The following is a 288,358-nucleotide window of genomic DNA, read 5'->3' as shown; positions in this document are numbered from 1 at the left end:
GAAGAAAAAGAAAAAGAAGAAAAGGAAAAGAAAGAAGAGAAAGAAGAGAAAGGAAAAGAAGAAAAGGAAAATAAAGAGAAAGAAGAGAAAGGAAAAGAAGAAGAAAAGGAAGAAGAAGAAAAAGAAGCAGAAGAAGAAGAAGAAGCAGAAGCAGAAGAAGAAGAAGAAGAAGAAGAAAAAGAAGAAGAAGAAGAAGAAGAAGAAGAAGGAGAAGAATCAGGAAAGGAGAGGTCTGATCAAGAAACTAGTCCTTCAACAAATGAATCAAAGAAAGGAGTGAAAGAATTCAAACAGGAAACAGAAATTACCCAGTCTCTGACATCATCAGAACTTCCAGACTTGCAGAAAAATTACAGCCGCCAGCCAGGTGAGCGGATTTCTGCCTGGCTGCTTCGATGCTGGGATTGTGGGGCTGATGGTCACCTACTGGAAGGTCAGGAAGCCCAACAGCTGGGATCCCTTGCTGGAGATCGGGGAATTGATAGAGGAATTGGAAAAGAGACAGCAGTTTGCAGTCTCTGGAGACGACTCCTCTCAAGCGTGAAGGCGAGACATCCATTTAAGGAAGATCTTGTGATCTCCCCAGGAAAGTGGACCACTGCAGATGAAGGTATCCAGTACCTGAGAGAATTAGCAGTGCTGGAAGTCATCTATAGTGATCTAAAAAATGGTAACATCTCTAAAGATCCAGGGGATGTCCCTTGCACAATGGCCATGTGGAGGAAGGTAATTCAAAGTGCCCCTGCATCATATTCTAACAGTTTGGCAGCAATGTATTACCCAGAAATGGAGACACCCACTGTAGGGAGAGCATCTTTTTGGCTCCAAAACTTAGAAGAAACTCTTTTTACCTCCTCATCCCTACAGGCCAGCACCTCAGCTGTCAAGGGTAGTCCAAGAAATCAGTCTTCTCCTGCCCTGATCAGAGTGAAAGAGAGTCCCAGACACATGACACGTGGTGCTCTGTGGTTCTTTCTGTGTGATCAGGGGGAAGACATGAGGAAGTGGGATGGTGAACCCACCTTTAAGCTGGAAGCTCGTGCCCGTGAACTGAGAGAGAAGAGAGCTGGGAAAGAAGAGAGCTGGGAAAGAAGAGAGAAGAAGGGGCCGTCCAACAAAGCTGTCGGTGTAGTTTCTGCAGATACAAGACAGCAATCAGCAACCTCCCAGACGTAGAAGAACTGACATCACCTCTTGATCCTGGCGAGGAGACTTCTGGTCTGGCGCTGTAAGGGTCAGACAGTGAATGCTCTAACCAGGAAAAAGAGTAGAGGGTCCCTCCCTTCTGCCAGGAGGAGGAAAGGGATGACTGAATGTATTGAATTTGATAGCCTGGCACATCAGACCCACAGAAGCATACAAGGCTTTGGTAGATACTGGTGCATAGTGTACGCTGGTGCCATTGGGGTACAGGGGCTCAGAACCCATCTGGATCTCTGGATTGACAAGGCGATGCCAAGAATCATCTGTTTTGGAGGCTGGAGGGAACTGAGCAGGGGACAAGTGGGAGAAGTGCCCCATTGTGACTGGCCCAGAACCCCCTTGTATCCTTGGAATTGACTGTCTCAGGAGAGGGTACTTCAAGGACCTAAAGGGGTACCAATGGCTTTTTGGTGTAGCTGCTCTGAGTACAGAGAAGATCAAACAATTATCCACCCCTCCTGGCCTTTCAGAACGTTCCTTCCTGGTAGGATTGCTGCAAGGTGAAGAACAGCTGCCAATTGCTACCAAGACAGTGCATCGGCAGCAGTATCGCACCGAGATTCCCTGGCTCCCATCCACGAGCTGATTCATCAGCTGGAGAGCCACGCAGTCATCAGCAAGACTCACTCACCTTGTAACAGTCCCACATGGCCACTGCAAAAGTCTGATGGAGAACAGAGGTTGGCATAGGCTATCGTGGCCTAAATGAAGTCACAGCACCCCTGAGTGCTGCTGAGTCAGACATGTTAGAACTCCAATGTGGAGAGTGAGAGAAATAAACCCTGAATCAACTGCCCCAGGGGTGGAAACACAGCCCTACGATCTTTCATGGGCGTATCATCACATTCCTTTCACCCACAAGCATCTGGAAAGATTGGGAGGTATAATGGCCTGCTGCAGACTCTGTTGAGAGTTGTTGGGCAATGGGGCATGGAAGCATTGGGATGCAAATTTAGCAGAAGCCACTTGGCTGGGTAACACTAGGGGATTTGCTAACCGCCCTGGTCCTGCCCAAACTGTGGGAAGAGATAAAGTCCCTGAACTACACATAGGGAAGTAGCTAGGGAAGTCAGTGTGGATTTCTTCTCCCATGGGAAAAGACAAACCCATTTGCGGGATTGTCTTTGCCCAAGGACCTGGGTGTACTTGGTGGGTAATGCAGAAGGATGGGGAGACTTGGTGTGTGCCTCAAGGAGATTTGACCTTGTGGGGGGGAAATAATCTGTGGTGTGAGTTTTATGTTGCAGGAAATAAAGCAGCAGGAGTGACATGGACTGGTGAAGAGTGAATTTCGTGGGGAGCAAGGCGAGTGCAGCAACAACCTGAGCCAGGCTGGTGTCAGTGCCCAATGATCGAGTGTGCTGCTTCTCCTGTCCTGAGCACTCACCCTCATGGAATGGAATCCAAGACATGGACTGTTTCTGAACATCTGGACGGGTGGAGGAAGTCCATGGAATGGGAAAATTATATCTATCTGGGAAAGGACTGGGGATAACAGTTAATGAAAATGGATGGATCTGTATGTTTGGTATAATGATGGTTTAATGATGTAGTTTGAAGTGTAAGTGCTGGTAAAAAGATTTCAGTAATGAGAAGTAAATACAGTGGAATAGTCAGAAGATTAAATTTTGTGGGATCTGAGTATGACACAAATGGTATGGAATAAGGGGTGGAGAATGTATTTGGTCTGTCTGAGGTGGAGTTTGTTTTCCCCATTACATTGGGAGCTAGACAGAAGCTGGTAACACTCCAGCCTCAGCTCTGTCTCTCCAACATTCTGCCCCCACATCAGCAGGGGGCAGGCTGAGAGGGGACAAGGTCTTGGGAGGGGACACAGCTCAGCCAGCTGACCTGAATTAGCCAAAGAGATATTCCATACCATATGATGTCTACTCAGAAACGAAAGCTAAGAAAAGGAGGAGGACATAAGGAACATTTGTTATTTGCAATGTTTGCCTTCCAGAGCAACTGCCACATGTCCTGAAGCCCTGCTTCCCAGGAAGTGGCTGGACTTCACTTGCAGATGGGAAGTAGAGAATATAATGTTTGGAGGTTTTGCATTTGCTTATGTGCGTGCAGCCTTTTATTTGGTTTTAGTAAACTGCCTTATCTCAACCTACGAGTTGTCTTCCATCTTATTTTCTTTCCTCTGTTCATCTGAGAAGTGGGGGTGTGATAGAGTGGCTTGGTGGGCATCTTGCATCCAGGCAGGGTCAGCCCCTTACACACCCTTGAGAAGGTCTGCTGGTTCTGCTGTCATCTCCAATACATTGGTAGTTCAGGGTAACCATTTTTAAAGACCTTGCATACTGTACATGTGGTTACAGTAGACGACTACTGCAGATACTGCAGTAAAAGAGAGTATAAAATTAATCCCACCCAGATGGACGTACACTTTGCAGAAATCAAAATTATTTTCAGGTGAAAAGAATTGGGGTGAAAATCTAACCTCCATCCAAATTTTAGGAAACTAATGATATAGAGAGCAAACAATGTGTCTGAAATGGCAGAACTCCTGGCAGTACAGTAATTTGAGTTTGTATGTGACTGTGCTGTAAGCACCATGTGCATGTGCACTGAGTCTGTCCCCCTCGAAAAATGCTTCAAGGCAACTCCTCCATGTAGCCCTATGGACAGTAACATTAATTTGTAAGGTGCTTTAAGTTGTTTGCTTTATTTTCCATAGTTTACTTTAATAAGTCAGCCGCCTTCTGTGGCCATCAGCTGAGACTGAGGGCTGGAACACACTCCCTGGGACCTGCAGAGGATGCAGGCAGTAGGGGACTTCATGGTGCTGGTACATCAGCTGTCCAACACTGACACTGCCTGAACTGGACCCGAACTTCTGCTTGTGCTTCTTGCTCTGGGGAAAGGATCCTGATGCAAAGAATATGGAGTTGTCTCTTGCATTTGGTTTGCTGACAGGTGAGGGCCTAAAAGGTTAACATGTCCCAGGCTCATAGCTCAGCATTATGGAAAAAAACCCAAAACCAAAAAACCCCAAAACCTTAAAATAAACTTGGATCCATTAAGTGAATAATGCCAAACTTGGGTAAGACAGAGTGACCTTTATGCTCTCACTTTGTGGAAAAAATAATGCAGTTTAAATACCCTTGGTGGTGTACCTCCTGAATTCCCTCACCATACAATACACTTCATTAGTTTGATTTTTTTTCAAAATAAATTAAACTTGGAAGAAAAAAAAAAGTATTTAGTGATAAGGATTAGAAATACAAGTGAATTGTGCGTAAATTATTCACCTGCATACAGAAAGGAATGTTTTGCAATGTTAATTAAAAGATACATATCAGGGGACTTTACTTTCTACCAGTCTTCTCTCTCCTTGAGATTTGTATGGTTGCATCTTAAATAAAATGCTCTGTTCTCATAATAGCTTCTTCAGTCTTATGACTTTGGGAACAGACAATTTAACAAGAGCCCTATCAGTAAAAGATGAATTGTTAGATTCATGTTCCACACAGTGATTTTATTCAACAGCTAAAAGATTAAGGGCAATTCTTTCAGGAAAGTCCCCTGAGTTTGAATGCTTTCGTTTGTAGGTGTCTCTGGAGGGCGTTGGAAATAGAAGGAAATAAGCGTAACATGTCCTAAACTTTAATCAAGTCAAATCCATGGTCTAAAGAGTTACTTTAAAACTTTGATCATGTTCATATCACTTTGGCATAGTCACTGCAGAAGAGTAATATGATTTTTAGGATGCCCTGGTTTTTCATTTCCATGCTTTTCCAGGATTTTATTTATTTTATATTTTGTCTCAGTTTTTTGTCTGCTGACCCTATTCTGCTTGGATTGGAGACAGCTTCAAGAAGACAAAAGTAGTATTTTTAAATTAAAATCACTGATACTGCTCTCCATCTTTCTTATGTATCACACTAGCATTTTTTTTTTCTGGGAATGTAGAAGGTGTGGTGAGAGCTCCTTTATGCTGAGCCCTTAAAATCAGCACAAAGGAACTTTTACAAAAGGGAGAGACTTGTAAAGAATGGAAGTAAGGCTACAATGTGGGACTTTGATTTCAAAAGTAACCCTCCCTGGGCTATAATAGATTAAAAAGAATTCTATCTAAATGGGCTCAAGGGATATAGAGCATCAAATTTCCAAAAAAAAAAAAAAAAAAAGATAAACACAAATTATGTGACACTCCTACTAGCTTTGATGAAAGGACTGGAGGCTGTTATGTGTCAGGGCAGTAGTGGCATTTTGCAATGCCAGAATTGTGTCATGCTGTACAAGAGAATACAGAAGAACTGTTAGAAGTGGGTTTCCAGGGTGTCCTACCATCCACAGTTGTTATTTTATGGAAGTCACTGCTGGCCAGAAGGCAGCACTTATGTCCATGGAGATTTCAAGGGAAGCCAAAGAACCTACATTGTTCAAGTCAGAGGACAAGGGCTGTCTTAGTGTGTGTCTGACAGAACAGAAACAGGCAAAATTATATTTGACAACTCACTGTCGAGCCACAGCTAAGCAAGGTTCTCAAAAAAGCATAAGTATTTACTTTCATGAATAAACTGTTCATGTTTTCCATAGGTGACTGATGCAAATGTCAGATGCTTGTATTTCTGGAAATATTAAGTGAAGAGATCTGCTTTCTAGTGCTATTAGCAATAAAAGATGAAAACAATGGAACTTTTCAAGGACAAGTTGAAAAGGTTTGTAACAAAGCTCAGAAAAAAACAGATGTATCTTTATTGTAAAACTGATGTAAATGTTATTTTAACAGTTTCATCTAACTTTAGGAGAGTTCATTGCCCCAGGCTTTCCAACACAGGGCTTTTTAGATTAATTTCTTGCTTGGAGTAAGAGCTAGAGTCACAGACTGAGATATGCCATCAGTGCAGCTGGCTCCTTTCCATGCTGGACCTTCACCTGTGTGTTTTTTGAACAGCAGATTTCCCCCAGTGAAAATACAGGTAAAGCATCTCTACTCTGTAGCAAGCAGCTGCTGGAGGCTGTTTCATTAGCACCTTCAAAACCCTGGTCAACAATGTTTTGTTTCTGGGATCTCTATTTTTATGGAAACCACTTAGGACACATCCTCCTGGTAGGCAGACAAGGACACACACACTTTTATTTCACTCTTTGTTTGTGTGTGGGTGTTTCAGAAGGCTGTAGTAGACAAGATGAATGGATGTGTTTCATTTTCTGCAATGTACTGAATGAATTTTTGAAAGCTTATCTTCCTCCTTACCTGTCAGTTGCTTCTGGTGGGCAGTGTGTGGCGGTGGATGCAGACTGTGGATTGGCAGCTCCTGTACATGCCTGCAGCACGAGGGGACAGTGACAGCAGAGCCACTTCTACTCCAGCACTGCTGAACTTGGACAGGCTTTAGGGGACAGGGTTGGGTTTCTGCAGTTGGAACAGAAGGATTGCTATTGGTTTGGAATTCCCAGCTGTCTGAAGGAAAATTTCCCTTCAAAGGGACTTAAGCATTTCTCGTTCCACCCTTCCGCTTCCCCCAAATAATGTTGGGTAAACTGGGATGATCAAAAAGATGGCCACAGGAGAGATGTGAAGGGACTTTACATAAATTATGCCAGGTGTGATGACGTTTTTTATGCAGCAGTATGCGGAAAAAGTTGTTATATATGATTGTCTTCAAAAGAACCAGAAGCGAAATTTGGGGAATGATTGTCAAATCAACCTTGTTTCAGTCTCTAGGAAAATCAGGGAGTCCATTTCTGGCCCATGAAGAAGAATGAGAGCCCTCAGCACAGCTTTACACAGGCAAATCATACCTGCCCAACCTGTGTGCCTTCTGCGATAAAATGACCACAGCTGTGAGTGTAGGGAGAGCACTGGACCTCATTTACTTCAGCTTTAATGATGTGGGTGCAGTCCGTGTAAACCTTAGCAGGGCTTTTAAATGTCGTTTCCCATAATATTCATACACTAAATTTGGAATTGTAGTCTGAATGGGTGGGGATCTAGATGGGTAAGCAGCTCTTTGGATGGCTGGGCTCAGAGGATCGTGGTTAATGGGTCATGCAGCTTCCTCCTGGGAGCTGCTCACGAGAGGAGCGCTGCAGGTCTGTCCTGTGACTGGTCCTGTTGGACACCATGCCCCTGGAGGAGGTGATGAAGAGCCCTGTACCTTGACATGGTAGCCAGTGTCACCGAGCTGGAGCGGTGGTGCCATCCCTAGGCTCGATGCTGCCATCCAGAGGGACCTGGACCAGCCAGAGTGGGCATCAGACAGGAACTTGTACAGCTCAAGGACAGCTGAATTCATGCAGCTCTCCAGAAGCCTGCAGGGGAACACCTGCTGGCTCTTATTTCAGAGAGAGGAATCCATTGGAGCACTGGAGACAAGTTTGTTGTTCCATCCATGGGGATCAGTACCATAAAGACAAAGCAAAGAAGCAGAGTAACCCTATTGGCCCATGTTTAAATGATCCCGACACAAATTTACAGCTCTGCAAAGTGTCTTATTTGGTTTTTTCCCTTGGACAAAGATATTCCATGGTGGTTTCTGTCCAAGAGAAATGGATGAAAATATATCATCAGCTTTTCTAAGTCTTTTCTGTAATTGGGATGAAGGAGAAGGGAATCCCTGGATTATGTAACTTTTATGTAATTATTCGTGTTTTACTTTTGCTGTGCCTCAGGCAAGTTCACAGCTTCCCACATCTTGTTTATGATAAATTTTAGGCAAATTTAAAACTTGACAACTATTTTGGGCTGCTGTATTTTTATTACTACTTCAGCACCTGGAAGTGAACAAGAACTGTTTGAAATGCTCACAGTGGTAGCAAAAAAGTTTCACACTGAAACACTACTTCTGAGATTCTCAAACAAACTTCAACAACAATGGGATTTTCTGAGCTTAGCCATCCATGTGAATGCAGCAATGTGGAACTTGTCTGGTGTTGTAGTGGTGTTTTCATTACTGCAATTTTCTTTCTATATATCCTGTAACTCAGGAAACAGGAGATTTCCAGTGAAGATACCATATTTATTGGGAAGGAAGGTGAAATTTTTCATTAAGAGGTTGAGAGAAAACAGCCTAGAACTGCACACAGGCCGGCATTGTGGGTTGTGAGCTGATGCCTCTGCCACCTCGTCCTCTGTGCAAGGTGTGAACTCCCAGCCTGGAAGGGCTGTGTTCGCTGCCACTGTGAGCTCTGGAGGGGTGTGGGTGGGCACAGCAGCACTACCACACCTACCCAAACTACAGCGGCACTACAGGCTCTGGGAAGAAATTAAATTTTTCCATGGAGCTGAACCTGGTCCAAGAGACATCTATGGGATGCCACTTGCTTAAGTGCACAAGGCTTCATGCCCTGGGACCTGGCATGAAAGACTCAAGCCCTGGTGATGTATGTCCACTTTTGTGTTCCAAAGGAGAGGGTCCCACCCAGCAGGTTTATTTAGACACACAGTCACACTTGGGACTCTTTTGGGAAACAGTCCTTTGCAGCAGCAAGGTGCTGCTGGATGTTTTGTCTCAATTTTTCTTCAGGAAGCCGGAAGAGAGGTGTAAGTGTCTGGCACAGTCATGGAGCAGGAGAGAGGCACTTTAATCCTGTTGCAAAAGTAACAGCTTTGAGCCTTGTGGAGGGTTGGCATGAGACAAGGGTGGAAGGAGCAAGTCCCTGTCCCTTTGTGTGCTCTGGAAGGACATGGGACAGGGTGTCCAGAGGGCCATGGGGTATTGTCCAGCCCTAGAGAGCATGCAGACCTTCAAGAGATGTTTTTCTTGATTGTGTGAAGCCACAGTTTATTGTTTGCTGCAATTTATCTGCTTTATGCTAACAGAGAGCTGTTTCTGCATCTTTTGAATTTATTTAGCCCAAAGCAAGACCAGCCAGCTCTCTTGTGTATAGTGGAAGCCTACTGTAAGAATCAAGAGTGAAAATGAACATAAATGAACCCAAAGAGCAGGTGCTGTTGTAGAAGACTGGGAACTAAACTGTGATTCACATGCACAAGCACAATTCCTACTGATTTCTTATCTCACATCTCTATCGACATGCACAGTGTGTTGTCACCCTGTCCTTGCCATCCTTTCCATCTTCTGTGACCAGACTTGCCATCAAATGAATTCCTACAGCTTTCACCAAAGGCACTTGGAATTTCAAATGTGTTTTACATTATATTTTAAGTAGAAGTCTTGTTTTCACAAGATTCAATACCACTGGGAATTCATTTTGTTATATTAGCAGGTCTTGATTTTTCACAATGCAAATGTTGCCAGGCTTTTCTGAGATTGGACACATTAAATTGCTCCTTATGATTCCCTCATCGTGAAATGTCTTGCTCACAATACCTGGGTAAGTGCAGATTTGCAAATCATACCATGGGGAAAGTAAAAGAAATTTGACAAACAAACCAACAAGAAAAATTAATTGGTGTCTGTAAATATCTCATTAAAACATTAAAAATATTGATGTAGTAGGGTGGTAGCACTTAAAATGCGACTTTTAGAATAGGACAGAAGCAAAGATTGAAGTCAATACAGACAGAAACCTTGAGACTCTCATACCAAAACACATCTCTGCTCCTATGTGCTGTTACCCAGTCAAGCAAAGACCTGCATGCTTTCACCTGCCTTACATCAGATTCATTTCTAGTATAAGCATCACCACCTCTCCAGTTATCACTGGGTTTGGTCCAAGAGCTGAGTTTCCACCATGAAAGGCCAGACTGACCTGACCTGAGCTGTGCTGCACCTTTTCCCACGATGCCATCCAGGGAATGGGAGCTTCCCCCTGCTGCAGTTTGCAGCTCAAAGCCAGACCTCTGCCCAAAGCAGATTTGCCTGCAGTCCATACTGGGCCCATGGAATTCCCCGTTCATGCACAAGGAGAGCCTGGAGACACTGAAAGGAGGAGCTTTTGGCTGCCCCAGTCCCTTGCCATGGGGCCATGGCCACCCATGGCCTTGCAGGAGCCAGATGAGTAAGCACAGGTGAGGCACAGTGAGTGCAAGCCCTATTGCACATTTTCTTGCCACTTCCCCAGCAGACCTGGCTGTGCTCACTTTGTGTTTATTTTGCAGGTGATGAGCTGATCCTTCTAGCAGGAGAGTGAAGGAATGGCACCAGGAGCTGGGGTTTTAGCATTAGTGTTGTCCCTCCTCCCCATTGTGCAGGAATGAGATCACAAAGGTTATGTCACACTCAGCCTTAGGGAAGACATGAAATAAAAGAGACAGCTAGCAGCTAGTGGCAGAGAATGAAAAGGAAAGAAAGAGAGATTAAAAAAAAGTCTCTGTGAGTGGAAAGTTGGGATGGTGGTGTCGTGTGATTTCTGCAACCACTGATCCAAATGAGTACAGGTACTGACTGTATCCTGGTTCAGCTGGGCAGTGCAACTGGTAAACTGTTTAATTGCAGGCCAGCTTCCCATGATGTAGTTGTTGGCTACTGTTGTAGACCCATACATTGCTTGTACATGATTTATGTGTTTGTTTTTTGTCTGTACTAGGTATTAAATAGGTTTTTTCTCTCTTAGAAATAAGCAAATCGGCAAACATGGAGTATTAGAAGGGGTGCTTTAATGGCAGGTGAATAAGCTGAGGTTTGAACAGCCAGGTCCCCCTTTGAATACTGATGTTCTCAGCCCATTGTTGCTCAAGCAGCTTCTCACAAACCGCCAACTCTTCCTCTTGGTTTCTCAGTTGTTGCCCTCCCTGAAGAAAAGTGCTGGGAAAACAAAACTTAAAAAATAGCAGCAGTGTTAGAAAAAATTAAATCCATATTTTTGAAAGAGTTGAAAAATATGGATACTTGCTTTTAAAGACCAACAAGTTGTTACTTGAGAATTTCCATATGGTCATCAAAAAGAAGTTATCACACCATCCCTGTGTGAAAGTGGAGGCTGAAGGAGACAGGAGGTATTGATGTGGTCAAGCAGCAAGCAAGCACTGGGAACTTTTAACATGTTCTGAGAAGGGCAAAGCAGAAGGTGACATTTTGACAGCCATTGTAACTTTAAATGGGACTGTGGTTACTAGTTCCCTTTATCTTCAGATTTGGCTAAATTTGAAATCTACTTTTTTTTATTATTTTAAACACTGTTTAGCAAGCAGGACAGTTCTGGAAAGGGGTGGCTGGCAGCCCTAGGGAGCAATGCCCTGTCCCTCAGCCTGGGAACAGTTTCTCCATGCACCACCTGCCATCTCCAGCCATCACCTGCCCTCTTGTCATGGCTGTGGCCAGGCTCTCCTGCAAGGAATGATGCTGCAGCAGGAGGCTACTGGGAGAAACCACACACTGCTGGGCTCTGGGTCTGAGGTTATTTGTGATCCTGCCTGAAGCCTGAGCTCCCAGTCCCTTCACAGACACCTCTGTACCTCCACTGCTGTTTCTGCTCCTGTGAAGCCTTTTATTTGCCTCATTCATATTCTTGGGAAAGTGGCTAAATCAGAATAGATTCTGTAAATTGCATGGATAATATACAGCTGCAGTGACATGGCCTGAAGCTTTTATTGGTAACTGTTATATCTTACTGCAAAGTCTTTTTTGCACACAATTCCTCCCTGCTAGGTTATGGAGAGGTTATTGCTGAGGCAATAATTTTCTCATATACTTGTTTGTGATTTTGTTCTTTCAGCTCACAGGAGAGAGAAAATCACTGTCCAAAAATGGTTTTCGTAGCCAGTACCCAGCTTGAAAGTGTGATGCAACTTTGATGTGGGGAGAGTGTGAAGCAGGAATTTCTGGATGAAATTTCCCAATTTGTGCTGTGCAGAATTCATAGCTTGAGGCATTTCCCTTGACATTACCTTTAATCAGCAAGAATCTTTCAATTGCTTGCTTTCTTCCTTGGCAGCACATGGACAGGTGTTTGGTGCTTGATAATGACCTCAAAGAGTGACCACTAGGTGTAATCCTGCGGTTTGCTCATGACGAGGAGGATGACAGAGCCTGATTCCTGCTTCCACCCCAGGTTACTTCTTGTCTCTGGCCACACCAGGGGCACTGCCAGCAGCAGGCAAGACAAAATACTGTCGGTTCAAGGTATATGTGCTTCCCAGTTCTTATATGGTGCAGTAATGTAAAAACGACCTTTACCTGGAGATCTACATTTTCAAGAGTCATTACAAGCTTGAGGATGTAGTTTTGCAGGATGGTCAGACCAGAGCTGGAATCACACCTGCTAGCAACCAAAGCAGCACAAGTCTCTGCTCACATTTAAAGTTCTTGCACTGTATCAAAAGACATCCATAATTTTTTCCAGATGTCTCTGAGTTGTGCCAGAGATGCCAGTGCCTTCACTGGACCCAGTCATCTGGTCCACCTTGCACCTCCTCGGGGACTTCATCTCAAGGAGCTTTTCCAACATTAATGATTCTGTAATCCCTGTTTTGCTGCTCAGTTTGCTGAGCCCTGGCATCCTGACAATCCTGGGTATTACATCTGCTTTGGACACTTGGTGAAGAGGGTCTGTGTGTGTGCGTGAGTGTGAGAGTGTGTGTGTGTGTGGGTGTGGGTGTGGGTGTGTGTGTGGGTGTGGGGGTGGGTGTGTGTGTGTGTGTGTGTGTGTGTGTGTGTGTGTGTGTGTGTATGCACTCAGGGCAGGAGGGAAACAAAGCCCTCAAGGATGGTATGTCAGATGCTTCCTTGAATTGCAAATTACAATACCATGTAATGCTTATTAATGTTCTAGGTACAACAAAATAAATTGACCAATCTATTCGTCCATTCTCTGATGAAAAGCTACTCGTTTGGACTGGCCTCATTTTCTTTGTCTGCAGCTCTCTGAACACATCCTATTTAATCTCCTCTTCCATCGAGACACCACACATCCAAATGTGAGTGTTGTTACCATGTTCTGCCTAATTAGCTATAATCATCCTTGTTGAGGGAGGCTGAATTCAGAAAACTCCAGTAAAAACTGATTATTTCCCCCCTCCCCCACCATTAGCCTTTTCTATCAGGCTGGTTTTTGTTCTTACAGTGCTAACCACAGCTGGTAAAATTTCCATAGCTCAGCAGGCACAACCAGCATGGAAAGTGTCAGGCATTTTCTGAAGGAGGATGAAGGCAGGCTTGGGCACCATCCTGCAGCTGAAGGCAGCCTGCAGAGACCTTGGACCAAAGCCTAGTTTATGGTATACTCCTTCCAGAGGGCGTGTCATGGCATTTTACTTACAGTACCTGAAGGGTTGCGCTGCCCACCTGTGGGAAACCCTGTCAGCAGGGATTTTAGGAGCCTCCAGACAAGGAGGTGCCTGGGCTGGATGTTCTTACAGCTGTTACTCGCATGAGGAATTCATTTGCATGGATACATTCCTTACTTTATTTCTCAATAGCTGCCCTCTCTGAAAATACTTCTTGCAGAGGTTTACACCCGGTCTTGATAGAGCCTTTTCTGTACCTGCGCAACCAGTCCGCCCCAAGAGGGAGGAGCCCATACCGGGCTGGCATGGAGCTGCTGACCCTGCAGGTGGACACAGCATGGATTTGTCACCTTGGATCCCACTGTGAAACCAGGTTGATAGCCAGGCAGCCCACTGAAGGATATTTTTTTTGCAGAAAGAGCATGTTGTCTGATGTGTAACTGCATTGTTTGGCCTTATGTGTGCAATGTGTGATTGTGCCCTGGGCTGAGCCAGCGGCTGATCCAGCTCCAGGTGGATCTGGTGCTGTTCCTTGGGAAGGCAAACTGAAGCCTGAACCCCCCACTTAATGCACTCAGGCACATGGTGTGATTCTTCATGCTGTCCTGTGCACGGACAGGATTTAGGCTTCATGATCCTTCCAGCTCAGGATATTCTGATTCTGTCATTCACTTCTGAAGCTTTGGACACTCAGGAAGCATTACAGGGCAAGGGAGCAGCAGCTCTGCTGGCTCTGCAAGGCAATGCAATGTGTGCAAGCTGAGGGTCACATTGTAAGGGCTTTTCCTGGGATTCAATAAAGCTTTGTAAATGAACCATAGAGAAAAATGGCTGTAATTTTTCAGAGCTCACTGTATATAAAGATGACATTTACCCAGAGAAGAACTGTTTCCACAGCATACAGACATCTGGAATACACTGTTAGATTGATCCCGTGTAGCTGAAAATTACCATTACTGTTCAATTGCACACAGACATCTTAAATTATTAATGGAACTCCTGCCTGAGGGTAAACATTGTAGGTTCACATTCTGAGATTTTCTAAGAGCTCTTTGATTGCTCACAACTAGGGCTGTTAAATACAGTTATTTGCTTTATACATCTTAAATGGATCAATATCAACTGAAGAAATATCAGGGGGATGGAGAGTGAGAGTAAAGGAGTAGGAGTAAAGCTACCATCACTATCCCTTGTTTCTTAAGGGATTTTTAAATCTGAGTTGAGGTTTTGTCCCTTAACTTCTGTGGAGCAGTTTGGGAACTGCAGTCTCCGACCTGCACACTGCCCCTATAGTCATGGGTGTCTCACGGGCTGGTTTTTGGGATACCAAAAGTCTGGAGTTTATCAAGGGGGAAGGAGAAGACCACATGGTCCTTACAGCAGGGACGCTGTCTGCACAGTCCCACCAGCTCTTGGTCCACCAGAGAACTCATCTTTGTGGCTTCCTTTCCTTAAGGGAAGTTATAATTTACTCCTGTGTACGAATGGCCTCTTTCTAAAGACACACCACTAGAGATGGCACATGGGGCTTCAATCTGCTCTTACACCTTTATTGGCACCTGTGTCCACTGCTGTTGCTCTTTCTACTCCTGCCCTCTTTCCAGTTTCTTAAAGCCACTGCCACAGGGAAGAAGTCAGGCTGAGATGGAAGAAGCTGCTTTTCCTCCTTTCCAGGTTGCTGTTTGTGCTATTCCTCCTTTTGCAGCTGTCTTTGGATAAGGTTTCCTAAGAAGGTGTGAGCCAACAGAGCAGCTCCCTGCTGCCAGAAGGGGATGGTTCTCATCCCAGGCCCTAGCCAAAGCTCCTGCCACCACCTCTCCAGGGACGGCATTCACCAGGCTCCTCTCTGAGCAAAAGCAGTGCCAGGTTTTGCTATTTTGATAGGTGAATGGGAACAGGAGAGGGTCCAAGAAGGTGCTAGCCATGCAAGGAAGGGGGTGGGGTCAGCAGCAGCAGAAGTGGGACTGACTCCCTTTTCTCTCCCTTTTCTCTCTGCAGGCTCAGCAGGGCATCCAGGTTCAGCTGCAGGCAGCAGCTCAGCTTGCTTTCTGCAAGTGCCTCGCAGGTGCCAGGTCTCTCCAGGCAGGAGGGGAGAGCCCTGAGTTCAGGCACACACACGCTGAGTGCTGTGTGCTCTGCCAGGTGCCCATGCTCACAGGAGAAATGCAGGGGGGAATTTCAAGCCCTCCCTTTTGGCAGGGTGGTGCTGTTTGCTATTACAAACTCAGTCATGCAAAAAGAGGAAAGCTTCTCCAGACAAAACTGGCACATAAGCAGAGTGCTGAAGCTTTGAACAAGACTTATGTCCAGACTCTGAAGTATGTTTCATTTTAATTATTGTAAGCAAAATAACTTTCTCTTCAGGTAAAAGGCTATTAACCCAGCTATTTTCTTATTAATTCAGCCTAAACCTGTGAAGGCATTGGCATATCCTTTCTTATATCAAGATTCATCCTCGCTGGATTAACTCTATCTATTCCATTCAATCTACGTATTTCTTCATACAATCCTGCTGCCCTCTGACATCCCAACAATGTTAGAAAACTTCAGCACCAAAGTGAGGAAAATGCTGATCGGTATGCCCTGTAGGAAAAAGAGAAAAGATTCTTTTAATGCTGTGGAGAGAACTGTTGTTGTATTTGATGCCCCATTTGCCACAAACAATATCTTAATACAAGCATGTTTCACATTGTGTTAATCTTAAATCAAGCATGTAATTATTAGGACTGATGTAACACACCTAGAATCACAACACAGTAATTAGTCCTTACAGTGCCGTTAGTTTAGAGCATTTTAAAATGAATGGTGACATTCAGAGATATCATAGGGTATGTTCACAATTCCCAAACAGTGAATCAGATAATTTCATTCATTCATTCAATTTCATTTTCAATGTCAGCAAACATATGGTCTGCTATTATACACACAAATATATTTGGGATTTGAAAATGAGAATTAATTAACAAGATATTTGGGTCTGGAAAAATTGGATAGAGCTTCAAAGCTAGATTTGAACCATATATTAAGTGAATTCTGTGTCACTTTGCAGTGTGACCCACATATGGTGAACAAGCACAGTGTAAGGCTCAGAGTTAAGCAAACAAAAAAAAAAATTAAATCTCCCCAACAGCAACAACATTGCTTTTCATGGAATTACCTCATTAAAAACTTCTAGGAGGTAAAATATTACACTGGCAAAGCATGATCATTCAAAATTCCCCAGGAAGCAAAAGCATAAGGGATAGAAGACTGAAAACTCAAATCTGACCCCTGAAGACATATTTAGCTAGAGCTGACATTCAGGCTCAGAAGGCTATGCCAAGTCATTTGAAAGTCCAGGACTTCGTTTTTAGCTGGCTGTTCCTTCATTACAAATACACAAATGCCATTCAAAGTTGACCTAGAAAGAATTACGTGACACTAACATTGCAACATGAACCCACCTTCGGAGATGTTGCACAGCTCTGATTTTCTCTAATACATTCTAGTAGTAAGGCTGAGGTTCAGAGGGACAGTGCAGTAATTTGTTAGCACTGGAGTGCAAAAGCCATCTGACATGAGACAGGAAAATCCAAAGCTGTGATATTTCAACCATCTACCAGGGCTTCTGAAAAAACTACCCCAAATCCCCCAAAGTGCTTGAGCACTTTGAATGTATCACAGCCCATAGTGTGGATGTCAAGGTCAGCAAGGTCAGCCTAATAGCCATCATCAACTCAGAGGTATTGCAAACACTTTTCAGACATGTCCAAATCCTTCAGTGGTATAAATCAACCTGATGAGAGTCAAGGAGGTAATAAATGGTCACCTTAAATCACAAAACCCTCCCTTGCAAGTCCGTCAGAGGCATTTGCAAGGGCCATGGGCTGGCTGCCAGGCAATTTGCTAGGCAATGCCTGAACAGAGGAATTTGTGGGTGAAGGCACTGCACACACAGGTTCAGGCATTGCAGTCTCCCATTTCATGCATCCCCCACTTATTTATTACTCACTGAGCATTGAACATATTCTTCACAGCTGTGGAAAAGCTGCAGATTTTTGCCTAAGATGTTAGAGAATATTTCTCCTTTAGCTATCACTTGATATTACTAGCTTTTACACTTGCCAGATGACTTATGACAGAAACATCTCTGTGCCTGGCATCCTCCAAGACACGTGCTGAACTGTATGCACTGTTAGCTTGTCCCAAGGCATCCTGCTCAGCAGTTTACTATTTCTGTAAGGGACATCACCACCTCCTGGCTTACTTTGAGATCACTTTATTGCTAGGCAAGACTCAAAGTGGAAATAAACCAGGTTTATTTGATCAAAGTAAAGTGTTAAACGAGTGTAAAGTGCTAGCCTGCTCACAAAAGACTGTACCTGCTGCCCTGTTCTTTTCTCTTTAACTCTTCTCCCTGCTTGACACGGCTTTACTCCAAACAAAATACTTTTATCAAGGAATCCTTTTCTTCACTATTTTACTCCTGTTTGCATGTGGACATTTTATGTTTGCTCCTGAATTGCCAAAGCATGTGGCTGTACAAAAGTAGAGTACCTCTGTGTTGTGTTGATACTAATGAAGTATCTTTTAAATGTGAGCTGTTTGAGTAGAGAGTCCTTGATCTCCAGTTTTTCCTCAACTATTTATCCCTTCTCTCAAGTGTCAAGCAATTTGCAACCATCAGCTGACTTCCTAACATTTTACAAATCACACATACAGAAGGAGCCCTGGGGACAGCAGGTTTTTTTTGTCTTCTCAGAGATGATGGGAACCCTTTCGTGAGCTGCATGAAAATTTGCCACTTACAGAGTCGAAAATGCCTGACTTTGACACACTTCTATTTGTGTAGTTCATGTGGTGCCCTCAGTATCTGCAGGGGCTGCACATGACTGTGGTATCACAGATGTCTGACCCAACAGGCCAAGTGCCAGGGGATTTTCTGGCAGGGCATTGGTGTTTAAGTTCTGTGAGAGATGCACACTTCAGGAGAAAGCTGAAAAACTAATAAAGTCACCAGCACAATGAGCCTCATTGTTTTGCCAGATCTCGATCTCCCTTGGCAATTTTTTCAGATTTCTCCTTCTGAAATTGGTGCAATACCAGGCTAGTGAAGACCTAACTGGTGAGTTGTATTCCTCTAGCCCTGACCTTTCAAATTCAATGCTAACATGGTTTGAGGCTAGTGAACAAAAAAAAGTAAAACTATTTTTTATTTAAAGGGATTTTTGTCTCTCTTGCACAGTAATAATCCCACTAAAGTAATAAAAATTGAAGGATCTGCAGACCTCTGCAGTCTTATATTGAGCACTGAGTTCAGAATCAAGTTCTGTAGCCCTTAGATTAGGCTGTAGGAGAAACAAAAGGCCAAAAAACCAAGGAGTGGGCGAGCTGCTCTGTCTGTGCTGTGACAAACACAGGGTTAACAGCAATTTCCTTACTCACTTGGTAGTTCATCCAAGTGGAGAGCAGCTCAAGAAATCCCTCATGCTTCCAGTGCTCCCCCAGCACTGGACATGCAAGACCATGTGGTGAGGCTGGCTTGGTACCTCCCAGCAGAGAATGGGGCAGAGCAGGATGAGTGGTGCTCCAAGGAGTGGACTCCTTGTTTCTCCTTGTTTCTCCTTGCACACCCAGTGAGCAGGAGCCTTCCCCTTCCCCCTGTGATAAGGGGATGGCAGCACAGCCTGTGGCTCACTCAAGTACAGCTCTCTTAAAGGAGGCTCTGTCCTGCCTCAAGGGAAGCACCCTCCTACCAGGTTTGCACTTGTCTATCCTGGTAAGAGTGACTTTGTGCTAAATATTTGTTTATTATTTGAGAAAGGCCAGTTCCATGTAGTTTCTAGCAACTGATGCAGGTTTTAGGTTGCAGGCACCTTTTGGTGCAGACTGAGCATTCTCTGAAAAGTCACGTCAGGCCAGTGGACAGTGCTGGCCTTCGGTTTTTCCCCCAGGTCACTTTATCGAAGATCTTTGAAGAAGCAAGGATACAGAAAGCCTTTAACAGTAACTTTAGAAGTAGGGATATAAAAGTATAGATAATAAGCAGCTGAAAAGAGGATATGGGTGAAGTCTGAGAGAAATTTAGGTTGTGACCCACATTATTCAGAATACTTGTAAGTGATGTAGGAAGAAAAGCATCCATCATGAGGTGGGAGGGTTTGTTGGTCAGAGAATCACAAGATTGTTTAGGTTGGAAAAGATCTCTCCAGTCATTGAGCCCACCTGTTACAGCAGCACACCATGTCCACCACTAAACCAAGTCCCTAAGGCCACATCTGCAAAATTATCCCAAAGTATCTGAACTGTGACCAGCTGCACACAGTTGCAGAAGATCTCATGGTACAAATTAACTGGAAATAAAGGCAGAGGTGAAAGCTGGTGTTACAGCATTCACCACAGGTCACATACAGAAAACAATCTTAACTACATACACACAAGTATTGATGGGCTCTCTGTTTCCTCTAAACATATAAGAAATATCTCATAGTGCTTTGAGAACACCACTTCAGTGTTAAGGAGTAAAGAGAGTCTTGGTAATTACTAGGGAAAAAAGGGAGCACAAAACAGCATGCATCATTACACTGTAAATTTATGATGCATCCTCTTTTCATACACTGTCATCTCATCTCAAAAGGTTATCATGGAAATGGAAAAGAGGCACAGGAAATAACAAGAATATGCTGTATAGATCCACTTCAGAAAAGTACTGAACAGAATGTGATTCTTCTGCTTGGGAAGCAGATGATTGAGGAAAAATATAATGTAGCTCTACAAAATTGTGTGCTGCATAAGAAAATTTATTCACTGCTTCTCACAGAACTGTGGGTCACCAAATGAAACCACCAGAGACAGCAAATGAAAAGGAACACTTTTTCATGAAAATTGAATTTTCAGAAAATACTGGGGTTTTTTTTGAGCTCACCGGCAAAGGATGTAATAGTCAAAATTATGAGCAGGTTCAAAAGTAATGAGACAAACTGATGGAGAAGAGGCAGTCAAGGGATATGGGAATCTGGTGTGCAGATACACTCTGACTGGGGCAGTGAGCTGGGCAGGAGCTGTAGCAAGGACAGGCAGCAGCACCAGGCTGCGGAGCAGGAGCACAAGGAGGAGCTCGGGGCAGGACCTGTGCCCAGCACTCGCTGCCAGAGCACCCCTGGGCAGCCCCAGCTTGGTGCCCCAGCGCAGAAAGCGCTGATAACCAGAGTGAGCTCACCCTGCAGGGCTCAGGGCTGGAGCCTGGCCCCGTGAGCAGGGGCTGGGGCTGGGCCAGCCTGGGCAGACGCAGCTTTGGGGACACCCCAGAGACACCCCAGAGCCCAGGGGAGGGGAGGGAGAGGAGGCACCGAGCCCTGGGCAGCAGAACTGCAGTGAGAGAGCCTCAGGCTGGCACTGAAACCTCTTCCATGGACAGGCAGGTCCTGCCAGGGAGGCTCCATCCTTGGGGGATTGTGAAACCTGGCCGGGCAAAGCCCTGAGCAACCTGGTCTGACCTCACAGCTGGCCCTGATGTGGTGCATGAGGCACCTCCTGAAGCCCCCTCCAGCCTGAATTTCCCAGTGATCCTATCCTCTTATCCTCTGATTCTTTAATCCTAATTCCTTTAGGGAGAAATTTTCAGAGGTCAGAAAGATGTATGGGGGAAAATGTTACACTGAACAAGATCGCCCCTGGTTTGAACTCAATGTATCTGTTTATTTTTCATGTGTTCTTACAAAGGAATGAATGTAGACAGTAAGAAAAAAAGTAAATTTAATAAGAAGTGGAGCACAATTCTGGGGATAACAGAGCACATGAGGAGAAACCCTGAAGCCTGAGAGTGACCTGAGCCTTATGACAGAATAAAACTGTAACTGCAGTTGATTCGTGTCTACCCTGCGGAGCTATTTCAAGGAAGAGAAAGTAGTTTAAGGCATCCACTCTGTCTTGTACATCTTCAGCTGGTTCCTTCTGCAAGTTCCTATTACTCAGCCAATCAATCACTCCTGCCCTGTGGCTGCAGAGGTGTCAATGAAAGCCTTCAGTACCCTGCACAGTCCTGAATGCACTCAGCCGTGTGTCAGGCAGAGGAAAAGACAAGCTCAGACCTATGTTCCTAGGCTGAGTTTGTAGGTTTTGTTGGCTGAGAAGACCTAGAACAGGTGTTTTCCAGAGTGACCCGAGCTACTGGATCTGAAGTGCAGAAAACACAGATGTATTTTCCACCTAATTTCACACAAGGCCATTTTCCACCTAATTTCAGCCCATGTTTTGGTACTGAGTGAATTCCTGAAAAGGTTGCAAATGGAAACAACAGTGAAAGAGCTGTTGGTCTCTTGGAAGTCCCAGGGTGATGTTTCATAAATGTCCATGGTGCAGGGAGGCTGCAGCTCACCTACTGGTGCAGAACAGATGCTGTATGGACTGCAGGGAACAGTGTGAGAGACATTTCCAACCATTTCTTGGTTACAGAGAAATCTCTGTGCTGTTCAGCAATATCCATCCTTTTTTCTTTTTATCTATATATCTTTTTAGCTTTTTATGAGAATGACAAACCAGCTCCTCCATCAAGTGCTAGACAGATGCTGGCACACGTTGTTTTCCTCATGCAATAGGAGTCTCTGAGATAGTTGTGTGTTCATGAGTCATTTCATGACGATGCATATTCATTTTACCCTCAGGTAAATTTTAGGCACAAGTGGGAAGAAAACTTTTGTGACACTGCATCTGAAATCTAGACCTAGCACTGCCATCACAGAACCACAGAGTGACAGAATGGGCCAGGTTGGAAGGGATCGCAGTGGTCATCTGGTCCAACCTCCTTGCTCAAGAGGGATCATCCCATAGCACAGGGCACATGATTGTGTCCAGGCAGTTCTTGAATATTTCCAGTGAGGGAGACTCCACAGCCTCTCTGAGCAACCTATTCCAGTACATGGTCACCCACACACTAAGGAAGTTCTTCCTCATGTTCAGGGAGAGCTTCCTGTGCCTCCCTTTCTTCCTGTTGCCTCTTGTCCCGTTGCTTGGCACCACCGAGCAGAGCCTGGCTCCACCCTCCCTTCAGATACTGACAGACATTGACACTGTCCCCTCTAAGCTGTCTCTTCTCAAGACTGAGCAGGTCCAGCTCCCACAGCCTTTCCTCATAGGAGAGATGCTCCACTCCCTGAGCCATCTCTGTAGCCCTCCACTGGACCTGCTCCAGGAGCTCCATGTCTCCTTTGCACTGAGGAGCCCAGACTGGGACACTGTTGTATCTTAGTCGATGCCTGGTTCCACTCTGTGTAAGAGCTTAGGAGCAGGCTTAGAGCATCATGTTTTTCTAAACAGCAACACCTGATTTCCTGGGGCAAGACATCACACTTTCAAATTAATCAATATAGATGTTTCCAAAGTTTGATACTACAAATCAAGCAAGAAATTAATTTCAGAGTGCAGGAGCCCTCTACTTTCTTTCCCTCTCAAATCAGTTCCAAATGCTTCACTCAACAAGTTTCTCTTCTTTTCAATTACAGCTCTCCAGTGGTAGCAAATAAATTTATTTCAAATACACACTTTTCTCTTCTTTTCAATTACAGTATCCTCTCAAGTAATTTAATTTCTTTCAAGTCTTCAATTCACATCCAACTTTCTCTCCAGCAAATGAATACACCTGGTAACAGAAATGCATTCCAGGCTCTATTTTTCTATAGCGTTTTTAGAAGATTTTTTTTTCTTCTATTGCACCTGAATTGGCTAAAGCAGTTTAGCAAGAGATACTTATACATAACACATGAAAGCTGCACAAGTGGGCTTTTTATTTGGGCCATCTCCTTTGGCTCCAGCAGCTGCCCTAGTCCAGCCATAGGAGGGGCTGGAGCTCTGAATGTCAGAGTTCAAAACCTTGTTCCGATAAAAATGTATTCATTGTAATCTGCAGCAATAGCTGATGTGATAGTGAGACCCAAGAAGGCCTCATCATTAGCTGCTGTAGGCTGAGAATTATCTCCATCTCATCTTCACTGAGCAAGAGAAGATGTGGGGAGGACAGGCTAACAATGCACGTGAGGTATGGACAGAGGGGTGTGGGAGCTCAATGACTTCCTTGGAGCTGAGCCTGGAATGGTCAGTAGAGTGTCTGCTCGCTCCAGGAGGGGTGCCATGAAAGCCTGGAGGACAAGGCAATCTGCCAGCAGGTGCATCCTGCTCCTCCTGAGAATAAACACAGGACCGAGGGGACCATTTGGCTACAGCGTTCCACATGTGCAACACTATGTATTCACTAGGGAAAGGTGGTGGAAAAAGCACATGAATTCATTACAACAAGCACTAATTTAAACTGCTCACATGACAATAAGGAGTTCAGGGAGTGAGGTGGTGCATGGCCCTCACTTACATAGCAGAGCTTTGTGGTTGGACTCTGGGCTATTTGTTAATTCAGCCAGTTGAGTCAGCAGCTCACTGAACAGGCATGAGCATTTCTCTGATGCTTTACTACAGCCACCTGTCAGAGGATGGGTAGAGCAGTCAGTAATCCACAGAGATCCCCAAGGAGCTCTCTGCTGCCTTTGTTCGCTTAATCACGGCAGCGACTAACGATGATTCAGGCTTCCCTTCGAGCCCTGTGAGGGTTATGAGAGACAGCTCTCCTGAGTCAGCTCTCCTGAGCTCCAGTGATCTGATCTCGACAGCTTGCACGTGAGACAGAGGTGCTGAGGCGTGTTTGCTGTTCCCACCTGCTCCATCCCCTGGCAGGTTCCAAGCCGGCAGGATCGCTCCTCCCTTGGCACTGGGCAGATCCACCTCAGTGCCTGTGGTGGAAAGCCTCCACCAGCTCCTGATGGCCATGGGAAACAAATTCACACTCTCATTTGGGACATTAAAATAGAAAGAGCGTTTGTGTCTTCAGACTGCTCAGCTGATAGTGGCTATTTCTCTCTGGATTTGGCTTTTATTGTGCACTCCAAGTGACACCTGCTGTTTTTATTCATTGAGTCTGTTTTGATGAGATTCTGTGTTTTTCTTTTTTATTTTCTTTTTTTTGCAGTAGTTGTTTTGGGTTTTGTTTCTTTGTTTGTTTGCTTGGGTTTTTGTTGATAATTTCTCTCTCCCCATTTCACTGTGGCTTCAGTTCATTCAGCAGCTTCCCAGTTCTATAGCTCTGACCGGATCTGGCACAGTGCTCAGTTTGTCTCTTTGCCTATACAATACCATTTCTTTCCTTACAAAGGCTTGTTTCCCTAACATCTAAACTGTGCAGAGAGGCCCATATGTTTCCATAAGCCCATGTGCTCTAAAGCATAGCAAACTTCTATTTAGAAAGAGTGCTCTGCAGTCCCCTGTGCAAGCCAAAACACACTCCTTGGCACAATGCCACCCCCATTTACAGAACCAAGCATCTCAGGGAGAGGGTTCTCAAGAGGGCACCTGAGCTGATGTGCACAGCAGAAATATTGGTGCAACCAGAGACCAACTCAGCCAGTACACTCAACATGTAATAATCTGCTAGATAGAAACTTCCCACATTTTAAATGCTACACCAGGCACATGCTGAGCTCCCCTTCCTGCAATGTGCAACGATTAAACTCCTTCAGAGGTTCCTAAGTACACTGAAACCCACCTCTAGCCATTGGAAGCAGATAAGGGACCTTGTGGGAGTGCACAAAATGTTTGCTGGGGCTTCATTAAACGCCTTTCCCACCTTGCTTTTGTCCTTTCCCATTTTTATTCTGTGTCAAACGTGTTCTCACAACTGTCTTCCAATTTACTCCCCTCACCATTTGAGAGGGGTCTTTGTTTTCACAGCACCAGCACACCTCCTTAAAAGCCTTGGTAGTGGTAATTATGAGAGTGACTGGAGTTTGCTTTTGATCTGACACAAAAAAACACCTACTCTCTTCTGCTGAAAAGGGGAACTGCCCCTTGCTAGCAGCCCCAGGCAGGGTGGGGAAACATCTGCTTGCTGCAGGCAGCAGTGACGAAGGAGCTGTGCACCTTTGGGCTCAACCCTGGGAAGAGACAGAATGACAAAGTAGCTGCTGGCAGGGCTCTTCCAACCTCTTAGCTGGATGTCCTCTATTTCAGTCCTGTTTGTTCCAGTTAATCCTTTCCAGGTGGGAAGTTGGATGTGGAATCTACTTCTCACTCCAGAATCTTCCTGCAGAGTTTAGGCTGCCACAAAGCAAGGAAGCCCTCTCCAGGACTGAGACCTCCTTCCCACCCTCCCTCCTCCTGTAGGCCATGCACCTTCATTGCTGCAGTTTGATATCCTAAGCATTGGTTTTTCGTGTTTTTGTTTTGGTTTCTTTATCCTAGCAGATTTGGAATAATCAGTTTTGATTTGTTTCTCTCTCTGTTTGCTGGTGCCTCTTCACTGTCAGTTTTAGGGTATTGCCCAAGCTCTGGGCACCCTCAGGGAGCAGCAGAGAATCCAGGGTGGGGTTACAGCAGAGCTGCAGACAATAAATAGGGTAATGATGGATACACTTTTGTGCTGACTGAGGAGTCAGAAGAGGGTCTCAAAATGAAATCTGAGGTAAAAAAAGGGTTTTTTGCTGAGTGACATATTACAGGAGCAGGAAATGGAGGAATCTTAAATGTATAATAAACGTATAATAAATGCTCTTAAATGTATAATAAATCAAACTTTTCTTGCATATAATCACAGTGGGATACAATTTGTAACATTCAGAGTATTTGATATTTTCAAATAGGTTCCTATGGGAGATCCTATAGAAGAAGAGGAGGAAAGACAATGTCTCAGTGTTACTGCCACTCCATGTTGGAGCTGCTGTTTTCTGAACTTCTTTCAGGATGAAAAGAGGCAAAAATGCTCATGTTTGCTGTCTTCAGTCTCACACTACCCAGCTGACCTGTCCAAGAGGTCACTTGAGCATAACTCGTTTCTTCCACTCTGCAAATTGAGTCCAAGGGATGATCTTATTCTCTGGATTCAGCAGGATTATTCCCTCAGCTGTTCTGCCTTTTACTATTGGGGTCATGGCAGGCTTAACCTCAGGCAGCCTACCAAAGACCTAATAAACAGGGCTTGTCATTTTGGGCTTGGTGCCACGCTAACCTGGTTACAGAGCATCCAGCTGGCACACATCTGGCTGGGGCTGTGCAGTGCTGGCCAGAGCAGCTCAGAAACAACAGCCTGAGGAATACAGGGCTGCTGCACCAAGTCTGTGCCATTCCCAGCAGGGGAGGCTTGGCACCAGGGACTGGGAGGGCTGCTGGTCCTGGTGTGGGGAGGGATCCGCCAGGGGTGAGGACCATGCTGCCACCACTGCTTTCCTTCCATCTGGAACCTGTCATCCTCCAGCCCTTTGCCCCTGCAGGCCACAGGGCAGGTCCAGCACAGCTCCACCCTGCTGATGGGCAGGGCCTACCCCTGTTAGGAAAAGCTGGCTTTGCAGACACCTTGAAAATGTGAAGGTGGGTGCTGCCAGTGTGGATAATGGTGATTCTTTACTCCAGAAGAGAGGTTGGAATACTCTTGCCTCCTATAAAACTGCCTCTACCAGATGTGACAGGACAGCTGCCCCTATTGATGGAGGCAGCCCAGCTCATGTAGAGAGCTGCTGTGCATTCAGAAAAGGGGTGATCATCAATACTGTACTTGATTACTGCCAGGAATGCCAACCTGCACCTGCAGGATGATGCTCTGAGATGAAGAGTGAAGATCTATCTAGCAAATGTTGACAGTTTTAGTGAAACAGTGTCCAACCCATCAGCTAATGGAAAACATCTCTTTGATTTATCAATACTAGAATTTCAGCTGAAAATGCAGATTTGAAATATTAATTATGAATATAGTCCAATAAATAAATCCCTAGGCATTTTATTAATGTACTATATATAAAAAAATCCTCAGGAATTTACACTTCCTAGAATTTATAGGATTTTCTGGTTGGACATCTTATAGTAGGAAGAATTGCTTGATCTCAGGAACCACCATTTAAGTAAGTGCTTTTCTACATTATGCATGTACTTTTTGCTTGTTTCTTCTTATATTGTGTACCTGCCTGATTTTCATAATTTGGTACTGATTTTTAGAATATATTTGTATTATACTGTGTGTCAAATATGAAGCAGAATAAACTCAGGTTCTAAGCTAGGTGGCTAATGTTACTGACACTTGATCCAACTTGCAACACCTTTTAGAAACAATGAGAATAAAATAAAGGAAAAATAGCTCAAATCCTCCTCCCCCATACAAAACCTGGCAAAAGCTGCAGGCACTATGAAGTTTGTGGTTGCCACAGGAAAGCACAAGTATCTTTGGTGAGATTGAGATGCTAGCTAGCACTTACAAACAGTGCTTGACCTTCCAGTAACATCAAAAGGAGAACTCTACTAATATGTGGTATTTCCTCTGCAGTAAGACTACATCCTGCCTTTGCAGCAAAAGAAATTCAAACTAACTTATTTTTCTCCTTCAACTTACAGTTTTAGCTGGCAAGAAGAAATGTAATTAAGACTACGCAACTTAATTTTGTGTTCAGCTTCAAGTACTTGGTTATTTCCCTTGTGGAACACTGCTCAGATTAGTGATCGAGCCAGGGCACTTGTCTTCAGTGTCAAATGTGTGTCTCCCCTGATTGCACTTCAGCCAGTTGAGCCTAATTCCTACTGATTCAGAAATGGTTATCAAGTCCTGTATGTGCAGCTCCATCTCAAGGAAGCAAAGAGAAGTTACTCATCAACACTTAGGCTTTCTGGTGAGAGAGATGATGCCCAGCCTTCATTTTCATACCACAGGTAACGTTCATTGTGCTTCCTGGGGGGTGGGGTATGATTTTGAGAGTGGTAAAGCTTTTAAATTGGACACTAATAATGCCCATAACAGAGTAAAATAGATGGCTCTTTTATAAATTATTCCACTGTATTAAAAAAAAATTAAAGCCAGATATGCTTTAAAAATATACCATCTGCTTTAAACCAGAGCTCTTTTGATCCTTGCCTGTGAACAGCCAGGCACCAATATGAGACAGGAAACTCTGGGAAAGGAAGGAGAGGTGTGAAATGTCTGGGAGTCATTAAGCAGTGCAGCAGAAAAGTAGTTACCAGTTGCCAGGAATAGTAAATCCTGCTTACACAAGACTCTTTTTCTTTTTTTTTTTTTCCCCCTGATTCAGCTGGGTCTCAAGGATTTCAGTTCTGTGGATCTGCGTTCCCCAGTCCTGCAGCAGCAGCAAAAATGGGATGCTCCCAAGGTACCACCTTCCACTCGTGCTTCTTATGCTTCAGCCTAATTGCTGCACAGCACTGTCCGGTACAGGAAGATGCCACTTCTATTCCTTTCTGTCCCTGTAGGACATCTACAACACTGCTCCGTCCCCAGGTTACCTGGCCCCAAACATGGCATCCAGGACTTTCACCCTGGAACATCAAGAAATTAATTTTAGCCGCAGTTTGACATGAAGCCATACTTAGGATTTAGGGGCAAATAACAAAAAACCCCAAAAACACCCCAAACCCAAAAAATCACTTATTCGAGTGCCAGAGAAGGTTTGGATTCTTTTGTCACAAAGGTGTGTCTAAAAGCACAATTAAAATGAATTTCACCAGGTTAGTAACCAGCCTGGAGAAAATATATCAGGGCTTGAATATGTCAGTGGGAAGCTGCAGCATGTGCCCCCAGCAAGGGAGGAGTGGTCCAGCTACCTCACCCTCTGCTGCTCTGCATTCCCAGATAAGCACGTAAGGGATGTACTGCACTGGCTGTGGCAGCATGCAAACACAAACTGGGCAGCGGTGGTTTTTCACTGACTGGGAGAAAGTGGCAGTACTCAAAATAGGTGGAGATGCTGCAAGGCTGTAGTTCAGAAAGTGTGTGACTGGTAACAGCTGTGCTGTAGGATGTCCCTTGTGGGACAGCAAGGAATCCTTTTTCATCTAGGTGTGTTTAGTGCTCAGGACTTGGATGTGTTGTGAGGCAGCTCTTTTGGATGTATTACATTTGTAATTGGAATGGCAGAAGCTCCTTAGTGATTTGTAACTTGGAAATAAAGAGGAAGGTGCAGTACAGTTCCAGACTGCAGGAGGACAAGTGATTGTTAAAGCAGTGAAATACACTGTATTACACAGTGTCCTTTGCTAGCTTACTACATGAGAGCCCGAACAAGGATCAGGATTTGATCAGTAAGATGCAAGACCAGCAATCAGTAAAGTTCACAGTGTCTTAAAGTTATTTGCATCTGCTCTCGAAGCCAAGCAGCATCTCATCTTAATCTAACACATACCTCAAAGTGAAAGTCTTTCTTCATCACTGTTAGAAGTTTAGACTAGATTTTATTTGGAATCGGGGGATTGTTAAAAATATTAAGGACTGTAACTACGTAAGAAGCAGTGTAACACTTCCCTTTTCCCTCTTCCAATGTTGCTAATTTTAACTACTCAGTCAGAAATATTCTGTATCAAAATACTGCCTGAATCTGTACGGACTTGTATTTCTGCCAAAACTGCAAATGGCTTTGAAAAACAAAACAGGAAAGGAGCTACATTTAGGGGGAATTAGGGCAACAACATCTGCATCACCCAGAAAGAAATAAATTGAAATTTCACATAAAATTGAGAGTCAAATAGATTATGAGGAAGATGGTGAGGATAACCTGTTAGTGAATTCCATATGACATTGGCAGTGGTGCGATGGAGTTACCTCTGGAAGATGGAAAGAAAACTTTGCTTTTGGACTACCATTTCAAGAACCAAGGTAAGACAAAGCAACACCTAAAAAAATGTTTGCTTGATCCAAGTCTTGAAAATTCAATACTACTGCCCTTGCCAGGCAAAAAGCTTGTTAGACTTTAACTCCAGGTGTTTAAAAGCCAGCAGTCTCTTCAGGAACTGCAAAGCACAGCTTCATTCAAACGGCTCAGCACTGCTGTCAGCAGAATCTGACACTTGGTAACTCAGGCCTGAGGAGGGTTTGTGAGCTCTGACAGGCTTCTCAGGCTACCTCAGCTGGTCTAGCACAGCAACTCCAGGAAAGTATTCCGTATTTTAACATCAAGGTGTTTAAAAACAAGGCTTCTGCGTCAGCTGTAATTAATGTACCTGCCCACTGCAGGAGGTTTGGAAGTTGATGATTTTTAAGGTCACTTCTAACCCAGGCCATCCTATGATTCCGATATGGAAAGCCACAGCTGCACCTGGCAGAACTCATTCTGTGCTTGACAATTCTTTACCTACCAGTTCAGCACAGAAGCGTAGCTGGATCTGCTGAGCTCATTACTGTTGTAACTTACTGCTGACATGTATCTCAAATTACAACACAAACTGAAAATCAGAAAATTCTGAGTAAGCACGAGAATTTTTTTTCCTGTGACTGTGGTATGGGCTCACAACAACAGCATACACTTGGGTATGTATTCACCAACTTCACCAACGCTGAGATTCTGTGATTACATATTTCATGTTTTATTGACAATTTATGGGATAATTTAAAAACAAGACTTTAAACGGACTTTGCAGTAAGTAAATATGTCTCATAGACAATACCTGGCAAAAATGCCATCTGCGAATTCTTATCCTTCTTTGATGTTTTAAAATTGATACACCTCAGCTCTCTCCTGAGTCATACTCTGTCACAGAGCTCTACCTCTGCAACATTAACTGTAGACAGACACCTGGGGACACTCAGAGCACACCTACACTGTATGGCCCTCACTGGTCTTTAACAAAGGTTTAACAATGAATTAACAATTGGTTTCAATGGGGCCTGACAACAGATGCAGACCTTCAGATCTGTCTCTATCAGCATGTGGCTGCACACACAGGCACAGAAGTGCTTTTTAAAATAAACCTCTGAGTTCTCCCTTTCTGAGTTTGAAGTACAATGTCTTCCAAGGTATTTTTAGGAAAAAACGTGTGAAGAACAAGTGAATGAAAACCAAATGTACACAGATTTTAAAAATCTTGCCTTATGCACAGAGTATAAATCTTATAATGCTAAAAATATGTACCTAACATCACACCTCCATATGCCAACTTTGTTGTACCCAAAGCAAGCTCTCTAGGGATCAGTTTGCAGCCATGAAGGTAAGATGGCAGTGCTTCATGGATTTATTCAAAGAAGTACAAGAAAGCATGTGGAAGCAAACTTGACAAATACTAAGAAGATTCCCAAATCCAAATGCTACAGCAAATGAGAGTTCACTGTCTCATGTCAGTACAATGGCAATGGCACTGCTCCTCTAGGCACTACACCAGCAAATCAAACCATCTAAAACAGGGCCCAGGTGCAGCTGTCCAAGCACAAGCAACTGGCTGATGTGCATGCCAGAGCAGCTCATCTCAGGTGACACTCAGCTTTCACTAATGGTCCTTTTCTCTTGTCTCCAGAAGGCACTGGAGGGGTTTTGCTGGTCTGCAAAAGAATTGGTCAATTTTCCTGTGAGTCCTCTCTCAGTCTGAACACAGTGTGAGCATCTTGTGCCTAGTGAACCATGTAGAGGGTAAAGGCTATTTTAAACACTGACTCCTCTGCAATGAGTAGTACTTTGCTTAAAAATGTTTGAATGAGACAATAATTTTTTTTAATTTATTTACAGACAGGCAATATTTTAACCCAGTATTTTTAAAACTGAAGGCTGATGAGACTTGTCATGCACCAAATATCCAGTCTATGTTTCTGTAATACAATCAAGTACAACTTGTTGGGCTGTTCCCATTTGCTTTCATATACTGACAGAAAGAAATTCTGAGAAAGATGATGAGAATTGTGACTTATAAACTATTTAATGCTTTCTCAACTTGCCAAATAATAACATCTAAACAAAATATTCAGATACAACGTAATATGTTTCTTTATTTTTTTTAAATCCAATTTGTAAAGGTCCCTTTTTAAACAAAACAACAAAAAAATCAACACAATTCAGAGGGCTTATCTCATTTACCATATTCTTCCCCACTCTTCACTTTAACACAAGCAGCAACTTATAGTATTAGTGCTCATATAGTGCACTTATATGAAGTTTGATTTGTGTATTAAGCATTAAATACAATGTATTTTCTGTGAGCATAGCCCAAAGAGTACACAACGTTACATTTTCAAAGTATATGTTTAAAAAAAAGACAATAAATGTATATCGAAGACAGTCAAACTCAAATATTTTGACTTGGCAAATTCTATAACGAGTAACAGCAATTTTAAAATGTGTACAAAGCAGAACAGTGCCAACATGCCTCCAGTCTGTGAGCTATGGTAAAACATCAAGCACACATACAAAGGAGAGAAGCCAAAGAAATCCACCACAGAGCTAACCTGAGGCACACCCAACTGCAACCAAACAAAGGCAGCCCACTTTCCCACTCTGTAATGCAAAGAGCCCAACAGCAACAAAAAGCACTTCTACGCTACAGAAAGTGAAACAGCAACTTCTTCCAAATTTGCCTCCGCATTTTTAAACACGTTGTTCAAAAAATTTAAAGATGAACATCTAATTATACCAAACAAATGTACAAACTATAAAGTCAGAGAAGCTCCAGAAGTTTGCCACTTTCAACCTTGCATAGTGAGAGCTGGCATTGATATTGCTACCATAGCTTCAGCAGAAGATACGGAAAAGAAAAATCTTTACTTCTAAGTGATGCACATACGTAGCATTTTCTTCACAAAATTCAGTTAAACATCGTTTTAATAAAAGGGAAAACACCTCTAAAAAGGGAAAGATAGTGTTCACAAGCTTAGGAAAAAAATACAAAACCAGAACATTCCATAATAAAAAATTTGAAACAATAAACATTCCATCATGACAGCACCTATTTTATCACTAAATAAGCCCCATACATGCAACAAACTACAACTGTTGTATAAGGCTGTCAAATTAAAGGTTTACTTTTCATATAAACAAAGTGTAAAAATAGCAACAAGTTGCGATCTTCAAATTTAATGCTATGTGAGGATTCTGTCTCCCCAGTTTCATTTGGTAGCAATTTCAATATGCGTTTGATATAAATGTCATTCATCTAGGAACCGTGGTACAAATACATTGTGCCTAGGACAGTATTGTCGTATCTCTGTTCGACCTTGACAGAATTGGAATGCTCAACAACACTACTGAGTTCAGGGATGCTTTCAGCAGTATCCCCAAAACCATGATAGTGTCCATAGTGTAAAGTGTCCCCAGGATCTTCCACCCATGAGGGCCGGTTAGAAACACAGCTACTCGGGCTTCCATTCAGGTGGAGAGATCCGCACATATCGGTGGAATTACTCATGGCTTTTTCCGGTTCCTCGGTGCCGTTACTGGTGTGGATTCGATGCCTACTGGGAGAAGTTACTCCGGGAATTACTCCGTTGGGTGTTAGTGCTAAGCACTCCTCACGCCTGGCATCCATCCCACTGAGCTGTTGTGCGGCGGTGAAATCCAAGTGTCCATTGATGGCACATCCATTTGTCAGTGCATTCAATATGGAGCTACTGCTATTCATATCTGCATTAAGAAATAAGCCTGTCACCAACAATTAAGAATAAATCGAAACACATCAAAATGTCTCCACTATACTTCACTTACTTAAAAATGCTTCCATATACAGCTCTGAAAATATATCTATCCTTCCTTTATAACAATGTAAGTAGTTCCAAGTAATGAGGTCTGACCAGTAAGTTTGTGGCATGGATTCTTAAGTTGAAAATGCAACTATCTATCCACATCTGTTTTGAAAATATGCCCATATTAATCTTTGCAAAGACAATGCGAACTTCTCAGATTTTTTTTTTTACTGAAGTGTATGAAATAAGTGCAGCAGACAACATTCTGGGCAGTGTTTTCAAAGGTGGTATAAAAGTGATCTTTTCATCTTAATTGCAATGGCCTCTTGGGATGGAAGATTATGTGTCCATACAAGAACTGAGTATCTGTGAGAGGGTGAAGGGTGGGTTTTTTCCCCCATTTTTCAGCCGTAATTTAACTGTGGCTTTTTTTTCCCTTTTGAGTTGTAACTCTCACAGTACAGTATGCACTGAAGTAAATCAAATAAGGAACTATCACATTGGGGTACTAACACAAAATGTTTCCAAGTTCCTTTGTTCAAAAAGTACCTCAATGTACCTAGCAGCTTGCTAGAGAACATACTGGGCAGGTCTGTATTTAACACTATGTTCATAATAGCATCTGTACAATCCACACGCAAAATGCCATACAGTAGCAACAGCAGAGTGCACAGAAGACTAAAAAGTAGTAGTAGGAAACAAAATTCTAAAAATGTGCATGCAAAAATCACTGACAACTGTTTTGAAGCAATTTCCCCTTTGAAGTTAGTAATTGGTACAATAGGTTTTGTTTCCAGGAACAGATTTCATCAGTCTGTCTGAAATGCATGTTTTTGCAGTGGTACTCAAAAGTACTAGCACAAAAAATGCATGATACATTCCGCCTTTAAAATATAATTTATGTCTATTTCAGTAAAGATGAGCAAGGCAAACATAGCAACTAGAGAGCTATGTGGTGACATTTAAAGATTTTACATTCTGTGATTATCCTTGGATACATGCACATATGTTTATGTCTCCATGAACGCATAAACCCATGTGCAAAACAGGACTGCATTTACTGCGTGTATGCAAATTAATTCAGTTAATTTAGCCTGTTGGCAACTTCCCACATTTGTAAAACACTGGGTTCCCATTTAAGTGACACATAATGAGTACCACTGTCTGACAAGGAAGAATCCAGAGTTTTGGTTCTCTCGCAGTTTTTTGCATGGCTATTATTTGAAGTACAACACTGACACTTCACAGACACCAATATTTTACACAAGAAATGTGTCCAATTTGTAAGTCCCTGGATGTACTAACTGGAGTTTCCCATTTAGTCCCTACATCAGTTAAAATAACCACATCAGCCAAACTCACTGATCATGAATTCTCATTAAAAGCAGAAAAAACCCCCCACAAACCCATCAAGACATCGAAGTTAATACTTCAGTGATGAAAACGCACAGAAGGAGTTTCATATAGCGTTTATTAACTGAAAAGTGCAAAATTTTAGCTGTTTAAAAATAAACCATTATAGGCTGTTTTTGCCAAACCAAATTTAATAAATCTGGCACTTCTATTAGTTAATATGCAAAAGTAGGTAATGAATAGTTCTAGTGATAATTATAGAATGCTAGTATTGGTTAAAAATGAGCACCTATAGTAATACAGTAATAGACTATATTTGTGAAAGAAAATAATTTTTCCATAAATAAGAACACTTAGTAATTATCACTGGAAAAAATCATAGTCTACTTTTAAAGTATCAATTATATATATGTTATATTTATATATTTATATATATATATATTATAAATATCGATTATTTTATCATTCCCTTTGTTGAATTGGCTCTGTGGTACAAAGCATAAACATATTTCTGGCAGAAAAAATTGATAAATGGAAAATTAATTTCTGAATGTAATAATGCACTATTGTAGTAACTCTGTGTCTTAACCCACAAAGTGCAAAAAAGGCTGACACAAGACAGTTTTAATCCAACTCTATACACATCCTGTTACCAAAAGTGTCTTGATTAAGTAGTCCTTAAAAAAAATCTAGAGCATTAATATTGACCAATCCTAGTAACATTTTGACTGTTTCATCATGACTTTTTCATACAAAATGTGTTTTATCAGGTACACTACTTCCAAATAGTATATTAAAACTGTGATGTCTGTTCTTCCATTTATATAAAAAATCCCACAGCAGGATCCTGCACTTATGTCATTGTGTCTGAGCAAGTTCTGAACACAGGGTGTATGTCTAGACTATTCTCTATAGTATTTATTGTACTATTCTGCATATAGTTTTGTCACAACATGTTATTTTCAAAGCTAGAATATGCTGGCCTATCAAGTCTTCCTACTATCTACTGAATCAAAATTAAACAAATAATTTAACTTATTTCTGAATTTCCTTTAACTCAAAATTATAGCAACTAGAAGCAAGGCACAACGCAATACAAGCCTCAGGTTAAAGATGAAACAGCCATCATGAACTTCTGTTTATCTGAAATATTAAGAAATTACTAATAAACCTTCTCTTTCACCATTACAATACATTGTAAGAAACAGCTAAATTTTGATACCTACTAAACCCCCAATATAATGGGTGTTACAGGAATACAATAGTTTTCAAGACTCCAGACAACAATGTGCAAAAATAAAGGACTAAGTTTTATACTTAAATTAAAAATAGAATGCATATTGATTCTTGCAACGACAAGGAGTTTGCATTGCAGAAACAGTGTATATTTCAATTTCTTTTGGTCCAACAGAAGTACTCTCCTGTTGTTTGGTGTCTTCAACCATTTGAATGTTGTTGTAGTTAACAGGAAACTGTCCACTCCCACCTGATACAACAGCAAACTCTCTATCAACGTGCATATTGTCAGCATCGTCCTCAGCTCCTCCATTCAGCATTGGTATTAAGCCATCAAAGCTGTAAGCTGACAAAAAAAGTCATGTTTAGTCATTAGTGCCTACTTGAAAACTCACCCAACAAAAAGATGAGTACTTTGATTATTAAAGCAAAACAGAAAATTACCAGGGTACCTATTAGACTTTGCACCTACATATAAAGTTACTAGCCTTGATGTGTAAAATGTGAATGAAGAGAAATTTAATTACTTATATTTAGGCTTTACAGGAGATGTGCCCAACTCATATTTGTTGTCCGTTTAGACTGCTCCCTTTTTCACTCCCAAGGGCCAGGTCCCAGTAACCCAGCCTTATCCATATCACACTGCTCCAGGGATCTCTTCAAGAGCTGAATAAGCAGAACTGTGCTCTGAGAGATGCTGCCAAGTGGTTAAACTGCTGGGGAGAATGCTTCAGTAAGCAAGATGGGCTTGATTTCAGTACTACTTCTTGTACCTACCCAGAGCATTGCTCCACTCCTACCCCAGCAGGCCCTGCCCTGCTCTCACACTGACATTAACAGACTTTTCTACACACACTACACACACTAAATATTGTTATAACTGCCTGCTTTGGCAGACTGCAATTCAGCTCCCATTACCTTGGGCACAACCAAAATTTTCATAAAATATTAATTTTTAAAGAACCTTAAGCCCTGAGGTGTTCCGGGGCCAAAGAGATCACTGAGGGCTTAAATGACATCAGGGTCCTTGGATCAGCAGGCTTCAAATTACCGTAAAGCAGGACGGGGAAGACTTTGGGGTTGTTTTGGTGGTTTTTTGTTTTGTTTTGGGTTTTTTGGTTTTTTCCTTTTTTGTTTTTTAGTTACCTAGAGAAATTGTAAGTGCAGTTTCATGTTGGCCAATTCCAGGAATGCCCTCCATCACACCTCACACAGAACACCCAAGCACCTGTGCTGAGGCCCATGACACCAAGACACTGGTTGTGAGCAGCACACACATTGCACAGCACAAGTCAGCCTGCTGAGGGCTGGACTAGAGGGGGCAGGATTACAGCTGACATGAACACAGCTGTGTCAACAGCTGGCCCAGGGTGCATCATCACCACCCTCTCCTGACCTTCCCAGGAAGCAGGAGGAAATTTCTGGGATTGATTTCAGAAAAATGGACATGAAATCCAGTTTATGTTTCTAAGTAAAAGTGAAAAATGATTCAGCATATATTCTGAAAGTGGTTACCAGTTTACTTCTGTTAATTCTACTTGGGTAATTAGTTTCCATCACAGTGTATCATTTATCAGTGTTGCCTAATTTTGAGGTTTAAGGCTTTTTTAATACTATGCACCTGTTGGCAGATACACCTGTGTGCATATAAACAATTAATGCCCATCCACTGCATAGTTTAGTTATTCCAGGGCAAAGCAACCTCAAGCATTTATCTTCTCTCAACTCTAGTGCTTCCAGGTTCTTGTATGTTGTCCTGTTGTTGCACCAAGTAGTTTCAAAGCAGTGGTTGTTCTGATTTGGAGTACAGCCATCAAAATCTGACTTTTTCCTGCTACACTCTCTGAACATCTGTAATCTCCTGTATTAAATAGTCTTTAAAGGACAACAGACTAGTGTGGTTTTAATAAGAGTTTAAAATTAACACAAAATTGGGCTGCTTCTGTAAAAAGGACAGCTAAGCACAAAGATGTACTGATAACTCATTACTCAGCTCTGTTGTTTACCAAAACGCCTCAGGAACAGTGACTCATTCTCAGTGCAAGGGACTTTTTACATCGATGCAATAGTTATTACTGATGCTGATGTCTTTGAGGGCAAACATGTCAGATTAGAAACTGCAGCTCCCACAGCTGGGATACATCTTTTAGCTACTCCAAAAACCTTCAAGCAAAAGCAGTAAAGCTTTTGCATTTGTTTGTGAAGGTCTTAAAAAGTCATACTGTTAATAATTTTAAAAATTACCTACCCTCATTGCTTTTCCAACATTTCTGCAATTGTCCAGGAGTACTTGTTCACTTCAAGCACTGTGATTAGTTGCTCAATCTAACTTAGGTACTGGGCCAACTCTGTACAGTGAAAGGTAATGCAGATACAGCACCAATCCCCCAGACTGTGGGAAAACACTGCCTATTGACCAGCTTGCTGAGACAGCTGCTTAGGAATACTCAGATGGAGCAGCTCTTCAAAATGCAAGTTGACTTCAAGCAGTGGGGTCTGGTAGCAGATCAATGGGCTGAAAACATCCTTCTGCAGTTGTCTTGGGCACTTGGGTACTGGGTAAGTTTTCTTATTCTAAGTAGCTACTTAAGAAATACTTATTCCTGAAGTCTTGTATTTAATTGCACAGGGACTCTTCTCCATAAAAAAAATTATCATTTAGACCAGCTACATGAAGCAACACATCCTCTTCATGACTGGCCATGGAGTACCCAGTTTAGGTCTCTGATCCTGGTATAGGTAAAGTGGTGTTTGGATAGCAAGTACTGAACAAATAGTAGTGTTGATATTGATGTGGTTTATGTCATATTTAGAAACATGGTTTAGGTCTCAGTTCCCCCCTTGCTATCTGGAATTAAGAACCATTTAAGCCCATTCTTTAACTGAATAAAGTGTCTTTGAAGTGTCTATGAAGACCATTTCCTGATGCTAAAGAAAAGCATCCTTTAGCATTATCAGGAGAAGGGAGGTCTAAATGCAGAATAATTCCCCTGTTCTTAGTAAGAATTTATTGGAATGATTAATAGAAAGGAAGAAGATAATTCTCCTCAATCATGTTACTCAAGTTGTTTCTAAAAAAAGATTTCTACAGAGCTACCAAAAAGTGTCTTTAGGTTGTACTATTCCATCGTTGCTGGCAAAGTAGCAGTATCCTCAAAGTACAAGGCTGGATAGGAAACCTTAAGGTCCATTCTGGACTTACATCCTAGTGTAAAATAGCAGTTCCCTTTGGAAAACAATTGTGGAAACTTAGGGTATTTTAATTTACAGACATAACCCCTCTTGATTTGGGAGACTCTTCTGCATTCAATTTCTTCCATCCACCTCACATAGCGGTTTCTGAACTGTGAATTAATCCCTGAATGGAAAATTACTATCAGAACATCCAGGCATCTGTGTGAATCAATGGATTGTTACTTGGCCCTCCTGAAGCTGAAGAAACTGAGGAAGGAGTAGAAGCTAATTTCAGCTCCTACTCCTCTGCATAATTATTCTCAGCATCATGCAGCTTTAGCACTCTCTGGAAATAGAAATTTCTGAACACGCCAAAATGATGATAGGGAGAACTGGGATCTTGCAGCATGGAATAATTGTATTAATCTGCTTGTATTAATATGTAATTTAGATATGTGAGTTTGTCAATAATACTCAACATCCACTCCAAAAGACTTTAAAATGTTTATTTTCCTTTCTCAGCAACAGTATCAACCCATCCCTTTTACCTCTGGGGTCTCACCTTCAGTTCTAGCCTTCTTTACTCCAGCAGACTCTGTGTCTTCAAAGGACCTTTTTCGACTTGTCCCACCACTGAATGGATTGGGACCTGCATTCTGATGAACCCCATTTAAGGTGCCATTGCTATAGAAACGATTCAGGTGACAGTTCTGGAGGTTCAAGAGAAACTGGGCACATTCTTGGAAGCCCTGGGTATGTGCAAGATCTGCTGCTGTCAGGCCACTGGCATTTCTCAAGCTGTACAATACAAAGAAACTGGATTACACTCATTCATCAGGCTAGCTGGCTGCTGCTGCTGCCCTTACTGACTATCTATCTGCTGGTGATGAGAGAAAACATACACTTAGCAAATTTTCCATTAAGAAATTAGTTATCAATCTTAGTTTTATAACTATCTTAACTTTTTGCACATACATCTCACTTCTAAGCAAAATTTGGGAGACAATACACTTCTAAATAAAATCAATATACTATGTGCCTTAAACCATCTTCCTATTTAAACTTTTCAAAATGCTTTATTCCAAAATAGTCTGAAGTAGCTGATCTTTACATAAACTTCAGACTAATTTAAGTGCTGAATTTTACCATCTTCTGCAGCTTATTCTGCAATCTATTGCTTTAACTTGAGCAAAAGATCAAATACTCAAAACAAACTTAACATGACTTGGCAATTGTCCATGGCATTCTGGTTTCTAAGGTAACAACAACATCACTATTTTTCCTAACAACAAAATATATACATATATAGCAAAAGATAGATAGAGAAAGATGCTATACTTAGTTATGCTTTGCTTATACTTTTGTTTTTGGTTTGTTTCTCATTTCAAAGTGTGTGACATCATAAGTACTGGAACTTGCTTTGGTAATTTCAACCAAGACTTTTCTGTGCACAAGAAAATGGCACTGGAATTTGAATATTCTAGTTCATCAAGGAGGTTAGGAACGAAATCAGGGAGAACATGTAGAGATGCAGAGGTTTAATGTGAAGAAGTGCTGTATCACATGCATTTACACAAACACACAGGATGTCCTGTGCTTAGCAATTTAGGTTAACTTCATCAGAAAGAGCATAAAAGTGCAGACAAGAAAGCCAGGAATGACAAAACTAGATGGTGATGCAGAAGATGCCAATTAATCTTTCCTAATATTTTTCCAGACAAATGTAACTAGTCAGAAAAATGAATTTGTTTCTTGGCTTCAGTCATTTAGACAAGTCAATTACTTAAAAATTCAGAAACAGACCAGCTAACAGAGTAAGAATTCACAAGATTAATAGACATGATTCTCTTTAAACTCTAGCTCACGAGAAGAAATCAAAGAACAAAGCCCAGATTTGATTTCTAGATCATTGCAACTTACTTGCAATAAGAAAAGCTTTAGAAATTGACTATTGCAGCAAGACTATTTCCATGAATGGATAAGCCAAAATACTACAGAATCACTAACCCCATAACCTAAACCAGAGTTCATTTCATTCCATACCACACTATTATAAGTCATTTACTTGCAGTACTAGCGAAAATAGAGAGCAGTCAAAAGTCATCTAGAAAGTATGACTTCAGAATACTGAAAAATCAAAAGTTAGTCAAAAGAAATGAAATTTGGAGGTGGTATTAGTTTTGAATACCTAGAGGAGAGCTGCAAAGTGAATAATCTGTTCTGTGCATCCAATGTAGGCAGAATATGAATGAGATTAATATGAACAAAGGATAATTAAAGCTAGCGTCAGGAGAAAGTTTTAGAGCATAAAGGTTGCTGAATCTTGAGAGTGGTCTTTTCTCATTTTAAGAGCTGCCTATGATATCAGAAATTCTACTGTCAATCCTTCCCCCTGCTGAACTAGATGAGCTGTTGAAGCTGCTGCTAAGTAACATTTGACACTCCTTCAGGAACTCTGATTTACTTGTGCAGCGTAAGGATGTAGAACAATGAAACTACAACATAGAAAACAGAAATCTTAACAGATCTATTCTATTCAAGAAGAAAAGCTTGATTCTCTGATACCTTTTTAAAATTTGAGAGCCCCAAAAGAACAGTGAAAGAAATCTAACCAAGAGCAAAATAAACAGTTACGCAAAGATACAAATGACAAAACCAAAATGGTATTGAATAGCCACCTAATTTAACATAAGTTCAAGGACTCAGTAATTCTGTTACTCAGCAAGTACTACAGAACACTAACTCTGGTTTTCAAAATTGACTGTAAGATACTACAGTTAAGTCACCATTTTCCAAAGGATCATCAATGTAAGCTGCCAGAGGCATTTGGGGATTTATAAACTAAGATCAAAGTGTGTAAAGCTACACGACCACACTCTGGGAAAGAAAAATTAAATTTCCCAGAAACAAAATACATAGGACTTAGTTTACAAAAATTTTAAAATGTAATGATGTTTGATATTTAGAGATCTGTCCCATTCCTACCTCTACCTGAACAAATTACTCTTAACAGGTAGACAAAGCTGTGCTTGTTTTACAAAAATATTCTGGAAGCACTGCATAGGCACTCAAGCCTACTGGATTTAGCATTCTTGCTTCTGAAGTTTAGAAATACCTCTCTTAAAGATATGAATCTGAATTGAGCCTATAAAGTTTGTAATGAAAAGAAGTTCAATGATGTAAGAGGAGACTAAGTTCTAGATGACTCTAGAAACTGAACAAATATTATGGAACACAGCTGTTAAGTTCTCTGCTCACTTACAGTGGGAACACTAATTTGAGTAACTTTTCTATATCCAGTTGTCAATGTGCATGATTTTAATCAAAGCCTGATTCCTCTTGGACTTTCATGTACTTTCAAATTTCTGTTATACTAGTTTGCATTCCAATATTAACAGGAAGGAGAAAAGGAAAAGCTGACAAATTTTGCAGAAACCTTCCATCACTTTCTCAGGAACAGGCTAGAAAGATTAAAAAGACCTACTTCTTTAGCTGATTTTTCTAGGAGGAAAAAATCTGCCACTGGGACAGAAAAGGCAGCAAGAACTACCTGTATTAGCCCATCATAAGAAAATGCAAGTAATAAAAAAAAATTGCCAATGGAAATAAGAACAAAATAGGAAAGAAAATGCTCTTAACAGGTATGACAGAGTTTTACCAGACTAGAAAAGTTTATCTATTTCCAAAATAATTCAGAAATATTGTCAATTACTGTAAGAGTTCTGAATCTGTAACAGAAAAATAGTGTAATACAGTCCTTCTAGAAACCCTGGAGTACTTGAATGAATTAAAAAGCTAGGATATCCACTACACCATTCTTCAAAAAGTGTTAATCAGAACTTGGAGTGGAAACACCCTGTTAACGCCACAATTACAAGGAAGTAGGAACATATGTCATACTAAATCTGCTACCCATGTCTGACAGTGAAGTGTCTGCCTCAGCTTATCTCAAGAGTTAAGAATTTAAGTGCCATTACTGTAGACAGAGTAGATTATACAGATGAAATCAGAAATGGATCACTGTCCCAACCACACACAAGAGAACTTCAACCTCTTATGGCAGTTCCTATGTCAGCCCTTGGTTATGAACTGCAATTATATGTAACCTGACTATCAAGTGAAAAGGACGAATAGTATGTGATTTATTTGGACACAAAGTGTAGTAGCCACATGACATGGAATGTGTGCCTAAAAAGATGGAAGAAAAATCAACAAGCAGAAAAAAGCAGCGATAATCACTCTATTCAAGTAAATATATATATATATATATATATATTTAAGCTATTTCAGTTATTAGGTATCCCTTGAAAGCTACTTCATCTATTGCAGCTGCTGACATGAAGGATTGGTAAAGGATATTCAGAAATGAAAGTAACTTCAAGACCTGGTTGTGAAAGAAAAACACTGGAAGTAAACCAGTGGACAACTACCTCAGTATCATGGGTCTTCAAAAAAAATACATCTTCTTTTCCACTCATTCTCCACTTTTTTGAGTAAGTCAAAAATCTCTTTGGTACCAGCTTTGATCTTTTATCCTAAACACCTTGAAATAGTGGAAGCTCTGAGAAGCTTGGAACATAGCAGTATTAAATGTTCAGGGAAACCATCCTTTTGTTATTGCTAATCATACAGCAAACATGACAGGTCTATTTCTGCAACTGCATTACTCAGAATTAAAAATGAGTAAGGAAATTTGGAGCAGGTTTTACATTTTGTTTTGTAAGGGTTTGTATTGTTAGTGGCTTTTTAAAAAAACTTCTTGTTTGTGACAAAGATGCCAAAATTAAGGACAAGTTTATATTTCTTTTCAAGGTTTGTCTCTGGGCTAGGCTTCTAGCTGAAACAAGACAAATAGCTGGTTACAAACACTGCATTTTTCAAGTGAATTCATGATGAAGGAAGATGACAGTAGCAAGGAAGGTGTGGAAGGATGGAAAGAAGACATAAGTAAGAAAATCAGAGTAAGTCTTGGAAAGTGACATGTGTTTTGTTTAGTCAGCCTTTATTAAACAGTATTCGTTGACTTGGTGTAGAATTTTCTAAAGGTTGGCCTAGTTACTGTCAAATCAGAGAGCAGCACTCCAAAAACTAAATTCCTTCTCTCTGCAGTAAAAAAGCCAAAAACTAAAGACAACTCTGAAGGTCAGTCTAGCAACAAGAACAGGTGGAAAAACCGAAGAAAGGACACTGAAAACAAAAGGTCTGAAAATATCATTCCTTTTTCGGCACCTGCTCCAGACAGGAACACACATGAAGGCATGAACTGACAAACAGGAGAAAAATTCCTTACTTAACATTGACCAGGGCTAAAGGCAGTTGTCAGAAAGTCAATTCACTCCATATTTAGAAAGCACATATCTTGCAGCCTTTCCAAGGCAATTCAAGTGTTTGAAAACTGACCAAGCTGCCTTCAGGTTTTTTCACTTAGTAGGAATTTTTTGCTATCTACTTTATTCACTGTTTCCATGTAGAAACAAATTAAAATCACGAATAATGGTATTATTTACCCTCAGCCTTCTTGTAGGCTAAAATCCAGGAGCTGGGAATAAAAACATCTTGTTTTCTTCAAAGTACAGGAGTATAAGATGCTAACTCCGACGCAAAAGAAGAAAGTCAAATGTAAGGAAGGATACATTTTCATATTATAAAGCTATTCTAAATAGAAAAAAATCCATGAGAAAAGATGACAAAAATCTGAATATGGATGAGTAGGTGATTTTGAAGTTTCTTGACATATGACACTTGCATTGTTTTGTAGTGACAGGTGTTTTATAAATAAACTCAAAACGCACACTGATATATTTGAGTTAACGCTCTGACTTTTGCATATACATTTATTCACAGACCTACAGTGCTTAAAACAACACTCTTATAACATGTTTTTCTTCTTCCATCAAGTGATGTCCACAGTCTTCAAAACTGACTGATCTTGGCACGAAGAAGACTTTTTTTTTAGTCTCCCTCTGGGTTGACATCATATGAACTCCCATTCTAAATGCCAATTCATCTGAGAGTCCGGGTATCCAATTAAAGCAGCTATAAAGAGGACACTGATGAAGCGTGAGTTTAGGTATTTCTTCTGAAATGCTTTTTCAAAAATATTGGCTGTGAGTGCAATTCAATTGTTGCTCAACACCAAGAGACAAGTGCATTATTTGGCCAAACAGGATTGGTGTACAGAAACATGAAGTTAACTTTCAGTTTAGCTTTATTTAGGAGAAATTTTTTATTATTTCAATCTGATTTAAGAAGTTTACTAAAGGAAGGAAAAAAAATGAGGCAAGCTTTTAAAAAACACTCAAGATGCTTCCACTATGACTAAGCCACAGAAAGTGAAAAACCAAAAAAACCCTAAAATACTCAAAATTTAGAATTATTTAAATATGACTTTGTTTTCCAAGGAAGATTGACTTCAGTGTAACTTACAGAATTTAGTCTTTGAAAGAGCTGTAGAAAGAAAACAAAGACTTGTGCTTCTCACATTTAATTTACTACAGAAAATTGCTTCTAAGTTGCTTTAATTGTTCATTTTTCATATTCATTGGTAGAAAAAAAACCAAGTAGATTTCTCTGGTTTTTTAACATAGAAATATACTATCTTCAACTTATAATGTCACATACCTTGAAAAACAAAACAAACGTTTACTACACAGAAAGTCAACAATAAATATTTTTGAAAAATCATATATGTAAAAAAATCTCCTAAATGTTTAATTTGAAATAGTGATTACAGCACCTACAGCTTACTGTGTTTTTGTTAATGCCATGCGACAATCTAAGAAAATAAACCACAGTTTTCGTATATCAATGTAATATCTGTTAAAAATTACTGATCTCAACTTATCTATTGTTAGTTTACAAATAAAAATGTAGATAATTGTAAATTAGGGTAAGCAAAGCATGCAAATCTATAGATTCTATATCTGAATTCCTAGATTAGCATTAAAACCAATCACCGCAACAAATACCTCAACAGTATGCCTTGTGTGCAGAAAGGAAGCGATACTGAACATTCAATGCCACAACTGTAAGGTTTTCGGAGAAGCACCTGTGGCAGTTTCAGCAGTTTCTATATGGAATGCTCCCCCTTTCTAGGATTACTTGAAAAAATCAAGTCAATTCGAATTACGTAGCTGTAAAACATTGACATGTGTAGTTTTTACAGTTTCAGAATCTTCTGTTTGATTTAAACGGGCAATGGTGCATAAACAGGAAACTTATATCATAAGGGATCACATATTTGCAGGCAACATTAAGATTAAAAGTACATTAACATACATAAAGTGCTGTAGCACATTATTAAATATGTAAGCCATTATCATGTGACCACCTTAACAACAAGATACTAAGCCTTTTATGCCTTTAAAAGCATTATAACTTTCATCCTGAAACCAATTTTTCAGTTCTTCACTGAAATTTATATAGAATGGATTAAAGTTACCGGTCAACTCATGGCTTCAATTACTTTAAATTTAGTAGGCTGTATCTCAAAAGAATTAGTAGCTATTCCTATACAAAAATTAGCAGATACAAGGATTAAAACAAAACAAAAGAAGAAAGAGAAAAAAGATCAGAACACTAAAACGCCCACAGTGAGAAAAATTGTTTCCTATATAAACAGTAGTATACTAGTCTAAAATTTCTAAAGCAAAATTATTTTCAAATACTAAACTTAAAGTGTTTTAACCCTTTGGTGTCCAAATACAGAAGTTATAAAATTGTTTCAAGCTTTTTTTCCAGATACCAAGAGAAAAATAATCTTAACTAAACAGATGTGTGTCACTGCTGGGGTAGCTATACAAATTCATGCCAGAATTACACACTGGGCATCTACAAAAGCACAAGTTGGTGCCAAGTTTTTATTTCACAACAAAGCATTTGGCAGCTGAGATTATTTTACACTTTTAAAAACAGTGGTAGAGTTCCTGTGAACATATCCAAAATCATCCAACAAGAGTTATATACTGGACAGAAAGATTCTGCTTTGTGAAGCCACTTTCTCCACAGGAAAATCAAAGTTCACAATGAATTATGCAGCTATAATTAGCTCCTAGATACTTCAACTCTTGACTGAGCAAACACTGGCAGAAGAAGGAATCCATTAACAGTGGTAGGCAATGTTGCAATTATCACAAACATCACCATCAGGATTTTTTGTTCTATCTGTATTCCCGTTTACATGCTTTACTAAAGTTCTCCAATGGTGCACTTCATTTTCAGTACCTTTTGTGCAAAATATTCACATTTCCAAGTAAACCTTTCCCTGAACAATATATGCCTGAATTGGCCTGGAATCAGCAACAATATTTTTAAATTAATATTTCATTATTTAAGAAGTGATTCCTAAAAACAATTTACAAAGGGAAGGTACGAAAGACTATGGTAACTCTTGAAACAACAGTCTGATTGCAATACAGTGTAATAGAAAAGACCTTTCCTACTAAAATGAAAGTATTTCCTACTAGTGAAATTCAATTCCTAAGAAGCATCTTTATAGTTCTGCAGCCACTTTAAACACCAAGAGAATGTTAAGAGTTCCTCAGCCGACCTTATGACAATGAGAACTATCATTGCTGTTGCTTTAATGTTTCTAGAAACAGAGCAAGAACTGCAAAAAGTTGCTAACAATGAAGAAAGTGTAATGGAAAACTACTGAGGAAAGGTTCAGAGCACTCTCTGACTTGAAAAGATAAAACAATCTTGCAACACAGATTTCTACCAAGATGACTCTAGTAGCAAATAAAATGACATTACTTCTCCTCAACACAGCAACTGAAAACCAAAGATAGCTTAGAATTAGAGAAATGAAGGAAGAAAGCTTCTCTCCAATGTGCCAAACTTGAAAGAAAGTTCAAGCTGTTCAGTACAAAAAGCATGGACAGTGGAAGTTTCGAAATAAAACTGAAGTAAAGAAGTAAACTAACATTAAGGTATTTCTGTGCCCAAAGCAGGGGAAAAAAATCAGGAATGAAAGAACTATAGGTAGTAGATGGTTTCATTATTTTCCCATAATAGAGACACTATCAAACTACGTTTTTTTTTCTTTTTTGTGTCAAAAATAACTTGATGTGTTTACTCAAGCAGACATAAAAATCTTTAGAATTAAGGAACTGCTGAAGTGCATAAAATCAGTTTAAATGTGTTTTGTGAAAAACTTAAGATTTTTCTCTCTGTAAGAAAATTTATCTGTTACATGTGAGCCCAATCAAGCAAAACAGAATGAAGCTGAAGAGTAGTATTTTCCCTAAGTTATAATTACAAAAGCTCTTCCAGAGAGATACATTTTGCAATCAGTAGTGCACGACACACATTAGAAAACTTTTCTGAATATGCTCTGGGCCACACCACAACTACCCCCTGTATGTTTTTTTTCTGTCCAGGTTACTAGGTACTACTTGGTCCATGAACAACTTAACTGAAAAGACACAAATCAGATCAGCAAACAAAACCACAATCAACACAGCAGGCTAGAGCAGACATTGCAATAAACAATCCTCTCATCATGGATCTAGTAAAAAAATATTGCCAGATCAAGTACAGCACTCCTACAGATCACCAGCACTGACATCTGGACTAATCATTAGAACTAATAAGACTACTATATTTGGGACATAATTGCTTCTTTCACTGCATTTAACTCTGGTCAAACTCTACTTCCTAACACTTTAGTGTCTTCACTTGACTAAACTGTAACCAGGTTTCTGTAGCCAGAACAGCAACAGAATTGCCTATCTTGCAGAAAAAAAAAAAGTCTATCTTAAGGGAAACCGCACACATTAATGTGAACATTAGCACAGTATCTTATGTGAAGGCAGATCAATGCCAACAAAAAACCCCAAACATTCCTGTCAGAAATCTGAGCTATCCACATATAAAAGTTCCAATATTCTTTCCCAACTCTCTTGGACTGAAGAAAATTCAAGAAACCAGTGCTATAAGGCTTCTCACTAATGAATAAGCTAACCTATCAAGCTCACACGTATCTAGTGAATTTCCTCTTTATGTTTCAGAAAGGTCATAAGTATCATTGCTTTAATGATGGATTTTACTCATAAGAAGCACAACCTCTCATATTCTTTGCTATTTTCCAACTGATGTCAGTAATCATTGCTGTTATTCCACCCCCACTATGAATAATCTGCATTCAAACTGAACAGGAATTCAGTGGTACGAGTTTGTCTCAGCTTCCTGCAATTATTAGGAATGTCAGTAACTCTGAAAACTACATTTTTCCAGACTGGTTTACTCTAAGACTAAGTTTCTCTTATTTTTTATCAGTTACCCATACATACGCATTCTACTTTGGTATTTCCAAGTATTTTCTTCAGACTAAATCCAAATTACTGCTGTACTTCATAAGCTCCTACAAACCACTTCAAGTACTACTACAACCATAGCAACCAAACAGGAAACCAAACACGAAAGAAATTACCAAGCTTTCCTTGCAGTTTTTTGAAGGAGAATTAGTGTTTCACCACTGAAACGCACATGCCACTTCGAATTTGCCTTTCCATAAGGATTCATATAAAATGGGAAAGGCAGAATAAATTCCAATACATGTATCCCCTACACTAAAAAAAGTCACTTCAAGAATACTACAGTGATGGCCCTTAAAATGCTTGTTACACACAATTAAACAAGAACTGCCATATATTTTTCCTTAATTATACAGCAATGTCTAATAATGCAAGAACAGCAATTAATCCAGCAATTTAACTAGTATCTAGAGGCAATCAGGCAATCAAGTTTATAAAAAGAATGTGTATGAAGCGGTCTGAGTTTGGGAAGTACCAATTATACAGGCAATCATATACTAAGTAACAGATAAGAACATCTCTGTTGAAAAAGCACCTAAATCCAAATGATCAGTAAGATCCTGAAGCATCACTCTCAAGATGAGGTTAAATTAATGACTGTAGGAAAGTAGGATGTTGGTTCTTCTACACTGAATCTATGCTGTAACACAGCTTCTGAAGTAAAAAGGTGACATAGCCAAGGAACTTCACAAGTATGTCAACACCAGAAATGGACTGCAGTTCAATATTCAAAATTTGTTAAGTTAGCTAGGCAAGAAAAACAATCTTGCATTAAAAACCTGCAAGGAGTTCCTAAGATTTTAAGAAATCAAGAAGATATCCTTTAGCTATGTATTAAAGATTTCTGAAACCTGAGACCCTTCAAGAGAACAGGCCATGTAAGCTTCCCCTCCAGACTGAAAAGGAACTGATGGCTTGCACCACAAAGGAGTGGCCGACTTCTGTGTTGTCATGAAAACAACTCTTCTGTCTCTTCACTAGAGGTGACTGGTTTTCAGAAAGTCAAGAAATCTCAAAAGTAAAAAATGAGAAGAATAAAACAGATATCACAAGAGTGGTCACGTGAAACAGAAATACAAGAATTTCCCAAAGGATTAATCCAGCAGCACTAAAAAATCACTGCAGACAGATTCCTGTTACGAAGGATGGAGAGCAGTTGTGAGGAAGAAAAAAGACATTAATGTTGCCTTTTTAAACAACACAATGCAGCTGGTGACACACGAACTTGAAAAAATAAAGTAAGTCTCTGTCAAGGAATGAGAATAAAGGTCTTGCTGAAAAATTCAGTATCAGCGATAGGACATTTCTGGCATTGAATTTACATACTCAGATGAATGCCAGACAGCTTAACAAGAAAGTGGCTGAAGTGTCTGCCTAAACCAGATCAACATCACAGCATGAATCTGTCATCTGGTGGAAACAGATGTACTGGTTTATTTATCCCAGCACTTCTCCTACTCAAACCTTGAGACCACAGCATATATTAAACCAGAAAGGAAATTATCTCTTTGGGGTCTCACAACATTCCATCACGGTATACAACCCAAATTTACCCACAACCTGAAGATTTCTGCCAGGCAAATAAAACGTTTTTCTACAATAGTATTCAAATTATAATGATCAATAAAGCCTTTGAGCAAGCAAGAACTTGTGTTCAGTTGGATGGGTGCATACCAAGCCACACCCTATTCCACAAGTTACACCTCTCTATCCCAGGATAATATAGTGTTTGAAACTTCCTTCTAAGCTCTAAATCAAGACACTAAGAAATACACAACTTCTTAAATGACAGCTGCAGAAGAATTTTTATTCAGAAATAAGTGGACATAATGCACAAGTGCACCACATGCAAATGGACGTAAGACAAGTCAGAATAATCAACACTTGCATCTGCTGCTTTTTTTTGATTCAACGGAGTCCTGTGTTTACAGTTGAATTTTGTGTTTTTATATATGCTGTGATACAATCTATATAACTACATTAAAACACAGCATTTACATAAAAGAGAAAAACAGCAAAACAAAACATGGCACCAAGAAGGCTTTTCCTCCATAAAGAGCTGTGGACACTTGTCTGTCACAATAAATAATACACAATTAACCATACATAAATTGCATCAATATGCCTTGTAGTGAAAATCCAGCAGTAATTATGGATACTTTAAAAGGTACTATCCACATTAAAAAGTCAGTTACACAGCAAACCTTTTCACTCATATGAGGACATTGTGACCACCTGCTTCCCCCTCTTCAAGGGTCCATGAATACCATAGTTAGTGGAGCAACCATTTTTATGGCTGTAGGACATACTGTGCACAGAATATGCTTCAGCTAAAATGAGAAGGTAAATACCACAAAAAAAATCAAAATATTTTCACTAGGGTACAATTATTATTTTTTAATATTATTAAAAATTTACACAGGAATAGAGACCCAAATTCTCTCTCATCAATTAGGAAAACAATGCAACAGCTTAATGAGATTTACAGACCGCAACATCCTGTCTTTCTCTGTAAAAGCAATACACTAACAAGCCTGAAATACAGTAAACTAGAAAAATTCAAGTGAGGCTATTTTATTAAAACTAAAACTCTTACTCTTATCCTTAACTTGACTATTATCAATATTCTTTGTCTTCCAATGTAACCAAAGGAGGGAATCAAGTAGAAATGTGGTAAACACTGATAACAAGATTTCTCTAGTCCAAGTTATTTAATTTTAACAGTAGTAGCCCAATAATCCCTCATTAACAAAAAATACATTTTTTGCAATATTACATTACTGGTTACTAGTGTTTGTGTAATAATGAAATCTTAGCATCCCTGTTCTGCTTGCTATAGAAAACTAGGGATGATGGCATTCTGGACATATATTGTAAATGTCAGGTAAAAGTAGCATATTTGACTATTTGCTGTCACAAGGGGTATTTCATTCATCATTATGAAACTAGACTTCAATACTGTTCACTATACTAAGAGATTTTAAAAAAATAGCCCCAAAATTGATTAGAAGAGTAAAAATAAAAAGCACTTATTCATCATCAGTACAGATCAGCAGTTTAATTCTAATTACTGCTCAGTTCTGTATTTCATAAAATTCTTGCCTTGGTCTTATACAGTCAATCATCATTTCAGTTAATATATACAAATTAAAACTCAAATATATGACTAAAATCCCTCTCCTTCTACTAAAGCCATAAAATAAAGGAGTCAAAACTTTCAGGGCACCTACATTTTCAAGTTTTTACAAAAACCAGGAAATCTACATAACCATTAATCGGGGCCAGCTTTCAAAACTAGACAACGCAAAATCAATCAGTGTCAAAAGCATGTACATGGATTTAGCCTAATTTAACATACTGAACTTGGAAACTGGAATCTAAGGACAAAAAATTCCTCACCCCTACGAGAAAATAGCTAACTGCCTCCCTTGGGTGACAGGGCTGAGTGCTTATTCTCTAACTGACTAAATCTGGATTGCTTCACAAGCCTTTTGCAGTTGCATCCCTGATTTTACCATTCCCATGATAGGACCTGATGTTTAATCACCTATAAAACCTGTGACAAGTCTACTGAAACATAGATGGAATTCAAAGTTAGAAAACTGAGAATTCACATTATTTCCTGTTCACTAAAACTCCTATAAACCTACACTGCTTCTGCTCCAAATAGCTTTGGTCAAAGACAGATATCACCCATTTCACATTGTTTATGCAGTTCCACAACTTTTCTTTTGGTTGGCTACTTTGTAAAAACCATAAGATTACATACTAATTGATGACGATAATTAAGGTTTGCTCAATTCCACAGTAAATTTAATTCCAAGTTTACCTTAAAAATATCCAAAAGTGAGTGAAAAATGGAAAATTATACATTTACGACTGATTTAATGTGCTTCTCAATAACTGAGACAGCTTATTTCATTTTTCTATTAGGAAATTTCTTCATACAAAGCAATTAGTTCACTACTATTAACTTAAAGGGTAATATATTTCCTGAATATGCTATGACACCACTAAAAGAGTTAAATTTTATGGTAGATTTATCAAGGCAGCATTACAAAAACAGTAAGATGGAAACCAAAGGGTAAAACAAGAAATTAACTACATGATTCTTATTTCACTTACAACTTCAAAATTTCATAGTACAGGTTAAAATACAGTAACTAGTTACCATTTAAGATAATAAAGCTAGTTCTAATTAAAACAAATTGCTAAAGTATTGGTATTATTTATAAGCCATAGAGCTTATACTCAACATTTCTAGGTGAATACTGCATCCATTTTGTCCATGCTGTAAGTTGCAAAAGTTTGTGAGCTTTTCTGAATGTTTTTGCAGTACATAAACCTTTAAAGAAAAAAGTTAACAGGGCAAATACACAATACACTAACAAACAGTAATAAACTAATGGGAAAGTGTGTGAATTGCTGTTTTGCACATAATGTTGCTTTTGCATTGTTTTCTATATTTATTCACCAGTGCAAGGTGTAGACTTCTTGTAAAAAATAACTACCTGCTGAATAAAGTGTACAGCTTGGGGTCATCTGACAGAAGCACAATAAATATTTTACTGTATCAGACGTACGTGCAACACTAATGTAGCACAATGGTATTAAGGAAAATGAACTTTATTGCTAGACATGCAAAATATCTTAGGCTTCATTACAGTTGAACATGTCTAGCTGTCATTATTATTTTGATCATGTGTCTGCCGTTTTGACTTTTCTTTCTGAAATTAGTATCTATGTTTACCAATCTAAGTTAGTCAGCTACACACACAACAAACAACAACAACAAAAAAATACCTCACTTACTCTATTTGCGCACCATGAGCCACAAGGGCACTTATGGAATCCATACTACCAGACCGTGCTGCTTTATGAATAGGAGTTTCACCAACATAATCCTGTAAAGACAAACTACATTTTGTCAAGCATAATCTTTCTAAAAATTAAAATACTATTATTACATTACTCACTTGAATTAAAATAGCAGATACACAAAAGCAGCATTTATTATTAGGTAGCAAATACATCAGGTACTTTATCATTACTTTAAAGTCTGCAGTTGGCTGTCATGTACATTAGACTTCTAGCAAGAAGTAATGCTAAGGATGTTTAACTCACAAGATAAGCCTTCTCCGATAGCTCACCAATCAGCAGGCTCAACAAAAGTGGGTAACCCTCCCAATATATACCACATAACACATTATTCTAACACCTTCACTTCCTGGCACTTTTGCTGCCCAATACACTGGACTGTGCAAGCCCTCTTGAACCCAGGAGCAGCAAGGCTGAGCCTGTGGGACTGTGCTGCTTTCAGATCTTGCTGACACACTGACTCAGTCCTTGGGTGTTGCACCATCAGCACTTGGCAGGAGAGGAGCACACACGCAGAGCTCTACTGTAACAGAGGTATGCCCAGTGTTCACAGGACAGGCCAGATCTCTCCCAACACATACACATTGATTCACATCCAATATACTTTTCTGATTTTCTTCATCAATTTGTATTTCATTGTTATTAACCAGCACATCCAATCATTTAATTCTTTTGCATAACGTGCAGACATACTGGGGATAGAGAACTGCTTTTCCGGCAACTCCTTCCCATTAACTGTCTCACAGGTAATGGAGGATCTACAACAATTTTACAAATCCAAGCAAGCAGCAGGTAAATTCATGATCTACAGGCTGCAGAGGAAATTCAGTACTTGCAATTAATCATCAGTTTTAAGAACTGCAGAGAAGAATCTGCAATGAAACACTGCCTCAGAGTAGCAAGTAAATGTTGTTACTGTTTGTTAATGAGATTAATCCTCAACACTTTCACAGTGTAGCAAGAATTTGTTTTTTTTCCCCCCTTTGCTTTCTTCCCCCTTCTCTTTGTCTCCAAACTTTTGACAGACTTCACTAGTCTGTTCCAGATATTAAAGATATTCTAAATGTATGTGCCCAGTTCAGCTCCCCTGTTCCTTTTATTAAATTATCCATACTAGCTATTAAATTAACACAGCACTTTTACTGGTTCACCAGTGTTGACACACAACAGTGTACATGCCTAACTCCACAGTACTGGTTGCCTGATTGCATTTTAGCTCTACTTGAAACGTAAATATATGCAAAATATGATCATACTACCTAGAAGCTACTGTCTTAAATTGTCTGCCAAGCTTTTGAGAAATTTAATCCTATTTTTTAGACCATTTAAGTATAACTTGAAAATGAATTCTGGATTATGAGGTATGTATTCTCAATTTTCTACTTGACAATTTTATTTCTAACAAGCTAGAAATTACCAGAGCTTAAGACATATATTCAGCCAAATAGTGAACTACCTACCACACCCAGCAGGGAACAACAACGTCACCAAAGTTTACTTTCTTATAAACTACGGAAAATTGTTGAGGTTGACAAAGTTTGGACACAGAAAAGAGCAAAAAATACTTTAGAGATTAGAAAAGGGCTATACAGCCCTTATTCCAAAGTGGATATCTGCAGCTGATGGATAGAAGACTGCTTTCCAATGAAGTTTATGCAATTTTTCCTCTTTATAATGTCCCCTGAAGTAACAGGAAGAAAGGTAAGTTTAAGAGAGGATACAGTTTTTTAAACTGTCATTCACAGAAATTTATTTGACACTAAATTATCCAGAAAAAAATTTCTTTGTGTAATAAATTTTCCAATCATAGAAGCTGTCTTCAATTCATCATTCTGTTATGGTTTCCTCCCCTCCCCTGCTTCATTAAAGTGGTGGAAGTATAGAAAGAAGGTGATTTGGCTCTTTTGGTCAGCATTAGTATCTACAAGCCCAACCCTAAGTTAAAAGATGATCACTCAGTATGAAGTTCAGTTCAGGGTTAGCTTGCCATGCATAGGACAGAGGTAACAAAATCTCCCCCAGCCCCATAAACCTGGCACACTACCCAAGGTAAGACTGAGAGAACTGAATTATGACATTGCTGTGAGGAAATACAAAAAGGATGAGAGAAGACCTTTGCAAAAGGACTCCCCAGCACTGCATTAGAAGAATGAGCTAAGCTTATAGCAACTACCACTTCCATCAACAAACAGAAAATAGTATTTCAGCAGAAAACCATGTATCTAAAGATAAGGAATTAAAAACATACTTTAAAAATTACATAAAACAGAGATTTAGATTTTCATAGCAGTCCTTTTAATTACAGCACCCAAATTTCATTCATCACTACTATTATGCTGCTTCGAAATTCTTGTAAGGGGCCAAATATACTTGCACCGAAAACGCTTTCCTAGTTCTCCTCAGAAGTTCTCTCTAGATTGTAAACTAGACTAAATGGAAAATATATATATATATCCCACTGAAAGATGGCTTTTAAATTTACTTATTTTCCAATGCATCCAAAACCATGTATATAAAAGAAAACAGAAGTACTCTGTATGAGTCTCAGAACTATTATTTTGATTTAACAACTGGAATGGATGTGACCAAAAAGGAAAACAAAGTAACAGTTTTTTCCAAGAAGTTTCTGAGAGCAATTCAGGGTCTAATCTGTCAGCACATTCTTATGTTTCTCTTATTAGTTATGTGAAGCAAAACAAACTATTTGATTTCGAGAAGCTCTATAAATTCCTGACTATCTCTGATTACACCTCATAATCCTTTAAATTGGTCACATTCCCCATCTGTGCTTGAGTCTGATACAATTCCTTTTGTAATAGTATTTCAGGAAGGGAAGCATCAATGACTTGTACTGCCCTTTCACAACTAGAGCAGAACTTGCCCCTCTGTTGCAACACTGCACCAACAGCCCAAACTTGTCTCACATTCTAAAGGATGCATTATCAATAAATTAGTAGGAACTCTAATTAAAGTTTCATTACTTTAGTATTCAAGATAATACATTTGATTGTTTCTGTGGCTACTAAATATTTTGTGTATAGCATTCATGAAGAAATGGCAAAAAGAATTCGTGAAGCATCAGAGACATTTAGTTTTTGCAACTCACTGCTGAACGCCTTCCTCCTTCCCCTTGGAAAGGATGGTTACCCTTTCACACAGCCAAGGGCAGTTTTCTCTAGCTTGGGATGAGGACTAGATTACCTTTGACTTCTATTTCATTTTACTGAATAAACATCTAGCTTCCTTCCTTATTCTCTTTTTACTGATGAAGAGTCTTTTGCCTTTTTTAGCTTTAATCAGTAGATCTATCTCAGTTTAGCTCATCAGTTTCTAGTTCCTCACTCTGCAGTTTAACCTCAAAAGACATTTCCCTACTTATTAAATACTTTTCTCAAACTCTCTTCCCAGGCCTCTTTCATGTATGGGTATTTTTTCAATTCAGTCTAAAGCCATTTTTTACTTCATTTTTCCTCTTTCTGTCTTTTTGGGACTCAAATTCTGTTGGCTTGAGGATGGTCCAGTTGAATTCAGAGCACGTTTCCCATTTTGTTCTCCGAATTCCAAGTCCCTGGATATGATTAAATTGATTTCACTCACTGGTACCTTGACATTTCTTCCATTTATAAAAAGAAAACAAAACGAACTAAATCAAAACAAAAGAACAAAAATGCAAAACAAAAGAACGCTCTAAAACCAAAACAACCCACCCAACCAAAACCAACTTAGCTGCAGGAATTTTTTTTTTTTTAATAAAAAGCTCCCACACACATCTACACTGAAAGCTTTCAACTATGTACACTGATTTGGATGGGATAGAGTTAACTTTCTTCAGAGTACCTGGTAAGATGTTTCAGATTTGTACACCAATGCTAGGAGTGGGCTGGGAGGTGGCACAACTGGGACCACTGACCCAAATGGACCAGAGGATTATCCCACACCTTATCATCCTGCTCAGCTAGTAAAACTGGGGCTGTCATTGCTCCAGCACTGGCTGGGCATCAGTCAGGTGGTAGTGCGCAACAAATCTTTTTGGGTTGTGCAGTGAGATTTTCAAAAACATTTTATCACTTGATTTTCTTGGATTTCTTCTTGTTTCCTTTCGGACCTGTTAACCTGTCTTTATTTCAACCCATGAATTCTCCATCAGAATCCTTTTGATTCTCCCCCTCACCTCAGGGGGTGGGGGGAATAAGGAAGCAGCGGTGGGTGCTTAGGTATCCACTGGGGTGAAACCTCAACACTGTGCAAGTACTTCTAAAATACTTCTAGTAGTGATATCTGACTAAGACACAAAAGCCCTTACTTGATAAGAAATACAAATTAACTCCATTCCTCAACTGACTGAATTTCAATGATCTATCAGATAATCACAATTCCAAACACTACTCATTTCTTACATTTCTTAAAACAAGTAACCTACTCTTTCTGAAGCTAGGAAGTAGAAACTAAAGAACACTGAGTACTTTTCCTCCTTTGCTAAAAAGGTTTTTGAGTGCAAATAAGAACTTTAATAAGAATCTTTTTATCTGTACTTAAACCTAATTGTTCTCTAAAATAAAAACTGTAATACATCAAAAGATTGTTTTCTTCCTCTCCACCAAGGATATCAGCCTATTTACAGTTCTTGCTCCTATGGGTAGCCTAACTCTCCTAAAACTATCTGCCACCACTCCCATGTGGTAACTGACTGTACGAATATTAAGTTGCATCCCCTGTAAGGGTGAAGTATTTCTTTTCCCTTCTCTTTATGACAGGCCACACAACACTTTTTTCAGCCAATCAACAAAGACAACATACAATAGAAATATTTAATAGGCTGAGGCTAGAGGGAAAAATATATTTAAATAAAGTCAACGGTTTTCTAAATCAGAAACAACTCATTATTATCTCATGCTAATATGTACAAGAGCCCAGAATCAATCTGTGTTGTGACAAGGATAAAACAGGAAAAAAACCTCAGGAAAAGTAGCAGGATAATTGCTTTGCACTGTTACAGTGAACTAGAGCAGGCAGGCAGCCAAATGCAGGTCCTGAGTTACATCACTAACAACTATTAGCAGGCACAGCCCGCTGAGGGGAAAAAAAAAGAAAAATCAGAAACAATAGAACATTCTCTTAGATTCACTGCTGGATAGAAACAGACAAACCATTGCTTGGCACTTCAGATTTCCTCCTGTGCATTTTTATATGGTGATCCTGGGAGTAGAGAACTGCCTGCTGATCAGACACAGATGTGATTCTAGCCAGCACATACAGTTATATAAGATGGCTGGGCACCCCAGGATACACTCACAGAATTTATTTGGGGAGCAAAGTACAGTTGGGACAAGCAGTTTTCAGCATTTGTCCTTCATTGCTGCTGCCTGAGAAGCATCCTGGGCAACTCACCAGCAATGAGATAAGACATTTTTAAGTTTTCCTAAATTTAAGGGCAGGCAGCATGAGCTACAATACAATACCTCAGGGCAGATATGAGAAAGCATGCACGCAAATTCTACTGAGTACCAGAGGTTTACGGTAAAACTGAGAGACTCAGGTGGATTCCTTTTCAGAAGCTATCCTTTTCTTTTTCCAGAAGTGAAGGGTTAGTCTGTAGCCAATGACCAGAAGTCAGTTTGGAAGGAAAAGTTTACTAGTTTAAATATCAAGCATTCCCAGATCTTTCTCAGCATGTGTTTTGTATCCAGTGTCCATGGAACACTTGTCCTCACACAGGCATTAGCCAGTGACTATGTCTGTTTGGAGTACAGCATCAGTCAGCGAGCTGGAAGGAATAAACAAAATACACATCAGGAAATAGTGCTCCAAAAGCTCTAAAGTGTGGGTGGAAGCCCTAAATGATCACTTAAAAGTGCTTGCAAGTTAAATAAGGAAATTGAGATCATTTAAGGAGTTCAAATCAAACAAGAATAGTAGAATTTGACTGCAATTCAATAAACAGCTGAGGAAACTGGGGATAGCAAAGCATGCACTGTGCTTTACATAGCCATGTATGAAACATTCCAACTATCTGTGGGATGAGTTTTCTGCTTTACTTTTCACCAAGGCACACTGCCTAGCTTTCAGTGGTCGTGCATGTGTAAACACTGTGACTGACAAGTTGCATCCTATAAACTTTGGAGACTTTTTTGTTTCTACTACCACTTTAATTAACCAGAGGTACCTTATTTTATCACTGAACTGTCTAAAATACCTCTGGTCATATGCTCAATTAGTATTGTGTGGGGACAAAAATAAATTGTTACTACATTCAAGTGTAACTTGAACCTACCATTGACGACATACAAGGCACCCCCAGTGTCAGCACTCAGTACCCATCTCTCTTGTGTCTGTGGCCTGTCATTGCCTAAGTCTGCCCTACAACTCTATAGGATGCTATCATCACTATCTGAAAACTTGACAATGTGGAGAACCATCTACTCTGGCAAGAAGGCATCAACATACAGACTCCTGAGTCACTGGCTTGCCTTAGTAACTTCTTTAAATTGGAATGAGTCTCCCACCCATTTTAAACTATATATTATACTGCCTTCTACTTTCTTTTACAGTCATCTGCATGTTGCCCTCAGCCCATGGAGAGATTACTCCACACTCTTCTCTTCTTCTGGGAGCTAGCTGCTACTTTCTTCTTTGCTACAACCTCACTCACTACATGGGATTTTTTCCCCCTCATCATGTTCCAGGACATCAAGCTTGTTCTTCAATTCCAATTCAACCTCACTGGTCAGTTCTTCTCTTTATCCTCATAGCTGGAAACTTTCATTCTTCTCATTCATTCACTTTCACTCATTCTTCTCTTCTCATTTAGCAGTTATTTGTACATCTTTATTCTGTGCATGCCATGTTTCCTCTCTAATCACCGTCTCTTTACATTCTTACCTGGTCTCCAGATGCATTTATAGTTCTTGTATTTTCTCTTCTGAAGATTCTACCACTATGCAGCAATAACTTATTGCATAAGTTACTTTTGTCAGGTATCAAGGAGAAGATGCGATCTATAGCCTCTGCATCCAGCCACCTTCATTGTTTCTACAATGCTCCTGGTGTCTCACAGCTGTTCTCAATGCACCAGACTTCTTTTCTGAAAACTCAACACAAACTTCCCCATTTCTTATTTTTGCATAGCTTAAAAAAAAAAAAGAACCAAACTCTAGAAATGCAAATGCTTAAGTTCTTCAGCAGACTTAGCTTAATTCTACTGCATATAAAATGCAGTCTGGCCCTTAGATATTTTAAGAAAAGTATGATGCAAGATTTAACAGGCCAGACATTTTATGGATGCTGTACTATATCACAGCTTTAGTATTAATGCTGTAGTATTAATTGCTCTCATAGAATATTATTAAAAATACTTTTGATTACCATTAAAAAGGATGTTATGTATGCCAGTATACATAACAGATTCATTCAGTACTTCAAACATTTTCTTCAAAATCATGATAGTTTTTAACCGTTGATTCTGTTACTGTACCAGAGTACAACAGCAGTTTGCAGGAATTTTGCTATATTAATGCACTCTCTGCTACCAAATAAATTACATACTCACGTAAAACTAATGAAAATTATAGTAAAAAAAAGCAAAAGAAATTTTTAAAATCACCCAGTCATTCTTTGTTAGTAAAGGACATGTTTCTGGTCTATTTTCAGAAAGCTACTAGAAAAGCTTTAAAAATAATCTAGAAGAAAAACAACATAAAACCAGATGCACATTAAAATAAATCAAGGCAGCCCCTACTAGTTAGATGTATGATTAAATCATGAAGCACCACAAAGGTCTCATGGTTCTGTAGGTAATGGTAAATTTTTCAAGTCTCAGCATATTTAATAAGTATTATGTTCCTCGCTAGTTTTTTTCTAGCCCCTACAGCAGCACTACAATATCAAGAGTATTTGCTAATGCTGCCAATACCAAGGCAACATTACCATTTTGTTCAAGAAGCAGCAAGATGTCAACTCCTAAAACAAATAGCCTCCAAATCTCTAGAGGCTTAAAGGACATTTATTAGTCCTATCTCTCCCAAAATGTAAGATGTCTAACTGATCATTAAGTCAGTCATTTCACTTCAGCTGATGTCAAAAATAAACTATCTGTATGTTAATATAAGAATCATACATGTCATAAAAAGGGATCGAGACACTTCTTGCAAAACTATATGCATAGGTGAAATACACATTAATCCATACCTGTTTGTTTATGTTGGCCCCCACTTGAATCAACCAATTCAGGCACTGTGGATGTCCTCCAAAAGCAGCAATGTGGGCTGGTGTTTGAGCAAAACGTGTGGTACTGGCATTTACAGAAGCTCCAGCTCTTACTAACTGCATTAGGCACTCCAGCTTTAAAGACACGAGGGAAAATAAAACCAAAAATGTTATACAGATGTGCTGTGACAATTAGCATGTGCTAAATGAATACATAAAACCTAGAAGAGCTAAACTTACTAGTAAGACTACATGAATGAACAACAAGACAGAATATGAGATTTAGGATTTCCTCCCTCCTCCTTCATTCCTTCCTCATTTAATCAAAGACCACACCTGAGAAGTACTTAATTCTCACCTCCAAAAATGAATTTCACCTTTAATTTCAGAAAAGAGGACAAGAGGACATAAACACTTCAATCCTGACTACAAGAGATATTCAGTTCACTTTTGTTAAGAGGGTGGAAAAGGAGAGAAAAAAAAAAAAAAGAGGGGGGTGGGGAGAGAGAGTGTTCTGATCCAGCAAACACGATACTAACCAGATATTATTACATAATATTTGCCAAAACAAAAAAGTGTTGTTAGGAGATACTGAGATGTTGGACTCGTACTCTCAGGAGAGTTTAGAGGAAGCTGTACCAGAAAAACAAAAGACTTTTCATTTCTTTGATGTATTCCTGGAGTGACCGAAGATTAGTCAAGAAAACTAACACTTATCATATATAATATATTAAATCTATACAAGGAATAAATTAACTATACCATTTTCTTGTTATTTCATATAAGAAACTGTTGAAAACAAAACAGTCTGCATGTTTGTGGCATCACAAAGATAATAAAAGCCTTTTTTGTTTTAAAAATTGTAGTATTTTATCAAACTATATTCTGTCCTTTCTTTCCTAACATACTAACCAGAAGTGTCAGATAACCAGATACTATTTTTAAAGGTTCATAACTTCTCATTTGTAGAAACCAGGCAAACCACAGCTACAATGACCTCACCTTTCAAAAATAGTCAAAACAACACTTCTTTCCTGTCACACAGTAACACTGTCTTGTTGATAGGAAAAGGAACTCACTATGCTGAAATAAACAGTTTAGTCTAGGCATCCACTTACTGTGGGTAGAAAACAAATACCAAATACCACTGCACACAAATGCATCAGCAAAACAAAGACCCTTACACTGGTTCAGGCATTGGTTCATATAAAACAAATCTGTGGGTGTCTCAGTGTATCACAACTAAAGAAAACATCAGCCACACCACAGCTGTGGAATAGTCTGTCCATAAAGGAACAATTAAAAAGCTGAATGTGGGTTGGCAGCTTGACTCAGATAGAAGCATCAACATCAGGACTGTAACATTGTTCTCTGTGCTGTATGTCAGTTTTTCTTTCTCCCTCTCTCAATCTGTAAATCCCTGATCTTGCTGAATTACACACAGGAGATAAAAGTACCAACCATTGTAAAGAAGTATTCTATATTAGTTTTCCAAATACGTTGTGAACTTCATTTGTTTCCTTCCCTCATATAATTCAAACAAACCATATCCTTTGGAATATACAGAAGTAATTGTTTTGGACTGTAATGGAGTTAAGGCTGGACACAGCCTTACCACGAACTCCCTAACTGCATGAGGTAAGGATGAGGATAACTGCATACTAATGAATCTAGCTCCACAAACATCAACATTGCCGAATACAAAGTACCTTCTCAAAAAGAAAACAAGTACTTTTGTTGGAAAAAAAAAAATCACATCAAATAACCAATGTAAGTAAATTCATAACTTCAACACTAGACTATTGAACTATACATTTTGTATTTGCCAATATAAGATTTTCCTTGGTGTTCACATGTTAGCACCCGTAATACTGCAGTCAATCTTCAGCAATTATTAATTAAATTGTTACAGTGCAATTATTAGTAAATCACGTGATGGAAAACACCCCTCCAGCTACACCAAGAGGTTCATCTGTGGTAACTGAAGGCAAAAATAAATTTCAGCCAGTTTTTCAAACAATAGACTTTATTAATAGAGTTAATTTGAAAACACTTCCAGACAAGCATTACAACTTCAGGAAAGAATAATATTTCCTGCACAGGCACCGGGCTGAAAGAACTCCTTAATTAGACAGGCATTACAGTCCATCAACTAAAAAGGGAAAAACACAGAAACTGATTCACCAGTACTATCCTGCACTATTTAAATTTAAGATGGCCACACACCATGATTACCCATGCAACTTTTTAAACATTGGTTTTTACTTTTTTTTTTACTCTGACTTCAGAGTCATAGGGCTTTAACAATGAATACAGTATTTTGTCCCATTAAAAGCTTGAGTATGGATCTTCTGTATCATGGCTGCCAGAAAAATCTGCTTCTTCCAACACTGTGGAAGAACGAGATGAATTACATCCATGAACAGAAAAAGTCAACATGACAAAAGACAATACCTCACCTGATAATTTATGCTTGCAATTAGGATACACAAGTCCACTTTCAGTAAATAATCTAAATTTAATACAGTGGATATTTTCCAACCTAAAGCAGAGGTTAAATTGATTTAGTGAAGAAAGACAGGCCTCCACATAGTCCAAACACTGACAAAATGCCAAGCAAGATACAGGCATTTTTTTATCTCTACCACTTTTGTTCCAAAAGAAACAACATATTTACTACTATTTTGCTTCCTATAATGTAAACAGTCAAATGACAAAAAACAAAAGCAGAAGAGCACAAGCAAATAGATGTGGTCAGAGAAAATTTAATTGCAAGTGATTGAAAGAAAAATTAAAGTTAGTCCAACACAAAGTGAATTAAAATTAAGACCAAAATAATTTTTTTTATGCAAGCTCTGTATTTTCTGCCTGTCTGGTAGCTTTCTTAGACTGTTAATACTTTTACTTTCTGACCTATCTTCTCAGAAATCTATGGAATACCAGTGTAATTTAGGACACCATATAATTAACTCCAATTAAGATACAGGAACTTTAATGGGAATTCATTCACATCTCAGGAGACAATCACTTTTCTGCAGTCAGGGAGTGCCCTGAATACACAAATTCCACCACAGGTACTCAACAAAGCAAGTAAATTTGCACTTGCTACTATCTCTAAAAGGCAGTCCAAGCTGTCATTAAATGCCCAGATAGTACAACTAGAAACACAAGCTGCAATATCCATCACCTCTAATAGACTTTGATGGTATTTTAAATATTACCTGTAAACTGTCAAAGTATGTTTTAGAATAAGTTGTTCAAGAACTCTATGTTTTCGTTTATAATTTTAAGAGACCCCATATTTTTACTGGCCCTGTTACACCAATATTCCCCCCTCCCCATAAGCCACCTTTCTTCTTTCACATATTCATTTATAACCAACTTGACCGTTGCTGCTACTTCCTTCCTGAAGAATATCTACAACTGCATGCAAGAATGTAGCTCTACAGAGCTTTACTGTAAAATTCTTCTGCACTACCCTTTGATGCAGGGAGAACCATCTTCCATGTTCAACCTGTGCCACAGGCAGAGTGCAAGAAAACTCTTTGAAGTTCACCAAACCAGGACTCCTGCTGTGTGCGCAGGCACACATGTGTACATGTATGAACTGGCTTAGATTTCATTGCTTACATGTAGTTCCAGAGAAGAACTAATTCAGTTTTGTCTTTTCAGCCTCTGCAGAGCTGCAGTGAGAACCAACACATGTCTGGTGGACCACGGTACTAACTGGCCCTCTATCAGACAGACAGACATGAAGTTCTGTTATCACATAGTTTCTTCCAGGAAAAGAAAAAAACAAACAAGTGAAAAATCCCACAAAATCTAGAAAAACAAAGAATTTAAGAGAAAGAGACCTGTTCAGTAACTCTTAATGAACACTTGAAAACGGTAGTAACTTTGAGAAACAGAATAATTTTCCATTTTATTTTGATGAATGTGAATTTGGGAAACAAAAGAGCCATAAATATGAATGTACGACAGGCATTGAGCAGCACTTGTGCTGGCAACACTCTGTTACCGGTGAAAGGTATAAATGTAACCATGCCACACAAACATAAACCCAGTCGGGTTTGGGATCTAATTACGCTACTTTAACTTTTTCAAAGTGTCATGCAGTCCTCCACTCTGAGAAAGGAACACAACTAGACTATAAAGTATGTAGATAACTTCCATAAATTGCTGCCTAGGTCTGATTGCTTTAAGGAAAAAAAACCATATACACAAAATTATATAAAATCCATTTATAGCCTATATCACCTCTGCAAGTCTCATTTCATCTGTCAGATTCCCCCCAATATTCAACACCAGCACCCATCAAATTTTGCCCATACCTAAGAATGAATACAGCAAATAGAAACACAACATGTTGCAGGCTGACTTGTTCCCTTTGTCTGCAGTTTCTGCAAGAGTCTCTTCCAACAGAAACTGGAATGCACACAAAAGCTCACTCAGCCTAGGATGGTTAGCAGAAAACTGGAGATGCTTAAAAGAAAAAACAACACATACACTATCCAAAAATCTACATCCAGTAATCCAATAACCGCTATCTTGCAAAAGCAAGACTGCCAGAAGCTCATACTGAAAAGAAATTATGACAAGACAGAGAAAAGAAACAGAAGACTGTAAGGCCAATTAGCATCTTTGTATTTTCTGCAAGCGTACTTCACAAGGAAAATAAAGGCACTCCACTTTTTTCGGAGTGCAGGTTATTAGCTTCTTTCAGAACAGGTAGAAGACTGTTCTACATTTTGGGTTTTGTGGTTTTAGGGCTTTTTGTTTTATTTTGTTTTAGGACTGGAAGACTACTTATCTAACTAAAAGAAGCAACTACAGATAAGATCACATAATGTATAGAAATCATCTCCCTACGGTCCTTTTATAAACCATGACAACTGCCTAAATACATCAATCTTCCTCCTCTGGCACACAACCAATAAGCAAATAGAAGTATATGGGAAATGGGAGGGAGAACAAGAACAAAAGCCCCTCGAATTCTGAACTCAGACAAATCAATGAGGAGAAAGAATCCAGATCGCAACCCTCCAGGCTGGAATTCTGCATAGTCTGAGACACTTACTGCATCAGAAACGCATGTACAAAAATCGAGAAATTAGAATACCACTCCTTATTAGATGCGAAGTTAGCGTAGCTACTTATATTTCGGTCTTTTCTGCAATGCAACGACGCCAGTGCAGAAAATTCCATACATATGAACCAACCGCAATTTATTTTTCCCACTGAAGGCAAAAGAGGAGTGCCTTACAGGCACAACAAGCACCTTCTGCCCAAACTCCTAAGGAGGCGGTTGTCATAACACGGGCACCACAACACAGCGGTCTCCAGGTGCGGAGCCTGAGCACGACACGGATGGCGACCAGAGCGCGCAGACAAAGCGCGGAGCGAGCCGGGAGGGAGGGCAGGAGGATCAGCCGGCAGGGCAGAAGGATCAGCCGAGGGCGGGGAAGCGGTCGCGGTGCCTCCAGCCCGCAAGGCCGGCGTCCGCCGAGGGTGTCCGGAGGCGATCGGCTGCTCCTCGCCATCCGCTGCTGTGCCGGCGGCCCGGGCGCCGTTTGGCGGCCCGAGCGCGGGGCCGCCGCTGTCACCCGGGGAAGCGGCCGGGAGGGAGAGGGGCGGCTGCCGCCGGCAGCGGGGGTGGGATGAGTGATGCCGAGACGGCAGGTGCCGCCAGCCCCGTGACCTGCGCCACCCACGCTTCGCTGACCGCGGGGACAGGAACGGAGCCAAGCGCCACGGCTGCCCGCTCCCGTCCCGCCCGATTCCCTGAGGAGCGGCAGGAGGCGGTGAGGAAAGGGGGGGGGAGGGGGCGGCGGCGCCTCCCGGCACAGCGCGCGCTAGGGGCAAAGATGGCGCCGCGTTGCGCGCGAGCGGGAATCGCGCCCTCCTTCCCCTTCTCCTTCCCGTACCCACCCCCGCTCCCGCCGCCGGCCGAGCCCGGCCAGGCCCCACCTTGCCGAAGTGCGCGGCCCAGTGGATGGGCGTCCAGCCATAGAAGGAATCCTCGGCCGCCAGGTCGGAGCGGGGCGAGCTCTGGAGCAGCGCGCACAGGGCGGGCAGGTCCCCATCGCGGCAGGCGCGGTGCAGGGGGAAGCGCAGGGTCAGCAGCTCCTCGCTGGAGAAGCCCGCCTCGGGGCCAGCTCCCAGCGACATGGCGAACGGGAGAGCGGTGAGAAGGAATGGGGGAGGGAGAAGGGGAAAAAGGAGCGGGCAGGCGCGCGCTGCCCGGGCGGGAAGCGGCGGCGACTGCGGCTGGCGCGCGCGGCCCCGGCACAAAGGGAGCGGGGCGGGGCTGCGCGCGACGCTCCGCCCTCCGGGGGCGGGGCCAGGCGGCCCTCAGGGAACCCAGAGCGGGGCGGCGCGCGGCGCCCCCTCCTTCCATCCATCCCTCCCGTCCTTGCTCCTTCCTCCTCCTTCCTTCGGCTGTCCCTCCTTCCCTCTCCCCATCTCTCCGCCTTTCCTCGTTCCCACCCTCCCTTCCCTCTGTCTCTGTCTCTCACTCCCTTTCCTTCCCTCACCCTTTCATCGTCTTTTTCCATCTCGTTCCCTCTCCCTGTTTCTCCCCCCCTCCTCCTTCTCTCGCGCCCCGCCCTTTCCCCTTTTCCTCCATTCCGCTCTCCTCTCTCCCTCTCCTCGCTCCGTGCCCGATTTTCCGTTGTGGAGGCGGCAGAGCCGCTCTCTCCGCCGCCGCCCTGGGCCGGTGTGGCCGCAGGGGCCGGGACGGGGCGGGAGCGCTTTGTTCTCCTCCGGCGCCGCGGTGACAGCGCCGGCCCGTGTGTGTGTGTGTGTCTGTGTCTGTGTGCGTGTGTCTCTGTGTATGTGTGTCTCTGTGTGTATGTGTGTGTCTGTCTGTGTGTCTCTGTGTATATGTGTGTGCATGTGTGTGCCCGCAAGGAAGAGGTGCCGGCGGCACCGGCTGTCGTGGTGTTTGCTCCCGTCCAACACGGACGTGCCTCAGGACTCGGAGATCACCATGGGTTTGTGCTTCTCAGTGGGTTGCGAACCAAAGGATAGCCCTGTCAGTGTCTGGTTAAAATGACAATGCCAGATTTTAAATTGCAACCAGAAACCGGTCCTTGAGTAACGGCTCCGCAGAATTTTTAAGGAATTTCTGTTGGTTGCTCCTGATTGTTTTCTGTCCAAAGTATTTGTGAACGACTTTTTCTGACACTAGTAAAATTTAATTGATTATATTGAAGAGTACAAGTGTTTAAATTTAGTACACTCGCCTGTCCCTAAAAATCATGGAATCACAGAAGCATAGAATGGTTTTGATTGGAAGGGACCATGGGCTGGGACGCCTTTCACTAGACCGGGTTGCTCAGATCTCCATCCAATCCGGCCTTGAACACTTCAAGGGGCATCCACAGCTTCTCTAGGTGTCAAGGAGTATTCCTTTTTCAGTACACATTATTAAGGAATGCAAGCCAGGAATTGTATTCTGACGCAAAGAAGGTACAAATAAATTTATGTTAGAAGTGTCAAGAGACCCAGGCATTTAAAAGGCTTTTCTTTAACATCAGGCTAAATTGATCACTAAGATACTGTGAAATATCTTTTTCTTAATATGAGGCTTCTGACTTCTCAGAAATAATGATTCTGTAGGCATTCCTCACATTTATTTGACTTCTTTGCATTTTGGCATATATAAAGCTGTGTGTGTACAGTATCCGGTGTTCAGAGAGTTCCAGCATAAAGAAAAACACCTGCACACAGAAGGAACAGCACCTTGGCTTATAGCCCAGCATGAAATGTCCCTCTGACATACGCATCCCATGGCAAGTACTCTTTTTGCACATATGTAAAATCTTAGAAAAGGAATTGGACAGCCAGCATGTGGGGCAATTTTTTAGCCTTCAAGAAGGTGATTAAGGAATTCATTCATTGTGGAAAGGCACGATGTGATAAAGAGTGGGTGTTTGATTGGATTGTACTGCTCTCGTGTAGAGAAGGTCCTTTCCAGAAAGCTGTTGCAACAGAAAACTGGAGATTTGGCTTAAGATTTTCATTAAAATATCACAAGGATGGCCTGAGCTAGGAAACCATGGACTTAGGCTGTAAAAATCATAGCAAAATGAAACACCTTTTCTGCGTTCTCAAAGCCTTGTTTTGATCTGCACAATCAAGTAATAACATACAGCTTTCTGTCTTTAGGACTAGAAGCACAAGTCTGGTATCAACATATTTAAATTTTTAAAAAATAATTAACTTGAAATGTGACTGTATTTTTAATAGCTGTATGAAGTCAGAATATGAAGATGGAAATCATGCTTTCAGAAACTTTTGTTTTAGCCTTAGCTATCTTTTTTATTTGAACTGTAAAGACTTATTTAATTCTTTTTAATCTGCAAAATGGAAATAATAAAATCCTGTCCTGAGTGGTGGTAAAAAACTCAATTGATCAAAGTACTTTGAGGTAAAAAACATAGCACTGGGATATGAATATACAGACAAGGCATTTCAGCATGAGGCATTACTGCAGCTAATATTTGTATCCCCTATATGTTATTATATATTCACCAAAATAAAATATGGCTTCAGCTTCTAGAATGCTGCCAAGTTTTATAGATGTCAGAATAATGTGCAAAGGAAGATGGATTACTAATCAGCCCTTTTATAGATGGTGACACTGAAGCACGGGAAAGCTAAATGCTTTGGCCAGGGGAGGGAGTACTTTCAGCTACAGCAACTTTCAGTTCAGTCCCTTATCCTTTGCCTTACAAAAACGTCCATTTTATGGTGGACCTGGCCTTTGTTGTCAAAGCTCTGAAAGTTCATCATTCTATATGCACTTCTGATCCTGGGTTATGGGGATTTTTTTCACAAGTAGAGCTAGGCAGATGCTAACACTTTGTATCTCCATGCCTTGTTTGGGGATTAAATAATGCAGATCATATATGATGGAGCAACTGAAAGAAAAAAAAAAAAGAAAGAAAAAAAGACAAATGAAAACAAACCAAAACAAACTAAATCAAACAAAAACAAACCACGCAAAACCCAAAAAGAAACAAGGAAAAAGCCAAACCAAAACAAAAACCCCCAACCTATACCACAGCTTATGTCACAAAAATGGACCTTACCGAAATGTTTGGTATTAAAGAACACTGTTCCCCAGGTTGAAAAAAAGCATTGTTTATTATACTGTAGTGTTTAAGCACTGACATAATTGTTCACATATTGTTTATTACTATCATAAAAGACAATAAATGTAGAGAACGTAGTGAAGAGGAACAAAAATTAAAGATTCCTGACCTTGATAAGATTAATATTCAAGATTTGCATGTGGTTTTTATCTCGTGCAGGGATATAGAAGCTGCCACACCAAACAAAGACAGGGGTCTGGCTAGTTCCCTCATGGACAGTGACTTCGTTTACCTGCTAGTAGTTCCTACAAGGTAGACAACTACCACTACATTTCTTTTGTGAAGGGGGAAGGAGAATGCAGAGAGGGGAAGAGGTTTTGACAGTGCTGTGCAGGAATTCAGCATGTGGAAATGAATTCTGGTATATCTTGTTTCATTACTAAATTCTTTGTTATGAGGTCAATCTTTTTTATTTCCATGCTAGTGATCTACACCAAAAGTTCCAAAATAGCACAGCGCAGTGCTCTCTATATGAGACTGATTCCTTAATCAGTCTGTAGTTGGCACATGACTTGTGAAATCACATTTGTCTCTCTATTTTTTGAAATGTGAATCATTATCCAGATGAATGTAAAAGCATGTATGTTTTGATATTCTGCATTTCTTTTGACTTCCTTAAAATATTTTGGCAATAGATTTTATAAGTTAATTAAATACAATAGAAATAAAATCTTTAACTACTGTCATATCTTGTGAAACTGAGGAGATGGAAATTCTGAGTTTTTAAACATTGCATTTCAATTACATTTTAATTTATTCTTTTGTACTTTTCTGTCATTATTGTGGCTGGATTTTGTATAGAACAATACATATCTTAAATGGATTTTCAACAATCTTACTGTGCAAAAAATCAGATACATAAAATATTAATCTGTTTTGTGATTCTAACTTCTGTCTAGATGATAGATTCAGTTTCCTTGACCTGCTATTATGGTCTATTTGCACATAGAATAATCAAAGAAATAAACAGTCATAGGTTAAACTGTGATTTACAAACTTTTATGAAAAAAGGGGCACAGTAATATGTAACATTTTAGGTTCTTTGCATTTTCTGTTTTATAAAAAGACTTTAGCGTTTAATATGCTTTTTACACTGAAATCTTTACGTAGTATTGTAAATATGGTATTACTTATTAAAAAATACATTCTTGATTTTTAAAATTACTCAGAGTTCACCTGCTAAACTTAGTAGAACACATTTTTGTATATATGAAAAAAATTAGTTATTTGCAGTCCTATTTGCATTAATTTCATCCATAGTTCTATTCTTGGTCTTTTAAGGGAAGTGAGAAGCTTTGTTTGTGTTTCTGTCAGATCAAGGAGGTAGACTTCATGTTTTGCTGGGGCGTTTAACAGAATTAAATTTCAAACAGCAAAACACACAGAAGAGCTTATAGGCAAAGCGGAGTGGAAGAAGAGATTGGCTCTAGTTGAGCTAAGTTTACTTTTATGTTCTCTTTTGGCTAATGGCACAGAAGTAAAATGGTCTATAAACGAAGACTTCTTGAATATTCACTAGTCTAGCAAGTATATATTTAAAAAGTAAACAGATTTTAAATGTGTGGTTTGTGAAAAAGGATTTGCTTTGTTACTTAGCTGTAGTGTACTTATCTTCTCTGTGCCACTCTGATACAAATAAATTGTATTTGCCTGCCTGTTTCTCTTTTCAGACAGGTTGAATATTGAGCATTTTATAACTGTACTGGGCAAAATCAGGGTTCTGTTGCTTCTGTTGGCTGGGTTTTTTGTTTGTTTGTTTGTTTGTTTGTTGGTAAAAAGTACTCTAGAATTTAATCAAGTACGGAAGTCATTCAAATTCCTCCATTCTTGCTGTAGCAAGTTTGCAGTGCTTAACACTTTGGGCTTTATTTAGTTGCCCATACATACATTTCTAGTGCCATTTGAGATGCCCAAGGGTATTTGTCCCTGTTGCCAGCTGCTGCTGCAGAGCAGGATCAGTTTACAAAAGTTCTCTGCCATGCCTGCACAGAGCTGATAGATACCTTGTGAGTCTGAAGGCTTCTTAGGCTAACACTTCTCCACAAATGTCATTAGAATTGATGTGCCCAATCACATAAGGAGTTCCTCAAATTTTGTCTGGTCCTAAGTCCCATAAAACCTCTTGTCTTTGGAGGAGTTTGTCACAGAGTCACTGTTTGCATCCTGCATTATGTCTGAATCTAGTTCTGGGCTTGTAGGTCATTGTAGGAGCTACTTGTGTTTAATTTTGTTTTCCTGTCTTTGAGGGTGATTTTCCGAAAGGACAAATGTTATTCATCTTCCATTTTTCTTTTTTTTTTTACTTTTTTTCACCCCCTTTTCCCCCCTAAAACTCTCAGTCAGCTGCGATGAAAATGTGATATTTCCTTAGAGCCATGATTTTTTTTTAGTAATGGTGGGAACTTTCCATCATTTTTCCAATGTAAATAGAGACTGACTCATAATTTTCAGGGAGTAGTTCAAAGATTAGATTACTTCTGATTTTTGGTTAAATTAAACCACAGCTGAGTGGTGCACCACTTGAAATATGTTGTTCTTATCTAGATAATTGGCTGTCTTCACTTTTCTTTAGCAAAGACTTAAGTTCTATTTAAATCACTCCTAAAACAGAATCGGAAATAAATACCTTTTTCTTTTTTTTTTTTTTTTCAGATGGAAGTTATTGGGTAAAACAGCTGAAACATTTTGTAAAAACTAATTTCATAAACTTAGAAACATTGGTGCTCAAGTGCTAAAACTGAGAGCGCATAGTAAGTGAGGCCTCTGGGGGTACAAAGATCAGAAAATTAATGGCAGCAGTAGCTGCTAACATGGAAAAAAAGTCATGAGTGGAAAAACAGTAAACTGAAAGTCCTTTATCCTCCTTTCCACTCCTCAGTTCTCAGAGTTTTGTCTGGCAAGAAAAGCAGGGAATCTGTCTGACTTTCAAATAATTACTGATGTATTACTCTGTTGGAGGCTAGTAGCAAAGAGCAGCTGTGCCCTGTAGACAGAGCCAACTTCTCCCTTTCCCCATCCCCCATTTCTGACTGCCTTCCCTGGAGAAAGCAATCTCACTGTTAAATAAACTAGGGTTGGGTTGCAAGACAAACCAAGAGTTCATTGGGAAAATCATTACTCATGCGTAAAGAAGCCCTTTTTAAAAACTTTGCTGCTTAGGAAACGATGCGATTTCGTGGGTAATAAATAAAAACAGATTTGTTGCACTACAGTTGTAAAGCTGCCATCTTTTATGAGCCTGGGAAGAGTGACCTTTTTCATCATAATGCTTTGTCAATTCTGCCTCTATGCAACTTTTCTTCATACATGTGAGTCACTGGGCTGTGCTCAGCTGAGAGGTCTAGTCCCTAAAAGATAAGGGAGTTAATTATAGTTCTTGGCTTTTTGACAAACTGCCTTTCTTTTTCACACGTTCCTTACCAGTTTTAACTGAAAATTAACATTTCTTGAGTGGCAAAATACCAGTATTATGGTTAAAAACAGTAGTGTTGAGAAATCAATACCAAACCATTTCCATTTATATTGAGCCTGAACCACAGTAATGGAAAGGCTCTTCGATGTCCTCATCTTCAAATTGTGTCCTGACTATAAAAATAAAAACAAAGTGGGGGGAAAAAAGGAAACTGACATTTAGGGTGAATATAAATCTCACTTGCTGATTACCTGGATTCAGTAACTCCTATCTGGAAAACTGGGTTGGTCAATTATGCAATAATCTAGAAACCTTCACATGAGAAAGTTAATAAAGGTGAAAATGCCATTTCCACTTACAAAGAGAGGAAACAAAAATCCACAGGAAGGCGAAGAGTGTGAAACATCTGTCTCTGAGCCTAGCAAGTGCTCTTGCAATATGCACCCTGTGCAGTGAGATTAGATGCTTGTATGTGAGGGGTTTAGTTCTTACTTCTCAAAAAGAGCATGCTCCTCCCCAAGCTATGATTTAACAAAACAATTGTGGCACCATATTTTCTTCTGAGATTGGCGCCTGGTGTTTCAGTTGTTTGGGAAAGGGATTGAAAAAAGATAAACAGCCTGTGTAATCAGAAATGGTTTCTATTTCAGCTTGCATCATATGAAAGGAGCCATCTTGTGGTTGTCTCCTTTACAAATAAAATGTTGCTGTAAGATTGCCTTCTAAAGCTGAAGTAAAATATGTTTCTACACCTCTGTGATGATTTTTCTTCTCTTGTTTCGAAATGTAACCTTCTGAGTAACACTTGACCTTACCAATATTGTTTGTTGGAGAAATTTTTTCTATCAAGTCCCAGTTCTATCAAATCTTCAGAATTAAAATAGCACATCTGTCTGTTCGTACAGGATTAAACTAGATGTGTTCAGTCTGAATTTCCCTGCTAGTCACTCTATCCCAGTATTTGCTAGTGCTCTGAGCTCTGTTCAGACTGTAATCGGCACTCTAAATTTTGCTTTTAACTGCAATCAACAACATGCCCTCAGAAAAACAACTCTTAGAGGAACTGTTTGTGATGCTAAGTGATCTGTATCTATCTATCTATCTATCTATCTATCTATCTATCTATCTATCTATCTATCTATCTATCTATCCATCTATTCATCGATCCATCTATCTGATCTTCGTTGAAATGTGCTTGCTAGGAGGTCTGTGCATTCCAGGCACAAGGCATCCCTACCCTTTGCTCCTGGACTTCTAACTGGTCTTAGGGAGCCAACATTTAGATGATACAAGAGTCAGATTTCTTCACCTCTTTGCTGATACACAATGGCACTTAGCAGTTTTAGAGTTTGATAAATTCACACAATCCTGAGCAGATGAGCAAATTATGTAGATTAGCTCACTGATGCTTGTAATCCGTTTATTTAAATATACATTTTTAAAATCCCCACCAAATAACCTTAGTTAAGCTGTATAAACACAAGCTTCAGTCACAATGTTTGAAGTTCAATTTCCCTAATGACTTTGAATAAGGTTAGGTATGATTCAGCTTGGGTAGCCATCTGCCTACATCAGTTGTTAGTAACTAAATGTAATATCCAGGCCGAGGATCACCATAACTTGCTGAAAACATAGAAAAATGATTGCTTTTTGATATTGATTGGAAAGCAAAAATGTATGAAATCTGTATTTCTGGTAAATTTGTGCACATACAACAATTAACAGATAAGTAAAATCTTATTTTAGAATGTGCCATTTGAGGTGTACTGTATTCCTCAGAGTGGAAGAAAAGATTTTTCTAGGAAAATGAAAATCTGGAATTGGGTTTGAAGTGAGACTAATATTTATTCCTGCTGAAATAGAAGGTAGACTTTGAGAAAAGGAGAGACAGGATTAATAATAGTTTTTATTACACCTAGATTGGAAAGAAATTCCCAAAATATATATTTTGGAAATATATTTGAGACATTGGATTAAAATTAGACCTAATAAAATTTTCAATCAGTGACTAAAAAGTAAAGAGATTACTTTTTACTATAATTATGCATGGGCTCCTTCAGAATATGTTTTCTTCAGTAACTATAACATTTTTAAATGAAAATATGATTTTAAAAAATTACTGAAATAGTTCAAAACTTCATACTAAAATTGAAATATTTTTAAGTTGTTAAATAAGATGCTTAAGTTTCTTTTCATTGTTTTAATCTCTTACTAATATCTTTACTTTTTCTTCTTAGTTAAAGAAAAGACTTAAAAAATTATATTTTTCTTGAGATGGAAAAATCAATTTTTGTATCACTCTAAATAAGACAAAACAGTCAAATGACATCTCACTATTTGAGAAAATGACTTAATTGAATGAAACACCACAGTTGTAGAGAACATAAGTAGGAAAATCAAGGTATCATACTATGTAGGATTTGGACATAATCTATCAGTAAGATTGTGTTAGCTGTGCTGTAAGTGACAATAATTTTCATGCATAATCACAGATCTTTACTTTCTATTTTAATTACTGCTCTCTATCTTGCATCTAGTAAAGGAGACACAATCTCTGGAATAGAAGACGTGGGAGAGGATTCTTGCCTAGGAAATAGGTTAAAAGCAAAGGAGTTAAAATATCTTCCCTCCAAAAGTGTTGCTGGTATGACAAAGATGATTATTCTGAGTGCTGGAATAAGAGGAACAACATATATATGGGATTGTTTTTCACACAAATTATCTGTGACTATATAGGAAATAAGTAAGTCTTTCATTGTACAGGATTGTGGAAGATAATGGATCAGAATAACTATTAAAATAGTAATGGTTAACCTACCTCATTTCTGTAGCTGTTAGGATGCAGAAAGTTTCTTTTCAAAAATTGAGTCTCTGCATCTCTCAAGACAACCACCAGTTACCCAGAACCACAGCCTGACCTCTGTCTCTACATATTTGAGTGGTACAAGCAAAAATTTATTTTTCATAGGTGAAACCAATCACAGATTCGTAGATCGCAGACAGATGTAGTTGTGGAACTTTTTTTATGAAAAGTCATGTAGAAGTCCAGAAATTTGGCAATTGTAGCATATTCAGAGGAGAATAAACACACATTCTAAGAAATGAGGAATGTTAAGAAGTTAAAAGAGGATCAAATGCAAGAATGGACTGCTTGGAGACAGTTACCTTTTTAAAGTATTGCATTCTCTCTAACTCCTAAACTCTATGAAAGCTGTTGAAAAGTATCAGCATATACTCATTTAACAGAACAGATCAGAGTTGATTAGAATTACCTGGATTCTTCCAGCTTCCAGAAGTTTCTTGTTGCTAAGTGATTTTGTAGTCATAGATATATTTCTTACCTAGATCAGCACTTCCATATTAATAAACAAGAAGTCAAGTAAGATTTTCCCTAGGAATAAATCGCTGCCATCCACTGTTTATGGAAGCTTTTAGCAGATCAGCCTTAGAGTTACCTTTGCCCAGATTTTTTTGTTTCTGTTAGCTAGGATTACGCTGAGTTGGCAAACAGAAATTGTGTTATTCAGAACACTAAGGAAAGCATTTTTAAACTGTTGTGTGAAATAATTAAATGGCAGAATCTGGAAGAGAATGTTGTAATGCCACGATCTGGAAATTCATCTAAAAAATAAACTATTTGTTTCCCTGCTTTCCTTTCCTCCTTGACATATTTAATGAATGTGTAATTTACTGGATTGAAATCTTTTGCTTCTGTAGTAAACTTCTGATTTGCTAAAAGTAAAATACTTTTGACACAGAGAGACATTTCAAACATCTGTAGAGGAAAATAAGCTTTATCTAGGCTCTGAAAAGTTTAGAGATACCATATACGTGGTCCTGAATATCCAAGGTGAGAGTCTGGTTGAAGTTAATCAGTGATACTTTGTGTGAATTCACCTTCAGATGAGTGTCTCTTTTTGTAGTTTACTATTATGTTATGTTATGTTATGTTATGTTATGTTATGTTATGTTATGTTATGTTATGTTGTGTTATGTTATGTTATGTTATGTTATATTATATTATATTATATTATAGCAAGGGAATATATTTTCTTTTTTATAAAACTTTAGATTTAATCTTGAGAAGTATTGTGCATTTTTACCACATCCAGTAGATGCTAGACATCGCTTAAATTAGCTAAATGCTGCTGAAACCCTGTTGCACATCCTTGGTTCTTGTAGACACCAGCCTGTCTTTCACCAGTGCCATGTCTTCTGCAATATCTAAGTCCAAGTTCTGATCTGGTTGGAATCGCGTTAATTTTCACTGAACTCACCAAAATAGCTGAACAGCTTTGAACTGTTAGCTTTGTTAATTAGATTGATGATTTTACTGTATAAATCTGTGTCTGTGGTAACTGTTTGGCTGGACTGAAGAAATGGTTATAGTCTGAGTGCAGCTGTGTAGAAAGTGACTGTGAAGACCTTGCCTTATGTGCAACTTCTGTATGTTTTCCTTGGTCTGCTGGGTGTGTCAGAATACTTTCTGAAATAATACAGTTCTCATCAGGAAGTATCAAGAGTAAATGCTGGCTTGAAAGCAGAAGCCTGAGACAGAGCAAACCAACATAGCAGCCTGAAAGCTTCTCCATGGAGTAGTTTTTATTCTATCGGATGCTATCTAGCTGGCTGTGATGGCAACATTCTTGTATCAAAATATCCTAACATGCAGATATTCTTTTTATTGACTAATCTTTCTGACAGGTACAGACATTTCAGGGAGAAAAGATGTGTCTTGTTTAGTCATGGTGATGCCATTCTGAAGAAGTTTCTGAAATTAGACCTAGCAAGTTTTATGGAACATCTTACAAGGAAGCTTCAACCACAGGCCATTATTTATATCAACATAAGTAGTGGTGTAACCCCAAAGGAATGGCAATGTGTTATTTTAAGCAATCAGACAGGACATGAGAGGCTCTCTGATATCACATGTTGGCACAAAAGTTAATGCTGAAGATCTTTAGCCATGCCAGGTTTTGAAATGATGGGTAGTACCATGTCCAAAATGTGTTATCTTTTTTGAAACATAATTTTCTCCCTGCTTGGGGAATAATTGTCTGCTAATCACAGTAATGAAATATATGACCAAACTTGCAAATCTGCCTTGACTTTCAAGCATTTGAGAAGCTGAGGAATATCCAAGTAGTTTGAATACCAGCCTGCATTATGGTAGAATGGGTTTGGTTCGTCCACTACTTGAGGTTTCTTATGTTGTCCCAGATAAGATGTACTGGTCCAGACTTACAAAGACTCTGACTTCCATTTAGCAAGCTGAAACCCTTTTTAAAAAGCAGTTACCTCATTACAATTTTCCATGGATTTGCACCTAGGTCCATGTTCATTGGGAAAATAGTCTGGGAGAACTGTTGGGACTCCATTGTTCCACAAAGTTTGTGAGGCTAAGTATAATTTATGTAAAGTCCTGAGCTACCACCAAGGACATAGAAATAGAAATACATAAACAAAAGCTCACAAGTTTCTGTAATATATAGCCCATGAAAAAGTCCTTGATAGTAAAACTGTAATACATTCATATCAAAAGGTATATTACCGCTGGGAAAAAAACTCAAACAAACCAAACAAAACCCCAAAAGTACAAGCTATGAAACTTTTGGGAAATGCTTTGGGTTTTTTTCCTCAATGAAATGGTAGGGAGCTAAAGCCCTGTGTGTGGATAAGAGCCATTTGGCTCAAATAACCCCAAAATTTGGTGCTATAAGCAAATTAGTATTGAAAGAATTCCAGGCAATTGCAATACATAGTTACACAGAGAAATAGTTTTTTGCTTTCTGTATGTGTATCATTACATGATATTTTCATACATTTCACACATTTATTAATGTATTTTCTTAGCTTAATACAATGTGTGATTTGTATTCAAGTTACATAAATCATAACCTAAACAATTATTTGTTCATCTGTACATCAGAATCAAGCAGGAGTATCTTTCACTTTTAAAAATAGTTCCTTGTTTTTTTTTAATATGTGAACTTGAACTTGTGGATTCCTGTTCTCTCACCAGGTGATATTTATTTTCCAAAGAACAGGAAGCACTGGTGTGTTTCTGCCTCTTCTAAAAGTATTTCTGCTGCCTCTTGAAGGAAGCAATGTAGATAACTAATTACTAGCACTCACCTCACTGGAGCCTAAGTTAAGGCCCATTAACTTGTCAGCTATATATATATCATAAGATGTGTGATGCTCTTTGCCCCAGCATCACCCCTGGCTTGTTGAGGCAAATTCAGCATACTGGATCCACAACCATTCTCAGGGGAAGTCAAGGAACAAATCTGGTGTTTTAAACTGGTGATTCTGACTTGGGTTAACCCTCCATTCAAAGCTGTGCTATATAGGAGCCAAGGCACCGGATTGAGTATGAAAACATCCAAGGTTAGATGTTGTAGTGCTCCATCTAACTCAGTAGAACAAGTGTATAAGTTTTTTGATGGTACTAGACTGAGGAATCAAATTCATCCCTTGTAGAACAAGACATATGGTAAAGGCAGAAGCGGGACCACAGTGTTGAAAATCACTGCCCTGCCAGCCTGTTTTAGCCTTGACCAAAGACCAAGATCTTCATAATTTATTGTCAATGTCTGTTCTACCTTCAGTTTGGACTAAAAGAAAAAAAAAAGGAAAAAGGAAAGGGAAAAAAAAAAGAAAAAGAGGATGCTTGCCATTGTTTATGTTTTAAAACATTCTGGACTAAATGTGCTGAGATGTGTGACCTCGGAAGTAAAAGTTATGCATGTACCCTGTATGATGTGTATTTGGAACTTTATCTGAGAGTCTGCATACTTTTCAAAATGTATAGTGCTTGGGATGAAATTTTTTCACTTTTGGGAAAAAGCCTAACTAAAATAGGAGTATGAGTCCATAAATCACTGGGGAATTGTAGAGATGGTTGGTGATCAGGTCTATAGAGAATTTAGAAGCATGGCTTTTAAAGGGAGATGGAGCTAGGAGACAGTTTGGGCACAATGCTGGAGTCTCAAGCAAATAGGATGTCTCCTGAAAATGAGAATCAGGAAGGAAAATGCTTTTGGTTTTTTTTCAGCCTGACTTTACATTTCTCACCTCTAGCCACCCCTTTGGGCTATTCTGACCAAATGCTAAAGAGCTCTGCCGGGGTAGGTCTTATGTAATAAGTTCCATTATTTGAATTTAGTACAGCAGTTTAGATTTGGGAAATACTTAGCTATTTCTTAGAAGCATTAGGTCAATTTTATTCAGATTTTCCATGGTTTTACTGCCAGGCAGTTTAACTGAAATTAACTCAGTTTTCCCCTGTACCTTACATTATGGGAAAGAACCAATAACTGCCAAGAGTTCCTATGATGCTTTATGATGTTTTTTCTAATACTGATGCAATTCTTGTACAATATAGGTGTTCTAGTATCACCTAGACTCTTCAGTTACTGTTATGCAGATGACATACTGCTGGGGATGTAAATGGGAAAGCCTATTGCTCAGAACTGCATATTTGTAAGAGCAGTGTGTTAAGTTCAGGAGCAGTGAGGGTGCTGAATCACAAGTGTGAGGCTCATCTAGTGATGGCTGTGACACTTCCTGCTCCCAGCTGTCCTTTCCATCCCCTGACATGTGGTTTTCCACCCTCAGTGCAAAGCTGGTTCAGCTGTTCAATGTAGTGGCTGCTGAATTTCTTTAATTTGCAGCCAAGCATATTAAGGCAAGCCCAAATAATTTTTGGCTTACCTTAAAACTAAACTAAGTTAAAACTTTTACTGTTCCACCAACAGTAGTACTTCAGCAACAGTTTTCCAGCAGAAGCACAGTTGCAACAGAACAAAAATCTTGAGGTAATGTGAGAGAGGACTTTTATCAGTGTCTTCAATGGACTCAAATTGTTGGATGGAAAAAAGATTATATCATTATTATGTGTTGAGAAGCTCAGGAGCATTTCCAGGCTTTGGTGTGGGTACATGCCTTAGCCTTAACCCAGTTCCATATTCTGGTGAAGTACACATCCAGGACAAGTCATCACTGACCTTGGATAAGAACTCTTAGATCAGGAGTTCAGCTCCAGACTCAGAGCTCAGTTTAGATGTCTATGGTGTAGATTTCTGCATGTGATGTATGTGTTTAACGCACATAAGATTCAGTGAATGCAGTCAATAGGTCTCTGAGACGAGTTTTGTGTCTTGTTGGTATATGTCCTCTCCTTTCATTCACCATTCCAAAACCAGTCCTGTATCATACTCATCTCTCTGTTTCTATGAGTACTAATGACTCCTTGATGATCTCTCCCTCCTTTCTTCATCAATTTTCCTCTGCTCCATTTGTTGGTAATGCTTCTGAAGTGTGTTTGGGATGTAACTGCCAGAGACTTTGTGTTCTCTTGCAGAAATTTCATCGAAGTAGATTGAATAGTGTTTGCTCAAATTCTGGATGTGCCAATAGGGCTACAAGCAGAAGACAGACAACCTGCATAATTTGGTGTCCCTCCTCTCACACACAAGCTGCCATGTGTCTCACTGAATCAATAAAATTTGATTAAGGGTACATAATGGCTTGTTCTTTTTTCTGTCTTTCATACATGTGAAAAGGCATTATCTAATAAACATTCAGTTGTGCCTTTTCCTCTGGTGTTCTCTTTAAGAGCACAGCTGTTGTCTTGGAGTAAATTACACTGAGTCCTTTGTAGTTACTCTTATCCCTTGGTGACTTCATCTACCATGAAGTTGTCCATATAGCCAGAGCACCTACAATTTTCTTCTGATATTCCCATCATTTTAATTCTAAAAGAGTTATCCATAGATCTGTGAAATGTACCCTTATGCTGACCATCGTTATGTTTCCCTTCCCTTTTAATACTCTCCAGGGTTTTTTATTAGTTTGTCTTTTTAATGCTGTTCTTAAACAGGTGTGCCTGAGGATTAAAGTGAAACATTGTTCAGGGAGAAAAGGATTTCTGGTGAAGCAGATGTCACTTGAAGCACTATATATCCCTTTCTTTTGGCAACTGGCACAGATTCTGGCACAGATTCTGGCTAACATCAGTGGGCATCCTGCCCTCCAACAGATGGTGAGGAGTGTGGAGAGCCTAAAGCCCATCTATGAACATAGAATATGTTGAAGAGTTTATGTCCAGACACAAATGTTGAATGAGCTTTTTTAGTCTGAACTTCTGTGCCTGCAGCCAGTCTGGAGAAAAGGAGAGCATTTTAACAAAAGAATATTCTGCATCAGCATATGCTGCTCCAGTGTTTAGAGCAGATGATTGTTACGGGAGGGTTTGGGAGAGGGACATCATGAAGTAATCAGCATATTAGAAGAGTGACTCAATTTGTGGCTTCTTTCTATTGGAAATACCTGGTAAGAGACCAAAATGCTGTGTTTCACAGAATTAGTTCAGAAGTCGGAAAAATCTGTAGTACAGTCACTCAAATAAAGTTAGATAACCTTAGAACAGAATTTCAGTTGTGTTTTTACAGAAAGTCTAACTTGTTTTCTTATGGCTTTGTCATGTTTACCAACAATTTTGAAAATCAGGGATGTTTTTGATGTCACAATACCATCTTGAAAAATATTATCAAATATTATCATATATATATCAATATTATCATATTACCAAGTTATCACATGGATCAGTGAGAAGTTTGTGTGGCTTCTTATAGCGTGCTTGGGAACCTTACTGGTTCTCAGTCTTTTAGGGGAAGGGCAGTGACCTATGCTACTGTAGTTGGGCCAGGAAATGTGTTTTACAACAAACATAGATACACGTAATTAGGTCAAGGGTTTTGCCTTACATTTGCCTGCAGCTAGAAACACTAATATATAGACTGTACTTTACACATGATTTGTCTTTACTTGTAGGTGTTGAATCCTTACCCATCTGAACTTAAATATTGAGCAGGTTTAAATCAGTTGCCTGGCACGCTAGATGAAGGAATAGAAAACTGTGATAAACACAAGAAATTTACTGGATAATATTGAGAAATTGATGGAGATTTACCAGAGTCAAAGCAACTCAGCTGCTGGATGTTTCTTGCATGACTGTAGGGGAAGAGCTGACTTTAGCTTTGAAGGAAAACAGAGGCAGGTATTAAAGAACTGTGAGAGACACAGATGAGAAACTGAAGGAGCTGCCTCCTTGTTTGCTGTGCCCTGAGAAGAATGTTACAGGTGCTTGCATGCCTTGGAGAATGAACCAGAACAAAAATGAGGCAACAGGCAGTCTGCACTCCTCACCATCAGTGCATCCAGGCTTCTGAAGGTGCCTTTGTTGTGGCAAAAGGGAAAGTTTGTCTCTGGGGAGTTCATGCAGAAATGAGACCAAATGCAACAAGAATTTGGTAGTGTGTGCATGTTCCCATGGAGGCTTGTCTAGAGACTGTTGGAATCGTACACTTAAAAGTCATAATACACAGCTATCAGGTAATAATGATTTTCACTCACTATCAAAGCTATTTTGGTGACTGAGGGGTAACAAGTCTCACTGTCATTTATCCATACTTTTTGGGTTCAATTGCATCCTGCTTTCACATTGATTCCCCCTTACACTTCTTTGTTATAATTCATGATGTTTTAAATTCTTTCATTTTTATAGTGGTCAAAATCATATGCTTTGGGGTTTTTTTAATATTGATTCTCTATGGATGTGTTATTTCATTGCATACACGTTTCTATAGCTGATGATTATAAGGTCAATCCCTGAGCAAGCTCACTAGCGGTGTGCATTCAGTAGCACTCCTCATTAGTTGGTTCATAAAAGCATAGGGTTTTTTCAGTTCTTTATACATTGTACTGGTGTGAAGTGTCCCATGAACTCAGTACCAGCTTTCTTGTATTTACCAGCCTGTTTTCTATTCTTTTAGCTCAGCTAAAAATCACTGTGATTACTAGCTGATGCACAATCTCATGAGCATTTTATTTAAATAATGAAATTCACAATGGTGTTGAATTACGGTGCTTGCTTCAGAAGTATTTTCAAGCTCCTTGTCTTTCTAATATTTAAAGTACACACAGCAGGTGTAAGAAATGGGAGGACAGAGTCTAACTCACTGGGTAGAAAACTGCGTCTTTGTGTTAGCGCTGTGAAAAAGGCCCAATCAGGGACCTAATCAAGAGACTGCAGAAGCTAAAGGCTCTCTGTGATCCACAGGCCTGGCATGGGGCTATTGTATACTGGTTTATAGCTGAGGCATTGTGTTTGCTATTCTGATGGAGCCCTGCACAGGGTATGAATAGGAAAATGGAGGCCAATGCCAGTTCCTGTTAATTTTTTTTTTTTTCGTACAAGAATCTATTAGTGATTTGCCACGCACCCTGAATTCCTACTGTCATGTGGGTTTGTTTCCTGACCAAGTCTTTGCCAAGATATTTTCACCATCCTTTATTCATTATCCTCTCCCGGCCCGTGTGCTGCACCTGTGTGCTTTTGAAATGCATTATGCATGTGGAACTGTTTGTAAGACTCTGGACAGTAGTTCTTCTCCCTCAGGAAATCTCTCTCTCCCTACTGTATGAGGAAATCTGGTTGTATTCCAGCCTGCTTGGGAGCGTGGCTTTGCAGAGTGAAGTGTGTACACATGAGTACCGAAGTGAGTGCTAAAGTAAATCTCCATAATAAATCTATGTGTGTGTTACCTGGGTGAGGGCAGAGTGATAAATCAGATGATAACAGAGCTGTATTTCACAATTCAGCAATTACCTGCTACCAGATCTGAATCCATACGGCTTTTAAGATGTGTTAAATTTTTATTCTTTTTTGTTAAGCCAGAAAGGAAGAGCTTTTCATCCTCATTTACCAATCTAACATAAATACTACCATCATTAATAAAGAAATTTATAGGTTTAAGTTGCAGTAAAATTAATCTGATAGCTCCTCATACTGTTGCCTGGTCAATAGAAGGACTCTTATTGATTTTTGGTGCTTACAGCACACACATCACAAGCTGCAGAGAAGTCTGATGTCTATCTACTGCCTGTAGGAGTGCTTTAGCCACTGGGCTATAGGACAAGATGAGGGTGAAATAATTCATTGCTCTAGTTGGAGCTTGGCCAATGTGTGACATGGGAAGCTTAAAGAGAATCTCAAGTACTATATCTTCAACTTAGGAGCTGTAGGAAAAATTGAATATTAGATTCAAATTTACATGACTTCTGCATAAAAAATAAACTGATAATCTGCGTCTGAATATGTAGGAGCAGATCCCTACCTCATTTCCCGAAGCTTCTAGCTTATCAAATTATCATGCAGGCATTCAGTGAGCTAATGTGTCATGTCAGCGAACAAATATTAATTGAATGCACTTATGCCTGTTACCATGGTTAATTCTACATCCTTGTTGCAGAACTGCTGGAAAATCAGAAGATTATTGGCATGGTTGATTTGTATTCCACATCTAATGTGTAATACAGAATTGTGTAATACAGAATTTTGCTTTCTTATTTGTGAACAGAACAGTTGGGACATAGCGTGGACTTGATAGAGCCAACAGGCACAGCTGTGTCATGTTAGTTTGGTCTCTAGTAAATGCTTGAGTTAGAAGATGCAGGGTTGCTAGTCCTTCCTGGTTCTAGTGCAACGTTTGGCATTTTCCTTAAGATTTCAGCCTTTTGTTGGACTTCAGCAAAATGTTCAACATGTTTTCCTTCAGCCATATCCTGCACAAAGTAGCAAGTGACTGCTCAGGTGGTCTGTGAGATGCGTATGAAATTGGCTAAGAGGAGGCACTCTGAGGGTAGTGATCAGTGGTTTGTACTAAGGCTGAAAGCCTGCCACAAGTAGAATTCCCCAGGGATGAATACCAGGCTGCATGCTATTCAACAGCTTCATAAATGATCTGGATGATGGGGTTGAAAGCAGCCTCACCAAGTTTGCTGGTGCCACCAGCTGGATGGTTGAGATGGACTTGTCAGAAGGGAGAACCATCTCACACAGAGACCTGGCTGGGCTGCAAGAGTAGGCAAGCAAGAACGGTATGAAGTTTAATGAAGTGTGGCTGGGGAGCAGCCTTGCTGAGAAATCCCTGGGGCTGCTGGTGGACACAAACTGAACAGGAGTTGGCAGTGTGCTGCTGCAGCAGCCAAGGCACGTCGGATCCCGGGCTGTATCCGCAGGGCTGTGACTGGCAGAGACAGAGATCTGATCATCCCACTCCACTTAGCACTTGTCTGGCTGCACCTGCAGTGCTGCGTTCAGTTCTCGTCCCCACAATTCCAGAAAGTGGCAGATGGAGTGGAGAGGGTCCAAAGGAGGACCACAGAGGTGATCAAAGGCCTGGAGAGCCTGCACAGCAAGGAAAGGCTGAAGGAGTCAGGTCTCTTCTCCCTGGAGAACAGAAGGCTTGTGAGGGGCACATCATCACAGTATTCCAGTAAAAGCTGCACCAGGACAGGTTTTGTCTCTGTGTAAGAAAGAATTTTTTTACAGTGATAACAATCATTCACCCGAACAACTTCCCCGGTATTGGAATCTCCATCACTGGAGATTTTCAAGATTCCATTGGACAGGATGCTAGATAATCCCATCAAGGCTCCCTTCCATCATGAAATGTTGGGCCAGGCAATATTTTGAGGTCACTTCTAATGTGGGATGTTTTGTGATTCTATTATTGTTTAAAGACTTTTTTTAAATAAAACCAATCTTTTTAGCCTTAAATACTGGAGTGTCTTGAAATGTTAAAAATAATTGATAAGAGCCTTGGAAGGCAAATAAAAACAGCTGAAAAGGAATTGTTGTAAAGCAAATCTGAAACTTTTTGCAAGCCAACCCTTTTTATGTTTGAGAAATCAGTTCAGAATTTGTAAAGGTACAGAGTATTCAATATTGTGAAAAGTCTCTCTTTGCTGCAGTTGCTCATTGAGATAAGAATTAATTGATACCTGAACTTATTTAGATAAGCATTAATTGATACCTGAACTTATTGATACCTGAACTGGTACCCCAAGTGGCTTGCTAAGCTACCCTCTAAATTCTAGAGTTTATGTTTGTTGGCACTAGAAGAAGTTTTTCTTCCCTTCTTCAGAAATGCTTATCCATTTCCAGACCTTCTGCTGTCAGTTAAATTATCTCCTCCTCTATTATATTTTGACCTCCTACTGCAGTACTAATTATGTAATCTCATTAATTTTTAAAAATTTTCAAATGTTCAAATATTTAAAATCACATTTCTCTGTTCTGAATTACTACCTTTATGAATGCATCTTAGCTTTCACTGGCCATGAGTATCTACACATTCCAGTTTCTGAGGAAATGCTTGAAAATATGGCTGGAGCACACTCTAGAGGCTCAAAATTTCAATGGCAGATAAATTGCCCCAAATTTATTTGTATATCATATCTCATGATTTCAAAACAAATCTCATGATTTTTAAAAGCCTTTTTTTTTCATTTCTAATGAAGATTTGAAGCAAGATTTGTGAATACTATGGATTTCTTCATCTTCCATTCCTCCAGAGAAATGTCTTTTATTACTCCTAATCTGCTGACAGGGAGCTGGCTTTTCTATGTTCTGCTAAGTCTTGTATCTAGGTCAAAGATGGATAACATTCTGCCAGTTCATAGAAGGGCTGATATTATTTCTGTCATATTTTGCAAACTAGGAAAATTTATCTTGGTAGATTTTATAAAATTGAGTCCTGAAAAGGACAAATGCTGCATGCTATAGAATTGTTTGGAGGACCAAGATACAAGTATACATAAGTTAAAAAATTCCATCCAAGGTCTGTGGATGTAATAATTTAATTTGTATAAAATTTATTATGCCACTTGAAAAGGGTCACTACCCTACCTGGGAGACTTTGTGTTCTCTGCTATTTTACATCATGTTACATGACTGGAAAGCTTTCATGAACGTTAGGCAGAGCAAGCTTACTAAAAGTCCTGATTTATATAATCCGCATGCCTATGCATCTTCACTTTACAGATATTTTTTTATCTGTATAATATATCCAATCAAATGTGAAGCTCTTGAAGTGTAGCAAAAGGATTAGTGCATTTTTTTTTTGGACTGCTGACACTTCAGGGCCATATTTAGTAACAGGTTCATGTTACTCTCTTGAAGGATGGTGCTAAATGTCCAGTTGAGTGACCTAGACAGCTGAATGTTGTCAGTTTATCTGAGCGGCTATTTGTGAAGTCATTCATGGTGTTTCTAAGCTGTGAAATAGGCAGCTATCAACACTGTCAAATTTTTGTTATTATTTTCAGCTATTTGTTTAACATACATGTTGTCTGCTTTGGTTGTGTTGATCATATGCTATTTTATGCTGACATCCTAGAGCCTCAATGGTGAATCAAACTCAGGCATCCCTGTCTGGGTGTGGAGCCCACATAGCAGTAGTCACAAGACTTTTCTTTTTTTAAACTGCAGTTGCTGTCTCTGTTCCCACTTCACTGGCTGGTCATTGCTTCATTACACAGAAAATGTGCCCTCCAGTCCTCTGTCCTAGATTGGCCTTGCTGCTTATTTGAAGAATTTGGGGCAGATTCAGGCATAACCAGTAGCAGCCTTCCTGGGTACAGGTTCCAGGTATGTGCAGCCTGTCTGCAGAGGAGCTGGCCTGGCATGGAGCCACTTGGCACACTCCTGCTATGAAGACTCTGCAGGTGCTCAAGACCTGGGGCTCTGGTCAAGGCAGCTGAGGGATGTGCTGATTCAGCATGTCCGTGCTGGAGCACGGATTCTCAATCTGTAACCCATGAGCTAATATTTACCTTTGGAACAGGTGGCTGGGGTTATTTTCTCTAGTTGATAGAGAGCCTTTACACTTTGGAAATTGTCTGGATGACTGTTCAGTCCTGTGAACTGCTATGATCTTAGTTACCCATCCCTGGTAGAAACCACACAGATGAAAATCAGGGATAAAAGGACACGAGTAAACTGGAAAATGCATCTGAGTAAACCTTGTCCCTAAAAGGTATGGACCACAACAAAATAATAACATTTTTGATTCAAAAATGTCCCTGGATTCTGGATTATATGTTGAGAAAGAAGAAGTATTTTAATTTGAAAACTGAAGGAAAATTTTTAAAACTTCTACTAATTTTTGTTAAAATGGGATTTCCAGGCAAATTTGCACATGGTCAACATCACACTTTTCCACCTGAAGATAGTTCTACCAATCTTACTGGACAGTTCTCAAAAGCAGACCAAATAAGTTTTTCTGCCAACCAAAACATGCAATTTCTTTTTAAAGAGAAACTTAAAATATATTTTATAAGTGGCCTGGCATTCATTAGCATTTGATCATTTTTAGCATTCTGTATCCCTTAAAATCCTGAGTTTGTCTGAACTCTGGTTACAGAAATGGTTGAGACAGTACAAACTACCAATTTCCATGTGCATGTGCAGTCATATTCCTCTGGGCAGAGCTTATGTTTCAACACTAACTACCAGTGCAGACAAAAGAAAAAAGAGGAAAATACCCACAGAGGATAAGTAAAGTATATACAGAGAAGGGAGAGAACACCAAGAAAGAGAGTAGGAAATAATGTACCATGTGACTGGAGTCAGAGTGGGAATGATTATTCTTGGGGTTTGAGCCTCAGGCCTGGGATTTGAGCTTGAGCCTTCTCTTCAGTTACTGATTTTGGTGCCTAGCACTGATGCTGGGTAAGACATCTATAGACAGTTTATATATACCTTACACACCATGCTACTTTCTAGCTAAATAAATAGAAGTAATTCATAGCTATACATAAGACAGGGTATTCTTACGGAACACATCACCCATACATGTTCTTTCAGTGAGTTTGCTACAACTCTATTGCTTTTATATTTTCAAAAATTGTTCCTGATTGTGCAAATGCAAATAATATTTATAGTGTTGCCATATACATACATATATGTATATGTATAGGCTAGGGAAAAGTCAATGTGGAATAGATTTGTATCTTATCTGGAAATTTAAAATAATGTTTATTCATATACCACTTACAGTAAGTATTGAGAAGATTATTCTTTTTATCAATCTTATTTTAACAGTTACAAAATCAGTGGGTTTATTTGATTGTTAGTTACACTTGGATATTTTTTAAGATTTTCATATAAGTATGTTTTAATTATTATTTATTTACTGTAGGTTAACCTTCAAATACGCTTATTTTTAACTACTTGCAAAAATGCCTTTGTCCACTGCTAAAGTAGAGGAGAACAATTACACTAACAATTAAGAGAATCATACAGTGGCTGTATTATTTTGAGCTACTGTTGCACACATGTATCTGTAAAATCAGTGTGGACAAAATTCATACTGCCTGAACAAAATTTGTATGTGTTGAGCAGTGTGAACTCTGCAGTTGGGGAGAGCCTTTCATTGCCAGAACGTGACAGGAAGGAAAAGCTGCTTCTGGCAGAGACACATGATGAAATTAATTCCTGTTCATTGAGCTCATCTTACTGGTAAGGGGAGGCACTGTAAGAGTAACTATTAAGAGCCACTGCTAAGAGCATCAGTGAGCTCAGCAAACTATGCTTTTCATTTTTCGGGATTTTATTAGATATCTGGATGAGGTAACTTCTTGAAATAGCCGAGAGGAAGAGAAAGAAATAAAGATGCTGATTGCCTAACATCACCGTGCAGAAGAAATCGTATAGTCTCTGGCTAACAAGAGGTTAATTTTGAGTTGCTGTTTTCTTTATCATGAAGGCTATGTTAAAAATTTGGGATTTTTTTGTTTTGTTTTGTTTTGTTTTGTTTTCTTTGCTTGCATATTCCTGAAGAGTAGATCAGAGACATTCTTGTGAATGCAACTTCCTGTCTTGGAAAATCATATGCAATCACCATAACTGTTTCAGTCCTTCTGGTCTTTGGTGACCAAACAGAAATCCTGTTTTATGCCTGCATTTTAAAACCAGAAGTGAGAATGATGATTATTTAGCCTGACATTCTCCACAACACAGGTCATGTCTCAAGTCAGAGTCATGGAGGTTCTGTTTGATAAGGGGATGCTGTCTCATTTGCTTATTCAATACTGAGTATTAAAATGCCTTGAGCTTATTCCTGTATGGGGTTTTTTTTAATGTCAAGGTGATGGCTATGAATTCCCATAAGCAAATGCTATCACAATGAAAGACTGGCTGTTTTTCTCTAAAATTCATTGATTACTAGTCTTTAATTTATAGCTGCAATTCTAGTTCAGATTGTATTCTAGAGTGAATTTTAGATTTAGGGGATTTTTCGTGGGTTTTTAAATTGTTTGATACATAGAAGTTTCTGTATGAAATCATTTGGCTTGAAAGGACATTAAAGTTCATCTAGTGCATCTTTCTGTTGCCAGGCAGGAACATGTGTAGATATATCCCTTCTGACAGATACTGGTCTAGTGTTTTCTTAAAGGTTGCTAACAATGCTAAGGTTATGGCATCTCTCCAGAAAACCTGTAAGGATTTTTCCCCATGTTGAATCTGAATTGGGCTTGCTGCAGTTCCTTTTCATTGCATGCACCACAGACATGAAAAACATAATTTCTGTATGGTTTGCAATACTCCTTCTATATATATATCTGAAGATATGTTCCATCTTTTTGCATAGGTCATATATTTTGTGTGCTGTTGTTCCTGCCTTGCATTCTCACTTTCCCCTTGCTATTATCAGTAGCTTCATTAACACATGTATCTATTGTTATTCTTACAGTTCTTTCATTTTTGCCTCAAGTACTTGGTGTTAGAATCTTCACAGTGAGTAACTTCTTGATAGTGAAACATCAAAGTTTGCTTTTATATTTTATCTAAATTATTTTATTCCCGACACAAGATTTCTAAGGTCAGTACCACAAAAAAAATTTTGCGAAGTTATTGGAACTTAAATGTTTCATTTCGGTGTTTTTTAAAGAGTGATTTCCACTGTCAGCTCTCCAGAAGGAAAAGCAAGTAGGTGCAGGTATCCCTTGCATTTGCCTCTGTTTACAGGATAGGAGACCAGATGATTTCCTGCAGCTGCCATTCCTTCTGTAGAAACAGCTTTGTGCAGCAGGGCTATGCATCTTGCCTCTCAGAAAGCTTTGCCTTTGTATTGGCTAGATGGTCTGTGCTACTAGCTGGTGGAGAGCCTGAGTAGTCTGTCCCTAGAAGACAGCTCTTGTTGGGCAATATTATTTGCCTTCCATGCCCAGCTTCCCACCATGAAATGCCTGTGCTCCCTTCAAGACAAACCTCAATCATTTCACCTCACATAATCCTAGAGCAGCGTTGTGGAGTAACTTGGGTCAGAAGGAAACCCTGGAGGTCTCTAGTCCAGTCTCCAGTCCATCAAGGCTTATAAAGGTCTTTTTCTAGTTGGCCTTTGAGTAAATACAAGCATGGGGTCTCCTCTACATGAGATAGCCAGCTGTTTCCCAGGTGCAGGGAGCCCAGCTTTCCCAGCCTCTCCTTTTGGATGGTGTGCTTCAGCCCCTGGACCATCTCTGTGGCCCCGTGCTGGACTGGCTCTAGACTGTCAGCAAGTACTGGGGTGCCCAGAACAGGAGGCACTCCTCCAGGGGGAGCCCCTCTAGTGGGAATAATGATCTTACAAGCAAGAGAGGAAAAAAACACTTCTCTTGGCCAACTGGCTGCTCTCTGACTGCTCAAGGCAACGGGGGGTTGATGTAGATGAGATAAAATTTTTGTATGGATTTAAAAGTTTTAAATTATTTCTCTTTTGCTTCAGGCTGCTTGTGAGTTTTCTTCCAAACAATATTTCTGCTTAGTCCCCATATATGTAGCTTGTATTTAGAATTCAGCATCATTTTGAATACCTGTCTCAAAAAGTTCTTTTCCACTTCTTCTTGCTAGCAGTGCCCCACGTTTCCTGTGTGTTTAAACAGATCATGGTACCTAATACCTGGATGGGACATGGATCCATTTGTAGGCTTGCATTGTCCGAAGCCTTTAAAGGAAACACTGTCTGCACATCTCATTTGCTTCTGGAATAAGTTTAATATTATTAACTAAATATTCAGATTATTTGCGGCATTCCTGCTGTCAGTGTATTTATACCTCCCTACCTGAGTAGAAAACTGAAGTTAATTTTGCTGTGGTCAACAAACTCACCCTTATTTTGGGAGCTCAACTGGCTGTCATGGAGGGACAGTTTCCATTTCATCTGAGCACATCCTGTGCAAGTGAGATAACTCAATCATGAACATATGTTACAGGAAGTACAGTTGTAGCACATTGAGGTTTTAAAATTTATTTTTAAACTTATGACTAAAGGGCAGTGTCAAAGTTCATGGTCTAAAAGTGAATATTTTGTGGCAGTCATCTTATTTTTAGATCTCAGCTTGAAACAGGATTCCTCTTGGCTTGAATGGTGATCAAAAATATATACAGCTGTAATTCGCAATAAACAATTAAATGCCTTTGTGGAAGCTGAATTTGCTTATGTGAGATTTTAGTGTTTACAAACCTAGAAAAGGAACAATATTTGAATACAAAAAGTGGAAATATTTCGAAGTTTGTTTGCTTAGTTTTTTTGTTTTAGAAGAGGAAGCAAAATTATGGCCAGTTTTGTATTCCTGCAGGCATGATGTGTCTTTGTTTATCTTTCTCATTTCATTAGGTTATTTGGCTGTAAATTAAATGTAAAAATATGTGTATTTCAGATAACCTATACTGTTTAATAAATGCACCTCTAAAATGTACTTTAAAATAAAGCAAATTATCTGTCTTGTGCTTTGCAAATTAAAAGGTACAAACCAAGTCTTAAATAAAAGTGTCTTGGGCTCAAATTTTGATCTCTTTATTTTGTGGAACAGTATCTGCACCTCAAACAGTCTTGCTTTGTCTCTTTGAGGAGTAAAGCCCATCTCCATGTGAATAAGACTATCCCAGCCTTGTCACACGATATTTAATTATGTTCCATTACTACTACTGAAGATCTGCTCTTACAGTTGTTAAGGCAAAGATCTCAGTGTGTTTGTCATGAGCTGAATAAAAAATATGGGATCACTTTGTGGCTACTCTTGTTTAAATCAAATACATTACAGACTGGTTTTTGTAATGTTTAAATAAATGTACATGGTGTTGAACTACTAGATTCATAGTTCTCTCCAGTTGGAGTCTTCAAAGGCTTACTCTTTTCCTTTGAATCAACTTGGATACTAACTGGAAGAGCATAAAGACCTCAAGTAGTTGCGGAATTCATCACTTTATTACTTCCACTTCTTATTTTTTACACATGTATGATCTTTAGCTATGGTCCAAACCCAACATTGCATTTATTAATTCAAAAACTGTTGCAACTTCTGCATAAAGACCAACGTTTGTTTACACCAATATTCAAAATCCAGAGAAATTCAGAACAATTTTCCCCAGACATGAATTACTTCTTCATGCATTAGAGACAATAGGAGAGAGCAAAGAAGGAAAATCCCTATAAAGGTCCTGTCACAGTTCTCTCCATTGCCCTTTAATTTGGCAAAAATGAAACTTGGTATTCAACATAATGAGCTATGAAGCTTGGGAGAGGTACAGTCTTTCTGCATCCATGTTTCTCTCATACTTGTGTGGTTCTTCTACAGTTCAGGATTGTGCAGTGTTATTTGGTGATGTATGAGCAGTCTTCTGTAGCAAGAGAAGCATCCCTCCTGGAATGACGTTAAGGGCGCATTCAGAGGAGCGTGTCCTCACTGGGCACTGGCAAACAGTCCAGTTCCCCTTTTCAGGCAATAGCAGCAGTGAGTGGCGTCTCCAACTCCTCATCTGCCGTTTCAGAACTGTATGAATGGCAGGAAACAGCAATGCTTGCCTTTTCCTTTGAAATATTTCATGTATGTATGAACGTTTTGTTTAAAAGACTATTTTTATATTTGTTTGACTACAGTTGTACAGGCGTGACAGTAGCCAATGGGATTTTTCTCCCTGCTGATTTAGAAAACAGCTCCAAACTTGGAGTTAACTTCTGAACAGTTTTCTTGTCAAGAACAAAATGTTGAACCTGCACAGGGGACCCTACTTGTGAAAGACCTGCTTTCTGGTGCCTCAGCCTCATCTGTGCCATATCAGTTATCTCAGCTTGAAATCAGAGGTGAAATAGAGCTGGTGAAAGCTGATCTGTTCATTCCATATGGGTTTATATGATCAACTCCTCAGCCTGGGAAACTGCACCCAAGAAAATTACTTTTTAAATATTATTCAGCTACAATATTCTCATCCACAGAAGTTGTCACAGTTGAAATTTGTCTGCTGCAGTGACATCTTTTGAATAAACGATAATATGACATTTTATACTTCATGTTTAGGATAGTATTTTTCCTTCATTTTCTACTGAAATTTAGAGTAGAAAAGAAGCCAGAAGTGAGCTTTGATTTTTTTTTTGTTGCTTCTTCCTCATGTAAAACTCCTTTTTACTTTGTGCAAATTTGCTTCAGTGTGAACTTTGATGGTTTGACTTCTGTGTTAGTTAATTAAATAATCCTATGTTCAAGAAGGACCTGACCAATGGACAGAAATCTTTATTATGCAATGTAGTGGTGTAAAACTAATCATTACTGGTCCAAACAGTGTTGTGAATTTGGGTGGAACAAAATCATGACAAAACAATGCAGGTTTTAATGGTGAGAACTACACCCTATTTCAGGTGCTTTTTTTTTTTTACCTCCACACCAACATTTTTTTAAGGCTTTATCCCATTTCGTAGTATATATTTGGAAGGTTAAATAGGTGGATGAAGTTATTTTGGTGGTGCTATTTCTTCCCACTGGCATTAAGCTGTGACATTCAAGCCACAGCAGCACAGCAACGCAGCATTTGAACATCTCTTGTGTGCATTACTTATGTCAGACATCAAAGCGGGAGGCTCACATTTACATCTGATCCCACCCATATTATTAAATTTTAAGATTATGTCGATACTGTTGTGAGCTAAACATAAAATATAAATTGGTTACAAAACATTTCTTAATGTTAAACTACCTCAGATTGCCTCAATTGGTGTAATTAGACAGTGAATGTAATTTACATGTTGAGCAGTAGAAAAATTCTTCCTTGCTAACAAGGATACATTAAACAATGACTCCAGCAAATTTCCTTCCCTTAACATCCTTTGCTTCTTAAGTTATTGTTTAATACACTTCCTAATCCTAAATTAGTGCAGGTCCTACTGATTTAGTACTATTTGGCATTGATGCAGTGATTGCACATTTTCTTCTGACTGACATACAGGATAAGGAGATTTTAATTTCTGAAATGAACAATTACAGACTTGTTTTGCTGTTGAACTGAATATGCAAATAATTATGAGGAAAATAGGCAATGCTCCCAGGAAACCTCTGATTTCCAAGTCCAGTCCAATTAGTAAAGAAGGAAGCTTTTTTACACAGCTTTTATCATGGTCTGTTTCCCTGATCAGATGGAGATTCTTGACAGAGATGGGTCTGAACACTCTTCAGGTTGAAAGATAACTAGGTATAGAGTCAATCCATTATATTGATTACTGATTAATCTAGTACAGGTTTATAACTATCATCACATCAAGACATCACATGTAACATGCTGAAAATACAGAGATCTGCAGTGTTTTGAAGGTGCCCTAGAAAATTCAAGATAAATGCTGAAAATCTTACTTTGTTTAATTTAAAAAAAAAATTTGTCTTACCTGTGTGATGTTGTTTCTTTCTGTAGCTGTATCTGAAATTTCCAGCCTTCTGAAAATTGGCTGAAACATGTGGCAGCAATGGCTGCAGAGCTGTCTTCAAAATATTCTTTACATAAATATAGAGACACACCATTGGGAGCATAGAAAACATGGACAAAGAAAAAGGAGACAAAAATTTCACACAATCTTCACCCTAGGGTTTTCCAATGTTCCATAGTCCAGTTCCTGTGTTCAAAAGCAGGAATAACCCGTTACTTGGTTGGAAACATAAGATTTAACACAAGGCTAATCAAGTAATGAAAGCCAGATGCTCTCCTTATAAGGGGCATTTTTATATGGGGTAACAACTTTGGTGGGATTACACCTAGAATCCTAGAATCATGAAGTCATTAGGGCTGGAGAAGACCTCCAAGATCATCAAGTCCAATCCTGGATTGAATACCACCATGCCCACTAAACTATATTGTGAAGTGTCATGATTACTTGTTTTTTGAACATTTCCATGGTGACTCCACCACTTCCCCAGGTAGCCTGTTCCAATTCAATAGGAAAGATTGCAAGGAGAATATGGCACGGGAGAATATGGCCTATGAGGGCAGACCTTACAAAGAGTTTGTTTGCTAAATGGTGGTGTCACCTGAGCTTGAGAACTCTAGGAAATTCAGCATGCCAGTGACACTTACTTCTCCTTTCTAATCAGCTCTGGCATAACTGTATGTGCACCTTGGCTTTTATAACACTGTAGACCTTTAGGATTCCAGCCCTGTGGAAGACTTTATTTGGTAAGATGGTTGTCAAGCAACTACTAATTTATCAGAGCATACTGATTAGTTTTATTTGGCCAAAATTAAGAGCACAGAGAGTTATAATTGCTGCCAACAGGACTATAAAAGCCAAGGAAAATACACAAGATTAATGTCCTTAAACACTGGGAGCTTAAAGAGGAAATGGTAGAGAGCTGAGTCAAATAATCATAATCTATATTTGTTGGGTGGATGTAGTTTTAATCAGCAAAAAAGAAAGTAGCCAGAAGTGCCCAGAGATTCTGGGGCAAAGCACAAGATTTCAGCTGTTGCCATCTCTATATATTCTGTGTGAGCAGCTTCCACAACTGGCTCTCCACCCTCCTCTTGGTACCTGAAAATCCTATAGTGTAGGGAGGTGAGGCTCCCATAAGCTAGGTAAACCTTCAGCATTAGTATTAGAGTATAGGCTTAGTATTTGGTTTCTTTCAGAAGGAGCACTAGAAGACCATCTTACTACTGATTGAGAGTGTCACGAATAAATCTGAAGTGAACTGGTGATGATACAAATATCTATAAGCTAAATTAATATAAGAAATAATTAGAATAGAATAGAATAGAATAGAATAGAATAGAATAGAATAGAATAGAATAGAATAGAATAGAATAGAATAGAATAGAATAGAATAGAATAGAATAGAATAGAAATATGGGCTGAAAGAGTGCACATGCTAACTGTAAGGCAGATGGTGACATTTATTGACTGTAACATTTATTGAAGGATCATTAGAAGGCTTCTAGTGCCTTGGCCCTTCAGTACCTACTGCTCAGGAAATATCCATAGTCAACAAATAGTACTGTAGGACTAAAAATAACAGCTCCATCAGCTCACGTGGTCTCTTGCAAAAGCAGTCCAGAGAGCTCTTGAAAGCCTGATCAAGCCATAGATGTTCTGCTGAGCTCTACTGTGTGCCAGGCTGGGGCTCTGGCTGTGTGCCAGGGGAGCAGATTCCCAAAATCCTCCCCTGAGCATGCCCTGCTGTCATGCCCCACACCCAAAAAAGCACGAGGATGACCCAGCAGATGGTGACACTTGCTGTGCTACAGGGACACAGCAATTTCCCCTGTGAATGGGGAGTAATCCAGTTTTACATTTTTATCAAATGTATCCAGTATCTTGACCACTCATACAACTGTGAATAAGAATCCTCTTGCAAACCTCACCAGCTAAGCAATCCTATTCAAAATCAGTTTTCTTTACCTATGCCAAGTGTGGAAATCTTGTCATAAATACACTGATGGAAGAGCTGTGTATTTTGATGCTCCTGCTCAATACATTGACTAAGAGCTTCTATCACCTGTGTTGTCTTCCCTCTGTCATTCCCTGTGCTGCCCTTCCTTCCTCCCACTCTTCAAAAATGTCTTCAAAACTGTCTGTCTACTGCCAAGGATTTTGGAGTAAAGTGAAGGACAGGATGCTACTTCACCCTGGTAATTGCTGTGTATTTAAAAACAAAAGAGGCATAGATCTACAACAAACTTTTATAAGATTGAAAAATTTGAATACAAAAGGGCTCTAAAAAAAACCATCCAAGGGTCACTTTGTGTGGCTTCCAACTCTGTGAGCCTATATCTCAGAGAAGAGGGTTTTCTTCCACTAACCTAGTTTACAAAAGAGTATTTTCCAAGCGGCAATGAACGAGTGTCATTAGCATTCACTCAGAGTGAGAGAATGGCTTTGACTGTGGTTCTGCTTATTTGACTTCTCTCACTAAATCTTATCCATCATGATGAATGCTTGGCCCACTTTGATTCTGGTAGGCGTAATGCACAGTCTGCTGGGGAGCAGAGCCTGGGTGATGTCCAGTCCCTGCTACTGCACTCAAACCACAGAATCTCTTTAACCTGCACATTATACACCCCTCTAAAAGTAGCTCAGTTATTTGCCCTGATCTTTCTCATCAGCATTGAAAATTCTTATGCCTAGAAGAAGCAAATATATTTTTCTGATTTCCAGCATAAATTTATTCAGGACCTGTTTATACACATTTGCTCTTGTGCTAGCATTGTCCTGAGCTTAAATAGCTGCGTGCCTATCTGTGATATTTACCCACGGGTGTATTTATAGATGGCCCTCCTGTACCCTTTCTCAGGCTTTGTTTCACCAAGGCAAACAAGCCGAGTTCCCATAAGATCACTGTCAGTCTTCTAATGACTCTATTGCTGGGTGATTTAGTTTTTCCAGAGAACAAGTGTCCAAGTTTTTGTGCTATGATCCAAACAAGTTTCTACTGATGACTCAGTAACACTCTTACACTTACTTTGCCCAAAATTCTTCATCAGATACAATTTAGAATCCAATTTGCCTTTTTTATGGATGGTCGTGTCAGTCCCCTGTGATCAGAGCTCTTTGCAAATTGTTGAGCTCGCCATTTAAAAATGTCATAGATTCATCAACTTTAAGGGAGCTGTGACAACTTCCACCAGCTGGGGATCTGCATCTGATATTTCAGCTTGCAGGATAGCTTTCTCTGTGTCTGGCCTGAAATGGTGGAGCTCACTGCCAACTCCCCTCCCCCAAGTCCTTCCACAGGGGAACCACTGATTTGCTTCTGTCCAGCCTGCAATGTTAAAAAAGCACTTACTCCAATTCATGCTAACAAAAAACAGGGCAAAATTTTGAAAATACTGTTCATTCATTATTCATTTGTTTAAAAATATCCAAGAATCTCAGCTCCTTTCTCTGTTTGCTTGAATTCAAAACAACATTTTAATTCATTTTAGTAATTTTGATTTCTTGCTGTTCAATTATCGCCCTTCATTTCTTTCTTAGACCTTATTAAATGAGAATAAAACTTTTGAAATGGCAATTAAAATAGGTTTCTTCCCGTGGCGAGAGCCTAAGTGTGACTGCACTGTTGCCTATTGTCCTGTTTCATCTCTTTCTTTCTCAGGTTTATCCTTCATCTTCCATCATCTGTGATTTAGACTAAGCCCTTCATGGCAAGGACCTTCGTTTTATATTCATCTCTGCCGAAAGCAGAGACACTTACTGGTTTCTGAAAGTATAAAGAATGTAGCAGATCAATGCCATTATCCTGAACTGCACTTAGAAGACAAAGGCAGCTCTTGAACTGATGCTCTCAGGAGCGCAGAAGCAGAGCTATATTTTGGGCTACTGCACACTTGCCAGAGGACTCTCTGTGTATTTCCACCTAAAGATCATAGCCAGGGTAAAAGCTACAAAAGCACGAGTGACTGTGATAGAGCTTGTAACACAGGATTGCCTCATCGAATCAAGCAAATACTAACAAAAATTTTGACTGCTAGGTTTAAGATAGCCAAAGACTTGACAGCAGCCTGGACTCAGCTCTATCAGAGCATCGTGTCAATAGGCTGCATTGATTTAAAGTAAAGATATGGTGACAGTATTTCTGCTTTTGAGTAGGCACTTGCACAGGAGGCAGTAGAGCAAGTGCAGTAGATTTTTGAGAGATTTGAGATCTGTGACTGGGGGAAATAAATGAGGCACTTGGTCTCCTGGGCATCTCTCTCCCAGCTAAAAGCTCTCGTGATGCTAAGCATCTCTGTTTTCCCTCAAATTCTGCAACAGGCGCATGTAACCTCCAGGAAAGGAAAAGTTTTAAAAGCACCTTATTTCTTTGCTTATTTACCTTTTTGGGGATGGCTTGGGTGTTGGTGTATTCAACACACCGCATTCTGTGATCCCTGTTTGAGAGGCCCAAGCTTCTGTGCTGCCCTGGAGTTTAGCAGTGCAGTCCCAAGCATCGTGCTGCTGTCACCCTTGGCCAAACACTGCTCTCAGAGTCCCGGATTCATGTTTTTGCATCAGCACTTTAGCTGCTCTCTGTAGGGTACTCATTTATTTATGCTTGACTGACAGACCTCTCAGGACAAAAAACTTTCTATCTGCCTATTAAAATACTTTGCAACTTGGAAGATAATGAAATAATTCAGTCTCTGTTGTGTTTTTATCTGTTTGCTTGTTTGTTTGTTCTGAATTCATTGACACTTGTGCCAGCACCACAGAGCTCATTGATCTGCCTTCCCGAGCTCACCAACACAATCTTTGGTGTATGGGTTTTACCTGACACCTTCAGCTGACAGGTAGTCAATCAACAGCAGAGAGAGCTGGTGATATTGAACTTGTGATAGCTGGTTTCAGGAACTGCAAAAGACTAGCTTCTCTACGAGCCTCAAGATTCTTTTGGAAGGTAGGTTTAAATGGCATGCAAATACATCTCTGAGTTTAACACAGAAATGTGCTTTGTTGGGGTGAAGCTTTTACTACAGAGAGGTAGATATAAACCTGCCTAGGCTAAAACTACAGAGATAGTTACATATAGCATGGGAACCCCAGGACAGCAATTGATCCAGTACAACCCCTATATAGCTACTTACAGATTGTCAAGGCAATTTCTGTTTAAGCTGGACTGATAATTAATTAGTCACCTCCGCAATGAAATCCTGACCTTGCCTTGGCACAGGGGAAACAGAGACTTGTGCGTCTGGCCAAAGCGTCTCATTGCTGCCCAGGGGCAGGTAGACAAGGCATTAACAGCTGAAAATGGAAAACAGCAATTGAAAGTCCAAAATGAAAGAGTAGCTTTCTTTACCTGCTCTTTCCTTCCTCTCCTGCTCTCCCTCCTCCAAAACCAATTGCTCAGGCTAAAAGAATAAATAAAACCCACAGAAGTATAATTGTCTTTTGGAGACTTCATACCACAGAATTGAGGAAGTATCTCTACTGGTAACTTATTGGTCAAATAGCAAACTGGCAATTTATTCCTGATGTTTTGTCTTTCAACCACTCACTAATCCACAGCAGAAATTTACCTTCAGCCTCGTGCCTACCTGGTTTCCTTAGTAACTTCTCATAAGAATATGACAAAAGCTTGGAAAAGACCAAATTGTCAACTGCTTAATCTTTATTTATAGAAAATGATGTGCTGTTCAATCTACTAGATCTCTGCCAAAGCTGCCTGATGTATTTTGTAGAACATTGATTTCTTTTTTGTTCAAAAGAGGTCCAGATATTATTAAACTGAGACACCTCCCCCTCCTTCCCCAAGTCCCCTCTCCCCCTGCAAAATATAAGAATTTTTTGCTAGTGTAAACAGATTTAAGGCCTGGAAGTTACCTGAACCTACACGCTTGCTTCGTATATATCATTTGTTTATGAGAACCAGTACCAAAATTACTTTTTCAGCTTTGCATAAATTTAAAATGTTTTGCAGAAAAAAGTGATTAAAATCATCCCTCTGTGATGCCTTCTGAAAGAATTTAGATTATTTAAACACTATCAGAATGGATGTTTAAATAAAGATGTCCTGAGTTTATAATTTAGAAGCAAGAGTGGGACCAGAATCAGGACATAAGAGAATCAGAACATCTTTAATTGTGAAACAGAGAAGAAGAAGGAGCACAGGCTTGCAATAATTGTATATTTCATTGTTTGTGTTGCTTCAAAACTCCCACTATGGTATGGGCTCCACTCACCAGACAATGCAGATGCAAAATATTTGTCTGTCCTACAAGATTACAGTATAAGTGGACAGTACTGGAACATGCAGGAGGAAACAATAAAACAAGGGAGCTGCGCAGAGAGTTCAGGTGCTTTGCAGTAAATGCTTTGCAGGGGAAAGTCTGACAAGAAAGGAAGCCAGGAAGGGAGTGGCATGCTCCTAAATCTTTTGGGCACTTCCTTTTTTTCCCTTGAAACGTCTGGGAATGGTTTCCCGAACTGTGTCAAGCTTCTTTCAAAAGTCTCCAGGCAATCCATCCACACAGGTTTCCAATGGCAAAGAATCGTCATATTTGTGTTCTTTAGGCTGGCAAATTATTGGATTGGAAGCTGCTGCTCAAAATAAATATGGAAGGGTGTATAGTTAAGTGCAGAAGAATGGTGAGGAGACAGGTGATGGCTGTCAGTCAGTGATAACCCAGACATTGCTTGTAATGAAACCCTTTATGCTTTGTTAAGATCACCGTTCTGTTGTAATATGTTATTGCTTACATTTCCTTTGGATGGGTTTTTCCACAACACGGAAAATGTATCAGCCATGAGCTTTTCACCTTGCTCAAGTAGTCATCACACCTCTCACATAAAAAGCTTTATAAACTCATGCCCATTGTTTTCTACCATGGGCCAGCACCAGGGATGTCCCCACTTGCTGATTACCTTGCCCAGGAAGCTCCTGGGGAACCCCTGCTGGGAATGCCGAGGTAATAAATGCCTTCTGACCATTGCTGTGTGCATGACACTTGTTTATTCCATCCTGCTTAGTCTGGGTGGGCATTAGTACTGGCAGAGGCCGGTCTGCTGCTCTCACCTCAACCAAAACAAGGAGCAAAAGGAAAAACAAATTTTGGAAGACTGATCTACCTGAAGTGTCAAAATTTAAGAAAATCTGCACCTATTATGGATTAGAAGGAGAATGAGTGTTGAAATTAGATTATCTTGTCTCAAATCAAAAAGCATGTCTGTCTTTCTAGGCTGGCCGCTGGTTTGGCAGGAGATTCTGGGTAAGAAGAACCTACCAGAGCTGCTGCTCAGTGACTGTGATGGTAGTGGATGCAATATGCCAGGCTGGAAGCAGAACAGCAGAGATGATGAGTTTGGGTTGGCATTATTCCCTCTACCTCTGCCTTGAAGGCGTTTTGCCCCTCGAGGGGGTCAGATGGGGCAAGAAGGGAGCGAGGGGCTGTGGTGGTATCGCCTCTCCTGGCGTGTGTGCTCATCAGGGAGGCTAATGGCAACAGAGCAACCCTGGGAGCCCACACCAGCCAGCTCCCAACAAAAAATACCGATTGCTCATAGTGTCCTGGCCAAGCGAAGCCTTGAGGAATGGCTTTTGTCAGAGTAAAAGGCACAGGAAGGCTGTGTTTCAGGTTAGCCTTGGCAGTCCATCTGAGCGCTGGCTGCCCAGGCGGAGCCGCAGACCATCGCGGTGGAAGCTGCGGGAGGCGCTCCGGGGATGGAGCATCCCGGCAGGCGCACGGCGGGGATGGCGCGCACCGGGGCGAGCCCGCACCCGGCCGCTGCGCCGAGCCTCCCGAGCGGGCTTCCCTGCGCGACGGAACGGCGGGCAACACAGAGATCGGGTTAATGCGGCCGGTCGGGCCGGAACCCGCAGCCGGTGCTCCCAGAGGCAGATGGTCCGAAACCAATCTCCGCGAGCCTGGCGCCGAAGGCTCGTAGGGGCTCGTTCGCTGCGCGGCGGCGCCGTCCGAGGAAGAAATGAGCGGCCGGGGGATCCCGCAACTTTTCCCCGCGGCCGGCGGTGCCGGCGGCTCCCGTTCCCGCTCCCGCCCCGCTGCGCGCCCGCGGAGGCGCGGCTGGCGCTAGGGGGCGCTCCGCGGCCGGCGGGGGGCGCGCGCGGGGGGCGCGGAGCGGTGCGCGGGTCTCCGCGGGCGCGCGGCCCCCGCCCGCCGCCGCTGCCAGTGATGTCATGGGGCGGCGGCGGCGGCGGCGGCGGCGGCGGCGGGGGGGCGGGGAGGAGGCGGCACTGCAGCTGCATGTGTCTGTAGCGGCGGGGCCGGGGCGTCGTCATCTGCATTCACATGGGGGCGGCGCCGCCGGCCTCCGCCTGAAGCCCCCGCCGGGGGACACACAAAACCCACGCGAGGCGCGGGGCGCCGCGACCCCCGCCCGCCGCCGCCATCGCCATGAATTCGGCGGAGCAGACCGTTACGTGGCTGATTGCCCTGGGCGTGCTGGAGTCGCCCAAAAAGACCATCTCCGACCCCGAGGGCTTCCTTCAGTCCTCGCTGAAGGACGGCGTGGTGTTGTGCCGCCTGCTCGACCGCCTGCTCCCGGGCACCATAGACAAAGTAAGTGCCCGGCGCCCCCCGCCCCGCCGCCCTTTGTGCGGCCGGGCCCGCCGCCCCCGGCCCCGCCCGCGCCGCCCCCCGCGCCGGAGGGGGGACCCGGGCCCGGGGAGGGCGGCGAGGGGCGCGGGGGGCGGAGCGGGGCCGGTCCCCGCCGGGGGCCGGGGGAGAGCGGGGAGCGGCAGCCGGGCTGGAGGGGCTTCCCCGCTGAGGGACCACTGTTCGGCAAGTGTTTCACAAACGCTCCGCTCCCGAAAGCGGAGTCCCGGCTGTGCACGGGAGAGGCATTAATTTTGGGGGTGGACTATGGACCCTTTCTTGCGTGCCACGAGCCGGCTGCAAACTTATCTACGCAACTGCTAAACAGCCGGTGCCTCACCTCGCTTGGGAGGTGATTCAGCTCATCCCATCCAGCCTCTGAAGGACATTTTAGCGTTTGATGCTTAGTTTTCTTGAAGGCTGTTTTAGCGTTATTTGGGTTCTTTACTGTTCGGTAGCCTGTGGAAAGAAAATCTCATCTTTTTTGGGGGGTGGATGAGAAAACGCGTTAGAGCTCTAATCTGCGTTGTGTTTGAAGAAAATGTACTCTGTCAGGTAACTTTTATGTGTTCTGTGTGCGTACGTAATTCCCGTCGTAGCTCAGCTAGAGGGAGAGGGGTTTGCTTGTGGCTCAAAACTTGGGACAGTACCGTTGTCTCACCTGATGTTCAGTAACGCAGTGCACGCAGAGATCCACATATTGGCAAAAAACTTTCTTTGTGTGCCAGTCCAAGGTGGTGAAGAGGAGATTGATGAAGGCCATCTGCTATGATGATGGGATGACTCCTTGCTTGAAAAAAACACCTTATTTTTCACCTTTTGCGGTTGGCAGAGCACTCCACTCGTTGGAGCCTGCTAACAAAAGCCGGCTCTGTTTCAAGCAGTTCTCATATCCACAGAGTTGAAACCAGCGCCTTGAGCTCAGCAGAACCCTGGGCTCGGCTGTCCCCTTTTGGTTCTTCAGCTTGCCACCCACGGGGGGTGTTACTGTTTTGTGTTGTACACAAAGTGCATGGAGGTCTTGGCTCTGGACTGGAGTCCCATTCTGCAAATGTAGATCATTCCTGCCTCCCAAATTCACAGGTGCATTAAGAGGTGATACGGGAATACGGAAACCCCACAGGAGCCTTCAGTGCTGTTGGTGGGGAAGTGATGAGAGCGGGCACGTTGTGTTGGTGGCTGTGTGAGCCTGGGTGACTCAGGGACCACCATGGTGGCCACTGGGGCTAGCTGGGACAGCTGAAGCCTCTGTCACTGCTGCTGCCAGCTTCCCCCCCCGCCCCATTTTCCCCTAAGTGGCTGTTCAGGCAGTAGAGCTGAAGAGGATGTTCGTGCTCCGAGGGGCTGCAGCTCATGTGGTACATGAGGTGCAAACCGCCCGGTGCCCTGGGCTGCGAACTGGGGCTCCAGAGCAGGTCAATGTCCTGTTCTGCCGTCCGGGGTGACGCTCCTGATGTGGGGCTGGGGGCAGGTGTGGCTTTTCCATCTAACTATCCACGGGCTCTGACAGGCTCTGCCCATGCCTCCTTGTCCCCAGGCGCTCTTGCCTGGTGGCACCAACCCCAGGGAGGGTTTTGGTAGCCTGTCCCACTGCTGCTCCACGCACGCCCCCTGAGCACCTCTTGGACTTCGGGTTCTGAGCTTTAGGGCAGAAAAGGTCTTTCCCCTTTGTGTAGATGTCAAGGCTGTGCAAATGGGGTCCTGCACTCAATTTGGGAAAGAGGCTCTATTGAAAAACAAAATAAACAAAAAAGCATAACAGAAATAAGTGTTACAAGAGTGTTTCCCAACTTAATGTGCTTTCTGTTGCAGTATAGTTGGGGACAGCTCGGTCAGTTGTGAAAGGCTCTCTTTTCATCTCGGAGGAGCACACACCTCTCGTGTTGGGGTGGGGGTCCCTTCACAGCACCCACAGGCAGAGGCGGGGTTGCAGAGGCGCACAGCTCCCCACAGCCAGCTTGGAGCCCAGCCCGGAGCTGTCGGTGGGACTCGCCGTGGAGCTGGTGGTGCAGCAGTGCGGGGTGTGCAGCGGGTGGTGTGCGGGCTGGGATGGCAGCCAGGGCGGGAGGAACGCTGGCGCCTCGCAGCCTCCCTCCTCCCCGAGCTCGCCCCACTCGAGCAGGGCGCTGGGACAGACGCCCTGCTCTGTGTCTCCTCTGCTCTGACTTAGTTGGAAGTCTGGGGAGAAATAGCCCTTTAAAATTTTTTTAGGGGGGTCTTTGGTTTTGTGAGAGTAACTATTTATTTCCATGAGCCATTCACAAACCACTTTCTAATTCAGAGATGTGTCTGGGAGACTCACAAACTCATTTTTCCGTCTAACTTTGTAAATATTCTTTTTATGTAGACTCAGAGTTTATACCCCATACCTATTTCACATTCTCATCTATGTTATGTCTGGGCTGTTTCCGTTTACTTTATTCTTTTTCTTTGTTTGTTAGTAAACAGATATAAAATTTACATCCTTTCCTGTGCCATGGTATTTTTTCCAAGTCTTTTTGGCTGCTACTGTTTGTTATTTTTTTTATACTGAGCATTTTTATTCTTTATTTGCCCTGAAAGTCTCCAGTTAAAACTGCACATTTTCAAAGTCTAAAGGATACAAGGTTTGTTCCACAGATGTAGACTGATTCAGTTCTTAAAATCATTTGAGATCATAACTTTCTATAAATATCTGACATTAGCAGACACTTTGAAGACTCACAGAGCTCATTTTTCTGTAAATACAAAATAGTGACTAAAAACAAAGAGAACTTTAAAAAAATACTAATTATAAAGATGAAGAAATGTTTATCAGCTTGGGGTGCTTTTAAATATGTTTTCTAGAAAACACTATAAATGTATGTCTTTCAAAAACAAATTCGAAAGAGGATTCAATATATGCAGGAATGTAGTAATGCATTTTTTGGCACTTTGTGCTTTTTAAAGCCTCTGGGTACCCTGAGAGTAATTAGTAGGAGATTTTTAATAAATAAAGATCGTACGACCATAAGAGGAATCAAGCACTTGAAGGTCAAAGAACAGAATTTTCATAAGTCGATAAAACAAATTAGTGGGTTTCAAGGCTGGTTGGTATGTTCTTTCTTTAGATTGCTGTGCATTTGTATACCAGCATTGCGCAGAACAATCTACAGAGCTTCTTGCCAGGAAGTTTTGGATGAAGTTGTTTACATTACAATAATTTTCTATCTTGAACAGGAAAGGACAGATATTAAATTCACTAGATTTCTGGAAGTCAGAATGAAAATACCTTGGAAAGTAATATTGTTACAGACTGTTTCTTATTTTTGGGCTCCCATTTAATGTCACAATCATTCTTTCGCATTTTGAAAGAGACCATGACAGGGTAAAACAAAATAGTTTGGTTTAGGCAGTGTGATGGTACAATAACCTTGTCCTGAACACAGGAAATGAACAAAGTGAGGGCAATTATTAAAAAAAACAATGCAAAATCAACAAAATGGAGATCATCTTCCCCCACCCTGTCCAAACCCAGCCATGTCTTAGTTTTTTAAAGCATGGTGATCTGTGCTGAAACATAGTTAGTTGATTTTTTCCAAAAGATAGAGAATTGCTGAATTTAAGTTATTTGAATAAAAAGCCATAATTTCAAGTTACGGGATTTCAACCTTATCTGTTAAAACTGAATTACTTTGATGGCAGGGAAGGGATCCCCGTGGAAGCATTGCAGTGCAGTTGTCTGCCGCTTAGATGCTTTTCCTCTCAGAGATCATTTTCCAAACAGACTCCTCCATCGCAGACCAGTTTGACCCACTTTCAACGTTGTAAACAGAGATCAGAATTGGAGCGGGAATTTTCCTTGTCATATGAGGCTTCGCGCTCCATTAAGTTCTGTTTGTACTTTTATCTTTGGTCAGCTGTTCAACAGAAAGCGTCGTTTTGAGGACAACTTTGTTCCTTTTGGGGAAAATAGGGAAGATGCATCAGGGAATGTGATGCAGCAGCCATCTGACACCCCGTGGTGCCCTCCCTCCGCTCAGGGCTCCTGGAGGGCACGAGGAGAGCAGCTTTGAAGCCAGGGGATGGGCAGCGTGCTGGGTGTGCGGCTGGGTCTCGCACGCCCTGGCCCCCCTCCATCGAATGGACCATCCCCAGGCGATGCACTGAGCGTAGGATTGAACAAGCCAGAAGCTGCTCTGCTGCGCGTGGGAGGCTGATCCAAAACACAGCCGCTTCCTCTTGCTGCTCCCGCACCGCTGAGGTGGGAGACGACGGCACGGGGCTGGCCCTGGGAAAACAGATACAGCTCTCTCTTGCAGGATGACACTCGGTGCATGGCTGAAAGGAAACGTCATTCCTATTCCCCGTGGAGGATTGCGTACTGGCGTTGACATTAATTTGGTTATTAATTGGGATAGTACCAGGACTGATGGCAGCAAAGAGCTTTGTACAAATACCATACATCTGTATGATTCTCTTTTTAATGAGAGAGGTCTTTGGCCAAATGAGGCATTCTGAATTGTAATTTAGAAATAAATTAACGCTTTGTGATTCACAAGCCAAATGAATTGTTGTGTATGAGCACAAGCACTGAATATCCAAAAGGAGGGTTTGGGCTGCCACGTGTGGCAGCCATGTCACCAGCCTGGTCCCTGCGATGAGCGTGTGCACCTACAACTCGGGCAAAGGGAGATTTGTGCTCACTTATCTCTGATTTCACACATCAATATCGGGGCTAAGTATACTCCTCTCCTGTTGTGACAAGGTGTGACCTGAAAGAAGAAAGGAAAGTTAATAACAAGTTATTATTAGAGTTAATAACAAGTGACAATTTTTGTAGCCCAGTATCATTGCAGAGGGTGCAATGCTGGCTGCGAGCTGAATGTGGAGCCCAGACAGAGCTTGAGACATCCCACCAGCAGTGCAGACATTACTGCTAAGGTGGGAATTTCCAGGTGCTGCTTGGCCCTGAGCAACCCACATTTTGGAAGTTCTTCTGGCAAGATGTTCTCACCCTGAAGCCTTGGTGAGGCTGTTGTAGTCTGCCTGGCTGACCCCAAAGGCTGGAATACTGGGAAGGTATTGAGGTTGCTGGTATTGCAGAAGGTCATCACAGGACCAGACCTGGGAGGCAGGAAGCAAAATCTGCATTTTAATGTGCATATGCTCTCTTCCTTCAGCAACAGTCCTCCCAGGGAGATTATTGTGCCTCTGGCAAGAATAATCCATGCTGGACAGGTGTGCCTGCCGTGGCTGCATGCTCGGGGAACGCCGGTGTGTGTGAATGCTGTTGCTCCAGGGTGGAAGCACTGCAAGGACAAGCCAGGAGCCTGGGGAAAAGTTATCCCAAACAAAGTCATTGGAGTGCCTTTTTCCTGAATACATGCTGTTCTCATCAGTGATACTGTGAGCTTTGTAGGATTTTTTGTTACAGACTTGTCATTGACCGTGTTACTCCTACTGCCTTGTGAGAGCAGGGATGTACATGCTTTGAAGGAGAATGCCTTTGCTTTTCCTGTCTATGTACTGGCTCTGTAACTCAGGTGACTGGGATATTATCCAAAGAAATATGGTCTGCCTGTGCTCACTGAGGAAGCAGAGGACTTGTATCTATGTCTGCTGATTTTTTCTTTGAAAACCAAATCCTGTCAATGCATAAAGATCTAGACTGGGTTAAATAAGGGTGTGCCCGACCCTGAGAAGAGGGGGCAGTTAAGGAAACTGTTGGTGATTAAGTTGTTTTTTGTGAGAAAACATCGAAAAATACTGTCATCCTGGTGGTCTTACTCTCATTATTGTATTTTTCCATTTTTTATATACATTCTTTTTATGCCTGTACAATATAGACAACACAAAAAGTGATTCTTTAGCCCTTAGGTGCCCTACTACTTCCCAGACTATCCTCCAAATGCTGTGTCTGTGTGGAGAAAAGGAAAAACTGTGGGGATGCCACCAGCACACTCCCCTCTGGTTGCAGTGCATGGAAGTGGCTGATGGCACCACGCTGTTCAGCTGAAAGCATTTATGATTGTATTCCAGCCTTAGAAAACTTTAAGTCTGGCTTTAAAGTTGAAGTTTGCAGAGTAGGTATGTATGTAATTGTATTTATAGACACACACACACACATACACATATATTTGTATCTATTATATATAATATGTATATATATTATTAAAATATGGCTATGAATCACTGAGGAGAATTCAATATACATCTTCCTTAAATAACAATTTTAATTAGTTATCCAGTGGCTGTGATTTGAAGAGCTGGAACCTTAAAACATTTCAAGCATGACAGGGCTTGGAAAAATACTGTGAGCTGGCAGCATGGAAGCAGTGTCGTGCACCTTGGCTGGCTGAGCTTTACTCCCTGATCCTCAGCCAGTGTGACACCTCTGCTCTCTCCCTCACTTTCCTGCCTAGAGCAAAGCCATTTTCTCTCCACACCTCTCAGTATGGTGTGTTTGCTGCCATTACCCACCACCAGAATCATAAAACTATAGAATGGTGTGGGTTGGAAAGGGACCTTAAAGATCATCTAGTTCCAACACCCCTGCCATAGGACATCTTCCACTAGACCAGGTTGCTCAAAACCCCATCCAGCCTTGAACTCTTCCAGGGATGAGGCATGTATGACTTATCTGGGCAACCTGTTTCAGTGCCTCAGCACTGTAATTGTGGTGGGGAGTTGAGCGGGGGTGACTAACTTCATCTGCAAGGAGTTTCCTTCGTGCTGCTCCTGATCACGGATCACTGACACCCTGTGGGCAGAGGCCCCTGTCGCTTCTTGGCCGATGAAACACTGCTTGGTCTGAGTGCATTTAATACGGGTCTCCATTTTCCTGCTCTGCAGTGAGTGCTATTGGATGATGTTGGCAGCTTGCCCAGAAGAGAATCCATCCCTTCTGTAGGGCTTTGGTAGTCCTATGGAATATTTTCATGGGGTGGGGGAAGGGGGAAAGCAGCAAAAATCATATACCCCCCACTGGTGCAGCTGTGCTGTCGGAGAAGTGCTTTTGTTGGCTTTGTTAATGTCACTGGGGGAAGTGGTACCGTTAGACCGGCAGAGGAATTCCCTCTCTGGCATATGTTACATCCACACTGAGGAGCAATGCCAGCATATCTAGCAGCAGAGCTCTCCCAGTGTAAACAAACGCTGAGTGATTGGACTCCTGAAGCCTGAGCTTGCGCTGCATCAAAACAGCGATGCTTCACAGGAAACACTGCAGGCTTTACGTGACAAGGGGTGCAAAATCCTTCCCCATCAGCCTTCCTTCACAGGGGAATCTCTTTGGTTCAGTTCCTGCCAAGCCCACTGGAGCTGCACTTCAGGCTTTTTTCAAGCACTGACTTCAGGGAAATACAGATCTTCCTGTGGATGTTTAATCCTGGCACCCCAGGAGCTCTGCAGCCTGAGGCTGATGATGCTGCTTGGGGTTGGGGTCAGTTGCATGCTAGCTGATTTCCTCCTTTTCTTTAAAATAGCAGGAAAATAAGCAAAACCACAGGAATGGGGAATATTAGTTCTTAGCTTTTAGGAAGGAAGGGAAAGCAGATTACTGCTGCAGCTGCAACCAGACTCTCTTATGTGTGTATATCACATCCTTCAGGCACACTCCTGTGCATGTGTTCTGATAGGACTCCTGCCTAGCTCAGATCACTGGGGGGCTTGCAAGGATCCTAATAGCAGTTGCAAAGACATCTTGTAAGTTTTACATGCATGGCATTCTCATTTTCTCTATGCTATGTGAACCTGTGTTTTCTGTATGAAACATAAAAATTTGATGGAAACTTGAGAAAACAGAAGTACCATACAGACTGCCCTGCTGCCCTTAGACTACAGAGTTTGTATTTTAGGGCTGGGTTAAAACCTGCCTCATGGGAGTCAGTTTATAGACTTCCACAAAACTACAGAATCAATTAGGTTGGAAAAGACTTCTGAGGTCATCAAGTCTGAACACCACCTTGTTAACAAGACCTTGGCACTAAGTGCCACATCCAGTCTTTTCTTAAACACCTCCAGGGAGGGTGACTCCACCACCTTCCTGGGCAGCCCATTCCAATGTATCCTCACCCTTTCTGTGAAGAAAAGCCTCCTAATGTCCAACCTGAATCTTCCTTGATGCAACGTGAGTTGCATTGGTACATTGATGGGAATTCAATCAGAGTACAAGGGAAGTGGCAAAAAGTACTGTACTTCTACTGAAAAAAATGTACTGTTTTCCTGAATATTGTTTAATTTGGGTATATATCTGAAAAGATGAACTCAAACAGTTAAATCAGTTTTACAGAGTAATTTTTGGAGGGCAGATAAATGGAATAAAAGCAGCTCTGATTTTTGCATAAGGTTCTGTTTACAAAGGCTACCACAAGACCCGGCTGACATTTTAACCAAACTGTACATTTCATTTGCAAACTTAGCTGAACTTAGGTTTTGAGGGCTGTTTCACTAAAGAACTGAAGCAGTTAAAGCAGAACATTGGTGTGTTTGAATGTAGGTCACAGCTAATGATGGCTAGTCAGGCAGAGAAGCATTTCTGAACATGTGCAGAGGAAGAAATCAGAAGAGCTGGAGGAGTCTTCAGCCAGCTAAAAGTGCAAAGTGGAGGTTGAGGGAGCACAGAGTGTTGGCTGATGAGTTGGTGTGGACAACTTTCTTTACTGCTGGACAGTAAAGAAAAAGTGATGGGTTACATTTGTGTGGCTTAATGTGGGATTGGATTTGCTGTTTTGGAAGGTGGTGTGTGGTCTGAGGTGGGAGAGATGGAAAGATGGAATACAGGGACTGGTGTGGGGATGTAGGATGTAAAGCAGAGGAGTGTCAGATGTGGGGTTAGTCATGCTGATCGCTTTGGAGTGAGGTAATGGGATCTAAGAGTACTTCTGTGGCTGTCACCAATAGTGGTGGGAACCTTGATGCTCTATTGTTAATAAAAAATGGACACTAACCACTTTTTAGAGAGTTCTTCCAAATGATACTCAAAGGACTCTTGTAAGTCTAGGGGATGACTGGAGTTTGGTACACTAAGTAGATACCTGCTTTTACTTTCTGCTACGTCTTGATTAACTTCCTAACTGGGCATGCTTTTCACAAATAAGAATTTTAGGGCATATCATGAGGTACCTTCCTTCCTCTTTGTATTGTATGCAGAGCCTACTTGAGTTGTGGAAATGTAAAATTTTGCATCTTAGTGCATGACCTGTAGGAGCTTCAGTCTTTTGTTGGATCTAGCTCTTATTATCTATGTGACTGTCTTTCTGGCTGCCTGCTGCTGTGCTTTCAGAGCATGGGTTCCCTCAAGCCAAAATACAGGTGTCTAACCCATGCTGACTGCTGTGCAGATTATTATTGAAAAGTTTGTGGGTCACAGGTTTTATAGGGTGGGAAAACTCAATGCTAAAGAGCTGCAGTACTGCAGAATCTCTATCATGCTAAGGTCTGGTGCTCTGTCAAGACATAGTTTTAAAACAAAACTGCACTTCGTTGAGAATCCTGATCTGTGTTTTTAGTTTAATTATAGCTAAACTGATGTCTATCTAATGTGCCATCAGTACGATGTGTGACCCTTTAAGTGGTTGGGCTCAACTGCAGAGTGCTCCTTACTTAGAGATGTGGAAGATGCGATCCTTTGAAGTGCAGCTCTGCCTCCTACTGTCCTGGGAGGAGCACGGAACTCCATCTGCAGTCGTCTCAGCCCGACTGCTCACTGACTGTGGAGGAAGTGCTGCACCTGCCATGGTCCCTAGCAATGGATGCTTCCTCGAGAAGCAGAGGATGTCCTTCTGTGTAGCTATGTAGTCACTCTTTCTTTCCCATCCCTGCTGGGTGCAATTTGAGAGGGCCGGTGGTCTGGGACATAGCAGGAAACCCCAATGCCAAAAGGGATGGGCATGGGTGCAGGTGCAGGCAGGAGGGATGTGGAGGGAACCTGCAGGAGTTGATGGACAGTTAATCTCCTGCAGCTTCACCACCCAGGCTAGTGTGAGAATGGCCAGGCTTCCTCCTCATGATGTTTTTAATCTTGTTTTTATTCCCGAACACAAACCCTGGCAACAAATCCCAGCCTGTAGTGCTTGTGCAGGGGGTGTTTGCCCCCTTGGAAGATTAGTTACCCTTGACCAGTCAAAGGGGTTGGAAGCAAGGGAAACACAGCTGCTGTGGGACTGAATGTGATCAATAGGAACCTTTCGTTAGCTTTGCTGCATTGTGCAATTATGATATTTTTACTGATTAGATTGCAGTAATGCTCCATGTGCACAAGGTGTTCTAAAACATGGAAAGAAAACTGTTTTGTGCTGCAAGCGGAATCTGATGTAAAAGGCTCCAGGCAGAATGAACCGGATTTCCCCCTACTTAGGGGTTCGGGCTTTGAGCTACAGGCTGGAGCAGCCGCACACCTGAACAGGATGTTTTTAAGTGTCTGCTGAACTTGGCTACTAGTTTGCAGCTATTGTTACATTCTATATTAGTTTCTGCTTTCTAGTAACCGAGATAGTCTTCAATAGCAAACCCTATTGCGCCTATTATATGTTGTGCTAGGTAAATGATTGATCTAACTTGCATGTAGGAACTGTGTTATTGCTCAGTCTATCTAGTAGATTTCAGTTTCTATATAAAGATCTTGTGCACTTCTTACTGTGACCTAGTTTGTCAGCTTGTTCAGCAGATGAATGCAAGTAAATAGCTGATTTCCCATACATATAGCTGAAGATGTCTCCTACTTTTTATTACTGTCTCATGTTTACTTGAGATTGCAAACAAAGAACCGTGGATTTGCTTGTTGTTTTATTTATTTTTTTTAATTCATCGTTATACACATTCCTTGTTTATTTTCCTCAATTTCCCTGTCTAAATGAACTAGTAGTAGCCTTTTTCATTTTTTCTAAGACCCCTGTCCTACCTTTTCCTGATGCAGTCTCTCTGCATTTTTATTCACTTCTTATGTTGTTTAAAGCCATAGATTTAAACTGATCAAAAGAGATGTAACTTTTAGCTAGGCACCATCTATTTGCATCGTACACCATTCCCCACCTTTTCTGGATGGTGGGAAATTTACTTTGCTCCTTGATAGCTGCAGTGTATCACAGAAGCGTCCTCATTGAACTAGCTGTGGTTTCTAGCACTGCTCCCCAAGAGATTGAATCTTAATCAGAACCTGCCCCTGAACCACAAAGAAGTGGTTTAAACAGTGGCTGCTCTGCATATTACCTTCCTCTTGTCTCTTTGGAGTCCACTGTGGCACCCCAGTCCCTAATTAAAAATCTGTCATACCCCTCTGGAACCCTTGTCTTTTCTAATTACTATTAACCTTTTTTATTTGTATTCCTAGAGCACATAGAAGTTCCAGTTGGACACTGAGGTGTCTTTGCACTAAGAGCTGTGTGTACATATAAGAAGTAGACAACCTTCATTTATGAACTAATGGTGTTGATCTATGATAGGAAAAGGATGATGCAAATACTGGAGAGGAAAATACATAACCTTTTTATTCCACTGGCTTTATGTTTTTGCAACCCACTTTTTATTAATAACCCTCCTTTTATTTTGTTTATCCTTTGTCTCTGAAGGTATTTGCTGTCTTTCAGGCAGACTAAGACTTACCTGCCTGTGGTCTGCTTGCATGATGTTCTGGTGCATTTTGAATAGTCTGTGAGGCTATAAATGTGATCTGTGTGAAAGGTCAAGCTCCTAAGCTTCCTGTAGCTGTAAAGGATATCATGTATGATGTATGTGTGATTTTATCATGGGCCTGACCCACATAACTGCACTTCAACATTCTGTCACAGGGCTGATTTTGTTCTTCAGGTCCCTTACTGTGTTTCTCAGCTGTTTGTAGGAAAAGGTTGCCAAAATAACATTACGATTTTCCAGGTAAATAACGGATTTGCTTCATTTTATGGGATCATTAATGCTTTGCATTTCTAGCAGGATGCAAATGCTAAGATATTTTTAAGTTCTTTACCCATATGCTTCTGTCTTCTGTTGTATAAAAATGCCACTGTAGCCACAGAGCTGAGAAAATGTACTCTGCTTCTTTTATCACTCTGAAGTCTTTTCCCTTGTTTTGAAGGAAGAAATTACATTTCTAAAGATTTAATGTAACTTATTATTTATTTTGAGAAGATGATTTTTGACTGGAAACATGCATTAGACTGCTGGTGGGGCTAAGGTCTCAGTAGTGTATTTAGCAAGTATTTTAAGCTTCCAGACCTGACAGGGAACAATTCGCAGGATTTGGGTTTTCTTTGCTCATTGTTTCTTTAATCTTCAATTGAAAGTTTTTGCCTTTCTCTAATTCTCTCTCTCCCTCCCTACCCTGTGCTCTTTCTTTCTTATCCTTTTTTTATTGTCTCTTTCCAGTTATTGTTCAGTCTTCTATGAATTATATGCAGCCTCTTAGGAGGTGAAAGTACACATCTGGGTTTCTTAGAATTACTGAATTTAATGTATTGGAGACTTTGGGACATTTTGTGTTAATGTGGATTATGTTACTAGACAAGACATTTACTTCTTTTAAGAGAAATCTGGATTTACTGTGATTTCTTGGGAGACGTTTTCCATATTTGAAGAGCAGAAGTAATGTTAAGGTTTCTCAGAATGAAAAGAGGCCTCGATGAACAAAGTAGATGGAAAAGAAACTGGTGGGTACAAAAAAGAGACAAGGAAGTAGCACGTGTAAAAGGAGATAATTATGCAAAGCGTTTAAGATAAAAAAAGAGTTATAAATTACAACTATATAATTGTTGTGTGAATATTAAGAACATATAGGAGAGAGCATGCTAGAAGCATCAACACTGAAAAAATTCCCAGCATCTTATTCCAACAAGGGATGTTGGCATGATAGCTTTAGATTTCTTACTAGAATTAAGAAATAAATTGAGTAATCAAAAAGTATTTCAAGCAGGAGACATGAAGGTTGTGGTGTTTTCATGAGGGCTCTCTCACCTCTTGTGTCCTTCAAACTTACTGAATTTATCTTTTGGGCTGTAGTACTTCCATAGGACTTCTTTAGGATTCCCTTTATGTTTTAGTGTAGTAAAGGGTTATTCTTAATCCACAGTGATTTATCGTTGTACCAAACAATCAGAGGAGTTTGGAGGGGTGGGTGTATGTGTGCTTTCCTTGAGGAAAGGAAAATTCTTCAATTCACATTGTTACCACATTCCTTGTGCTACAGACTAGTGGCTTTTATTTAAGACTCATCTGAATTTTGTTAGAAAATGATAGTGACTTGTGTTTTAGATTTCTTTGTGTCAGGTTCACCGTCATGCTATCACAATTGTTAATTTTTGTCATATCATGGGGTCAGAGGAATCTTTAATATCTTATAGTCATGTGGGAAGGCACTGCCTTGGTTTCAGTTTGATGGAATATTTGGAATCAGCCTAATGTGAAGTTCCCAGTGCTGTGCAGGTGGATTATGCTGTGAGTTTATGTAACCTTGACACACGTGTGCATTTAACAAAACCTCCTCTGAGTGTGATGCATGATCAAAGGCCGTGGCACCGTGTCTTGCAACACCTCGGTTTCCAGCGACTTGCCAATGCACTTCTGTGCTAGGCTTTCCCCTTCTGACAGAACGAGGTGTCCAGCTTGGGCAGTGATTTGTTTACAGAAATCAGTGAATTTAGTTAGGCTCCGGTAAGTTAAGCCACGTCCCTGAAGCTCTTGGGGCTGGCTGCTTTTCCTTGGCAGGCTACACTTGGCTTTCAGGGTAGGCAGGTTGAGCTGCAGGCACCGTGAGTGTGGCTGCAGAGAGCACACGGCTGCGTTGCCAAAAAACTGCCTTACATTCAGTCAAGGTTTTCCTCTTTGTGAAGTTGTTTTTTTCTTCTGGGGTAGGAAGGGGCTGTTTAATAAACTACAGATAAAGGTCGTTACCATTAGCCCCTGGAATTGGTAATTATTAACTCCGGGTGCTGGTATTTTCCGCGGAGGTTTTCGGAGCATTTCTGATCTATTTCCTCGTTAGAACGCCGATCCCCGAGGGCGGCCCGGAGTCAGAACGAGGGCTCCGACAAGCCCCGCTGGCGGCACCGGCCGCGGGGTGCGCTGTCCCTGCGCGGTCACCGCGGGTCCCGAGCAGGGGCTGGCCCCGCTCCGCCCCGCAGCCAGACCCGTCACGACGCTGGGCTCTGGGTACCAGCATTTCGGAAAAATCAGAAGCACGGTGCGGCGAGGCCCGGGGCCGCTCCCACGGGCGCTGCCGCCCGCAGCCGGGGCGGGGCTGGGGAGGGCCAAGAGCGGCCGCGCCTCCTTCCCTCCCTCCGTCTGTCCCTCCGTCCGTCCGTCCTTCCCTCCGCCCGCCCCGCCGGGCAGAGCCGCCCGCCACCGCGCCTGGCCGGGGCACCCCTGCCCGCGCTGCTGCCCGCCGCCCCCCGCCCTCGCACGCCATTTCCTGTGCTCCGTGTTTACTTCCCGGTTCAAAGCTCCAGTGGGAGCGCTGGGCGCCGCTGCCTGCGGAGGGAGCGGGAGGTGAGGGGCGCGGCGGGGTGGGGACCCCGCTCCGGTGCGGCCCCGTCTCCTCCCCGCGCTGAGCCGCCCGCCTCTTCTCTTGCAGGTGTACCCGGAGCCGCGCACCGAGGGCGAGTGCCTGAGCAACATCCGCGAGTTCCTGCGGGGCTGCGGTGCTTCCCTGCGCCTGGAGGTGAGTCGGGGCTGGGGCGTCCGGCTCGATGCCGGGGGCGGGGGGTTTCTCGCCCTCCCTTTGTGCCGGGGGACGCGGCCGACAAGATGGTGGCGGCCGCCCCTCCCCTGGCTGCGGGCCCGGGGGGCTGCGGGGAAGCCGCCGCTGTCCGCCCGGGGCTGGCTCGGCGCTGCCGGTGCGGCTCGGTGGCGGGCGCGGGTGCGCCGGTTCCGCGGGGAATGGGAACGGGAATGGGAACGGGAAGGGCCCCGCCGCTCCTCGGGCAGCGCCGGGCGGGCAGGGCGCGCCCCGTGCCTCTGTCACTGCAGGCACCGAGTGCCGGGCACCGGCTCTGCCTGGCCCCGGCGAGGCTAGAACCACTGCTGGTCTGTCCGAGGCAATTCTTGGTACGTATAAATTGTGTCCGATTTCTTCGTGGAATCGCTTTGGAAGCGCAGCGGACGGCTGAGAGAAATTAAGTTGCCTAGAGCCGAGTGAAATGCTAATTGAAGAAAATGGCAGGTGCTGTTTCTTCTATTTAAATTTGCGTTACATAAAAGCCCAGCAAACTGCCATCTTTTCCGAACGTGTGTTCGCAGGGTTGCAAATTAAGTTCTCGAATATTGCTGGTATATTTAGCTATAGCAAGTACATACTGCTGTCGAGTTTACTTGATGTTGGTGTGTGGGAAGGAACTGATGAGATTAGAAACAGGTTTCAGCTTCTCTGCGTTGGAAAGTAATTTCATTTCTTGGAGACTTTTTTTTGGGTGGAAAAATTGGTTTCTAGTGCTTCTGAACTTAATGTAGTGTTGCCTTAATTAATTCACAGGGTCTTATGGTACCTCCAGTCTTGCCTGTGATTTTGCCAGGCAGTAATAGAATGTCATTAAAGAAGACTCTGATTGCTTTCCTGAGGCCTCTAAACAGTGAAGTATCATTAGTGAAATGAATGATACTTGCAGGACTTGCCCTTAAAGATGGAAATTAAGACTGCTTTTAGCACTCCTCTTGTGAGTAAGTCCTTACATTTTTACCTGCCTTCCCATCTCCCTTCCAATAGGAACATAGAGAATCCCTTAGGATTTCTTGGGAGAAAAACCAAATGAAGTTCTGAAATACTCAGAAACCAGGTTCTAGGATGAGCAGTGCATTATGTCAAGCATTATTTTTTCCTTTGGAGCAGCTGCTACTCCCATTTGTTTTTTCTAGGGCCACATTGGATCTGCTCACACACATGAATGTTCAAATCATGAAAACCTCAAACTTCAAGTGGTAGACATTCATGAACTGGGGAGGGCTGGGAGAGGAGGTATGTCAGTTCTCAATGCAGAAATAAATTGAGTGTTATGAAAGAGAGGGAAAATAGCATTAATATTGTCCCCTCCCCTTAACTAATTTCCTTCATCAGGTCTCTCACGAAGCTTGAAGCTATTGCAATTGTGACAGGCGGGGAATAGTTACAGTGCTGCAGTTGGCTCCCTTTTCTAGTTGCAGAAAACTTTTGTCAGCTCTCTTCCTTGGGGTGACGAGAAAATTAAGAAAAGTGATTAAAAGAAAATATAATTTTGGCCTTGGTCTGAGAGCCTGAATATTTTTGGGAATAGTCAAATTATTAACCTGGCCTCAGGGGTTTCTCAGCAAGACTGCCGGAAACACCTTTCTTACGTGGAGGTAACTGGCAGCAGTAGCTTCCAGCTCAGCATGTTGGAACAGGAGTTACTCCCAAGCTACCAGAGAGTTCAGAAGTTGGCAAGAAGGGGCACAAATGCTTGGGCTTATGGAGCTCTTGTGCATGTATTTATGGTCTGTACGTTGTCTGTCCCCTGTTGTTTTCTCATTAATTTTTCCAGCCCCCTACCTGTGGCCAAAGGTGGGAGCAATGGCAGCCTGGATTCAACCAGGGAGTAGCTGGCAGGGGCCTCTCGGCCATCCGCTGCTCCTGGGCTCTTTCCCCTCCCTCTGTTAACAAGGTGTGAGTCAGCCCTGGAGAATCTGTGCCTTCCTCTCTGTGGGAACTGGGGAGATGCCATGGCTCCCCTGAGCAGGGTCTGTGTGATGCTTCCTGACTCGCAGTCAAGGTTTAGAGATTGCGTTGAGCAAAGAGTGTGAGGAGCATCTCTGGGACTGCTTTAGGGGATAATTTCAGAGAGGGCAGATGAGCTAACAAGGAGTTAGTGGTGAGTACAAATATTTGACAAAGGGGTGGAAGTGTATGTGATACCTTAAATAATAGAAACATTTGGATAGTATGGGTATCAGGGGAAGCTCTAGGGTGGTGTGGGGAGATGTGACATTATTGTGTGCACTAATGTGGTTTTTCTAGTAAGCATTCCACAATGTGGAATTTTCTGTGACCTGTAAGGATTGCACTTGAGCCTGACATTGAATTTGAATTATATGGTTGGATCAAACAATTTCTCTGTGTGTAGTTTTGTGAGCCTGGTGAAAGCATGGTAGTGGTTTGATTAGCCTAAGATCAAGCTTGTGCATTGCACAAGCACTTTTTGCTCCCAGATCTGAGCTTGTCTTGGTGTTACATTTTTACAAAGCCATGTCAGAGCTCCTTGCCTTACTGGATCTCTGTGGGTCTCCAGTTTTGGAGACTTTCTTACAGCGTGTTTGAGAATTTGATAAACTACTGTGGTTAATGGAAAGTTGCACAGCAGTGGATGACTTCTTAGGGATGCTTTCATCTGTAGATCCTTTTATTGGAGGACATGATAACTTTGGTTGTTTTTCCTACATGTAAAATAAGGGGCAGAGATGAGAAAATCTGTTGGTTTGGAAAAGTGCTGGTGTCTGAAAGTTGTTCTTGTTTTCTTCCTCATGCTTCCCAGTAAATTTGGGTGGTTAGAAAGATAATAAAACATTCAGAAAGGGTATTTCAAATTCTAATGAGGAGAATTTCTGTTCCTCAGAGAAAACCTATGGCTCCCTTCCCACACTCCTCAGTATTTTTTGATATTTAAGTGTTCCAGAGAAATGAGAATACTTAATTTGGAGCTTGCAGCAATCTTTGTAAAGCAAAGCATGATTCCAGAAATAACCAGAAGCATGTGCTGCAAGTATTGGGTTTTAAAAATGATTTTTAATACAGTTTTCTTGTATGTGGAAACAAGGAACTGAGACCTGTTAATGAAAAAATGTTCCTAAGACTTCCAGCAGGGATTGAATTTTCTTTTTTTTCCTTCTGAAAGCCATTAGTGCTTCCTTAGAATAATTGTAGTGTTGTGTAGTTTATTCTGCTTTGAGCCTTCAGTGCTGCTACTGGATGTCTGTAGATGGAGGGGGCTGTGGAATAGCTACCTGTGTTGTCAGTTCACATCTTGCTGTGCACCTTCTCCTTAGGTGAAGAGAATATTTGCTATATACTGTTCTTGCCATTTTTGCTTTAAAGGCTGTTTTCCCACCCAGTTTTCTCTTTAGGTGGGAAGACATTTAATGTACTCCCTTCTGAGGAGCATGACCTGCTTTTTGAAACAGGATCCTAGATACTTGTTGTACATGAGGGACTCTGTTCTAGAAGAGTATGGGTGGATATGTATAGTTAAGAAGGAACTTACTGCAGGTATATGTTCCACAGAAGTCTGGCAAAGGACAGAAAAATGAAAAAGTGATGGCTTATTTCTACCTGAGCCCTAGCAAGTTTTGCCATTATGATTCTTGTACCTGTGTCATGTTACTCTAGTTTTGTTCTTTCAAAGCAACTTGAGCTTCCTGAATATAATGCTGTCTTTTCTTATTCTTTGACTAGAGCTGTTTGACAGCTTGCAGGATCAAAAACAAGCCCTGGAGAAATCACTGTATGGTTCAACAGCTGTGAATGTTGTTGGGGGAGCAGTTGGATGTAGAATAATAAACAAAAATAGGTTAATGGAAAACCATGTTAGTATCTGCTGTTTAAAGGGCAGAATGTTTGATATATCCTGTGAACAATATCACGGTGTGTGTGATCAAATTCTGTAAGTAGCATCTTGCAGGATTTTTTTGCTGGCTTTCATCAAATAAAAGATTAATGCTTGCTTATCTGCAAATACCTAATGTTAACAGCTTTCTTGAGCTCAAAAATATTTTGCATTTCTGACTTTTGTACTGATGGGTAAGATAGCAACTTCTTAATGGAAAAAGACAAGCCATGGATCTGAGAACCTTTTCTCTACCTGCCAAGAGACCTGCTTGCCTCTAGGATTCAAGGATGGTCATTTTATTACAGAGGTAGCAATGCCAAACCCAAGGCTTTATTTCTATAGTAAACTAACCAAAGAAGAGCTAAAGCAAACCTGGCAGTCTTACACAGTCTAAGGAGATCCTGTGTTTGTATATTATACAATCTCTTGTGCAAGAGGGATTTGCCCTTAAGGTTCAGAACGCTGCATGCAAATTTGTAAAATATAATTCATAGCACTCAAGATTTAATCAAGATATACAAATGCCTGTGAATGTCTATAATGGAGCTCTGGCCTTGGGGAAAAGTTTGTAAGGGGTGCCAATGTCACTCTGTTGGAGCAGGTAATCTTTTGGGAGCAAGGATACCTGTCTGTATTCTTCCTTCACACCCACCCCTAACACAGCAGTTCATCTTTTAGGTGATGCTTCTTTCCCCTGAGCCTCGCCCACTTCTTTAGATCATCATGGCTACAATCCTACTACCAGTGTGGAATTGGAAAGGTATCCTATTTGTATAAGGAAGGTGTGCTAGTGTGAATGGACTTGGCTGACATTCACTTGTCAGTGAATTGGGAATAAATAGATTTCTAGTACTGAAGAGCTTCATGCCAGTCTTAGGATGATGATACAGAAATTAAATCATCTACCTATTCCTTTCAGCTCTTGTTCAGACTATCATATTTTTTTGCCAAGAACAATATTCTTTAGATTTGCTCCTGGGTTTATTCCAGCACAATGTCTTTCTAACCCAGAAGGTTTGCTGCCAAGTGCCTTCGTGATTCTTAAATACCATAAACATTTTTCATAATTTCAATGTTTTAAAGTTACCACTCTTTGCTTACAGACTGTACATCGGGAAGTTTTATTTTGAGGCTGAGATCTTACTGGTATATTTTTCAGAGGGGAAAAGTTGTATCTTTTAATTAAGATGTGTCTACTGTATTCCTTCCCCTAACTCCCACCCTGATTTCTACTTGTTCACAAATCTATTCTGAATATATTTTAGATATTGTTTATAGTGAAATGTAGTGTGTCACTGCAACTTGTCTTGTACATCCAGACCTCCAATATGTGACCACTTCTCTCTCCCTCACACCCTCAATTTCTATCCTTTTTCTCATGTGTAAATATGTGTTTTTAAGACAGGGAGATGCTGTTGCTTGACTTATTTACGTTATTTTCATAAGAATGCCTTCTTGTGATACGAAGAATTTTTATGGTGCGCAGAGGAGCAGGCCTAGGACTGAGTCTGTTTCATGTGTTTACCAATCCTTTGTATTCCTATTGAAGAGAAGCCTTTGAATACTACTTTAAGGGTGTCTTACAGATAGAACGATGGAAAAATGGTAATTTTTTTCCCTGAAATTAAGCCAGTTCCTCATCTTGTATACCATTTGTGCATAATGTCATGCTAGCTGAGAAGGTGACACAGAGAGGCAGGAACATATGGCATTGGACAGGGAAGAATGGTGGTATCAGAAGTTGTTACAGTTTTATTTAGTGAAACCCAGTCTAAACCAGAAATGTGCATGGTAGCGTTTCAAATCCTTACATGATTCCCTTTTTACTTAAACTTTCCTTCTCTTTCTGTGAGATTTTTTCTTGTGATTCTGCCTTGTGTGAGCTTGTTGCATCAGCAGTAGCATGGTATTGGTATTGTGCTGTCAGTGAGTCCAGTGGCTTTCATTAAAGAGGAAGAATGAACTCCTTTTTGGGGTACATGTTCAAAAGCACCCGATACCATAATTTTAACAAGACCTAGAAAAAAGCTATCAAGTAACAGAGGTGGATTACAAGTGTGTCTTTGTAACAAATAATGTAACAAATAGCTGGGGAATGTGTTAGTTTTTGAGGGTTTTTTTCTACTTTTAGGTCTATGTTCAGTACTGTCCAAGTAAAAAATAATTTTGCAATTTTGAATTAGACCGTGAATACTTTAATTCCTGCTGGTTCTTTTGTGTTGCATGATTTGTGGTACTTTGAACACAAACAGGGAAGATGCTGTGCATGTAGGGTCTGGCACAATGGATCTATCATGGGTGCAGATTCCTTTCTTTGCTGCATGAAGCATATGTGAAAGCGAGTTTAACATGTCAGAATATATCCAAAATGTTTCAGTCATGTCTTGGTGGTCAGCATGTACGAGGCAAGTTGCAGTGACACAGTAAATATTAACTAGTCTTCCTGGTTTTGGCTGGGATTGAGTTAATGTTGTTCCTAGAAACTGGTATAGTGCTGAAGTATGGATTTAGAATGAGAATAGTGTTAATAAGTTCTAGTTGTTTTAGTTTGTTCCTCACTGTTTTAGTTGTTTCTGAGCAATGCTTACACTAAAGCAAGGACTATTTAGATTTTTGTGCTCTCCTGTCAGGGAGGAGATTGGGGGGCAGGAATTTGGAAGGGGATTCAGGGACAAAGGGATGTCCCACACCATGTGGTGGTATGCTCAGCATTGAAACTGGGGGGAGGTGGCTGGGGGGTATCCATCTGCTCTTTGGGGACTGGTCAACAGGTGCCTGTGCATCACTTCTATGTTCTTTTATTGTTTTTATTTTCTCATCTTTTTCTGTCATATTAAACTGCCTTTATCTCAACCCATGAGTTTAACCTTTCTTTCCAATTCTTTCCCCCTATCCCACTTGTGGAGGGTTGGGCTGGGGGATGAGTGAGTGAATGGCTCAGTGGTGTTGAGCTGCCTGCCAGGTTAAACCACAACACTGGTACAGATCTGTTCAGAGGAGTTTTGCAAATGAGTTGCTCTGTGGTTTGGGAGAGGCTTCTGTGTAACTGCTTCATTTGTGGTGTTTGTGTGGATCTTGAGAATAAAATGAACCTTCATCTAGCAATTAAAATGTATCGCACTATTAATTGAGAATGCACGGATGATTTCAATTGCTCAAATATAGCAAACTGTTTTCGCAAGAGGATTTCATTGCTTCTTTGATAGAAGAGGAGTTAATCATCTGAGGGAAGGTGTGGAAACTAGCAAATCTGGGAGAAAAGGGTGGGTAGAGAGAGTTGGAGGGTTTTGAGCAAAACTTCTGTGTCCTTAAGGCTTAAAAAGGGAGTCAGCTTCCCGATTTATACACTGTTCTCCTGACTTGTCAGAGGAGTTCTTGCTCTGATTTCTTTAGCCCTCTCGTGCTCTCCTTCGTTGTGAAGCACAGTGAGGAAGGGCTCATCTGCTGGTTTTGTGAAGAGTGGGAGCTGTGGGAAGGGGGGCCCTTCTGCTTAGCCCTGAGCAGGGAGCAAGCTGTGAGGAAGTGCTGGGGATGCCAGGTGTGAAGGCAGGTCTTGGGAGGAGAGCAGGTGAGCTGCTCTTCCCTCTCAGCAAGAGAACAGCAGGGACAGTAGAGAGAGGAATGGAGATGGCATCGGAACAGTGTGGCACCTGCAGTGAGCCCAGTGCTCAGCAGAGAAGTGCACTTCAGAAGTCAGGTCTTGTTCCTGTCAGGACCTGCCTGCCTTTTTACTTCCCAGAGGATGGCTATTAGTTGCTGTTGTGGTTTTTATGAATGCCTTGTGAAGTTGGACTTGGGAAGTCTCAGACTCCCTCCCTAAACACACACTTTTTCTCTTGAATAGTTTTGAAGAGATTTTTTTTTTTTTTAGCTGGCAAACATACTAAAAATAGAAATGTAGATAAATTTTGGACTATCCAAATATGATTGTATGTACTGAATACACTTACATTGTTATTAGGTGTCAGATTATTTCCCAAGAAGGTGTGACAGAGGAAAACCAAAAAATATGTGAAATAGGTTATAGGTGGTGGTATATTGTGTGAAGGAAACTGGAGTACCTGCGGACCTTAATGACATAACATTGTGTTTTCTTAACCTATGCATTTGGACTAAGAAGGTCCCCAGAGCTGAAGTGTATCCTGAAGTATGTGAGATGACAGCACTCAGTCTCTTCAGGAACCTGGAAAACTTCCTCCTCTCTTAAAAATGACTGTATTGCGTCATTTTGGCAAGGGAGGAATTCTGGCAGAACGGTTGCTTTGAAGCTTACCTCAAATGAGGGCTATGCAGAAGAGAGTCCAGCCTGGCAAAGCAGACTGCTGCTTTTGTTTGCTGTCATCTTGCCAGAATCTTATGATTTTACTTTGAACTTAAGAATCGACATAAATCACTTCAGTTATCTCTAAATGATGGAGTACCAAATCTGGGTCTTTTGTGAGTTGCTCTGATTTTTTTAAGTGCTTCCAGCTTTGCAACTGTTCCTGACTTCTGCTTGCATGTAAATATTCTGGCATGTGTGGGAAAGGTGATATGCATTCTGCTGTGGAGAGTAGTTTTCGCAGGCTTGATTTTGAAAGATGGTGTTGATGAGAGGGGAAAGGCACCTTGCTCTAATTAAAAGGAAAAGAAATATTAGAATATGGTGATTTCTCCATTTCCTTGAGGGGAGTTATCTTGTCCTCAGCTGAATACACAAATGGCTCTAGCACTTGCATGTTTCAGCTTGAGCCCTATATTTCAGTATAGTTAACTGTGTTTAGATGTTTCATCAGATGCTGGGCTGATCCTGTCAGTATTACTGAGAGCTGGAGTTTGTGTGAAGAGCAGCATGGTTTTTTGACACTTCTAGATTTTCCCAGATATTTCTGTTTTTCAGGAAATACTGAACAATTCTATGTAGTAGGGAAAATTGTAGTGCTGAAAATCTTGGACTCTTACTACTTGGAAAAAAAGCTTCCTTCAGCTGTGTGTGCCTCATACTCCACCTGTGGGATAAAGCCAGCAGGATCCAGCTGGTTGGGTAACTTGGAGGCAGGCGAGGAGGGAGATTCAGCTGTGTGGGAAAATGATGTGGTGTTTTCAGTAGGTGGCAGTCCTTCTCTGAATCAGTCCAGGGCCAGTGGTGAGCCCTGTGACAGAGAAAGGCAGGGAGAGAGGAAAAAAGAGGGAGCAAAGTTTTTCTGTCAATGCCATCTTTTGGGCCAAGTGGAAATACAGGACTCTGAGCACTGGTACCTTGGAGAGAAGAGGGGTATTCCTTCTGGAGCTGGGCTGAGTGGTGTCCCAGGGTGGCTGTGCCCTGCTGACAGCTTTGGCTAGGAGCCTGTGTGTGGGCAGCCCAGCAGCTGCCCTCTTGACTTTGGGGGCCAGCAGGGAGAGGGTGAAGCATTCTTGGGGTGCCCTTTACTTTCTGAAGGGCTGGGGAGGCTCATGTTTAGCAGATGAAATCCTGTTTAATTCTTTTCCCCCCAAACTTCAGAAGAAGTCAGAGACTTCTTCCAGTTTCTTGACTGTTGTTGGCCACGCTTCTTTGAATGGAGTGTTTAGAAACTGTTAAGGAGCAGTTACTTTTCAGTCCAATTTACAATAATAAAACATTAAACACTGAGCCAAGCTCCTTGGTACAAATTCTCAATGCTACTTGCTTCACCAGCCCTATGAAAGGTATTAGTGCAGCTGCCTTAGGCTGTGAAATGATAAAGGAAAAACTAGAGGTGGGGGAACCCATAACAAATTCATGCTATTACTAGCTGATGTAAGGGTAGCTTTGCAGATCCTCTCCTACTAGTGCTGTTTTTTTAATATCTAGATTTTTAAAAAAATTATTCCCATGTTCTCTGCTCTTATTTTGTACTCCCTATCCCTGACATGTTTTCTTTGAGGAGGGTAGAAGACTTATTTACCAGAGAGAGGACTAGTGATGGTTAGTGAGAATGTGGTTGATGCTTAATAGTTTTTGCCAGATACATACTTGTTAAATAACTTGCAGAATTCCTGCCTGATCAAGTCTTCTCAATGTGATGTCCACTCTTGCTTCACAGCAATCCCTAGGCTGTTTTGCATGTTTTTTTAGGAGAGTGTTGGCTGGAAGTGCCAGCAGAAGCAGTTCTTCTAGGCAAGTACTGCTGAAAACCAAACTACTGCCCTAGCTTTAATGAAATTGTCTCTCTTGTTTATTCCCCTTCTTTAAACTCCCCTCAGAAAAATGTCAAGAATGAGTACTCTAGGCCTGTTTTCTTGTTGTCCAGCTGCCTGGCAGTGGCTGAGCATGGCAGAGAAGGGCATACTGGTTTAGATCAATGTGAGCTGCAATGAAAGCACCCCTAGCAAGGTATCAGTCAGTTCCATGTTTTACTTTCCCAGCAGAGTTGTAAATGCTATCAGCAAGTGTGTATTGTTTGTCTATTATTTTTACATAATCTAGATGAGTTTACATTGTGTTTCATGATTATTTCTAAAGAAATGTGAATAGAAGCACATCTTGCTTTGTTTTTAGATGGTCTGACTGATTCCCAGTGAACTGTTCACTGCTTCCCTGCCAATCTGTGTATTAGATTTTTCTTACAGTTGTAACTGACCCTCAGAACTGGATCTGTTGAGTGGTTGGCACAGAGGACAGAGTGGAGAAGGGAGGAGTCTGGGACATCCTCTTTTGACAGCAACAACCCAAACTAAAATAAACAGACCTTTACATAGCCTGTTCCTCAAATGTTTTGAGGTTCGTTCAGTCAGTACAAAGCAAAGAGACTGGGAGAGGGGGTGGCATTTATCACCACTCCCCTGCATGTTCACTTAATTAATGAATAAAAATGAGGTAAGAAAAAGACAGCTCTGAATTCTTCAGTCTCTTAGCAGAAAGTGCCTGGAAGCACTTGGTTTTAAATCATCAGGCACAAAGATTCCTACTTGTTAAATTAACTGGTTTCCTGTTCTAAACACATTGAAGTTCTTTTTTTTTTTTGCATGTTCTATATGTTTGCTGGCGTCATAGAGTGCCCTCAAAATGTGCACTTTAGGCAATTGCCATGTTTTGTCTAAAAGCAAGCCTCTGCAGAAATCATGACACAGTTCATCATATTTTGTTGTTCGATCAAAGTCTTTGTTGTTAAAGCATTTAAATCATGTTAAAGCATTTAAGTGTGTGGAGATAGGGTAATAACTCACTTTTTTCAGTGAAGATTGGTGCCAAATATTTAGGAAAGTGTTTGAATTACAAACATGGAGCAGGACATTAATCTATACTAATCTAATCATTATTTGAATAGGCCATTTAATTCCATCCACCCTGTGGGCTTGTGAGCAGCATAAAGTAAGTTACAAGAAAATGCGTTTTCACGCCCTTTGCCTTAGGCTAGTTCTTCATCCTGGTGTCACATGAACATTTTGCAAAAGATAAATTTCATGGGTAAATGCAGCTAAAGTTATTTTCTGTACTTGGCAGTAAAACTGGAAGAGAATTCTTCATTGTTAAAATACAAAGTTGTAGTAATTACCTGACTTTGATATTGTAAACTGCTGATAGTTAAATTGACCGCATCTATGTATTATTTATGGCCTAAGTTAATTAGTTGGCTTGGAGGGCTCAGCAGTTTTGAGGATGCCAGTCAGCTAGTTGTTTTCTTTCCTGCCTGTACTTGCTTATTAGATGGCTTATCTTCTATTTTTTTTGATTAGTATTTCTTGCTAGAGGTGTTTCAAATGTCACTGTAGCATTCAAAACTAAGTGAATGAGTGTAATTTTATTTATAGCTGTTGTCAGCAAATGGTGAAGAATGTACATGTGCCTTTAGAGCACTCAAAAAAATTTCAGGTCTTGGGAAAGTACACTTGGGGACAGAAATGAGAGACTGTTGTAACTTAGAATACTGCAGTCTGGTGTCCTCAATTGACACACTCAAAAGCATGTAATTTGGAGTTTGTACAGGTACAACTGAATCAGCTTTTGTATTAGTTTAGTTTAAAATGGGTAATTGGAATACTTTTCCTTGTATTGTTAAAGTATTGTAAGACTAGAACAACTGTAGGTTTAGCTTTTGCCCGCCACACTTTGCTCAATTCCATTTTTGATGTGGATGTTACTGAAGAAATTTAGCCTGTCTGACCAAGTAAGTTGCTATGCCAAACCCAGAAAGCATTATTGGATCCCCTCTGTATGTGCATTGTGCTGAATAGGTTGTTGCTCAGCTTTTTCTAGAAACCTTGCCTGGTTCCAGCTGGAAGGCTGTTCATTGCTCTTCCTTTTTTCATTGGATGGTCTCAGACTTAGATTTAAATATGAGTTAGGAGGCAGAATTAGTAGCTGTTGTATGAAGGTAGTGCTTTCCACAATACATTTTTGGTTTGGTTTCTGAAGGAGTGCTATTACCCTTGTTTTGTGGTGCTTGAGCTGCAGCCTTGGGTGTCTGGTTTGACAGAGCACCTCTGGGCCCCAGCTGGAGCTGTGAGTGCAGAGCATGAGGCAGAGCTGAAGCCTCTGGTCCTAGGGTAGATAAACCACTGTGGCAGTAGAGCAGCACTGACACATGCTATCACTATGTATTTCTTGCCATCCATCGACTGGCATGGATGCCTGGCAGGCTCCAAGGGGAGATGGTGCAGGAAGATGAGCTGGTAGAAATAACCCTGCTACCTGCTTTATTTCCTACCAAATTGACCTTGTGGAGGTCAAGGAAGAGCTGGGACTGACACAAAGTGGGAGGATAGATTATTGTACAGTGAATATGTAGATCATCTTTAGGTGATCCTAGACTTCAAAAAAAGTAGGGAGGAAGTAAGTTCTCTGTGGCAGCTTGGTGGTGTGTGGGAGATCTGCTGTGTCTCCATCTCAGCCTCTGCACCTGAGCTGTCAGTTTATCTGCCAGTGGTGGTAAGCTCAGGTTTCTGCTTTGTGCTGAGCTGGGAAGAGATGGGCATGTTCTCAACTGCTGTGTTTTCTAAGTGTTGATAGCAGAGGGATGATATGACTTGGCTTCTACACCAAGTTCTTAGTAACTGTTTCTCCTCTCCCATTCTCTCTTTCTCGTTGACTCTGTTTTTCCACTTGTGTTTTGAGTTCTGATCTTCCCTTTTTGCAATGTTTTCCTAGGTGACTTGCCTCTGTTTCCTCATTCCTGTCATTCCTAGCTTAGCATCAGCTGTCTAGCCCTGATTTCTGATGTTTCCAAGGTCAGTGCTGTCTCTGGTCAAAGAGACAAGTATTTTTCTATCTGCAACTGCTTACTGTAGACCCTCTCTGGTGCTGGTCACGTGCTTGAAACGCTGGAGCTACTCCAGGAAAAAAACTGGATTGATTTAATTTTCAGCCAATTCAGTTTGTTGCAGTGAGGGGGTGATGGGCTCAAATACTAGTGGGAAAGGGAGAGTGCACCTTTGAAGCTGAGAGTGCAGTTAAAGCTCAAGTGGGTTTTGCAAAGGCTGCAGGTGTCTGCAACCCTGCCCTTTCCTCCCTTTGGCTTCAGCACTGTCTCATGGATCCCAGCTAAAGTTAATTATGGAGAGGCTTCCTGTTATAGTCCACAACAGAAGCCTCTCCAGAGGATAACCTAAGGTGGGTGGGATCAAGTTTTTAGGGACGCAAAAGAAGACATTATTGACCCAGACATCTGGAAAATACTTTCCTAAATTTAGGTGAAACTTAATGCTGTCAGTGTTGTTCTTTGTCTGGCATGCTCCCCCCTAATTTCTGGATGTAGCTTTTGTTTTGCATTATTTTAATTGGGCAGTTGCTTTCTCTTGGAGGTAAAGCTTGCCAGATCTTTACTCGTGCCTCTTAAGAAACTTGAACTGTTTGGGGGATGTACTGCAATGCTCAGTCCTTCAAATAGGGTCTTAATTGTTTTACTTCACTACTGAAAGTGCTGAAGCTAGATTGAATTCCATCTAATTGCTGCCTGTAATTGCTCTCCAGTTCAGTCTGTTCTTGGTAGCAGTTAAGGCAGGTCTCATCAAGGAGTGTCATCACTACCTACTGAATACTAATAGTTTCACTGGATAAATGACCCTGGGGAAATAATTATATTTTCATGGCAGTATCTACCCTCAGATAACTGTGGTGATGCTTGAAGTGAGATATATTGAGGTTTGTTTGAAATAATTCTGATTTTAATATTAAAAACAACTTTTTCATCTTTGTGCATTTCTTTTTCTTCTGTAGAATAGGGAGGCTTTGTAGTCTAGAAGAGGAAGCCTTGGATGCCCTTCTTGTGAGTTAATGAAGGATGTGAAATCACAGCATGAAACTCTCTCCTCCTTTGTTTCCCTGCCTTTTAAAAAGCCTCTCTGAGGGAATTTATGCAAGCAGATGCAACCTCCTTACAGGCAGTGAGCTGTAGCTTGTTTGACATTCAGAGAAGTTGCTCTCAAACAACTTGGAGAGAGCATGACTGCTCACCTGCTCTCATGGCTTGAAGAGTTTCTGGCAGAATACTTTGGCCATTAGTTGGGGTGGCAGAGTGGCAGCAGGGAGGAGATAGTCTTTATCTCTGGAAGACTCAGTTGCTTCTAGTACTTGGAAATTAAACTGTTCAGAAAGCACTAGAGTCATGGAGTTTAGGCTGGTGAATTGCCATGAAGCAGGATGTGCATTGCTTTGGTATGATTCAGATACTGCATTATGGCTTAACTCCATTTTTAATGATGACATGAAATTTGGGATTATGGTTTGAATGTCTGTCTGAAAGGAATTGCTTGTAAAAGGTAGTGTGGAAATCACTGCTGCAAGCTTTGAGCACAGTCTTCATGGGTGGATTTATTGTTGGGGTACACAAAAACTAATTATGTTGCAGGGCACAAATATGAAGCGTTATTAACTCCTCATATTAACTGTATCTGTGCAGTATATGTGTATTGTTTCATCAGGTGTGTTGTATTGAGCAACAGTCCAATCAGTGCAAAATAAGGCAGGCTCTTCTAGAAGCATGGCAAGAAGGCTTGGGCAAAACAAATTCTGCTTGGCAGGTTGGTAGTACAGAAGAAACATATTCAGTCCTTAACAAATGAGAAGTGCTTTTAAATGGTTACTTTGTGTTACATTTGTAAAGACTGTATGTAATTTCCAGAGCTACTGTTACTATATAGAGGGTTAAACGAGTGTTTTCTTCATATTGTTTGCTAGGAGTTGTGATCTGCTGGAAAACTTCAATGTTGTCCTAACTTGTGCTTTGTTTGCTTTGTATTGTTTCTTGCAGTGTATTTGAAAGTCTCTCACCTGCGGAAGGTGATTATTTTTTTTAATTTGATTTTTTTGGGGGTTTTTTGGAACACAAGCCACTTTCTTGATGATGTCATCCATAAAGATAAGATGCTGGCAGCACCATTTTGAGTAGCTGTAACATTTTGCGATAACTTTGCTGAGGATTTTTAAGCAATTCTACTTTCTTCAAGCCATGTCTTTGCATTTCTAAATGCTTCTGGAGCATCCAATTGAAAGATTTGCTTAATGTTTTAACCTCTTTCTAGAATGACATGCTGTACTCCATTATCCACGCAGGATGTGATACCTGCTTTTGCCACGCACAGAGCACTTCTGAATGTGCTCTTCTGAGGCTGGGTCTTTGTGACCACTGCCCTAGTTACTGCCCTTAATAAGCAACCATTTGCTTTTCTATTTTATTGCATTGGCATATTCTGTGTTACTAAATCAGTATGTTTTGCAGTCTGCATGTCTTGTGCAAGTTAGATTTCCAGTGCTGCGTGACTCTGGAAATAAGCAAAGATCAACTCTTGTGGTTTGCTGCTTTGGTGTCACAGCTAAAAGGTTGATGTCTTGAGACTCATGTTAGTCACATTAGTGATCTCAGCAGGAATTTTACATGGGATTTTTGGGGAGTGGAATGGAAATAATAATCTGAAAAGGGTTTAAATGTGCTCTTAATTTGGCTTTTCCTGAAACTTGTGCCTAAATGCCAGTGTTACAACCATTTATGGCTTTACAGTGATGAATTGTATTTCTGAGAATGCTGTAGATCCATGTAGTTTGGTTGGTATTCTTTTATCTGAAAGTATTATGTAAATAGTAGTTTCATTTTTAAATGCTTCCCTGTAGGGGTTTCAGTTGTACTTGAGGTCTCATCATTAACTCAGCAAACTTTACTTTGCGTATGAGAAAATGGTGAGCCTCCCACAGAAGTGCCATTAGTATCAACTTCAAATCCACAGTATCAACTGTGAAGATGGGTCCGTGTAATAATCCTTAACTTGTTCTTCTAGACTAAGCCTGACTTTTTTGTGGTATTTAAATAGCAAAGACTAAGTGGGGAGAAAACTCCCACGTGTTAATGCATCACATGAAATTTTTATAACAAAATGCTACTTCTGTGCTGTAACTTTTAACATATCGATATGGTGATATTTGGAGCTGTTTCATCTTGCTAGTCCTCCTTGCTATCATTTAAGCCTAGATGTAATTACTAGCTAATTTTGAAGGGTGCAAAGTTATGTCAGTGTTTAGGTGGTGCATTTAGTGGTATTAGCATTACAGTGTTTACCTTTCTTAGTGTCGAACAAGGTTTGTTGCACATCTTTTGCTGTGGCTATGGACTACTAGTGTGAAATTGGGTAATCCCAATAGTCCACAGTCTTAGATACAGCCCTGGCACTTTGTGTGACTCACCCCATGATTCTGATCTGTGACCAGATCCCACACTGGAGAGGTGTGAGGGGCAGCTTGTGGGAGGTATTGGATCAGCATTAACCATTGCAGTAGCAGGGTGCAGTTAGACTGAGCTAGCCATGATGTTCTCTCTCTTCTCAGAGGTAACTCCTGTCGTAATATTTCTGTATCTTCTAATATGGCAATTTAATTGCTTAGCTCAACTTTTAAATCTTGTAATAATTGTGAAATAAAATTTGATGTATGGTTTTGAGGATTTGGGGAATAAATGCTAATTACTGTTACTCAAGCAATGTTTTACAGAGGATTTTTGTAGTAATTACAGTAGCATAAAGAACTTTTTTCTTAACCTGGTTTTGGACATTAAAAAATGTAGAAATAATCTTACTGTCTTCAATGGCCTAAGGTTAACTATGCAAGTTCAGATCAAAGACTAGTTTACCTTATCTTGTGAGATGTGTGCCTGTAATAGTTGCCTGGAAGAAAAGGTAAAAAACCCAGATAAGCTGGTAAAAATAGAGCATGATACTTGCAGTTAAATCTTTCCAGCTTCTGACAGCCCATAGCTGAGGAGCTTTGTGTGGAGTCAGGGATGTATCTCTATATATTTAACAGCTCAGTGAAACTCCTCCTATGGCTTATTTTAATAGCTTTCTAAAGCTATTTTGAGCTCTCTTTACCTTCATGACAACCAATGGCAGTAAATTCCATGTCTAAATTATGCATTTTATAATAATTTCCTTTTGTTTGTTCAGCTGCTGCAGCTGGTGGCAGTGAGTGCCTTTGTTGTGTCAGAGACGTTCTCCATGGTATATGTGAGTTCATATGGCATTAAGGTGCTGCACTACATCCTATCACTTTCCGAGGTGAACACATTTAGTTTACTTTTCCTCATGTGAATATAATTTCATTAATTCAGTTGGTTTAAACAGTTTGTATCTCTGTACCCTTTCTTGTTTTGTAGTATCAGAGTGGACCACAGCTGTATCTAAGCCACATACTAATACTATGGAAACAGTAAAAAAGTGTGTTTGCTTGCCTCTGTCTTTTCTAATTTTCCGGTATTGTTTTTCTTGGACTTCGTTACTTGGCTGGTTAATGACCTGAGATTGTTACCTCGCTGTCATCTTTCAGCTGTTGGTGTAATAGCTAATTGAGAACTCATTTCTGCACAGGTATAATGATGGAATTTGTTCGTTTGATTGTTTTTTTTGCCTTGGGGTCAGTTTTGCATTTGTTGGCACTGGATTTCACCCTCACTTTAATGTTTGACTGTTGAGAACATTCTATGGTGGCTGTTCTGTGAGTTCAAGCTTTGACTAATTCAAATGATTTAGTATTCTCATCAAAGTTTTTCTTCATGCCTTTTGTGATGTGAAATTGCAGGTACATTGTGTTGAGTAACGTGGCTCCCAAGTTAGATCTCTGTGGGTCACTTTTGATACTCCCTTCGTAGTGAAACCTCGTTGTTTCTATACAGCTGTTGTTTGTTTCTTCTGTGGCACTTCTGAATCTTCAAGAGGAGTCTCCTAGCTCAAATTACCTTTGTTGAAAATAAAACCCTTGTTGTGTTGTTTTTTTCAAAGGATATCCAGATATGATGTATTAACTACCCTATATTTTGCTTATTGCTTTAAGATGCATAGAAGCATTTTGGAAAGGCTCCTTCCTTTCTACCAAGGCAATGTTAATTCTTTTCTATTTCCCTATTTATGCAAACCTCACCAATTCTGGTTTTTTGGTTTTTTTTTTGTTACATCTTTTATTAATTTACTAGGCTTAAGCATTTGCTTTACTGGTCTATAGATCTCTGGATCTCTTTCCTTCTTTCCTTCCTTGATCTTTAAAGGCTTGGCTCATGTTGGCTGCCTTCCATTCCTCTGCAGCTGAGGCTGTGCCAAGTATTACGTTGCTCACTGTAGTTAAAATTTCAATTTAGTGTCTGAGTTGTTTTACTGACATGTGTCATGGAGTACTGCAAATCACAAAGATGCTGTGCCTGGTCACTCACTATTCTGTGAATTTTAGCATCAAGATGAAATTTACAGCAGTGTCTGGTAGAAGTGCTATATGTAAAGGAAATGGAATAGTCTGCCATTTCAAGACTTAACTCTACAGGAAAATGCAGGAATTGAGTCTTTGTGTGGTGCAGATAAATTGACTCTTCTGTCAAAAGAAGAGATGAGTATGCAAGGTCAATAGGATCTTGGTAACAGGCAGCACGGAGAAAGTAGAAAGGTTGTTTTCTCTTTCTCTGTTTCCATTTTGCACAGGAGCTAAGGGTTACTCAGAAAAAATCAAGCAATTGGCAAGGTCATAACAAATGAAAGGAAGTGATTCTTCACCCTGCAACTAAGCTGTGCAAATGATTTCTGTAGAAGTTGAAATTGCATCATTTACGAAGTGACTAAAGAAATCTAAAAAATCCATTTAAGACCTTTAGATGCAGATAGTCCCTGACACAAACTGTTGGAAAAATCCTTGGTGAAGTATTGCTATGTTATATTTGCTTTTCTCTATTCTTCCCTATTGGCAAATCTGAGAAGCAGGGCCTGAATAGGCTGTCACTGATTTTTTTTAAGTGCTTGTCCTGATTCCACAGATGGCATCCCTAGCTGCTGCTTGGAGGAATGTATGGCCCTCTGCTAGAAATCCTTGCTGTTGAGGAGCAGTGGTTACGTCAGCAAGAGAGCTGACACCAGAGCTATCTTTGCCAGTCACTGAACTGTTATAACTTGTAAAAGGACAAGGTAGCATACCTGGGTCTTCACCAGATTCCAAGCTCTTGTGCCCGTGGGCAGACACATTCCTGCCCATGTAGGGATCAGCTGCCACGGGCCTGGAGAGCTCAGTGCTGGGTGCCTGCATTCAGGTGGGATGGGAATGTCTCTGTATGGTCACCAGTGAGCCGGTGCTGGGTGAGGCTCGCTGCGCTCAGCAGATGGCTGTAGGGAACCAAGGATGTTCTTGCTGGATCGGGGTGCTGGATCAGGGCCCAGGCAGCGCTGGTGAGGCAGGGTGTGTTGCCAGTGAGATGCTGGACTGGGGACTTGGAGTGGGAGCAGTTGTGTTTTGGAGAGGGCATTAAAGTTAAGGCATTGGCAGCGGGGGGAGGTGATGAGGCTGGAAGAACCCTGGGCTGTGGAGATGAGATTGTTAAGAAGGAATTAAGATAAACTGTTGGGCCTGACTGCTCACAGTATCACCTCTAGCTGCCCTTGTCAGCTTGGCTACCCGAGCCCATCTTATAGTATATTACCTGATGAATCAGAACTATCCAATTCTTGCAATAGCTAGTTTCTTGAAGGAAGTTATCTTTATTTCTTTCCAATTGAATTCTCAGACATTAGTATGAATAAGCAGAATTGGTGTGAATTGAGTTTTTGTGGTTGCTTGCAACCTGCTAAATGGCATCTTTTATAAGTTTGGAATGTGGAAATTTTTGGAGATACTCCCATGAATGTTAAATTTGAATTTCTTCTAGAAACTTACTGATGAATGATGCTGGATGATTGGCTGTGGCTGCACTGTAGCTTAAGTGTTGGGGTTTTTTTTCTTTCTTCTTTTTGTTGGTGTTTGGTTTTTTTGTTTGTTTTGTCCCCAGGCACATGGGATATTTCTCTCCCATGCACTGGCTCAGGTGCTGGTCTTGTCTGATACCAGATTGGTTTAACTCATTAAATTTGCAATGAGCTTTCTGCTTGCTGGATTAGTTTTTGTGAGGTCACTTTAGTGGCCCCCTGAGTGAAAAGAGTGTAAGGAGGTGTGAGGGAGTCTGGGAGATTTTACTCCTGAAATCTTGCTTTGATCTGTGGGCTTGCAAATCCTGAGCAGGAATGGTTCTACCTATACATGTGCTGCATGTCTCTCCCTGAGATGTCTGCCTGGTCCTTCAGAGATGACTTGTGCCTGGCAGCTGCTGGGTGCCCTCAACTTGCCATGGCAGGAGGGGTTGGTCCCTGCAGTAGGTGTGGTGAGCTCGTCCCTGCTTCCTGGATAAAGTCCTGTGCCTACTCTTCCAAAGTGACTGTTAATAAATAGTTGGAGGATGTTGGATCATATTGTTGCAGGTACCTGTGAGAGGGGGAGATCCAGCTCTAGCCCCTTTGGAGAGTACAGTAATTTCACGATTATAAGCCGCACCATTTTGACTAAAATTTTGGTCCAAACCCAAAGTGTGGCTTATAATCAGGTGTGGCTTATATATGGACAAAGAACAAAAAGTTGCTGTTTTAGTTTGGAGGACAGGTGTCTGCTGAGAAAGGCAGGAGCTTCTCTTTGAAATGGAGAATGTAAACCCACTCCCTCCAAATTATTTTAATTTTTGAAATCAAGGGGCTCTCAGGCAAAGATACGGGAATTAGGAATAACAGTTCTTTACTAGGGAAATTAAAATAGAAATACAGTACTACAAAAGAAACAAACTCCAAACCCTGACAAAGTCAGAGTACAGCCTGACACCCCGTCAGGCAGGGTGTTGGTAGCACTCCCATTCCATGGTGGCTGCATCCTCCTGCAGTGACAGATGTGATTCAGTTGAAGCAGTGCTCCTGTAGAAGGTGCAGTTTCCCTCCGGAGGTCCAGTGGTGATGTGGAGAAATCCGGTTTTCCTCTGGAGTTCAGTGGAGAAAAGGGCTCCCTTAGTGTCACAAAACCTCTGTTTTTATCTTGGTAAGAAATGTTGGGCTCTTCCCCCTGGTTGGAGCAACTTCCAATGGGATGCAGTAATTTTATCAGTCCCACAGTGGGACTCAATGGGCCATTAGCAGAAAATGACTGGCTGGAGGAAGGATGGGTTGTGAAAAGATAAAGAACAATGCCCTGCCTGGTTTCAATGGATGGCCCATTAGCAGAATATCTGCCGTTGAGATAAGGATCACTGCCCTCACCCTCAACAGATGGTGATAGAATAGATATCTTTTATCACACTCTGTATTGTAACCCAAGACAGTTGCCGACACCTGGAGCTGGGCTTATAATCAAGTGCAGTTTATAATCATGAAATTACTGTATTTGTACTGGATGGAGTAATAATGGTAAAAACTATGGTTCGAAAAGACTGTGCCTGGGAGGAACTGTAGCTCAGGGATTTGTGTATAGCTTTGTCTTCTTCAACCAATTTTTAAAAGGGAAGTATTAAAATTAATTTACTCTAGTTGAAACCTGAAGTGTTGGTTTTGGGGCTTGTTCATTTCTGCTAACTATTTGAGAATTACTTTTTTTCCGTTTTATGATTCTAAATTAGATGAAAGTTTCAACAAACTGTATGAAAATTGAGTAAGCCTTTATTCTTAATTTTTGACACTTTCCACAGTGTATTAAGGAAGCAATTGAGATTTCTGATTAAATCCCTTCTTACAGAAGGGTATAACATTTCTGTTTTCCCTTTTTTTCTTTAATTCTTGAATTTCATTGTTATCTTTAGTCTTCTCTCCCACTTTCTTTTCCATGTGTTTAATAACACTTAGTCAAATTTTGACTGTTTTCAGAGTACCAATTGCCCCTCAGTCTTTTTTCTTTGGCTACTGGTACATATTTAATGCTACAAGGATTTTAAGGATTTTCCTGTTTCTTGTGTTAATATGTTTATTTTAAAAAGTTTGTGTGCACACAGCAAAACAAGACTCAAGCTGATAAGCAGTGGGGGGAATAAGTGTGCTTGAGGTCAGTGGGTCTGTGCTTCTGGCTCGTGCTCTGTCCGTGGTTCATTCTCCATTGATGCTGAATCTGTGCATCATCTGATCACTTGGCTGCACACATTTGTTCCAGATGAAATGTGAGCATGTGATGGCATTTAAGTTGTGGTTGGAGCACGTGGTAGTGTAGTAAAACAGCCAGCAGGCTATTTTAGGAGGGAGATGATAACCTCATGTAGTACAAAATCTTTTGAAATAAGATGCCTCCTTTCACCCACCTCCAGCTCTTGCTCCCTGCCATGCTCTGGGTGTGCCTGTGTCTGAACACTGCTCTTCTGAAACCAGTCTGTCTCAGCAATCCTGCTGTGTACCTGTGGTACATGGACTTCATGGAAATCTCCATTTGTTTTGCAGATAGGAATCCCTGTTTTGAAAGCAGGTTTTCCTAGTTTTTATTTTTTTCTCTCAAAAATTTTCATTATATAAATTAAGCTTTTTGCTTCATTATATAGGCCTCTCTTCATCTCTTCATACAGCATGGCTTTTGAAACTAAGCTCATACTTCAGAAATTAGTTGAGAAATGTTGGCAGAACATGCATCTAGACAGAAGGCATCTGCAATCAGTTGTGGCAAACCATTTTCCTGTGTTTTTAGGTAAGAGTATGGAGATGTTCACAGTTTAGCTGATGTGTACTTGTTTTTTATTTTAGAAAATAAATCTGCAATTCAAGTATGCCAGAAGCAGACTCTCCCTTGGTAACATTTGAAACCTGGTTGAACGTTTCCTGAATGTATCAACTTCTTTCTTAGAAACTGGTTTAATATGAACCTTAAAATATTTGTGTCACTACTCAGTTCAGCCATTGGGAAAGATGATTTCCTTCTGAGTGCTTATGTTCAGTAACTACTTCCAGATCCTGGCCAGGCCCTTAGGGCATCCTGTTTTGGTAGCCTTAACCACTGTCATTGTTGCTCTCATGTCATTTTGATTTCTACTGTGACTGACTGATCTATTTCAGGTCAATTTTCCTTTTCTGTGCTTCCGATACTTGAAGTGTTGGTCAGGAGTTTGTGCCTTTTTTTAGATTGTTCTTTCGTTATGGCTTTTTCACAACTTGTTTCTTTTTATTTTATTACTGAGATAAAAAAGAAAAGTCAGGAAGAAATTGCAGATGTTTGAGGATGCCATAATGTATGTTCCCCCTCTAAAATGGGAACAGTTTACAAAGTGATGCAGTAACCTTACTTGAAGATTTGACTTTAATCTATGGATTGTGGAGGAGGTGGGATTCCTACCTGTCACCTAGTACCTAGGAACTCATAAGGGCTTATGTTCTCCATGCTGCTCCATCATGCCAGTGTTGAATGGGGTTGATGAAAGGATAGGTGCCCAACAGAGTCTGAAGTAGCACAAGATGTGGAATGAAGGAGCAGCTTCCCAAAATCATAATCTAATACTGTGATTTAAAAAGCAGTGCGGCTGCTCAAGGGACCAGCTACTCCCCTTACTCGCAGTTGTTTATGTCTGAGAGGGATTGTAGGCTTGGGAAGGTGCCCAGTTGTTAGTGTTACAGACATCACATGGATTTGGAAGACCAAAATCTTCCAGATCATCTGTTTTTTGTAATTGCAAGTTATTGAAAAAACTTTACTTAAACATGTTATCAGCATCTGTCTCGTAGGGAGCCCTAAAAACTGACCTCACAGGCTTTCCCCTGGGACACTGATCTTTAATCAGCTATTCATACAAGAAGGCACTGGTTTCATAAAATAGATGTGTCTACTCTCAGAATCAACATCACAGTCCTGGAGTAGATATTAGCTTTGTTCTTGTGATGGGTAGGGTTGTGGGGAGAGCAGTGAGACACAGAAGCTGCTTTCCTTCTCTACAGTCTATTTCGTTTGGGAAAATCCTTTACCTTGCTTGTGGTTTTCCCCAGAAAATGAGCATTTAACCATGTTCTTTTTTATAAGATGTACTGGCAGTGTCTGCGTTGTTCAGTTACTAGTGAAAATTTTTACCATTTTTACTATTGGCTGCTTACTCTGCTTGATAGCAGAGCTGTCTGTATTTATTTCCAAATGTATATTTGTTTTTTGTTTTTCTCAACGCTGTGCGGCTTCTTGGGCACAGTATTCCCTTTGCATTTTGGCCTGAATTTCCACAACTGTGTTTCCTGATTTTTTTGAGGAGAGTAGCTTACATAGCTGTCTGTATGTATCAGGAACAGAGGTGAGTTCTGCTGAGCTGAATCTTTCTCATGGTATGTTTCAGGCCAGCTTTTCTGTTGAGGTGCCTCTCTTCATTGGCACTAGAAAGTGCTTATGCAATTGCTGTGTTTCAGCCAAGCATGTTGGTGTAACCTGTTCCACTGGCAAGAGCTGAGGCATCTCAACTTCAGTGTCTCGGTAAAATTTTCTTTGGTAGTTTAATTCCAACAACTTTTATTTTTCCTGTAGTTCCAGGAGTGTGAGCTTCCTTAAGCCATGGTACTCAATTGTGTATTAATACTGTGTGCTACTGAATGTCTTTCTCTATGTCAGCTGAGGTTATCACTTTGTGATATCATCTATAAACCAAAACTTACAAAGCTATTTGAAAGTGTTTTGGCATGAAGGTGTGATAAATGTAGTTTTGTTTTTGTTTTGCTGTGCTGGTAGAAATTTGGAACAGGCTTGTTCTTATGTTTTCTTACGTACGCAAGTGTAGGCAGTACTAATCTTTCTATTTCTGCTTTTTAAATTACATCTTACTTTGCTACTACTAGGTGTTTATACTCAAAAATACTAAATTTATGACTGCTTACAAATGAATTCATTTGAGGATGCTAACTTGCAGTGTTACATTCTAAAAACAGATTTGGAAAGCTTGAGAAATTGTACAGTTAATCTCCTAAAGGACATGTAGCATTTCTTTGTGTTTCTTTTTTTAAATTATATTTTTATGTTGATGAAAAATATGTTGTGTATGTTTAGTTTCGGCAATGTTTAGAAGTTTACTTTGAAGCACTTTCTTAGGTAGAATGTTGTTTAGTATTTGAAATTAATGCTCTGTAGATTCCGTAGCACTTTGATGTGTCTGGTTTGGGCAAAAATTCTTGGGCAAAAATTTAGGACTCTAAACCAGTTTTTTTAACCTTTGTCCTTTTTGGATTTGTGTTTTAAATGTGTATCTGGATGCATGCACACACAGATGTGCACACAGACACTACAAACTTCCATATACATTTTTACAGCTGGTTCTGCTTGTTTTTGTAGATAACATGTCTTAAAAGTATTGCTAGTTGCAGGAATTGAAGCTTTCTAGGTGATGTGGTGTTTTTAATAGAGTTAGGTTTTTACTTTTGAGGAATAGGTTTATAAGAGCAACAAAATTTATTCCAGACCACCTCTTAAGTTTTATTTATTCTTTACCACTGATGTTTCTCCTGTGAAATTTTACCAAATGGCACAGAAATCATGTATTGCAGGTCTGTTCTTTCAGTTATTTTCAAACCTTTCTTTTTATCTTACTCTTAATTTTTGAAACAGAACTTATTTTTTTCTTTTAGCTCTCCTTTGTGCTGTACAGTGCTACATTGGGCATTGCTTCATAGAGATTTCCAGAACATTTGTAATCATCTCTTCTCCCCTCACCCCTTCCTTTCCTCTCAGTTGTCATAGTTCCCTGCTTTTCTTATCTCTCCTTTTACTGCTGCAGCTTTCAGATGATAATGCACAGCTCGAGCAGCAGCTGCTGGGTAATAGCTGCAGTGCCACTTAGAGCTGACCTAATGTGAGAATAAATGAACAAATCTGTGATTTGCATGTGGGCTTACCTACAAGATCTTTTTTCTTGTTGTGCTAGGTGTTATCACTGGAAGGTGAACTGTGGATGGCCTCTGTAGCTTCCTCCTGCCAGCTGCTCCAGGGATTGTGCCACACTGGAAGTGGTGGCACAACAAATCAAGGTGTTGGGGTTCCTGGTGTTTATGATCACCTGTTTCTAAACAGGAGTTGGTTTTTTTTCTTCTACCACTGCTTTATTCATGCTCCCGTGGCCAAAAGCACTGTGGTGTGTGCAGTAGGAACAGGTGGAGTGACACGTTGTTGTGTCACGCTGTGCTTTGTCAAGCCACTCTGCTCATTTCCTTCCATTTCCTGCGGGTGAGCGAGCCAACGTTCTCGTAATCTTTTGTGAGAGGGGCCCGAGCTGCAGAACTGAGCTGGAGAGTGTCCTGCTTTAGTACACACAGCCCAGGGGTTACAGCTTACCTGGGGGCTGGCTGCTGAGGTTGGCAGCTCTGCCCTCTCTGTGCAGTGCAGTGCCTGGGCTGCTCCCAAGTCAGCTCCCCAGCTGCTGCAGTTGGTGATGCAGCTCTGTAAAGAGAGCTGTCACCTATTTTTGTCAGATGATTTAAGTGGTAATACTGCAAATACTGTACCTGTGTACATTCAAGGCAGTAGTCAGCAAGGAAAAAATTTCTATTTTACTGTATTTAATTCTACCAGTATGTGAACTTTTCTTGCTATGACTGTTACATACAACCTTACTGATGTTCTGCTGGTCTAAGGATACGTGCAAGTTAAGATTTTTAGCAGACCTATTTGAAGAAAGTGTGTGTCAGAAGAAAGCTTTACTGAGCTACCCCTGAGTTGGTTTTTTTTCCCTATCTCCAGTTGTAGCCCTTTCTTTATCAGGTGAAATACCTTTATTTTCAAAATAAAGTCAGAATCCAGTTACGGAGTTTAAGGTCTAGAACAGGGAAAAATAGTATGAAGGGTACATGAGACCTTAAAACTGACTGATTTGAAGAAAAGAATCTTGCTGCAGGCTTACTGCATGCTGCAATCCACTTTCACCAGGTATATTTTCAGCTTTATTTTCGCATTTCTTTTTTCTTTCACCATCTTCTCTGGTAGGGTTTTGCCTTTCAGTAGGTATTGGGATATGAGGGAAAAGCATTGTTATGCTAGTTTTATTTCCTTATTACTATTGCATGAGAAACATGGCAGAGAAGTCTTCATCCAGTGAGGGTTAGTGGTTTAGATGATTTAAAATGGCCCTAATAATGCATTCAGGTAATTTTGAGTGTTATGGTGTTTAAGCAGATCCATGCTGAGTTTAGTCCTGTTCAAAATCAGAGGGTGGATGTGGTAGTTGAACAGCCAGTATGTGGATGAAATCAATCTCTGAAGTATTTTGTTTGGTGTTAAAAAATGTCAGTGATAGAAAAATGAAAATGACTCTCATGAAGTGAGTTTAAAAACTGGCTTGTGATAAACGTCATTATAATTCCAAATGCAGAATGATCATCCAGTGTTATATCTTGCTGTAGGGGTTTTGCTGCTGTTGCTCAACCACATTATGTAACATTTCAATAATGACCTGGAAGAGGTCATAGAATTGTTATGAATGAAGTGTGTAGCCAGTTGAAATCTGGGGTCAGAAAATGCATATATAGTTGTGGAAAGCCAGGCTGCTTGTGTTTGGAATTAGTGTGGTGTGTGGAAAGGGAAGCTGGGATCTATGGGTGGGGATAGGCAGTTGGCAAGCCTTGGCAGTCAGTGACCAAGAGTGCCAGAGTGCTATGTGTGTGTGTGTTATGCATAGTGTTGTTTATAGGTCACTGTTTGCCGATCTGGTCTGCCTTTGGAACACAGCTTCCATCTGGGATATTGTTGTGGTTCAACCCCATCCAGCAGGGCAGCCCTAGGTGGCTGCACTCTTACACTTCCCTGGTGGGGTGGGAGAGGGATTTGGAATGGTAAAGGTGAGAGAAAACTTCCCTGTTGAGATAAAGGTGGTGTGATGGGTACTGCTGAAGCTGTGCACGCCAGCAGAGCAGGGAATTACTTGGAATTACTTCCCATGAGCAGGCAGATGGATGTTCAGCTATCTCCAGAAAAGCCAGGCTGCATCACTCTTAGTGGTGACTTGGGAAGACAAACACCATCACTGAGCATCATCCCATTCTCCTCCTCCTTAATGCTCATGTAAGGTTTATGTGCTTGTGGGCAATTCTGTGGTATTTAAAAACAAAGACATGTTAATTAAATAGTTAGTTCAAAAGATTTGGCTTAGCTGGGTCCTCATCTGATCTGATTTATTATGGTTTTATTTTTGTATTCCTACTAATGTTTAATCTGGCTCTTGGTGGAAGGTGAGGTTTGAATGAACAAGAGGGTGAATTTCATCACAGGTAGAGTCTCTATAGAGTTATAAATTTTGCTTGCATGGAAGTCAAGGGCATATTGGAAATAAAACCTTTTTAAATGTTTGTATATCCCTGTTGCATACTGTTCAAAAGACAAATGTTAATATTTGCAAAGTAATGCCTTTCTAAGTGTTTGTGGTTTTAGGTATAAAGAGCTGTAAGGATGTGCAAGTTTAAATTCATATTGTGCTCCTGCTGTGATTAGAAAATGGGGTTGTGCCAGTATTAGAGAAGGTAATTTAGCATGCAGACCTTATTATTTGGTAATATATTGTGTTAAAAAAACAGTTTTGCTTGACATTTGGATTTCAAAATTCAGCTTTGATTTTTGCAATTGAAGAATTGGGAGTACTGTATGGTGGAGGGGTATGGTTTGTCATCCAGTGACACTGAATGAGAAGTTACTCTTTTTAACATCAAAATAAATTCTGGGAGTCAGTGATACAGCTGATTTGTCCACAGTTACCAGAATGAAGATTAAAGGCCACATGCAAGTCAGACTTCTCTTGAGAACCTGGAGCAGACTGTTTTCTCTGGCTACTTGATGCTCGTACTCTGTCACAATTTTCAAATATGTTGTGAAATGAGCAAACCTCCATTAAGATGGAAGAAGGGTGTAAATGACTGGCAGGGGTTTTTTTGTTTGTTTGGTTTCTTGTTTTGTTTTGGTAAGGTCTTTTGGGTTTTTTGGTTTTTTTTTGTGGGTTGTGTATTTCTTTGGTTTGAGTTTTTTTAGGTTTGGTTTGGGTTTTTTTGTTCGTTTGTTTTTTGTTGGTTTTTTTTTGAGATAAGGGTTTTATAATCAAGACTTATCCTTAAAACTTTAGAACATTTATGTTATTTCCCTTAGCTTTTACCTCTCTAGGTTAGTTATTTCTTAAGCATTTTCTGTGTTAGGAGAAGATCCCTCTGGAGGGTGTCCTGTCCCCCTCCCCCTTTATTGTGTGCTGCTGCTGAATGTACTGACCATGAGCTGCTGAGGGTGGCTTCCTGTCAGAATTGCTTCATGTAAAATCACAAGGAAGCAAATGTTCCTTGCATCCTCCCATTGTGTTGTTTCCTGTGGAGCAGACTGGATGCATGTCCTGGATACAGGTTTTTTATGGCACTATACGTGTTGGGATGATCCAATCAAATTGTTCTTGGTATCCCCTATAGTCTGAGCATAGCAGGAAGTGAGCTTCCTCTCAGCCTTTTGTTCTCCAGTTGGCCTGACTTTGGAGAGCTCTTGGCTCTATCAGAATCCAGAATGAAGGTGAGCTTAAAATGGATTTAGGGTTGGGTTGTTTTTAAGTTTTTGTAAGTTTAAGCTATAATTTTTAACCTTTTTTTTAAATGTTCCCTTTTAGTTGTTCTCTTTCTCCCTTGTTATCCCTTTCTGATCCAGATCTGGTTTTTCAACATGAGCACCTGTCTTGTGTATTTAATTTTTTTAGGATTAGGGCTAGGCTTTTGTGATTCTGTTCACATTGCAGGTTTACTTGTTAAAAATCTACCACAATAAGCGTGTAGTAGCAATTTCACACTCTCACTATTTTCTTGTTGCATAGCAGCTTAATTTTTTTCCCCAATTTGAGCAGTGGTTAAACTGGTCTCCCCCACCTGGTTTTGACTCTATAAATTATGCTGTTAATAAAATCTATCATGTCTTTTTGTTAAATCAGATTGTTTTTTATTTCCTTAATGCTTTTTTTGTGTGCATAGTCTTTTAATATTCCTTGTGTTTGAGGAAAAGCCTTACAAAGTTCACATCTAAGCAATTCCCTGGTGCCTCTCCTTACAGCTTCAAATAAATAAGAGAAGTATTTTTAAGTTATCTGTAGTCCAGTGAAACTTGTTGAAATAGTTATTTGACTTAATTTATGTGAGCAATAACTGCTTGGAGTGTACCGGTGTGTGGTTCTGCCTGCTTGATGCTGTTGTGTGCTGTGTGGTATTGCTTTTCTGAGCTGTGTAAATGCTACTTGAGCTTGAGAGATGTTGGCACCTGTAGAGCCCAGCCTGAACTGCTGCTTTCTGGGACCAGAGATGATCCTCAGTCTGAGGAGGGGAGCAACGAGCATGTTCATGTATGCAGTGAATGCACTGGGAGGTTTTGTTGGGTTGGTTTTTTTTTTGTTTTTTTGTTTTTGGTTTTTTTTTTTTTTTTTTTACTGACTAACATGGTCATTGAATGTTTCCTAAATCTGTTCTACCTTTCCTGTGATATTGCATCACCAGTCAGAACTGGTCTGGCAGCCCCTTCTGTGGTTACTTTCATAGCTTTTGTTAACATTTTCTCTTCTCTTGGGTTAAACTAGCCTTTCTTTGTTCCTTTCTTGCTTCTCCCCTGGGATTATGAGTTTTTCCTCTCCTGTCTGTGAAGGCTGTTTTCTGGGGTAAGGACTTTCTGATAGTGTCTGTGGGATGGGTCTGTTATCAGGAAAGTGAACAAGTTTTTGTTGACTTTTTAGATAAAAACTGCTACATTGCAGAAAACAAAATCTCTTTCTGTTTCTTAAATCAGTTGGAAGAACTGTAGCAGCTGTCTTTTATTGTCAGCTTTCTAGTCTTGCACAAAGGAGTACTGTGAGTCCTTTCAACCTATGCAGAATCTGTTGCAAGAGCTATTTTCATGAGACTTTGGATGAGTGTTTCCATGACCTAAGGCAAATGTGGGTCTGTGGGGTTTTATTCCTTTTCTTGAAAAATGTCCTCTTTTGCCCAAAATATCCAGATGTTTAATGTCATCACCCAGTGCTTGAAAGTTACTGGAGTGTTTTCTGCAAGATAGTTCAAGTTTGGATTGCATTACCACAGTTAAAAAATAAAAATAAAATAAACCTCTCCTTTCATATCTCCCCTTCCCAAACCTCATCCTTGATCTAATCTATCCGGCAATTTAATTCTTTTAAAAATTCATTAATATTCAGGAATGCTGCTTTCTTCTGTGTCTTGTAAAGAAGTAGCATGTAGGTTGTAGTACTACTTAAAATATTTGTAGTTTTTTTCAAAGTATATTATGAAAAACCAGGTAATGCCTGTGCACTGCTACAGAAAAAGAATAGCATGCCAAGAGTAATAGTACCCAGTTACCCAGTAACTTTTTTTTGGCCAAAATGTCTTAGGGAAACTACTAGTTCTGATAGTTGTTTTATTCAACTTTCTTGTAACTTGCATGATACTAATTTTTTTTTTTTTTTTTTACTTTCTCTGTTCTTCAGTTTTTTTTCAAATGCAGCTGTTGCTATATTATCTTTCAATTTAAAAGTGTAATAGTTTGTTGGGTATTTTTACTTGATTTTAAGGAGAAAATCCTCCCCAGTCTTACTGGTTCATAACAACCAGTAAGAGACTGATACCTTGATTGTGCAGTAGCTTCTGCAGTTATGGTTTGTATATGCAATTTTGAAGGCTTGTTTCTATGATTTAACTACATGTTGGTTTTTTTTTTTTTCAGACTTTTGATGCAAATGACCTGTATCAGGGACAGAATTTCAGCAAAGTTCTTAGCTCTCTTGTGGCTTTAAATAAAGTGACTGCAGGTAAGTAGACTGCTCTGTCTTGTGCTGGCTTACTGCTACTTTCACCTTGCATCACTGTATGCTAATACCTGTGCTTGTACCCATGATGAGGTGAACATAGACAGCATTTTAAAAGAGCTTTTGTTGAAGTTCATGTTTTTAAAACTTTACAGTGGCTCTGGGTTCTCTAGTTTTGTCTTCTGCAGAAGGAAACTTTGTGGTAGACATTAAGGCTAAGCCTTTAAGCTGGCAAGCAATTTAGGAAAAGGGCCTGTTTTTTAGATTGTTTTTCTTTTCCTCCAAGTTTGAAATACTAAAGTTGACTTTTGCTCCATTCTGTCATTCTCCTATTTGAACAGCTTGGCAACATTTTGCTTTCCCCAGCCTGCATTTCCCACTGCTATCCTTTCTTGCCAATAACAAAAGGATATCTAATGTCTTTGATCCCTTAAGCCACATACTTCATTCATTTAGCAGCTAGAAGTCATGAACCACTCACCTCAAGATCTTTGGTGGGAGGGGAGAGAGCTGTAGAAATAACAGGCAGGTGAGAGGTGCCCATCCGTCATTGTAGGGTGAGAGTGTGCTAAATTATGCCAACTGGACCCTGGGACAGTCAAAAGTTGTTAACACTGGCCCTTTTGGCTTCCTCCTGTTCCACCATCAGCAGCAAGTTTCAGTACTGGTCATTGGGTCAGAGTCTGAGAGAGAGTCTAAAAACTGAACCATGTGTGTCAGTTTTTTGCTGAGAGGAAGAAAAGGAAGGTAGTAGAAAAGTTAGTGATGCCGAAGTGTTGCTTCATTTAATACTAATAAGTATCTTGTCACCTTTATAATACTTCTCTGGTCTGTTTCAAGAGAGATTTAGTGGTTTTGGTAGCTTATTTTTTTCTTTGCATTAGAAAGCACTCCTTAAAATTAAGTTTTGCAACCAAGTCTTAGTTTTAATCAATGGACATTAATTAATAATTAATACCATTGACTTCTTTGAAGCTGTTTAGACTGGTTGGAGATACCTCCCTTCATCTCAAGTGTAAGTGCAAATGCAAACCAGTGCAGTACTCTTTAAAACTGCTGTGCACTGGCCATTGCTGCCTTTGCTGTTGTTAAAGTGGAGAAAAAGTGTGGCTGTTTTGTGTAGATGTCTATGGATTAATGTGTACGTCCAAAAGCCACAACTGCAGCTGGTTAGAAGGGACCTGGGCTATCCCTTTCATGGTGGGGGCATGTTGTGGTGGTATGGAAACCAAAAATCAAAACCACATGCACACTGTGGTGTTGCCTCATTCCTAGGACCAAGCAGAAGCCTTCTTGTTCTTCTAAACAATTTTCATTAGCTGGGTAATCATGTAGCAAGTGTTTTGGACTCTGTGCTCTAGTATTGGAGGATGGCTTTCAGATCCCCATGTGGGTCTGCAGGAATTTCAGGCATACATGCACAGGTTCTTCTGAGATAGGCCTTCCTACAATATGAGGAATGTGAGTAATGGGCATGGTTACTGATGAAAGGCTTCTGTGGGTTTTCACTCCATCCAAGTATAAATCTCTGGAGTGGTGGGATCAAGGAAGGAGGCTGCAGCCAGTGCTGAATCTGGCTCTTGGGAACTGCTTTTGGTGCAACCCCTGGCTGGCTGTGGGTCGCTAAGTCACAGGACCCACAGCCTTTGGCTGGCAACATCCCATCCCAGGGAGGTACCAGCCTGGTGTCCAGGGCTGGGGCTGCCCTGGTGCCCCCAGCTGCCCCAGGCCTGGCTGGGATTGTGGATTGTGGGATGAGCCCTGTCCTGCTGCTCCCTCAGTGCCTCCCAGCCCTCAAGGGACCCCTGATGGCACACAACCCTTCAGGTGAACATATCACATGGGTGTACTTCTCGGAGGAGAGACAAATAGAAGAAGGGAAATGTTTTGGGAGGTGGTTGTTTGCTTGAGAAGCAGAATTTTCCTTTCTTCTATTCCTAGTCCTCCCTTGAAAGAAGAAAAACCATCTTAGTTGGCAAAAAAAAAATGGGATGAGGCAAAGGAATGTAGGAAAAAAGACAGTGGAAGGAATGTTTTAATTGAGAAGGAGATGGGGGACTGTGGGAAGAGCTAAGAAACAGATGTGGCTGGCTTCACTTCAAGCAAGTTTTATGTATTCAAAATTCTTGGCTACTAGCTAAAATGATGCTGGTTAATTACCTTTAAATAGACTGGTAGTGAGTAGGAATAGAGAAATACAACCCTAACCCTCCTCTCTCTAAACAGGCCAAGTTGTTTTCTTGTCTATGTGGGGAAGAACTTGTCGATGTCTCAGGATTTCAGATTATTTATTGCTATCATTTTTTAAGTCTTGAATTGCTGAGTAACTGCAGATACATGAAATCTGCTTTAAGCATGTGAATTTTACAGAGGTATTTAAATTCTAATCTTTTTTTCCACCCTCCTACAGACATAGGGCTGGGCAGTGACTCTGTATGTGCACGTCCCTCATCTCATCGGATAAAATCCTTTGATTCTTTGGGATCCCAGTCTTCACACAGTAGAACTTCAAAACTCTTTCAGGGACAGTATCGGAGTTTGGTAAGTTTTGGAAGAATGAAACATGCTGTGGTGTGATATTTTTCCCCCCTTTCTTTTCCTCTTTTTGTTTTTAATGAGTTTTGTAAGTAAATTATAGTACAGCAAAGTAACTATTTCCTCTTTCAGTTCTGTATTTTTAGTCTGAGAGTTTTTTTTTGCAGCTTTTCATATGATGTTTCAAAATACATGCAGCTTTTTGTGAACATCAAACTAATTTTTCCTCCTTTAGTGTTCCATGTTGTCTGCATAGACAGTATTTTCCTGGATTTATGTCTTTCTTTTCACTGTAAGGTCCTGCTTTTCCAAAGGCAAAAATCTCATTTTATCTCTGAGTTTAGGGGTGATGATTGAAGGTTATTCAAACCTCTGTGAAGGTGTTACTTCTGATGTTGGCAGTAGTTCTGTTTTCTGTTATATTTCAAGATTGATCCTTCAACTTGCCTTCTGAGTCATATGGGTCATTGTTTTATAGTACAGCTGAAATCAGGGTTGCATACCTCACACATTGTGATAGAACATATTTTTAGTCACTGAAGGCTTGCAAGGAGGGTTCAGATCCCTAATGGAAAGCTACTTTATCCATGGCTTTCTTAGGTGTGGTGTAATGTGTTTTCTCTGGTAGCAGAACCTGTGCAAAGTTTTGCCCTAGGTCAGCAATTTGAGCTCCTGTTCTGCTGTTCACAGCCCACTTGCAGATGCAGCAGTTGGTGGGACTAGCTGTTAGCTGGAACACTGAAGTAGTCAGAGTTTTCAGTATTTCTATCACTTTGGTGATCTGAGTCACTCTCTGTGCAAAGTTAGAGCAGAGAAGTGCAAGAAGGAGGAAAAAAAGAGCGAGCGGCCAAACCCAGGAAATTCCTAGTTTGATTTTGTTGGTGTACATGATCTGTTTGGAACTGTTCTCACCAAGTTTGTACTCTTTCCTCTGCTGGAAAACCATACTGGCAGAGTATAGGGTTTGTAGTTGATCTCACTGTGCAATGTTTCTGCTTATTTCCTGGCTTTTCACCATTTACTGTATCAAAACATTTTCTTTTGTTGAGCAGAGAAGATGAAAGCATATAATGTACAAGCAGAGGACTAAGGCAGAGGCACTTGCTGATGTGCTGATCTAATTGTCAAACACTGGGACTTAAACTATCTTGGGGCTTTCTGCATGTTTTCAAAATTGTCTATGCCCTTGTTTTCCTGTAGTTTCTCAGCTACTAACTCTGATGAAAATCATATTGAGTTCTGATACAATAACATGATTGCTGGAGTTATGAATTAAGTTGACATGCTGTAAGATCTTAGTGACAACATGCAGTCTTTTCATCACCTCAACTATATAGGCAACAGGTAAATTCGTCTACCTGGGTTGCTGACTAAGACTGCTTACACAGTAGTCATTTCACTAAGATACTTTTTTAGCTGTACAGGTATAGATCCTTAGTTACGATAGAGACAAACATGATTTGTTGTCCGGTGCAATCTGATCTCTCACTTCTAGTGTAATATTTTTGAAGTTGTCCAAATATTGCATTTTTTTAGCCTGGAGGTTTATCCAATCTCTCATGAAATGCTTGAATGGTGCAGATATCCAAAATTGACATCCAAGGACAGTATGCTGAATTTTAAAATCATTAATTCAAAAGATGACTTAGTTACTTCTCAGAACATTCAGATGTTAGGACAGAGAGATAATCTACCTTCACATCCATGGTAGGGGATGAGCGTGCATACATAGTATATATGGACAGCTACAAGTCTGACTGCTGCAGGCTTCCAGCTTTGCTAACCTTGAGGGAAATGATTTGGGAGTACTTGTTTAAGGTAAGTTGCATAACCCTTTCATAGGTTTTGTGAAAGCACACTCCTTTATTGGCAGGCTGTCAAGACTTGTACCTTCAGCTGTGGAAGCCACCAACCTGATCTGCTAGAGGAAAAAATAAAAGGAAAAGGTTTTGAGCTGCAAACTCTCAACAGAACCAAAATCAAATTAAACCCAAATCAGTTTCTCCCTCCTTGCAGCACAGAGAATTTTAGGAAAAAACTCTAATGTAAAACCTTTGTTTTTGTAGTTTTCAAAGGCAGTTTCAGTTTATGCTAGTTACAGAAAATGTGTATGTTTTCTTTTTTGTTTTGGAGAGCAATAATTATTCTCATTTTAGCTCTGTTAACCTCTTCTGATTTGAAGGGGCTGTAATAAGTAAAAATATACTCTCATGGCTGATAAAAACCTATAGATTAAAAATGACAGAAATACTAGAAATGCCAAATCGCTCCTTATAGAGGCTTTTGAGTAAAAATGTGTGGGCACTGTTGTGTGTGGAGGAAAGGCTATTTCAATTTTATGGACATTTCTGTTTTGCTCATGGAAATATTGTTTAAGACTAATGATCATTTTATTCATTTTCACTTACTAGGACATGACAGATAACGGCAACCATCAGCTGGTGGTGAGAGCCAAATTTAATTTTCAACAGACAAATGAAGATGAACTTTCTTTTTCAAAAGGCGATATTATTCATGTTACAAGAGTGGAAGAAGGAGGCTGGTGGGAAGGAACTTTAAATGGAAAAACAGGGTGGTTTCCAAGTAACTACGTACGAGAAATTAAATCAAATGGTAAGTTTTGAAGGGGAGAGCGTGTTAGCAGAAATTCTTGCTTTGGGTAGAGGTTGATGGTTGGTTGGTTCATTAAAACTTCTAATTCTTTTTGTTTAAGCTTGATTTTATTTACTGAACATCATTCTCAGCAATGATTAATGCTCAGGAGTTCACATTTCCCCACCCCAGTTCACAGTACAGAGTGGCTTCTGAATTAGCAGTAAGTGTGCAGAAAACTCCCCATTCTGTTTGTTTGCCTGTCACATTTGGGGTCCTCTCACTTCCTTGGTCGGAATTCCTGGAATATGGGATTTTGACTCCAATGCTGACAGACTTTGAATTGGTGCTTTGGTTTAAACAGTGAGAGATTTCCTACAAAAACAAAAAAAAAAACCAAGAAAAAACCCCAAACCAAACAAAAATTTATTCAACACATCCTGTTACTTAGAAGTAAACAACTGAAGGAAAGAATCCCAGTTCTTTCAAAATTTGCTTTTGAAAGATAATGTATTTGATTTCTTTTTATTTCTTGTTCATGTGCCTTCAGCTTTTCTTCATACAGGCTTCATCCTTCTGCTGAAGTTTTATTTTGAACCTTACACAGTCAAAGTGCCTTCTGTAAATGTCATCTGAATATCAGAAGTAGCATTCCTTTTTAATCCACTAGGACATTGCTGTGGGTGACATAATTTCTGTCTCCTTTATTTCCTTCTTTTACCCTGTGTCTTTCCTTTCCTTGGCTTATTTTCATAGATTAGGGATAAGCCTGGTAGGATAAAATTACCCAGGGTCTCTGGAAGGCTTTACCACAGTTTCCTTTGTAACAGCTCCAGTGAAAACACATCTTTTGGGGCTGTGCTAAAGTCTTTGGCATGGCTTTTTTTGACCCCCTCCATTATGAGGCAGCTATTCGGATGCCTGATTGCAGTGAGCTTGTGGGAGCAAAAGTCCATTTTTAAACTTGCCTGTTCTCCTTCAGTTGCATCCTCTTATTTTTCTTGCTTGGCTTAATATCTCCAGTCTGTTGCTGCAAAATGCTAGTCTTAGATCTATAGCTTTATTGTCCTTTGTAACCAGCTTCTCTAAGACATAGTCACAATGTAAGGCTTAGCTTTAATGCACTTTAGAGATCTCTGATGCAGCTTATGCTGAGAAACAATACTTGAAGCCTGGTTTTGGTCTGTAGTGTTGTAGCATCAGCCATGATGACCCTCTTATCTCATTGTTAGTCATTTAAATCATTGCTGCAGAGATTTTGTTTGGGTTTTGTCAGTTTTGACCTCTTCCAACTCCTGGAACCTGGGTAGGCAATTAAGCTCCAGAATAGAAAGGCTTTAAGAGGGAACATGCAAGAACCAGAATTTGCCAGTATCTGGAATTAAGTGGTTGTTGTTATATTAAGAATAGTGCACTTGGGTGAACTAACTCCTCTAAGGAGGAAGAGGCAAGATGCAGTTCCAAGGTTAGCACCAAGTGCAGTCTGATACTTCTGACTCCTTGCAACCCTGTCTGATCACTGGGGCTGACAGGGTTTTTACTTTCACTTCTTGCCCTCAGAAGAATTTTCTCTCAAGTCCTTTTCCCTCCACTATATAGGTGTATTCTGTCTGCCACAGCAGTTTATCCCTTCTGGTTTCTGCAAGACTTCTTGCATTCTTGGACTGCTATCTCATAGTTTCCTCTATAGAGGTTTCTTCTGTTTGTGCCCATGCTTTTCTCTTCTCAGGAAACTTAGTTCATTGAGTATTACAAAGTTGAAAGGACTAAGCTGCAGCTCACTAGCTTTCCTTAATTTTCTCCTCCATTTTAAAATTACTGTGTTTGGCTTTTTCCAGTACTTTATGGAACTTCACTTGTCCTCTCTGGTTTCAGATATGGATATAGCTAGTTCTCTTACTATCAAATCAGCGCAACAGGTACTGTGTAATTTATCAAAATAGTAGTTTTAACTTGCTTTTATGCATTTGTAGGTATATGTTTGAGTTGTCTGAAGTTGACTTTTTTATGAGGAGGTTGTGGGGAGTGGTAGAAGGAAGCATGACATACCAAGAGCTTCTTAGTGTGTTAGTAGCTGTGGAGTTGCAGATTAGCCTTATTCCTTCATGTATGTACATATGCATGCTGTGGATTGCTTTGCTGCTACTACCCTCATGACGTGTTAGTTGTATTTTAAATGGTGGCCTAACTTCTGCTTACTTTTGCTGCTTTTTCTGTGTTTGTGGTCAGTGTATGTATTTGTGATATTTGTTCCATGTCAGCTTGCATCCACTTTTTCTGTTCTTTCTTTGACATGCCGCTGATTTTTAAAAGGAATTATCATTCTTGTGAGTCTTTTCTGATTATGTTGTTACTAGTGGGACTTCCTTTTTTACTAATATTTGAGTTTACTGAAATTCTTCTTGCTTGAAGTCCAATGTTGTGATTTTGCTGCACTGTTTTCTTATTTTAGTGGTTGTTTCCATGAAACTTGTTATGAATATTTCTGTTCTCACTGAGTTTTGCTTTATGGGTATTGTTGAAGATCCTAGAGAGAGGGCTTTTCTGGAATTCTCCTCTCTTCTGTATCCAAATTCCCACTGTGTCCTGCTGCTGGACTTTTTTTGTTCTGCTGTCCTTGTTGAAACAAGGATGTAATGCTGTAAAGCTCTGAAGTTATTTGAATAGGTGGGTGCTCATGGGAAACTTCATCTAGGTTATAATGTAATTTCTGTTACCTTCCCGTGTCTCTGCTCTTCTTAGTTCATCTTCATTAAGAAAGCTGACATTTCTTCAGTTGATAATCTTACACTGACCATTTTTTTTTTGACTTCCCAGTAACTATATATACCCCACTTTAGGATTTCCTGATTCAGAAGTATTTTAAGTGCTCTCATTCCTTTAGCATGAGGTTGAAATATGAAAGTGCTCATTTTTTTGCCTTACGTGTTTTAAAAGTAGTTAGGAGCCTTGTTAACTCAAATTCAAAATGTGTTTTCTGACAGTGTTACAATAGATTGATTTAAAAAAAAATCCAGATAGGATTGTTGGAATACATGCTCTTGATTACGGTCTCTATGAAAATTAATCCTAAACATCTCATCTGCTTTCCAAATACTCTGTAAAATGTTCTGGCATTGGCAGTTTCACTCTACTCTTTTTTCTCTCAAATGTAGCTGAAAATACTGTAAATAGTTAGAAATTCTGTATAGGATGATGCATTCTATGGAGAGCTCCCAGGACATGACTAAATAAGCTCCTGGGTTTCACTAAATTAAATTCCCTCAGTCTACTGTAACCTGACATTTGCAAATTGAGTAAAAGAAGAAATTAGTGAAGTTATTTATGCATGTGTGTTTTTGTTTTAACTCTCACAAACTTCATAGCCATTAGGTGTTTAGATAAATGATTTTTTGTTCTAAATTGAAATCCTCTAATGTAAAAAAACCCCATAGATATGTAATCTTTACTTTTACAGTGGCTCTGAAGCTATATATTCAAGGAAGGGAAGAAATTGAGGTGTGGCAATGGAACTGCCTTTACCCACATTGATTTCTTAGAGAGTTTAGAAGAAAAGTAAGTTGTGTTACATAAATTACACCAGCAGAGATATCATGTGCTAAGGTATCTCACAGTGGCTGTGACCTGGTTGTAACTTGTTTGTTTAGCTGTGCCTGAGTGATTAGAGTTAGCACACAATGCTAATACATGCATGAGGTGAGCTACGAGTGGTTGTAGGACACATACTGAGATTATTGAGCAAAGCACAGCGTTTCATTTTCTTAGGCTGGACAATTACTGTTTTGGGGGAAAATAAATTTGGTTGCGGTAGAAAACTGTTTTTGTTTTGCTTTTGAGTGTGTATTTATTCTGTCCCCCTCCCTGACCCAAGGGGAAAAAGAGAAAGAGGATTTGTTTTAAATTGTGATAGTTATGATCAAACATGTAAATATTAAAAAAGAAAAAAAGAAGAAAAAAGATAGTATTTTCTATTCAGATACATGTCTATACTGTGAACTTCGGTCTATTTCTCTCTCCCTCCCCTCTGTTCCTGTGTTTTCATTTCCATTTTCAAACCCTGTAACATAAGTTTTTAAATGTTCTCTGATCACTAGTCAGGAAATACTTTGAAATGAAAGGATTTTGTTTTTATCCTGCTTTACTGTTACACATGACAGAGGGTAAAAAATAATGTGTAAACTTGTCAAGATACTTGACAGTGTGACCTTATTGAGGTTGTTTTTGCTTACATAAAATGGAACAGGAAGGGGTGAAGGTGTAGGTGGAGTCTTGTCTCTTACAGTGCTGCTTCTGTCTCACACAGTGGTTAGAGAGATTTGGAGACCTAGTTTTGAGGGTTCCCTTGCCATGAAAATAAGAGTGGCTAGCCAGAATGGGATGCACTTACTTAGCTACTGTCAAATGTTAATCAGATTTTTTAAAAAAATCACATGGTTAGTTACTGAGTTTTATCCAAGCATAATCCCTTTAAATGGCATGAGATTACACAGGAGGGAATATAGCTTTGTGAAAACTACATTTGATATGCCACAAACTTATTGTAATTCTTTGCAGAAATTAATGTATCATTACTGCCCTAGCCTCTGTTATACTTTCTTGACAGTTGTTGGTATCAGGCCCAGTGCAAATTATAGTGATAGTGTTTATTTTGGTTGGATGCTAAAAAAACAAAATCAGTGTGGAGAAAAGGTCAGAATATAGTGGAGGAGAAGAGTGTCGGCTGTTTCCATCTTGTGGTGTGTGAGGGAAGGAGAAATTGCACTTTTGGCTCTAGGGAAAAAAAAAAGGAAAGGAAAAAATAACTGAAACCCCATGAAGAATATTAGTTTTTCTCTCTCCAGCCATATACACTGAGGAGTATTGTGTTCTCTTGTCCAGTATAACTCTGCAGGCATAAATAAAATAGAGGTTGGGAGCGGTGAATGCTATAGGGGCAGAAGTGTTGGTATTGCAGAGTGGAGCACTGCAGCAGTGCCTGAGCCATCTTGGGAGCTGGAAACAGATTTAAGTCTGCCCTCCTGATGCTGGACTTGAACTGATTAGTCTAGGCAGATGCAGCTTGCTTGTAGCACTTTGCTGATAGGGACCACATAGCTTTTGGTGTTCTTGTTGGCACATCTTTCCTCCCCTAAAGTAGGATGAAATAAATTCTTTTTATCTTGATTGCGCACCATGGCGCAGTAATCACAGAAACGTGCAGGGGTGTTCTTGTAGCAGTAGGGTCAAAGTGCTTTAGTAAATTTTATGTTCTGAAGGGAGTAAATACTCTGTGGAGTAGCATGAAGTAGTGTTGCATGAAAATGAATGTGGCATAAACAGAAGACATGACAGAGGAGAGAGAATGTGGGAATGTCCAGCAATTTGAAGGCATGTAAGTTAAAACAGAAACAAAGTATTGGGAAGGACTGGGTAAATTACCTTTTTATAGCTGATAAATAGACATTTGTAAAGAATAAGATGACTTCATTTTAGGGAGTTTGTGGTATCTTATTTACTACTTAGGGAAAGGTTTTAAAAGCTGTTGCTTCCACTGAGGATAATTATTTGCTGGAAGAGTAATGTTAAAAAGCCTCATTCTCCACCAAAGGTGGTCTGTTAAGTGAAGTCCATCTGGTTTGTCACTAGCCACTAGACAAAGCATTATCAAGTGTCACTGAGGGCAGTTCAATGTTATGCTTTGATCACCAGAGAGATGGACAGTGGTAACTTAGCTCTTGGTTTCAGTCACCAGCAGGATGCCATCTCCTCCCCTACTTGAGCAGATGCCTGCCAGCTTTGGATTTAATCATATGCTGAGCCATTTTCATACCCCTTTCAGTGTTCATGTAAGGGATACGCATTGTGGCTGTGAGAAAAGTGGGGAGTGGCAAAAATCTCGTGTGGGAAAAGCTGGTGTCTGGCTCAGGTCACTCCCTTTCAGGGCTTTGAGAAATAAAGCCTCTGTGGAGTGGGCAGGATGCCAGGGTTTTGCTGATGTTTCAAAACCCTATGGACTTTTTAAAGATGTAGTGTGCTGAATGGGGGTGGTACCTCCTTGAAATGTTTAATGAAATATGCTCTGTTTGCAAAATACTCTAATGTTCTATTACCAGGGATAATAAATTACACTTAACTTAGCATAAACAAAGAAAGTGATTTCTTATGTGCAGGATCAGGATTTTCTTCTGTGTAATGCATTGTGCAATAAGCTAATTGCAACAAGACTGTTTCTTATTCCTCCTTATGAAGCAAGGCACTGCTTGGAGGCAGAATACCAGACATGATAGACAGCTGGACTAATTTGCTGTGTCTGATTCTCTGTTTCTGCAATAGAAATGGTCTTTACATTTTAAAAGCTAAATGTTGATTATGACTGTTCAGGCAAAATGATACAAATGTGTGATTCTTTTTTTCTGTCCTGTCTTTAAATCTGAATTTGGAGATGTGAGTGTCTCTGATGGATAACTGAATCAGCAGAACAGCTAGCAATATAAATGACTCTGTATGCTTCAGCAAAAAAAATCTCCCGCTTTCTTCAGCAGCTTAAGGGAAGAGAGATATTTTTGTACCCTTTAAGATAACAAAGAACCAGAATTCCATGGTCACCCAGCTTAACAATGGTCAGCCATCTGTATTATGATAAATTCAGTGGCAAGTATTTACCTTTATCCTTAAATAACTCTTGTTCCTCCTTTCCAGGCATCTGTATTACGATAAATTCTATGACAAGTATTTACTTATATCCTTAAATAACTCTGGTTTCTCCTCTCATCCTTTTTGGCACATGATTAATAAACCTTTAGGTATTGAGTGAACCTGTAAGTCGCTATAAATGGTAGGATAAGTCCAAGAGTTTCCACAGAGAATGAAAGCAAATTACCAAGTTTGTTGGAATTACATAATTTTCATCATTTGGTACAAAGAAAGGATTTTAGTTGTCCCATATAGACTAGCATTATAGATAAATATACAAATGAATAGCCATACATATGACACGATTTTAGATTCTTTCACACTGAGTGTTTGATGGCAAATCTGCTTGAGTTTACAGCTTCTTTCTAAGGGGGTGGGAGGAGTCCTGTCATTTGGAATTACTTGGCTGTATAGCTGAGCATGTATGTATTGCAGGGCTGGTGGCTCAGAGCATCAGTGTTCCCAGCTGGATAACTGCTGGGTCTAATAGTTTTTGTGCTGTGTGTCAGCTTAGATCTGACATAGGGTGGGTAGGCAGGGGATATTAACCGAAAGGCTTTTACTGTCATCCCTGAATGTGGTAAGGAGAATTTTTTTTTTTTTTTGCTTTGCTCATGTTTGACAGTTTTAAGACTATATTTATTTTTAGATTAGCTTCTTTGAGGGAAGTTCTAGTGCAATACAGAGCAAATCCCCTTAAAGATACTTGCATTTGTGTGCTCATGGGGCCTGAGTTGCTCTTCATGGGCTGTTAGCTCATGTTACCTCTGGCCTGCCAGGCTGTCCTGGTACTGGAGATGAAGGGGTGACCTGCACCTGGAGTCAGCTTGCTTGAGATGGCATCATCCATGGGCTGCAGCTGGGAGCCTGGAGAATCCCTAAATTGCTCAGGAGAGGCTGGTACCACAGGGAGTGTTCTGCTTATGGTGGTGTTTCCCTGGTCAGCTCTGCTGTCCATGGGAATTTTCCGTAGCTGGCCCTTAGCTTGACTGACTGGGCTTCTCCTGGAATGGTGTTTGAGACTTGCATAATTTATTCATAGCCTGAGGTATCAGGTAAACTAGAGTTAAATTATTCATGTATCTTTATTAAAACGTGTTTGAAACAGGAGCTTGCTTTTTAAAATAAAGGTAGAGCCTTCAGTAGGTATGTTTTGGTGATGCTTCTGTGGGGCAGTTCAGTTGACAATTTGCTGTTTTATAGCTTGGATGTAAACTACTCAAATGCTCATTTGACATTTGCATATTAGGCAAACTTGATGAATTAAAAACATACAAAAATAGACAAACCAAAATGTCCTGATAAACAAGCATTCTCAGTTGGTTCAATGCACAGTCAAGTGTGAGAGATCAAAAAGAGATGCTGTAAATCTTACTCTTTCTGCAAGATGCAGCATGTTGCTTTTGATTTTCTCTTACCTCGTATTTGCCCCACTGTGGTTAAGTTAGAGGAGTGGTAGTGGTGGGAGGGAAGGCTTTAGGAGTGTTTTCTCTGCCTCTCTGTTCTGGCCCAGAACAGAGTTATATTTGGGTAACTCTCAGGACTGTTATTTTGATCTTGCAGATTAATGTCCCTCTAGGAAGAGCATGCATTATTGAGGGATAGATTCCCTATGGGTTATAGGAAGGATTTATTTTTATAAAGCACCCTGTTCTTAAGTGCATAAGCATTTTTATCCTATACTTCATAAATAGGTAAAGATAATTTACTTTAAAAGATGATTTTCTGGGCATAAGGTAAGCCACTTCAGTAGTACAGTGTTTTGAATCTGTTTTGAGGCTGTGTGACATCTGACTTCTGGAGTGTTCAGCTTTTTATTGGTCACTTGCTTTCACTGAGTTCATTAACACTTAGTCCTCCTTTTATTTGAAAGTGCGTCCATGGTTTGGAAATGCCTGTTACTGATTTTTTACTTGTTTTTTAATTGCAGTCTATGACATCTTGTTTTTGAAAAATCATTTTGGAAAAGCAAATCTTGTTAACAGACTTTCTGATTCCAGGAAAATGGGAGTTTTTCTGCTTGCCTTCAATGAGGCTAAGGTTTAATTCATTGTGAATACATCGATTATTTACCAGTAATTTCAAGTACAATGATGTATATTTCTCAGTGAATCACCATTTTCCCTGTATCTTGGTTTGTTTGACCTCTAGTGTTAAGCTGTGAAATTGCACCCTATTAACCCCAAAATATCTTATATTTCAGAAAAACCAGTCTCACCCAAATCAGGTACATTGAAGAGTCCACCTAAAGGCTTTGATACATCTGCAATTAACAAAAGTTACTACAATGTGGTGAGTGATGATTTTTTTCCTCCATGTGAGCCGTTATCTACAGTAGAAGGTCATTTAACGAAATGCTCTTATCTCCACAAAAAAGGCAATCTTACCAGGAGGTACCAAAACTAGATGGGGTATTGGTGGATTGTCATATAAACAAGATTATTATTAGTTTATTTATTAGTTAATCCATGTGTGGATTCTTAAACATGGTGCAAAAATTATAGTCTAAATTAAGTGAATAATTGGCGTTTGTGTAATGTTATGCTCATTTAACTTGTTTTTCTAGTTGTTAATTTCCTTTTTCTTTCCCGTCATGTGCCATCAATATTTCCCAATCTCTATGAAATACTGAAATTCTGCTGTGTTAAATTAAGTATATTTTTGTCCTCTTTGTTGAATAAGAGATCATTTTAAAATGTTCAATTTGCTTATTTTGTACTGATGCTTGTAAATCAACTCTGTTGTTAACTTATGGAACCTCTCCCTTACACTGCTGGATAGATTTCATAGTAAGGCAGTACAGGCAGAGTGAACCTTTATCACAGTCCCAGGAATTCTTAACCTGGTACTCAGACCTCTTTATTAGATGCATGTAAGAAACATACCCAACTCTCTTTAAGCATGTTGTAACCATGTTGAGAATCATTTGTTTATTGAGTAGAAGTAGATACACTGGGAAGCAAAAAAGCATCTTACTGTTTTTAAGCACTGCTCCCTGCTGGTGTAAAACCAAACCACAACCTTCCTTTCCCTTTTTTTCCAAGCAGCTGTTTCAATTTATGTTTTCATTTTATATGTCAGTTTTTAAAAAGGATCATAAAGCGTAATTTTCTGTTTTCATCTTGTGTGGTTGTGGCACGAATAGCACCTGGAAGAGCAGTGGTGTTTTGTCTTTAGTCCCTAATTGCAAGCCATGAAGCAACCTCCTGCTCCTCCATCTGGCTCTGTTCCTGCCTCTGTCAGTAGCTGCAGTTCAGTGCTGAAGGGAAGGCTGCAGTTCTTTGTCTACTGCGTCCCACAACTGCTGGTCACAATGGAAAGTATCCGTGCAGACAACCCCTTCCCTCAAACTGCAGGAAGTAATGGTCTTGCTGTGGTATATCCAGGGACAAAATAGGGGATTGATTTCACTTATTTTTGTTTTCATTGTATCTCTTAATAGTATTTTTTTGTTTTTGTTTAAAGTTACTGTAGTTTGTGGATGCAAATTTGAGAGGTGAAAGAGTACTGAAGTGAAAATAAGAGCAGGTAAATGTTGAATTTGTTCAGGCATCTAAGTTATACCATACAATTTTGATATATCATCTTTGGTTTGTGTGATTTTTATAATTGCTCCCTGGATAACCTGTTCTGGAGGCTCAAGCTACTATACTTTGGGAAATACACCTGTAGCTGGCTTTTAAAGTAGTTTAATTAAAAAACAAACTATCCAAAAACCCCCAAACCCTAATGACCATCATATACCTACTTTTAGGATTAGTTTATTTTTCATTTTGCTCAGATGCAACTTTCTTGTGCAAGTAACCTGATGTTATGAGATGGCAAGTGTTTTGACTGCTAGTTACTTGACTGTTGATGACATTGTAGGGGGTGAAAATGACCAGTTCATAATAATATAGAGATATTGTACATCACAGCACTGACACTAGGCTGCTGTTCTTAAGTCTGTCTGCAATGAATTGGGTAATTGCCTTTTCACGTTTTTGGGAAATGCCCTTACTTTTTTTTCTAACTCACCATTTTTTCTTCTGGTTTAGAAAACGAGAGTCTGTGCTGTAGCATGCCCATTGTTTCAGAGAAGTGAGATTGTACTGCTGTGTCTGAAACATAACTTAGACATGTTGATGTTTATGTTTTGTTGAAATACATTTTGAGCTTCTGATGACAATATGTCTATAAAATGTTTTCAATTATTATTAAATATGTATGATTTTTATGTTTTACATATAGATAGGACAAACAGCAAACCTGTTCACTTCACTTCTGAGTTGATTTTGTTCTAATACCTAAGCAGCAGACACAGGACTTCTCTGTACTATGCATCATCAGTCTCTACTAATAATAAAGTTGAGGAAAAAGCAGAAGAGCTCCAAAAAAACTTCTTCAACTGGTAGTTGAAAGGATGTAGCTCAAGTGAAGGAGTGAATGTTAAAATCCATATTTAAGGTCTCTTGGCTACCAAGCTTGAGTTTAAACTGGTGCTCTGGGTCTGTGTACTGTTTTGGGTTTGTGGCTGTTCCTGCATGGGATGTGCTGAGACTCTATAGTCCTCACAGTTATTTATTGCTGTTTACCCTAGGGAAGGTTTTGTGCAGGCAGCACCTGAAGGTACATTTGTTGGACTGAGGACAAAATCAAAGGGCAGCTCACAAAGGGGTAGGAGAGGCTCCTTTTCTGGGAGGAGGACTGGGATTAGCTAAGGAAAAAGTACTTAATGTCAAGAGGAGACTGCTTTCACCACCTTCTTCTGCTCTTTGCCCCCTTGTGAACATATTCTGTACTTCTGTGGGTTCACAGCTCTGTCTGGAGTTCGTGAGACAAATCACATGCTTTCTTAGTCTGTGTGCTTAATTAGTTACTCCTTGCACTGCGTGTTGCTGAGAGGACAGACATTTGTTATGTATGTACATTTGACCTGGCTTAGGAAGTCAGGTTAGTAGAGAATTCTGAGGTTTTGTGCTCCATAAAATGGTACAAGTCTATAGTAGTGCATAATATGAACCAGACTTGTGATGAAGCATTTTTCATGTAGGAGTAATTTAGTGGCCTATTACTGAAAAAGTGGGTGTATTGTTGCATGTTATTCCCTGAAGACAAAGCAGGCATTACTGAGTTTTATTTTTACTTCGGATCCCTTGAGGGTTTATAACTTTGTACCCAGAATAAAGTCAGGTTCTCTCCATTTACAGTTGCTTTGAGATTAGGTTGCTGTTCTAAAAGCAGGTGAGGAAATAGGCAATTTTCTCCACAGTTGTGAGTATTTGGATGACCATGTTTCCTTTTAAGTGTTTGTGAAGTAGTAGAAAATAAACACTCCTTTTGAGGCCACACTTCTAAAATTGGATCAAGTTGTTTACTGAAGTTCACAGAGGTTTTTGAGGACCCTCAAGATCAGGGAAACTTGTGCAGTTCTTTACATTGCCCCTCTCAAGGGCCATGTTTTAAGGAATTAATTGTGTAAATTCTTGTAATCCAGGAAAATTACATACTGATCACGATTTTGCTCGACTATGTGATATTTTGGTTAAGTGCCATACTACTATGATAAAATGTGAATGTACTACAAAGTCATGCCCAAGTATTCTCTGAGCTCTGCCTTTTCTCCCACCAATTTGGAAGGTGATCTTCACGTAGGTGATTTTAAATCCATCTTTGGGCGGTGGTTATGGCCTTAGGGAGATGGCTCAGGTTTTGTGTGACAGAATTGTTAATTTTGTGTGCCATGTGATTGAGAGAACTGGTGCTGTCTGAGCTCAGTTTCTGTGCCTGCCATTCATCAGTGTTACGGACTGCAAAGGCTGCCCCTTCAATGCTGCTCTTTTGGTACTCGGTCGGATCTGTGCAAATGTTGTGGTGGAGTTGTGGAAACAAGGTCTTCGAGGTCTCATGGGGTCTTGCAGCAGCCAGAATGCACAGAAAACAGGAAAGGGAAGAAAGGTGATTATTAGATCATGCGGACGAGATGTGGATATGAGGAATGTAAGAGATTTCTGGTGCCAGAATACTGAGTTGCAGTAATGACTACTTGTCACTTCAAAGCACAGTCCAAGAGTTTAATCCTCATAGCTTCTCAGTGAGGTAGGTAAGTCAAGCTGGAAGAATGCAAGGTATCACAGAAATTATGTTGTAGAGCTATGTAAGCAAGATTATTCTTTAAAAAATATATTCAAAGTAAAAAAAAAGTTGTATGCAGTGAAAACTGTACTTTTTAAAAAGAAAGGATAATGGATTTAATGTATTCTGGGGGCTGTTGAAACTGTGTTTATCTCAAATATTGTGTAACACGCAAACTACTAGAATACAAAGATGTGTAAGTGTGTCTGATACTCTGCACAGGTTTTGTGGCATAGTTTTATTCACAGTGGCATTAATTTTCCTTTTTCCACTAATTGTCAGGTTACTAATTCTAGTTTTTAAGCTTTCTTGTTATTACCTGTTCCTGCACTTATGTCTTTTTTTCTCTAATCCCATGTTTTCCATATGGCAAAGAAAATCCCCAAACAAAAATCCAAACCAGCACAAGGAACATAACAAAGTGTGTCCAACACGAAACTAGTTTTATTTCAAGCTTTTCAGGCAGCCTTTTAGAGCACAGAATGGAAGCTGTCTTTGAGAAAATGGGATAGTGGTGCAGTCTTTCAAGATGTTTATCAAATTTGTTGATTTTTATCTTTAAGTGTCTTTTAATAATATTTGGTTCATCAGGACAGTTTTTTTTCCCCTGGCTTTCAGTCTCCTGTTGCCTACTAATTTTTCCTGCCAGTGTAATGACTTTGGGCTGGGAGATTTTTGTGGGAAAAACCATATTGAAAAAGATTGGTTTTGCACTTAGTTTTGAACCTCAAGGAGGTTCAAATTATTTTTATATTGCCATTTGAACGATTTGCTTTCTTTGTTTTATATATATATAAAAGAGAATATGGGGGTTAGTTATTGCTGTGATTGGCAGAGATATTTTATTTGCCTGGTCTAAATAGTCAAAACTCCTTAGGTTTTTAAAAATTTGTGTGCCCTTATTATACTTTTTGCTGTAATTTCCCAGTTAGTAGCCATAACTTTCCCTGTGACATTCTTCTGTCACAGTGTTTAGCAGAGAATGGAGACATTTTAATCTTCAGTTCAGGATTCAGACTTGCAACAAAAGAATGGACTCAAAAATGGTTTCTCTCTCTCTCCCCAAATGAATAGAAGCATTCAAGGAATAAGCAGAATCAATGACACCAATGAAAGGAGCAGTGAATTCTTCATTGACATACTGAACTATTTAAAGTTATTTCATCAGGTTTGCATTTAGGAATGAATGGCTTTTTTTATTTCCTGAGAAGGAGTATTGACTACAACAGTGAATAATACACTCAATTACAGTCATTCCTATAAATGCTGAAATGAGATATTACTGTAGGCTTGACAAATATGGCATGTAACAAAATGAGGTTTGTGGTGTGCCTTATGACCAGTGAATAGCAGTAAGTTCAGCTCTGTTCACTAAACTGCATTTAATTCTGATGATTCTCTTGCTAAATAACTTTTTGGAGGCAAAAAATCAGTTGCCTTCTAGAAGCACAGTAGAACCTGATGTGATTATATTGGAAGATATTCTAAAGCAGCCTCCCAAGAAGTGGCCTGACTAAAATGCTTTCCTGTACATACTTGGGGTTATTCTAGTTGTTTGATTTATATTCAGCCAAAACCTAAGTGTGTGCTGTATTTAATAAATACCTGGTTTTGCATCAGTCTGTTGTAATTTTCTTATTGTGTGTAGTCCAAGCGTAAGGTTAGGCAGTACTATTTAAAAATAATGTAATGGTGCTAATTGGTATGTTATTGGTAAGTTGGAAATGACTTGATTTTTGTAAATCTGTTAATATTCAGGTGTTCTAGAACCTTTAGTGCATCTGAAAATTCCACTAGCAACATTAGTTGTAATATGTTGTAATTGAGACTGAGAAAATGACACTGTTCATTTCTGTTGCAACTTCTATTGTGCTTTACCATCCTCTGATTATATGTGACTGTTGAGAAATATGTAGGGGGAGTAATTACCCCTGGCTTTGGAATAAAACTCTGTGTAACTCAAATTTTGCAGCAAAATGTGTAGTGATTATCCTGTTAGCTTCCATTTTTTTTTTATGTGCCTAAAGGATGGCTCATCTTGTGTGTAGTTATTTCTTTTCCCTGTGAATTTCATAGATATGTAATATTCAGTTTTCTTGCTGATATTTACATTTTTAAAGTAGGGACTCTAACTTAAATTTTTCTCATGCTAAATAAATCATAGTATGCTTTAAAACTGGTATTGATATATCTTAAGAAGTGCCAATTAGCAATTGTCATTTATTGTAGGTGCTACAAAATATATTAGAAACAGAAAATGAATATGCTAAGGAGCTACAAACAATGCTTTCAAACTACCTGCGACCACTGCAAGCCAGTGAAAAGTATGTGAGTTTGTCCTGTGTTTCAAATTAAACTTGAGATCTCTCATGTGTTGGGGAGGGTTAACGTGGTCAAAATGTCGATGTCAGTGTGAATTTACCTCTGTGAACTGTGTGATTCTGAGGCAGGGATTGCTTTTATTCATTTTGCTTGCTGTCTGAAACAGTCAGGTCCTTGATCTAAGAACCAGTAAGCATTTTCTTTCAACGCAGTGGATAGTATTAATGCACAATTAGTCAATAGCTGCAAACCTAAACATGTTTTATTTGCTTTGGCTCCAGGTTAACCTTGACAAATACTTCATACTTAATGGGAAACCTGGAAGAAATAAGTTCTTTCCAGCAAATGCTTGTACAGTCTTTAGAAGAATGCACCAAGTAAGTACCATGCATACTGCGTAGAGGAAATGCTAGCGTGCAAGTTATCTTCTATTACTCTACTTGTTGCATATTTTGTTTGGCATAGGTTTTTTCCATTTTACTTCAAGAGTTGTTGCCAGAGCAATACAGTAATTGATATTTGGAGAATATATTGATTATTTGTATAGATACATATTGGCCCTAGGATGCAATTGCAAAGGTGGAAATTTTGATATAGTTTAAAAGAAATTTTGAATTTTCATTATGCAAGTGCATACCAGTAGGAAAGTGGTAGTTTTGGTTTTGGGGGCATGAGTTTTAAGTATTTTCTTCAAAGTAGAGAAAGAAAGAATGGAGGAACCTTATGTGATGGTGGAACAATGGAGAAGGAGGTAAGTGACTTGGATGAGGGACACTGTATGAGAATGCTTGTACTTAGTGTTCTTCTGGTCTGAACAAAAGTGGTCATCAAAGTGTGCTAGGAGAGAGGTCTGCAGGATAGGCAGAAAGAGTAACCTGAATTAAATAAAACCCTCAAATGCTTGTCCTGCACCATATAGGAGGCATGGAGCACAGAAAGAAGAGTATGAAGACACTAGTCCTTCTTCCATAACTTAGGCTGAAGTGGTAACTCAGTATTTTTCAGCTTGTTACCTCAGCACTTGGGAGTATAATAAAGAAGGTGACCATATTGCCTTTGGATTGTCCTAACAATTTTCTGAAACTCCACTGAAAGTGTAATTTACATTCCTAACCACAGTTGTCATTTTCCTTACCTATATCCTAGTTTTTGTCTGACCACATGGTGAGCTAAGGCAATTTCCTAATCCAAATTTCCTTGGTTTCTGCCAAGTTAGTAATTTGAATTGCTGCTAAGGGTTTAACAAGTTTCAGTTTGCTGTGAGAACAAATTAATGTCTTGGATGGAGGCGAAAATACCTCTTTTGGTAACAGTAAGCTTTGGATCACCTCGGTATGTTTTGTTTAGACCTTTCCCTCCTCTCCCCTGAGCTGCTCTGTGTAAGAAGCAGCCTTGTAATGATGAAGTATAAACTTCATCTCCACTGGGCAGTAACATATGTTTGGTACTGGTGCTGATTTCAGATTCCACACCCTCCCACCACCCACCTTCTGTCCCTCTCTCCTCCCTCTGGGTAACTTAGACCAGCGAGAGGGGAAGGCAGGATGGTGTGTAGTTCACATGGCACTTTAACAGTGTAATAGAAACATTCTTGAAACATGCTGTGAGAAAGAAGGGTAGACATTCTGACTTATGATGTCTAAATCTCTGAAAGTGCCCATTTGTTGACATACTCAAATGTTTCCTTTTGTTTCTTGTCACTGCTCTTTGTTGTCTCGTTTGCTTGTTAACTGTGATTTTGTTTCTTTGTATCAGAAGTTAGGGAAATTAAACACTTTCCATGGAACTGACTGTCATCTTTTAAAACTTTTTAAGGTGACCTTAAAAAGAGAGAAAAATACTATATACCTTTAAACAAATATAATGCAAAGTTCTTTTTAACCTGCAGTGTAGGTTAATGTGATATGATAATGGAGCTTCAAGCTCAGAAAGCTCATTAATAAGTCTGCTTGGCTTAAGCTGTTTTAAAGCACCTTTTCATAGTGTCCTTTATTTCTTCTTTGTGCTGAGTGAAATGTTGCTGTATAATAAACTAGGAACATACTAGACACTACTAGGTGGGCAGAGAAAGCGATGCCCTAGAGTTAGTGAAGCGTTATTGCAAACATTTTGTCTTATTTTCATTTCATAAATATGCTCATCGTGCCGACTTGTATTTTCAGTTTAATTTTCATCATAGCACATTAACTTGTACATACAGCATCTTCCTGTTTGGAATCTAATCTACTAATCCATCGTGATTCCCATAATGTAGAAGAATGCCTAGAATGCCTGCTCTGTGGTTTTTTTGTGTGTTTTTTTTTTTTTTTTTTTTTTTGTGGCTGGTGAACCTGTTCTGTAAACTTAGGCTAGCTCCCAGGCTGAAAATAAGTTTTTTATTTTAGGCAGAAGGGTCAAAGTTTCATCACTGATGCACTTCATATTGCAACATCTGGTGTGTTGCTTGACTTTAACTTGACATATCAGAATGACCAAATGCTGTCATCCTACCGATTGTAATGCTGCCAACATACCTGTCTTGACAAATTCCTTTTCTTGGGCATGAGAGTTAAAAGTTTTTTTGAATTCCACACCCACCTTGAGACAGTTTGTCATTTGAGTTTTCTCCTTTACAAATCCTGGCATGTATTTCTGTGGCAGAAACTTTCCTAGACTTTCCTTCTTTTTGTCTGTGCTACTTAGGCTTATTGAGTCCTCGTGCTGTTAAACTTTGTGGGTTTTTTTTCAGAACATATAATGCTGTAGTGGGTTCTTTGTGTGTTTTGGGGGATATGGTTACTTGGATATGGTTTGGGTTTAGTTGTGTACCACACTCCCACCCTACCCTCAGCTTTGAATGTCTTCTGCTTCCTTAAGGGTTTGTCTTTGAATTTGTCTAAGTTGGGGTTATTTCCACCTTTGTAACTTCTCTTAATTTACCAAACAAAAGTGGTGCGTGGAATAAATCTAACTAGTATTGAGTGAAAATCTTCTAACTGATAGGTTTCAAAGGTGGTTTTTTTTTTTTTTTTTTTTTTTTTTTTTGGCTGATCAGCTTCCAGTACACTTGGTTCATTGGCAGAAAAGAACTGTAACAGACAAACCAGAGATGTTGTTGGAGTCTTCAGTTGTGAAAGAGCAGATTTCTGACAGTGAAACATAGCAAGACTGCTCTCTGCTCTGGTCTCTTGAAGACAAATGTGGTCCAGTGCTCTAGGTCTCATTCCAGGTCTCTGGTCCTGTGCCAAAGATCAGTTCTGCAGTAGTTCACACAGCAAAAGTCTCTTGAACCTAGTCAGTTCCATCAGGTGATTTCTGCCCTGATGTAAATTATTTCTATTGGAAGTGTTTCTCTATGGGTGTTTTTGTAGCAGAAGAAGGAACCTGATTTGATCTCCTGCTCCAGAAAAGATTCTTCCATTCACCTGGAGGTAGAAGCTGTCAGTCCATGGCTGTATTCTCAATAAGGGGGGACACATGACACACAGGCTGGCTGGTGACACCAGCCTACATGGACTGCTAGATATGATCTCCTCTGTAGCAAATTGAAGTCTTTTACATATTATCACAGGCTTACCTTTTTGCCCTTTAGCAGCCGTAGCTGGGGTTTGTCCTCTCTTTCCCTCATGTCCCTGCTCTTGCAGTTGCAGTAACTGTCTTGTTCTGTGTTTAAGTGCAAGCAGATACTTCATGTTTGGGGTTGATCCTGAAGTGGAATGAAATTTTAAAAATTTTTTAAAAAAACCAAGCAACAAAAACAGAGGGGAGAGGTCAGAGTGTGAGGGAGAGACTATTTAAATCTAGTCCCAAACTCATTACTATTTCAGGTTTGGTTTTGGAGTGCAGATACAAGTTAAGTCTATTAAATCCCAGTATCATCCTTTACTTTTGGTTATCATGAGTATCAACAGAAATAAAGCTATCAATATTAGGGGAATTTAAACTTGGTGTCCTTAGATATCCTGAAACAAACATGCATAGTAACTGATGTCTGAGAGCTAAGACAATTAGACAATTAGTGAAAGGTATGGTAGTGACCCTGAAGGATTGTGACTGAAGGATTGTGAATAAATTGAGTTGTGCCTCAATTTGTGCAAACAGTAGCTCAGAAAATTGCAAAGTGGCCCCTTATTTCAGTATCTCTGTTAACTGTGGATACCATTCAATTTCTTCACAAGCTGCACCCTTTGAAGTTCAACTGCACTTTTTATTTTTTTCTTCAAGTTACTGTGCAGTGGCTACCCATTGTAGGTCTGGAGAAACAGAGCTGATAACTATTGGGTGCAACTCCAACAAGCAGACAATGTTAGGTAGTTTAGATGCAGTCACATGGTGATTCCTCTAGCATATATACAAGAGCAGAAGCTTTATGGTTCTTTTACATTTGCAAGTGGAATTAAAACATGCATCTGGACTTTTCTTAACTGAAATTGGTATAACTTAAATATATGTGTAAATATTTGTGATTTCTTTTTCATTAAAGTCCCAAATATTAGAAGAATATTGGGATGATAACTTCAGAATAAATTGTAAAATAGCTATGATCCTTATGGAACACATTAATTACTAGAAGGTTTATATGATGTGCTGATAGGCATTAAATTGTTGGCTTTTTCAGCAGGTAAAGCAGATAAACTATCTGCTGAAAAGTAGAGCACTTGCAACTAAAATGTGTGGATTAGAAAAGTCAAAGGGGATGAGTTACCACCCCCTTACAAAATCTATTAAATATCTTAATTCAACAAAGAATGTGCAGTATAAAGTGGCAATGAATGCGCAACATGTGAAAGAGAATAATGTCAGTCTTTGATTCTGCTAAAAGAACTGCAGACTGAGAAGACACAGATGTCTGCTTGGTGCAAGCAACCATAATTCACCCTCCACCCCCATCACTACAGTATGAAATGGGAATTTAACCATTTTTAGCAACTGTTTATTGGAGCCTCTTGCTATTTAATACTGAGTTATATTCCTTGAGTATGTCTTCAGAGTTTGAGACTTTGGCTGCATCTATTACTTGAAGAATGTATTATTAGCTCATGCTAGATTTATTAAAGGGGACCAGCTGCTAGGCAGGAAATGCTGCTTGGCAAGGCTGTAAGAATAGCAGTATGCTGGGGAATGCCCTTGGTTTTTCCCTAAATACCTGCAAAAGCAGCCACTATTGACTTCAGTTTTAAACTTTTTAAGCTTGCATCTTTTATTTTTAGAATGTGAGCCCTAGGCTTTGATATAAGCAGTGCTGATATTGTGACCTGAATGTGTCTGGCATGATGTGCTGGGGATTCAGCTGTCATTTTCTGGGTGTCTGTAACAAGCGTTGCTCTCAAATCAGGGAGTGTGTTTTCTCTGACTTGTTTTTGGCACTCCTCTGCAGTCAATTTTTACTTCATTTTGGGTAGTCTTCCCATGCAGAGGGGCTGAACAGCTCAATAGGAGACAGACACTGTTTTGGAATTTGGGAGAGAATTTCTTGGGATGAACTTTGAATTTGGACTGCTATGAGCAAACCTAAGGACTGGGACAAGATGACTGTGTTTGAGAATGGGAACATCCCCTGCTCGCAGGAGTGGTTGTCCTGGAAAGCTGAATGGTTTCTTTCCTGCTGAAATTCACTGGAGCATCTCTTAGTTTTTTCTAAAGGAGATATGCTGAATATTGATGTTTAGGAACTTTATGAGCATATCTGGGACAACTACAGAAAATACTGACTTAATTTTTTTCAGGGAAAAAAATTTCTTCCAGGAAGAATTATTGGAACTAATCTTAGAATGAAGCTCTTTGACTGTGCTAACAAGACTGAAATCCACTGTCATGTCTTGCAAGGAAGAAAAAGTTCAGCATATTTGTTAGGCAGTGCAACCTTTATGAAAGAGAGCAAGTGCATGGAGAAATTGAAGCATTTCACCTTACACATGTTGTACAGTGCTTTAGACAAGGTGTCAGGAGTAAGTTTGTCATCTAGGACTGATGAAAGCAGGTGGCCCATCTTCTGGTTAACTTCAATGTGGGTTATACAATTGACCATACAGCCTCCTGCTAAAGAGGCTTAGCCCCTCAAGTGGGAGCTGCTCTGTAGAGAAGAGTTTTGTCCCTTCTGTTGCCCTTATGCTATCGCACAAATCCAAACCATGGTCCCCTGCCAGCTAAAAAATTAGGTCTGCCCCAGTCACACCCAGCACACAATATACACTGCTTTTCTGAGCTTTAATTAATTTCTCTGTCTGGTTGATATTACAGTATTTTTGTCTTTATTGCTCTGGTTTTAGGTTGCCTGAAGCTCAGCAGAGGGTTGGAGGATGTTTTCTAAATTTGATGCCACAAATGAAAAGCTTATATCTCACATATTGTGCCAACCACCCGTCAGCAGTAAATGTTCTTACAGAACACAGGTACGTTAACTTTGTGGTCTTTTGAGTCTGATATAAAAATGTATGTAACAAACTTCAGTTGTAAAGCTGTGACATCTCTTTTGATATGTTTGGTGTAATAAACTTGTTCGAGAAAAAAATTACACTTCTTAAAAAAAGACAAAATGACCTGTAAAACAAAGCTGTTTCATGTGATCAGGATAGCTTGTCACTTTTGTTAGTGTATTATCAGCTATTTGAGATAATTTTTTTCATTGAAAGAAGACATGCTGGACTCTGAATATGTAAACCAAAGTTTACTGATTGTTGTTTTGATCTCAACATTTTTAAAACAAGCAAGTTTGTGGAATTATGGCAAGACTGATGTGATTTAGACTTCTTAGATGGTACATTGTAACTTAGCCCTGTAAATGCCTGTATATACTTAACTTCAAAATGTATTACACCCTTAGCTTTATGTTTGAGTGATATGAGGGAAGTGTGAGTTTTACAAAATTACTATTTTCTGTAAGAAGTAGGATGCTTACTTAACACAGTTACTAACATGCAGGTTACTCAGCTTTTGGACAGACCTTGAATTTGCATAGAAGATGCCCTGTATCACATTGAGGGAAAAGTATTGAGGCCAGAATTTGATTGAGACAGTCAACTTTCACAGGCCTTTGCTATATACTTGTATTCTGATGACCCTTGTGCTGAAGCAGCTGTTCGTTTGGGGTTAGCTGTTAGTTTTAGCTGTTATTTTTGCTTGCTTGTGATGCACAACAGCACCATGACTACTTCTTGGAGGTTAGCTATAGGACAATTCTAGCAGGATATATGTTCTTTTTGCTTCATACACCCCTCTCCTTTTTTGTCTTGTTGCATTGGACTAATGACATTTTGTACTCTTAATACTTAGAAAACAAAGGGGATCATAACAGTTTTTTCCCTATAATCTTAGTTTCTTTCAGAAACTCAAATTTCATTTTAACAGTAACATTATGGCATGTTTGTGAGCTTTACTTATAATATTATGAAGACAAAAAAACTTTTAGCTACCACATACTCTGAACTTTCACTTATATTATTAATACGTTCCAACCCCAACTGGAAAAATCAAGCTGCAAATTCACGTTATAAGCAGAAAGAAGGTAAGTTTTTGTCATTAGAATTCAGCAATGATGCAATCCCAATGTGTTTGCTTTCTTTCAAGTGACCCTCTTCTTAGTACCATTTTCTGTAAATGGTTTTTAATATTCTTGGGCTTGGAATTGAGTCTTTATACTATTTCCCAGAGGTCTGGAATTTAACCTATAGGTGGGAGATGGTAGGTGACAGCAAAGTTATCATCTACATTTTTTCAGCTTCAGGGATATCTTTGGTATCTCAGAACTCAGAGAAATGGTGATAGAAATGCAAGGGAGGAAAGCTCTTTCTTCTGCAGATGGAGAAGAGAAGCATTTCTTCTCTTTCATGTTTCTTTTTGTGTAAGATCTCTTAGAGACCTGAAGCTGAATTTGTCTCCTGGTGGAGACAATGTAAGTATCATAGAGGAGTTGATTAATTCGGTTTGGAAGTTTGTTCGTATGAGATAGCTCAAGGGAAGAGAAGTTGAGATAGCTTTCTGTTTAGTGCTATTGTGTTACTAGGCATGAGTCAACAGAATTGCCTCCTTTTCTTTCTAATTACCTCAGTTTCATTGCTCTAATACCTTAGTTTTTGTTGTTCAACACTGCTGTAGGTAGCAAGTGGCCTGACTAAATATCCTGCTTGTGTTGGTTGTCATGAAGAAATCAGAAGGTGGCTTTAAGCAGTTCTGAATCTCTTCCTCTCAGAATGCTAGAAAACTTTAAAATTACATTGTTTCAAAGCAAGAGGGAAAGAGAGAAATAACAGACTGGTTGGAGACATGAAGAAATGTAAAATACTCAGAACTGTCTTTTTGTCTGTTTAGCTGAAATGATTTTAGTGTGTAAAAAAATCTCCTATAAAAATTAATTTTAAAATTGCCATGAGGTTTGAGGATAGCCATGATTGTAGTAATGCTGAAACAATTACACTGCAGTTCATACTGGGTAAAGTACAAGGTTTAAAGTTTTTATGAAAAGGCAATGTTAGTTGGTTGTTTTGTCAGTACAATTTTAGAAGAGGGTCCAAACCCATGTATTTTAATACTAGCAAAAGTAGGGCAAAGAAATAAGTTTATGTGAAATGCTTGGATTTTAATGTCATGTTTGACATCTCTGGAGCAGTTTGATTTGGAACATAAATTCTTACTGTCTACAGAAGGTTATTTCTTGCCATGAGCTCTATGCAATTCATAAACTGAACACATTTGCAATAACTGTACCTCTGAAAGCGTTTTTACAAATAAAAACCTAGCAAATGTCAAATGCTTCTGTCACAAAATTAGTATGTTCTTCTCTGTTTATTAGGCTTCTAGTTTTTCTGGTAACCCCTACCAACAAAAACATCTAGATAATTGCTCTAGATGAAGATTTTAAAAATATTTATAAAATACACTACTTTTATTTTTTTACTGTCACTAGCTAAAAAAATCTTTGAGGAAATTGGCTGAAACATTAACTGTATTCTTTCTTCAGAGTGATTGCATCACTTACATTAAAATTGTAAGCAGTTGTCTGGTTTTGTGGAGCATTGCACGTGGGGGTTTTATGTCCTTTTCTGAGCTATCAAGGATGCTCTTCAAGCAGTGTTGTAAGACCTGTTAAAATGTTGTTGACACCTTGTGAAGGCTCTGTGTGTATGTATAGCTAAAACACGATATTAAGTTGCTCAGAATTACTGTGCACTTCTAGACAAAAACTTTGTCTGAATAGCATTCTTGTGAAGTAGATTCTAAATAGCAATCCTAGGGATGGGGTTGGAGATTTAAAAAGGGCATTCCATTGTAATGTGACTCTCTTTTTTTTCCCCTTCTTTTAAATGCCATCCAGTATGAATGCAAATCTGTCTCCACTTTATCTTTGGTCATTTGTTTCTTGATCATATCCAGCAGCAACAGGGGGCTTTTATTCAATTAATACAGAATAAGGGTTTGTGTGTGCATATATGTTCATGTATGTGCCTGTTTATGTAAATACACAGTCTGGGCCAAAGGAGGTCAATTACGTTATTTAAAAAATAAGATATTTATCATGTTCAAATCTTCAAAGCCACAAACATCTTTCATTTAATTAAGTTAAATTATTAATAGTCAGACTATTAAGGTCATTGGACACCTGAGTGTATGTGAACATGAAGAAATGGGAATAAAGCCTAATGCAGCCCATATATGAGCTCAGATTCTGGGGCTGTGTGTTGCTGAAGATGTATTTGCCTCTGATAATCACAGTGACAACAAAATCTTTCTATTAAGTTTGCAAGCAGAATATTTTCTTGATTCCAGTTGGGGCTTTAAAAGTTTTATCTAGGTGTTAAAGTTGGTGTGCAACATAATTTCTCCATTTTTATATTGTCTTCAAATTTGGTTGGTACCTTTTTGTCTCAGGAATTGTTTTGGAGCTATTGCATACTTTTTTCCAGTGTTTAAATTCCTTCTGCTTAATGAATCAGGTTTTTGAAGGATTAGGTAATTTTTCCTCAGATCTGTCATTGTGTCTTGTAATTGTGTCTTAAGCTGCTGGCTAGAGCTGAAGAGGTGGAGTTTTCTGGGTTATGGCTGGGTGGTGCTCTGGCAGAGCTCAGAGTTTTACATGCTCTCTTCTCATAGTGGCTGTAGTGCCGTTGTACAGCATCCCTATTTTATTTATTCCACAACAGTCCCAGCTTTTTGGCTCTCTTGTATCAGGTTTGGTTCTACTATTTACAGTTTTGCTTGAAGATCCCTGTTCAGGTCTAAGGGTAGGAGTTCCAATGAATGGTGTTATTTTAGGAGTTAATTTTGCTTGCTGGTGAGACCAGTGCTGCTTTGAGGGTGCAGAGTTTAGTCAAACTAGCACTTTTCCTCTCTGTGCTTCTGATCATAAACATACGCTTGCCTTCCAGGAGGGAGCAGAATGAACAACCCAAGGTGTGAAAGAGTGAATTTCCTGCAGATTAAAAAAACTCAGTTGGATACAAAGTACAGAAACGGGTAATTGCAGCAGGATAAGGAGTGCCAGGAACATGAAATGGTACCTGGCTGGGAAAGATCATAAGCAACAAAGTTCAGTGCAACAAGAAAGTTTAGCGAAAGAAAAGTAAAAGAGCAGGCAGAAGCTAGGACTGGGACTTACTATGGACTGTGTCCAAAAATGAGAAGAGGAAAGATATTTGAGTATAGGATTTACTGAAGACTGGATAACATAATTTAAAAAAGCAAATGTAACAGACCCCACTGATGAGTGGACAAAAAATTCTTTTGAGGAAATATGGACAGTACAGACCCGATGTAACCAGCATCAGGAGGGGTAGAGTGGGGTGTTAAACTTTTTAACTTTTAAAATATGGTGCTGTTTAAACAGGCAGAAGAAAAATCTTACCAGAAGAAAATTCAATTTGATGAAAAGGCAGTTGAAAATTACTGACACACCCCTGCTTTTTTCATTTTGCAAAGCAGCAAATATCAAGTCGGTTCTCAGCAGCAAGAAAGGTATTCACAAACCTTTACTTGTTGAAACATTAATTTTGCTAGATACTTCTGTTTTCTTAGATAACATGTCCCAGACATATTCTACACTTGCATCACAGACGTAGCAGTCTGGATAAAATTTGTGGAACTGGAACATCACAATTACTCTGAGTAACTGGAGCATGAATACAGATCAGCTTGAGTCAGAAAACTCTTTGTGCCTTCCCCACTTTGGTGGATTCCCTGAGCCTGCAAGTGTGCAGGCTGATGTCATACGCTGAGCAACAGTCCCTGGGAGAGGAGCTTGACTGGGAAGTTTAGCCCTAGGAAATCAGAAGCTGCAGCTGAGGGGTTGCTGAGCTAAGCTGTGTCACGACACTCTCAAAATGCGGTGCCTGTGTGCAGTCCTCAGACCCCTCAGCAGTGATAGCTCGTGCTCCATCTATGACAAACAGAGACCTCCTTCAGAAGTGTAAGTTGTGATTTTTAAATGTATACATTTTTAGATTCTGGGTCTGCTTTCCTCAAGGTTCAATGGCCTTATCTTTTTCCTTCTGTTACTTGTAGGCACATCTGAACTTTTTCTTCCTTCTTTAAGTGTGATTTGCAGCTTTTGAGGCAGTTGTAGTGAAAAAGATTTGAATGTATTAATAGGGCTTAAAGACACTTTTCATGGTGGGTTTTAAAATATCTCAAGCTGTGAACTAACTCTAGTCTGGAGTAGGGAGAACTCTTCAGCTTGAGATTTCAGAATAAATGAAGCACAGCACTTTTGTATGCTTCTCTGCGTTTTATTGTGTAAAGTGACGCAAGCAGTGAATTAAAGTCTCATCTACCTCTTTCTGAAAAGCTACTTGCTTAGGCAATTCTGACTGAGTTGATGATTTAACTGTTCAAAAGATTTTCCTGTTCAGCTAAATGATAGCTTTTTATTAAAACATACTTTTAGCTGTGGGCTGGAGTTTCATTTAGCGTGTACTGCCAAAGAGACTGTGGTACTTGCAGGCATCAATCGAAATTATGACATGAAAGAACCATTGTCTTTGGCAAAGCAGCTGACACAGACATTTTTTATGTTGCAATTAATTAAAAAACAGTTGTGAGCTGTTGTCATGTTTGAACAGTATTTTAACCCATTCACATGTTTTTGAAAGTCAACCATTCCATTATGTCCTGTACTGTTATTTATCTTTTGTGACTAGATGAAAACACTGACTTTGAGCTAAGGGATGCTAAAGTAGCATCCACATGTTGATGGATATTTTATGTCCACAAAGCTGCAGAGGTGCCAGATTGGTATAGCATGAACAGAATGCTAAGGTGATTTGCATGATGGAACTGCTCAGACAAAATTTTGGGTATTATTGCATTAAAGGAGTGTGTGCTTGTGTTCAGAGTAGAGCTTGAACAAGCAGGCATGTCAAAACTTGTCAGAGGGAAGTAGAAGTGTATGAAAGAAAACATTGTCCTCTTGGGAACGTTGGGAGGAAAGCTACGTCATTCAGTTTTAATTGCACCTATTAACACTGCTCCCTGTTAAAGGCTTCCTGATGATGCCATTGCTAAGCCTGTTTTTCAGGGTTTCAAGTGAGCTGGGGTTTAAATTTGCTCCATAGATTCCTATATTGTGATTAAGTAAAAAAGGCGATGATCAACATCAAGTGTCACTTGAGCAGAGAATGGCATAACCAGGGTGTGTTAAAGGGATTGCAGAGTAGAGAGTGAAAACAAGATAATATCAGTTTTTATTTCAGGTTTCCAAGAAGACAATTTTATTTCAAGCTATAGCGAATTTTCCCCTGTTTTTTCACACACCTCTTCCATAATGCTGAAGTTGGAGAAATGGAACAATGATAATGAAAATTAGAAATGTGAATATGGATGAAATAGTAACCAGTTTCTCCTATACTAAAAGCATTAAAATAAAAAAAAATGAGGATGGGGAAGTGCAAGCATTGTCTGAGTGGATAGCTTTACAAATACTATTTGTATATGCACCCAACAGTATGGAGATGGCTGAAGAAATTAGGAATGTGGGTTTTTGACCCTTAGCAGTCTAAGGGCAAAAATAAGGATGGTACAGAACAGTGTTGAGTGGCCTGTGGTATTTGAGATTTTCCACAGGATGTGCCAATGCATCTACATAGGGATGAAAGAGAATCTGTGTAATGCACTTATGGATTGTGCTACCTGAAATGGGGGAGAGTAGTAGATACTGTAAAAGGGCAGAGTTGGTAGAATGAGGCAGCAGGGGCTGTGTCTGACTGAAGCAAACAGAACGCAAAGAATGAGTTTAAACAGCTACTTCCTCTTGGTTCTTGTAGAAATTGTCTTTAAGAAGATGACCTATGATGAAGTATCAAGTACTGTAACCTGCTAACTTATGATGGGAGTGATTACAGGTGCAATGAATGGATAAAACAAAAAAGTGACGACTTGCCACATGATCAGTGCCATATGCATAGGGAATTGAAATTTAAAACCAGTGACTTCCTTCCGCAGAAGGGCTTTCCCAGGTGAACTTTGGTAAAGCTTCCTGTGTAAACTGGTGTCATACCTTTATTACTTACTGGAAACCGTTTCTTTTCCTTCTGAGTCAGGAGGGAAGCAGGTGCCCCACACTGTAGCCATGCAGTCTGATGTTTCTGTGAATACTTGACCTTGACGTAACTGATAACACCATAAACCCAAGACACAGTTACAAGTCAAAATCTTTAGTTTTGTTCAGAGTGCTGCTGCAGTCAGCTGTCAAGTTCTGAAGTGGTGTGATTTTATGCTAAACAAGGACTGGCTATGATTAAGGAAGTGTTAGGCAAAGTAGGTCTTCAGGCTCTAGGTATTCAGAGCTGGCCAGCTTTACTTAAAATTAAGTTCAGAAGATCCTCGGATTCATCTATGTTGCGTTGTTACAACTCTTCATGCAATGTATTGGAGGAAGTTTTTCAAGGTGTTATAATTTTGGCTAAAACCTGTCTATGTCATAAACTGATTTAGAAGGCTGGGAGTTGCTGATATATCTGCTTAAGAGCAATGCAAGGTCTTTTCCAAGTGTGCCCAACCCTTCTCTTTGCATCTTTAAAATGCACAGCAGATGTTGAGAAATCCCCTTACCCTCTTTCTCCACTCTGTAGTTAAATGCAGCTGAAATGGCACAAATGCATCTCACTGAGGAGAGCCTGAGCCCCCTTAGAATGGGGGCAGAAAGCTCTTGAAAGAGGTGATGTAAAATGATGATGGACCTGGCAATTCAAAAACAGTGCAAGGTAGTGTAAGTAAATTCTAATTAACTAATCTGAAGACAAGTAAACTTGGAGTAAACTGTATGGAAAAGTACCTTCTGATACTGGGGGAAACTTTGATATCTGGGAGGTGAATTATCCAGGTGGGATGGTGGGTAGAGCACTTGCATTGGTATGGGAAGGTCACAGTTCATAGAACTGTAGAAACATTTAGATTGAAAAAGACTCTTAAGATAGAATCCAGCTGTTAACCCAGAACTGCTAAGTCCACCACTAAACCATGCCCCTAAGCACCGTGTTTGTGTTCTTGTTCTGTTGTCTTTATCTATTTGGACAAATAACATTAATAAGCAGCATCACCTGTTCTGAAATGGGGAAGAATGTGTGTCTTGAATGTAGTAAGATGTTACATTTTTAATAAGTGACTTTGTATTTCTTTTATTTAGAATTTTGCTTTTAGAATTCTGTGTTCTTTGGCAACTTGTGTTTTATGAAGCCTGGCAATCAGCCCAGACGCTGCCATATCTTCCATTCTGAATGGAGAGGGCTCATTTTGTTCCTGGTGATTTAAACTCTTGAAAACTCCTCCACCATAGTCCTATAAAATCTCTGCATTATAAGCAGAAGATGTAGCTATTTTGTTTCCTTGATAGCAAAGGGAGCTGAAATTCTCAGATTTGATGTTTTAACTGAGTTGCTATAAAAGTTGAAGGTCTGGGCCAGTTCTGAGTTACTCAAACACCAAAAAATATCTGGAGAGAGGAAGTAGCAATTCATGATGTATGGAAATGGATTTGTGAGTGGCTTTGCTGTGAAAAGGAGTGTGTTGTATAAGTCCACACCTAATGAAACCCTAGCTCATTAGAGAATAGACTGCACAGTGATGATTTCTACCATTTGTGTGGATGTTGGTAAATTTTTTTGCATTAACATCTTGGAGATGAGGTCATTAAACATGTAAGTGTGGGAGAGAAAAAATTTCTGATATGTTCTGTCTTATCATTAGTTTCTGGCCATAAAAATACCTATTTTTAAGTTATATATGAAGCATTTGTTGCTTGTGTATCACTTGTGTAAACCACCTCTAAGGTGATATGCAACTTTACTAGAATAAAGAACTGAGTAATAAAATACAGCTTTATTCTGTAATTGAATGGTGCAACATTTAGGAGCTGTCTTTAAGCACTGGTTCTCCAGAACAGTGGATTTGATCCTACACAGTTTTTTCCCTGGTTGGACCTCAAGTCTGCACATGGCTGTGTTCCTGTATTTTATTTAATGCAGAAAATGGACACAGCTCTTAATTTGTACTTGAATTCATTTTTATTTGGCTTTCTGTTATATTGGCATACTTCATGGCAGGTGAAAGACTGAATCATTAATCCAATGTAATTTATTTGTTTTGATAAATTAATTGTAATTTGTTTAAATATCTTGTGTGCACAGTGAGGAACTAGGAGAATTCATGGAGATGAAAGGTGCAAACAGTCCTGGGATCCTTGTCCTGACCACGGGCCTCAGCAAACCTTTTATGCGTCTGGATAAATACCCCACGTTACTCAAAGAACTTGAAAGGCACATGGAGGTATATCTTATCAGCATTTATGTTCCAGCTTAATGATGATTTGACAACAATTATTTTAAAGGTACATGTCAAACATGATGGGACCCAAAATTGCATTTGTTTGCTCTTCTGTCGGCCTTCTAAACTACAGGCTGCAGTGGTTTATGTAAAAGTCACTGTAGTCAAAGCTAAACATTTAAAGTAAAACTATTCAGAGGAGTTAATTATCATTGCTACAACAGTCTTCCTGGGTCTCTAGTGGACTTGACATTGAATGTGTCTACTGCACACTACTTGAGGCCTCACTTTGTGGAGGGAGTGCTGCTTTTCACCTCAGCATGCCAAACACATTGTCAAAAACATCTGTCTGACTTCTGGTAAACGCTGTCCAAAAGTGATGTTTACAGGATGCAAAGGTGTTTGAGGACCTGCTCTTTTCACCTTTGCATTTTATAGGTTAGATACTTGGAATGGGGAAAAAAACCAGGGAAATAGAAGTTGTAGGGATCTTGTCACACAGATTGGTTTGTCAGCCAGTGACAGCAGAACGTGCTAGTTAGTCTGTAGGGAATCACCTTTGTGACAAAGCTAACCTGCCAGACAAAACTCTGTAAATACTTTCCTCTTGAGACTTCAGAATCTCTTATCCACTAGGTCTTGTAAAACTTCTTTGGCGCTATTTTAAGTATGACCAGGATTGTGCTAACTAGCTGCAGTTTACTACAAGACAGACCCACGAGTGTTTAATATAAGAAGACCATGAAGAGACAGTCTACAAGCTCAGTTTTGCAGAATTGTTTATTTGTTTTTAGTTAAGCTTGTAAACCTTTTTAAAATTAATTTTGCTGGAACTGAAGTTTATATATGTTTTCTCTATTGTTTTTAGGATTATCATCCGGATCGTCCAGATATTCAAAAATCCATGACTGCCTTCAAAAATCTTTCTGTAAGAGTGATAAAAGAATACATTTTAAGAATGTTTTCTAATTACATCTTCTTCTATTGCTTACAAAATGAAGCTTTTTCACAAATGTGTAATAAATTTTCGAAAGCCTGGAAATCAATGCTGTATGTGGGTAGAGCTGAGGATGGTTATTTGCTGGGGAGTTGTAATAAGTAGACTATTGGTGTTAGAGTTGTTCAAAGTATTCTGTACCTCTTTGTCTGCCCTCTCATCATACTTCATCTCGCTTTCTACTAGTGTTTGCATGACTAGTATCCCGAAGAAGGGCTTCTTTACAACAAATGAATACATGTTCTGACTTTTTTTTTCTGCATGCATTCCTTCTCAGGGAATGGTGTTGGATTTGAGAGAGGTTGAAGAGAAAAGTGCTAGTGAAGTTCAGAAGATGCAAAACTTGCAGTAATAGTTGGAACAGGAAGCCTAATTGGAACAGATAAGCTGCCTGCTACTATCTTCACAAAAAAATTAAAAACTATGCCTCAACTGCAACAAGCAATGATTAATGCAGTCTCAAGAAACTTAATGTGTTGCACTTCCTATTAGGAATGTGTGCTGAGGATAACCTGGCATCTTTTATTTTTTAAATAGAAATTTTCTGTTATCAGTGTTCAGAAGAGGTTTATGGATTACATCCTCTTGGGTGTGGTACAAACAAGAGTAAACAATTCTGTTGAGAAAAATTCAAATGAATAGAAGTAGAGCAGGTTGGAGTTAGTTAATAAAAGTAGAAACACAAGGTTATAAACACTCATGGTTTGCACAGGTGGCATGTTTCTTTTTACTGAAAGGAGATGCTTTGTTGTACAGACATTTATTTCTGACAGTTATGTTACTCTTTGCTGCTGAGCATGTCCATTTTTGGTTAGTCATACCAAAGTTTGAAGCATAAGGGAAGGAGCAAATTGAGTAACAGAGCTATGACTGAATTTGGAATGATAATTGAAGTCAATGTATTGAAAAACCATAATATTTAATTTAGTAAAACTAGTTTATTAAAAATATTGGTAATAGTCATCTAAATGAAAATGCTTCAAGTAAGGTGCTGTCTTCTTGTACAGCAGCAGTAAATGCAACTAATGGTATTTCTACCCTTAACCCATTCCAAATTGGTGGAGTTTATAGAGATGATGTTTTTCCCTGTGTTTGTTAGGCACAATGTCAAGAAGTACGGAAACGGAAAGAACTTGAGCTGCAAATACTGACAGAAGCTATTCGTTGTTGGGAGGGAGAGGATATCAAAACACTTGGCAATGTGATTTACATGTCCCAAGTCATGATTCAGTGTGCTGGAAGTGAGGTAATGTCCTTCTCATCTTTACTGTCACTCTTCCAATTTTGAATAAAAATTTCATTATAATTATTATGCAACAGAAATAAAGAGTGTTTCAGAGATGGTAATCTAAGCTAAAGTATTTCTCTGTTGATTTAAGGCATTTTTTTACAAAATCTGCAATAAAATTCCCTGAAGACGGATGGTCTCATCTGTAAAATTTACTGAAAAGTGACTGAATACAGCAGTTAAAAAATTGTAAGATGATTTTTGCAGGGCTTTTTTTTTTTCGAAGTGCATAGTTAAACAAGATTTTCCATGTGTTGTTACAGGATCATTGTGCATAGCAGTTTTTATGGTGCGTTTTAAATAGCAGAAGGTTTAAACTTCTGTGTTGTAAGGTGTTCTGAGACAAACTTTTTTTTTTGGCTGTTATGGGCACATTGTTCAAGTAGTAAATTTTGAAATACAAGGTTGAGTACCAAATGCTCTTTGAGAAACAGAATAAGATGATACATTAGAAAGTTAAAAGTGACGAAGTTGGGTGATTTTTTTTCTTACTAAAGAAGCAAATAAAACAAAGAAAAACTTGTCCTGCCAGAAATAATGTTAAAATATTCTTAAAAGCTAGTACTAACAGAAAGGCAACATTATACAGGTTACTGACATGTTTTTATTGCTTGTTGTTCTCCTGAAAAATCAATGAGGCTTTGAACCTGATGAGGGCTTTTGAATTGCAGCCTCATTCAGTCCATTTCCTCCCTTAGAACAAGGAGATCCATAAATATGAAGAAAAAGAAAAGTGTTTATGCAACTGAATATTTGAAAGTTAGTCACTTGGTATTTTTCTCTCAGATATTTTGTTAGGTGTTAAATAAATAAGATTCAGTAGAACTGATAGTGCATCTCTGCAGTCATGTATCTTTTTGAAGCCAGCAAAACAAATCACCATCCCCCACTCTCATTATGAGGTAAAATGTCAAATATAATGGACTTCTAGAAGTTTCAGTTTAGCATTATAGCTTTTTGACAAGATAGAGGACAGCTTCATTTGTGCAACAGCAATTGGGTTTGGTTTTGTGTTTCTAAAAAGGATACAGACATTTACAGATGTTTACTTAAAACCATTAAAATTTGCTAAGGACTTGTAATTTTGCAAAGATGCTTGAAATTAGGATGGTAGCTTTGTCAGTTGATATACTTATCTTGCTATTAAAATATTACACTTTAATGCTTCTCCCTTTTGTTGTCTATAGCAGTAGATTCAGAGTAAATTCATTCCTATTTCCATAAAAATACCCCAAAACAAAACCACAATGGATAACTTCATACATGGAACCAGAAAATTAAAACCAGAACAAAGTAATGAGTGGTTTTTTGTGACTGTAGTAATTATTCCTTTGCTTTTTCTACTTCTGGGCATAATCCAGTGTTTAAAAAATCTCATGTCCAATTTGAGAGACCACAGTCTTGATACATCTGTAACATTATCCATCTAAATTATAGAAAGACATAGATCCAGTAAGTAATTTTGGTTTTACTGAAATTGGCCAAACAGTTGTTATCATATTAAACCAGATCAGTATTTTACCCGGACTGTAAAATTCCTGTTTTAAAATATAAGGCTGTACTCGTCTGGAAAAAGTATAGGCATGTGTTAGTAGTACTTTTCACATGGAAAATAAATAGTCTTCTTTCTTTTTTTTTTTTTTTCTTTTTTAAAATTTTTTAATACAATGGAGAGATACTTTTGCACTGTGAAAATATTTGTGGAGTAATCATCTAGTTATAATGCTGATAGCTTTTAGTAATAGAAAAATGAAAGAATGGACTTCTGATGGTGTATTTACTTTTCCATTTTCTTCTTTTAACAAGGAAAAGAATGAAAGGTATCTTCTTCTCTTCCCTAACATTTTGCTTATGTTGTCTGCCAGCCCAAGAATGAGTGGGTTTATCTATCAGGTAAAGTAATACATTTACGTATGTGTAAAAATGTGTTGGGGGTTGTGTTCTTTGCAAATGATATTTCATAGGAAATTTGGAAGGGTTATTAAACTTTTGCATTTATAAAGATAAAAGGTAATAGCTGCAATAAGAAGTGATCATCTGTCTTATAAAATTCTGGCCTAGAAGCCCAGGGTTTGGTTTTCTTTGTGGCTGTGACAAAAGAGAGCAGTGTCACCAAGGAGACACTGTTTTTTTGGGTTTTTTTTTACTTGTTGGTAGTTAGCTGATGAGGGGAAGTATTGCTAGCTTTTTAGATCTATGTGGGAAACCAGTGTTGCTGCATAGGTTTGTTAGTGCTCTTCTGTTGCTTGAGACTTAACAGAATTGCACATCCCCTTTAAGCTTTTGTTAGTGTGAATCAGGCTGTTACCATCGGTTTGTTTAGATGCATCCACATTAGGGTTTCATCTTGGAATCAGTGGCACACTTTAAAAATTCATCTTTCAGTTTTTTCTCTCTAATGAGCACTGACTCACAGAGTAGGAGTTGTTTTGGGGCTGACAGACTAGATTCCCTCTGGATGAAGTGGAAGGCATGCTCCAAATGTATGCTTGATATACTCTATGGGAAAAGATCAAGTACGTGGACTGACATTCAGTCCCTGGCCCCAGCCTGGGGCTCCCCAGTGTAGCATCACCTGAAATGTGTCCCTAGGCACCTTAGCACCAGGTGTTTCACTCCACAATTCCTCTCCTCACAGCCAGTAGACTCAGTCTTTGAGCTCTCTCCCAAGTTTCCTAGCAGGCTACTTGTGGCTGTTGCCCCACAGTCTGTTCCAGAGGTGGAACCACTGCTCTAGTGCAGCAGTGCCATTTGTCTTGGTCCCCTGCAGCTCTAGGCTGTGTTCCACAGAAGCACTTGCATCTTGGGTATATAGTTTCAAATACTCCTGGGAGAGGTGAATGTGCAATCCATGACTTCCAAATCTTGTAAATGTTCAAATAATGCCGTGCAGGTTTGGGGCATCACAGTAAAATATCAAAATACAGGGAAAAGCTGCAACGAAGTTCTAAAAGAAGACAGAGTTTACCTACTAAAAGCTCTTCTGTAAAACAGATGGTTGAACTGTTCATTCCCTTCTCCTGAGCAGTGATTGGCCTGCTTCAAAGGAACGCAGGAGGTTGGTCATTGGGTGTTCCTATGTGATCAGTCACAAAATGTGACTTTTTTTTTTTAGTTAAGAACCATTACATTCTAAGACTTGTGTTTGGATTCGTACCTTGCCTGCCACAATTGTAGATGGATTTGTCTGAAATGCTGCTGCATTAGGTAGTTCAAATGGACAGTCAAGTTTGTTAACTTTGTGCCATTTCTAATTATCCCACTGTTGATGAAAAATGTACTAGAAAAAGCAAGTTAGTTTTGTGTTCCAGGTGGCACAGTCAGAATTTCTGGTGAGGATAGATTCGTCTGTACTCATTACAAAGGCAGCTGACTGGAAATTTAGTATGTTAACAAGCAACATGAAATTTAACAGTCCATCAAACCTTGTTTTTCCTCTCCTATCACTTGCATTTCTTCTTCCCACCCACTTTATCTCCTAAGTGCACAGCATTGTTCAATAAATAAGTAATTTTCTGTTATTTGTCTTTAGCTTCTACTCAGAATGGACACAGCCCTCTCTTAGTGTTCACTATCCAGCCATCTCTTGAAAGCAAAACTCTTAATTTCCTCACAACCTCATGTGTGATAGTCCCATCACTGAGAATGTCTCAGATTTTAATGACTGCATGTTTCACAGCGAAATTATTTCATCACTGTTGGTGTCTGAGACAGTTGCTCAGAGCCCATGTCTAGAGTGCATAACGTGGGCCTCCTGGACATTTTTTTCTGAGGTTCACATCTCAGAACTGGAATAGATATGGACAGAAGATGATGCAGTTCCCTCAGTGATTCTCAGGGAGATTATGCCACTGGAGGCCTCATCCAGCATGACACCTTCCCTGCATTTCTGAATAAGGCAGTTGTTGTCAGGCTTCAGATTTTCTGGTTGATAGTGCTGATATCTACCACATGAACTAATGTGAAGAACTTCTAGCAGTGGTAAGCTGAAGTCACAAGGAGTAAGGACTATATTTAGGAGGGCTACACAATTGTTTGTTAAAAGAAGGGAAATATAAATGATCCATAAGTTCTCTTCAGTTTTCTATATTGCTGACACTGTGCTTTTTCTTGCCATGTGGTTCAGGTCATCTGTCACCAGTGTACCCCTATATTGCCTCCCCACCTGTGTCAGCAGTTCTTGCACATTGCTCTTGTGGTTGTATGCAGTGTTAATCATGAGCCAGCAAACATGGGAAAAAAGGGAAAAGAGTAAATTTTAGCTGCATTGTGTAGTGTGTATGGCCACCATGTTTCCTTCAGTGGGGAAGCTGTCACAAGAGAACTCCTCCTTTCTCTTTGGTATCTTGGGCCTGAGCGTGCTCTGTGCCTACAGAATGCCAAGTAATTTTTTTGTTTTCAAGCTTCTAAGAAACCTTTGTCCATTCTGCTGTCTTTAGGAAAGAGGAAAACATAAAGTTGGTTTTTATTCTTTTTGCTCTGATGGAGCCAAAATTCCACAGTACATAGTATTTGTGCTTTTGCCAGTATTTGCTGAATAGTGTTTCTGTGCAGGAGAATACAGGATCTGTCTTAAAGAACATTTATTGGAGTTTCATTTTCGGCAAAGCCTTTCATCTCAAAAATACTCAATTTTATTTATTATTCTGTGTTTCTAAAGGCCAAAAAGTTATCCTAAACTGGCTTTATTTTTACCGCTTGACTGGGTTTTAAATGGGATCTTCTGCAAAATTAGTATGTTCTTCTGAAGAAGTTTTACAAATTTGAAGGTGTTCACTGCTTTTTTTTTCCCCCTCAAAGTATTTCCATGAGGGAATTTAGTAGTGGCATGATTAGAAAAATAAATCTTTAGTGAAAAATTGATGCATTTATTTAGTAAAATGCTGCTTTATAAATGTACAGACCTTATTCTGGGAACTAATCAAACAGTTTGCAAACAAATGTGCTTAAAGAAGAGTCACTACTGCTTCCATTCATGTAATATGAATGATCCTGAAGGTCTCAATTTCAAGAACCCGAGACTGAGGAATGATCACTATTGTATTTGCATGGATTTTGTAGCCTGAGTAGGTATCAGCTAGACTTACTGTCATCACAGATGTCATTTGCAGAAGATGGACATATGAAAAACTCCCATTGTGAGATGTTTTTAAACTCATTGGGGTGTATGTGCCATTGTACTATGAATGTCTTTTTTCAGACTGTAAAGTTAGTATTTTAATTGGTAAAGTTTTATGTGCTTTCTATTTAATGTCTGTGTTACCATCTTTTTTTTTTAAAGGGAAAACTGCCTATGACGGGAATGACTATTACAAAACTAGAAGACAGTGAAAATCATAAAAATGCATTTGAAATATCAGGTATTGCCCATTAGTATTTTTATTTACTAGTTATTCCAGGATATACTGTTTCAAACACCAAATGCTCACTGTGATCAGAGAAAAACATCTTTTTCATTATGAGGGTGACCAACTACTGGCACAGGGTGCCTGGGGAAATGGCTGTCCTTGGAGGTACTGGAAAGCTCCCTGGCCATGATCCCAGGCAACCAGCTCCAGGTGTCTGTGCTTGAGCAGTGGGGAGTGGGACCTACAGAAGCCCCTTGTAGCCTCAGCCATCATGTGGTTATACAAACCTTGTAACACAGCTAGACAGAACCTCACTTGAAAACTGCTTTTTACTGCTGCTCTTAAGCAGTTAAGGAGCTCTTTGCATGGGATTCATCCTGGAATTTCTGTATCTTAATGAATGGAGGCAGTAGCCTTGGAGAAGATATTTTGTGATGAAGCAGTTCAAAGTACACTATTTACTGAAATAATAGGAAGGAATTCGAGAGGCTCTGGAAGAGCTTTGAGGAAGAGTTTTCCATCTCTTTCCTGAGAAAGTGAGATGCTCCTTTAGCATTTCTAATGTTAATGATTGTTGCCATTATGGTTATACTGGGTGATTTCTATCTGTTTAGTTTCATTTCATCATGTTTGTCCTGAGACAATTTAAAGGGCAGTGCAGGGTCCCCATGCTGGAGTGTTGTATCTTCATTTCCTGGATCAACTCTACCTCCAAGCAGGTTGCATTTAAATAAACTGATTTTAACTGTCTCCAGTATGATATCAATGCCATGAGTCACAGGGGAAGAAATTGTTTGCTGACAAAAAAATGGTTTTTTTGCAATAATAGATATGAAGGTGCCCTCAAGGGGAATGTGATGGGTTAAATGGTGTTCAGTGCAGAAATGAAAGTTATCTTTGGTAGAGATTACATTCCCAAGAGACTTTTGCCTTAGCTTTAATTTTATGCTGCCTTCTAAAAGAAGATTGGTGAGCTCTTATTTTACAACTTTTCCTCTACTGTAGTGTACAGACTCAAGAATGACATTTTAGGCTATGTGCTGGCTTTTCTGGGGAAGATGGAGAAGCATAAGGCTGGTCCATGAGCCTATCTCCCACTCTTGTTGTTGGAGCTTAATTACTAGAGCTAGGGGAAAAGAGTAGAACTCCTGTGCTAGACTAAGAATAAATACATGGAGGATGTGTGTTACAACCTGGAAAAGTGGGATGCTGTTGTACTGAAAATATGACTTAAATTTTTGCTTAGTATTGAGAGGGCATAATGTTTTAAGAAATGAGTGTCTTTTTTAATCATGTCAGATCGACTAAAGTGTTCTTTTTTCCTTTCCTATGTATTTCTATCACCAAGGAAATATGATTGAAAGGATATTAGTATCTTGTAACAACCAACAAGATTTGCATGAATGGGTGGATCACCTGCAGAAGCAAACCAAAGTCACAACTGTTGGGAATCCCACCATTAAACCTCACTCTGTGCCATCTCATACGGTAAGAAAGAGCTTCTGGACTCAAGTGAGTGAGCAGAATTAGGTTGTCTGGCAAATATAACACCATGGGAAGCTTTTTTTTTAGCCATTAGTAACAAGAACTGAATTCTGTCACTGTATTTTAGTAGGTAAAAAGATAATTCTTTAACTGTGTGAATGAAGAATAAAATTCTTAAAACTCAGCGCAACAATTTAATGGGGTGAAAGAAAGTTCATTATCATTACTTTTTCTGTTTTGACCAAGTGTGCACACCACCCTCTTTTAAGTGTACTTAGAGCAGTAGGTTGTAATTGGTGATGTTCTTGGCAGGCTTTGGAGAAACAGTAATTTCTTTTGGGTTCTGCATTTGAATTGTTGGATATGAATGGTTCTAAATTTAGCTCCACCCTTAGTGGTGAGAGAAGTGGGATCAGGGCTGCTTGTAGCTGTTCTTTCCTTAGTTTGTGCTCTGTCTGTGGTAGACAATAAAAAAATTGAAGCTCCTTTTTTCCAAAAGATAATTTAGTGTAAATTTTTTCAAAGGCCAACTGTAATAAACAGAAATGCTATAGCAAGTGAGATTATTTCACCAGTCCTTGATGACACTGTCTCTGTTATGATAATATGCTTTCTTTCCTTTCTCATTATGATTGACAGCTTCCTTCCCACCCAGTAACTCCCTCCAGCAAGCATTCAGACAGCAAGCCAATACCACTGACTCCTGCCTACCACACTCTCCCTCATCCATCACATCATGGCACTCCACATACCACAATAAACTGGGGACCACTGGAACCTCCAAAAACGCCCAAGCCTTGGAGTCTGAGCTGCCTGCGGCCAGCACCTCCACTACGGCCTTCAGCAGCTCTCTGCTATAAAGAGGTGAGATGCAGCAACCAAGAAAAAAAACAGTGTGGCAGGCCTTCAGTAGGAAGCTGTAAATTTTTTGTGTTGTCTGTGTGTATGTGACTTTAATTTTGTAAATCTCCTAAACAACGGGAAAAAGTGAGAGTTGATCTGCAGTGCAAGATGTGTATTCAGACTTAGCTGCTATAGGATATTCTTCTGTTTGGCTGTACTGTATGCTTATTTTATAATTTAACTTTAAATCCTTTTATGTTTTCATGCGTAGGCCACTAAATTCTCCAATGTATTAAAATTTCAATCATCTTTATAGGGTTTAACATGCAATAATGTTCAAAACCTATCTTGATTGTCTTTAGTAGGTTCTGCTCAGTCACCTTTTTACTTTCTTGTTCTGTATTTTCACAGAGGATGTATTCTATCCTTAAGGTAAAGGGTAGGCCAGCATTTTCTATTTGTTCCTGAAACTTAGTGTTATTCCTGTAAATTATCATGACAACATTTTGAGCAGAAATGCAGCTGGGTTTGTTTGTTTGTAGTTTTTGTTGTGTTGTTTTTGTTTTTTTTTCCCTGTTGACTTCTGTTAAAATAAACCTATACTTCTAAAAATTTGGGCTTTAAAGCATATAGTACCTGCCAAAAGCATATAGTACCTGCCAAGCTTCCTTGTTACCTTGTTTCCTTATTTCCTTTTTTACGTGCTTCCCAGTAGACAAGTGAAATGAGTTCTCTTCAGCTGTTCAGAAAAAGGACCTGCTAATGTATTCCTGCCTCTTCCCTTCACTCTAGCTCCTAAACAGGCTGAATGCCTTTGCAGCACGTTTTATGTGTATTTCTGTTAATAGAACAGATAAAATGCTTGACTGTGTGTATTAGTTGGAGGAAGGATAGAGAGGAAATCAACCAATTCAGGCAGATTGAACATGGCAAAAAATATTAGTATATTGAATATTGGTGCTGTAAAAAGGTTTCTTGTTAGTAATGCCAGTATGCATCTTAGAAGTTAAATCCTTGAAATACTGTCTAGAAGCTACATTTTTTTTTTTCCTATACAGGATCTCAGTAAAAGCCCTAAAACTATGAAAAAACTGCTTCCCAAACGCAAGCCAGAGCGGAAGCCATCGGATGAAGAGTTTGCACTGAGAAAAAGTAAGAGACACTTGAACAAATATCTGCATAATACAAAGGGTGGAATTAACATCAGTTTAAATTCTGTAAGAGTTAGATGTACAGTGTAAGCAGGTAACCTCATTTCCTCTCATGACAGAGGATGGTTTGTTATATTCATCTTATGCTGTGATGGCATTAGTTGCTTTGTAGAGTTTTACTGATTGCTGTAGTGAATGTCTGCTTGTGAAGTGCCTGTTTCTGTTTGCTGCAGGAAGAAGGGAGTTTAACTGGAGAGCCATGTGAAGTTCAGTTAGGCAAACCTGTCTTTTAGCACTGTAAAGAACAAGGTGAAGATACTGAACTTGCAGAATACTTTGTAGCTATGTTCCTAAGTTTGGTTTTGGTAGGAGCTTCTGTTGTCCTAGGTGTTGGAAAGCTGGTTATTGCTGCTTATTTGAAGACAAGTTGCTTCCACCATCACTTCTTCTAGGATCAAACAGTCTTATCTCCTGTAAATAAAGTCACTTGCACATGTCTGTATGTAAATAAATATCTCCTGTAAATAAAGTCACTTGCACATGTCTGTATATGTAAATAAATTGCAGATATTTAGGCTGCCTGAAGTCTGAAGAAAAATGCTGATCTGAGACTGAGTAATATACACAAAGAGAGAGGTCAAAATCTGGATATTGGGATAATTTGAAGTGGAGGGAGCATTAATGTTATCAAACAAACACAGTATTCACTTAGTTGGCAGTGTTGCTGCAATTCTTCCTTAGAAATTTGTGTGAATGAATAATCTGATTACTTGTATCAATAAAAGACGGTATTTTATTGGACAGATTTTTGCTGTAGCTTTTGCTTCTCTTTGTCTGTCCTCTGCTTATGGGCTTCTTAAGATAGTCTGTGCCATGAGTGTTCAGTGCATGAAGTGTGTTATTGTGGCAGTTGTCTCTTACAGGCTAATATAGAGTTGGAGAGAAAAAGTTTTTCTTCAGGGTGTTCTTGGTTTGGCTGAGGTGTTAGTCCTTCCGAATGTTCTGTGAATTTCATGTGGCAAAGGTTAAGGTAGTGAGTAGAGTGATTCTCTATTCATGGGTGGGCAGGTGGATGTTGTAGTTCAGAATGTTTTATCCTCACAGGAAGGCATCTGTTTTGGAAAAATGAAGGTACTGTAATACAGTATCACTTGAGATGCTGAAGAATAGAGATTCAGTAGTTGTAATGATGATGATGATGTGATGATGAAACTGCCAACCTCCAGGTTTAGCAATTGTTAAAGAACACAGAGTTAAGGGCTCTGGCTTGGGGGAAAGAAAAGGTCTGTAGCTTGTAAATGCATTGTTCTACTTCTGATTTGATAATTTTTGTAGAAAGGTATTTTTGTTAGCTTTTAGAGTGTTTCTTGCAGAGTCTTTGTATTCATCTTCCCTAATCATTAATTAAAAGCTTCTGTTAGTGGTCCTTCAACTTTCTTAACTGTTTTTGTGGAACTACAAGTTTCCCACTTCCATTGAACTGAAAGCATATTGAGAGAGAGGTCTGGCCTTTGTTACTTCCTTTCTCAGGAATCCAGAGGATTTATGGGCTATGTTTTGAGAATTGCTGTGTCAAATTAGCATTTCAACAGACAAAACAACTGAGGTGTTTCAACTGAGTGCCCTCAAAATACTATTTCAGAAGTGTAGTATTTGTCCTGCTACTTTAATAATATGGTGCTTCATTCTAACTACAAAATCCAATTGTTTTTCCTGCCTTGAAAGAGGGATAACTCATACTTTGGAGTTCCTACATCTCTTCAACTGTAGGAAAATGATATTGGGTCAAGATAATTTCTGCATTAGCTAGCTTGTCCCAACAAATGTTTGGAAAGTTGACTTTGTTCTGGTGATAATAAATCACAAAACCTAACAGGATGCATTTACTGGCAGAGAACACAACTGCATTTTTATATTGAAGGCTGCTCAGATTCATGTAGCAGGAAATCTTCAAATCTAGTTTTTCATGGAGGGAAAATGCTTTTAAAGTAACAAATTGTCTTGCCTTGCATGTAGGCTTCTGCTTTCATCTAAACTAATAATGGTAGAGGCACCTCGAGATTTCTGATTGGGATTTCACTCTCTTGTGAGTGAACAATTTGACATTATTTTTACTGAGTCACCCAGTGAGATTTGCCATTGGGCTTTACCTTTTGGAAAAAGTTACCTTGTTGCCAAGCTTGAATAGTTAAATTTGTTCAGTAGTGCTCTTTTCTATGTTGAAGTCTGAATAGTCTAGAGTAGTAACTTTTCAGAGGTATATGTACATGATAGTGGTGTCTTTCCTTCTGCATTCTGGACTGAAATTATGCTGTTAATTCTGAGTTTTATTTTCAATTGTTGAAAGGGGTAAATTTGATTTTATATATATACACACATATATATGCACAAATGCGAAAAGTTTTCAAGATGCTTTTTGTGAATTAGTAATCTGTTTCTTGATTTCTTTTAAATAATGGAATAGCATGGATATTGAATTGTATATTTATATAATAACTTGAGTATATAGAGGTTTTTCAGTAAAATGACTGCTTTGGAATGAGAGTCCTCACACTTCAAAGCACATTCTGTACAACATCAGATGCTCAGAAAATTTCTTGACTGTGTGGGTGGTTACTCTGAATTGAGTTTTTTCTAAGCATTTCAAAATAGTATTTGTCTTTTTAAACTGTTACTTTTGTTCATCAAAGTTTGATTTTTAAAATGGTATGATTTTAAAGGGTTGATTAGGCTGAACTTTGGACTCAGCTGAACTGTACTGATTTGCAAAGGCTTTTCCATACTGAGAAACATGCCTGTGTTTAAAATTCTATTTTTCCCATTGATTCTAGGTACAGCTGCATTAGAAGAAGATGCTCAGATTCTTAAAGTAATTGAAGCATATTGCACAAGTGCCAAAACACGTCAAACACTAAATTCAAGTAAGTTAGAAAGTACTGAAATGGTTAGAAATGACTAACTAAAACACAAATAAGATAGTTTGCAAAAGACGGTGTTGTATATTCTCAGGCCTTTGCAAATAGCAAGTTGGACCTGCAAATAATAACCTGTTTCTGGTGTAACATCAATGCCACATGTTTATGTATTGGATGCCAAGGACTGTAGTTAGAGACTATCATTTTTCCAGTATTTTGAAAAAATCCAAAACAACAAAAATCTAAATGTGACTACTTGTCATGGTTTGAAATTGTACTAAAGCTTCACAAATGAATAAGAGGTGTCTGAACTGAATGTAACAGCTAATCAGTATGCTTTTGGATAAATTTCAAGAAGTGGTAAGTAGGAGGAATGAAGAAGTTATCATAATTTTGTATTTTTGTTGTGTTGTGTTCAACAAAGGCTTTTTTCCAGGGGAAAGTAACTTAGATCTATAAGACTTTCTTTAATTTTATTGCCACTAGTTGTTTTTAGTATTAATTACAAATTTTAATCCCATCTCATAATTTCAGGAGAAATTGTTCTCAGATGTGTGTTGCTTAAAGCCATTTTTAGTTTCTCAGATCAATACCTAGCATATTGAAAACCTGTAACGTGCCTCTGGGGTCCTACTTCATTTAATCCAAATCAAGGTTGCCATGTGGAGTTCCTCTGTATTGTAAGTAAAACATTGCTCAAAGCAGGGGAGTCCACCAGCATGTGTTCCATTTACACAAGGAAGGAGAAAATGCTGTTGCGTTTGTTCCTTTTTGCACTGTTGAATACAAATTTAATTTGGAGATCCTTGGAACACAGTATAATGATCTTGAAGTACTTGGCTGGTTTTGCTGGAATTAGAAGACTGGACATCATAACTTCTTGTCCTCTAAAGCTATTTAAATTTTGCAATATTAATCACTCTTACTGCTGCCTACAGTGTTTTGCTTCCAAGCAAAAGCACTTCATGCTGACAGTTGAAGTCTTAAAATGCAATTGCAGACTTAGTTCTTGAATTTTCCTAATACATGTTCGTTTGTTATTACCACCTTAAAAAAAAACACAACTACTTTGTATTCCTATGTAACTTACAATGGGAATATAGCAGTTATATTAGACTAAAAACTTCTCAAATAACAACAAAAGCCTTAATTTTAATTTTCTGTCTTAATGAACTGTAGATCTCCAAGATCATGAAATCAGCTACTACTATTATTTTTTTATTAATACTAGTCTTCTTTTATAGCCCTACAGTCATTACAGTAGTGTGTTAAATTGGATAAAGGGAATGAATGAGTTCAAAGTTCTGAAGATATACTGTTGTTCCAAACAAAATCAAATGAGATGATTGCTGTTTAAACACCTCAACTGTGATCTGTTATTTCCAAGGAAAATGTGACAAGAAATGGTTGGGAAAACATTTGCACTTGCACAGTACTTTGTGTGTGCAGAGATGAAGTGGATATGATTTTTTTTTTGCTTGCCTATTTTTCCTGTCTATGTATATTTAAGAAATATACATAGTGCTGTGGGTATCATTGCATACATCAGAAGTCAGCAGCTTTTATTTGCTCTTAATTGCAGCAAGAAACAATTTTTTATTGGTTAGGCACACAGCTGCTTTGTTTGGAAAGCATAGTGTTGTCACCTAAGACTAGGTTTCAGAAGGTCCATTTGTATACTGGAATTGGAAATGGGAAAAGGACCAATAAAGCTGGAATTGCTTCTGTTGGAGCCCTAGTCAGTGTAGGATAACAGAATGAGGTAGTTGTCTGTCATCTGCCAAGTATGCTGGTTTTTTACAAATTCCATTCTTACCTCCCTGTTAATATTTTGCCTGTCCCTCACAGCACTCACTGGGCAATTCCCCTTCCTGCACCTTAATCTGCTGCTTTTGGCAGTGTCAGTACAGCAGACCTATGGCACCAGTGCAGACTGGTAAGGTGTGGCATTAGAGGTAGCAGAGCAACTTTTTAATAGTTGTTTAGGTGGGAAAGAAGTGGGATTTCATTTGGATAGATAGATAGATAGATAGATACATAGATAGATACATAGATGGAAAGGGAAGAGCAGAGTCTGACTTTCTCATGCTTTTTGAGCACTGAGCTTATTTTGCACTTTTGCTTCAAATGAAGACTTATAATCCTCTACAATATCATGTGTATGGTGGCTCATAACATGGCCACTTACATGGCTTCAGACCTTGAAAAATTAAACTGTCCTTACTATGTTTGACCAACTACCCTAGAGATCTGAAAGTATTTATTTGGGGAGATGAACTCAGGTGTGTAGCAAGAGGTGTGTGAGGGGTCAGAATGGGCTAGGCTGTGTCACTGCTAGGCTCTTGGCCATGTTTTTCTGTGAGCTAATTTACCACATGGTTTAACAAATAACAAGGGGTATGGCACAGAAAAAACTATACTTTGACAATCTCCTTCAATGGGTGCAAGATGTTACTGCTGGTTTAGTAATCAGCAGCCCTGCTCTGCATGAGAACCTTTGCTTTTCTTTTTCCCCCCTTCATTTTCCTCTTCACAGTGGTGACACAAGCACTTCTGTTGGCTGTGTTGTGAGCTGTTGGGAAAATTACCTGCTTTAAAAAATTAACCCTACAAATGATTTTTTTCATCTGAAGCTGTTTCCTGACCTGACTCATGAAGCAGCTATACAAAAGACTGTGTCATTGCAAGGGAGGGAAAGGATGAGGTACAGACATGTGATGGGGAAGGGGCTGTTGCTTTTCACATTGGTGCTGGATCATGCTGGCTTACTGTGTTTGTTTACTGCTCTGTGCCCAGTCAAATTATCCCCAGACCAAAACTGACTGTATTTCAAAGGAACCTGACTTCCTCTTCAAAAAAATTCTGTGTTCAAACAATATTTTGTTACTCAAAATTCTCACCTGAGACTGCCTAGAAACTTAAAAGCCACTTCAAAATTGTATTGTAGCCGTTCAAACATTATTATGTGCTGAGTGTAATTTATACCTAAACCCCAAACAAATCTGAAAAAAAAGAAAGAAAAAACCCAACTTTGGTGCCTTTTTAACAATATTTTCTCTTTTCCTTCTCTTCCCATCACCTTTTTGCTTTTATTTCATGTGTTTGGTTGTGGCTATTCCTTACGTTCTCCTCCTCATCCCACCTCTGCCTATCCACATCCACCATTTCATTTCACCTATACATCCTTAGCATGGCAAGGCACTGACCTGATGCATAATCACGTCTTGGCTGATGATGACCAATCAAGTCTAGACTCCTTGGGTCGTCGCAGTAGTCTTTCTCGTTTGGAGCCTTCAGACCTCTCAGAAGACTCTGACTATGACAGTATATGGACAGCCCATAGTTACAGAATGGGGTCTACATCTCGTAAGAGCTGTTGCTCATATATCTCTCACCAGAACTAATGCACTTCTGAGCTTTTTCTTAACAAATGCTTGTTGTATCACAGCCTGCTTTTCTTAGATGTTTTCTTGCTGTTCCTTGTCTCTTTAATGTGATATTTTAACAACTTCTGAGGGAGCTCCTGAAACTTCAGTTATACCTGGTGGAAGGCTCTATTGTCAATTCAGTACACGTACAAATAAGTCATTCTAAAAAGTGTATATCCTGTTAGGGATGATACTTCTTGAGGGTTTTTTAAACTGACAGATGTTAATTTGTAGCTCTGAATGGTCTTTTTTTCTTTTGACTTGGTCAGTGTAGTAGCAGGTCCTTTACTCTTTTTTTTTAATTTTTTTATTTTGGATAAGCACATTTTTATATTTTGTACTGAAACCATACTGGTTTGAGAGCTGAATGCCAGCTATATGGAGATACCTTAGTGGTAGGATTTTCTACATATTATTAACAAAATACATAGCTGGTAGAGGAAGTACAATGCAGCTTACAAATAAGCAGTACAAGAGCTGTACAATCATTCAGATATTCATGTATCTGGCCTGTTTGTTTAGAAGAGCATCTGCTAATCCATAAAAATTTCTGGTTTTATACTAGTGTCTTTTGCTTATTGCTTAAAACGTTTATATGAAGGACCTCACTGCTCTTTCCCCACCCCAGTCTGGCAATTGTCATGAAAACCTGGCAGTCCATGCTCATTACATGCAGTGTTTTGGTACTCTCATGTTACCTGTGGTCATGCTGTCACTTTACTGTATGCAGCAGTGTGGCAGAAAGCAGGGTTTAGATGTTTGCTTGCCTGTTAAAATACACAACTGTCAACTCTCAATTGACCATTCTTCTTGAAAAGACGAGATGAAAATGATTCCCCTGATGGAGACTCCAGTGTTCAGCATCTGAAACTCTAGGTACTACTGTGATCAAATTGGCTTGTTTGAAGTTCTGAATAATAGAATGCTTGGCTTTTGGGTTGTACTGTTTGGAGCACGTCTGTGACAGATTTTATTGTGTCTTGTAACTTCTCTCATAAGCAGGTTTGTTTTCAGCAGCAACTCTTCACTTACAGTCATGTTGGCTTTTTCAGAGAACTGTGACATGCTGTGCACAGCTGAAGGTCTCAAACCTGCACCTGGGGCACTGCTGGGGTGAACTGTGTGTGTGTGTTCTGTCTTGTTGCTAAAATAATTGGCATCAAAACAAAAGCAGCATGTTTTCCAAATCTTTGTAAGCATTAGGGAAAAGTGTGGTGAAAGTGATGAAAGGACAGAAAAGGTTCTCAGTTTTGCAAGGGTTCCCAAGTGCAACACCTTATCACTTTTCACATGAGCATGTTATCCAGTGTTCAGGTACTACACTGTGAACAAGTTCCGAGTAATCATGCTGAAATTTAACTGCAGCCTGGGAACTTGAGCACACTATTTAAGAGATAATCAATACCTTTCCGCAGGTTACGTGAACGGAAAGTTGCAATTGCTAGACATGCATGATTCCAGAATGTGGTCAGTGTGGAGAAGATGTTTCTAGCCAGTTCACGTCTTCGATTTATGTTCAATCTTGTTTGATCCCCTGCTTTATCCTCTCACTGTTTTTGGCGTTCTATAATGTGACTAACAAAAGCAGTAGTGCTTACCAAGGAGGGTTTTCAGGGGTACATTTTACGACTGGTCATATATTATTAATGTAATGACCAGGAACTTGTGTATGTTGAACTTTTTGCAAATGGAGGAGTCCTGCTTAGAGAAAGGAGATAAGTATATGTGGTCCATATCATTTCACAGCACATTTGTAACCCACTTCACTCCCTCCTTTTCAGTCAGCTCTTTTGTTTGTTTTTTTAACATATATGGAAAGTATGGATTGTTTTTTGCCCTGTTTCTTATGCTGTGGTGTTCTAGTTGAATAATGTTTTCTGCACTGGATAAATGATAATTCCTTTGTGTCTGTTTCATGTTATATAGTGTAAATATGAGTTTGTAATACTGTTGTTGCACTTGAACTTTCCTTATCACACAGAAAGTTTTGTTATCCAGATCCGAAGATTTTGACTTTCTATGCACCAAAGCTTTGACAGTTTACCACCATTAATTATTGTAGCATTTAAGTCATTAAATACTATCATAATTAGTATCTTTCATATTGTGTATTCTCATATTAACATCACAGCACATTTAAAACCATTCTACGTCTTCAATGTTACAGGCTGTAAATTATTGTGAACTGATCAGGACTATTAATGCAAAATGCTTGAAACAAACAAAAACAAGGCAAATGTGGAAATGGTGGTATTCAGTCCAAAGGTTCAGTGTTTCTATTTTTGTGGAACTTTAGTCATGGTAATAACAGTACCTTATGTTTATGCAATTCTGTAAATTGTATGTGTACAGTAACAAATACACTGGAAGGATGGAGAACCTGAATTGGAAGGTAGGTTCAAGCCATTGTCAGACCCTCTTCTCATGGCTTATGCAGTGTTTCCATTTAGATTAGTACTTACCATAAACTGAAACCAACCAATATTGATTGGGTGTTTTGCATAACCTTGCCAAAACACAGTAATGTGTATATAGTGACGTAAAACATAGAAAGAATAATATATATTGTGCACTTCATTTGTGAATGGGAGAAGCCATCTTTAGTAGGTGACTGCCTTTGGAAAATGCAAAATGGATGTATATCTGAATGTTTCATTGTACTGTACAGTATGCATATTGTTTGTGGTTGCATATATCAATTAAGTGTTTTGTTTTATATGAAAAGGACATCTGTTATGTACAGTTGAAATAAATTTTGCATTTGCTAGACTGTGACTTTAATTATTACACAGGGGAAAAGGACAGCAGAACTTGTAACTTAACACATCCTCTTCTCCCTATGCCTCCTTTCTCTTCCTCCCTTCTTCCCAGAGGAATCAAATGCTGATGTGAAAGACCTTTTTTGACATAAGTGTGTAATCATTGTTTAATGTAGTTGACATCTACAGGAAATTCAATGTAATGTAAAGTATGTATTCTTCTATATCTTCCTTTTTTGTAAAAATAATTTCAGAGACATTGCCATCTATAGACTGTTTTTCTGTTGCTTTCCTCTTCTGTTAAATTAATTTTATTTTCTTCCTTTTAATTGTTGAGTTTCTTGGGTTTTGGGGGGTTTTGTTTGTTTTGTTTATTTGTTTTTGTTTGTTTTTAAAAATGGTATATTCTCAGTAAAAATATGGGCTGAATTATTGGAACAATCTAAAACCTACTTCTGCAGGTCCTATTGACAGAAATTTTATGAATATACTAAGGGTGTAAATAACCTTATGTGTTTTCATGATTTAATATTACAACATTTTTCTTTTTAATGCAAGACTTATCTTAGTGTTCCTCCTTAAAAATACTTACATATGAGTGAATTTAAACAAATCAATAAGCTAATATACATGCTAAGATGTTTACATAAGAATAAATTTAATAATTATCCCTCTCTACTGAAAGGTCATAACTTTATTATGATTGTAACAACTCTAATGCTGCAGTGATCTGCTTGAAAGTTTTTGTATTGGTTAGCAAAATACGAGCAGTTTAGTGGAGTAGCTCTTTCCAAATGTTGTCTTAGGAATTTCCCATGTCTTCTGTTGGTATCTGTCTTTTCAAATTATTCATTCTGTTCTTACATGACTAACACTTACACATGAAGTTATATTTCAGTCCACTTTATTGTTTCCATTTTACTCATCTAAGCATATTGCTGTAAACTGCCTAAATCAGTCATATCTGAGTCATGAGGGTTTTATTCCTGTTTATCTGTCTCTATTAGTTAAACAACAAAAAAAAAACCAACTCCATGCTTAAACCTTTTTTATTATTCCTAAGAGTATGCAAGCAATGGTGTATCTTATACAGTGAACTAAAGTTTAGCAGATATTTGGGTTCTGATATGTGTATTCTTTACAAAGATAGCAAAGGATACCCTTTGGACTTTGGCAGATCCATAGCACAGATTTTTCCAGTTTTTAAGTCTCAACACATGCAGAGTCTGGGAGCAGCATTTTTTGACTTCTTTGTATTAGGACCTCATGAAAAATTTATTTAAAAGAGAAGGTTAATTTGGCAGGTCTGCTCATTTGCTTTAACATATTTAATATAACAAATGCAATGAAACACTGAATGTTTAAAATATTTTAAATGACAAGCAATTTTTTCTAATATTTGCTTCACTCGGAAATGCTCATGTCTGTACATGCCAGTGGTTAATGGTAGATCTAAACAGTTGTGTTTAGACACACTTGTTGTGTACACACACTTGTTTTTCAGTGGCAAGTCATGCTCCTTTCGTTGAAACTCAAGTAAATTTAATTTCTGAGAGCTTATTAGCTCATAAAGTTGGTGAAAAACAGAATTGTATATTTATAAGTACCGTTGCAAATTTTTGACCTTTATCCCTGTCTTGTTTCTCTCCTTACCTCTTCTAATCACAGTAAAGGTGTGAAGTGAAGGAAACAACAATACTTAAAAGCTGTGCAACACAGTCTTTACTCATGGCTTCAGATAGTGCTGTGCACTTCTTGACATTACCACCATCCCCACACATTGACTTCCACACCTCAAATTAGGACACTCATTGTCTTCTATGACTATGATCCTTCTCTTCCCATTCACCAGCTGGAGGAAGCTGTTCTTGGCTGACTGGGGAGAGTTGTCTTTTAACTGATGCCCTGAAATGAGCTACTTTAAGCAGATGATGTGAACACCCACCTCCATTTTACTCTTGGCTTAAATGGTTCTTGGACAGACAGGTCTTTGAACATAGGCAGAGATTTAATATTCAGTTAAAGTAGAAAGATTTCTGAATTTCATCCCCCTTTTCTTACTTCCCTCCTGCAAAACTTCTGAACTCTCTACATATTTGTCTGCTAAATGATTCAAAACAAAGGATCAGACTATTCACTAGTACAGCTCTTTCTGAAACCTGGCTTCTGTCAGGAACCAGGATGGTGCCATATAAAAATAGCACGTTGCTCAGAGAAATTGTGGATGCCCCATCCCTGGGAGTACTCAGTCCAAACAGGATTTTGTTTGGATGAGGCTTTGAGCAACCTGGTCTAGGGGAAGGTGTCTCTGCCCATGGCAGGGGGATTCACTCTATGTCAACCCTTTTGTAAGGTGTTATGCTCCTTCTGGGGGAGAGTGAATAAAAGCTGAGGTTGTGAGTTAGGATTGCAAACAGACATCAGTGAGAACTGTGACATCCAGTCTCTGCTACAGGATCTTACTGATTTGGTGTTAAGACCATACTCCAGGGTGAGGAGTGACACTCTACCTGTTTTGGGCAAATATAAAATGAACTTTAGTTATGAAGTCTTTCAACCATGTAAATACCCAAACAGGTTTCAACTTTCCTTATTTCTAGAAATTCTCAGAACTGCTTGCTTGTTTTTGACTGATTGATTTAGCTGGAAAAGGGACCAGGCACTGAAAACCAAAAGCTAGGGGCTGTTCCTCACAGGCATATTCTTGTATTTCAGGTATTCTACCACATTATTGCTAAGATCTGTAGCCCTGGTCTGAATGTCAGGTGGGCTGTGTTGTTGCTGGCTTTACTCTGGAGGCTAAATTTGCTAAACCTATAATTTAGCGTATGATTTTGTCAAAAAACATTGTAATTCTTGATTCTCCACTCTAGGGCTCAGAGATACTGATATTGAATAGATACCTTTATTTTTTTCATGGAATTAAATTTATGGAAACTTAGTTGAATCTTGATTATAGAGGTCAGTTGTTTGCCTTAGTTATTCAACAGACTTCTAGACAGTGGGGTTATTCTTCTAAGACCCTTCTCTGCTGAGAAGTTATAGCAACTTACTTGGCATTAATATTTGTTTGCTAGTCTTGAAGTAATTGTTTGACTTTGTTAAACATACTTTCTTGTCCCATCTACCTACTTCTCTCAACACCTATTCCCTATTAAAAAAAAACCAAAACCCAAAACAAAACCAAACGAAACCAAAAAACAACAACAAATCCCCACGTGAAAAACCCCAACAAACTGACTAGTACTTGTGGTTATGCTTTCTCAAGGTGAATTAGGCAGTTGTTTGAGATCAATTTAAATATAGTCATTTGGCCTTTTTGACTTGGAATAGTGTCTTGTAATAAAATTCAGTGTGAAACTTGGATGCTTAGGATTGAGGAATAACAAATACGGCAAACTAAAGTCACTTGATTCTTCTACCCTATTTCATGAAAATGTGGAGTATGTCTCAAAGGTGTTTAGGATTTTCTGAGCTGTACGAATGTCTTAGACTGTCCTTTCAGTAATAATTTAGTGGGAAATGCCCACTGTGCTGTAGCACAACCTTCTCTTCATGTCCTAAAGCTGGAGCTTTTGCAAAAGGAAATAGTTACACAGAGGGTAGGCATAAAGAACTTGATGAAGGCACAAGGTGGAACTTAGGGGATATTGCTGAGTGCCAGTGATGACTCTGCTTGAAGTTACTTCCAGATATGTAATTACAAAAAAACACCTTAAAAATAATAAAAAAGGATAACTGCTGGTGTAAATGGTGCAGAATTTTGAAACAGCTTCATTTTGCCTTTAGGACTTGACACCTCCTGTCTGATGTTACTGTGCACGTACTCATTTGATGACCAGATCCTGTGTGGCAGGATAGATGTGCTGTGTGTTTGTACCTTTGATACTCAGCAAGTGCTTCTGGGGTTTAGGAAAGAAAAATCTACAATAAAGAAAAACCCTCCAAAGCTCAAAAAACCCAAACCACGATCAAGGAGAAAGTGTGAGGGGTTTTGCATGAGTCCAAACCATAAAAACAGGAAGAGTTCTGACATACAAGTAAGAGTTTGTATGACCAAGGGTATAGGAGCAGTGAAGGCAAGAGTGAAACTTGTGTTCCACAGTAGTTACTGTCCTGTGGCACAGGAAGGTCAGTGTTCACAGCAGTTGTTTTCCTTTTCCATGTTTGTGTGGCACGAGGTCTCCTTGTTTGTTGAAGTGCTTTGTGTGTCTCTGCAGTGTTGTGTGCTGCATCTGCTGTACATTCATCAGGATGTGCTGCTGTAGACATCTGCATCACATGCATGTGTGTGTATGGGTGAACAGCTGGGACATTTGTTGTCAAACTGTCTCCTCCACGCTATTTGTGCTTTGCAAGGACTTGTGTTACCCTGTCCAGCGGACAGTTGGATGCAGCTCCATACAAAGGGAAAGATAACGTGTGCTCCATTTGGGTGGAGGGAGTCATGAGTGAGTAATATCTGGCAGTTCTCTCCCCTTGGTCAGTGTCTCTCTTGGCCTGTGCTGGGCTGAGGTGTGCTCCACATCAGTACAGAGACCCAAAATGCAGTGATCTGGTAGCAGCTGTTGCCAACTAATTCCTAATACAACATTTAATTCAGTTCTGTGTTAGCTGCAAGGCTCATAAAGCAGAGCAGTAAGCAATTAACTGAAGTAAACATGAGAGCTTTTTACAGTTAGAGATTCACAGAGCAAACAGGGAAGTGTCCTTGAGCTCCCTACAGAATTTGGATGTGTTTGTTTTATAGGTTGTTCCTCCTGGAAAATAACTGGAAGTATATTAACCCTTAAAAGATTTCTTCGCTCCGTAAGAAGAACTTACAGCTTTCAAGGACAAGATTATTTCTCAAATCTGCTGTTCTCTTTATTCTATATAATTTTGACAGTCACATACTGATACATTAGATCTTTATGTAAGCTTAAGGAAACTTTTTTTTTTTGTTAAAGACATTTGTCATTGTTTGCTAAAATAGTTTAAATAGCTAAACATGTAGAGCTAAGATGGGGTCCTTACAAGCTCGCTGTTCAGAACTCAAGACTGCAGCTTTTTGGGAAGTTTGTATTTTGTAATGAGTGTGATTTATTCAGCACTTTTATTTGTTTACATTATGTGTTTTACCATGAACCATAAAAGAAAAGTGCTGTTAGCACAAAGAGATGTTCAGTAACTAATTTCTCTGGACAGACATGTACTCTGTAGTACCAAGTTATCAGTTTGAACTGTATGAGACTTGAGAAATTCCTGGTTAATGGAAGTTCACTACAGTGAATTGGTGGGCAGGTGTACCTTAGTTTTTAAAACGGGTTTCTTAGTTAAAAAATGTAAGAACTTCAATGCTTTATCTGCAGTGTTTGAATTCTGAACATATGCTTAGACACCAGTTTATTTACAGACCTTCTTAAAAAAAAAACAACCTTGTAATTTGTTGCAGCCCAATTGAATAATGTTTTTAGAACACCTGCTTGTGAGTGGATGCACATTTCTGAGTTGTAGCTTATTTAGTCAGAACTACGTTTTTGTAATATATATGATTTAACTTGATGTTATAAATTGTAGTGTGTGGAAAAAGTTGTGAAGATGTTGGAATGTTTTGCGTTTTTATCAAACCATGTGCTTTTTAAAACATCTGTTAAATACCCAGTGTGTTTCATTTGGTATAGGACTAAAAGACTATAAGAGTATTTGCATGTATATGTGTGCACACAAAATGTGGTGCTTACAGTGTTTTGGGGAAAAGAGTTTTTACTTTTTTCTTTAATTTTTGTTTCATTTGATACCACTATTCTGCTCCTTACTGACAGAGTAATGGGTTTAGAACAGAATTATATATTGGATTTGTGTCAGTGTGAGATCAGAATCTGTCCTTGACACTTAAATTGCTATTACTTAAACACAGTTGTGTCTTTCTCAGTCTGCTGTGGGGAATTTGAACAGCTTTTACTGTTGGTTGAATAGTGCACTGCTCCTTGAACAGTGTAACATCCCTGTCAGTGACTCAGGAGTTATGTCACCAGTGGGATAGGAGAGTCAGACAACCTTTTGTTGTTGTAAGGCTGTGGTTTCAAAAGTGAAAAGTGTGCCAGTAACTCATGTAGAGGGAAGGGGTAAATGGAATGGATATACCTTGGTTATGGGGGTGTATCATGCAGTGAATGAATGAATAATCTTTGAAATGATCCAGTGGTATTTGTGAGTTGCTCATTTTGTAATTTATTTTTACAACAGGTTCCCGTAAAGAATCAGCTCCTCAAGTCCTGCTTCCAGAAGAAGAAAAAATTATCGTAGAAGAAACTAAAAGTAATGGTCAGACTGTTATAGAAGAGAAGTAAGAAAATGTTTAATGAATGATGAATTAAAGTAGTAAACTTTGCACACTTTTTCCTCCTCCTGTCTCCCATTATAGTAGGGTGTGTATGGTATGTTTGTATTTGGAATAGAGCCATTTGGAGTATGCTGCCAGTCCTCTGAGTGCAGCTGGCCTTCATTTAAATGTCTGGTTTCTTTGTATGTGCTGTGCACCCTATTCCACCTGTGCCAAGAAGTGATGTGCTTCACTTACAAATAATTTTTCCAAGTGCTGTCAGATTTCAGTATTAAATAGGTGTCATCCTTCTAGTTAGTGTGTGGAGTTGTTCTACTTTTTTGGTAAAGTGTATGTTGGAAATGAAACTACAGTTCTGGTGTAGAAAGTCGTAATCCAGAAACTAGTAGAGGCCCGTCAGTGCTTGAGAGATGTTTCTTGTCACAGAAGCTGTTAACAAGTCCTTGCCTTACTGAATATAAATCAGGATTAGAGACAGGTTTGCAATTAGCTATTGGGTGTGGGGTGGTTTTTTATTTAATTGCATTTCATTAAACAGTTTTGTCTAATAATAGATTCAGATGTGTATTTCTGAAAACTGTTGTTACAGATGACCTTCTTTTTTCATTTTAGAAGCCTTGTTGACACAGTATATGCATTAAAGGATGAAGTACAGGAGTTAAGACAGGTTAGTAATTTGCTACATTTATAGCAACATGGAAAAAGAGAAGATGGAAGGCTTGTTATAAAACTAAAGATGGCTTGCAAGTTCACTTTGACAGTCATGAACTTGAATTTTGGACTAGATTTACTTTTAAAAGTCAAATATAGTTTGCCAAAAAGCATTCCCTTATTGTCATCAGTCTTCTGAGAACAGCATTGAGGATTGCTTCTCTGAAGTCAATTACTGAGCTGTTTTTGGATGTTACAGTTTCTGAAATGGTGGAAGTGTGAAGCAAATTCACTTGTTAGGTCTCACCAGCAACGTGAGCTTACAGAGACTGAGAAATCATATTTGCTAGAGAACGCTAATAAATGCCTAAATAGAACCAGATATTTATAGTTCTAAAATTATACAGTGTTAAAGTAACATGAACACATCTTATGGTTCAGTCCTTAAAACTGCTCATTTCCAGAACAAGAATCCTTTTCAGTGCCTATCCACACGGCTTTTGTTAAATGAGGGCTTTCCAGTAGCTCTGGGTGCTTTTTTGTCACTTGTTCTAAGTATCCACCATGAATAAATAAAAATATCATCTTATCAGGACATATCTTGTTTTAACCATATTAATGGTGCTGCATGTAGTCTTTGCCTAATGTAAAGGTAGAAAGAAGCACTGGATTTTCCTCACTATGCAAAGTGTGAATTTGCTTACCAGTCTGATTCTGGAAGTTGGAGAAAACCTCTTGTGTTAATGTAAAAAGGATTTGTATTCAAATTTCTTCAGGTCTGGGGCTATAAAAGTGATTTTTTTTTGCAATCTGTAAGCATGCCTAGTATTTCTAAGGATGTTGTGCATATTCCTTGAAATAGAACAGTTTATGTGTTGCATACTTAAATTCTGCTGTGGTCAGCATATAAAGAATGAGTATCCCAGGTTAGATCTGAATTTGGTAGTCTTTTAAAAAATACAGTTCTTGTAATGAAAGCAGCCATAATAGCCCACTAATACTCCTGTGACCTCCTGCTTTTATACAAAGAATAAATGTGCAGCCTTACTGAGGCTCTGCACAGCTCCATGACCCTTAAACAAAAAGTCACCTTCTCCTGAGCTTCATGCAACACCTCTCTTTTCTGGTGCCTTTCCTAATAGATGTTATGCAGAATTTTACATCTCCAAGCCAAGACATATTAAAGCCTGATTTAATTTTCTTACATATCAGGATTTCAGCAATCTCATCTTAAAAGCATTTATTGGTTCACTGCTGTGATACTGCCAACCAGAGAAGTGGCAGAAATAATATCTGAGTTGGCAAGGGCTTTTTGGATAAAGGCTCTCTGGGAGTGCATAGTGTCCTGGTTGGTGTAGACACCAGACTGCAAAGTGGGATCCTTCCTTTAGCAGCTTTCATTAGTTATTCATAGCTGTTGTTCCACAGGCAATACACTTGAACTGGTCCTGAACTGGCAGACTTAATAACTTAAATTTATTCTTACGTAAAATAATGAACTTTGAGTTTCTCAACAGACTTGGGGAGGCAATGGAGTTAATGAGGTGACAGAGTGGTTGTGTATAGACTAGGGAACAAGCTGCAAAGCAGTGCCACAGAAAGGGACCTGGGGATCCTGGTCAGTGGCAAGTTGAACATGAGCCAGCAGAGCCCTGGCAGCCAGGAGGGCCAACCCTGTCCTGGGGGCATCAGGCACAGCATCACAGCTGGGCAAGGGAGGGATTGTCCTGCTCTGCTCTGAGCTGGGGCAGCCTCACCTCCAGTGCTGGGGCTGTTCTGAGTGCCACAATATAAAAAGATATTAAAGTATTAGAGAGTGTCCAAAGCAGGGCAATGAGAATGGTGAAGGGCCTTGAGGGGAAGCTGGCTGAGCTCACCTGGTTTGTTCTCCCTGGAGAAGAGGAAGCTGAGGGGAGACCCCATTGTGGACTACAACTTCCTTGTGAGGGGAAGAGGAGGAGCAGGTACCAGTCTCCTCTGATGACCAGTGACAGGACTTGAGGAAACACTGTGAGTCAGGGAAGGTTTAGGTTGGATATTAGGAAAAGGTTTTTCAACCAGGGGGTAGTTGGGCACTGGAACAGGCTCCCCAAGGATCCCAGCAGCCCAGGTTACAGCACCAAGACTGTCTGAACTCATGAAGCATATGGACAGTGCTCTCAGGCACATGGTGTGATTCTTGGTGTCCTGTGCAAGGTCAAGAGGTGGACTTAATGATCTTGATGAGTCCCTCCCAACTCAGTTCATATTCTATGATTTTATGATCCCATCATATTTCTAAAATATCTGTAAATGACAGCTAATGGGAGTCCAGTTAGACCCTTGGTTTGAAGGCCTGTGTTTGTTAAACATCATTAGACTTACCTTGGGGCCTTATTTCAATGTTATTTTACCTTCTGGTGGCTCCTCTGCTGTTCCCTACATCACCTTGACCTGAACAGGATTAAACAGTGTAAGCATTCCTGTGGATTGGTCCCTGTCATCCTTATGGTCCTATTGTTCATTTATTTCAATATTGCCTGATGGCTCTAAACAGTGAGAACTCACTTGTCAATATACATGTGGAGAAATGGTGTTCCTTGAAATTCAGACTTCTCTTAGACTGCTGGTAGTCATCAGTCTAGTTTAAAATTTAGTCACCAAATACTTTTCAGAGAATGTAAGGGTTTTCAGGATACTCCTTTCTACTATTTACATTCCTAATGAAGCAAGTTAATTTGCATTAAATTTTAAGAAGCTTTTTGGAGATTGAAACCAGTTAAAATCACAGGAGGTTCTTACAGGGGATATTTAGTCTGCTTACTGCTTCATTTCCCTTCTCCATTAGCAACAAATATATTCTACTCCTCATTGATCAGATTTGAGCAGAAGAATTCAAGATTAGTGGCCATCTGTTACTAGCACTTGCTGTATCAAGGCAACTACAAATAGGAAGTAGCTCAGTTTCCATTTGGTAGCTTTGGTTGCACTGTGTGAAATAACTATGTAACTTGTGAAGATTTAATAGAAGCTTTGCTTTTGAACAGCTAATATCAGTTTTACTGGGAAGAGCCTTCAGAGTTTGTAACTGACAGTGTATATGTAGCCAGGTCTGTTAAAAGCCCCCAAATAAACAAGTAATATCTCTGTCTCTGTTAAACAGGATAACAAAAAGATGAAGAAATCATTAGAAGAGGAACAAAGAGCTCGCAAGGACTTGGAGAAGCTTGTTAGAAAAGTTTTAAAGAATATGAATGATCCATCTTGGGATGAAACCAACTTATAACCACTTTTTTTTCCCCTTCTTCTTTCTATTGAAAGACCAGTTGTAAAACTGAGCTGGGAAGCCTTCTGACATTAGTCAGTGTTGCATCAAGAGCACTATAAAACAGGATTTAACTGGATCTAATGATTTCTTGCTCTGAACATACAGAAAGAGTCAAGCCATTTACTGAAGCAATCTGTACTTTAAGCATGGAGACTGTGGATCCTGAACTCTACTAAACTTAATTTGTTTGCATCCAAATTACCTCATTTTGCAGAAAGTGCAGCACCTGACTAAAAGTCCATGTTTTTCAGTGGCTTTTTAATTAAATATGTATTTTTCATGTAAATAGCTGTAATTTAGAATGCATATGTGATTGATGTATCAGGGCTGATATGCTGGGGTTTTTTTCTTGTGTTATTATAATGGTCACGAGTGTTAGAAATGATGGCAGTACTGTCTTACCTAAGAAAGGTCAGAGTTTTTTGTGGATGATTATGAATTAGGTCCAAATTACCCACTCACCACACATGCAAATTTAAACCCCTATTTTTCCTATTTACCACTATATTTAAATCCTTTACTGTTACCTGTTACTTTAAACAGTTTACAGTTCCTTAAGAACAGTATTAAAATACAGGAAATTGTTTATTGACAGTAGAAACAATTTTTAACAAATCTAATGCCCACAATTTATGTTCACATACACTTGTTTGGCAGACTAATCTATTGTGCTTTGGCCACCAAAAGACTGATGTACTTGCCTGCTTTTTATGACTGTGATTTTTAGGTGTTTATGTACTACATTTTCTACTGTTGTGCTTAAACATACAGCTGGCTAATAACAGATCATACAGTTTGTTAAAGGAAAACTCAATCTAATCCAGAATTTTGTGAATAAATTGTTGCTATTTATATTTTATGGTCACAGCAATTAAATTTTAGCTAACCTTTGTGCATAAGACACATGGGCTAGGCTGAACTTCATTCAGAGTTTTGTTTCTATACCACTATATAAGATTCTCTGTTTGGAGTTCCCATACTGTGGAAGCAGTCATTCCTTTCCCACCCTGTTTTCTTTGCATGTTGCTGATTTCTGTCCTACTAGGATTTAAATGGAAAGAAATGTGGAAGTAAGATTTTTTTTAATCGTACTGTAATTCATAATTTGCACTGCTGACAGATTTTTAAATACATAAAGGAACATTAATTCCCTAGTCTGATAGGTGCAATCACTGCAGATTCTTGTATTTAAGATAGGAGATGATATATCACTGCAAATGGTGAGCTTCAGATGGAGCACTTAAAATACTGATCCCATTAAAGCTCATTGTTTTCATGGATTTCATCAAATTTGGGATTCAACTCCAGACAGTGCAGCTTTCTGAGGGGTTTGTATTCAGCTGAGTCAGAAGTGCAGGTATAGCACAGACTTGAGTCACATCTTTTGTCATTCTGATTTTCTACTGCCCTTTAACTCCTGCTAAATGTAATGCTTGGACTTAAGCAAATGTTTGTACAAACTTCAGTGAGTTGGAGCCAGGATGATTTGGGTTGTAAGAATTGTCATGCATTTTTAATCTAACGAAAATTCTACTTTTAAAGCTACCCACTTTTTTCAGTCAAGAACGACATTTTTAAAATAGGAAATTCTGTCAATAATTACATACTTGAGAAACAATTCTGTGAGAATGGATGCTTCATAACCTGAGCAGACAAGTTGTCTCTTTTAGAAAGCTGAATATATTTGTAGGTGTCTCGCGTTCCTGCAATTTAAAAATGTTTTCCTTTAAATCTAAATGAGAAAAAAATCAACATCTACATTACCACAGTTATATATATTCACAGAACTTTAAATTTGTTAATTCTTGATATGAAAATCTTTCCTTGATGTTTGCTGTTGCACAAAATTGTGGACTGACATTGTATTTATCTTCACATTTAGAAAATATTCTTGCTAAAAACGAAGTGATACTAACCCCTGCAAATGCATACTATCATGGCCAAATTTAGACTTGGGAAAGCCAATATAATTAGAATTTTGCTAACATTTTCATTTTCTGACATCCAGGGTATTTTCAGAGTGATTTTTAATTTTCATTTGAGCATATGCAAAAAGACATTCCAGAGGAAGAAGCATAAAAGGAAAAACATTAACCTTAGCAATGTTTAGCAAATTTTAACTCAGGAACAACTTCCATCATAACAATTTGTTTTACATAATATTGTAAAGAGTGGTGTTGCTATGTAAATCTGCTGACTCTTAGTACCTGTGGTATTATAATTTCTGACAGTACCCCTCCATTGACATCTTATGAACATGCCTTAAACACTGGGATGAAGCAGTTGTTAAATATGACCAGGACATAGAGACTGATTTTATTCAAGGTGGATTGGGAGGACTAATTTTTGCACAAACATACACACACAAAAAAAAGGAGGCAAAAAGGAAAACTGACCCAATATTGTAGATAGCTTTTGTCTCTAATGCAGAGAGCAGCTTCTGACTTTTGGGAACTGAGAAGTACCTGAACTTGTTTTCATTGACAGTTTGTTACAGTGTATATAGATTGTAAATGTCACCATGGACCTTCTGAATTGTTGGAAACTTTATATAAGCATGGATAAATGGGGCACTGTTTATTTAACCTATTCAAGGGTTGTTTGTTTGCTCTCATCATTTAGGGATGAGGAGATGAAGCCATTTCTTATCCTATAGATGTGAAGCACTTTCAGTTCTGAACTGTCCAAAATGTAGCATAACATTTCTCTGTACTTACTGATGTATGTGTGTTTGTCTCGCCATGTCATGACATCCTAAAGATTGAATAACTGACTGCTTTTGTATAAATCTTTTTAATGCAAATCGTTTAGGGAATTTAGAGTATCTGTTTACAGTGTCTGTGGAGAAATCTAGCTTAGATGTCACAATAATATCCTGGTATCCACTACTAAAGCATTTATGCTAAATTGTAATTAAACCATGAATTTTTCCCCTACCCTATGAAGTGTTACATTTCATCTAATATGTGGGTTATGAGATAAAGAAGGGAAATTGCCTTTTTTTTTTTTTTTTTTTTTTCTGCCTTTCATATAAATAACCACCTCTCCAATTCAGTAGCTGCTACACTATCTTGAAAGAGCTTTTTCATGGTCTTTTATAATAGTAAATTGATGCCTGGAAAAAAACAACAAAGCAAGGGTTGTTTAGAGGGGTGAGAAGGAGGATCTTAACTGTCTTACACTGAGAAATGTTCTCTTTCTTTGGCAACCTGACCTGCTCAGGTAATGTAAGAAATGGAGGAGATCAAAGACAAAAAATAGTGAAAGGAAAGAAAGCAAGAGACACTAGAAACTGCATCAATTGAGTAAAATATGTCTATATGGATGATTTATCTGAATAGACAGAAATTTGTGATGTGTGTGTCATAAACTTTTTGTGGTTGGTGCTGCCTGATATAAAGGAGAGGGATGATTCTTATGGTTACAGAATCATCAGTATGGCTTTATACCAGATGATGGGATGGATTAAGGAAAGTGCAGGAGCCATTTGTTTGAAAAGATGGTTTCAGTCTTTGGACAAGGCATTTGAAGGGATTAGTAACATCTTGGGTGTGTGAAATGATATATTTATTCCAGCTGAGTTCAGCAAGGAGATATACTTAGAACAGAGGACTTCAATTGTAGTGGTTTATAATTATTCTCAGAAATCTCACTTTCAACTTTTCTCTGGGTTCATCAGTGTAAAGATGGGTATTTTACACAATTTGAAATGGTCATTTCCTTGTCACCTGAAGTGTATTGGGGATTTTCTTTTGAATGTTTTTTATTGTAATGGGTTGACCATTGCTGGCTGCCAGACTCATGCAGCTGCTCTCTTTATTCCTCCCCCTCAGCAGGAGACAGGGGAAGAAATAAGATGGAAAAGCTTGTGCATTGAGATAAAAACCACTGATTTCTTATCAGTAAGTAACAGAAAAACTAAGTCACCTTTCCCTTACCCCACTTCTTAGGCTGAACTTGGCTCTTCCATTTCTGTTGCCCCTGACTTCCCCTCTCCCCCTCACCAAGCAGCGCAGGAGTGTGGGAATAGGGGTTTTGGTCTGTCTATAAAAACCCTCTTCGTGCTTTTCCCTGCTCCAGTGTTGGTCTTCTCTGCTGCTGGCAGTCCTTCATGGATAGATATGCTCCAAGGTGGGCTCATCCTGGACTACAGTTCCTGCCAATGAGCCTGCCCCACTGAGGGCTCACTATGGACTGCAGAGTCCTTCAGTGCATCTGCTGCAGTATGGAGTTCTCCATGGGCTGTAGGGGAAAACCTGCTTCACTGTGGTGTCTTCCATAGGCTGCAGGGGAGTCTTCTCCAGCACCTCTGGCACCTTGTTCCCCTCCTTCTACAACCCTCGTATTCACAGGACTTTTTGGTGCACTTTTCCCTCACTGCTGCACTCTAAAATGAGTGTTCCTCAAGGCACTGCCATGTTGTCTGAGCAGCTGTGTCCTCCTTGTTCAAGGGATGTCTCAGTTACATTCTGTTGGACCTGCTGCACCTACCAGACTCAGAAGTTGAGGTTCAGAACTTGCTGTTACCCACTTTCAGTGGACACCTTCACACTCTGTGATGGGTCATGAGAAGGGAAAAGAAGGAGCATGTAACCCTTGATTATGGAGTGAGAGGCCTACAATAGTCAGGGGTGGTGTGGGTTAATGTGCGTGTGTATCTGTAGGTACTCCATAAGTCCCACAGTAATGATGCTGAAGGGTCCCAGAAAAGGAGAGTTCACGCTTTGGAGAAATGCTGAGATGAAATTTGAGATTAATTTCCTCTGCAAGACATGCTTCATGATCTGGAAAAGGGATGGAGGTTTGCCATATTTTACCTTGGGTGCTCAGCACTTAAGTATTCTCTTTAATGCACGAGTCTTGGAAGGGGAGCTGAGCCTGGATTTGGAACTAAATTAACCTCCTGAGCTCTCCAGTAATTTGAGTGGCTGCCTTAAAGCCACTGTCCAGGCCTAAATCTAATTCTTGTGTCATTAGGAAGAAATGAGAGCTACAGTTCTGCAAGTTACTATGAATAGTTACAACTGTGGTACCAATTATGTAGTGCAGGTTTTCACAGTCCAGAATTTGCTCAGGTGCTCTCATTAGTTCCTGCACATTCTCACTGATCTCATTCCCTTTCTCAGTTGAACATGCACAGGCTCTCCTTTATGCATGGCAGAGCTCACTTCTGTGGTATTCTTTTCTTTTGCCCATTCACTGTCCTGAATCCATCCCATTTGTGTGAGTGTGCACACCTGCAGCCATATCTGCTGGCTTTCCAGTAACATGGCAGTGCTAACCAGCCTAGGCAAGGAAGCATTTTTCTAATCCAAAACTTAGTACTGTACCAATTAGTAAGAAAAAAGAAAATGAACATTGTCCAAGTTGAAACCAGGACAAACCTTTTCCTAATGTCCATTCTTCTGTCATATGTAGGCCTGGTGAGATTCCCCAAACAATTTATTTTTTTCTTAGTTATTGCTAGCCACCTCTTGTCAGTCAAGCAGCCTATGATAGTTATGTGTTTGCAGTAGACAGAGATGAACAATACAGAAATAGCATGTTTTTGCAATATTTTTCCAGCAGGGGACTGTGTTAGCTTCTGCTATGTCAGAAAATATTCCTTTTCCCTGAATTTAATATTTCTACTTTTCTATGTTTTTATAACCAAATGGAGTTAGCTTTTTGCATATTTTGGAGCAGATTTTCAAGCTCCAGGAAGTACAGTCTATTATTAAATACCTTTTGTTCTGTAGTACAGAGGTAGACAGTCACTGTTGAAAGTGTTCATGTAAAATTTGACCAAGCGATGCCCATGGGATTTGTGTGGGGTTTTTAGCACTTCCCCATGGCACATGTGACTTATTATAGCATCTGTACATTCAGCATCACAAGGGCTCTTTCAGCATAATGCAGTGTGGAGGTAACACAGGTTTATTGTCAGGCAGAACTAAATAAGGAATGTGTCTGTGATCACTAACTCATTTAAACCTCTGGCCTTGCTGTACAACAGGCACAATTTCAGAGGAACTGAGAAAAATGTACTGCTACATTATGTAACACATGAAATGTCCATTCTGAGACTGAATTGAGAAAACACTGGGATGATGCAGTGCATGCTCCATCCTCTGCACTCAATTTCATCACTGCTGGGAATTTTTGATATAGGACTATTAACAGTGCTGGGAAGGGCAAAGAGCTGTGCATTGAGGGAGCATGGTAACTTCCCTGTGCTTGAAGACCAGCATTTGAAAATACAGGTTCAAGAAGGCTCCCTTGCCCTGCCATGACCAGATTTTCAGCAGGATTTCTGCCACTGCATCCAGACCTGGCTGCCTGTTCTGTCTGTCTCATCTTTACTTGTCAGGTCCTCACTGAGCCTTCTTTACCAGGCTAAACAGTTCCAGCTCCCTCAGCCACTCTTATGATTCATCCTCCAGACCCTTCACCAGCTCCACTGCCCTTCTCTGGATACCTTCCAGTGCCACAATGTCTTGTAGTGTGAGCCCTGAACTGAACACAGGATGTGAGGAGTGGCCTCACTAGTGCTGAGTACAGGGGGGCAATCACTGCCCTGGTCCTGCAGGACATGACACTTGGCCTTGTAGAAGCTCACACCCTTAGCCTTGACCCACCAAACCAACCTGTCTAGATCTCTCTGCAGAGCCTTCCTGCCCTCCAGCAGATCAGTATCTTGCCCAACCTGCTGTTGTCTTCAAACTGATGTGGGTGCACTTGAACCTCTCATCCAGATTGTTGAAGATATTAAACACAACTGGCCCCAGTGCTGAGCTCTGTCGAACACCACTTGTGACCATCCACAGCTGGAACTCTGAACTCCATTCATCACCATTCTCTGGGCCTGGCCATCCAGCCAGTTTTTTACCCCTTTGCAGTGCACCCATCTGTGCCATGAGCAGCCAGTTTCTCCAGGAAAATGCTGCAGGAGACAGATTCAAGGGCTTTGCTAAGGTCCAGTTAAACAACACCCACAGCAGGGATGCTGGACTAGATGGCCTACTGGTGCTACTTTTAAATCTTGACCCATCTGTGACTGTGAAATGATGGAAAGTGTCTCAATGAGGACCTCCACCAGTTCCCCCAGTATGCTCAGGTGAATCCCATTCAGCCCCACAGACTTGTGTGACTAAGTGGTGTAGCAGGTCTCCTTGGATTATGGGAGTTTTGTTCTGCTCCCCATCTCCCTCTTCCCTTTTAGGGTGCTGGTATTTTGGAATCTGTTTAGACATGACTTTAAAACAATTCAGACGAACTGGGTTCTATTAGGAGGTGAAATAACACTTCAATGCAAGAAATAATGTAATGTTTCAATGTATTTCCCACTAGTAGGGAAACACTTGATTAAAATAAAAAGCATATAATTCTCTGGCTATTCTGACTAACTTCCTGCTAATTAAGAGCATCAGATTTTATCAACATCCACCATGAAATACTTAACATGAAAATTTCTGTGTTCTGCAAGCCTGTAGATAAAGAGCTCACATGCATCTGTAAGTTGAGAGGCACTGATGTATTGCAGGAGAAGTAATTTCTACCCTAATCATTATATGTGTCTGTAAGGCTGCATTCATGTGCATAGCCTGGTGTGGTGTGTGCCAGGAGGGTTCTTCTTGGCAAAGCTTTTACAGGCTAATTCAACCACCCTGTGGAAACAAGTCATGCTTTGAGCTGCACTCCAAACCAAGTGGGTTTGCACGCAGGTAAAGTAGGCAGTGTGCTATGGGGGGACATGACAAAGGAAACAGGGAGCTGTGACATGGGAGCATGATTGTGATTTAAGAAAACCACAGTGAAAATGCCCTTGTCTGATGATCCTGGTGGGGGATGTACTGATGTGTTCCTTCAGGAAGGCAGCATGTCCTGTGTGCTGTGCACAGAAGAACAGGAGTGTGAAAGCTTGAGTGGGAAGTGGTAGACAAGTTGTTGCTTGGCATTACTGAAAACCCTGACTACTGGAGGAGGTTGGAGTGATAAGCTTTCTTTGAGGGGGAGGCAGGACTGAAAATACTGTGCGACCCACAGGCATTGTCCCAGGAAGTGGGAATTTTGGAGGGTTTTTGTCCACAGAACATGAGCTCCTCTGCTCTTTTTCTGCTAGTGTTCTCTTCTATGTTATGCCTCCCATGTCCATGTGCTGAAAATGATGATGCTATGTGGAACACCACATGACCTCGCTGAGCATCAGCCCACATTGTGGGGAAAGAAGACTGGATGCAGGTCCTGACCAGCTGGAAAAACTTCTACCCCTAAACTTTAAGCTACTGATCTTGGCTGCACTGAACACTTCATTTTTTTCTCAACCACATTAGAATCCCTTGTGCCTTTTTTCTGTTTCATTTCCAACCCATGGCTTTCCAGAAACTCCTTTTCACAACTTTGCAAATAAGGTCAGCAGACTACCATGATGAAGTGTTTTTTGTTAGTGGGATTCCTCATGGCTTCCCTTCAGCTTCCGGGCTTGGCCTTTCCCGTAAGTCACATCATCACTGACAGTAAACTCGCTGTCTGTGTTCAGGCAACATCTCCAAAGGGGAGATCTTCCTTCTACAGGGAAGCTTTTCCAGTAAGATCAGAAAGCAGAGAACTAGTTTACTCTGTGCATTCATGCATTGTGCAGGCAGTGATTGTGCACATTGTAATATATTAAACTACTCAGTAAGCTATTACTTGGTTCCTAGGCAAAAACGTGCTGCTGTAAGATGTTCTGCATCTTGCCTTGACTGTGTCTTGCAACATTTGGAACTCTGTGATCAGCCTTCATAAGGTAGACTCTTAATTTACCTTGATTTAAGGAGATTAATTTACAGTGGTTTTTGGGTCTAATGAGTATTGGTTTATGGAAAATGAACTTGTTCCCTTTGTCAAACATGGTTGAAGTCTGAGCCACCATCAGGAGGTTCAGAAATCCTTCCGATTTGGAGGGAGTATGGAAAGCAGAGGAGTTGGTTATTTTTGCCAGATTTTGTGACTTTTGCAGGTACCTTATGAAAATGAAATTAAAACTGTGTACAGATTTGTAATGAATCAAGTAATTACTTGTCAGTCTTGAAACAACTGGAAATAACACGATGGAGCTGGGGTACGTCAGACACCTCTATGGGACACTGGAGTAGCTGTGGATACCCCATCCCTGAAGTATTCAAGGCCAGGTTGGATGGGGCTCTGAGCAACCTGGTCTAGCAGGAAGTGTCCCTGTCTATAGCAAGGGCTTGGAACTAGATGATGCCTAGGATCCCTTCTAACCTAAGCCTCTCTGTGATTTTATGGGGTGCTGGGATGCGGTGCCTGTGTGGCAGTGCCTGCTGCCCAGCACAGCTGAGGTCTGCCAGCTGCTGGAGGCTGTGCCTGTGGACAGCCACAAGGTTATGTGGATGTTTGCAGTTTTGCTAAAATCCTCTCTCTAAAGCCAGTAACACTTTGCTTGTTTAGTTGCCAAGTTCTGTTTTAAGAACAGCTGCCCAACAATTTTGGAATGTTGTTGCTGGACTTCAATCCCCCCGTTCTGAGTTAAGTAATGCCATTGAAATTTGAAGGAAAAAAAATATAAAAAGTTGAGGCATGTTGATTGAGGGAAAGCAACTGACTTAAAGAAACTGTCTGCAATTTGAACAAAAGCGGCTAGAGCAAAACTAAACTTACAAGCCCCACTCTATGAACTTGTCACAGATTTGCATCCTCTTGTCTCTTTGGTGCATTGTCCCTCCTGCTCATGGCTCATGGTCTGTCACTTCCATCAAACTCTTTCTGCCTTTGATTGCTGGCTCTTGACAGCACAGAGTCCATATATTTTGTGCTGGCTGAGGTAGCCTGGACAAACTCTTTTATCCAGCCCAATGCCTTTGCAAGGGCTGTTCTCCAGGCAACCCTGACCATATCTCTTTCTGAATCTGCCCCTTTTTCATCTCTCCATGAGAGCTCCTGGTCTGAACCAAACTCACAACTGGCTGCTTAGATGCTGTCCTGGAGCAGTAATTGTAGGGCATTGCTGGGATATGTTCTACAGTTGTTCACAAAATATTTTAAATTAATCTGACTAAATGACTGTCCACATTAAGCTGAGAAGTAAATGAAAAGTTGTGTAAAACAAAAAATAAAACTCCTCCTGCATGATAGATCTCTTCTTCAGCCCCTGTTTTGTGAGGTAATGTTATCTGGAAGTGATACACATACAGGTGAAAACTGCAAAAAGGGAATATTTGAGGGACTGAATCCAGCCTTTTGCTGTAGCTGACACTGTTGTGAAGGTATTTCCCTCTCTTCTGCCAAATTTGGGGTACTAAAACATACCTGGAATACAACTGACATTCCTGTGACTTTACCTTCCTGCCAGGTTTTGGAAATTACTCAAGTTATTTCTGAGAATTTGGCTTTGAAATAGTGATAGATGGGACAAGTTGTTACTTCATAAGCTGTGGTACAGGAAGCAAACTGCTTTGGATGAGAATATTTACTTTTGTTTACATGCCTAAAGTGCAAAAAGCCAATGCTGTTCATCCATTATGTGAGGCCCCAGAAGAATACACAACCATTCTTGTCTTCAGGGCAAGAAAAAGCCACACTGGATGACAGAGAATTCTGAAATGTAAACAATCAATATTACAGGGCTTCACCACAAAATGGAACATATTGTAAATGAGTCATGCCACTACTTTAAACTGTGGTAATGCAGTAAAAGCAGTAAACAGGATCCAGAAGTGCAGTGGTGCACTTCAGTCCTGTACTTGTCAGTAAGAACAAGAAAGAAGGTGAGTGCTTCTGAAATCTGATGCCATGGACAAGATTTTGAAACGTGATGGACAGATAAGGTTCACAGAACATTTCAGCAAAGTTTAATTTACCATTGTTCACTGTATGGGACATTGCATTGTGAGGATATTGTGTGTTTTGGTGATTAATCCTGTATAATGCATTTTCAATATGGACAAATTTGTAGAAAAAGAAAACCAGATCCAGAGAAGTTTGTCATATATTGTATTATCTCTAGAACAAGCACAATCCTAACAAAAGCCATGATGTAGGGATACAGGCTGGGCAAGTTGGAGGCCTGCTAGCCCCTCTTCTCTCATTTGTATTTATCCCAGTGTTGTGCTATTTGTGTCTGAAGCAGACAATGAAATGTGTGTTTTATTCTGATGCTTGGGAGCACTGAGGCTGGGTGAACTCCCTAGAGCCCCTGGATAATGCTCTTGGGTACCTGGATACCTGCATCCCCTAAAGAGCAGCACACCTCGGGCTCTGTGAATGCCTGCAGGGAAGAGGCTCCAAGTGTTCACCAACCAGAGTAGGAATTACTTTGTTCCACTACACAAGGATTGGGAACAGTGGCACATAGGAGCAGTGGTGGGAAGAGAAGAAGCACATGAAGAAGGTGTGAATTAAGGACAGCTCAGAGAGTACAAGTAGAACAAAGAAACATCTCGGGAACGCAGTGAGTCCCCAAAGGACAGAGAACAAGCTGCTGTTTGTAAGGTTTTCTGTGCTCAACGTGAGGGCAGTAGGACTTGGAGGAATCACATCAGTCAGCAGCAGCAAAGCAGCATCATGTGCTGTATTGCAATAATGCCTTCAAACTAGATGCAGAAGGCACGAAGAAGCTCTGAAGTCCGGGGAGACCCGATCCCGTACACATTCCTCCTGCAAGTCTGGCAAAATCCCTGCTGTGCTACATCGGAGTGGCTTCAGCACGCTGGGCTGAGGAAACAGTTTCATACATATACGTACACGTATACATATACGTATACACCTATACATATACACTTATACATATACACATATACATATACAATTTTTGCCCTTCCTGGCAAGGGGCCTGTGCCTGTGCCTGTTGTGTGCCTGTCCCTGCCCTTGTCCCGGCGGGTTTCCCAGGCGGGTTTTCCCTGCGCTCCATCCGCGGTGGAGCGGCTCCTCCTGCCGGCAGCGCCGCGCCCCCGCCTTCGCTCGGGGAACCAACGCGGCCGCAGTCCAGGGAAAAGAGGGGTTTAAACAGGACCGTGCCTAAAATCTTCCCAAACAACCCCTTCTGTCAGGCCCTCTTCCTGTTGCTCTGGCATTCTCCTCCTTGCTGCCTTCCTGCAGCCGCTCGCTCCCTCTCCCTCGCTGGGACTGGGGACAGAATCAGAGAGGTAAAAGTGAGAAACTCGTGGGCTGAGATGCAGACAGTTTAACAGGTAAAACAAAAGTCACACACACCAGCAAAGAGAACAAGGAATTCCTCCACCCCCTCCTGTGAGCAGGCAGGTGTTCAGGCATCTCCAGCAAAGCCAGACTGCACAACCCCTAAGGGTGACTTCAGAAGACAAAGACCATCTCTCCAAATGTCCCCCTGCCCCTTCCTCCTATTTAGCCCAGCTTTACACGCTGAACATGACACGGTATGGTGTGGGACATCCCTCTGGTCACTTGGGGTCAGCTGTTCTGGCTGTGTCCTCTCCCAACTCCCTGTGCATCCCCAGCCCCTTTGCTGGTGGGGTGAGAGGCAGAAAAGGTCCCAACATTGTGCAAGCCCTGCTCAGCCATAACAGTGTATTAATGCTGTTTTCATCACAAATCTAGCATAGCACCACCATACGGACTACTATGAAGAAAAATAACTAGATTCTGCTCAAACCAAGTACAGCTTTCAGATACTACTCCCCAGGCTTCTGGAGACTGGCTGGATCCAGCCTTCTGCATGTTCACTGTCCATTTTCAATAGAAATTCTTTTGTTGGTCCTCATAAATTGGCAGATCTGTGGTATTGTGTGGTAGTTTCCATCACAATAGCTCTCTTTTTTCCAAAAAAGACAACCCTAACTTTTTCCTGCAGCTATCATCAAGTGGTACTGCAGCCCAACAAATGGTACTGGAAACTACTGGGAAGTTTTATTCCTAGTTGGAACTGGGAACCACTATCTAGTGCTAGTAGTGAGGCACGGAAACCCTGAACTCACATTGAAAAAGAAAAACATCCTTCCAGACTATGGCTCCTGTTTCTGCTCAAGATATTCGAATATCTAAATCCTATTAGTTCTTTAGAAATTTTCCCCATTGGCACTTAACAATCTGGTCAAGCTTGTCTTTTTGGTCTTTTTTGTTTTACTTAGCTTTCTTGCTTAGTCAAGATTTGACTCTGGGAAAACAGGCATTAAACCCATATTAAATATGCTCCACAGTTAGGCTGGGTTCCCAGGTGCTTGCTTTAAAAAAAAAAAAAAAAAAGTAAGGAGGTGGGCCTTGCTGTAATTACTACATTTCAGAGCTCATAAGCCTACACTGGCATTAAAAATTTCACTGTAGCAGAGAGAAACAAGCCTGAATTTGACTACATCGTTATCTCCACCTGATGCACTGATGGTAGGATCAGCTAAATCAGTATAGGCTCTGTTATGGGCTAGGTACTTATTAAAAACATTCAGGCTAGAAGGGATTTTAATGCTCTTTAGTCCAGCCTCCTGCTCAGAGCAGAGACAACTCTGAGGTCTGCTCAAAGCTTTGTCCAGTCAGGTGTCAAAAAGCCTCAAGAATGAAAAACTCACCAGAGAACCCACTGGGCTTGAACTGCTCATGCTGCTGAAGGAGCTTTAGTTAAAACAGCAGAAGTGAAGATAGGCTGGGCACATCTGTAAGACTGCAGTGTAGCTGGTGTGGGTCCTAGCTCCAATAAAATGTGGTGCTCTCTTTGCTGCTTCGTGTTGGGCATCAGGGTATGCCACGCTGTGTACTGCAGCACAAAATACCCTGAGATGGTGACCACAATGCCTCTACTTCCATAGTATACATCTAACTTTTTAAATGGGACAGTTTATTGGGAATGGGCTTTCTCTTTCTTCTTGGTGGTTATAGGGAGGCAGTTTGCAGGTCATGCCTATGGTTCTGGACCACAGACACCTCCAGAAGTGCAGCTTCAAAGAGCTTCTGTTGAAACAAAATCCTTTAAAAATTTTGATCTATTAATGTTTGTGTTCCATTAATATTAGCTCTCATCTGGGAGATGTCCCCTGATGTGGGTTCAGTGTGCTCCTTCCTGTTGCAGGCAGTGTCCTGTATGAGCCCCTCAATGTGTTAGCATACAGCTTTCCTCCAGTTTTAGTTTTTTACCTAGTTATAGTGATTTTACAATTCCATTTCCATTTCCACTTCATATTATAAAAAATTTTATTTCTTGATTAAATGTTGAACTACTCGTAAATATATTGAAATTGGTCAGTCACAAAGCTGTACTTTTCTTTATTCTTCTTCTGCAGTACATATTCATTATCTTCCTCCTTTCCTGTCAGAATGGGAGTAAAAAAATCTATTTTATTACACAGACTTGAAATACTAAAGCCTCTGATGTGGATAATTTAAACTTATAATACAGTAAAATGTGAAATAATTATATATTACAAATCAAATCTCAACATTTCTATTGTATTCAGTCTGTCTTGTGTTCTGCTGGACTATTCAGACTGGCATCAGCAAGAGTGTTCCACTGAAATGCATTATGGCTTGAAGACTGTGTTGTTATGCACAGACAATTCTACCTTTATTTTGTTTGCTTCAAACTTTAATTTATTCTACATATGCATTACAGATTTCACTTGATTATGAAGATAATACAGCCACTTGCAGTGAAGTTAAATGAAAACCTAATGTTAAATCCACTGCCTTTTTTCCTCTCCTCTCCTCTCCTCTCCTCTCCTCTCCTCTCCTCTCCTCTCCTCTCCTCTCCTCTCCTCTCCTCTCCTCTCCTCTCCTCCTCTCTCTCCTCTCCTCTCCTCTCCTCTCCTCTCCTCTCCTCTCCTCTCCTCTCCTCTCCTCTCCTCTCCTCTCCTCTCCTCTCCTCTCCTCTCCTCTCCTCTCCTCTCCTCTCCTCTCCTCTCCTCTCCTCTCCTTTTTTTTGTTTTTGATTTTGTCCTTTTTGAGCTCCATGCTTATGAAATACATCACCAAAATGTTCCAGGAGAGGTGTGTGTAGCCATAGACTGCTCCTTCTGTGGGTGAGATAGTTATCTGAAAACTAACATTGTTCAGATGTCAGACTTTGCTTCTAATTTTGAGATTAATGGCTTTTCATGGACCAGCTTTGTGGTGCTCATGTCTCAAGAAGAAAGAGATGGACCTGTGCCCATGAAGCTGGCCACTGTCTTTCTGTTCTCATTTCGAGTTCTTGATGTCCTGTGCCCCTGCATCTTCCTCTGACATTGCATTGTTCATACTAAATAAACCAAGAGAACTTCATCAACTGTGTGGCTAATGTGGGAGGAGAATTTGCAGGAATAATACCCAGATTCATTATAAAAATGTCCCTGACAGGCTGTGTATGTTAATCGTTGAGAAATCAGCCTGTTTGGAAGCAGCTACAGACTGATTATATTTCAGTTCTGTCCAAAGTGTAAGCTGGTGTTGATAAGTTGACTTGTACTTGCCTTTCAGAGGGCTGGTTTCAGCTTCCTCTCATAGAACCACGGGATAAGGAGACATGTTAGAAAAGAGAACAAAATCTTAATGAGTAAAGAGGCAGAAATAGGTATACTCAGAAAAATTATTGAAGTGGTTTGCAAAAATGTAGAGCAGGCATGTTTTTTCCATGGAGGAGAAAGAAACCTGCAAAAGAGCACCTTCAGAGAGAAGTGGGATAGACAGTTTTCCTTTTCCTGTATGGGTTATGCACATACAAGTTAGATCTGTATTTATGCAATTCTGTGATTCTTTAAATACTGTGTTGTTAAAAATCTTGTTGTTGAAAATACCTGGTTTCCACATAAGAAGTCTACTTGGACTGAGCTGTAAGTTCTACCAGACTGAACTAGCAGGCTCCTGACTGAACAGGAGAAAGTTAACTAGATGAGTGCAAAATAATTGGATAGAAGACTTCCAGGGATACTGAGCAAGTTCACAGATGATAAAAAACTGAGAGGAAATGTTGATTGCCTTGGAGGAAGGGAAGCCCTCCAGAGAGACCTCAACAAATTAGAGGATTGAACAATTACCAACTGTATGAAGTTCAACAAGGGAAAGTGATGGATTGTGCACTTGAGATGAGGCAGCCCTGGATGTATGGGCTTGGGAATGAGAGGCTGGAGAGCAGCACTGAGAAAAGGGACCTGGGGGTCCTGGTCAGTGGCAAGTTGAACATGAGCCAGCAGAGCCCTGGCAGCCAGGAGGGCCAACCCTGTCCTGGGGACATCAGGCACAGCATCACAGCTGGGCAAGGGAGGGATTGTCCTGCTCTGCTCTGAGCTGGGGCAGCCTCACCTCCAGTGCTGGGGCAGTTCTGAGTGATACAATATAAAAAAGATACTGAACAATAGAGAGTGTCCAAGGGAGGGCACAAGGATGGTGAAGGGCCTTGAGGGGAAGCTGTGTGGGCTGAGGTCACTTGGTGTGTTCAGCCTGGGGGAGACTGAGGGGAGACCCCACTGCAGTTACAGCTTCTTGTGAGGGGAAGCACAGGAACAGGCACTGATCTCTGCTTTGTGGTGACAGTGACAGGGTCTGACGAAATGACCTGAAGTTGTTCAGGGCAGATTTAGGCTGGGTATTATAAAAAGGTTCTTCACCCAGAGGGTATTTGGGCCCTGGAACAGGCTCCCCAGGGCAGTGGTCACAGCACCAGCCTGACAGAGCTCAAGAAGTGTTTGGACAGTGCTCTTGGGCACATGTTATGACTCATAGGGATGGTGCTGTGTAGGGGCTGGGAGTTCGACTTAATGAACCTGATGTATCCCTTTCAACTCAGCATTTTCTATGAGGAGCTTGGACAAATAGTAATGAAGAGCAAAAATGCAAAAGGTGTAAAGCCAGAGATACAAAAGGAATTTTTTAAAAAATCATATTAAAATGAAGACAGTATCTGTGTGAAAGGTAAGGGAATAAAATGAAACTCAAAAAAAAAAAAAAGGGAAAATTACTGACCTATAACTCTTCAGCCTAAAGAGTCTTGCAAGTAAGGAACTCATCTACGCTCAACAGATTTTAATTTCCAACTGAAGAAAAAGATCTCTGACATACAATTTGGGTATTCAAGGAACACCAAAATGAGCTGCACAGGCACGTTTTCATTTTCAGAAAAATGTCCCTGCCCAGGGCAGTAGTATTGGAACTAAATGATCTTTATGGTTCCTTCCAACCCAGGCTGTTTTATGATCACAGCATTATGGGCTTACCAGATCAAACATGCTCCTCATTTCATTTTTTTTCTCCTCATAATTCCTTTTTCTTTGTGAAACAAGTGTGAAACACTCACATAAGTGTGTGCATGTCCTTCAGCACCCTTTTCTGACATCTGGGTTATTTCCCATTTACTTCTCTGCATTTCCCTATTTATTTTAGTTTACTCACTGTTGAAGTAGCAGGTTCATGCTGAGTGCAGGGAAGATGGTGTGTGGCATTGTTTCTTCTGGCACAGGGCACCTTTAACTCAGACTCTGTATGAGGCTTTGCTGAAAGAACTGTTGTGCACAGAAAAGGGTATTGTTTTTCATACAAATGTCTTTGCCAACAAAGTGCTGCTTCATTGAGGCTGCTCAGAGTTCCACATCCTGATTGAATTACATGAATAGTTTTGGCCAAAAGAGGCGAAAATACATGACATTTTGCAATGCTTGATTCAAATGACCCAAAAAAAATCCATCACAGTGCTTCAGGATGGGTTTGTGGAGCAGTGCAGGGAGGATGCAGTGCTGCTTTTCTCCCTTACTGAATGATAATCCCAGGAGATATCTGCTGGCTTGTGGAGACACAGAGTTCAAACCTTTCTCATCCTGATGCCAGTGAGTCTGTGAAGCAGGGATAGAAATCCCTTGACCCTTGGCTGGATAAATACAACACTGAAATACTTCCTATTTTATGTAAGTTTATTTACATGCCAGTACAAAGATATTCAGGGACTTGATTCCTTCATGGCAAAGGAAGTGTGTTTTAAGGTGCCTTTGTGATTTTGCCAGTGTTCCAGCAGGCAAATTCCAGCCCTTTAAAAACTGGCTTTTTAAAATGTTAAGATAACAATATCAACAGTACCTCTAGTGGTACATATGGGGGCTCCTTTATTAGGCATCTTACCTTTTAGCACAAGCTTGTTATTTTTTTCCTCAATGAGTAAGGCTAAAGTATGATTTTGTGGAGGGTTCCAAAAATAGTATTATCTTCCAGATTGCAGTGAAAAAAAGAAAAATCTTCTAAAATCCTAAATCATTATTTTTCTGCACTTTTTTCCTGTGTCTATCTCAAAGGAATCAGTCACCTAATCTTCTAATCAAGAAAATTTCCTTGTTGTAAGTCGAAGGTGGAGATCAGACTCTTCATTTAAGGAAAATTAAAAGGAAGTCCCAGTTAAGGGTCTAAATCACCCATATCTATTCCAAAAGTACCCTACAAGTGTCTCAAATTTGTGAACAAGTGTCACATGTCAGAAGAGAAAAACTGTTCCAGTGATGCCTAATATTAATCACACCACTAAGTGTGTGCTGTCCATGCTGCTCCTGTATGTAATGTGCAGGCTGCTGCCATCATTGTTTAAAGGAGGAGGAAGAAATAATGTTGAGGAGTTGTAGATGACAAAGTGTAATTGTTTTTCAGCCTATGTGAAAGTGCTTGCCAGCTTGATAATACTTGTCCTGGGCATCTTCATCGTGTTTATGTATACAGCAGGCAAGTGCTTTTACTCTATAAAGAAAATGTAATTCTATTGACTTCACCAAAATTGAATTAGTACCATATATAACTTGATTTCAAGCTTATAGGGGCTTTCAGAGATATTGAATTTTTTTCTTCTTCTTTTTTTTTCTTTTTAATCCCCAGAAGTCTGTGCTGCTGGCCCAGGGAATGCCAAATGAAGATAGGGTATGTGAATAAACTGTGTGGTAAGGCACAACCAGGCTGTTTTGAGTATCCTGTCCTACAAGCTTGGATGGTTATTTGATGCAACTCACTCCCTTCAGCCATGGTAAAAGGATGATGGATGGATTATGACTTTATTCCACTATAGGGAATGTCTGAGAAAAATTACTTGTGCCCTTTTGGACAGGCCTGAGCTGCTCAAGCAGCTGGACCCTGCCCTGACCTTGCAGTTCAGCTGCAATTAAGACATCTAAATGTGTGTGTGCTGGGTGCTTAAGCTCTCCTGACACCAAGGCACTATATTCTTGGAGCCTAGAGAGTGGGAAATCCCTGCCTGCTGGAGGCCACTCAGAACACCCAGCTCATCTCAATGATAGTAGTCACACTGACTGCCATCTGCACAGGTCCTGTAATATTCCTGACACAGAGAAAACCTACTGTGTCCCTCATTTGTGTCTTGTGTCCCTCATTCATTCATAAAAGTCACTTGTCTATAGGGTATTGGTCACCACTTCAAACTGTTCTATTTCAGTGTGTTCTCTGGGATTTGTGAGGGAATTGTCTTAATGATTTTGGTCCTGTGGTTAAGGCATAACATCTTTATGGACCTTTAGTACAGTAATTTCACGATTATAAGCCGCACCATTTTGACTAAAATTTTGGTCCGAACCCAAAGTGCGGCTTATAATCAGGTGCGGCTTATATATGGACAAAGAACGAAAAGTTGCTGTTTTAGTTTGGAGGACAGGTGTCTGCTGAGAAAGGCAGGAGTTTCTCTTTGAAATGGAGAATGCAAACCCCCTCTCTCCAAATTATTATAATTTTGAAATCAAGGGGCTTTCAGGCAAAAATATGGGAATTAGGAATAACAGTTCTTTTCTAGGGAAATTAAAATAGAAATACAGTACTACAAAGAAACAAACTGCAAACCCTGACAAAGTCAGAGTACAACCTGACACCATCAGGCAGGGTGTTGGCAGCAGTCCCATTAAATGGTGATTGCAGTCCCCTTGCAGTGACAGATGTGGCTCAGTTGGAGCAGTGCTCCTGCAGAAGGTGCAGTTTCCCTCTGGAGGTCCAGTGGTGATGTGGAGAAATCCGGTTTTCCTCTGGAGTCCAGTGGAGAAAGGGGCTACCTTATTGTCCCAAAACCTCTGTTTTTATCTTGGTAAGAAATGTTGGACTCTTCCCCCTGGCTGGAGCAACTTCCAATGGGATGCAGTAATTTTATCAGTCACACAGTGGGACTCAATGGGCCATTAGCAGAAAATGACTGGCTGGAGGAAGGATGGGTTGTGAAAAGATAAAGAACAATGCCCTGCCTGGTTTCAATGGATGGCCCATTAGCAGAATATCTGCCATTGAGATAAGGATCACTGTCCCCACCCTCAACAGATGGTGATAGAACAGATACCTTTTATCACACTCTGTATTGTAACCTGCGGCTTATAATCAGGTGCGGCTTATGTATGGACAAAAACCAAAAAGTTGCTGAAACCCAGAAGTGCGGCTTATAATCAGTGCGGCTTATAATCGTGAAATTACTGTACTTATAAATGCAGAGATTTTTAGAAGATTATTATTAATGAAAATTTGGAGCCAGACGGATGCTTTCAGCAAAAGTTTTTGAGAATTCCTAGATGAGACAATGGGAAAAAAGATTATGAGCTTGTTTATAATGCCTTCTATTGGTCTTAGAAATGCTGGGGGGTGTGAGGTGTGGGGCTGTGGAAGGGCTGAGCATTGTGATGTTTGCTTGTGGCTCAAATGTGGCTGAAGTCTTTCTTCCTATTACACAACCTAATGACAATGATATGTAGCTTATCCACACTAATTTTTGCTGCATTGAACAGTGATCAAGGTCCACAGGCAATATTTACCAGTTTTCCCCCTATGCTTTGGGCTTCCACTCATTAAGAACAGCCTTCCTCTGCTCCATGGGTAGTAACAATTACATTTACAATGACTGGAAGAATTGAGGGTCACTATGGGATGGGTGCAAGTAAGATGTTGTAAATGTTGTAAGTTCCAGCATTTCTAGAGAGGGTTTCTTGGCCCTCCAGTAGGAGTCTAAAGAAGTTACTGCACCTGGATTGACTGATTTCAACTTTGTCCTTCCTGACAGAGGTTTTAAAGTCACCTTCCTTTTCATTTTCTGCCCAAAGATGCCTATAATGTGTTCTTCTTTATTTTGTATGAAGAGCTCCTATGAAAAATGAAAACTGTGACATTTTGGTTAAAATACTTTCTCCAGGAATTTAAAAAAAAATCACCTGGGACTTGTTTTGTGGCTCATCATAAATCCATAATCAGTATTCATTTAACAGAGGCAGACTTTAGCAATCATTCCAATGACACATTTTCATCAAACATATTTTGATGTTGAAATAATCAAATGATCCAGAGAAATTTAGAGCAGTATCAGATCAAAGTCAAACTAATATGGAACCATTGGCAACATGATATACTCTCATTATAAACTGGTCATTAATGTCTGGTTAAATGATATATAGAGAATTAAAACATTTATCCAAATAAATTGTTGTTTTTAAAGTCAATTAAATGATAACTGGAAAAGAAAAAAATGTGATTGCTGTTAAAACACTGGCTTGTATTCATGAGATAATGGCCATGCCATTCACACTGCCTGCCTGCCTGCCTGGTGAATTTCAGAGTATTTTTGTTTTATGCAGTTAGAAAATTCTCATGCCTTAAATACCTGATTAGATATCAACACAGAAACTCTTGTAGGTAGGTCCAAAGGCAGAAATATTTATTATCATTAGAAATCAGAGAGAGTTTTCAATTTCTTATGTTCCTAAACTAGGTGTTGCCCAGTATTTGCACAAAATGGTTATCTGTAGAGTCACATCACAGCTGGATGATGTAATTTGTTACCTAGATGAATAAGCCCAAACAGACCTCTTCAAGACTGTAAGCATGGAATCAGCAGTAGTAAGGAAAGAAAGAGCATTTAGTTTAAGAGTATTTAATTTCCCTAGTGTAGAGAGGATCCATAAAAGGAGGGGCTCTTCTAGCAACAGGTTTGAAATAAAGATGAGGAGTTATCTGGTTGTCCTTGTTTCCCTAAAGGCAGGGACCAGCTCAGACCTAGTCACTCTGAAACTCAGGTTCTGCAGTGGTACCTACAACAGAGGCTTTTACGACAATGGGACCTATGTGAGGTCTAAGAGGAGAGATGACTCACCTGAACAAGGGGGAAAATGCATCATAGCCAACAAATTGACTAACCTGGTATGAAGAGCTTTATGAAGGAATAACAGGAGTGGGAGGTGATGACCACATTCAAGTGAGGGGGTGGTTGGCAAGTAAAAGGTGCAGGGTGATATTGTCAGGACAGACCCTGCAAAAAACAGCGAAAGAGGACTGAAATTACTCCAAGTGTGTACACATAAATGAAGAAATGCCTACAGGACAGCATGGTGGGCAAAGCTCTCACCTTTTCTGGGTTGTCAGTGCACTATGAAGTGCCTATACAGTCATGCATGCAGCAGGGGAACAAACTGAAGGGTTTAGAAGTCTGTGTGCGCTTGCACAGAGATGTGCTGGGGTAGCTCGTGATCCTGGAGGGCTGCAGTGGAGGGATACAGGCTCTGTAGAGGGGCAGGTTAGGAAGAAAAGGAGAGAGACAGCATTTGTGAGAGAGGACATTTGCAGGACTGCATGGAGCTCTGCTAGGAAAGGATGATGAGCCAGCCTATAGGATCAGGGTTAGGGGGTGGTGTTGCAGTGGGTGTCTGCGGCATGCTGCCTCATCAGGAAGAAGAAGATGAAGCTTTTTCAGAAAACTGGATCCTTAGAACAGGATCCTTAGAAAAGGAGCAAGTCAAAAAGCCAGACAATAAGCCCAGACTTCAGAAGAGCAGAATTTGGCTTCTTCAGGGATATGCTTAGAATAATCCTATGGGAGATGGCCCTGGAGACAAAAAGAATTCAGAAGACTTGGTTGATATTGGAGGATTGCTTCCTTCTAGTTCAAGAATGGTCTCTTCCACTGGTACTGAGTGCATACTTTATAAAAGTAAGATCCTCCTTCAGAAATGTGGGGATCCAGAGTACAGTGGGAAAGTTTGGAGCAAATAAAAACAGATTAGAGAATACTTAAGCAAACCAGACCTACATAAATCCAAGGGGCCTGCTAGGATGCACCCATGAGTGCTGGGAAAGCTGCCAGACATCATTGAGAGACCACTATCTAATATCTTTGAATGATAATGGTGACTGAGAGAGGTGCTTGAGGACTGGAGGAAAGCAAATGTCCTCCATATCTTCAAGAAGGGCAAGGAGGAGGGCCCAGGAAAGGATAAGCTGATCAGCCTCACCCTGATCTCCATGAAGGTAATGGAAAGATCCTGGAAGCCATTTCCAGGTGCATGTAGGACCAAAAATAGTTTGGAGTAGTTAGCATGGATTCACCAATCTGATAAATGGTGAAATGACTGGCTTGGTAACTGAGTGGAAAGCAGCAAATATTGTCTACCTAGATTTCAGTAAAGCTTTTGATACAGTCTTCATTGAAATCTGATGAGGTGTGGGCTGGATGTGCAGACAGTAAAGCAGGTTGACAAGTGAGTGTCTGGGCTCAGAGACTGGAGGTCAGTGTATGAAGTCTATGTGAAGACCAGTCACCAGTCATGTATCCCAGGAATTAATCCTGGCTCTGACCCTGTTTAACATCATAATGAGTGCATCCCACCAAATTTGCAGATGACATCCGACTGCGAAGTGTATCTGACAGGCCAGAGGGACCTTGACAGGCTGGAGAAATGGGCTGCCAACCCCCCACAAAGTTCAACAAAGAGAAGAGCCAAGTCCTGTTCCTGGGGAGGAGGAGCCTGTTGGCAGTGCTGGGGCTGCCCAGCTGGAGAGCAGCTCTGCAGCAAGAACCTGGCCCTGAGCTGGGAATATCCCTTCGCCTACAGAGGCTCAGTGGCATCTTGGGCTGCAGTAGGATGAATGTTTCCAACAGGTGTGCAGAGATGAACCTTCCCTTCTACTCAGCTTCATCTGGAGTGCTGTGTCCAGTCCAGCCTCTGAATGCTGTTGTACCTCTGTGCTTTGCACCTTTGTGGGTGCATAGGGAAGCTTCATAATCTGACTGTATTTCTGTATACATGACTAATTTTAGTCAGAGAAAAGTGCCATGTGTACATGCCTGTCTGCCTTGGTTGTAGAGAAAGCTGGAAGTGGCCAGCAGAGATTTGGGCATGGTACTTGTAGTTGTTCCAGACCAAGTTAGAAGAACCTGCCTCTAGACTGATTGTAGAGAAGTATTCAGACTGAAGAGTGTCCCAAGAAATGCCTACAACATCGAAGAAAGAGCTGAATTCGCTTCCCAAGGTGAGAACTGGTCCCACCTCCTTGCTTTGGGACATCCCAGCTGAGAGCTAGCCAACTTCTATCCATTAATGTGAATTGCTGTGCTGTGCTGGGCTGGATTTATTATTCTGTGCTGTGTTGTTAACTATTAGGAAGACGATTGTTCTTCTGCTTTCATAATTTGGTTTAAAATGCCTTTAAACAAAGGAAAAAGTCACTTGATATTTGGCATTGCTGTGCTGGGGTTTGTTAGACATGTTCCAAGCCTTGAAGGTTACAAAAGGAGGAGTTGTTCTGGGCATTACATGATTTCAGGCTGCAGCATCTTGCCATGGCAAGGTGTTCTCAGAGTAAGGGCAGGCTTGTCACATAAAGCTTGCAGAGAACTTCAGCATGGAAAGAGATATATTCATGGTCTTTGCCCAGTGTCAAGAACCAGTGAAGAGAATTACAAAGATAGTTGGAGTTTTAGAACTCTGATTTAATACTCTGACTGTCAAGTTATATGTACTTTAATGGATGATTTGAAGTTCCTGTCCTCAAATATACCAACATTACCAGGTAGGCTGAAAATGTTTGTGGTACTGGTGTGTATGTCTGGTTGCAGAAATGTTTAAAACTCTAGTGCTGCTTTTAACTGCTTATTTTCCAGGTATGCTCCAGGAAAGGAAGAGACAGAGAATGAAGGAGGCAGAGGTCCCAATTTACCAAACCCAGTTGCTTGCTGAGCTTTTCTACTGAATGGCTCAACATGATACAGATGATGAAGTAGTTTCTAAGAAAAAAATTATGTATTGTGCACTAATGTAGTTTTCAAGGAAAATCCCTTCTGAATCATCACAAATGTTCTGTAATAGTTAATAGAGGACCTATTTTGCATCTATAAATAGGTTCTTTTATACTTAACTTCAAACCAAGTATCTTTCCAGCTTGAATTGAAGTGTTGCTTTGTCAGACCATTTGTTGTTGCAGAGCTAGTTGATTACAGATGTACATCTTTCTCTTTTTTTCTGGTCTTTTTAGAGGGCAAATCACTATGGTAACCACATTACAGAAAATTGCTTGTTCTCCTTAAAATACCCTTCAGAAAAAGGTCATTTGTTATTAACATTTTCTGACTAAATCCGAAATGTTAACATCATCCAGAATATTATCACTCTGTCTTTACTTATATGGTTTCTTTTTCTTTACCACGCACCTATCAGTTAACTATCAAAACAGGACAAAATATTGAGACTCCAAAACAATTGCAAAGCAGCAGACTTTGAGGTATGTTTTGAAATACCAAGATTCACTCACGTTGCTGTGTTTCAGCTGCTGGCGTGCATGGCTTTGTTCAATTGTTTTCAGTTCTCTGATTCTGAGAAAAATCCAGGCTGAAGTTACTCTTTCAACCTCTGTGTGCTCTGATGGGAAGGAAGGGCAAGGCAGGCATATGACTATTATGGGCAACTGTCTGTTGTTGAATTGTGAAATAGCTGCTCTGGATAGTCTTCAAAAGCCTGGGAATGGCTGGTTAAAGGTTTCTGCTCTCAGGGTAAAATGTGTCCAAGGGGTGTTAGACGGGAAAAATCGAGTCTTACTGTAAGACGGTCCTAGCCTGTGAAGTGAGAACATACAAAGTTGTTCTCTTTCTGGCATATGCCACTTGAGTTCTGCCTGATTGGACATGTTGTTTCTTTGCCATTTTACATTATCTACATTGCCTGCAAAGAATCTTCACATTTGTATGGCTTTTTTTGGTTTGCAGATAGCTATTTGCAGCTTTTATCCAAGCTCAGTAAACAATAACAACAAAAAAATCCCCTTTCTTGGAGTTCCATCATTTTGGAATTGACAAACAAGTTAAAAAGGCTGCCAAAAGAAAGCAGGAGTTGGAGGAAGTTAATTCACATTGATGTGTGCATGCCACTGATAGCAAGTTATGCCTATGACATTCTGACATTGCCTCTCAAAAGAGAAAGAGTGGAGTGGAGTGAAAGAATAAGAGGATGTTCATTTAATTGGAAAGCCTACTGAGATCTGAGACAGCTGAGGCAAAGGATGCACCCTTTTTCTGCACAATGGCATTGGCTGAAGGTTGTATATAAGGTGGCCTTATTAAAGTGACAAGGCAATTTAATTCTTTTGTGCACAATGATTCTACTTCATTGATTTACAATGGGAAGGATATAATTTTGCTAGTGTTGGCAAAAAGCTCAAATGTCAGGCTTTTCAAATTGCCATACTTGCCTTGTTCAGGATGAATAATGAATAAGTCACCTTTTGTCTACAGTTAAATATTCTTGAATAAATACAAAGAACATAAAAGACATAAATGATTGCCTGATTTATATTTAAAATAAAGATCAACATTGTGATAAATGGTTGAAAATGCTTAGTGTGAAGTAATATGACTACGCTGATAATTACATTATCAATTAAGGGGCAGCCCAGGTGTGGAGTGTTATAGAATGGATGCCAGAGAGAAACCCCCAGTGTGGAACATGCCAAACTTGTCTATCTGGAAAATGTGGGTGAGTAAGAGACCCTTAGGTATGCAGGGGATCACATGTTTAAAATTGGACCATTTCGTGTACTGAAACATCTCTCAGGAATCTGTGGCTGTTGCTTCTTGTTTTGTAATTAGCAGAATGCACTGGTCTCATTTCTGGAAACAGATACTGCTTCATTTATTCCTGATTATTTGAGTGGTCAGAGAAGGCTACTCATCATTTCTCTGGATCTATCTTTAGTTAGAGAGCAACAGATCTTAAAAACTGGCTGGGTTAAATGTTTATGTCAGTTAAAGTTGTCAACATCTCAGTAAAATCTGGAACAACTTTGAAGAAAAAAAGTTGCAAAAATATACTGAATACTCTTCATCATGTGATTCCTAGACCATGAGAAGCAAGACTTGCCTCCATCTGCACAAACATACAGGTTCCAGTTTATCTAAAGTAATTGTGTTAACACTATGCCTACTCCTGATCTGTTGTTCTTTTTCTTTTTAGAAAGCTTTCTTTGTCTTTCTTTTATTTCTCAGTGTCTTAAGATGATCAGAAAGATGGTGCTTACTACAAAAGTGTGGTATGATTCCTCAGCCTCGTGCAGGGGCAGCATGTGCTCTTCTCTTCCTCTGTTCTGTGGCAACTTCGATTGAATCTTGTTCATCCAGCCTCTCCTGATCTCATATTCTCATTCTTCCACACTTTCCCTTGTTTAGTGAGTACCAATATTCTCCTTTTTATCCCTTGTCCCAGATTCCTAATCTTCAGAACTACCCCTACTTTCCCCATATTTGCTCCCATTTCTTCTGTCCTATTGCATTTCTCACTTTCATGGGATGGGTTGCAATACAAAGAAGGAAAGAGCTATTACACCTTGTTTCCTGCCCATTTGCTCCAAAAGCCCAACAAAACCCAGTAACTCAAAGAAAAATGCTCCTGCCTTACCCACTATGAGTGTGCTGCTTGTTTATCTCCACATGGGGTGATGGCAATGGCCAGTACTAGCCCAGGAGCAGGAGCTGCCTCCTTCCACTCCACCCTGAAGTTTTAAATCAGATGTTGAGAGGAACTGGTTTTTCCCTTGCTATTAAAAGTTTCTGTGTGTATCCTTCAGCTTCTCTATCACTCACTACTTGACTGTTTTCTGAAGTAGTCTGTGTTTTGGCAGCTGCCCTGTAAAAGCTTCAGATATTCCCTGTTTTTCTAGTGTTTCCTACTTTTTCTAAAATATTGTTGGCTGGTGATTCCTGTAGTTGTGGTTTCTAACATGGCTTTTAATTCCTAGGGATGAGTAGTTTTAAACTTATGTAAAATAACTCTTTTGCAGTGGGACATTGTTGGAAAAGAAAACCTTGTTTCCTATTATATAATCTGAAAAAATATATTGATAGGGATTTATCATTCTGAAGGTGTGTTTCTTCCTTTGTTTTCACTCATCTGCCATTGAACAGGATGAAGTTATGTTATAAAGAAAGAAGCACGTGAGAACATGAACATTGCATGTTGCTTTTAGAGATTCTGAATGATTTTAAGCTACATATGGCTTAAAAATCTTTATTGGGCAAAAAAGCATCCAGTGTGTGCTTCCATTTACCTATGCTGTATGGAATATCATAGTCTTGGCTGTGCCTTTTTGTTCAAAGTTGATGCTAAAGATTTAAATGACAGAGGAGCAGCTGTACTTCTGGACCTGTGGAAACAAAATGCTTTATGATCTCTTTAGGTCCTGTGGTAACATTACAGTTACAGGGGTTTTACTTGCCAAAGGAGTTTTGTATGAATAAATGTGGTGAGCTACAAGGGGAAGTGAAGGTAGACTGGAAAACACAGTGTGCAATAACATTCCTCTTGGACCCTGGGCAGAGTCAATCAGTGCTTTAGGTACAGCAGTTGCAACATCATTCTCCCAACAAGCATGAGCTGTTCAAACCTTGCTTCCTCTCGTTGTGCTCCAAGTCCATCCAAGATCTTATGTTCTTCCTGAATGAAGAGCTTATGATAAATCTTTTTCACTGCTGTTTTTGGGTGACTCCAGCTTCACAATATGACCATGAGACAGAGGAGTGAGGTGTGTTTTCTATATGATAAAAGTGTCAGACACTTCATAGAAAACTTGCAAGAGACTGAAATAGAGTGTCGGTGTTCACACACCCATTAGTTATGGTTAATAAGAACCCCCATGGGATTGCTCTTCACTCTTTTTATTTTGGCCATTTGCTATCATGAAAAGCAAATGTAAAATATAATCCTGGACTTAACTGATAACATAATCACAATGATACACATAGTTTGAACACTACTCCTCTGCAGAGACAGAATGGGCAGATGAGACATAGACCTGCTATTCCAGTGAGGACTAAATGGGCACCAGATTTTCATTTTCACCCAAAAGGAGACTTACAGAGGGAAATTATTTACAAATCAATATCCATTAAGCAAGAGAATTAAGTATACAATGACCATTTCACAGAAACATATACTAGCTTATGTTGGAAGGAACCTCAAAAGATCACCTGGTCCAGCCTTTTGGTTTAGTACAAAGTCTGATAGGAAAAACAGCATAATTAGAATTCTTTCTTCACTCCAAATACTTGGCATGCATTCAGAAAATGTTGAAAGAACGGACTACTTAAAAGATTCACTTACCTAGCAATGCATTTCAGGACTTCTTTGCTAGGTTTTTTGTGTTTTTTTGGTTTTTTTTTTTTTTTTGTAAGAATATACACAAAAGGATCTCTTTTAGTACTAGGGACTATTAGTGCTAAGAGCCCAAATCTGAGCAAAGAAGTTTTGCCAATTGCATCAGTTTCTGCCATCCTCACCTCTCCCAGCTCCATTCATTCACCATAAGAAATGTCCTATTAGGAGCTTTAAAAGAAAAATCCAAACATTTGATAAGGTGGTATATATTTCAAAATAAAGACTGAGGAAACTGGAAATATAAAGAGGAATACTGGTTTTTACTCACCTATGCAATTCTAGCATCTCTTTTTGTTTTGACATTAAACCAAGTCTCCTGAGTAGAAACTGAATGTTATACTTGCAAAATGCCATTTTTAGGAAGGATTTATAAAGCACTGTTCAGGTAAATGGCTCTCCAAATCTCCTTTGTGTAAGCATTGTGTGAGAAACCACTGGAGTAACAAGCAGAAAGTAGACTACATTTTTTCCATCCTTCTTCAAGAAAAATCTGGAGAACTGTGCAAACTCCTGGACTTATGTGAACTGCATTTTTCAGGTTATTCAATTACTCTGACCTGTCAGCATAGTTTAGGTATAATTTGTGGTCCAGGAAGAGATCAGTGATTGCTGTTTAGAAACTGTCTTGTGTTTATAAAAAGATTTCTTTGTAACTGAAAAGCTCATGTTAAAAATAAAAAATTAATTCAGTTCAAAATAAGAAGTCAATGTATCTTTTTTTCCCCAGATGGAATTGGGTTGTTTTCTTTGTGCTTTAAGGATATGCTGAAGTAAAGCAGCATGTGATGAATGCTACATAGATGTTTCTCAGCAATTGAGCTGGGTCTCTTCCTTGGTGCATGATGGATTACCCAAATCTTTTAGTTTCTCATATTCAGATTTTACTAGGGTGTTGTTAAAGTCAATATGATGCTTTGCCTCCTCTAATTTATTCCTGTGGCTGATTTGTGATAAATATTTAATTTTTTTTAAAGGAGGAGAGGTAATGTGCACATATGTCAGGATAGGAGGCCCCCAGAAGAAGCTCTTGCAGTGCCATTGCAGAATGCAGTTTTGGCTGTTGTGAAACAGTACTGTGAGGAGACAGGCTGGCTAAGAGCGGCTGGGAGGGCACTTATTTGCTCACAGTCTTGTCTCCTTGTGTGCTTCATTTCTGGCCCTCACAGGAGCATCATAGGAGCTGAAGGGGGTGATGGGTCTTTGCAGGGACTTGAATTTCAGCACTAGGGTTGCTGCTAAAACCTTGGGAAAGGAGGAATTGATGGGAAAGGTGATTGCCAAGGGCTTCAACTCATTTTCTGGGAAGAAGAGAATGGCTGTGACTGTCAGCCCCTTCTTGTGTGAGCACCAGGTGACATGAAGGTGTAGTCTGGGTGAGAGGCAGCCTGACTCCCTCCGGGCTTTGTGCATCATCAGGACCACAATGAGGGATCGTGCTCTGAGGCCACGGGAGGAGCACAGCTCAAGTTCTGCATTCAGCCTGTTAAGTGAGAGAGAACTTTGCACGTGGAGAAAAGTGGTTTTAAGACTCTGTTTGAAGGTTGCCTTTGGCTGATGTGGTACAAATGCTAATGCACACATTGCCTCCCTGTAAGACAACAACATTTGTTCTAATTTTATTTGCTTTTAGGAAGCCCATGCAAGATTTAATCAATAAAGGCCTATTTCACCAGTAAATAAAGACCAATGGGAACAGATATGCAATAAGCAGAAAAAAAATAATGAGCAGCTTCTCCTTCTTTACCCAAGAGTCATCTGTAAATCCTGTCCCAGGCACAGTGTTCCATGTTTTCTGAGCCTGGTTGCTAGAGTAGACTGTCAATAGGGTAGCCTAAAAGACGATCACTTAGCAATGAATTCTCTTCCATCCCTCCTTTTCAGTACTTGCTTTGCCTTCTGCCTTTTTTTGGATTTAAATGTTTGTGATTTTCACCTCTTTATCCATCATAGCATACCATTGACTGAATAATACACTTTTATTAAGCTGCCCTCTTTCTGTGAAATAAATGCCAGCAATAATCAGTCAATCATTCAATTCATATGAATGTGGAATTTAGATGTGGCTGTTTGAATTGGGTTTATATTATACCATTTCTTGGTACAGCATGTTCTTTGATAGTATTCTTTTAAATGACTGTTTCCAACTGCACTGGAAAGCACCTATGAAAGAAATTGTTTGCGATGCTATACTTAGTTTAAACCTCCTTTTTTCTTCAGCATTTCTGTCTGTGTTTCATTTCTATGCAAATTACATCTTTGTGAGTTAGTAAAATTTTACAAACCAGTTGAAATGCAGCTATGGAATGAATTATCAGAGAAAATTTGGAAAATATGCTCATGAAAGGAAAATTGAGGAAAACATTTAAATCTAATTGTGTATTATTCAAGGAGAATTCCACAGCAACTCTTGGGCAAATATTACATAAATGTATACCTACATTAAATGATTAATTTACCACAGGTAATATACTTGAAGGTTCAGGGACTATTTTCCCATTAGCCTGTGCATGTAGCACTTCTCAGCTGAAATACAGCCTAGGAACACAAATGCACTTTGCTTGTTCATGGGGAATTGCAGAGAAGGAACTGTGAATGTAATGCTGCCAGCAGCTACAGAGCAGTGGCACTGCTCCCAACTACCCCAGAGCTTCGTCTCCATTAGAGCAACAGTGGCTGAATTTAACCTTGAAGGAAGTCAACCTTTGATGACCAAGAATCATTCCATCTCCTCCCAAGTATAAAGGATCCAGCGCCTCTAAATTCATTAACAGCTGGCAGATCAACTGTGAATACTCTGAATAACTACCAGACTCTGAGCAATCGATCTCCAAAATGGGAGACTTGATAGCTGTGTATTTGTCAGCCAAGAATAATTTTCATGATTTGTGCCTCCATGAGATATATGCTTCCCCTCATGAGACAGACTCGCTTTGTGAGTGGTTTTATCCCTCACTTTACCTAATTTGCCTAAGAAGACTGTGGGCTGCTGCGCAGAGGCAAGGGTGCTAAAGGGCCTTCAGTACTTTCAGAACTACCAGGGGAGAAAGCAACTGAAGTCCAATCCAAAGGTTTGTTGGTGTCTCCAGAATCCAGGAGATACCATAGCTAAGATCAACCTTTTTTTTAATATGTATTTTAAAAACAGCTAATTCCACTCATTCCTCCCTATTCACAAGTCCTGAGCTGCATGTCCAGAGAGAGCCTGGCTAGAGCAGGAGGATGAGGGGTGCCAGTTATCTCCCACTCTCCAGATCTCCTGGGCTCTTCAGCATGTGGTTGACAAGTTGACATCACCAAGATGCATCTTTAAGGAACTGACTGCAGCTGTGGTCTTTTGACCTGACCCATTTGTGTAACTCATTAATACTTGTTCCTTTTTAGCTCGTTATGTTTGTGTCTTAACATTCCAGTCCTGTCCATTACATTCCTGTCATCTCCTCATAAAGCACACTGTCCTCTGTTTAAGCCTTGGTGCTTCCTCTGCCAGGGTGTTCTGTGAAGTTGTGTGTCTGGATGATGAGAAACTTGCGTATCTGGGTACTATTGACACCTACCACTCTTACAGCTCTGCTTCTGGTTCTCTTTTCTTTCCCTTCCTTTCCTTTCTCACCCAGATATGCCCATTCACTCTCCATTCCTACCAATCTTAATAGTTTTCTACCAAATCTTTGTTTTCACAAATGAGTTTAATCAGTTTGGGTTTCTGCAACCAGCAGAATATCTCCTCATTTCTTACAGGCTGTTAATGATGGACTATTTTTTCTGTGGTGCAAATACACCCCAAAATCCTGAATTTTCTGGGGTACCCATGTAAGGACCAGATTAAGTAGAGCACCTGAGGACAAACTGAAGTGCAGGAAGATTTAAGGCACTGAAGGATAATATTGCACCCCGAGCTTCCTCCTTCTAGTAGCCTACTCAGCCTGGAGCTTACATGGTGCTCCAGCTTGAATTCCAAGTTTCTTTGAAGGTTCCTGGTTTGAGCAGATGAGTGATTAGATGATGTCTAATATGGGTGAAGGTCTATCAGCACCTGTGCCTCTGAAGAACTTGGTCTTCAAGAAACTGTGCAACACATACTCAGAAAGCACAGCCTCCTGTGAAATTCCACATGAATTCTGCCCCAAGGGGCTGGTTTGGAGCTGTTAAGGTCAGTGCTTGGGGGCTCCCAGCTCAGCCCATGGCTCTGATAGGAACTGTGGTGCTGAACAAGGCATTCTGACTGACATTTCAGGGACTACATTGGGCATTCTAATGAAGCAGAAATGACATGTACAAAGCTTCCACTAAAAACATGTGTCACAGCTCTGCAGTGAAATCCACCTATTTATGAACTGTTGTCAACTGTAGGGACACTTAAAATGAACAAAGACAACATGAAGCTTACACATTCCTCTTATATAAATAGTTAATAAGTTATTTAATCATCATCAGTAACTCTAACATGGTATTTTCTATCTTTTTAAATGAATGACGAAGGAAATTTAATCTTTAATTTGAGTTTCCATCAAGGGTAACTTACATTGTAAGCTAGCAGTGAGGTTTCAATGTCTGTCAGTATCTGAAGGGAGTGTGTCAGAGGATGGACCAGGCTCTGCTCGGTGGTGCCAAGCAATGGGCCAAGAGGCAATGGGCAGAAACTGAACATGAGGAATAACCTTTTACTGGGAATAGTTTCTCCAGAGAGGCTGTGGGATTGGAGATATTCATTGAGAGAATATCTCATTGGAGATATTCAAGAACCATTTGGACACCATCCTGTGCATTGTGCTCTAGTGTGACCCTGCTTGAGCAGGGAGGTTGAACCAGCTGACCAGATGACCAGATGATCAGGTCCTTTCTAACCTGACCCATTCCATTATTCTGTTTCCATGATGCAGAATAGAGGGGTGTGTGTATGTGTGTATGTGTGTGTTAGGGTTTTTTCTACAGTATATTCTGCTATGATAGGTATGAAAAAAGGTAATGTTTTTTAAAAAGCTCATAAGTCTGTACTGAATGCATGATTTTGTGCACCCAGTATATTAATTATGTGGTGAATACAATGCATAGCAGCTCATAGGTATTAGACTTTATGTTATTTCCTGCTCTCAAAAAAAACCAAGGCGATCCATTAGTTGGATGCAATTCAACAAAATCATAAAAAATAACGAGTGTTCAAATAGTAGCCATATTCAGACAGTATTTTTCAGGACAGTAAAAGATAGGATTAATCTTCCTTAATTTTAGTAAGTTTAAATTAGATGTCTGAGTTCAGCTTCAAGGCTTCTCCAAGCCTTCTAGGTTTTCTGTAGGAAGCATTTAGAGACAGTAATCTCCAACTGAGTTGGACTGGAAGACCATAAATTTGCAGATAATTTAGAAAGAAGACAAGGTAATTATTATTGGTTATTTTTCACAAGAGAAGGGCTATGGAACTCATAGCTAAGACAACGTCCTGTCTTTAAAATGAACATGATGTGTAATTAAATCATCTAATATGCCACAGATTGCAGTAAAATAATAAAAACATTTTTTAAAAAAGATGTAGGGAAGTTCAAGAATAGGGTTGCTGGGTTATTGCATGTACTTTGACTGTGATGCTTGCCTTGGGAAACCCCTGTGCTCCTCAATGAGATGGGGAGGATATACTGGGGACAAATATTTCCAGCTGCTGGCCAGCATCAGAAACAGAATATTATTCTGAATTGATTTTTGCCCTTATCAGTTTTGGTGTTTTATATTCCTTTGTCTCCTTAGGTCTAAAGAGCATCACTGAAATAACACTGCAGTAATACTCAGTAATCTCAGCACTGTCAAAACTTTTGTAAGCACTGTGTTGCAAGAACAATTTATTGTAATATTTCTAAAGGCAGTTCTGAGTTGGTTTTTCCAAGGGGGGCTCATGACAGCAAGAGCAAAAGCTGACTTCCTCAAACATAGGAACCCTGGAATAATGAAGGTTTGGATGCCAAGCTCCCACCAAAGCCTCTCTATTACTCTTTTCCTAAGGGATGAGAAAGTAAAATGAAAGGCTCATAGGTTGAGATAAGGACAGGGAGAGATCACTTACCCAGTCACTGTCATGGGCAAAACAGACAAGACTTTGGGTAAAAAAACAATTTAATTTATTACCAATCAAATCAGAGTACGATAATGGAAAGTAAACCTAAATCTTAAAATAATAAATCTAACCCCATCCCTCCCTGCTCCTTGGGACTTAAATTTCCTCCTGATTCTCATATTCCCTCAGAGGCTCAGATAGATGAGAAATGGGGGTTGCAGTCAGTTCATTACATGGTGTCCTGCTCCGCTGGCCCTCCCTGGGCTGCACCATGGGCTGCAGCCGAATCTCTGCTCTGCCTGGAGCACCTCCACCCCTCCTTCACTGACCTGGGTATCTGCAGGGCTGCTGCTCTCATGTATTTTCTCTCCTTGCTCTGTCTGCAACTTCTATCGTGCAGTAATTTTCCCCCCCTCCTTAAATCTGTTATTGCCAAGGAGCTACCACCATCACAAATGGACTCAGCCTTAGTGGCAGGTCTGTCTTGGAGCCAGTTGGCACTGCCTACACTGGACATGGGGGCAGCTTCTGGCACCTTCTCAGACAAACCATCCCTCTAGCCCTCTGCTACCAAATCCTGGCCACACAACGTCAATACAAAGAAATATGTAATTCTATATTGGGCATCTGGTTGTAACTTCATTTTTCCTGACTGACAGATGATAATATTTCCACTCATAGTGGTGATTCTTGAACAAATTATGGAGGTGAGTTGGGAAAAGTATTACAGAATTTGCAAGACGAGCCTTCAAGAGGGATATCTGTTATGCACAGCCCTTGGTTTCTCACCTTGGAATGGGAAGTGTTGAAATGGAGCAAAGTCACCCACATCTTGTTCTGGATATTCCAAGGTATGAACTGAAGATTTTGGTTCTTTTTCTTTCTTGCTCCTAGATATTCATACAGAAATGGATGGGATAGTGGAATAACAGGATAAAAATCTGCTAAACTTTGACTACTGCTCTGTGATTGTCATTCTCTGGTCTAACCTGCTGACATAGTCTGTACCTTCAGCTTACATTTTCCTTCTATGTCATCTGACCTTGGGGTAGAGTCCTGCCCTGCTACATACTTTACATTTGTATGAAGGAAAGATCCAGAATAGTTTGATAATCTAGACTATTAGAGCAAAATATGCCATAACCAGCAGCCCAGGGTAGGTGAGGATGCTGAAGCTATGTGCCTGCAGCTCCTCCCAGTAGTGAGGCTGGAAATGTACTTCCAGGAGGCACAGACACATGGAGCGCACATATACACCACATCTGTATATACATGGCTGACCACACAGGTCACAGACAGACACACAGAGCACTCACACAAACAATGACAGCCTCTTCCTGCTCATCCCTGAGCAGAACCAGGAGGTCTCTAGTGAGAGCATGCCCACCCATACAGGATGGACCCCTCCAATGGCTGGGCTCAGACACTGTCTGCCCCATAGATGGCCCCTGGATCCCAGTCCCCCAGCTGCTGGCCCCTGGATGTGTGAGACCCCCTATGCAGTTGCTGGCAAAGACCACATCACTCATCCCCCCCAAAACCCAGAGCTGGCTGGTTCTCCCCTGGGCCCTCAGCCTCCTCACCCTTAGAGACACACACAAAGCGGGTCTTGCTCCTAGAGATCCCACAACTCTGGAAGCTGGTGGGATTCCAGTGCTCCCACCTATAACCTGCTCTTCCCGTGGTCTCACCCTTACAGACAGGCAGACAGACAGACAGACAGACACCTGGCTCACACTTTATGTACCTGCAGGTGTCTCTGCTCGTGCTCACACACTCACCAGCACACCCACACCCGCTGTCCACAGAACCCCTGTGACCCCCAGGTTGTCTCTGGTTGCTGCACTCAGACCCTGTAACACACAGGCACACAGAAAGCAGAGAGCCTGCAGCCAGGAGAGGAAAAAGGAGTTTCATTCGGGAATAAGCCAGACTGCATTTATCAGGCAAAAGGCATGGGCAGACAAGTGTGCCAACCAGCTCCCTATTTACATGTATCCAGCCCTTTACATCTGCCTATCCCTCTATTTTCCCACATTTGTTCCATTTTTTCTAGAAATGCAATTATGAAGAACATCAACACCAGAATATGTGAACATCTCAGAACAGAAATGGAAATTTTTGCTCCAGTCCCCCAGCAGAGTGCTAGTCATCCAAATAGCTGCTCTTTCCCCCAAATTTAGATAAGGAGATTGATAAATTGATTCATTAGTTTTAGAAAAATATTAAAAACTTTATTCTTACGAGATTCATGGTCAGTTTAGAGTTCCTGGAATCTGGACATGTATGATTTCTTAAACTGCTTCACAGAAGAGCAATGAGATTAATGAGCTGGCAAGAGGTTGCAAAGGGAATCCTTTGTTGTGTCATTTTCATGGAGGCAGGTTTGCAAAAGTGAAGATTCCAGATACCTCTTTGCAAAGTTGGTTCTTGCCAGTGCCACACCACTTTTCTACCAGACTGCTTGAGGCCTACATCTGGCCAGCTGCCAGTGGGCTCGGAGGACAAGTGACTTATTCAAGTGTGCTGGGGATGTGTGTAGTACAGGAAAAAGAGCGAGCAGCACTGCTAGCTCAGATGTATTTGTCCTCAGAATAAGAAAAAAATCAGAACATGGTCTTGCTGCAGAGTCTTGAATAGAGACTTTCTCTTTACAGTGGCTGAAAGACAAATTCAGCCTAAAGTAAAAGTATGATGAAGAAAACTCTAACAGTACAGAAAATTAACCATTGTTATAATATATCAAGGGCAGCAATGCCCTTCATCGAACATTTTTTGGCTCAGTATTCAGGCAGGCATACATTCCACTACAAGAAAGGCTTTTGAGCTTGAAATAACACACAGAAAGATAATCTTATAGTGCCATAATGCACAAGGTTGGACTAGAGGATTTTTTTTGTCCTTCAGGTCCGTGAGTTTCATGTAGCTCCTTGTCTGCATGAAAGAGAAGCCTTTTTAGTACATGCTAAAGGTGTAGTGTTTTTCAAATGAGCACATTGCAAATGGGATGACTGTGATGGGAAATGGGGAGACTGGTTATAGGGTGATAAAAAAGCAGCTGGTGCCAGGATATTAAGACATATTAAAAATACACCTTTCTCATTATTAGAACAACACAATCTGCATAAAGAGGAAGCCAATGCAATGTGGCAATGACCAAATGCTGAATGAAAGAGAGAAACACAGCAGAAGAGAGGTCAACAGACCAGAAAGGGATCTAGGATAGTGAAAAGCAGTAGAAAGGAAGAAGTGATTGTGTTTGCCAAAGCAGCTGCTGTGATACCTGTGTCTGCAGAGTCCCATTTAATGAGAAGAACTGAATGACCATTCTTTGAAATGTCTTTTTTGTTTTGTTTTTTCTTCTGTGCTTGAGAGCATCACTTAAGATTCACATGTCTGGTACATCACACATACCTACTTGAATGCCTTTCTCCATGAGAAAAATTGTATCTTTCATCAAGGTAATGTATTTTTTTTAAACTGTCAGAATCATTCGAATGAAATGTATGAAGAAATCAATAGCAGAATTGTATTAAAGAAAAGCCACAGCTTTGCTCACAGTTAAAGGTTTCAAGTTCAATAATGTTGGACTTTAAAGAGAAGGAAAGAAATTTCCTTCATTTTTACTATAATGCACTTAATGCACCGTACAGAGAAGAATAGAACTGCTGTCCAATAGACCCTTTGTGTTTTCCTCAACCTTTGCTGTCAGCCTCCTTCTCAATTTCTTTTTAATTCTCATTCATTTTAAAAAAACCCTTCCACTGCAAACAAATTTAATTCCTTCCAGTGGCACTGCACCAGATATCACTGCATCCTGTCACAAACCGTATCTGTGATGTTTAGAGAACTATCTTTTATTTTGAAATATTGGTAGAAAATATATTCCTGGTTCTGTTGTTCCTGAGGTAAGAAAGAAAAAAGAAAGATAAAAGAGTGGGCTACTGTCACAATGAGTACATTTTTTTTCAAACAAACCTGTTCTCAGTATGTTTATACACAGTGAAGAAAAGAACCAGATAAGCAAGATGTAATTTCCTTCTGTCACAAATAAGACTATTTATTGAGGATTATTTTCTTTGGCAGTCCTTTTATGTCAGAAATGCAGGACTGCCCTAAAACAGCTGCTTCTGTTTGGAACAATCTCAGCTACCTAGCTGCAATTCCTGGCTGTACCTTAGGGATTGTTGTCCTCAGTGTTTGTCTCTTTGGTGTCTCTAAGTTGTCTTCTTCCATTTAAGTGTACTTCAGGCAGTCATTTATCACAACCTCCCTTTGAAATGAGCTTGCTTTTTTCCCTTGCTGTCTTTGAATATTCCTCCCACCGACAGCTACTCTTTCTTTACATATTTTTTTACATTACTTTGCATGGGTTTTTCTGCCAGCTACCTCTTACAAGAGTGTTTTGCTTTCTGACTTTAAACAGCATTTTTAATAAATACTACTTATTTTTCTAAGATAAATATATTTCTGGTGAGGGAGAAAGGATTTCTGCCATGGAGCAGACAATTGCCTGTATCCTTACAAATAGTTAAACTAGGGTTTAGGTTCACATGGTATAGGTTCTAACTCTCTTTGTTAATAAATTGCATAGTGGCTCAACACTTCCCTGTTCCACTCTAACTGAAAAATTGGTTACCTTCCACCAGGTAACCCAGAGTTTCTTACAGGGAACAATCTCTGATCTGGTTTCCAGCTAAAAATAGGAGTCTCTAGGATGAAAACATGAATGAAATTAAAGGCCTGGTGTCCAGGCAGAACATAGCTGATAGGATTGACTGACAATAAAGCCTTACCTTCACTTGCTCCCACATCCATGGTGTTGTTTTGGGCTGTTGATTCCCCACACCAGAGAGCAGTTTCTGTTTGATATAATGGGCTCTGACTCCATCAGCAGTTTTTCCACCTCCTGCAGTAATGCAAACAGCAATGACAAGGTACCTCTTGGCTCTTTTTCCAAAGATCCCATCAAAATGCCCCTCCTTTTGCAAGAGGGGGGAAAAAAGGTGCTGGTGAGCCCTTATTTGCCTCCTTACATGCACAATAGTAATGCTGTTAGCCAGTTTGTACCAACTTCTCTCTTCATGGACTTAGATTGGATAGAGGCACCATCTCTGCTTGAGATTCCCAACAGGTGAAAAAGGAGCAGCTGTGCCAGCCAAAAGGCTGCTGGAAGGTTTGCCTATGAGTGTAATATGAAAATTGAGAGGATGTAAACTTTTAATTTAGTAGCGAGCCTAAGGCACTTCCTAGAGAGCACACAAAAACACAAAAGTGTGAATAATAAAAATTCAATAAATTGATCAATCTGACTTACATTTGTCTGATCCCAGTCGAATTGGAGGTAATATCAAAAGAGTAACTTAATTTGTGGTTTGAAGTTCTGCAGTGCCTATCCCTCCCCCTTCACCTGTAAAAAACCTCTGTGGTTTCCTGTGTGTAACTTAGCATCCAACTGCTGAAGTACAGGCTGAACTGGGATCTGGCAGAGCAGGTGGATGACTGACAGTGCTTTGACTCACACTTTTAAAGCAGTGATGAAACAGTGAACCTGTCTCTAAAATATCAGGGACTGCCTCGTGCTAACTGGTTCAAACAGTTTAAAATGGACTGTGTCACCTCCCTTTGCAAAGCAACAGTTTCTCAGTATTGGCCAAGTATTGAATTTACTACTCATGTTCTAACAGGTCAGACCTTCCTGCTTTTTTATTTCAAGGTAAAGGCAGCTTTTACATCCTAGATTTGGACCCAGAGACACTTATTCCCTGTCTCTCCAGTGCCAGCACACTCCACTCTCACTGCAGTCACTTAAGTCAGTGGAGGTGAAGGGAACAAGAGGGTCAAGATTTGCAGGGACAGTTAAAGCACAGCCTTTACCTGTGGGGGAGGATGTGATGGGACAAATTTTAAGGCTGCTGCTGAAGTTAGATCTGATGAGAAGCACGCTGGTCTGGTGGAATGTGTCCCTGACCATGGCAGAGGGGTTGGAACTAGGTGATCTTTAAGGTCCTTTCCAACACAATCAATTCTGTGATTCTATGAAACACTAAAAGGGTCTATGGCAAAGACTTGTGGAAATATTTAAGATCAGGAAGAAACCTGGAGCAAAGCAGTGTCAGCTAGGAACCCTGCGTTGGTATTGCTCTTCTGTGCACCCAAGGGCATCTTGATCATATTTTGTCTAAGGGTGAAGGCATGGGAGGGATAACTCTGCATCATCATTCCTGTGGAAAAATTAATGATGAAGACCTGGTACAGGCAAGTCCATTTGCTTTAAATAAACTCTTGTATTTAACTGGTGGCTTGGCAGCTTCCCTTGGTTTCTCCTGTGTAATGCTCTAATGAAACAGTGTGGACAAATCCTGTGACTATTTCCCTAGTTACTGTTGTCCTGGCAGAGTGCTTAATGCACATTCATGACATAGCATTCAAAGACATCTCCCAGCTCCACAACATCAGTCTCTTGTGTGTGCTGAGGGATTGAAAACTATCATGGGTTTCCACCCCCGGTCTCTTACAGGGAACTGTCCCCCGGTGTAGCACCGTGCCAGCCATTCCTGCATTCCTGCAGTGGGGGCTTACCAAGGAGACAGAAGGCTGTCTGCTGCTGGTTTGCAGAGTGCCTTGTGTGAAGGACTTTTTACACTACCCTGAGCACTACCTGTCCCAAAGGAAAACAGTAGGTGTTAACAAGTAGGAAAAGAGACAAGTGCAGCCATGGATTATCAGAAGGGTCTCCAAACCCAGCTCAGGCTTTCAGAGAGCAGCAATATATTAAAATACTGTCTATTTGTAAGACTTCCCTAGTCTGTCAGATCCTCTATGCTTAAAATAAGTGGGATACGAGACAATAGATATTTTCAGAAAGCATCTGCTGTAAACAAAAATGTGCACGTGTGCATGATTGCATATAATGGTTACACAGGATTTATGAGAGCGCTGCAAAACCAGCTAGATTTTGTGTGCAGATATACATGGAGACACTTTTACAGCCTGCATGTATTAAATACACAACAGTGTATAAGATCTCTTTTGGTGCTCAATACTCTTCTGGTCTTCAGTAGTTTTTCACTCAGAAATGGTGCCAAGAATAACTGAATTTGCAGTTAAAAATTGTGTGCCTGGGCAGTGGTATTGTACCAGGTGCTCTCACTGCCTTCATGTGCCAACAAGTCTTGTGAATAGGAACTGGAATTGCTCTGTGTGGACAAACAGTTTTTACTATTTACAGTATACTTCCCTAAAAAAACACTATTTTTCAGAATGTAAGTGGTTGTAGCCATCCTGTCTTTACTCAGACATACCTACACAAGTATATAACATTCTTGATCTTTTATGGATATTAAATTACTGTGGAATTAGAACTTCTTGAATTTGAAAACCGAGTAATTGTTGATGGTCTGTGGTCTATGCCATTGTCTTTTTTCTTCCTTTTTTTTTTCCCTTCCTTGGTTAGGATGCAAAATTTTTCAATTTACACGTCAGTTTGCCAGAGTATGGTTGTGTCTCAAGGGAATGCATAGCCATCGTCACCAACTCATTAGAAAAGTTTCAAATACAGTAAAAAAATAAAATGAAATAATGAAAACAAAACACTCGAGGATGTGAGTAAGAGTAGGCTGTGTAGTAAGCTGTATGTTGGAATTTTGAAACACTCCATTGTACTCAGCTCCTGTGAGCTGACAGTGGTCTGTGTGTACACTGAGTTTCATAGAGAACTACCCGACTGTCAGAAATAGCTGTGAAAAAACCAAACTGCAATATTTAACTAAAAATCAGTTCTTTTAATGTTCATGCTCTTTCTTTCTCGCACCAAAGGATGGGTTTTCAGGCTTCTTTGCTTTTATAAACTCTCCAGATATTTTTCAGTGAGAACACTCCATAATAAAAATGTACTGGAACAGGTTATTTTTTAATCTTAACTGTAATTCACAAAGGACTTTGCAGTCAGACCATCCCAGCACAGAAACTCCGACTCACTGAAGTGAGCATCAGAGCCAAAACCCTTTTGGACCTAAAAATGAACCTTAGAAATAGCATCTGCCTTTAGCCAGAGCTTAACTCTCAGCTTTTCAGTGTGAGCTGTGCCCATTCCAAAAGAGAACCAGAAAGGAAGTTCAGATTATTCTGAAATTCCAGAATTCCACCAAAACCTAAAGATAAACTTTTCTTTCTTCCTGAAATCTGTATTAAGATTAAGAGGAATGCCTGAAATGTGAATCTCTGCTCAGGACAGGTAATGTTAAAAAATGCACAGTGAAGCAGAAGGTATAAAGACATCATGAGCCAAGACTTGTTGGTTTATTTGTAAAAGTAATACAGTTGTTTCATTTTTTTTTTAATTTTGTTTTTTTTTTACATTTCTGTGTTAGACGAAGAGCCCCAAATAGTCCTTATGGCCCAACTATAGCTTATTTTCTACTTCAGCTTTTTAGAAGTTGATGTCAAACCATCAAAATATGAAAATGAATAAATTGAATTTTTACTGTAGCTATGAAAAGAGAGAGAAATTGTCTCAGAATTAGTAGCCTTAAATTTGCTGCATTTGAGTCATTCCAATCTGCTGTATGCGAATTTTTGTGGAGACTTCTTAATTTAGTGACTGAGCCAATTAGTACAGAGGCTGCTTTCATAATGTGGCATTCAGGTGTCTCTGGCAAAGTCCATGCACTAGCAGTTCAATTCTACTCTTCTGTCATACATGTCCAACAAAACATTTTTAAAAAATAAATAATTTAAAAATCTTTTCTTTATGCCCTTTATGATCTGACAGTTTAATTTTTATTTCTTGAAGAAAAAAAAAATCATTCAATTCCTAAACCCAATTTGAAGGTATACAATTTGTTAAAAGCCTCAGAAATTAGCAAGCAGCTTTTAGAAATGTTTAACTTAAAAACAGTCAGGAAGGTTTGTTGGGTTTTTTTACATTTGTTTAAAAAAATTATATTCCCTCAAAATGAGACCTTTGTGCCAAGTTTTATGCTGGAGCACAGCTTTACAGCTGAGCTAAAACCCCCTATAATAGGAGAAAAGTGACAGACCCTTAACTATAGTAGCATGAACAGCACTGCTATAATTCCTGGGTGAACTTTGTCCCTGGATGTGTGTTTTTGGAGTGTGCCGGGGTGACATTCAGCCTCTACATTCATTTTTATGATAATTCAGAGTAAATTGTGGTGCAATAAACTCTTCAAGCCTGTCTTTCTTGTGAAAGCCATGAATCAATCAGCTGCAGGCTTTTTTGGGTCTTTTCAATGTATAGTGATCATTTAGATTTGACATGCATTGTGAGACCTTGGCTTAGCTCCTCTCTATGGTCTGTCATTAATTCCAGCCTTTACTGTTCTGAAGTACAGTGAAGGATGACTGAGAAATCATTGCCCCTCTTCAGCTCTGTTATTGCACAAAATAGCAGCGCAATAATTTTTTGTCAATGTTTTACTCTAAAAGCTTTCTACATCAGTTTTGAAAAGGAAGCAATAAAGCCCATTCAATGGTATGAATAAAAATCCTTTGAGGTTTAGGCGCAGGGCTGCTTTTCTTCAGCTGGTAATCAAATTGGAGCTAAAATGAAATTGAGTTTTCTTATGAAAATAGCCTTTGTTGCTGGGAAGGCTGGTAATTCATAAACAATAACCTGCTCTTTTGTGTGGATAATAATATATTCATGTTCTTTCAATAGGGTAAAAGCCAGACCTAGTGCATTATGGTACAGTAAAAATAGCAGAAGGAGCTTGCTGGAATAATCTTGAAGAAGAGATGTAGCGTTCGGTGACTTAAGCTTTCAGCTCCCATCTGAAATTGTACTTTGCTTTTATTTGCGAGCAGGGTTTTAGTTGTTGATTTGTTGCCGCTATACAATATTTGGTTAATTGTGGAAGATCTCAAGCTGTGCTCATCACTGCTCCTGCGAAAGCTGCTGCCAGCTGCTAGAAACAGAGCCTGCTGCTACAGGATGTACACTATTCACAGGAGCAGCCTCTCAGCGCTGATTATCTCTGAAGAGTTGCTGCTCTCCATCAGTGCGCGCAGCCGGACCGGAGCGCGGGGAGCAGCCTGCCTGCCCTCTGCCCAGGGTAAGCAAAGGCGTGCGCCGGGACAACTTGGCTGGGAATTTTCCAAGCGCTGCTGGGGAGCCAGGCGGGCTCCCAGCCCCAGGCAGCGCGGCGTGGGCTCAGCCGCTCGGGAGCCGAGCGGGGGCTGCGTGGGGACGCGAGGGGCAGAGAGTGAGGCTTTCCAAGTGCTCTGGGAGGTGCTCCTGCGAATGCTGCTTTTGGGCTTCGGTGGTTTTTTTTCTAGTTAGCCGGGCGAGACTTTGGACGCTCGAGTCGGCGCTGGTTCTTGTCGAATTGGCGTTGTCACGTCTGTGCTTTGTGACTCGATGCTAAAGCTCTTGGTGTGGATGGAGGTTGCTCCCCAGACAGGTTGTGTGAGCAAAGGCGAGAGGCTGGCAGAAAACTCTGGGAGCTTGTCCTGCCTGTAGTGACTCTTGTTCTTTGCCTCAGCCTGGGCGGAGTGGAGGGTAAACTTCAGTCTGAGTACCTGAGATTACCTCCTTCCCGCTCCTCTCCATCAGCTGAGGCGTTTAAATTGTTGGTAGCTTTGGTAGCGTTGAGCTCTGAGTGGTGACAAATTTGCATGCAGACACAGATATGCAAAAATGCTGATTTGGAATCTGTTTACGTGTAAGATGCAGACTTGATCAGCCTCACCAGCGCTGAGGTGAGAGATTGCTTAAAGATTTTGCTGAATTTTGACTAGTCCTCCTGCCTGGATTACAGAACTACACGCCAGCTGCTCAGAGCTGTGCAGTACTTGTGGCTGTCACGGAGCACCGAGCGTGTCTTGGTGGCAAGGGGGAAGCAGCTTTGCAAAGGGCTGGGATTGTAACCCAGGCTCTGCAAGCCACACTCTTTTAAACTGAAATAAGGAATGGATTAATACCAGGTGTATTGTTCCCCTTAAAACTTGCCCAAGGGTTTAGAAAAGTTTAACAAACCCCACCCCCACCCTCACCAAGCCAAAACATATCCAAGGCAGATAAAAGTAAATGAGAATGTGAAGTGAAAAGTCGTACAGTGGGGATTACTTTCAAAGTAACATTGACATTAGATCTGTACGTATGCAAGGCTGTCTTGAAGTAGTTGCAGAGGTTTTTATTCATTTTTAACAGTGAAATTACATGCTTAACAAAAGGAACTTTTAAAGGCACAGTGGTAACTGACAGTCAAAGCAATATATGTCATTATCCAATTAGTACACACAAATGTGTTTTTATTATTCACTTAACATACCTCTGTGTTTGGCTCGCAGAAATACAGTGTTTTATTTCTCAAAGTGTTTTAAGACTGGTATATGTTTTACTGCTACAGTTGGAATGATATTTGTGCACATTACAAATATTTATATTGTTGTTGCTTATTGGGTTAACTCTGTCTAGAGAAAAATCTTTAAAATCAAAAATTGTGAGTAAATGCTGGTTAGACAAAATGTAGCATGCACTCAATTCCAGTTTTCTTCACAATGGGAAAATTTGCTTTATATTACATTTAAAGTTGAATTGAGATAAATGCTATTGCTTGTGTTTAAAAGAATGATAATATAACTAAATTTTCAAGTGCATTTGAATGGAATGTATGTTAGCATATAAAAGAGCATCTGTTGGTACTTACTAATATGAGAACAGAGAGCCTATTCAACAGAACCAACCTTTTTGTTTTGGTGAAAAATAAACTATCTAGCAATGTGGTTTTGGCATTTGCTTCATTGAAAAACTGACATGTGGTGGTGATATTAGCTTTTTAATTACAAGTTCTGGTACATTGCATTATCAGTTTTCTTTAGGAGGAAACATTTCAATTGTAGTTGGACAGTGCTGTTGTCCTAGTACCAAACACATATAATAGATACAACAAGTTTGCCAAGGAATTCACTTTGTCTACAGCTTGAGAAAGAATTTTCCTTCTCTTGCCATATTTGAATAAGATTTAGTGAATGTGTTTGAAGTAGAGTATGTTTCCTGATGTTTCTGATGTTGGATTTACCTTTGTCATGGAAATGCATGGTTTGTTCTGGGTTTCAGGCAGAAAGGAAGCTTCATTTTAGGTACTCTAATGAAGCTCTGCTATGTGCACAGGCGTCCATGAAAACAAATGACATCTTTAAATTTCACTGGCATTAGACATTTCCCACACTGATAGCACCAGAGTGGGACAGCCGTGCACTAAAGAAAGTACAAGCTTCCCATGAGAGAACTGCTAATGCATCTCATGCCCAAGTATTATTCTGTTATTTAGCAGTGTTATGAATTAGGAATAATTACCTAACAGTGAAACACTGTAAGACCTCCAAACTAATTTCATGATGCCTATTTTAGACTATAACATTAACATTAATAAACATCATATTTATTTACTTTATGTACTGCTGTAACTCACAAAAGCAGATCTTTTCAATTGCAATTTGCTTTTATAAGTTTATAAAGGAACATATTTGCAGTCTATGCAGCCATAAGTTACAGGTTACTTACAACACACAAAGATATCCCCTGTTGACATAGTTGGATGATGGTCTGTATACTTGTCTTGAAATTTTGAGTTTCTGCTGATGCTGGAACCTAAATTCTTTACTGAGTGTGGTTTCCCCTAGAGATGCAAGGCAAATGATAGTAATTATTTTGCAATAAAAAGCAAGTTCCAACCATTGCAGACAATAGTGTAATTGAAGGCCATCAAACCCTGCAGTAAAATAAAAATTAATATATCCAAGTTTGGCATATCTTATCTAATGAATGCACCCTACCACTGGGAAAAAAAGCCCTGACTTTTTTCACAAGAAGGTAAAATAAGTGAATCAAGTATAAACATAAAACATATTTTTTACATATTCACAGTCTCTGTACTAAATGTATTTAAATTTTTTAGCCTTGTTTTTCAAGTAGTTTGTGGTCACCTTGGCTGGATTTGCATGTAGTTGTTTTTGTAAAAAGGTCTTCAGTAATGGTGTATCTGGAGAATTTATTCATATTAGAAATCAGATGCTAGAATAGCTCTGACATGAGGCTTATCTAATAGGCTTTAGAGTGTGTAAAAATAATACTTAACATGAAAAATATATTAAAGGATTTTTATCAATAATTATGATAATGAAGGTCAGAAAGTGCAACCCATATTTTATGGATGAATTCTGTAGAGTGCTGTTTCATAGACCTTCCTGCTTTTGCTCTTCTTATTGTTATGTTTGCTTAAACTTTGTAGATTTTAGTAAAATGCTGTACTTCTTTATGTAAATTGCAGAGATAGAAGTTGAGAGCAGCCTGAAGTTTCGATACTTTCATATCTGTCTACTTCAATCCTCGAAAACTCAGAGCTTGTTTACGGGTGCCTTTTTATTTTCAAGTTAGGTGTAAGGTTAGCAGACTTCAATGTTTATTGTGTTCTCAGCTTTCAATGCACTCTGCCTTATCAGTGTACTTGAATCCATGTGGTGAATATAAAATGAAAAGCTTCAAGTATTTTTATTAAGACATACAGGCAGAACTCTGTAAACAAGGCTTTGCCTTCTAGTGCTCAGGCTTTGCACTGTCACCTGTTGTAAACACACTCTTACTTCCTCATTATGAAACGTGGCCAGAAAACAGAGCAGATCTCTAATGTATGTGGTGCCTTCTTAATGTAGCTATTTGAATACCAATGTTCTGCTTTGAAATAGGAATTTTCTGCTTTATGAGGAGAGCTGGTTCCTCAACTTTTCTTAGTGTGGTGGTCTGAGGGTAATGTTACTTCACGGTGTAATTCAGCTCATTTTATCCAAACTGTTCTTGAAGATGGTTGGAGCAGCATCTTTCGGCTTTAAGGCTCTGAAGCACAGTACAAATAAGTCAATAAAATGTAAAATTTTTGCTGGCAGTTCAGTTACCTAATGGACTTGAGCAGCTGAAAAAAATTAGGGATTCCACTTTAATAGTATTTAGTGGTTCAAAATGGGCTGGAAATAAGCAGAGGAAAATCAACTAAACAGTGAGCTGAAGAAAAATTCTTCCAATTTGCTGTTACATGAGAAACCAGGATCCTAACTCTCTACCATCTAGTACTTTGCTGTTTCTCTGGTGATTTCAGAAGGTAGGTAAAAATGGAGGCTGGCATGGTAGCTGGGTAACAGTTCAAAGCCTGGGCATCCTCCAGGTTAGATGATGAAATTGGAGGAGGAGGAAATGGTGGCTGGGCACAAATTTCTGGGATTGCAGGCTACCCCACAATAATAGTGGTATAAATGTACAAAAAACCACCCTCTGCAACTGTAGGGAGTTTTAAATCACTCTTCACATCTGTGAAGAATCAGATGTTTAAGGAAGTAAATTCTCGATGAAATGATCTCTCAGAATATTTCTAGCATCATGTCTGATGCCACCGGCCAAAGAGAATACATGCTGCAAAATCAGACCAATACATATGGGGTATATTGAGTATGTACATAAAGGAGGAAATATAAACTGGCAGCCCTTAAGAATCTGGACAAAACTACCACAAAGCATGAATCAGCCAAGTTTATTTTTAAATTTACTTGTGTCTTTGTGATGACCGGGTTTTTTTTTCCCCACTGGTTTTCTTACTTCTCTAAAAAACAATTTAATCTTCTCTTAATTTTTAGCTTATCATTGCTCAAAGCACTGGTCCTAATTTTCCCAGAGAATTCCATCATTTAAATATCTGTAACTAACTGGAAATCACATGTGAAAGTGATGGGAAATCAGGTGTGCACTCAGAGTAGAAAGCTAGCTTTGCAAAAGTTTTTCAGGTCTCTTTTTTTGTCAAATGTAAAAGCATTGAAGTTGAACAGCCTTTCTCTTTTGCTCCTTAAGCCATCATGCTAGTGCTAGTGTTAAGGTCATCTATAAAAAAATTATGTTCCCACTGCCACATTGAAGCCAAAGAAATACCAGTTATTTCAGAATAATGGGAACAAGAAGTAATTGCTGTGTCCACTATGCAGTACCAAGGAAAAAGGAAAAAAATAAGGGTACTCATTACTGTCACTGTTATGGGTATTCATTTTCATGGTCTAGGCTTGTAGCACATCTGAAGCATTAAACAGCCATCCCCAGACAATTATACAGCCTTTTCTCAAACACTGCTTACACTGAAGAAAGAGCACAGTTTATACTTCTACCAATCAGCAAAGATACAAAACTTAGAGAGTGTTACAAAAATGCCATTACAGTCTCCCTAGGAAATGGAACATCCAGCTGCAAAGCATTTATAAAGTACATCAAATACTTCATATCTCATAGCAGCTAGCAAAATGTGTCTTGATTTATCTGTTTGAGAGCTCATCTCCAGTATCTCTTTAGAGCTGGTCTTAATCTTTCATCAAGGTCTTTCATGGAAGTTTTTAACCATATTGGAATTGTGAAAATGTTGTGTTTAAATCATATTGGAAATGTGGCATTACTTTGCTTTAACTGACAATTTTCTACAAAATCAATGTATACATACCCATAAATTTTAAAAGATAAAATGACATTGGACTCTCCAATTGTTATATTAGGCTGAGCAGCAAATATGTAAGATGAATAATGGATTACTGATTAACACTTGACTTCATAAGCTGACACAACTGTACTGAAATCACTAAAATGATATGTCAGTTCATAAGAAGATTTACTGTAATGATTTTTTTAAGTGAATTGAATAGTTTCAATAGGTCTTCAAAGCAGAATAGCATTTTAAATGATACTCTACTGCCTGTTAATTTAATAAAGCATTTCAGCACTTAAAACCAGGTAATACTCTGGTTAGTCTAACAGAATAAGAATGTGGGAGTTGAGCTTACTCAAGTTTGAGATGTGCATCAGAGACTTTGATATTGATGGCCAGCATCCTTGTCAGTCTTGAGGCCGGAGTGCAAAAGTATTGTGTTGAATGAATATAGAAAAAGGTCCAGTTGATACAGATCTCTAATCTAGTGGGAACCCTGCCATTTCAGGTTCAATTCTGGGTGACCAATTTTTGTCTTCTATTGATGGTGAAAGCACATTTTGCTGAAGACACTGCCTCAATGTCTCAACACGAATCTAGTGCAGAACAGACCAGAATATTTTGTGGTACTAGGTAGATAAACGTTCAATTTTGGATGTGTCTGAATTTTTATCCTCCTGAAAAACTGTTTGGGACTCAACTTTTTAATGTCAACCAACTCCAGAATAACACCAGTACATTATCTTATAGAAATTCTGTCCAGTTAGGTATTTGTACCTCACATTGTGTGAGCAGGGGAAAGAGGGCATTGATCCTTTTTAGTATTCCTCTCAACACTGAATGACAGCTTAGAAAAATGAATGTTTAGTTATTTATAAAGATAAGGCCAAAGTTTTTCATGTAATAAGGGAACTCATTTTTTAAAACACTGAATTCCCGTTGTCCTTAGAGATCAAGCTTTTGTGTGTGTAAGTGCTGCCTTGGAGAGCAGCACAGCAAAAGGAAGAAGTCCTGTTCAAAGAAGCAAAGAGGCTTTAAGCTGTAAGAGTCCATGTTTTCAAAATAAAGGCCTCTCTGAAATTAGGGGTGTGCAGAGACCTGAATCAAAGGACACACGTGGTGATGAAAGGCTGTTCAAAGTCCCATCCAAAAGCCACTGTAGAAACTGGCAAAGCTGTACACTCTGTGAACTTCTGCAAACTTCCTGTTGTGCATTTGGGGATATATCTTTTCATGGGCATTGCACACACTCTGTGGATGTGCTGTGTGTTTTTAAAGGCTGTCTCTACCTGGACATCTCTACCTTGAGATGTGTTCAAATTACTCTCTGTTATGTAATTCATCATATGACAAGATGTGGTGGGCAGTGCAGGCTTGGGCAGGAAGGCAGTGACATCACTCCACAGTTTGTGACATGGATCCAGCACTCAAAACGCACAAGGAATTTTCAAGATACCACTGAAGAGAACATGGGAGACTGTTTGAGCTTTATAACACAGGAAGGGGATGTGTCAAACGCAGGAAGGGGATGTGTCAACTCTGTGATTGAGTAATTGTATTCATTTTCTGTGTAGCTGGGAGGGTGGCTGTTGCTGTGCAAAACTGACACATAAAATCCTCTGAAGACAACATCAGACTTTTTTGGAAAGGTGGGTCCAACTTTTGTGTTACTGAAATATGTGTAAATTTAAAGCCTCTGAGTTCTTTTTGTTTTTCAACTTAAGAAAGTGAAAAGTGACTATTTTCCTGGGTAATCTTGACAAATAGAAATGCTTTGAGACTAGCTGTTCCTGAGGGATAGCCCATGGCACAATCATAGGTGACAATAACTTACAGCTCCTCTCATTCCAGACTGGATATGACATAGAAACCTAAAGATAGAGTGATATTTGTTCAATTACTAAGGTCTAGCAGCAGTCACATGCTGTACTGATTCTATATCTGACAACTACATTTCTTTTCTGAATGTCCAGGGGACATAATGCTTCCCATGATTTTCATTCTGCAAGAGAGTGAAAAATCTACTAGCTTTATACAATAATGTCTCTCTCAGTAGATGAAGGGCTAATGTCTTATGATCCATTGAAGTTGATTGTCAAAAGCAGCAGTGAGGGCTTGCCAATTCTTTTTGGTAGCTTGTCATGTGGATGCTGACCTTGTGCAGCAGTGGCACTGCATCATCTGGGTACAGGCCACTGGCAGGCTGCACTGGAATTAGCACTCCCTGGGAGGCTGATGCCAGCATAGCCTTGCAGAACATTATAGTGGGCTCCCCTCCTCACTCAGGGCTTTCCTTATTTTAATTTATGCTGGATCCTTAAATGAAGAGCAGAAAATGCTGTCAGGGCTTTCCTCATTTTAATATTGAGGAAGAAAAGGGGAAAGCAATGACTGTCTCTGTTTTCTACCTGACTTCCACTGTGAGGAAAGGGAAAGCCAGCAAGCATTCAGGACGTGGTTGAAAAGGAAACAATCACCTCTCTTAATCAGGACAATCTTCTTTTACCTTGCTCTCTATTCTGTTGCTGGCCGTATGTTACCTGCTGGCAAAGAAGTGTTGGGATCCTTTAAGCTCCACAGAGATTATTTTTCTTTTGATCTTCTACCTTCTTTGCCTTTAGCAAAGGAAGAGACAAGTCTCTGCGTTGTTTTTATTTCCTTTAAATCCTGCTAGCTCTTTCTAATCCCTTAAGATGTTGACAGTCTAGTGCCAGTCTGAATTAATGCTGTCATCTCTAACCTGCTAGGAAGATGCTGTGATTTGGGGCTCTGCAATCACATTGGCAGAGCATCTCAAGCTTCTTTGATATGATTGTGGGCATGAGTTTCTGGAGTGCCTTCAGCTGTACATTGATAGCAAGAAGAGAGCTTTTCCATGCTACTGACTCATACTCTGATGTAGGATGGAGCTCTGCAAAAGCTGGCTCCTGGCTTGTACAGAGCTGTGAGGCTGTGAGGTACCAGGTGCAGGATGTTTTCCCTGCTGACCTGCTAGAAAGGCCCTTGTTTCATTGCAGTTACAGAGTGCCTGCTTTGGGCTCATATTAAGACACTACTAGGGCTGATGTTCAATTCAATACTTTAAGTAAACTCTAAGCATGTTTCGGAAGAGGCATCTGCTAGATCTACTGGCACACAGAAGTGAGTCCAGATGAGAAATATCATCTTTAAATCATCTTTCAGTATACAAAGCAACTGAATGGGTTATCTGCAGAAAGTTTGTAATGTGATGTCACATTATTATTATTATCAGAAATTGACCAATTGGGGAAAATTACAAAGTCACTGGCCTTTAAAACTTTATTTAATCAGGTTTTTCAAAAAAACATGTGTCTGAGCATCAGAAACTTCTTTGGATTTCTGTCAGGCTGCCCAGCAGGCACATCACATGGTCCACAGAAGCAATAGGAAAGTTATGTTTTCCCCACATGCTTATTTTCACTGTTTAGTATTTTTGTTCCCTAAAAATTGCGAAGAATTAAATACAGATGAGGATGAACTCACGTTGTTGGAGAGGTTTCATGTTATGCCAGTAACTTCATTTTGCTTCATTGAAGAATAAAACCTGCTCATCTCTCTTAACTGATTAATATGCATTTGTTGATAAAGATTTTTTCCAATGACCTTGTATGTTTCTGTAACCAAAATATTTTACACAAACAACTAAAGGGCATAAACATACTTATCTCCTTGCTTGCTCTTGACTCAGACTGGATGTGCTGACCCTCTACTCAGAAGAAAAGCAGATTTGGGCAGAAGATTTTGCATCATCTTCATTCTGAGCATACCTTAACAAGGTGTAGCTATCTACTGTTTTCCTCTGTACATTGAAGCTAAATAGTATTGTCATGTTTTCACATATATTGGTCTGAGTGGGCTAATTGCTTAAGCAGTTCTCAATGAACTATGCATGATGAAACCCAACAGCAACAAAACAACTTGTGGTTGTGACTGAAGGTGTGTTACAAGTGACAGTAGGAATAGTCCTGAAATAATCTAATTTTCATCAAGTCATTGTAAGATTAAACAACAAAAGCCACATGATCCAACAATGACAGTTTAATAATATCATAATTATTATAATCTAATTCATGATAGACGATATACATTAAAATAATTAGTAATTGCAATACATTAGTTGCAAAGAGACTGCTTTGGGAAATATTGGTATCCCATGCTGTGTTGTAATCCTTGGAGTATGATAAAATCCATGCTATCTGAAAGAAGACACTAAAAAATTTGAGAAATATGGGAAACTCTCTTAGTTTCTTTTGGTCTATCTTTATAAATTCCTCCATTTGATTACAGCAGGACCTGTAATTTCAAAATAAAAACCAACATGAAATTTCATTTCTTTTGCCTGAGTGTTTCAGCAGATATTTTCATGAATACAATATAAGCACATCCTGGAAATGGAATTTGGGCAGTAGTATCTGAACAATTTTAAATCTTGAAAATCGGGACTAAAACTGATGAATGTAAATTATCATAAATATTTCAGTGGAATATGGGAGATGTTAGCTGAAATATTTTAAATTAATATAGTAAAAAAAATCATAATTATATTCAAGACTTCTTGTTTTATGGATTATGACTATATTCTTATGTTCTTCATTTTATGTTTAACAGATCAAGTCTGAAAGTTGGTGAATAGCAACTTGTGCATTCAGTACAGAACTTTTGTGCAACACTATGAACAGTTTTAATAGCATTTCCATAAGGATTTGGTAAAAACAGCACCACTCTGCTGCTGAGGCCATCCAGTCAGGTGCTGATGTGTGTGAGAAGTCAGAACTCTGCAGGTCCCTCTGCTGTCTCCAACTGCTTGTACCAAGGCAGGTACTGTATTTGTCTGTGGTTAGACAACTGAAGCATCATATGAGATGACTTCAGTAAGAAAAGAAGTTTGAAACCCCTGTGTGGTGATGAAGAATGAGGTTTGATGGAATGTATTTTAATGTAAAGGTGTTCCCCTGGTGTCAATCTCCATTAACTTCTGCTCCTTTTAGCTTTTCATGGCTTTTTACAGTGTTGGAAGAATGTTTCACTTGCTTTTGGGTTGAAGTAAAGGTTATGGTATTGTCTGCCCTATTGCTTCATGAAGTATGGAAAGTCCTCTCCACTCCCAAGTTTTCAAGCTTAACTTTTTAGAGGCATCTATGACCTTACTTTTTATTTTCTGCTTTATTCTCTGCTTCCCTGGTTAGAGAGAGAGTGAATGACTAGAATTCCATTTTGGACGTTACTGATTGCACAGGAGTGAAATGTATGTAAAGAGAGGAAAAAATAAAATGGAAATAGTTTTATTCTATTTCTGAGGCATCAAATATAAACCTAAAGATGGAGGGTTATGCTGAGATGCCAGAATTGGAAGAGCTTGGATGCTAAGTTTTTTAATACACTAAATCCTACACGCTTTGAAGTCTTGACATGAGTCACCTCCTGTGTGCTTCAGTAACTTGAGTTGAGTGTTTGCAGTCTGAAAGGACAGTCTGAAGAACTAAGGACTGTCTGAAAGCCAGCTGGGTTATCAGGTCACTGTGCAGGGTCCTCCAATGGCAGGTGGGTGCTATAATGGGGATCCAGGATGTGAGAGGGCTAGGACAGTAACCCTAGGTAGCTACTAAAAAATTTTTGTACATGAGACAGTGTTGGACTGATCTGTATGAGCATGAGGCCAACAGACCTATTTTTCAGATAGGCTGGGAGAGACAGTCAAACTAGGAATAAAGTTCAACCTCATGGAGAACCAGTACAAAGGCAACTTGATAATTGTAACACTTAAACCTTTATAGCTCATTTCTGTCCCATGCCCAGCTTCACAGTGGGAAAAATAAGGTTTGCAAGGATTGTTTAGATCTGTAGAGCTTAGCGGGGTCTTGTCTCGTTTCAATTTCTGGTGTTTGTGTTTGTCTGAGAGGAGTTTGTTTAGCAATGCAGTAGTAAGGTTGGTCTGAGATAAGAAAACTTAGAAATATTTCTGTAGTTGAAATGCTGTGACTTATATCTGAGGAAATGGCTGATATGGTGCTGGGCTCAGCCTCTCCTCATAGAATAGATGATTCAAGGCTTTCATCTTTCTGGCCCTTTTCTGTACTGACCTGGGTAAGTCTATGTCATTCTTGCACCAAGGAGCCCAACACTGAAGCCAGCACATCACATGCATCTCACCAGTGTGAGTTGGGGGGAAGGATCCCCTTCTGTTACCTACAGACATGCAACCCCAAATGCAGTGCAGGATATGAATATTGTCTTAAAAACAGTGATCCCAAACCACTGGTCTACTCCCTCCCAGTGGCTGAATTATTTTCAGAAAGAAAAGCTTTAAAAGCTCTTGTGCTCTGTTACTGCTCCAGGTGCATAGGCCACACAGGCCTGTGTACAGATGCTTATTAGTGTTAGGTGGAAGTATTGTAATGAAGCACATGTAGTACAGATATTGTACTGGAAAGTGTGCTAAAAGTAGAAAGCTGGTTATCTTTCTGTGTTTATACATAGTAAGGCATGAATGCAGGTCAGGACAATGTATAGCAGTTGCATCTTCTGTGTTATCTCAGGCTCCTCTGTGTGATAGAGAAACCAGTGATTTTTATTTTTGCTTTCTTGTGCTGATTTTATGTTAGTGAAACTTCCAGGAAATTGATGGAGTTACATAGATACATCTCACAGTATTGCAGAATATTCAGCTGGCCCCTAAAACTCACTGAAAATATCCTACAAGACCTAGTGCTGTCAGCATCATAGGACTAAGGGGCTACAGTCAGTCTACCTTAATTTCTTAATTGAAGTTTAAGCACTTGTAAGTGAGTGTAAAGCTATCCTGAACAGAGGTGCATCCAACCCAATTTTGGATTCACCAGAACATATATAGCAGTCTAGCTGTAATAATGAGGGCAGATATCTGGAAGAAAATGACCTCCAAGTACATGTTCCCTAAAATTATCCTGCTGGGAAAGTGTGAAACAATCCAGTATTTGTATGGGAAACAGGTCTTCAATCTACTGATGGTGTTTTACCACTCCTGGTGCAAAATTTGAATATGCAACTACATAATTTACAGTCATATGGTGAAAAGCAATATTTTGAGAACAAGTCATCATTAGAATGTGTTTGAATCAGTTTCAGCCTTGCTTCTCAAATATTACAGACTTTTACATCTTGTTATAGACCTGCAGTTTTGGGGAAAGCATTATGTTTTATCAAAATAAAATGTACACAGCAACCATGTACAAAAACCAATGTTCTAGACCAAGGACTAACCTGCTGATAATCCTCAGTGTGTGTAAAATATTGAACCGTGGGATGGTGGGACAGTAGCAAAGCACAGCATGGGTAGCTGCTGGTTTCCTGGGAGTGTCCAGTGGAGGATGTCCCCTTGGGAAAGAACAGAAGGGATGAGCATGTGATTTGGACTCAACAAAGTGGTTGACTTTTCACAGGGCTTTAGGAAGGCTAGTTGGAGATAAAGCTATTTGGATGTATGTTGTGGATGTTGCTGTAGTCATGAGCAAGCAAGAAGACGGATCTTACCTCAGTGAACAAGTTAACTGCATGTAAGGGAAAGGCAGGAATAAACAGGAAAAATAAGCTGGAGTGCAGGAGACCATAGGATAATGAATTTCACAGAAAAGCAAAGATTTCAGCTCGTATTTTTGCCTTGTTGATGTCAGAAATGTTGATAGTTTTTAAGAGAATGTCAGAAGTACTGAGAGACTAAAAGCCAATAAGCACATTTAGGACAGCTTGGAAAAGTGGGGAAACATTTTGGAAAGAAGCAAGAAAATGTGTATTGTGATATTACTGTCGGGGTAAGGCAAGGATCAGAGGTGTGCTAGGTTGCTGCATGGGTGCTGGTCTTATTGTAAGAGCCTGTTACTGAGGTGATCCATCACTCTAGCAAGGGAGCTAGGAGAGTGGATCACAGCAGTTGGGATGATGAATTTGAAGGTTGATCCTAGTAGCAGGGATGTGAATAGCTTTAAAAAGGCCTGAGGTGATATCAAGTGCAAAAAGGAGGAAATTCTTGGAACCAGGACAAAAACTAGTGTAAAGGAGGAGGTAGAGACCTGAAGGTGCAGATAGTCACCAAATGTAAACCTGTAGAGATACAATGAAAATTTAAAATTATGCTTTATCTTCATAGACAGACAATCCCTCAAACAAAACCCAAGGAGAAGGGCAGCAATGATGTGTACACAGTGGCAGAAGGACTATAGCAGAGCTCAGGTGGGTCCACCAAAGAACAAGGGATATCCACTTGTACTCTTGTACTAATAAAAAGAGAAGTGCTTAGCATTGCTTAAAATCAGGAGGCAGTATCTTAGTAAAATGGAATTTATGTTTTAAAAAAGAAACATATTAAAGACCTCAAAGCATTGTTGTTCTGTGGTATTTAAGCTGCATCAGTTCATCAGAAATACATATGAGGAACCTCACAGCAATACTGTGCCATAGTTGAGCATGTCTCCCATTACAGGTGGAAAAATGGCAGAAAGGAGCTTAGCACCTCAGCTGAGTACTTGGAAAATGCATGAATGGTGAAATGGGCTCATTGACTGCAACTACACTGCTTTTTCTCAAAGTTACACAGGGACATAAGTGCCTTGCTGAATTGAGAGCCTGAGGGTAGGGATTAGAACTTGTGTTTTCTTGGCTCTCTGCCTGAGCAAAATTGGTTATGCCACACCGATCCTGAAACAAAACTTCTGTTTGTATTATTTGCAGAGTGCTGTGGGGAAATGAAAACTGCTAAGGCATAATTTTATTTGTGTGCTTTGAAATTTTGTATTATCATGGATTTCTTGTTGCACTGTAATGAAGCTCTGATTTCCATATTAGAATTAATAAAATGAAAATAACATGAATGCAATATTCCTGCTGAATGCACATTGACTAGAGAAGGTTTTCACATTATTCCACAGGAATATTTATGACAGCCTATTTCTCTGTGTCTTGAGAAGGCTGCAGGTCCAAAGGAACTTCAGTCATTCACATTTTGTTTACTCAGTTACAACAGAATTCACACACAATCCCCAATGGAATACCACTTTTAAACTAAGAAGTAAGCAAATAAGTTCCACTGTAATCATGTATAAGCATTTTTTTGGCTGTTGCTCGCTTATAATGGGTGAGTTTAAAAAAACAATAGCACTTACTGGAAAGAAACAATCTACTTAAGTAGAGCTTATATTTCATAATGAACCTTTGCTTTATCACAGATATTGGGCAGAGAAAAAGAGTGTCACAGCTTTGATTTGAGTTCATTCAGCTATAACTTTGTTATTTGGGCCTCTCAACTTAGCAAAGACCAAATAGTTTGCAATAAATAAAATCAGTGATCTGTAGGATTTGGAAAACATTTTGTGCATTCTGAAGAGGTGATAGTTTGAAAGTTGTGATTGTCTCTCATCACTGGTTATTCCTGATGAAACCAGGGATCATGGGTTGTTCCTTGTATCCCTGCAAAGGTACTATAACTCACATTGCAGTACAGTGTATTAGGCAGTTCTCTGCTAGGGTCCAGTTACATAGGAAGCAGACCAGCAGGAAGAAAACAAGCATATGGCTCGTGGAAATTTAGATTAGAAAAATATAATAATAATAATATAATAATAGGAAAAATTTCTTCATTGAGAGGCTAATTGGACAGGATGCCAAGTGAAGTGGTGGAATCTCCACCCCTGGAAGTGTTTGAAAAACATGTGGATGTGGTTTAGTCATAAATGTGGCGGTGCTGGGTTAACAGTTGGACTCAATGATCTTAGAGATCTTTCCAAACCTAAACAATCCCATGGTTTTATTCCATACCTGCACCTCCCATACACCCAGTCTGTGCAGTCTGTACTTGTTCCTCATATACCCTCTCAAAAACATAATGGGGCTTCAAGAGGAAAGAGTATGTCATTCTAGGGGACAGAGAGAGACAGAGGTAGAATGAGATTTTTCTAGGGTTCCTTGCAGCCAGCCCACTCTCTTAGGTCATGCACCTTATGCCTTCCCAGACAACATTTTGAGGATGGAGGAGTAATCTGAGAGACTCACAAATAAAAGGCACTTCTCAAGTCATCATCATACCAATTATGCCTGTCATCTGGGTGAAACATCTACCTGTTGGATTGGGAAATAGGCAAAAGCTCTTTTGTAAAAGTATTTTTCCTTGTCAGTCTTGCTCAGCTACCTTTTGTGGGATTTGGAAGCATTATGAAAATAATTTTTTCACTAAAATTAATTTCAGAGTGCTAGAAGGCTGTCATTTATGTCAACATTTGGTTTTGTTTGGTAGCTGTCTGCTACCATACTTGTAGAAAAGTAAGCATCACTGGCAACAATTTGAATATTTTATCAGACAATAGAACAGTCTTAATGGAAAGCTGCTATCGCTGACATTCACAGCATGGGCAGTGTGTGATGTGGTGATGTTTCCTGCCCAACTTTCTTGTACTCTGAATGAAGAAATGTTGTTGGGAGATTTTATTCCTGCTCTGACTCCACAAATCCACAATACATTAGATAAACAAAAGAATTTTATGTTCTCTGTTATCAAAAAAAGTTTCTTAGCTTTTCTTCAATTTGTTTTTATTCTGGTCTTTCACATCAGAAAAATTAATTTTCTAGCAGATTTTCTGGAAAGGAAACTGTATTTTTGAGTATATTACCTAAAATGGGACACCATATACTCTTATAGAAACACATGTATATAATTGATAGTGCAAAATATAGTATCATGCTGTAATACTGCAATATAAGACCGTTTCATGATTTTCAGTGTTTTAGTAGTAGGACAAATTTCTGATGAAACTACTTCTGTACCTGGTCCTCTCTAAACTCTCTAAAAGTTCTAAACTCTCTCCCCCTTTTACTGATCAGAAAACACAGTGCCTCTATTTGTACTCCTTCATCTTTTAGTTGATTATGCTTTGTGGTCAACAGTATTTTCATAACGGAACTTTTATGGGTCTATTCCCTTTTTGAATCCAAAATGAACTTCAGTGTTGATTATATGAACTCAAGAAGGGCTCATTTATATGTTCAAAATAACTAATCTTATTTTCAGAAGTAGTTTAATGTTGACTGAGAAGTCAGTACCACATACTGCAATTTAACTTGTCTATTCTACTAAGCTATACATGTCCCAGGTTCTTTCATTTATGGCAGTAAAGAAATTATTTTCTGAACTGTTTTTCTGAACTACCTTTCCAGAACAACAGTGTGCTATTTACTACTGATTTCTGGCAGAGAGAAAAATTCACCCTAAATGGCACTACCAGAAATTACCCCGTCTGCCTTTACAGTCAAACTTTGCATCTCAGTGCAGTGCCAGTAAAAGGTATGTATCTGACTAAGCTCTTATCCACACCACAGAATAAAATTCTGTTTTCACTTGCCTGTATTTGGAAGCACACTGAGACCTTTGACACTACTGTCCCTTTCTGTGAAGCCTGTTCTGGGTGCAGGTGATCTTTTTCTTTTATTTTCTGCATGTAGAAAATGAGGCAGGGTAGGCCTCCTCTCATTACCATTATTTGGAAGGGGCAAATTAGTTCAAGTGCACTGAACTTTCAATTTGATAGTTACTCAAAATGGAAAACAGAGGACAAAGCCTGAGGTGATGCAGGCCCAGCTTCTCTGCACAGCTCTCTAAAGCAGTGTCAGTCACTATGGGGAACTATAAAAGGCCATTGCAACATCATGAGAAAATGTTTTTTGCTGGAGCTTTGGTGGGAGCTTTTTGTTCCTCTTCCTTTGGCTTTTGAATTATACAGAAAAAGGAGTGAGGTCAGGGGTTTCTGATGGCATTTCATAACACAGATTTTTCTCCTCTTTTTCTTCATTTGTTTTGTGGCAAATACAGCATGAGAGAAATGTATGAATGTCAGAGACTGAATTAAAAATCTGTTTTGGGGAAGACCTGCTGATTTAAATGCTGTCTAGTTACTTTTGGGCTTTAAATATACTACATTTCTTTTTTGAAAAAAAAAAAAAAAGGCAAAATAGTGATGATTTGTGATTATTGGTAATTCTAGGAAGAATTTCTTCTGTCAATAATCATGTGTGGAGTTCATCTCACTACACTTTAGAGATCTATCTCTGAGCTTATTGCCCAGAAGTTCTTGCATCTACTGTGGAGAAATGGGCATGTTAAGAAAGTAGTTTACTTCACCTGTTAGTTTCAGGATGAAAGTAATCATTTTCTAGAGATGCCTGAAGGAGCTGAGGAGATCACCTACAGAGTGCTCATCTTCTGTGTGCCTCCTAAATTTTAGGGCATAGTAACTCTATGCTGTAGCAGTGCTCTGCAAATCGAGTATCTCACTCATATTTGCAAATACAGTGGATTCAAATATATGCCAAAACATAGGGGAAGTTACTTGATGTTCAAAACCTTGTCTTTCAAATACCTGATTGCAGGTGGTCTTTTAAAAAGGGAGGCTGGAGGCCTTACCAGCAGAGGCTGGTAGGCATAAATGAAACTGGACAACTGTGCATAGACACTTAAACGCCTACCTGCTTGAGATGCAAATGCAAACTATCTTGCACTGAATTTTGGGGAGAATTTTTAAGTGGTCATTAGCTTTGTTTTCAGAATTATGTTTGGCTGCTCATTAAAACCCACAGGAAACATGGAAGTCTTTGTATCTTTGAATGACAGGAGTGTTCAATCTTTCCCATCGCTGTAAAATGTTACAGGACAATCATTAAGGAGAAAGAATGCAGTGAAGTTAAATTAGTATTGCATTCTATGGAAGGTCTCAAGCAGGTCACTAAATATTACTATGCTCTATGGTTATTTCACCAGTCAGTGCTTCGTTTCTGTTGTCTTGAAGTACTCAAGATTTAGTGGAGTTGCTGTCTGCTTTTTGCCATGGACTGCATTGTGAGAAAAAGCCCAAGATGCCTATTTCTGCTCCCATCTATAATTCTAGGTCACTATGGAGCTTCACATCACTACTTTTTCATGGTGTTCATCTTCTGTATTTTCATATTACATATACACTGAGTTGGATTACTTTAGGTAGACTATCTAGCATATACATATCTTGCTAAGGCTGGAATTTTTTTGTAGTCTGAAACTTGTGAGGTATGCAAAAATTCTTCACTCTTTTACAACACCTTACATGAATTTTTGCTTTGACTCAAAATGGAAAACCACTGTAATTTAATACTCTGCTAGAAAAGCTTTAAGACAATATCCTTAATGAGAGCTGGGTAAGAGCAATTTCCTGTGCTACATCTGAAGTGTATGTTTTAAAATTTGTTTCTTTACAACAAATTGGCCAATTGCAAATCAATCACCCATTTTAGCAACTGTTGAGACTTAGGTTGGACACTTTCATTCACAATTCCATCAAAAATTGCAGATGCTTATCTTATCTACAAATAAAAAGCTATAGGGAAAATATAATTTTGCGTTTAAGAGCCTCATACTTTGCTAGTTTTTCTGGAAAGGGAGATGGATGTGGAGATAGCTGCAGTAGTGTTTAAAAATCCTTGTTCTCTCACTCTATGGGATTTTTTTTGATTGTTTTTTTTAGATTTTCATTGAAATTATGTTTCCTTACTCATACAGGATTTTTCTTTGTTAGCATGTATTAAAATGAACTGGGAAAAAATAAAACAACCAAAAACGTGCGAGTAGGCAGCTGGAAAATCTTGAAAGTATGAAACTACTGACTGAGATTTTCTGACTGTAAATAATAATTGAAACATCTGATTTCCAAATAACACATACCTTATTTTCCTCCCTGAAAACCCACCTCTTTCAAGATTAGTCTTCAAATCTTAATCCATATGGTTTTGTCGTTAGTTTTCTGCAGTTTCTGTAAAGAGTACTTCTACTGGCTTTGTGTAAAAGTGTGACCTTCCAGAGGAGGAAATTCCCATTTAAACTGTTCCCTGTACCATGCCATAACATCCTTCAATTTCTATGACTGTAGCCAATAGTGGCACTGGAATATTGTGTAGAGGGAAGGCCAGTTATGGTGGTTATGAGGAATATATCTTAAGCAGCAGAGACAACATGGCATATCAATAAAGGTCACAAAACAATAAATTTGTTAGGAAAAGCAAGATATCTTGTTGCTGTATATAGGGGGTTTGTATTATAATAATAATAATAATTATTATTATTATACAATGAAGGAAAATGCGTTCAAAATCAAAACCATCTAGGACTTTTTGAATGCAAAAGAAGCTCCAACATAATAGGCATCTGACATGGACCAGTGTGCTATTTATGCCGTTGGCAGCATTTGAATCAGCTTCAGCAGTCTACAAGAGAAAGAACTTGGGACTAAAGTGTGTGTTTCTGTGATGGAGCACATAATAATGGCAATATGAATACTTGGTAGAGGAACAGGAACAGAGGAACGGTTAGGAGACAAGAAGAGACTTTACTGGCAAAAATAAGCTCTAGTAGCAGTGGCATTATCTCTGTCCTCCCAGCTCCTGCTGTTCTCGAAGGCAAGGTGGTTGCTAAGCAATGACAGGGTTGGACAGGCAGATTCAGAAGCTGTTAGCAGTGCTTGACACGGGAAGTTCACAACTGTGGCTGCATGTCCACTCCAAGGCAGGGACAAGCAGATGAATGAAACCAGCAGTGAACCACCCAATGCTATATCTGGTGAGCATCTAAAGAAACCTTTGAATGTCTGGGTTCCCTAAGTGGCGCATCCGTTCCAGGTAATGACATCCCAGAAACATGTTTGCACTTAGCTGTTTAAGGTATGGTACAGAGCAGGTCTTTGTTGGACCACGTTAGTGTCTGTCTTTTCTCAGTATTGTCCAGCAGACACAGGCTCGTGTGAGGAGCACTTCCTCCAAACAGAAGGCAGAAGGCTGTATGACTTGCATGATTCATAAAAAATGCCATATGTGGACCCTCTGACCTCACCACCCCACCAGGGTACACATTTACGGCCCTTGCACAATAGTCATCAAGAAACAAGGTAAGCCCTTAAAGGACTGACAGTGGTATTTTGTCCAGCACTGATAAGCAATACATTCAGCATTTAGAAGTATCTAAGTACCTCTGGCTGGAAAAATAGCTTTTGAAGCACAGCTTGTCCCAATAGTGTGAACTGAGATGCATGCTGGGGGGAAAAATTACTTCCTACCTGTAAAGTAAATTAACAGTTCAGGTTTTGTCCTGAGCTCAGTAAACGGAAAGAAAAAAAAAAAAAAACCTCCTAAAAAGCTCAATACACTTAGAAGATTAAAATATTAGCTCAAAGGAAAAAACATATTAACTACAAATAGTTTTGAGTATACCAGTGCAAAATAGGTAAGATAAAGGAAAGGTGTAGAAGTCGGAGTAAAAGGGAAGCAGTTAGAACATGGTGGCAGAGTCAAGATTTCTAAAAAACGCAAATAAGACTGAATAGCTATACACAAAAGAATAAAAAAAAATAGTCATGATGGGCAGAGATTGAAGGACAAAAAAGAAGGAGTTTCATTGAAAAACTCAGACAATGAAAACTCTACCTTAACGTACAGAAGGGAACACACAATTCAGGCTGAGTCTCATTTTAAAGGAGGTTATAAAAGGATAGCATAAGCAAGTGAAGATAACATCAGAAATGCCAAAGAGACAAAATATGATATAACTAGTTTAGAGACATCCAAAATGTACTGGGAGCGACAGAGAGACACCAAGAGAATAATTGGTCTGCTGCAAAGCAGCAAGAGAAAACTATTGGTCAACAAAGTGTGCGAATGGTTACATAGCTGTTTTGTTTATCGTTACTGAAAGTGTCAACTCTGATCAGACTAAACCAAACAATGGGAACCCAGAGCTCTTAGTCTGGCTACACTCAGCATGTAATTGCAGGCACAATGGTGACATTTTCTGCCACTCATGAAAATCTGAGTGATGTGATAACTTTTCAGCACTATAGAAAGTTGACATCTAGTATACAACACACACAGTGAAATGATTAGAGGAATTTGCATGCCCTAAATTTGTCAATATTTTAAGTTAAGAAGTGTAGGATATGGGGTTATAATTATTAAAGTGATTGAGGCTTATGCTCACCAGAAGGCCCAGTGGGAAAGGCACAGCTCCAGGTTGGAAGTTGGCTGAGGGCTGAGAGGCACCTGTGAGTGAGGAGAGAGTCAGTGAGGGACAGCAGGGAGTGAGATTGTGATTGGCTGGAGGAACACGCAGACAGTGTACAAGCAGGAAGCTGATTGGGTGGTAGAACAAGTGGACAGTGTATGAGCAGGAAGCTCATTGGACGGTAGAACACATGGACAGTATATGAGCAGGAAGCTGATTGGATGATAGGACACGTGGACAGCAGCGCTGCAACTGAGCCAGCCAATGGGTGCCCTCTTTCTGTTAAGTTCTGTTAGGCTCCAGTTTGGTTTCAGTTATGTTGGGTGGAGATTTAAGGTATAAAAGGAGTGTGATTTCTACAATACAGCAATCTCTTTCAGATCCATAAGGGAGTCCATGCTGCTTTGTTCCCCATTGCTACAAATGGTTGGCCCAAATGAGGACCTATAAGATGGCACAAGGTGTGTGGACTGCTCTGGTAGCAACTCCCACTAGGTCAAGGAACTGGCTGGTAAGAGTGCGGGAAAAGGATCTGGGGAAGGATCCAGGAAAAGTTCAGGAAGAAATCCAAAAGTGCACACACCTCACCTAGAGGGGGAGTAGACCAGTGGGAGCAAATATGGGATATGGAATATCCCTGGAACAAAGCAGGAGCTTGGACCAGATACAGAAGCTCCTCCATCAGCAAGCTGTTAATATTGCTGGTGTGAAATTAAGCACCCTGCTGGATGGGGTGTCTAATCACGGCAGAGATTTTCCCTTTAGTGAACCCCTTCAATCAGAAACCTGGAAAGCAGTAGGGGAGCGACTTTTGGATATTGCCAGGGATAGCGATGTTGAAGTTTGTGGGCACCTCGCTACATGGAGGACAATCATGGCGGCCATTAAGG

The 288,358-nt window shown here is 40.0% G+C and overlaps 2 protein-coding genes across 5 annotated transcripts; one reads left to right on the top strand and one right to left on the bottom strand.

Annotated features, from left to right (window-relative positions):
• Window positions 1-32,025: 32,025 nt before the first annotated feature.
• ANKRD10 (ankyrin repeat domain 10) lies at window positions 32,026-69,164 on the bottom strand. Its single transcript, XM_033051875.2, has 6 exons — window positions 68,861-69,164; window positions 62,876-63,028; window positions 54,626-54,717; window positions 40,060-40,295; window positions 36,574-36,669; window positions 32,026-33,675 (listed from the first exon to the last, which is right to left on the bottom strand). Exons 1-6 carry the CDS (start codon window positions 69,059-69,061, stop codon window positions 33,209-33,211), a joined length of 1,245 nt encoding a protein of 414 aa, XP_032907766.1. The 5' UTR covers window positions 69,062-69,164; the 3' UTR covers window positions 32,026-33,208.
• A 38,156-nt stretch (window positions 69,165-107,320) lies between these two features.
• ARHGEF7 (Rho guanine nucleotide exchange factor 7) lies at window positions 107,321-223,501 on the top strand. 4 transcript variants are annotated; one of them, XM_033052737.2, is made up of 22 exons: window positions 107,321-107,606; window positions 122,164-122,250; window positions 154,026-154,110; window positions 156,518-156,648; window positions 159,054-159,255; window positions 168,110-168,198; window positions 174,250-174,344; window positions 174,624-174,719; window positions 180,591-180,713; window positions 189,933-190,071; window positions 190,937-190,996; window positions 192,165-192,311; window positions 194,160-194,246; window positions 197,635-197,713; window positions 199,050-199,189; window positions 199,826-200,050; window positions 201,088-201,181; window positions 204,012-204,101; window positions 207,285-207,461; window positions 216,511-216,610; window positions 217,220-217,274; window positions 220,401-223,501. In XM_033052737.2, exons 1-22 carry the CDS (start codon window positions 107,442-107,444, stop codon window positions 220,521-220,523), a joined length of 2,589 nt encoding a protein of 862 aa, XP_032908628.1. In that variant the 5' UTR covers window positions 107,321-107,441; the 3' UTR covers window positions 220,524-223,501. The 4 variants fall into 4 exon arrangements, with proteins under 4 accessions (XP_032908628.1, XP_032908629.1, XP_032908630.1 ...); XM_033052739.2 differs by lacking the exon at window positions 107,321-107,606 and adding an exon at window positions 121,977-122,078; XM_033052738.2 differs by lacking the exon at window positions 207,285-207,461 and having other exon boundaries at window positions 107,323-107,606.
• Window positions 223,502-288,358: the final 64,857 nt, after the last annotated feature.

This window comes from Catharus ustulatus, chromosome 2 (genome assembly GCF_009819885.2).
Source record: "Catharus ustulatus isolate bCatUst1 chromosome 2, bCatUst1.pri.v2, whole genome shotgun sequence".
Lineage (NCBI taxonomy): Eukaryota > Metazoa > Chordata > Aves > Passeriformes > Turdidae > Catharus > Catharus ustulatus.
Note: the sequence above shows the minus strand (reverse complement) of the source record. Positions and strands in the feature narration are given on the sequence as shown.

Bases quoted from the DNA above. Each gene is read 5' to 3' on its own strand.
- ANKRD10 (XM_033051875.2), bottom strand. From the start codon at position 69,061: ATGTCGCTGGGAGCTGGCCCCGAGGCGGGCTTCTCCAGCGAGGAGCTG. The intron at 63,029-68,860 runs GTGGGGCCTGGC...GTGTCTTTAAAG, and splicing joins GGGCCGCGCACTTCGGCAAG to CTGGAGTGCCTAATGCAGTT. The intron at 40,296-54,625 runs GTAAGTGAGGTA...TGTATTGTACAG, and splicing joins GCTCATGGTGCGCAAATAGA to CTTGAGAAATGCCAGTGGCC.
- ARHGEF7 (XM_033052737.2), top strand. From the start codon at position 107,442: ATGAATTCGGCGGAGCAGACCGTTACGTGGCTGATTGCCCTGGGCGTG. The intron at 194,247-197,634 runs GTAAAGTAATAC...TTTTTTTTAAAG, and splicing joins TGAGTGGGTTTATCTATCAG to GGAAAACTGCCTATGACGGG. The intron at 199,190-199,825 runs GTAAGAAAGAGC...TATGATTGACAG, and splicing joins ACTCTGTGCCATCTCATACG to CTTCCTTCCCACCCAGTAAC.